At 43.8% G+C, this 243,240-nt stretch overlaps 1 protein-coding gene across 5 annotated transcripts; it reads left to right on the top strand.

Moving 5' to 3' along the window:
* The first annotated feature begins 74,574 nt into the window (after positions 1-74,574).
* ATP11A (ATPase phospholipid transporting 11A) lies at positions 74,575-211,645 on the top strand. Of its 5 annotated transcripts, none has more exons than XM_087814219.1 (30): positions 74,575-74,640; positions 141,382-141,504; positions 149,465-149,554; positions 150,396-150,476; positions 153,046-153,153; positions 157,097-157,225; positions 159,688-159,791; positions 160,284-160,334; positions 163,249-163,313; positions 164,160-164,241; positions 165,508-165,658; positions 166,886-167,083; positions 169,192-169,365; positions 170,625-170,788; positions 172,522-172,593; positions 175,502-175,575; positions 180,324-180,427; positions 181,344-181,525; positions 183,838-184,089; positions 186,241-186,415; positions 188,104-188,206; positions 188,465-188,610; positions 189,155-189,214; positions 190,025-190,152; positions 190,942-191,077; positions 197,418-197,483; positions 198,550-198,653; positions 201,155-201,320; positions 205,984-206,087; positions 207,202-207,288. In XM_087814219.1, exons 1-29 carry the CDS (start codon positions 74,602-74,604, stop codon positions 206,074-206,076), a joined length of 3,420 nt encoding a protein of 1,139 aa, XP_087670345.1. In that variant the 5' UTR covers positions 74,575-74,601; the 3' UTR covers positions 206,077-206,087; positions 207,202-207,288. The 5 variants fall into 5 exon arrangements, with proteins under 5 accessions (XP_087670345.1, XP_087670347.1, XP_087670343.1 ...); XM_087814221.1 differs by lacking the exon at positions 205,984-206,087 and adding an exon at positions 203,164-203,250 and having other exon boundaries at positions 207,202-207,282; XM_087814217.1 differs by lacking the exon at positions 205,984-206,087 and having other exon boundaries at positions 207,202-211,645.
* Positions 211,646-243,240: the final 31,595 nt, after the last annotated feature.

Below are 243,240 nucleotides of genomic sequence, written 5' to 3'. Positions count from 1 at the left end.
ATAATTTTTTTTTTTTAAAGTCATTGGTTCGAGTGACACTTTTGGTGGAAGAAGCCTGTTTTAAGAAATACAGGATGTTACGATTTTAGCATTTGGCTGAGCACTGACCTCATCCTGCTCTACTATGTAGCTCTTCACAAGCGCGGGGTGTGCCTTCTCGCCTTCGCCTCGCCCCGCACGTCGCTCTCCTAACCCCAGGCAGCTATAGTCATTGGAGACAGATGAAGAGAGGGGAAAGGCCCAAAGAAAAGGAAAAACAGGCAATTGCAAGTCAATTTAAAGACAGTTACAGACGCGTAAGCGCGAGTGCAAGAAAAACCACGGGCACTGAGAACTACCCAACCCAGGAGCAAACGACCCAGTCCACGCGTCACCTGAGGAAGGTGGGGGACCCTGGAAGCCACAGGAAATTAGACCAACGGTGAGCACTTCTCCCCCGTTGGACCAACCTAAATTTCTTTCCAGGGATTTGGGGATTAAGATCAAAAGAATGTGTATCTCTAGATGGCGTGAACTGTAACAGAAAAAAAAGTCACCTTCCAACAACCAAGTGAGCTGAGTATGAGAGAAAACTCTGCCCCTCCCTTTGCAGGGTGAGAGGAGAATGCCCAGTCTTACCAGCAGGCCCGCCCTGAGGCATCCTGCTGGACCTCAGGGGTGTCAGATGGTACCTAAAAGGGAGCCTATTGAAGAGTCAAGACCTTAAAAGGAACCCTATCCACACGACTATATATTTAAACGCCTGTCGTCTTCTACCATTTGAAGTCCAGGAGTAGGAAAACCGTGAGTCACAAGACAAAGGCCCAAAGAATCTCTGAGCGAGGCACTTGGAAGTCCAGGACTTCAAGTCAAAAGCAGAACTGCAGTTTCAGATAGTAGTGGGTTCACAGCGCTCCTCCTTCCCAGCCCTCCTGCTGTCCTTGCCTGGGCTTCTCAAGTACCCAAGCCCCAGTAGCAGTCATGGCAGTAACATCGCGAGTGTGACGAGAGGCACAGAGAGGAAAGGAAACTGGAGAACGCACGGCCCAGCACAGTGGACACTGTGCAAGTGTGTCCTCCATCTCCATCACTGGGACTTACCTCAATGTACCTCTAATTTTCCCATCTAAAGATGGAAATAAAATAACTGAAGTACAATGTGGTGGACATGTCACAGGATGTAGAGAAGAACTGGTCCAAGAATTGGCAACTAGTGTACAAAACTGAGGACCCTACATTTTAAGAACACAGAAAATGGAAGGCAGGCACTGCCTCGGGGTTTATTGGGAAGCAGTCAAACTGGCATTGCTAATCCATTGCTCCCATTCCTGAAAGTCCCTCTATAGCTGATCAGTTGACCATGAAAAGGAGGGTTTTCTGGAGGTCTTGAGACTATTTTAGGGACATCAGGATCTACCTGCTAGGAAACCATGTAGAGGTGAAAACCACTGTGTGGAGCCCTCAAGAAAAGTCATACATGCGCCCCATAAGAGGGTTGGCCTTGAATGTCTGCCACAGAGGTGGTATTGATGGCCACTCAGGGTTAATCGGAAGGTGAGGACTACTGACAGAGGATGTGATCATGTACCAAGTTAAGGAAAATATTTTTAACCCTTGTCCCTAATCCCTCTGTCCTGACTCAAATTAGGAGAATTAAAATTAGTAATGGGAGGTGGAGGAAAATAGAAGTGCAGATGGTATCTCCTACTTGGGGAACATTAACTGGCAAAAAAGTAAATAAAAACTTTTAATGCTTAACACCCTAAGATGAGACTGCTTAAAAACAGGTGATATATGCTATAGTACAGGAAGCAACTATGAAGTAGTGTTCTGCATTTTTTGCCCCCAATAAACCATGCCACCCACAGTTCTCACCTTTTTGTAATCCCCTCCCCCTTGGCTCTAGGCAGATCCTCTGACTTACCTTGCCTAGAGAGATGTAGTGGAAGAACTGCTGTGCCAGTTCCCAGCCTCAGCCTTCAGAAAACCTGGGGGGTTCCTCTTTGGCACTCTTGGGAATATTGAACCACCATGTTACACGTCCAGCTATCCCACTGGGAATATCATGGGTAGAGGCTACATGGAGAGGGAAAGATCCTGGGATCCCATGATATGAGAGAGAGGGGCCCAGCTATCCCAGCATCCCAGCTAAGCACAGTCCACTACAGACCCTCTGGCTGAATTCAGCCACACAAGTGACTATCTACAAAGCAAGCAGAACTGCCCACTGAATTTAACCCAGGTTGCAGAATTCTTAGCTAATAAAGTGTTTGCTGTTCTTGGCCTTAAATTAAGGGATGGTTTGTTACACAACAGATAACCACTACAAATTATCATTGTCTGGTGAGGTTCAAGTGTGGCTTCATGCAGGACATGCCCCTAATTTGCCTATTTTCTCTCAAATCCATTACCTATCCTTCCCTGATCTGCTCTGTATCCTAGAGTACACCATAATGAAAGCTCCCTAGATACAGAGTTCAAAACACTGGTTATAAGGATGCTAAATGAACCTAGTGAGAACCTCAACAGCATAAAAGAGGACCAATCAGAAATGAAGGATACACTAACCGAAATGAATAATGATTTGCAGGAAATCAATAGTAGATGAAGCTGAGAATCAAGTCAGTGATTTGGAATATAAGGAAACAAAAGACATCCAATCAGAGCAGCAAAAAGAAAAAAGAATTAAAAAAAAAATGAGAATAGTGTAAGGAACCTCTGGGATAACTTCAACATACCAACATTCGTATCATAGAGGTGCTGGAAGGAGAAGAAAGGGAGCCAGAAATTGAAAACTTAATGACAGAAAACTTTCCTAACTTGGTGAAGGAAATAGACATACAAATTCAGGAAGCGCAGAGAGTCCCAAACAAGATGGACCCAAAGAGGCCCACATCAAGATACATCATAATTAAAATGCCAGTGGTTAAAGACAGAGAATCTTAAAAACAACAAGAGATGCCCAGTGGGGCGTGGCTCAGCGGTTAAGCGTTGACCTAGAATCCAGGAGATCAGGGATCGATTCCCAGGCAGGGCACATGCCTGTGTTGTGCGCTGCAGCCGATCAATGACTCTCTCATCATTGATGTTTCTATCTCTCTCTCTCTCCCTCTCTCTTCCTCTCTCTGAAATCAATAAAGATATATTTAAAAAAGAACAACAAGAGAAAAGCAGTTAGTTACCTACAATAGACCTCTCATAAGACTGTCAGCTGGTTTCTGAAAAGAGACTTTGCAGGCCAGAAGGGATTGGCAAGGAATATTCAAAGTGATGAAAATCAAGGACCTACAAGCAAGATTGCTCTACCCAGCAAAGCTATCATTTAGAATTAAAGGATGACTAAAGAGCTTTCCAGACAAGAAAAAGCTAAAGGAGTTCATCGCCACTAAACCAGTATTATATTAAATATTAAAGGATCTTCTTTAAGAAGAAAAAAGATTAAAAATATGAACAATAAAATAGCAATAAATTTATATCAATCAACAATTTAGTCTAAAAAATAAAATAAATGAATAAGCAGAACAGAAACAGACTCATAGATAGAACATTTTGATGGTTGTCAGACGGGGAGGGGGAGAGGGAAGGGGTGAAAAGGGTGAATGAATTAAGAAGTGCAAATTGGCTGCTACAGAATAGTCCTAGGGATGTAAAGTACAGTGTAGGGAATATCAATAATATTGTAATAACTATATGGTGTCAGATGGGTGCGAGGTTTATTGGGATGGTCTTTTAGTAAGTTATGTAATGTCTAATCACTGGGGTGTACACCTAAAACTAATATAATAATGTATGTCAACTGTAATTGAAAAATAAAAATAATTTTAAAATGTAAATAAATAAAACAGCATTATATTTTTAAAAAGCAGAACAGAATCAAGAAACAAACCAAGTTGAAAATAGGAGCAGCATTTAAAATCATTAAGAAAATATGATTAATAGTTTTTAATAAAAACTATTAGACAAAGTTCAAGTATAATTCCCAAATCCTCTAATCTATTTCCCACTCACATGAAATAAAGGCCTTCCAGAGCTGTTTAAGTATGTCCCTGGTGAAAATGTAAGTTACAAAAATTAGAAATAATATGTAAAAAAATTTTAAATAAATAAGCCAAAATTCCTCACAGGTTACCTTAAATATAAATGCAGCAAGTCCACAGAGGTAAGTTTACAATTCTAATTACATCGTCTCAAGGCTGCATTCTGTCAGCGTGGCTTCTCACTGTTGGTGTTGACCTTGATCACCTGGCCTCAGGAGTAGTGTTTGCCGTTTTTCTTTAATGTAAAGTTACTTTTTTCTCTTCCTTTCCACACTGCACTCTTTGGAACAACGTCACATTGAAGGAGTGGATAGTTATGTTCTATGTCCTTAAGTGTGGAATATCTACATAAATTATTTGAAATTTTTCTTCACGAAAAATTTTATTCTATAATTTACTTATGTCAGTTAGTACTCATAGATATTTATTTTATACTTTTGGTCATATCTACGTTACTTATTTTGCTACATTACTTATTTTCTTATACAAATTGTTTCAGGCTTGACCCTTTGAAGCTATTTCAGTTGACTTCTGTATCCCTTTGAAATTCTTTCATCATTGTGAGTTATTAAAAAATAATTAATAGACTTTATGTTTTTATTAATACCATTTTATATTTATAGAAAAATTGAATAGATAGTGCAGAAAGCCCTATATACCCATCCACCCCTGGCATGTAGTTTCCCCATTATTGACATCTTGTATATAGTGTGCTATATTTGTTACACTTAATAGTGTGCTTGGATTAGTGGGCTATATTGGTTACAATTAATAAACCAATACGAACACATTATTATTAACTAAAATCTGTGGTTTAAATTAGTCCAGTTTTTCTGGCTGATGGGTATTTTGGTAGCACAGTGAATTCTATGGTCATGTCATGCACCACTGTCTCATCTTTTCTGTAAAATGAGACCCTTCTTCTGAGGCAAACCATTTAGTCTCTCCACGTCTGGCTGTTCTTAGTCCCCTGATCCCTGTGTGAGTATGCCACTCCTCACAAGAATAGACCAGGTCTGTCTCCTTTCTCTTTGATATGGGCTAGATTTAACATTCTTTTTTTTTAAAGATTTTTAAATTGATTTTTAAAGAAAGAGGAAGGGAGAAGGAGAGAGAGAGAAACGTTGATGTGAGAGTGAAACATTGGTCAGTCGCCTCCTGCACGCCCCCTACTGGGGATCGAGCCTGCAACTCAGGCATGGGCCCTGACTGGGAATCAAACCTGCAGCCTTACGGTGCACAGGACAGAGCTCAACCAACTGAGCCACATAGCCAGGGCTAACATTCTTTTGTACTCTCTCTTTCATGTCACATTTGATATTGTAGGGGAAAAAATGCATTTAAGCTGCATAAATTAGAAGTTTTATGATTAATGAGGTTATCAGTACCCATCACAGTTATTATAAAGGTTTTCTGATTGACTGATTAAAACTAGCGAACAACCTTTCAAATTACAATTATTTTATAAATTAAGATTCACTTTTCTTTTTCGAGATCAAAATGATTTATCGTTCTGACATCAGATCAACAAAAAGAAACTCCAAGTAGGCTTTGAAAAGTTATATATTTCAGGAAAATGACATTTAACCATTGTAAATAGATGGATAAATTACTTTAGAAGTCAGGAAGTCTTCTGAACCACTATCCTTTCTGTTGTCTTGTTTTGTGAGTAAGTAGTGTTTCTTCTTATACTTTTTAAAAATTGGAATTGATTTTCAAAGGTTAACATTGGACAAGGCTCTACTCTAAATGTCACTGGGATTAAATATTGCTTCCACCTGTCTCTCCATATTAGCAAAGGAAAGCCACTACCCCTTCTTTCCTAGAACTGCTTTTGCGTGTATTCTTTTATGATTCAGGATTATATATTCACGACTTTTGAAGCATATTAAGTGTTTTAGTATGGTGTTCAACTGAAACATTGCTTCTCTGATTCTGAAAGTATTTTTAATTAATTCTAAAACACTATGAAAAAGAATACAAATGGTTTTTCATAATGGTGATGAAATACACTTGTTTGGACACAGAATTTTATGTTTAATGTTTTAGTCCTGCTCTTGTCGCTTCTCATTTCCCCTATTTAATAGTGCTCTAACCATGAACTTTATCTTCGCAGTTCACTCATAAACTGGGTGAATGTTCCTGAGTTGTTGTCTGGGGTTGAGGTGGGGATAGATGAATTCTCCATCTAAAAAGAGCTCTGGTGAGGAGTTAATGAGCTGAAAGCGAATGGTGAGGGATGCTGCGTGCCTCTGGCTGGTGACTAACAGCCAGAATGTAGGGGCCCGAGGTTGGCCTGGGTGCCGGGGTCTGATTCATTTGGAAAATTAAACCTACCTCGCAGGTTAACACCTGTGTCACAGGACAGCACCTGTCAAGCCAGCTTGAGATTACAGTCAGGCTGGCCCTCCTGATTAGCTCCCTCCATCCCCTCCACCATCACCTCATACCCCCCCAGGCATATGAAGTGGGTTTAGGTGTCCCCTCCTTTCAGGGCTTATATTCCTTTGTTAAAGCTCTCACTGGACCAGACTCGCCCCAAAACATTGTTTGATTTCCATGGCAGGATATACCACATGCCCAATAAGTCTTTTTAAAATTCTAGGACCCAGACCATCCCAGTCCACACACCTGACTCCCAGGCCCCTCAGGGCCACATCCACAGGGAATGCAGGGTACTCCAAGTTGCAGGGTCACACACTTCCGATAGGCCACTAGAGCCACCTCGTGCCCCCTTGCTGTCTTACATCGGTCGTGCTAGCTGCCACCTCCTGCTCTTTGTGTCAAGCACAGTATGTTTACATCTCTCACCTTCACAACAACTTCACGAGGTCAACTTCACGAGGTTCACCCCATTTTATAGAAGCAGAAGCTGCAAGCTGACGTTATAAACAGCCCATCAGAGATCACAGCTGGGGAAAGACCCAGGGTTCAAATCCATGTGCAAGCCTCTGAGGCTGGAGCTTTTCAGGGCTGCAAAGGCGCCTCTCCTTCAAAGACATTTTTGATTGCTTAATATATTTTTCGATAACCACTCTCCAATGTCTCCAGTCCTTGAGTCCTGAGGAATTGGAGGAAAGCTACAAAGGAGAAATCTGATAAGGCATTTGAAAAAAAAAAAAGAAGTTAATTAGTTTTACGGATGATTAGAGAGCTTATTCCCCTTTTGCTCGAACAAATGCTTTGCCCGAGTTAATAATGTGAAGGAGACAGGGAGCCTCTTTTGACCACAAAACCTTCAGCTGCAAACTCTTCCAGGAGCCCTCGTGGTGAGCGAGGCCTCACAGGCATTGAATGAGGCCCTTTTCCCCGTGCATGGAGCTTTGTGCTCAGTGATTGATTTGAAGCACATGAATGACTGGATGGCTCATTTATTTCTATAAATATCTATTATAAATTACCTTGGCAGAGGCAGAATTCAGCGCATCTCAGCGGAGTAGAGGAAAACATTTGTCCTTTGTCACGTTTTTATATTTGCTGTGCCTCACAAAACAACCGAATGGACTAGAGACCTACCATGCGCAGCCACCATTTATTCATTCTCCACAAAATATGTTTAATGAATCTTTAAAGATACACCTGGATTAGAAAAGGCGAGTCTATACCATATGAAGTACAGAATCAAAACCAAATGCCTCTGTCCTGTGTTTTACACATCCACTCTTTAATTTATGCAAATTATACTCTTAGACAATTCCCGCTAACATTGTCAGTATTAACGTAAAATAAAATTACGGTGTAGATATTCCTAAGGCAAGAGCTGCAGTCTAAAGTCCACTGTGCGCAAACTTGATTTACAGTTTAAACGCAACAGACTTAAGCGACAAGCAGAACACTGACACTAAAGACAGGGTGGCCCTGCAACTCACGAAGAGGAATCGTTTAATTTCCTCTAGCCTGCTTTCTGACCTGAAAGACAAAACTGTAGTATTTTATTAATTTCAGGTTCTTGTTGAAAGAAGCACATGGATGGTGTCTCATGAACTTTGACCTCGCCTCACTGTTACGCTTCAGGCTCCTCTCCGGGCAGCCACAGGTCTGCACCCCAAGGCGACCGCTGCGTCACGTCTTTGCAGTTGCCAAGGAGGGCCTTGTGTTTATATTCGGGTGTTTCAGAGTTTATTTCACTAAAACTGGGCCGGTCTTTGTTCTTTCCTGACCATTTTATTTAATTACAAATTATCCCTATTTTATAGATCTGTTTTGCTTTGTTTTAAGGCTCAGAAGCTACTAAAAATTCAATATAACAATCCACAATGTTAATAACACAAATTTATCACGCTTAACTCTTTCATCTTTGGTTTATAGAATGGGGTCAAAGGTAATATGTACAGAAAGAAAGGAAAGCAAAACAGGTGAGATGGAGGAAAGAAGACCAAGAAGGGGGGAAAGGGAGAGGACGGTTGGTTTTGCTTGCTTAATGGAATTTTCTTTTGCTTGCTTTGCTCCAAATGGACACTCCAACCCGCTATTTTAACTGTCAAACTATTTAGATCAGTATTTCTCCTCAGGACCCTCTAACAGATTTCCAGACAAAAAGGTCACTGCTTAAGCTCTATCTCCAGAATTCCAAAAAGCATTTCAGTGATAAACTAATAGGACTTGCCATTTTTCTATAAGAAAATAACCCAGTCAGATTCAGAGCTTTGCTCTAATTTCTACCAGGTTTTATTAGGCGTTACTCCATTTTCCCTTGGGTCTTGGCATTACAGCCTTTCATTTTTCAATTCATGCATCATTTTTAGATTCCTAAGGTTTTCTTTTGGCATCTTTTAGTTTGGAAAGCTGTTTCTGTATGTTCACCTACAAAATTGTTTTTACTTTTTTGGCAATATTCTATACACACAAATCTTTAAAAAAATCATTTCTTTTGTTTCCAACATAACAAATGTACATTGAAAAATTGAGAAACAACAAAAAACACCTGAAGGATTAAAATCAGGCCTAAGTGCCCCCATAGAGAAAAATCAGGCATGAGTGCTCCCATAGAGATAGTCACCATGTTTTAGTATTTATATACCCAGTCTTCTCCCCGTGCACATGTACACACATAAACATAAAATTGTACTACACACGCTGTTTCGGTACCTCCCATTTCACTCAATATAGCTCATGGGGATTTTTGTAGGCTGAAGTTGGCCTACACAGTATTTCATCCTGTGGCTACATCAAAGCTTGTGTGTTTTATTTCCCTCTTCATGTTCTTGGACATCCAATTTGTTTCCAAAGTTTTCACTATATATAAAGAACATTAAAGCCAAACCATTGGACCCAAACCATTGTCCTAAGTCCATTTGTAAAGCTCTGAATTTGGAGCAATTGCTCTAAATCTATATCAAAAATGTTTCTTGAAGATAAATTTCTCTATTAGTCAATCTCATTAGAAGTTAGAATGATTCGGAAACAACTCTTGTCTTTACATCTCCATGCTACCTTTTACAAATTGATTAGGCAGTACCGTGAGGTAGAAAGGGAACAGGATTTGGAGCCGGAAGATAGAGCTTTGATCCTGGCTCTGTCTAGATCCTTGCAAAGCCACCTACACGCTCAAAATTGTGGCTTCCTGGTCAGTACAGTGGACGCACCTGCACTGTGAAGATACACATGCTGATAAAATGCCACACAAACGAAACTCTTATAACACTGAGCATGTGTTAACACTGAGACTCTCTTAAGGAAGAGTCATGGATGAGACAGCTTTCCTCACCAAACCTGCCTGATGCGTCTATTATGGTCCCTGAGGCTCAGAGAAGTTGCATGCTTTGCCAAAGCTCACACAACACTAAATGGCCAAACAGAGGCTAGAATTCACATCTCTCCTAGGCGGATGCTCTCTACCTTACTACCTAATAGATACTTTGTAGTAGAAATTTCAGTTACCAATTGGAATTCAATTTTAAAATCTATATTTGAATAATGATCATCTATAAAATATATTAATACTTCTTATTTTAACACTTAAAAATTAGGAGATTAAAAACTCAATATAAGATTGTACATTTAAAAAATCTTTACCAATTGATTTCTACCATGTTGCAAAGCTGCTATCTCTATATTTGTTTGTTTTTTAGAAAAAACAGCATCTTTTTTCTTCCCAGTGAGCACTGTTTTCTTCCCCAAAGTCCCTGGTGTGTTGCATAAAAATTTAAGACTTTTTGTAATTTCATCTAGCTTCCAGAAAATCACTTGTAATTTATGCTGCAGGACATACAGTCAAAAGTATATTTGAAGACAGCAATCAATACATTTGATGCAGAAAAAAATATACCCTCTCAGTTACTGACAGGATCACTGTGTAGAATGAGTTACTTGAGAAAAACGTGTATTTGGTTCAGAATTGTCTCAGCTCTTTTCTCCATTCTGTAAACATGCAGAAGACCAGAGAGGAAGCCTGGAGAAAAAGAAAGGGCACCCCTCTTCTGCCCTTCATGACTTACAGAGCCAGGGGCACCCTCAGAGGCCCGAGATGAGCTCCACCAGGTAATCAGAAGAGTGAGGCCAGGGTGAGGTTGGTCAAGGCTCTGGACCATCCTCCATGAGGCAGCCTAGTGCTGCCCTCTGCTGGCCAAAGCTGCTGAATTGCTGCCCTGAGACACGGGAATTGCAGCTTAATCAGATCAACTGGTTTAGAGAATAAATCTAGTAAGCATTATATCATTAAGAGAATTCTCATAATCCTGCTAATAAGTCTCTTCTCTACTAGTCCACAACCTTTGCTTTACTGAAAAAAGCTGTTGTCGGAACAGTCCATCTCATTTTCAGGATGCTTGTAAGACTGTTCCACTCTGCCATCAGACAAAAAAAGTGAGAGGCAGCCAAGCACATTGCAAGGTCCTTCAGAAAGCCTTGGGTTCAAATCTTACTACTAGCTGTGTGACTCTGAGCAAGTTATTTCTTCAAGTTTTAGTTTTCTAATTCTTAAAATAGAAATGAACATTTTGATCTTACAAGATTTTGAGAGGATTCAATAAGTTAATGTTTTAAAAAATATCTGATAAGCATTTGAAAATCATAGCTATAAAAGAGGTTATGGAAGGCCTATTAATAGATGTCAATATTTTAATTTTTTCAAGATGATATTAGAAAGACCAACAGAGAGATCCATTTTATCACACTGCATCTATTTAAAAATGAAACCTGATTCAGCACTCCATATATGTGAATATTTCATTATTTCATGTGCTAAAAAATTAATCAAAGATAAATTGAAAAGTAGCCAAAGGCCTAAATATGTAAAATTATTTCCATAGTAATAATCAATGGTCAGAGGCCTGATCTGTAGAGATTCATCGATTCAGTAAGCACGGTCCTATCTACATGTCTCTAGAACATCACTGTCCACTTGAAATATGAGTCACAAATGAGATCACATATACGAGGTAAATTTTCTGAAACCATGTTCTAAAGGAGCAAAGCTAACTAATTTGTTAATTCAGATTGTGTTGCCTTACATCTTACTTTCTGAAAGAGAGCATTCTGGCTTCAGTCTGAAGTCCTAAATCGAATCTATGTTTGGCTACGAAGCAAACACTTCTCATGCCTGGCAGTATCTCTGAGATGGACACAGCTTAACCCGTGGGCACAAAGAGACCTCAGACCAGCAAATGAATGCTCGCTGGGGCTAAGTGAGCCTGCTGCCTCCCCTCTGGTCCCACAACTGCTTATTTGCTCCTTCCCCTGGCCACCACTCCCGGTCATTGCTTTGGTGTTCACTTGGTTTTCTGTACTAACACCTGGGGTATGAAATATATGTCCATGCTGAGTTTTCATTTTTCTAATTAGAAAGTAAATACATGCTTAGTAAAATTTGGGACCTTGCTGAAATACGGAGTAAACCAGAATGACATTCAAAGGGCCCTGAACACTAAATTGTCATTGTAATTATAAGCTCACAAAAGTAAGCCAGGCTTCACACACTAAACACAGCCAAGAATTTCTTCCTGATAAGACAGGAGACTTGAATAGGAGCAAAAGTCTTCTAATATAATATCCAGAATACAAATGAAAATCACCTGTCATAGCAAAAAGCAGGAAAAACACAACTTGATAAGGAAAGACAATGAACACCCATAAACACTACAATAAATCAGGTGGTAAAATTGTCTGACAAGGTGTTTTTTGTGTTGTTGTTTTGGTTTGGTTTGGTTTTTGTCAGTCCTCACCTGAGGATATTTTTTCCATTGATTTCCTGAGAGAGTGGAAGGGAGTGGGGGGAGGAGGAGAGGAGAGAGACAGAGAGAAACATCGATGTGAGAGAGACACATCGACTGGTTGCCTCCCTCGCATACCCCGACCTGGGGCTGGAATCGAACCTGCAACCCAGGTACATGCCCCTAACAAAGAATCATACCCTTGACCTTTTGGTGCATAGGCTGACACTAACCACTGAACCATGCTAGCCAGGGCCTGACAAGGTTTTTAAAGCAACCATAATAAAAATGCTAAGATCTTAAATGTTCTTGCCACACATACACAAAAAAATAGTGCCTATGTGCTGTGATGGGTGTGTTAACCAGCCTTAATGGGGCCACCATTTCACTACACGCATGTATATCGAATCATCCCACTGTTCACCTTATACTTACACAATGTTATTTATCAATTATATCTCAATAAAACTGGAAAAGGGGATACACATAAATCAGTTAAAGTATGTCCTTTAGATTTATTTTTATTATTTAGAATCCTTCTGCCTCTTAACACACGGTTATATGCTTCTTTCTGTCTATAAAAATGCAACAAGATATTTCGAGGGAAAGGAAAAAGTTGTCTTTTATTTTAGGTTAGATGAGCATTATCTTGCTCAGGAAATGTCCTTCTTATCCACCTCAAGCTCCTTTTAGCATCTGGTTGAGATGAAGGGAAAATGGTCTTCTGATATTAAATCAATATCAAAGCAGGATAGAAAGAGTGTTTTATGTCAGGTTTCCATAATGCCAGTGTCGACTGTGCGATAATGCTTACAAACGAGGCTGCGGTCCCTGCCAACAATAGACTCAAAAGTGCAATTTTGGCAAAATAAAGAAAATGATGGTGAAAAAATGGTTTTCTTTTGCAATGATCTCATAGGTCACAACTTTGAAAGCAAGGACATATTTCTTGCAAGGCTTGCAGAATGTATAGGAAGTGGCTGACAAGAAAAGCCATTGTCATATATTTAAATAATGCAGAAGGAAGTGAAAGAGATGGAGAGGAAACCAAAATTTATTGTGTGCCTACTAAGTGCCAGGAACTTTACATAAATTACCCTCACAACAGTCCCTGAAAATGCCCTTGCTGACACCTTAATCCACAGTTCTCAATCCTGGCTGCACAATTGCCAGAAGACTTCTTTCAAATACCATCAAGATCTCTGGGGCTGGGCCCAGGCTGGGTGTTTTTAAATCTCCCCAAGTGAGTTTAATGCGCAGCCAAGGCCTCATCCCCTGGGATAGCGCAGAGATGCACCCGCCCTCCAGCCCTCCACCCCCCTCCCAAGGCGCTTTGTTCTTCCCGGCCTCGGTGGCCAGAGTGGCCCAGCGGCTGAGCATCGACCTAGGACCCAGGAGATGGAGGTTCGATTCCTGGTCAGGGCACATGCCCGGGTTGGCAGCTGGATCTCCAGTAGGCAACGTGCAGGAGGCAGCTCATCAATGACTCTCACATCATTGATGTTTCTCTCTCCCTTTCTCTCTCTGAAATCAATAAAGACATATTTAAAAAAAAAAAAGAAGAAGAAGAAGAAGGCGGCTTTGTTCTTACCTGCCTCTGGATTTCGACTCTTCTTTCTGATCTCTGACTCATGTTTTGCTAAAGAAGAGCCTGTGTGCCTCTTGTCTACATGCAGCTGCTATGCAGGGTCCCTAGATGTCACCCCGTGAGCCCTGTAGCACTGGCACTGTCCTTCACCACCTGGCCCCAAGATGTGCTCTCCCCAGCCCATTCTCTCCTGAGGCCCACTAACATCTCCTGATGACTACAAATTTCAAATGCCATTTTATCTTTAAGTGTTTGGGCAGGTCATTGATATTTAACCAAGATAACAAGATCAAATGCAACTAAAACAATAGCTAGTATTTTTTTTTTTTTAACTCAGCATTCTTTTTCTTTTTAATGGTGGACTACCTCCACGGAAATTGGGGATAAAATGCCAGCCTTGTCTACTTCATGCGGTTGTGATGAGTACACAGCACAATAAATGCAGAATGGTTTGTAAGTGCTAAGATGCCAAATAATTGAGTTTTAGTACTAATTCCAAAGGGCAAGCTTCGCTGGCAAGTAGGTGATGTCCACATGTGCGATCCTCTCCCAGCTCCACCTGCTCTCACCCTTGCAGACAGCCTCTCTGCTGGCATTGTCAGGTCACCCATAATCTCCTAGTTGCCGAGATCAGAGCCCCGTTCAGTCTGGGCTCTCCCCAGCATTGGACAATCATCTTTTCTTGGTGTCAGAAACCCCATTCTTTCCAGGTTCTATAAACCAGGGGATCATTATTTTTGTCTCTGTCAGTGGTTCCTTCTCTCATCAGCCTCTGGAAGGTGTCTCGGGTGCTCAGGAATGGTCAGTGTTGGGACTAGGGCCAGGCATTGAGAGCACCCTCTGGACGGTGCCCTCACCAGTCATCCTGTGATTTATCCATTTGACTGTGAACTCCTGGAGGGCAGAGGCCACATTTTATTAATACCTGTATCCCAGTATCGATACATTGCCATTCAATAAGTGTTCGCTATGAATAAATAAATAAATGCTGATTTAATATGATTCAAAAGGCACTTAGGGAAAAACCATTTGTGAATCATAAATATTTAGAGGAGCAATTTAAGCACTTCACGAGGCTGAGAAAAATACTTTTGCCCCTAATTTTGGCCTTGTGAAATAACATAACCGATGTGTGATGTTCACTTGTTTGGCATAAAACCACTAACTTGAAAACAGTTATTTCTTCAAATTGACAAGGACTTCAACCTGCCTTCGATGCATGCCGTTTCCTTGGAGATGGAGGCAGCCTCCCCCTTTGAGGACTCTCCAGTCATCACTGCAGTGGCCCAGGGTCCACCAGGCCAGGGCTCTGTGTTCATAGGATAATGGCATAAGCATACATTGTGGGTGGTGCAATTGTTCTACTGCTGACATCAGATGCTTAAATATCCCCAGTTTCCTTCGTGGTAATCTGTGTCTTGACCACCAATTCATTTAAGCCATTTAAATCTTCTTATTGTTAATTACAGATAAGGAGTTCCATGGATTTACATACTGTGAAAAATGAATAACTTCTTTGGGAAGTAGTAGGTTTGCCTCTTCCAGATTAAAGAAGGTTCTCCCCCAATTTCAGGATCCTGAGTTCAGCAACCATTCTGTTCTGTTCACTCTGCCCCTGATCTCATGGTTTTACAGAATTCAGCCTTGTCCTCGAAGGCTTTCTATTTCCAGACTGATAACTTTGTCTTTCTAATCTACGTTTTTCCAAGAAGTGATTATTGCAGTTGGTCATCTCTCAATATTTCCCTTGCTTCCTCCATGCCTGAAACTTTTCCTAGTATTTCCTAGTATTTCCTAGTGGACTTCACACTAGAATATTGTCCTAAAACATGCTAAAGTGTTACATTTATATATTTTTTTAAAATCCTTACCCTAGGACATGCTTTGAGAGAGGAAGAGAGAGAGATAGAGAGAAAGAGAGAGAGAGAGAGAGAGAGAGAGAGAGAGAGAGAGAGGTGAAAGAGAAACATGGGTCTGGTGTGTCCTGTACGTGTCCCAACCAGGGATCGAACCTGCAACCCAGGTATGTGGTCTGCCAGGAATTGAACTGGCAACCTATTAATGCACAGGACAATAACATTCAACCAAATGAGCCACTCCAGACAGGTTACGTTTATCGTTAATACCTTTTTGGATGACCTAAGGATTTGCTATACTAACTGTACTCATCAACTGCTGTTGATAAGAGACCAAACACAGAGCATTTTCTATAATCTGAATTACTTCCCACCACATATGCAAACAGGTCACATGTGAGATCAGGCAAAGCCCATCCAGACTTTTCAGCTTTTCGAAATGCATTCAGAGTTGAACTTTCCTTATTTCAAATGGTAGAGAAACTACAGAATGGCAGAGCTAGGAAGGACAGTAACTCCGATCCATTTTTCTTACCTTCCGAAGGACCTATTTAACCCACCCCAGACCGGAGGACATTAATCCTGTCTTTAAAGTCCTTCAGAGAAGGTGATTCCACATCTTTATCCAACAATCCGTTCTTACTGGAACATCTCTTTCGTGTGACCTGGATACATCAAGCCTATCTTGAAGAATCGTTTCTGCCAGGAAACGCCTCCCCAACTATAACCTGAATTCATGTGTTTATCTCTCTTGTCCTTTGCTAAGTCAAGGTGCTCACTCCTACCCTCTGTGTGAGGTGACTCTATCAAGGCCAGCGGCTGGAGTTGATGTTGGTTGGCTACACTCCAACTGCTTTTTCTGTCTTTGTTGGAAGGTATAAAGGGCTGAATGTATGCAGGCCACTCCTGCTTCAAATGAGTGCTCCTCTCTCAGGCCTCGAGATTCAGACAGAAATAGAGAGACCTGGGGTTGTTCTGGCCATCATTGTTCTGGCCACCATGGCCAGAAGAACACCTAAGGAACTAACAGTAAAGGTAGAAAAAGATCCCTATTGTACAGGACAACGCCCGACAAGCTAGCCCAATAATTACCGCTCCCCCTGAGTTCCTATAGGAAAACAAAACAAACCAGTCACACTCCGGTCAAGCATAACCCCATTACTCATTGTAAGACATTGTGTTTAAATCATCCCTTTTATGTTACTAAAGGTCCCCCCCTTGTTTCATGTTACGAAAGCTGACAACCTAACAAATTATCAAATTATTAGAAGCCCCTTTACCGTAGTTGCCTTTGTAGTTACTGAGTATAAAATGTGGAAAGAACTAAGGGTCGGGGCTGCAGTTCGGCTCTTACATGGGTGAGACGCTGCAACTGTAGCCGCTGGCTAGCTGATAAAGGCTCCAAAAATTCAAACACAAACTCTGGTGGTCGTCTGTCGCGGGTCCCCCCAGAACAGGGCGACTGCACCTAACTGCAGGAGTTTCTGTGACCCTTCCTAAAGTAGGAAACAGATTAGAGGAGAAGCAATGAACAGGAGACTCAGCCTGGCCAAGAGGCTGGAGGGGTCCCCTGGGAGCCCAGACTACAACATACTAGACAGGCATTAATTATACCTTCAGACTCCACTTGCTCGAGCTCGGGGCTGGGAAATGGAGAATTCATGCCTTTGAGTCTGGAGACACTCCACCGCACCCCACATGAACAGGCAGCCCTAAGAACTTCACTCAGTAGCCTGTTTGTTGCCTTCTCCAGACAAAATCATCCCGGGCCTAAACTTCCACCCTGGAAACATTCCACTGAGCGGCCCTCTCTCACAAGAAGTGCAAAAGGACCATCTCAAGACAGGACAGTGGTAGTAAGTATGAATCCTCAGTTAATGGGACTCAACTAGTTCATCCCCCAACACAATGGTTGTCTTTACCCCTTATGACCAACTCATGGCAAGCTATGCTTGTTGCAAAGTCTCTAACCATGCATCCCTACTCAGATGTGAACCCAAGAACTGAACAGTCGGCCAATAAGTAGTTACTGAGTTCCCACCCAGAGTTAACTGAAGTATCACCAGAAATCCAGCATGGTACTGAGCCCACGGGAAGATTCACTCAGAGCTCCCTTCATTTCCCTGTGTTCCCTCCCTGGTGACTCATTCCAAGCTGCCCCAGCAGCTAGAGCTGGCCTCAGCAACAGGAGGCTGGAGGGCATGTCCCCTGAACCAAGCCCACAGTCTCTCTCTGCCAGTCCTTGGCCTCAAGGCAGCATGGTAATGAATAAATGAGCAAGGGGCTTGTGGTTGTTTGAAGTCCAGCTCCACTATTTTCTACTTGTCTGATCTTGGATAAGTTACTTTCCCTGAACTGAGTGTCCTCAACTCTAAAGTTTGATGTTGCAGGGTTATGACAAATTCTAATGGTTTCTACTGTCATCCTTCCAAAGATTCCTTTTGATGCTGCTTAGCACCCTGTGGACATGGTTATTTTAAGCTGAATGCTGGAATTGTCCTTCTGGACACATCTGCACTGTCAGCCCCTGATTTTCCTAAACCCTCAGGATTTAAGGTTATTAGACTGGTTGCTTTATGAAATAGCTGAGATTGATTGATTTATATGATAATGGAATGAATATGGGTCTCTGTCATTCCATATTTTAATGAGAGTCATTTTAAGAAATATATTTGCATCAATGATTCTGTATTCTTTATTGCTAAAAAGTAAAAACTAGAGATTCTTATATTTTAGAGAGTGCATAGATAGCCATAATAGCTAAGCATGTCTTTATGTACCAAGAACAGTTCTAAATGCTTTACAGATATTAACTTATTTAATCCTTACAACAATCCTTGAAGGTAAGAACTATTTGTATACCTATTTTAAAGATGAGGTAACTGTGGCACAGAGAAGCCAATTGAAGGCCCAAGGTCAAACAGCTAGAGAGGTCAAACTCAGGCAGGTTGGGTCTAGGGTCCATGGTGGTATTCAATGCCTCATGACTTAGAAATGATGGATCTTTCTTGGAATTATGACTCTGTTCCTAATAAGGTTCTCTAAATCCTTTTTGAATATGAATGTTCTGGATGGATGGATGGATGGATGGATGGATGGATGGATGGATGGATGGATGATAGATAGATATAGATAATAGATAGATGGATGATAGATAGATATAGATGATAGATAAAATGAAAGAGAGAGAGAGGTAGTGCTCTATTTTTTTTTTTAGGGTTCAAGAGCTCCATTCCATGATGCTGTGCTAATTTTCCATCTTAATCTGAAAACATTTGGCATATTGAGAATTATCTGAATGGCCACCTTAGCAATGAGTATTGCCACAGCCCTGCCCTGTCTGTACTCTTGCTTGTGCTTATAACCAGTACTTGGCAGACAGCATCCTAGAGAGACAGTGTTACCTACCTGTATGGACTAAGTTTGTTTTTCCACCTTAGGCTGGACTGTCCTAAATTCAAACCAGTGATGAGCCTATTCTTGTCATGTTTGTGTTTAAACCTTTGACAAGTTAGAAAGTCAAAACTTAGCTTTGCCACTAAAAGACACTTGACTACATTAAGACTTTGTCATCTCAATTGATTTAACAAATTTTGAATTGACACTTAAAACTTTGATTTGACATTGTCAAGGCACCACAGTATGACAGAATAATATACCTCTTTACTTGTCAAGGGCTAATGAAAAAGGAATAGAGATAAAACTAAACATATAAATAAGGTAAACTCCAGTAAAGACCAAAAAACTTCAAGGTATACAATATGAAATACAGTTTCACAGGAACACGATAGAGAATCAACTCATTTTATGTCACAAACAAAAGTTTTTAAGATTGCATCTTAGTTTCTGTAACATGTTCATTTTGTAAGTAGACATCTTGAGTGAATTTTTCTCCTTGTACTAACATTCATAAAAGCAGCAATTTTTTTATTTTTCAGCATCGTGTTTTGATGGCAATTATTAAATGATTAGCTCATCTAAATAATGAATCTTGGGGAAATGGATTTGTTGGGGAAAAGAAAATATGATCATGATGACTCAACTGATGGTGCCTTATGTTCACAATCAAAAGAATTAGTTGGGCCAGTGAAGCACAAAGCAAGTAAATTTATTGGTGTTTTACATAAACCAGAACAACTCATTTACTATGAAAAAATGTTGTTAATTAAGATTTTATTGATTTTATTGTTTTGTCTTATTTTCTTTGCTATAAATGTGAGTTCATACGTAATTTCACACTTATACATATTTAAGTACTAGCATAATTTAAAAATACTTTGTTCAAACCATGGAGCAACAGTATTTCTCTCCAAGTGAGATCCATATATTTCTCGAGTTTGAGAAAAAGTAACATAAAATGTTAACAGTTGTATTATGTATATATGTATATATATGTTTGAAATGTTGATTCTAATCTATCTCTTAGAGCTAACAAATTTCTATTTTTATTGCTGAATGTATAAATTAATACTTATTTTGTTTCAAAAGTTCTGTCTGCCACTAATTAGATGATTAATGCAACTTAATTTCACTAGGATTCAGTCTACCATGGGTAATATTGAGACAATAGTGCTGGTGTCACAGGGAGATCATGAGCACTTAATTTTATGATGGATGTGAAGGTACTCCATAGAGTCATGGCATAATGTGAGTTCTCTGTGAGTGTACATGTATGTATTTTTAATTAAATTTATTCATATTGAACTTGACTATTTATAGGCTGTATGAATGTTCTCTACCCTTCTTATTCTGAAATCAAGTAACCAAGAATTTGCTTAACTTAATAATCATTACATTTTTCTAAGGTGTATCTTTTCTTTTTGCTTATTTTCAAACTAGAAAGTAAAATTTTTTTCTCCATCAGTCCTTTAATGACAATTTCTCTGTATGCTTGAGAATATTAATAGCCTTCTGGGATTTTGCTAGCTTTATTATGTATTTCTCAATTTTGGCAACCAAAATAACAAATAGATTTCCAGGTGCAGAAATTGGTAGGATATTTTCTGCTCTGTTTCCAACATCCTTCTTGATGATGCACAGCAATATTTTGTTGACATTTTTGTTGACCACAGCAGTACATTGGGTTTCGATTTCATCTGCCGGGGCTAGAATGCTTCACTTGAATGCTTCTCTTAACCTCAAGCTCCACCTGTCTGCAAATGAGCCTCATCATCTCTCCCATCTGCTTTCCTGCGTTTGTGCCTTTGTCCTTCCTATTACATCCCAGAGTGCTTGGGTGCATGCTTGACTCCTCCTTACCCTCTTCTAGTCACCAGATGTATCCATTCTTCCTTCTGAGTTCCTTCCAAACCACCCTTTTCTTTTCACTTCCATTGTTAGACCCCCAGTTCAGCCATCCACTTATTCAAAAGGCTATTTAGAATGTACAATATGGCAGGTATACTGTTCTGGTGCTGGGAATTAGAAGAGAAACTGCAATGTCTGTGCTCAAGGTCATGAATTAGAGAAGATGACAACGCTCACTGAATAATGGGATAACTGGTATACCACATGCGCATAGGGTTCCAGCAGCTGTGCCAAGGAGAAGATATTACTAGTTTGGCTTATGCAAAGAATCCTTCCCAGAAAAGGTGATGCCTGAGGACAAGTATTGGGGACCTTCAAGAGAGAGCAGATAGGAAAGACAAAACATGCACAGTGGAGTCTGCAAAACTGAGATGATAATAATAGCTCTTACCCAATGAGGTTGTTGTGAGATATAAATCTAATGAAATAATGCATGCAACGTGGCTAATATCTGGCTCAGAGTAGGCGCTCCATACCTGTTAGCTGTTGTTATTACTCAGAGTGTATAATCTTATTAGGAACATAAGACTTAAAATCATGAGAAGTTTCACAGAGATAAAAATATCTAAATAACATTCTACTGGCAAAAGGACTAAAGTGAACACTCTGCCTGTAATTTATCTCTACACTGTTTCTCTATTTATTTTCAACAATAAGCAGCTTAAGGCCTCTATCATTTACTATCCTATTCTATCACCTCTATCAAATTCATCGTATCAGAGCACATGCCCGCTGTGTCCTATAGGTTTTGCTGGATGCTTAACATTTACTATTTCTAATCCTCACATTATCTGTTAGGCAGGTATCTGATTTCCCATTTGTTTATGAAAAAATTAGACCTCAGCTTGGTAAGGGGCCTGCCCAAGCAGGTGTATCTCCTAAGTGACCAGTTGAGGTTTGAACCCAGGCCCATCTGCTGCAGGACACACTTGCTTACTCCATCAGCACAGCAAGAACACAACTTGGAAACCTTCATCATACTTTGTCAACCTGCCTCCTCCTGGAATCCCTAATGTAGGTGTCACCATGTGGTCCTTCATCCAAACAATTCACAAAACTGTTAAGTGAGACTAGTTATGACAATGTCCTGGCAGTGACCCCTGAGAATGACAGAACTCTGGCTCAGTCAGAAATGGATCAGGATATTCTGAGGACTGCCCAAAATTAGAACAACCTCCCCCAAAAGGTAGAAGGGGAACTAGGGAAGAGTTCAGCGGGAAGGACAGGAGAAAGTTTGAACATGCATGAGAGGAGGCAGGTGGCAAGAGGATGTCCTGGGGAGGGGGAGAGCATGGCATCAGGGCCATCCGGACACAGCCAGTGAAGAGAATGCTGGTGGGCAGAGAGCATCGGTCTGGTGGAGGTGGGGGCAACAACCACAGCTTTGCAAATAAAATCAAGTTCAGGCATAAGGAAGACTCCTAAGTGGGCAAGGTTTTGAGACCCCTGGCACCACCCACATCGATTGTTGAGTGTTCTTGTAACTTCTCTGGCCTGGTTTATTCACTGCTCCCCATTTTCCAGCCACATCCAGTGTCCTCTCCTTTCTAAGACCAGCTGCTCTTCCAATTTCAATGGCCAGGGACTGGACAACTTTCCTGTCCTCTTGAATTTCAAGAGATGCAGTTGGGATTTTTAGGAAAGCTTTTACTAAGGAAACCTAGGAAATCAAAACACAATAGCAACAAAGAAAATAGAAAGGCATAGGAATGGCTGAACGTTGAGAATGTACGTTTCTATACTCTGGCAGCTCAAGTCAAGCTCCAATTACAATGCCAAAAGTCTATGGTATGATGCTGTCTCTGTGGTTCTCAGCCAAGTAATCCACGTTCTCCCCAGTGTCACTGGGATAATAGCAGCAGAAGGATCTCTCTTGGGTGGGCTGAAGGACTAGACACATGTCGCCAGTCCAAGACGGGAGAGCCCTTACATATTCTGCCCCAGCGTTGCTTCCCAGTAAGGCTTCCCACTCTTAAAGTCAAAGACATATGGACAACGTGCACAGAGCCACAACAGGGGCCCAGTTACCAAAAGGGGCTTCAAAAGATGACTTGGACGTAAGGAATAGGAACCTGGTTATGGATGCTGAAGTATGGGCCAGAGCAAGGTGGCTGCCAGGAGGATTTGGCGCCAGGTTTTGGAGGAACCGGTGCATGACCTCGTCTCTGTTAGGACTATGGCTCCCAGTGAGGGCTCTGGGCTGGCTGTAAGGCTGGGAGGAGGGAGAGGAAGGGAGTCTGGTGGGCAGCCCCTCAGTCACCCTCTCAGGCCTCTCATCTTCCCTCAAAGATGCTTTCTTTCCAATACGGTTCTTGGCCCCACAACCCCTGGGCCAGGTCTAGCTCACTTCCAACTTCAGCCCTAATTCCTACAAATTCAGACGAAGGTTGGCCCCTAGGGCTAGTCCTGAAACTAAAACAATTTTTCCTAGCCTTTGTCTTGTTCTCTCTTTTCTCTTTTCTCTTGGTCCTGATGTCTGAGGTCCAGTAAGACTAATCCTGTAAAAACAAATCAGGCCATGCATGACTCTTCCCTGACTTTCCCAGGAAGAGATATCTAGTTTGGGGTTTATATATCCTGCCCAATATTACATATTCTAGTGGCCTGAGAGAAAGGGAAGGGACAGCCTTGGGGTTTTATCTGGAATACAAAGTACTAGAAAATTACCCAGTGTATATTCAGCACTGTCCAAGTAAAAGACTTTCTTTTTCTAGATGACAATCCTCACTCGTTAGACCAAAAAATAAAAATAAATAAAATCTATATAGGTAAAGGAAAATAAACTGGGCTAACCATGACAACTTAGAAACACCCAGGGAAAGCTTCCAGGCCCACCCACCCTCCGGGCTGGAGGGCTCCAAGTGCATCCTGCTCCAGGTCCCAGGCACAGCTTCCCTTGAAATTAGCACATGGATTCTGGTCTACAAATCTGCCCTCTTTCTGGGTTAGAGGGGTAGGTTATTAACTTAGTGTAAACTAGTAGCATTATATTTCTTGAATATGAAAAGTTGCGGACTATATAGTAAGCCCTAATGACTCACCAAGCTCAAATGTCTTTTGAAACCAACTGGAAAGCGGTGGCCAGTTGATATATCCCACCCCGCCCACACTGACGTTAGTTGCCAAGAACACTGTGAAAGACTCCAGCCCAGGACTGCACTATTTATTGCCAAAATGTTGTTTTCCCATGATCTATGTGAAATAACAGCTGCCAGTGCACAGACTCACAGGGAGAGTGGCGTGGAGGATGGCGATTGAAAGTAACTCAGTTGGGGCTTAAAATGACCCCTGCTCTCAACCCTGGGAAAACAGTGTCTTTGTCTCAGTTTCCCCCGTGTTTTCAAAGGATCATGGTGGCTTCCTGGCTTTTTGAAACTTGTTTTTGTGGCTCCCTACCCTTTTACCTCTCATACAAGGAAGGGCAGACCTGTATGTAGGACAGGGTCTGGGATGGAGTAGACACCCAGTAATTATGGAATGAATGAATGAATGAATGAATGAATGAATGAATGAATGAATGAAAGATAAAATTCTTTTATGTAGGGATACAAGCTTGATGAGTTTCATAAAGAATTAAGATCTCTAGTTGCTATAAGTGGAGAGGGAAATGGAGAGAGCTTATTTCTAAAATAAGTTGCACAGATGATATATTATCAGGAGTTTCAAAACAATAAGAATAGTAATTTCTTATTTGTTGATTTAAGTATGTCACCTACTTTGTGGCCAGAGAAGCGCTTCCAACAAATGAGAAAAAGGCAAAGACAGTAAAAAAAGGAATGATACTCTTAATCTGCTGTTTGCCCACATTTATTTGATATATGTATGCTCAGAAAGAAGAAACAAACCTATTTACAGCCACGAAGAAAAGTGTGCGCACCTAAGGCACTGGCTGACACCACCCAATTTGTCTTGCCAAAGGCGTCTGGAAGGGAGAAGGCTCGGCAGCCGCTCTGTCCATGGGAGGCCCGATTCTCACAGGGCTCACTGTTTCTCTTCTCTCACTAAGCCTCCCTTTTTCCTAAGTCTGGAGCATTTTGTTACCTGCACAAAGCCAGGTACCTCTGGCTTTAAAATCTCTTCCAGGAGCAGCAAAACTTGATAATCAAGTTAGTGTTGTTGATTTATGTGATAGAGATCATTTCATGGGGAAAAAAGGTATTACAGTGAAACATTGCTGTGGCTCTAGTAAAGACAAAAGGTTACATTAAATTATCCCTTGAAGTAACTTTTGGATAACCAACTTGTTAATAAGAAAACTGCTTTAATATTATGAATTTCTGGGCATTAAACTTCTGGGCAAAAATTCAAGATGAAAGGATTTTTTACTATCGACCTGCATTGAAGGAGTATTTCCTAGTGTCTTATGGAAACTTTATCATGAGGAATTCAGATCAAGTTATTTCCCCACTTTCTTAGAACTGTAAAGACAATATGTGCGGGTGCTGTTACCTAAAAGATTAAGAGGCAGGGCATGAAATGTTGGATGAAAAATTATAAAGTAATAACTTAAAAGTATACAACCAACACCATTTTTCTTGTGCTGGGGAGAGAAAAGATCATTGGAAACAGTACAAGATAGAAGGGAGGAGGCAGGAACTAACCATACATGGAGTACTGGGTTTCAGGAAACTTCCTTTGACATGAACAAGGAACCAGCATAGATGATGCATAACTATTGTTTAGAGAATGATAGACCAAGATCGACCAAAGAAAGTCAATATGTGGGAAATAAGATGCTTATCCACCTGCATTCCTCACTTCAGTTTTTGTTCTTTTAATCCTCACTGAGGACGTGTTTTTATTGATTTTTTGAGAGAGAGAGAGAGAGACATCAATGTGAGAGAGAAACAGCGATCAGTTGCCTCTCACGCGCACCCTGGACCAGGGATCGAACCTGCGACCTAGATGTGTGCCCTGACCGGGAGTCGAACCCACAGCGTCCAGCGTGTGGAGTGATGCTCCAATCGACTGGGTCACACCGGTCAGGGCCCCGACTTCAGCTTATTAACCACACCTTTATACCTTCGTTCCCCCTCCCTAGGAACCAGGTATTTATTACAGGTTGATCAGAGAAGCCGCATCTGGAACAATTGTATATGGAAGAGCCGATCACCTCATTCATTTGGAGTGAGAATTGCTCATAGAAAGTGTGGACAATGTTCCTAAGGCTTCTCAGGGCTTCGCAGCAAATGGAGAAATGTGTCCTGGAGCGTATCCATTTCAATCACATGCTACCCGGGTGTGAGAAAGCCGGCGTGCCTCCCCCACGGCCCGCATCTTTGGAGGGTTAATAATTATGTCAGTTGAGGGTGGGGTCTGTGGCGCAGCAGGAGCAAATTGGTCTCCATGGGGCCAGGACGAGCTTGACATTTCCTGTGCGAATTGCTGTCGAGTTCCTTCTTTTCCACATGGAACTACAGCTGCGTCCTAGAGTTGAGGAGATTAGGAAGATTCCTGATGTGGTGACGCAGCTCAATCATTCTAAAGGCCCTGGTGCCTGAAGGGCCACCTGTGTCCTCTCCAGGACAGTCTTAAGGTATACAACCGGCACTCCTCAAAACAACCAAGGTCATGAAAGGCAAAAAAGACTAGGGAATCGTCCCAGACCAGAAAACAGAGAAGATTCTTCAAGATATTACAATTCAATCCAAGGACCTTAAACTTTTCATTTGGAAAACTTGCCACCTTACAGAAGAGTCGCGAGAGTAGTACAAAGAATATCCATGTATTCTTTGCCCAGATTTACCTGTTAACAAATGCCCATTTGCTTTGGCATTTGTGTTCTCTCTTTCTCTTATAAATAATCATGTTTTCCTATCTATCTATTTATCTATCATCTACCTATCTATCATCTATCTATCATCTATCTATCTATCTATCTATCTATCTATCTATCTATCTATCTATCTATCTATCATCTATCTATCCATCCATCTTCCTCCAGAACTGTTTGAGAATCAGTTGCATACATCATGGTCTCTAAATACCTCATTTATTCTATAAATATTTCAGTGTGTGTTTCCTTAGATTAAAGATATTCTCTAACATAACCAAGTGCAGCTATCAATTTCAGTACATTTAACATCAGCACAATATTTTGATCTAATCTATTGCCTGCATTCCAATTTTATCACTGACCCAATAATGTCTTCCATCTAATTTTTTCCTCCAGTACAGGATCTATTTATTCTAGGGTCATATGTTGCTTTTGGTTTTCTCATCCTTCAGTCTCCTCTACTCTGGCCCATTCCCCAGCTTTTCCCTGCAGTTTATTGTTTTGATGACACTAAGAAGGCATCTGTGGTGATGGCGCTATTGTCTAGCGGGGCGGGGAAAGCTGCAGGCACAGAGCCGCAGAGATTTGGAGTGGGATGCGTGAGGGCTGAGGGGCTGGCCCACTCTCTCCAGCAAGGTAGAATCCATGGGCATCAACAGCCCTCACCCGAGTCTCTCCTTTTTCTTGAATTTCCACAAATTTTTTCTGTGCATAAGCAGCTGGGCAAATGCCAGCAGACAGAAAGGCCACATCTCAAGCCCTGGATGGCCTTTGCATTGCCCTTCTTTTCTGCCCTGGAAGGACAGATGGGCAGGGAAAGGGAAGGACTTCAGGGACCCCAAAATCCTACCCCAGATCAGAGAAGGCAGCACTCAAGAATGTCCTGATAGCCAAGGGTCACAGAGAAAGAGGAGGGGCTGAACTGCTGCACACCACTGTCCTGTGTTCTCTGTGTCCTCCCGTCACTGACAAAGCTCCATGGAATTCAGACACCTGCTCCTGGGCTTATCTGAACGGGTCAGACAGAACCGTGGGGGGTGAGCTAGACGAAAACATCCCAAGCCCGTTTACAGGGGATAGTTCAGTTATGCAGGCTAGCTGAACTCTGGCTAAATCCAGTTATTTCAGAATTTGGAAATCTTCTAAGGAAAAGTGAAAAACCCTGGAAACACAATAATAGAAGATGAGCGACTTTTTTAAAAAATAAAAAAATATTTAAGAAATCACATGTTTAAATCAGATTTAATCTAGCTGATACTGATTAGTGGTGAATTCCAAATTACACTCTGCCCTATTTTCTGATGGGAAAAATCAGCATCTCTTTCAAAGATAGGATCACGTGTTTTCCTTAATTCAGCATTTAAATTATCCATCCTTTCAAATTGTTTCTTTTTCTGTCTCCTTCACCAGCAAGCCTCAGTTTCTATTCCGCGGCACTCTGCTAGCTGTCTCTGTCAAGCCAGCGTTCAAAGTTTGGCAATTAGTGATGCAAATTAACTAGGTTGCCAGTCCAGAATTAGAAGAACTGGGTTTCCCTTTTTATTTTAGGATCGTGATGGAATGCCAAGAAAAAGCAGCTGTATCGGTCAGAATGCTTTCAGCTGCAATGAACAGAAAACCCAGCTAAAGTGCGGGGAATGCGTCCCCTGGCTGGCACTGTATTCCCGAGATGATGCTGAGGCTGAGGCTGACACTGAGCGGGCGGCAAATAAGGGTCTGAGTCTTAATTTCTTTTCCCTGGGGCTGTACTTCCACCTGGGGAGCTTTCTGAACAAACCTGGCCAGGACTCTACTGCCAGGTCTTCTGAGTCTGTCGCTTGGGGTGTGGTCCTAGAATTGGTGTTTCCTACAAGCTGCCCAGGTAACTGCTGTGAAGCCAGGGTGGAAAGCACTCTATTGGATTTTTGCCTTGTAGTTTGGGGTAGAAGCATCAATTAGGCACCAATTCAAGGAACTTCCATTTTGCACCCAGCCCTGAGCCAGGTCCTAGGGCAATGGTTCTCAGCTTTCACTGACCAGCAGAATGGGCTTGACAACGTGTAGAGAATGCTGATGGCTGGCCTGGTCCCACCCCGAGGTTCTGCTGCATCCGGTCTGGCTGGAGCCCGGCGTGGGGATTTGTTAACACCCCCCAGGTATAGACAAGGTTGAGAAGTCACTGTGCTCAGGCTATAAACATTCAGGCTCTTCCTATGAGGTGTTCCTGGTGTATCCACCTCTTTAGCCACCCCAGACATGAAGTGCACAATTAAGGACAGGGAGAATCTTTAAAGGGAAAGGGAGAGTCCTGAAGTGCAGAGTCTTAGCTCAGTGTCAGCAGAGCCAGTGTGCCACTCTGGCAGGCCCATCACCCTCTTACCCAGAGCTGTGTTCCCTTTCATCTGTCCTTACTTTGTTGCTGAATCGGCGCAGCATAAAAATGCCATCAGATCAATTAATCGCTATTAAACGCTATGGCCATATAGGTGAGTGGCATCCATCCCATCAGATAGATACATGGCCGTGGTCACTTCAGGATAAAATCACCCAATAGGCAAAAATTAAGTGTAGCTAAGCCCATCCCCCCTTTCAGCAACCTCTACTCCTCATATACCGTAACTCAGGAACCCGAAGTCCTTCCCCATCCCATTCCCTATTTTAAAGCTTAGCTCATTTACTTCTCAAGGTGATAAAATCAGATAAATTAGGTTACTTTAAGGTATAAGTGGGTTGATAAGGCTTAGTATGTTTACTTTCTTAGAGATGTTTTTATTCCATTAGCAATTGTACCTAAAAATCTGAAAGCTTACATGCTCTTTGCAGTATATTGGGAGACAATTCCTCACAGGTCTCTCACATTTCTGCATATCTTGTAAGCAAGGCACTAACTGCCCTTTGTTTCTATCTTTTCCAGAATGTATGTACAGGTAACAGTCTTGAAAGATGGAGACAGTGTTTCTCTCTAGAGCCGAGAGCAGGCATGCCTATTATAAAAGATTCAGGGTCTCTAAGCTCAAAGATCTCTGTGTAATGCACCCACTATGTGTGCAGGTCTCCCTGGGCCCATCTACATCACCCCTATAAAACGAGGACAAGGGGAACCAACACAATTATGCTGAGGCCCGGGCTGTCTGCTGTGCCATGAGTACTAAAGTCCTTTGTCATGGAGCCAGGAGTCTCTTGCCTCCTATCAGAGTCTGTGAAATTGTGACTGGCTAACGTGTTAGTTTGCAAGCAGGGTAACATCTCAGTCACTTTATAGTTCTTGGCACCATATTCATACAATGGGCTATTATATAGCAGTCAAAATAAATGAACTGTACAGGAAGACATAGCAGTATGCTAAAACAGTTTAATAAGTGGAAAAGTAAGTCTAGAAATACTACAGAAAGTGCAATACCATTTTTATGAAGTTAAAAACAACTATACTGATACACACTCCTTTAAAAATGCATATGGGCACAAAACCACATAAAAATGAAAGCAAGGGAACAGTGAACCAAGATTTAGGACGATGGTTACCTGGGATGGGAAAATGAAGGGAGATGGTATGGGAGTATGGGACGAAGTGGAATTATATAGTTAAAAGTAGGTTATTTTCAAAGTCCTAGCTTTCATTTGGGATTTTGAGTCTATAGAAGCTTATTACATTATCAAAAATAACTAACTAGTAACTCACCTATCATCTATTGACCAATGCTGAAACTGTGCTTTGAACCGAAGATTTTGGTTAATCTAGTTTGTACACCTGAGTATGGCTAGAAAGACAGTTAGATAGGGATAGATAATAAATTAATTTAATTAACAAATGGATGGATAAATACATAGATGGAAGGATAAATAATAAAATTTTATCAAAAAATATTTCTCACTGAGGTGATATACGGAGATGAAATGAGAGAATATTATGGGGAACACTGGTTTAAAGTAATTGAGAACCAGTTCTGTATGGCAGAATTTCTTTTACATAAACACCTGTGGTAGCATCTTATACTGCAGAGGCCAAAGACATCCTTTAAGCCCCCGGTTTAGGCATCCAGGTTTGCTGGGTGTCCAGGTAGACCTTATGCAGCATTAATAGAAGTTCTAGAAAGTACACCAACTGGCCTCTCTGGATGGCTCTCTAAAGGGACTGAGAGAACCTAGAAACAGCACAGAACTGGGGTCCTTATTCCTGTGGAGTGTTCACTGAGCCCTGGGCACCGTACTGTGGAGGACACACGTGCCCTGCTCACGGAAGATTAGACCGAATTCTAAAGCACCCTGGTGGCAGTTCTGAGCCTGCACCAGACCTGCTCTGAGTTATTGGCTCAAACCTGCCAGGCACGTCCTGCCGAACAAAGCACAGCACAAGCTTGAGTCAGCCGCTAATTGTGCTCTGCACGTGACCATCCAGATGGGACCCTACAGCAAAGCTCATTTCTTCTCCCAGAGAGTGTGCTGTCTGTGCTAACATACCAGGAAAAGGGATGCAAGTTTACAGACTTCCCTAGGTCTCTAGGTTTGAGGTAAATCTTCCAAGTTAGTTTCCTTGAAAGGCAGAATTGCCCTGAGCTAAGAAAGGCTTGTGTGGTCCTAGAGCAAGGAAGTATGTGTGTGACTTAATACTACTTAATAGGAAATAAAATATTAATCATTGTGACATGGAATTCCAAGAACCATGCAAAGCAGGACCTTGCTGGAGGATTTGCCATTTATAAGTTTGTGACCTTGGGCAAGTCTCCCAACTTTCCTAATCTTACCCATCAGTAAAATGAGGAGATTGCAGCAGCTGATCTCCACAGTCCCTTCTTGCATTGAAATGCTACAATTCTATTCTTTGACATCACTCCCTTGTACCAAATGCTGGTATCCATTTTCCTAGGCCCCTAAAAGAAGAATCACTATAAATATTCTATTTCGGGTGTGATAACCAGCTCTCCTTTCCTCTGCCCAGCAATCACATACAAGTCATCTGAGTTCTTCAAGGTTGCTGTTTTTCATCTGTGGCCTCTGGTTAACAATATTGGTCACCCGCCAGTCTGGGAAGATTCATTTGATAATGTCTGTGAAGTGCCTGACCTCATCAAAGGAAAGTGCTCTATGAATCCAAGGCATTAAAAATAGAAGTGAAACCAGAAGAATTTTAAACTCAGGGGTAAAAATTTCCTGTACAGCTCAATAAACAGAGTATACTCCAAGAGGAGCACATGGCACAACCCAAGGTGAAGGACAGTGCTCTACTCTGGGAGCTGGAAACTATGAGACCGTCCATGAGGCATCAAAAGGGAAGGCAACACTATAGTTAGATGCCAACTGTTGATAAGGACACCTGTTTTGTGGCCAAAACAAGTAGATGATAAACAGGATCACACATCATGGTTCCTAGCTGCTCTGATGAGGAGATGTGGCAACTTGGAATGGGGGACCAGCAATGGAAAGTTGGGGACGGGGTCCGAATCCCTCTCTAGACCTTGAGCAGATCATCCTCTCTCTGAGCCTCATCTAGCAGGAAAAGGGTTGACCAGATAACTTCTTCAGTTTCATAAAATCCTATGGCATGTTTGCAGCAAGAATTTGGTCAAATCCCTTACTTTTCTGGGGTCTAATTCTTCCTGCTTGAGAGGCAGTGGCACATGGTGGCCAAGAAGTCTGGAGCAAAGCTGTCTTGATTTGAATCTGTTTTGCCACTTTTAAATATTTTCCCCCAACATTTTATGATGAAAAATTTTAAACACAGAAAAGCTGAATCAATTGTTGAGTGAACATCTGTATACCCATCACCTAGATTCTGTGCAACCAACATTTTACCCCCATCTTCCCATCTACCCAGTTCTCTGTTCACCAATGCATCTCATTTATGTATTTCAAAATAAATCACAGCCATCAGCGCAGTTCCTTTCAGCATAATGCTGCCACATTTTAGTTGTGTGATCTTGGTGAGTCAATGTCTCTGCCTGTTCCCCATCTGTAAGATGTGACTGTATGTGGACCTACCAGTATAACTAACACTGTTGGGAAGTTAACGTACATAAAGCACAGGGGAGGCACCAAATGCGTGTTACCTATTGTTATTGGAAAATTGAGATGCTGCAGGATTCACTGTTCCAAAGCAATGGTCTCCAAACCAACTTTTTCCCAAAAAGACCAGTTGTATGGATACCATTTCATAAACAAGATGCAAAATTAAGGAGAAAACTTACACAGGAGATTGTTCCAATGTGCCCAAGTACTGTCACTGAATGGCGCGGGCACCGCTGCTTGCCTTGAGCCCCAGACGGCCACGCAGCTGACCACTCTCAGACCTGCTGACGGAACAACTGTAAAAGCGTGGGTGCTTAGTGAAAACATCGGGACCAAGAAAACAGAAGGTTTTGCCTCATGACCAAGTCATCTGCTAATATCATTCTTTGTCATATTTTTTCATGAATTGTTCTGAACTTAGTGGAAGTATGGGAAAAAAAACCCTATTGCCTGACTTATTTGCTTTTTTTTTTCTGATTCATTTCATACGGACATCATGGCAATTCACCCAAAACAATCTCAGCATGTGTCTGAAAAGTAAGGCTGTTCTCCCACATGCAGTACTCGTCACCCACGTAATCCCTTAATATCACCTAATATAAAGTCTAAAGTCTTTTATTAGAGAACGCAGTCAAGATTCATGCATTATATCTCTTTGATCTTTTTCAGTCTAGAACAGTCTCCCCAAACTTTCTCCCTTTGTTATTTACCTAACATTGGCTTTTTGGAGAGGCCAGGCCAGTTTTTTTGTAGAACACCCCACATTCTAGATCTGACTGTTCCTTTCTGTTATTCTTTGCTCTAAATCATGTATTTCCTATAAACTAGGAAGGAGCTGCTCAATTTCATTTCTAGAGTTGAATATAAGAGCATGCTTTATTTGTTAACATTTGATGATTTTCCTCCTTTCTCTTCATGAAGAAATTTAGGTAAGATCAAAAACTGGCAAATGGTGGGTCAAGAGAAACATGGTTTATTAATGAATGTACCCATTAATAAAAGTTAAGCTCAAGCTGTCCCTCCAGTTCTTCTAGGATGCATTATTAAAACAGGTGTGACCTCCATTACCCCACTAAAAGTTTACTTCATTGCAATTTAGAAGCATGCTGACGTTTGTCACCCGTTCATGCCACGTTTGTGAACCAGCTGCCAACCCAGAGGAAAAGCCGTGTTAATAAACTTTCTGATAGAAAAGAATATTTGCATAACATTTCTACCTTTTCTAGAAGAGGTTGTTTTTCTTTTGTTTATAGTTTATTTTACAACGATGATTCTGCTTTCTCATTATTTTTGACTCTGAAGAGGTTTAGAACAGGCCTCCCAGGATGTCCTCTCTTGCATGTGAATTATTTTGAAGTGAACGCAATCAAGACCCTGCAGGCTCACAAGACACTTTTACCTCTCCCTTAAAGAATTTTAATTAGGGGCCATAATAGGAGTTATCACTAGAAGCAACTTTTTATCACTTATCCATAGGGCAGGGCAAGCTTCTAATTACTGAGCGTCTGCTCTTCTTACCATTCCGTGAATAACCTTCCTCCCTCGTGAAGCCCTAAGGTGATACTTAGCTCAGAATGTCATTTATACATCATTTTAACATCGTGTCTTTGAATCTCTCATGCATGTGGGGTGTCTGGCTCTCTCAGTATGCGGGGTTCCCATACGTATTTATGTAATTAAATTTGGCCATTTTCTTGTTAATCTGCCTCATGACTATTTGATTTACACACCAGCCAAAAGAACCTAGAAGGGTAGGCCCTCAAAACAACTAGAAAAGGAACAACAATTCATGTGAACTCAAATCATTAGACTCTAAGTGACTGGTCAATCATTTCCTAAGTCAGGTCTTTTCCCCAGGGTCTCTTCATTACTGCTAAAAATAATTTACTCTTGAAATTCAATTAGATTTTATAAAAAGTACCTTAATGCCTCCTTAAGGTATCCTGTTTCAGAGCTAGAAACAGAAATTCTTGCATCCACAAGGAAATTTAGTAAATGATTTGAATGTTACTGTGTACTTTGTTTTTTTAAATCCTTACCCAAAGATATTTTTTCCATTGTTTTTCAGAGAGAGTGGAAGGGAGGGAGACAGAGAGAGAAACATCAATGTGAGAAAGATACATCGATTGGTTGCCCCCTGCACGCTCCCCAACCAGGGCCGAGGATGGAGCCTGCAACCCAGGTATGTGCCCTTGGCCCGAATCGAACCCAAGACCTTTCAGTCCAAGGGCTGACACTCTAACCACTGAGCAAAACTGGCTAAGGCGACTGTGCACTTTTTAGATAGCTGGAATTTACCTTTCATTAACACATTGAAGTCTTGCATAAAGCTAAAGTGCAAACACATTATTTAAAAATAAGCAATCTTATTCAAAGCTGGTAAAAAGTAATCCTATTTAGGCTGTGCAGCCTAAAAGGCATGGTTATGAGCATCTAGCACAGAGTCGAATGCCAGCGTGGGGCTTGGAGAAGCAGCCTCATGGTGGTTCTTGCCCACCGAGCTCCAGGAGAATGGCCCAGGCTTCCCCGACCCTCACTTGGACAGGCACTTACTCACCAGTCCTCTGGTTCAGTCAGCTTTGTGGTCAGGGCTGAGATATGGGTAATTTGTGCGGCGGTTGGAAAGTACCAGGCAAGGCAGAAGTAAATTGGGTGATATTTCTTTTCTGGGCTCCTGCCCCCGTCATTGTCTCCCAAACCAGAGGCTGCAGGGCCATACCTCAGAGAACACATCAGTGGTCCTTTTCCGCTCTAAGTAGTGTCTTCAGCCTTGATCACATGTCCTGCCTCGGGAATACCATCACTGTCATCTGGATGCCAGATTGGAAGGACTGTGGTTGGATAGTGTTCCCCAAAAGTCATGTCCAATCAGAATCTGTAAATGTGGCCTTTTGGGGTCTTTGCACATGTAATCAAGTTAAGATGAGGTCACATCTAGTTAGGGTGGGTCCTAATCCAGTATGACTGGTGTGCTCATACCACACACACACACACGGAGGGAAGACGGCCATGTGACAATGGAGGCAGAGACTGAAGTGATGTGTCTACAAGGATTAGTGACAACCACCAGAAGCTGGAAGAGACATGGAAAGATCCTCCCCCCAGAGCCTTTGGAGGGAGCATGGCCCTGCTGACACCTTGATCTTGGACTTCTGGCCTCTAGAACTGTGAGACAATAAGTTTCTGTTGTTTAAGCTGCCCTGTCTGTGGTACGTTGTTCCAGCAGCCCGAGGAAGCTAACATGGGAGGTGTTGGTGAGTGGCAAAGGTTGCCCTTTCTAAAAGCAGAATGATGACCCAGCATAGAAGGAAAAATCTCAAATAGTGAAACTGACACACCTCAGAATGAAAGAGGAACGCTTGGCAAAGCTGCTTTGATATACATGCTTTGGAGCAAACAAAGACATTTTGATATTGCTCTTCTGAGCAACTGTGTTAAAAAACATTTTTTTTAAAGACTGTCAAAATGTGAAATTGTAACTTTTTATTTCCAAGTAGTGCTCACAACAGACACGTCTGATCCCCTCAGCCATCACTCCTCTCAGCCCTCCCTGCTGAAGATAGAGACCTGGCCTAGGGGGGAGGCAAATCATTCACTCATTCAACAGAACCACCCAATAACTTTCCAAAGGATGAAAGTTAAATGTGTGGGTTTTGTTGTTTTTTTAGGCCGAGTAAAAAATGCCCTCTCAAGAGCTCAGTTGGTTAGTGTCGTCCCAATACAATAGGGTTTTATATTCAATCCCCTGTCAGCATACATACAAGAATCAACCAATGAATGCATAAATCAGTGATACAACAAATTGATGTTCCTCTCTCTCTCTCTCAAATCAGTTTTTAAAATTAAAAATAAAATGCCCTCACAAGAAAGCAGTCCAGTCACGGGCCCTGGAGCAGAAATCTACCTTTTCCATCATCAATTACACCAAAAACACAAGAATTTTTTTCTCCCCCTTTGATCTCATTGTTTGCATACCAATAACAAGAAAAACCTGACACAGCACTTTGATATTAATTACTGTATTTCCTACAATCTTTAACAAAGACCCTATCACATCAGATTCTTTGTCAATTCCTTAAGAAGAATTTACAAAGGAAGTAACCCTGTTGTTTTTTTAAAGGCAGAAATGAAAAGAGCATGTGAAGAGTGTCTTTTAACCTTTCCTTGAAGGGGAGGTCTTTCAAATGATAGCTACCAGGCCCCAAATCTGCTTCCAGAATTTTAGTCTTTCTGCGGTATGACCGCATAATGCAAGCTGTATCTTGTGGTAACCTGGAATACACATTTCCTAATGACCTACGGTTTGGGGTTAAATTAAATATTGAAGCAAACTCCAGAAATATCTACAAGGAAACACACCAGCAATAGTGTATTGATTGTGCGGAGCTGTTTAATAATTAACTCACTCACCTCGGGTTTTGAATGTCCTTCTGTTTATCCCCAAGGGGCTGCCCCTCAGAAGTCCTCACCTGGAGCTTCCAATTCTCAGCAGGGTGCTAGTGTGGGGCAATGGAGAGAACTACGCATCTTTGACCCTGCTCCATGCTAACCAAGCCAAGAGCTCTTGAGCACATCTCTCCTTAGGGCCAAAAAAGGAGTAAATTTATTCTTCCCCTCAACAGGGTGAATGAATATCTGAGGATTATCCTAGAGATTGTGTAATACATAGTCTGTTCAAGCATCATAAGAGAACAAAATGAACACCTAAATGGATATTAGTGAATGTTTGGTTATGGTTGACTTTTGTGGCTTTGCTCCATCCTGATTAGTCCTGGACATTTTCAAAAGGAAGTGAGCTCAACTTGGAGACCATTTCTGTCACGATGCTGGGCCCCCACAGCTAGTTCAATGGCCCCCACGAGGGCTAAAAACCAGAAATACTGGTCTCATTTCTGTGTTTCTGCTGCCTTGGAGACATGACCTGTGTCATACTTCCAACCAGAACATCACACTGAGAATCTATACTCAGACCCAAGGAAAGGGTAACACTTTGCACACCCCTGGTCAGTCATCAGCGCTGAGCTTTGGAATGGGGAAGAAGAAGGCTCTGTTTCTCCGGGTTTTACCTAATTCTTACCAGGCCTGATCCAGTTACACACTTAACAGATAAATTGGTGAAAACAATCTTGTGTAAAGGATTTGCTAACAGGAAGAGCTCTGAATTATTCTTTCGGTGTTTGTGTGTTTTGTTCTGCCTCCTCAACATTTACAAAGAGATGGTGTAATTCCTCATTCCATCACATGGCAGAAGGATTAGTCTCCTTTCGCTGCTTCGGTCGTCAGGTCTCACAGTAACACTCAAGGCCTTATTGCCAGCGCCTGCCTGAGAATGGAAAAGGTGTGGCTACCCAGCTGTGGATCTCACAGGGATTCAGCACTTTCATAAAGGTGCTGCAGCCTGGGTGGAGCCAACAATACTGACCTCCAAGCTTATCTCAGATGACTTAGACTAATCTAATGCCACAGAAAAAGGTAACAGGGGTACAGACTTACAAACTGAGCTATGATGGTGAGTGGAAATGACCATTAGGACCTTAAAGGAACAAAGGGCCAGGCATGCAGGTGGTAACCTGGGGCAAGGTCAGGCAAGGAAAAAGGCTACCAGGCACTCTGCTCACTGGTCTTGATCTAATTCTCTAAATTTGTGAGTTTCAGGATTTAGGTAGCATAGATATTCAAATTTGGCATCCCTGCAATACCTGAGACTTTAGGGTTTATGCAAGTAAAATATCAAACATAGCATTCATTAGGCCAGGACACCAAGAAAATCAACATTCCATATTTTCCTTCATTCATTCATCCATTCCATAAATATTTCTCAAGCACCAACCGACAGGCCAGCACTGCTTCAAGCATTGGGGGACCAGGGACGCACAACCTGACCAGGCACTTAGAGGGGCCCTTCACTGCTGTGCCTTCATGATGAGTCAGTGCCACCTCCTATTCTGTGCTGTGCCAATTGATGCCCCCCCCCCCCCCGACACACCACATTCTCTTAAGTTTCGTGGTGGGTGTCCCATCATTTACAATTTAATAACACAAGGTGTAGGTATACTGGACTGCACTTCCTTGTCTGATCATTGCCTGGTGTAAAATTGGAGAAGCATTCATTTGGCCACAAAACCTCTGAATTCTGTTGACACAAGAAGCATCCAAACCTGTAAAGAAATTTTTTGTTATTTTTAAACAGTGTTTTTGAGGTATAACTTACATACCATAAAATTCACCCTTTTTAAGTATATAATTCAATCAGTTTCAACACATTTACAGAGTTGCACAACCATAACTGCAATCCGATTTTAGAACATTCCTAACACCCCAGTGCCCATTTGTAGTCACTCCCCCATCCTACTCACAGCCCAGGCAACCAGTAAGGAAGCAGGTTTTACGCTCCTCTGCATGGTTTACCCTACTAACTCCTGGGAAGTCTGTAGGGAATTTTTAGAAAAGTTTATTTGAGCCAAACTGACAACATATATGCCAGGGAGCAAGAGTTCTTCTTTCGTGCATTAACGAGGGGCCATAAGAAAGATTACCTGCAGGTGGGAGACAGCACGTGAGGGATCAGATTACAGGATAGTTAACAAGATTAGTAACTCCCTCAGGGTTACTGATACCCGCTGTGAGGGGTATTACTTTTGGTGTTTCAAAGGTGTGTTAACTTAGTTGCACAAGAACAATGGAAAAGGCTTGCTTAAGGCAAAGACAAACTTTTAACTAAAAAGTTATAGGCCTGGGGCATGACTAGCCTACCCAGCAGACCTGCCCAGTTAAAAAATTTATGATCAGATTACCTACTTTGTGAGGTTACTTTCCATTGAATCCCATTTTCTGTCCACAATTCCTACATTTTGTTGCATTCCTTCGAGAGGCCCCTAAGGCCCGCTCTGAGTAGCCTTCAATCTGCAATGGTCCAGAGATGCTTCGCCCCTCTCTGGAAGGTGGTGGGTTGGGTCTTCACCTCCATGGAACCCTCCCAACTGCTATTTGAAAAACTCCTGGCCATTATTTCTCTTCTGGGTCCCTCATGAGCCTCACCCGTGAGACAAGAAACGCTGGTGGGGCTGCATTCTTGCTGCAGCCCAGAAAGTGAGACAAAGCCTGCCCTGTGTTCACCTTGTCCCCACCTTGAGGCCGCCCATACCCGGCCCTTTGCACCATCCCTCCTCCACAAACAGACCCAACATCACACTCATTAAGGAGAAACATTTTTACAGAAGATTTAATGGGGAAAGAATTTACACTTCTCATCCGCCCAGTAGAAAAGGAACACAATCGCTTTGTGTTCATCCTGACCAAGTCTGTCTGAAACTCCTACTTCTCTCCCCGTCCCTGTGCATAATCTACCTCCAGGCTCGCTGTCGAAGCCCCGTTCAGCCAAAACCAAGTCCCACCGACAGCCTGTGACCATCTACCGCGCTTCAGGGCGGCCCCTCGGGGGTCGCGGCCCCCTAATCCCATCTCATGGCAAGATCACGGAACAAATGTAACCCACAGTAAGCGAGCAAGCAAACAAAACTGTCCGAGGTTGAATACTGCTGCTAAGAAAGGGTTTTCTCCACCCTGTCATCAGGTCAACTGCCCAGACTGCCCAGGACCTGCCCAGGGAGCCAGACACCTGATTTCGGCTGGATTAATGAGGGAGGGGCGGCTTCGCAGACACTCCGGGGAAGAGCCGCACCTTCAACGCGTCGCCGCCCTTCCAGGGCCTCGGGTTCCTCGTCTCGGGAGGAAGGCTGTGCTGCCCGAGGAGACAGGATTCTTCCGGGTACCGCGCGAGAGGCATTTCAGGAATGGCACGCAGGAGGACGTGAGGCCTAGGGGCGAGACTGACTGGGCGGAAACAAAGCCAGGGCCTCGGCACGCCCCAGCCCCGGCCGCGGTCAGTCAGCTGGAGGAGCGCAGCCCCTGGGCCGCATCGGGCGCGGCCGCGCCCAGCCCGGCGGGAGGGCCGGGACCGCAGCTGCCCAGCCATCAGCCCGGCAGCCGAGGCGCCAGGGCTCTAGCTTAGCCTCTGTTCCCATGTGGCCAGCGACCCATACAGTGCTTCAGTCTCGGGGCTGCCGAAGAGAGAGCGAGAGCAAGACCCGGCCTTTATGAAGCTTTGATTATATTTCCTGGGGCTTGGGAGAAAGCAGGCTTCTTTCAAGCGATCCAATCGCTTTCCTCGATCTTCCAGGGGCTAAGCCGGAGCCTCCCCATCTCCAATCCCTTCCCTGGATTTCCCAGGGTTTCCTGTCTCACCCTATCTGATCTTTTTCCCAGTTGTTGTTTTCCCTCCCAGCCATGGTCGCCATTTTGCTCCTACTGCGCATGCCTCGCAGTAAAAGACCCGCCCCCTGCGCCATCTTGGCTTCTACTGCGCATGTCCCAGCGGAGGACCGTCTCTCTCTCTCTCCCCCCCCCCCCCCGTTTATCCGTCGTGCCCGCCCCACGCCCCCACCCCCACCCGGGTCAATCCGGGGCGATGGCTGGTGGTTCCCTGGGGAGGAAGGAAAGCCAGTCCTCACCGCCTGTTCGGCTGTGGTGGAGGGCGCGGCCCTTCCCTGGAGTGTCTGCGAAGCCGCCCCTCCCTCATTAATCCAGCTGAAGTCAGATGTCTGGCTCCCTTCTCTTTCATCGAGGTCTAACGGGCTGCCCACGGTAACAGTTGGTAACCTTTGGTTGTAACTAGATTTGGAGCGGCCAGGGTCTGGCACGGGGCAGACATTATTTATACCGAGAGACGCGCAGAGGCCGCGTCCTCCCCGGTAGTGCGGAGGCGCCGCCTGAGGCCTCCGCCAGCAGCCTCAGTCCCCGGTGCTGTGTCCTCTGGGGGGCGTGTGGAGAAAGACCTAATCCCTCTGGTGCCACGTCCAGGAGAGAGACAGCTGAACGGGGGCGGGGGGGGGGGGGGGGGGCATCGCCCCTTTCAGTTTCCACGCGGAGCCTGGATGTTCAAACTAAGGATTCTGAGCCTGTGCTCGCTGCAGGTGACCCTCGGAAGGTTCACGGCCTGCCGTCTGTTCTCCACACGGAGTCCATCTTTTTTCCTTCTAATGACTCTGCCATTATTTCTCCCACCTACGTCACATGCTGGACAGTGGAGTTGCCTGCATTTTTTGTACTTGTTTTCTTGATTGTTTGGGGGTGGAGGTTGCAAGAGATGGCTGGTTTAGAGCTTAGCCGTGGAGAAGACCAAGCAGGTGAAGGCTGCTCTGTGTTGCTAACACTGATTGTTTCTCGGGAAAGCCGGAGCCCGATGCCTGGCAAATAAATCAGAATGTGTTTCTTCAAAAGCTTTGAACTTCAAAGAACAATTCGAGGTAGATCTCAGAGACAATTACAACATTTAACTCCTCAAAGCACCTTTGGCAAGCATGTGAAACACCTCCGAGTGACCACACAGACCTTATAAGCATGAAAATACGATACCCTTGAAGGAAGCAAGAAAAGTGGAAACCCAGCAAGACAGAGTGACAGAGCACCCTTGCAATCTGGGAGGCGTCAGGCTGGATTGCAAGCCCAGTCTTTATTATTAAGCTCCACCTACTGTGAGGCCCTGAGACATAAAAGTCATGAAGTACTTACAAACTTTCCAGGGCTCAGTGTATCCCACCACACAGCACTTGTCAATCCCAAGTTTAACACTTGTCAAGCAGATGAGGCCTTGAGAGCATTTAGAAGAACAATGACTGGCATTTTGCCATTCAAAACTTTAAATGACCTCCAATTTCGAGATATCAGCCTTTGAAGCTTATTATCATGCAGGCTCTTCAATTGTAAAACTTAGCGTCCTACTGAAATCTCGGGCCATATGTGGGATACAAGAAAAGCACAGCTATTATGAAAGGAGACTCAGAAGAGCCAAAATGAATGTGAAAACTTGCAGAACACCCTCCTGACAGCCATGTCTTATTCATGAACAGACGTCATCAACACTTAGACCACACATTCTGTAATAACAAGTGGAATTTCTAAAGAAAGTGGCTAACTTAAATTTTCTCACTTCAACCAGCTCTTTATGAATAATGTATCATACCATCCAAGATGCTTATCAAGTTTGACTTAGAAAGTGAGAAAGTAAATTTAGTGAAATAGAAAGAAAAGGAAAAACTCCATATCCTTCAAGTACTTGAGATCTACAGTCACAACAAAATATTACAAGCACTTAAAAAAAAAAAACTGACCAAGAGAAATTCCTCTTCTTAGCTGTTTAGTGTATGCAGAAAAAAAATCATTTATGCAGAACTTCACTTATTGTCATTGGTTTGCTGTGTACGAAATGTCCCTGTCCTTGGTCCCTGCCTGACACCAGGGCCCAGGGTTCCCCACAGGCTCTCTTCCAACTATCCGTAAGAAATTGTCAGGAAACTTTAAGAGTCTGGCAGGCCAAAGAAGTTCTGCCTCGGAAATTAAAGGTCTATCATTCTCTTAGGACAAAAGGGAATTTGGGAGCAAGGAATTTGAGCAAGACTCTATCTCCAGCCTGCAAAGCATCAAGCCCCATATGTGAAACACGAACCTGAGACAAACGTGGACAGGGGCTGCTGCTCCTGCAGCTGTCATGGCCATTGGCAGGTCTCAGCTACTCTGATGGGAACCTCAGTCCCTGGTCACCTAGGAAGGAGGGAACAAAGAGAATTGGAAGATGGAGGTGATGATGAACAACAGAGAGAGAAAAAGGAGAGTAACAGGCAGTGCTCGTGTGTTGTGTGCCCATTAATGGCATCTTGCTCTATCTGGGGAGAAAAGAGGGCTGCGCCAACACCAAGACCCCAGTAGGTGCGAAGAGCTGGGGACCAGAATGAATTCCCTTGGCTGCAGAGAAAAAGTGAAAGCCACCGGAAACAAGAGGAGGGAGGGAAAGGGAGTTCTGTAGGTTCCAAACAAAAATTTTTAATTAAATTTATTTTAATTTTCTTAGATTGAATCTAAGTCAATTTTTTATGTTGAACAATGCATAACTGTCATATTTGTAGGTAAAATAGGCCAAATAGAGGAAATTTCACATAGTTCAACCCAACCTATTGTTTGTGGGGCTCAGCTCTGGCTCAGGCCCACATGTGCTACATCCTCTGGTCAGGGGTCCACAGCCTTTAATGTCTTGACTTACTGCTTGGCTTGTGGGAGGATGGTGGTTGCTATGAGAGTGTCATCTTTGTAAGAAACTCAATGGCATAAGTATCAGGGGAGGCACCCAGGAGGAAAGTCTCTTAACCCTCAGACACTGACCAATGAGTGAGAGGCTGTCAGGGTGAGATATTACATCTGGAAACAAGCTTTGGGGCGCATGGATCCTGCTGCATTGTATTCACTCAACAAATATTTTTGAGCATCTACTATGTGCTAGGCACTGCTGTTTTGGGATAGTAAACAAGACAAGCATCATCTTTGCTCTAACCTTTCATGACCTAAAATATAAAATTAGACAATGGTTTCTCAGATATGACATCAAAAGCTTAAGCAATCAATAAAAAGATAAATTGGACTTCATTAAAATTAAAAACTTTGTATTGCAAATGATACCATTAAGAAAGCAGAAAGGTAGTCCATAGAATGAAAGAAAATATTTGAAAATTGTATATCTGATGAGAAATTGCATCTGGACTATTATAAATAGACCTTACAATTCAACAATGAAGGGACAATCCATATTTTAAAAAGAAATGGATTTGGATAGAGGTTTCTCCAAAGGAGATATACAAATGGCCTATAAACACATGCAAAGATGCTCAACATCATTAGTCATTAGGGAAATTGAAATCAAAACCACAATGAAATACGACTTCACATCCACTAGGAAGGATATAAAAAAAAAGACAGACAATGGAAAATACTGGCAAGAATGTGGGGAAATTAGAACCCTTATATATTACTGGGAAATAAAGTGGGTCAGCCTCTTTGAAAACAGTCTGAAAGTTTCTCAAAATGTTAAGCATAGAGTTATCATATGATTCCACTCCTAGATCTATACCTAAGAGAAATGAAAACATGTGTCCACACAAAAACATGAACATTAGTGTTTGTAAAAGCATTATTCATAATAGCCAAAAAGTGGAAAAAACTTTTGTTTGAATGTTCATCTACTGACAAATGGATAAATAAAACATGGTACATTCATACCATGGAATATAATTCAGCCGTAAAAATGAATAAAGTAGTGATACCTGCTACGGCATGGATGAAGCTTGAAAACCTTGTGCTACATGAAAGAAGGAAGTTAACAAAGGAAACAAGAATATGCAATGGGGTAAGGACAGTCCATTCAATAAACAATGTTGGGAAAACTGGACAGATACATGCAAAAAATGAAACTAAGCCACCTTCTTACACCATATAGAAGAATAAACTCAAAATGGGTTAATGACTTAAATTAAGACCTGAAACCATAAAACTCCTAGAAGAAAACATAGGCAGTAAACTCGCAGACATTTCTCTTTGTAATATTTTTTCTGATATATCTCCTCAGGTAAGGGAAATAAAAGAAAATAAGCAAATGGGACTATATCAAACTATAAAGTTTTTTACAGCAAAGGGAGCCATCAACAAGACAGAAAGACAGCCTACCAAATGGGAGACCATATTCACCAATGATACATCTGATAAGCAATTAATATCTAAAATTTATAAAGTGCTCATACAACTTAACACACACACAAAATGAACAACCCAATTAAAAAATGGGTAGAAGACCTGAATAAATGTTTCTCCAAAGAGGACATAGGGATGGCCAATAGACATGTGAAAATATCACTAATCATTGGAAAAATGCACATTAAAAGCATAATGAGATATCACTTCACACCTGTCAGAATAGCTACCACCAATAAGTCAACAAACAAGTGTTGGCAAGGATGTGGGGAAAGGGAAACCCTTGTGCACTGTTGGTGGGAATGCAGATTGGTGCAACACTGTGGAAAGCAGTAGGGAGTTTCCTCAAAAAATAAAAAATATAAGTGCTTTATGACCCAGCAATTCCACTTCTGGGTATTTATTCAAAGAAACCCAAAACACTAATTTGAAAACATATATGCACCCCTGCATTCACTGCATCGTTATTTACAATAGCCAATATATGGAAGCAACCTAACTGCCTATCAAAAGATGACTGGATAAAGGTAATATTCATATATACAATAGAATATTACTCAGCCATAAAAAAGAATGAAATCTTACCATTTGCAACAACATGAATGAACCTAGAGGGTATTATACTCAGTGAAATAAGTCAGACAGAGAAAGACAAATACTATATATGATTTCACTTACATGTGCAATCTAGAGAACAAAATCAGTGAACAAAACAGAAACAGACTCATAGATACAGAGAACAATATGATGGTTGCCAGATGAGAAGGGGGATTGGGGAACTGGGTGAAAAAGGTGAAGGGGTTAAGTGCAAATTGGTGGCTACAAAATAGTCACAGGGATGTAAAATACAGCATAGGGAATACAGTCGATAATATTGTAATAACTATGTATGGTGCCAGGTGCATATTGGAATTATCGGGGGGATCACTTCGTTAAATATATAATTGTCTGATCACTATGCTGAAATGCATGTAAAATAATACTGAATGTCAATTGTAATTTTAAAATTTTTAAAAAAATAACATAAGGGATCATTGTGATGGAACTTTTCTGTATCTTGCTTACAGGAAGATATCTTGTGAGGAAGTTTCACAAAAGTAAACACACACACCTGTGCGAGTACATACACAAGTGCATGAAGCCTGGTGAAATCTGAATAAGGTAAATGGATTACACCCAGTGTCAGTGTCCTGGCTGCGATATTGTACTAGAGTTACGCAGGATGTTACCACAGGAAGGACATAGAGATCTCTTTGTATTATTTTTTACAACTGCATGTAAATGTACAACAATCTCAAAATTAAAAGATTTTAAAATGTCCATAGGTAAAAAGAAAAAGTCATCAAAAAACCACATATTATATAATTGCGTTTGTATAAAATATCCAGCATCATTAAATCCATAGAAACAGAAAGTAGATTAGTAGTTGCCTAGGTCTGGGGACTCTGGGGTAGAGTGATTGCTCATGGGTAGGGGGTTTCCCGTGGGGGTAATGAAAATGTTCTAAACTGCGTGATGATGTTTGCACAACTCTGTGACCATATTAAAACAATTGAATTGTATACTTTAAATGAGTGAATTTTATGGTATGTGAATTATATCTCAATAAAAAAGTTTTTTCTAAAAGATGCACAATACAAAGGTTTATACTTGGGGAAGAGGGAAAGCACCCATCATTTCATACAGTAAAGTGCAGAAAATAAAGTTCAACAAAATCAACTTGCTGGTAGTTTTTGTTAAGTCGCTAGGAAGGTGGTCCTGAGCTAGTTATTAAAGGTGTGTCTGGCTTATCACTTTTGAGAAGCACAGTATAGACAGGCTCCCTGACTATACTCACCGTATAAAGAATATACTATTTGGAAGAGAGCGTATGTGTCACAATATGATGTTTTTATCTTAGACTCTACATTGCTTTATTAAACTTTATTATAACTTAAAACATATTTTAAGGTTTGGAGTTAACATTTTTTAGTAGCACATTTTAATTGTTGACCAAATAAAGCGTTTTATGATTTTACAGAACTGTTTTTATGTGGTTGAATTAAAACATCCCCTTGGGCTCTCTACTTGGAGGTACAGAGTGAGAACAACTTAGTTGGTGGGCAATACGACATGCTTCTATCTCAGCCCGAGAATTCTTTGTCCAAGAGATTTGGGTCAAGAAAAACTGCAATTTACTTTGCTTTTTCTTTTGTACAGGTACTTACACAACATATTAAGAAAATATTTCAACACAATTAACCTGGGATGAAAGGGAAATTAACCTAGGAAACGAAGGGCTCCACACAGCCCATTAATGGAGTTTTAGTGCTAACCCTGTGGCTTGAGCCATGAAGTCCAGAGCAGCCTGGCCCCCAGTGAGGTGGCTGTGCAAGCGGACAGACTGCAGGCTGTGTGTGAGGAGAAGGCAGAGGACGGGGCTGCTGGTCTGCCTCCATGGCATGTTATCCCACTGGCCATAGATCCCTGAGGGGTCATCCTCTAAGGTTATTGTGAACTGCATGGCTGTGGTTCGCAAGGCCAAGGACTTAGATGTGCTCCATCTTAGCATTCTGGACAGACTTTATATCCACCCCCTTCTCTGACTTATCCACTTAGCAACCCAGGCCACTGAACTACGAAAGCAACTATTAGTGCAATTGTGATAGAAATCTGCAGAGACACAAATCCCTTTATAACATAGAGGAGCCAGTGACAGACACTACACAGCGGGCTGTTAGAAAGAGAGTTCAGCAATCAACTGGAGTTATCAAAACAAGAAGAAAGCCACTATACTTAAACTGATCTGAAATTGGTGTGGGTGTAGGCAGATGGATCATTAGACAGAAAATAGAATCCAAAAATAAACCCAGATGTATATGTACATTTAGTATATGACAGGAGTGCCGTTTCAGATCAACGAAGAATGATTTGGGCTGTTCACTAAATGGTCCTGGGACATCACTGATGGCAGTGAGGGAGGGGCACTGGAGCCCTCCACCATTCTGTACAGCCACGTGAACACATGGTAAAGAGAAATTTTAAAATAGAACCATTAGAAGAAAACAAAGCTACATCATTTTGAACTGGGGAAGGCATTTTCAAGGATGGCAGAAAACCCAAAATTCACAAAGGAAAAAGATTGATAAATTTGATTACAGAAACTTAGCATTTCTAAGCAGTAAGGAAAAAGAATGTATAAAGGAAAAAGACAAGGGTCAAACTGTGAAAATATTTGCAACACTTATGACAAAAAAGCTAATTTACTGATGCAAGGAAGTTTTACAAAGAAAAGGCACAATAGCCAACCTGTCTGAATAAGCATTCAGAAGGAAGGAAATAAAATGACCCAACTGATCAGCTTCACAGTGAATTTAGAGAGGTATCAACTAAAGCAATGATTAAATAGTATTTCACACCTATTAATGAGCAGTACAGTCGTTTGGAGAGAAATCTGACAATATGAACCAAAGTTACAAGGCACAGTCTTGGAGATTCCACTTAAGACGTCACCATCAGACAAATGGTCATAGACATGAACAGAGGTTCACTCTGGATTTTTTTATAACAACAGAAATGAGTACAATATGAACATCTATCACTAGGAAACTGGAGAAATAAATATGATAGGGCTGGAGAATAAAACTCAATATAGCTTCTTAGAAAAGAATGGTGTAGAGCTACACAAGTTGACATAGAAAATGATCTAAGATGTTTTATTAAGTAAAAAAGCAAGTACCGAATATTATGGAGACAAAAGGAACACACACACACACACACACACTCACAATTCTGAGGAGCAGAATTAGGGGTATGGGGAAGGAGGAGCTTTCAAAAGTTCACTTTATACACTTCTATATTATTTTCATTTTAAAAAACATGAATGTGCTTTATAATGAAAAAGTAGTGAATAAATATTTTTCAATGTCTCTTCCATGAAAGGAACCCCAGCAAAGTGTACTGCTGTCCAGCCCCGTTTATTGAGATGACACTGTGGAAAAAGAGTAAACTGGGGGGAAGGTGGAGTTGAGTTTTCAATGTTGAATTTGAGGCTGAGCTGTCAAAGCAGAGGTGTCCATAGGCACTTGTTTATCTTGCTAGGCCCTTGAAAGGGAGGCCTGAGCCAGTGACCTTGTGGGATTCATCCATAGGCTTTAGATGATAACTGAAGCCAGAGAGTGAGCCAGGCTTCCCAGAGAGAACTCGAGGGGAGAGGAAGATAGGGGCCCTACGGATTCCTTCAAAGACGAGAAGATTCCAAATCTATTCAGGTCTTTCAAAACAAAAGTCTAAATTAAACTTTATCTGAGAGTCTCCTATTTAAGGGGAAAGAATCTCCTGCCTTCTGTGCCCTTTAATTACCTCCAGTTTGAGTTTCAATACATGCAATTCCAAAAATACTATTCTCTGGGCTCCTCAAAATACACTGCACATGGCCCCTCTCTTCTCCATCTCTTGTAGATGCAAAATTTGGCTACAGAGGAGGGAGTGGGACTCTGTGGACAGAGAGTCTCAGCAGAAGGGAAGACCTCGATTCCCTTCTTGCCTCCTACCAATAGCTGAGCTGGGGCAGGACCATGGCATGCCCCTGTAAGATGGTCTCTTCAAACCACTTAATGCTCTACCACCTAGGCAATGCTGAGCGTGAGGGGTAGACAGGAACCCGACTATAAGTACGACATTCTTCGGGTAGGTTTTCTGGAAAGAGTTCCTATCAGTTTTCTTTCCAAGACATCTATCTGTCTTGGCCTTGGTCCAAACCAAGGGATGCTTAGCATGAGTCCCATGAGGGCAGAGTCTACCTTGTTCTCAGGACGCTTTGAGAACAGCACTGGGCACATGGTAGACACTCAGAAAATGCATGTGGAGTAAATCAGGGCAGGGCCCCTGATGCTGTTTCTTGAGATAGCTGCCAAAGCTGGTGAGGCCATGGGATGACCTTGACGATCCTCTGAGAGTGGATTTGAAGATGGTTCCGCAGGGAGTTCTCTCAGAGGAGTCAAGACGTCTCAGGACTCCTTGGCCATGCTCCTGAACTTGCCAGTCCCTTGTGCATCATGGGCTGCCCTCAGCCCAGCAAGACAATGGGGGTGTATACAGATTAAGTTGATGGTATTATCAGACCTGTAGTGACTAGAATATCTCACCCTGAGAGCTCGCCCTTCACTGTTCTCCATCGCACTCCTGGGCCTTTAGGATAGAAAGCTCAGCTCGGGTCTCTATATATTCCCGCATTTAAAATAGTAACAAATTCTTTTTTGATGTCAACTTTCCTTTTATATGACAGGGTAAATTGCTTTTGTTGCTTCCTATCTCCTTGCTATTTAATGATTTTCTCAGTCTCGGGGAAATGTACACTATTTTTATAAGAGAAAGGAAAAAAAGAGCCCCAAAAGGCCTAAAAATAAACTGCCTCTGTTATGGCAGAAGGATGGACCTGAGTCCCCTTTGGGGGCTCCAGCATGCTGTTCCATCCACCGTGGGATATGTCCAGGGTTATGCATCCAACAAGCCAGCTCAGGAATGCACGTTATATAAGAGCCTTACTTTCAAGCTTTTCAAGATTAAAAAAGACTCTTTCATTAATCTAAAGAATATAGTCAAATTGAATCTGATGTTTTATAGGTAGTGACCAAATGCAACTGAATAGTTTTCCACTTGAATTTCTGTAGGAAAAATGAAAAAACTTGGACAGTTCACTTGTGAAAATAGAAGACTCTGATGGTAGAATGGAAATGTCTGATTCCATATTTATCCCCTTTTCATTTTCAAGGCAGCATTATTTGTGGACTGCTAGCAACTTAGACTTGACGTAATCCCAATATGCTCTTGACTAGAATAGTTTTCAGAGATGTATTACCTGTCTTTATGCATGAAACAAAATTCCATTCTCAGATCCCATTAGTAAGCCCTTCCTACATGTCAGGTAAATATTTTCTAACCTATCTCCTTAGACATTCTTTACAATAACCCTATGAATTACATCAATATTCTTATGTTGACACGGCAAAACTCAAGGTTGTAACTGGGTTACCAAAGTCAATTTGACACCCTAGGAGACGATGCAAAACTTTCAGACCCCTCCTTTAAACATCTACCTTCTGATCCATCTCTCCTTGGCCACAAGAAGGGCAGATTCCTTCAGATTGCTTCTCATGGGTCCCCCAGAAGCTGCACCCTCCATTGCTGCACATAAAGTCACAATGGGGCAGAGGAAGGTCAGACTCTGCCAGGCTCTGGCACCAGCTGTGTGAACCTCATTGTGCCCGAGCTCTCTGTGCCTCACTTCTCCCCGGTATGAAATGGAGACAGTCTACTCAGCCCAGTCTTGCAGTGTTGTTTTAGTTTTTTCACATGAAAGAACTTAAGAACAAAAGTTAGCGTAAAAGAGCTAAGCATTGTGTCAGCATGAGGCTTGTTACTGTCCCCAAGGTTTGCTCTTGAAAATACAGGGTAGTATCTTTGTACTGTTTCAACTCCAGGAAAACAATTAATGATTTATTTCAAACATTTTCCTGGAATCAAAGAGGTTTTCTACACTAGTTATAGTACATTATTCTTAGAAAGACCGGAGACTCAATGTCTGGGGAAATACTTTATTTTCCTGCAAAGTGCTGCATTGGGGGAGCTCTGTATTTGTGAATCACTGTGTTGGTTGATTCATTTAGAGAAAAGCCGTACACTTTATTTTTGCAGATGACATTATACAGAGGGTTATACTTCTGCTTGTACCAGCACCAGCTTTACCTTAGTTCTTGAGATAAGATCAGCTGCTGGGAGCGTCTGTTGTTGGGTCCTGATCAATAAACATTGTAGTAAACACTGGACCCACCGCAGGCAATGGACAGGAGGAGCAGCTCTGTTCTTCCATGAATGTGTGGAATTCCTCTCATGGCCCCCTCCTCTCACCTCACCTCCTGACCAGTGTCAGGTAGGAGGGTTTTCTGGTGCCGAAGACAAGTCCTCCTATGATATTTAAAGAAAAAAAAATGCAAACGTGTATGTCAAGGTCAGGAGCAGCAAATGCATTTTCACTGGAAGGTCAAACCTGACTGTGGTGTGCGCTTGATGTTGCAGGGTGCTGAGGCCTTTTCTGGGCTCAGCTGGAAAAAAAATGCTGTGATGTTTTTGGACAGCATTTATTATGTGCCAAGCATTATGCTAAGCGCTTCCTATATATTATTTCATTTAACCATTGCAGAAACCCTCTGGGCCTTGCGGTATAGAGTGCTCTTACTTACAGATGAGGAAATGCGAGGGGTGACTGGTTCTGTGGGCCACAGGCATTTTCACAGAGACAGGAGCCTGTGCTGAGTTTCTGTGCTGACCCACTCCTTCTGCTTCACTCTTTGTTCTACATCCCCACAGTCTTCACACCTCCAACAGTACCCTACTCCCCTGCTTCCAAAATCCTGTCCTGGGACTGAGACTCCAGGTCCTCACAAGACCTGGCAAAGGGCAGAGACATGACGTTGATGGGGAGATGCTTCTTTTGAATGGAACACGCGGTAGGGTGGAGAAAATGGGGACAGGGGACAGGCCTTACCTTTAAAGGGCATCTGCCTGCTAATGACTTACAGGCATAGGGTGACCATTGTCCCCACTTGCAGAAACTGAGGGATTGCCCAGAGGATGAACTTGAAGTGCTAAACCAGGAAAATCCAAGGAAGCCAGGACAACTGGTCACCCCAGGGCCCAGCGTTCCAACCCCTGTGCTTCTCGAGTCACACCACATCGTGCTGGACTAACCCCAATCAACTTGAGGACAGTGTCGCCAACTGCAGGTACCTCTTCCACGTGCCGGGTTGGACCATCCCTTGATAGCAGGGTTGAGGTGGCGAGAGGGGGGCTGTTAACTTCCAGTCACCACCTGTCTGCCAAGATCCATGCCACTATTGTGGGGGGTGGGGGCGATATTTATAGCGGTAAGTGCTTCTTGGAATGTGCATTAGCTGGGCTCGAACACTGACAAAACTTCACTATTGACTTATCAGTGCCACATGATCAGAGCTCCTGGGCTTCTGTGTGAGGTTTAATTCCACGTGTTAAATAATTTACGGCACTGGCAAGCAACTTAAGAAGTTACATTTGCAAACGCCAGTGTGTTTAGTTTTTCAGTTTTTGTAGGGTTTTTTCTTAACTTCGCTTTGAAAGAATAAAGTTGAAAAGGGAGAAACTTTCAGCTTTTTTCTTCCCTCAATTAAAGGATTTTCTGCAGGTAGCTTAGTGGAAATTAGTTGGAGTCCATTACAGAAAATAAAGTGGAAATTTGCTACTTGTAGTCATATTGAGAAGGAAGGGAGGGAAGGAAGGAGGGAGGGAGAGAGGGACGGAGGGAGGGAGACATATATTCTTAGCTTTGTATTATATATTATGTGTATATACAGATATATTCCCCCAGCACACAACATGAAGATATTGGGACCAGATTCACTAGTTTGAGGCGATACATTTTACAGGTGGAAACAAGTGAGAATATAATATGAGTTGTATTGAACTGATATTTTGTTTAAAAGTGACTATATACATGTGTGACTAGGAGAAAATAAAAAAAAAGTTGAGCTGTGCTTGTAATCTCTCTTTCTCCCTTTTAACCCCTGCCCTACCCTGACCGGTCCTGGACCCCCTGCCCCTCTCAGACCTGCTCAGGCAGGCTGTGCGATCAGCAGAGGAAAACAGGAGGAAGCGGGGATGCCCAGGTGACTCCAACGCCACCTTCACTATCCTGAAATGAAATACACACATGATATGACCTACCCTCACACACAATTTTTTATAAAATCTATAGTGTCCAAATTACTATTCAAAGAAATATAAGGGAAAAACCAAGAGTAATTTATAATAAAATAATACATATTTAAGTATGTAAATTCCCAATTATGATTACAGTAGAAAACATAATAGTCAGATGCTTACTTGAATGTATTTGTCCTGATTTTTTTAAAAATAAGTTCAGAAGGAGTACTGTGCAAGAAGTAGAGGAAAATGGCAAAACAGTGGTAGGTATGGGCACAAGAATTTAAAAAACAAGTGTCTAGTTTGTATGTTAAACCCCCACACAAAAACCTTGGGTTCGTATGTAAACTGGACCAAGTTCTGGACTCAGATCATTAGAAAGAGACTCTTCGCCTGTGTGAACGTCCAGTGTGACATTAAAGACACCTGAATGACATGCAGCACCGCCACCCAACTTCAATTATTGGGCCAACCCAATGCCCCACCTATATGGTTCTAAAACGCACCCTGGGAGACACCCTGCTTCCGGTGAGATTTACCTCTGAGGGTGAAAGAAGGAAAAACCAGGTGTGACGGGGGACACGGGCCCGGAAGCCTGTGTGTCTCTTGGTGGGTAGCCTCGACTTCGGCTGCAGAAAGGGCCCAGTGGAGCACAGTTAGAAGCGAGACACAGAGAGAGGGAAATGTGGAAAGGAACGGGTTACGAAATGGCTCCCTTCTGACATTCCCCAAGACGCACCCGTGAAGTCTGAAATTGTCGTGAATGACTTTTATCTGCTTGGCCATGTTTCTCTGAATGGACACTGCACAGCCTTGCATCACGGGGGAGCCCCCGTGTGATCACTGTCACCCACCCAAAGGGAAAATGAATATGTATCTAAGTTGATTACTTCAATTTTACTATCTTTAAAAGTCATATCCAACAATAGAGCCACTTTCCCTCCATTCGTCCCCCTTTTTCTTCTCAACTAAAAAAATATTGTGGGAAAAACCAGTGGGGCCTGGCCGGGCGTGCCTCAGTGGTTGAGCATGGACCTGGGATCCAGGAGATCGAGGTTCGATTCCTGGTCAGGGCACGTGCCCAGGTTGCGGGCTCCATCCCCAACTGGGGGCGTGCAGGAGGCGGCCGATCAATGACATCATTGATGTCTCTCTCTCTCTCCCTCTCCCCTCCTCTCTCTGAAATCAATAAAGACATATTTAGAAAAAAAACAACAACAACAGTAGTAAAACTTAACAAAAAGTATCATGGAAAGGAATCTGTCTACCTTGTCATTCCTGAAAAATAACTCGTCACTGTCATCAGCAGCAGCTGGGAACATAAAAAAAAATTTTTTTTAGTCTTTACTCAATGATATATTTTCATTGATTTTTTTAGAGAGACAGGAAGGGAGAGGTAGAGAGGAAGAGAGAAACACTGATGCGAGAGAGAAACATCCATCTGCTGCCTCCTGTTTGTGCCCTGACTGGGGACAGAATCTGCAACCTGGCCACGTGCTGAACTGGACCTTTCATTGTGCCAGATGACGCTCCAACCAACAGAGCCACACCGACCAGGCAGCTGGGAACTTTTTAGAACTACAGGTCCCCCCAGATCCGAGGAATCCAAACCTCTTTTTCACAGGAGCCCAGGTGATGCGCACACTGAAGATGCCAGTGGCAACACTTGCTTGTCCCATGCTCAGTGAAAAGTCCCTCTCCTCCTGCTGTTGATGGATGATCATTGCTTAAAATGCTTCATTGGATTAAAAAAAAAAATAGGGCTCCCTGTCTTGTCCCACATTCTGTACTGCCCCCAAACTGTCCCTCAGGACAGGGATAAATAGTGTTCCATGCTGAGTGGAGTGGCCATTGTGTCCCTTGGGAGCAAACTGAGTCCTTTCCTTCCTCGTGCGCAGCAGTTTAACAATTATGCTTGGCCGCTTGGGAACACTGCCTCTAGCAGCATAATAAAGTACTTCCTCCGAAAACATATTCTTCTAAAGAAGGGTTTTAGTAAATAACATTTCCTTCATCTTGTTATTTATTGCTCAGAATAGGAGGACAATTTGAAGTTGTTATTATACACTTTGATCAGTTCGTGTTTGACTCAAAGTTTTAAAATGTGTATTTCCAAATAAATGAGCTTGTAGAAAGACAGAGGCTTAAGCTACAAGAGTGGTGCTCCGTCAGCCTCTACTCCTTTTTTCTTTTTCAGCATCTCTTTATTGATTTCAGAGAGAGGAAGGGAGAAGGAGAGAGAGAAACATCAATGATGAGGGAGTCGCTGATCGCTGCCTCTTGCTGGCGATTGAGCCCGCAGCCCGGGCATGTGCCCTGACTGGGAATCGAACCCCGATCTCCTCAAGGCTCCACCACTGAGCCACGCCGGCTGGGCGTCTATTCCTTTTTACACCTGCCTGCAATTACCTGCCACTATCTCCTTGGCTTCTTATCTCTACCCTACTATTCACGGCTTTTGTCTCCAAAGAAGCTTCTGTCTGCGAGGGATACAACGAGAACATCAATAGCTGTATAAATGATCAAGTGAAATGAAGCCCGGGACCGTGTTTCCAACACTCTTGAAGATCTCCACAAATGCTCATTGCTACTTCTGGAGGTCGATAGGAAGTACATTTCCCTAAGCAGCCTTGATTGCCACCCTAATTCAGCTTTAAAATCAAGAATATCAAAGTTGGCAGAAGCCATAAAGATCCTATAATCAACTCTCCTTCTACATCAGCATGCCTTCGGCAACACTCCTGCACAGTTGTCCATGCCACACCTGAACACTTCTGGTGGAAGCGCCTCAAGACTTGCCAGGCAGCCTATTCCAGTGGCTCTGATTTGCCCGGTAGAAAGTTCCCTTATATATAAGGGTCAAAATGTGCTCCAGATAGCATTTTGCCAATGACTCTCAAGCAAAACTTAATTTGTTTCTTTTTGTTTCTTTTCTCTCTCTCTTTTTTTTTTTTTTGGCCCAGTGGGATGGCAACAGTGAGACAAAATAAATTTTAAAACATTAACCCCACTTGGTTTCCTTAAAATTGGTTCAACATAATTCTAGACTCGAACATGACAAAATCCCAGTGATGAGGGTCATCCATGTCCATAAATCTTGGTGATGTTACACATGCTGCCTTGACCATAATTTTGATTGAGGCTACTATTTGACCTCTAAAACGGGCATACGTCAGGAGAGGAAACCATTCTGACATTTGATTTAGGTCTATGAGTCCATTCATACCTAAGAGATCACTGTAAGACAAGATTTCTCAACCTCAACACTACTGACATTTTGGAACAGACAGTTTTTTGTTGTGGGGTCGTTCTGTGCATTGTAGGATGTTTAGCAGGATCCCATAGGTGGCAGTGATTACCCCCCCCCCCCCCCCAGTCATAAGAATAAAAAATATCTCCAGGTACTGCCAAACGTCCCCTGGGGTACGAAATCTGCCCTAGTTGGGAACCACTGGTGTAAGCTATATAATGTCCTCCTTTGGTTTCTGTTTAATGCATTTAGTGATTTTTTAAAAACAACAGAATATGCTATACAGGAGCTTAATGTACTGTCTTAGAACAGATCCAGATACTGTTATATTGAGACCATGAAAGTTTTCTCATTACTTCAAGAAAACTAATCAAGAAAAATACTTATTTTTCTTTCTTTATTACAATTAAGAGTTCTCATTGCTTTGTGTATGAATTTAGCTAATATGAGTTTAGCTATTCGCGTATTGGTATAGCTATTTGTTATGATTTTTTCAACCAACATAGGAGCACCTTCGAAACAGTATTAACACTGTATGTATGCCTTTTTGAAACTTAATGGTTACAGAACATCCAAAATCAGATTTGATCAATACCATCATATGAAGATTAAAAGGTGATTTGGGGTTCCTAGAGAAACTATTAGAACAATTTATCATAGCCAGTCAGGTAGTCAACATAAACAAAACTTACTGGAGAAAAACAATCACTAGTTTACGTAATACAAATTTAATCGATCTACTTTTATTATTTTTTTAAAAAGCTAATGGATAATTTATCAGAATTAAATATTCACAGCCCCAGTTTAGAAATTTGATTTCTGCCCCGGCACATGTGGCTCAGTTTGTTGGAGTGTTGTCCCAGGTACCAGAAGGTCACAGGTTTGATTCGTGCACACCTGGGTTGTGGGCTCAATCTCGAGTTGGGAGCATACAGAGGCGTTTCTCTTTTGCATCAATGTTTCTCTCTCTCCCTTCCTCCCTCTCTAAAATCAATAAAAATAAATAAAAACTTGATTTCTACTTTTTTTACTCTAGAACTAATCAAATAGCTGTACTTAATGTGGTCTCCGATTATACCAGAAAAACATCCATATGCTAGCTAGTAAAATATGTAATCTTTAGTGTTTTGCATTTTCCTTAAAAACTAATTTTATTAGTTTTTAAATTTTAAACTTCATTTGTATGTGTACATCTTTTCTCTTCAATTCATTAAAAAATACCTTATTCATTTAACTTTTAAATTGAGTAGAGAATTTAACTGTGCAATGTTAAAACTGTAGCATTTTAACATTGAACATTACAGTGAAATAGTATTTATGAAGTGCGTTCCACCTGCTAGGCATTTCTTATTTTATGTATTAGCCCGTTTCGCAGGAAGGAAGTAGAGGCTTAAAGAAGTTAAGTGATTTGCCCCCACACCCACAGACAACATCCACAGCAAAACCAAGTGACAAGGTCTTTCTCCAGCCCTGAAATGTGAGCAGGTCAAGAATAAACCGCCAATAACTAGAAACCGAAGTGGAGTCTTTACCTGTGTTTAAAACCACAGAGGGGAGGCAGTGAGACTCCTAAGGCGGCCCTGGGTCCTAACCAAAAGGCGCAGCAAGATGAACACAACTGAAACCCAGACTGGGAAGGGGCCTGTAGAACAGACACCGAGACAAAGGAAAGAGAAGGTCTTGACCAGAGAAAGGGAGAGGAATGCAGGGGACCACTCTCAGGAAATATGAAGCCATTTTTCCTTTCCCCCCCACTATTTGTGAAAGTGAATGAATGCTTTAGGAGCTTAGCTCCCATGTCACTCTCTTCAGGGACAGCTTCCTGGGCCCTTCCAGGCTGGGTTGAAACATGAGAGACTCTGTCACTTTCCTTCAAAGCCTTTAACCTATGTCTTGACTGTATGTACTTTTTCAAGACCCGGTGATTGCTGTTATCTCCCCCGCTGGACCGCAGACTTGATGAGCACAGGTCCGTACCTGCGCTACCTGACGCCATCCCTCAAGCCTTAGTACAGGGCCTGGCACACAGGCGCTACACACGGAGAGGTTAAGTGAGTAAGTGTAAGAATGGATGACCAGCCGGCCGGTGTGGCTCAGCGGTTGAGCATCGACCTAGGATCCAGGAGATCGTGGTTTGATTCCCGGTCAGGGCCCATGTCTGGGTTGTGGGCTCGACCAATGACTCTTTCATCATTAATGTTCCTATCTTTCCCTCTCCCTTCCTCTCTCTGAAATCAATAAAGATATATTTTTTAAAAAAAGAATGGATGAACAGATAGATAAATTCACTAATGTGGGTTTTTTTTACTAATTCCTGGTCAATCATTATTTTAGAAATTATAATATGGAAAATGGAAAGTTTACATTTTTCAAATGCTTCTCAGGGTCTTTATAAAGTATACATCAAATTTAGACATTTAAACATTTCTCTGGTTTACGATCCATCTGCTTATCATTGGGTGCATCTTTCTGGTCATTTCATGTATTTATCAAAGTAGAATCCCATTGAACTAGAACTATTATTTCTTCCTTTTTTTTTAATCCTCACCAGAGGATATTTTTTCCATTGCTTTTCAGAAAGCGTGGGAGGGAGGGACGGAGGGGGAGAGAGAGAGAAAAAGAGAGAGAGAGAGAGAGAAATATCAATGTGAGAGACATATGGATTGGCTGCCTCCCACATGAACCTCAACCGGGGTCAGGGACCAAGCAGCAACCAAGGTATGTGCCCTTGACCAGAATTGAACCTGAGACCCTTCAGTCTGTGGGCCAACACTGTAGCCACTGAGCCAAGCCGGCTAGGGCTAGTTCCTTTTTTATATCAGTTATATTTACTTATGTATATATTTATTAAGTTGGTCCTGACAAAAAGAAGCTTATTGAGACATTTAACAGAACCATAAAATTTATTTTTACTTGTTATATTTGTTTTATTAAACTGGTTTGAACTTAAAAGTTCTGTCTCAGGAATCCTCACTGGAGTTTCATTTCATTTACAGTATACCAGTAGGTTTACCAGCAAAAAAAAATGAAAATAAAAATAAACACTTATCCTGTCATTATATGAGAGAGTACCTGAAGATGAAAAATACTTCATGATTAATGCATGTAGCTCATACACATCCAGCCATCTGTGCTTTGTGTGGCCTGCCAATGTGTTAATAATGCATTAGTATTTGTTTGTATCCCAAGTAAGTTGGACGATGGGAAAAGACACCAAAGTTATAACCCATTTCATATACTCTAAGTTGCATGTCAGGCGTGGATGACAATTAATGCGCTGGCTAGAATATTAAGATTATGTTCAGGTGAGAATGACAAAACTCAATTTATTAGTGGTCTCAGTAAGATAAGAATTTATAATTCAGTCTCATATAAACAGAGTCCAGAGGTAGGCAGCCCAGGGCTGGAGGCCCTAGGGCCCTGGACCCCCTCAGTTTACCCCCTTCCATACCCTCGTGATTCAGGAGCAGGATGAAGGGACAAGAAGGGAGCAAAGGCCATCCTCCAGCTCCCTTCTAAGAAGGTTCCTGGAACCCGCCAACCATATCTAGCCACGTTCACAAAAACTATGTGTACTGCCTTTTATAACTATCATGTGGAATCTTTCTCAGGCTGGTGGTTTTAATTGTTAAATCAAATGCCAGTTGGTAAACAGTGTGAAGTAATAACAGTTAACATTTAATCATTTAACAAATACTAGCCACCAGGTACTGTTCCAAGCACTTTAATATAATATAGTGGTGAAGATTAACTAATAATAATCCTTTGAGGCAGGGACTGCCACTACCCCGGGGCCTAGTAACTAGAAGTGGTAGGACCTAGCCAGTCTGGGTCCCAGCCCCCTCCTCACTCCTGCCTCCGATGTGCTTCCTAGTCAATCCATCTCTTCATCTAAGCTACTTGCTGTAGAGACCCTAGTGCTGTCTTCACAGGGTTGACATCACTGTCCATTCCACCCCCTACCCCTTACCATTTCTTTTCTCCTTCTTCTCCAAGACCTCTTCTGTTCCCCACTCTTCAGACAATATAGACAGTTCGGCATGGGATGGCATTTCCTCAAGTCACAGCGTAAAGCTCTGATCCATGGGATGATTTGAATGTCTGGCTGGTCATAAAGGGGCTCAAATCACCAAAATGTAGTAGTATGCTCTCTGCCTGATTTATCATAAATCAACTTCTTCCAAAGCCTCTCATAGAAAGATCTATAGCCCTGGCTGGTGTGCACAGTGGTTAGAGTGTCAGCCTGTGGACTGGAGAGTCCTGGGTTCAATTCCCAGTCAAGGGCACATTTCTGGGTTGCAGGTTCCATCCCCAGCGTGCGGGAGGCAACCAATCGATGTGTCTCTCTCACATTGATGCCTCCTCTCTCTCTCTCTCCCTCCCTCTCTCCCTTCCGCTCTCTCTAAAAGGCAAAGGAAAAAGTATCCTGGGGTGAGGATTACCCAAAAAAGAGAAAGATCTACATGTTCCCTCTTTTGCTTCACCCCTGTGACCCTTCAGCATCACTTTAATTTTCCCATCAAGTTCCATTAGCCCCTCCCCCTCCCCCTTCTTTCCTTTCCCTCCCATTCCCTTTCCTTTTTTTCTCTCCCATCCCATCCCATCCCATCCCATCCCATCCCATCCCATCCCATCCCATCCCATCCCATCCCATCCCATCCCATCCCATCCCACCCCACCCCATCCCATCCATCCCATCCCATCCCACCCCTTTCCATCCCATCCCATCCATCCCATCCCATCCCATCCCATCCCATCCCATCCCATCCCATCCCATCCCATCCATCCCATCCCATCCCATTCTTTGGCCATGTCAGCCACCCTTATGTTTTTCAAAGTACCTATTTCAGTGTTTTTATTAATTTATTACATTAAAACCAAATTTGATCATTTGCAATTAATTAATTTCCTGTTCTGTTCTGGCTGAAGTGCTGTATTCAGAGCCCATACTGTCGGTACACCCTGGCCCATTTGATGCCGCGATCACAGCTGACGTCTATGCAGATGCCATTCTGGCTGTTAAATATTTTGACTCTCTCTCCGGCTGTATTAATTGGCAAGTGTTTCCCCTAAATGTAGTCTGAATCGATTAACAGTCCTACTTTTTCAAGGTCAAATAAGAAAGCTATAGGACTGGATCCAAGCCACCCTGCGTTGTGAGAAGGAGCAGAAACTATTTCCCTGAGGCTTTGAGAAGTGACCTGCAGGTGGAGAGGGCTAGAGGAGGGGGGCAGGGGCTCCTGAATGAGGCAGAAAGTGGGGTGGAGGTACCTGGGCTTCAATCAGTTCCCTACACGGATGCAGTAAACATGCAGGTTAGAATAATCAGAATCGCCCAGCCAGTGCAGCTCAGCAGTTGAGCACTGACCTAGGATCCAGGAGATCATGGTTTGATTCCCGGTCAGGGCACATGCCCGGGTTGCAGGCTCGATCCCCAGTAGGGGGCGTGCAGGAGGCAGCCGATCAGTGACTCTCTATCATTGATGTTTCTCTCTCTCTCCCTTTCCCTTCCTCTCTCTGATATCAATAAAAACATATTTTATCAGAGATTTTATATGTTCTAAAAACATATAAAAATCATCAGAATCCAGAGCCTTCTCAAAGAAAGTACAGATGCACAGAGCGCCTGTCTAGAAACCACCCTTGGTGAGGCTTTTTGATCCAGGGGCAGGCGCAATCTTCTGGTTGGGGAAGTACCTGTAGTCATGAGTCCCATGATGCCATGCCGTACCATGTACTTCCTCCAAGCTTGGTACCCTGAAGGGAATGGAAATAAGGAACAGCCTCTTAACTGAGGGACCTTACAATTACCTTGGAAGATAGAATAATATAACATAACATTGTCCATAGTCAGACGCAATAGGATGACATAATAGCAAAACACATAATGGCACAGTTTCAAGACTTTCACATATGTTAATTCATGAGTCCCAAAATAATCCATAAAGTAGGGATTGTCATCATTCCCCATTATACAGACAAGGCCCAGAGAGCACGTGCAACCTTCCAAGGTCTGGAAGTTAGTTAAGCAGCAGACCCAGCATTCGAACCCACAGTCAGCTCCAGAGTTACTGCCGACACTGTGACAGCTGGAGATGTTTCGTGGAGAAATGCTCAACAATGACCAACAGAACTGAGATGGTCACTCCACCAGGGTTGTTGGCAGGAATCATACTATCTACAGGACAAGGGGAATTCACTGGAAGGGTACAGGGCTCACAGAATTTGAAGAGCCTAGGAGGCCAGGCTTAGAAAATGAGCTCAGAAAATGACCATGCAGCCTGGGAACAGAGTGGTCACATCACAGGTTGGCCTGGGCTGGGTGCTTCTGCTGTGAGGGATTCCCTCTGCAAACACCCTCTTTGCCTTTGGGTCGCTCGTACAAGGATAAAAGTCATGAGTGATACCCACTGGCTGTATCAGGGAGCAGAGTGGGATAGTCCCTCTCACTGATCTCCTGTGGTCAGAGATCCCATATGCTTCATCCACGATAAGTCACCCCACCCACATCAGGTACTATAGAGGGAATGAAGTGGAGAACAGCCTCCTACCCAAAGGACTGCTGGGAATTATCCTCCATCCAAGACTAAACATGACAGGATGTCTCAAGAGGAGACCAGGGCTAGTAGGAAGCATGTGGAGTGTTTATTGTAAATGCTGCATGGACCCAAACTGGCTGACATGCCTTATAGGAGGCTCACTGAGGAACCTGAGCTGAGTCTTGGAAGACAGAGGGGAGGCACTATAGTCAGAATGAGCTTGGAAGGAGTGGAAGGTTTCAAGAGATCTGTCTGAGCAGGTCCTTCTTCATGCTTCAAATGTGCTCTGGTAATTATCTTCCAAGTGCAAAAATGATGGTGACAGCCTTTAGTGAAGAATTCAGAAAAGCAGTATTAGGGAGAGCCACAAAAATCAAATAATTATAAGCTATCAGGGAAAGTGCTGTGAGAAAAAGGCATACTGAGTTCCATGAGATACCTGTATTATTTTCCTATTGCTGCATAGCATATTATCACAAACTTAGGTGCTAAAAATAACACAAACTTATCATCTCACAGTTGCCATGGGGCAGGAGAGATCGAGTGTGGTTAGCAGAGTCCTCTGCTCAGGGTTTCACGAGGCTGAAATCAAGGTGCGGGCTGGGGCTTTGGTCTTATCTGAGGCTCAGAGCTGCCTTTCCAGCTCATTGGTTGTAGCCAGAATTCAGTTCCTTGCAGCTGAGGGACTGAGGTCCCTGTTTCTTGTTACCTGCCAGCTGGAGACTGTTCTCAGTTGCTGGGGTCCACCTGCCATTCACTACCAAGTGGCCCTCCTTTAAGGCCAACAGGAATGCATCTCTGCTCACCAGAGTGCCTTGGGCATAAGCATTCAATAAGTGGATCCTGGGCTGGGGGGATGAGAAGAGAGGGTGGAAGGAAATGAAGGGGATGGGTAAGGTAGAGAGAAATCACAAGTAAGAAACAGGAACATGTGGTCACTGTGGGGTTCAAGAAATGTCAAGAGATTCTGACTCTTTTCATTGCAGACTGATGGTTCCCAGGGCTTCATCTGTCTCATCTGTCCTCACACAGTTTCAAATCCTCAAGAATAAACACATTAAGTTAAATTTATTTTTTTCATTCTTCATTTACGTGGAATTCTAAACCATGTAAAATCAGAGCCCAAACAGGTGACAGAGGAGCTTGTTAGCATCCCTACAGACTTGAGAGCAAACCACAAATCTCCTATCGCACTTAAAATAGTAATAGAGATGATCTCTGCTCAAGTTCCTATAGAGACGCACGTGTTACCTGCCAGCTAATGTAATATTTTTAGCATCATCATTGACAATCTGCACGTTCATTTTCTGTGACTACCTTTGCCACTCAGCACATGTTCCCTCTGAATGGTTAGAAAGAAATGGTGTTTATAAAGGGTTTCAAAGATGGAGATTAGTGCACGTGCTGTTATTATTGTTAATAACATTTCAAATTGGGTACACAGAATTTGTAGCTGCATTGAATGGCATTTTAATTAAGTTTCTAATTTTCCCAGTCAGGGGGCAAAAAGAATTTATTTTTATCTTCAAAGCCTGAAGTTATGCCAGGTTCCCAGACTGCAATAGAGTTTGCTCAGGATGCTTGAGTTCTGGCTGAAGATGTTTGCACATGGCTTATTTTCTGAAGGCTCCCAAAGGAGATGGAAGAAAATGCCCCTTGCTGTAGCATTTCCTGGTGCATAGAAGCTTCAGGCATTTGTTTTTCAGAAGAGATGTCACACCAACAGAAGCACTGCAATCTTACTACCTCCAGCTGTGTTAGCCCAGAGAGTGATCACTTCTACCCAACATTGGTAAGCCTTCCTCCATTTATAGCTTAGATATAACAAACAAAGAAACAAACAAACACACAGGACATAATTATTGGAAAATAATTTATAGGAAAATTTACTGGTTTAAACTAAGTCTACTTGCTATTCGGAACGATGCATTCTTTTAGTTAAAATGAGATTCCTCAAGTAAGAAATCATTTGTAAGTAAGTTCCACATGCAGCTTGCTTGATTTTTAAAAGTTATTTAGTAACTAATTTGCAAAATTCTAGTACCGATGGTGGACCATGAGAGCTTCCCTTAGTAGTATCTACTCATATACCACTTGTATTTGGGGGCTCCAGGGATACCTTGTCACCTAATTTTGCTGTAAATGTGGTTCATGGGTTTTGGGTTTGGCTACAGTTGCTCTGTTTTAATGTTGGGATTTGGAAAGATTAAAAACTGTGCCACCACTATCTTCCACCTTCAACATTTTTTAAAAATATATTTTTATTGATTTCAGAGAGAGGAGGGGAGGGGGAGAGAGAGATAGAAACATCAGTGAGAGAGAGTTATTGATTGGCTGCCTACTGCATGCTCCCTGCTGGGGCTTGAGCCCGAAACCCGGACATGTGCCCTGACCAGAAATCAAACCACGATTGCCTGGATCATAGGCCAATGCTCAACTGCTGAGCCACGCCAGCCGGGCCACCTTTAACATTTTTAAGACAAGTATTCCCTACCTGTGACTGTATCAGAGTCAAATTATCCATCAAGAATAACATCAGGAAAAAATGCTTTAAACATTTACTTTCTATGCACTCTTTTCTAGGAAGCTACTGGAGAATACATTCCATCAAAATAAAGAAATAAATCAAGAAAGGAGACAGCAGGCCTGGCTGGCGTGGCTCAGTGGCTGAGCGTCAACCCATGAACCAGGAGGTCAAGGTTTGATTTCGGGTCAGGGCACATGCCGGGGTTTCAGGCTCCATCCCCAGCAGGGGGCGTGCAGGAGGCAGCCGATCAATGACTCTCATCATTGATGTTTCTCCCTTCCTCTCTCTCAAATCAATAGACATATTTAAAAAAAGGAAAAAAAAGAAAGGAGACAGCATGAGATCCAGAAAAAAAACATGGATCATGAGAGAGGTGGGGGGATTCCCAGGACATCGGTGAAGTGAAGCCTGAGGACAGGCGCAGACGTCATGCTTAGGAAGTTATGGTTCTAGGTCCTGGCAGGACTTTAAAGGGTAACCAGAGGGATGTCTCCCGGGAAAAGATGGAACTGGCAAATACTGAGCCTGCTCACATTGAGGGTTTTACAGCTTGGTCAGAGTTGATTGTGCAGCAGTGGCAAGTATATAGAAAACTAACTGGAAGGAAAAGGGAAGCAAGGGTTACCTTCAATAAAAAAAAGTTGCAAAAGAAAGGAAATGTAGTCAAAGTACATCGCAGAGCAACAGCAGCATGGAGTGCATGCACCGATACTTACTCACTCAGAACAATACGATACTATTAATACACAGAATATTGATTTAATGAAGACTTGTGGTAAACTCTGTGGGGAGAGGTGGTGGTGGGAGAGGGTGTGCGTAGGAGTAGGAAAGAGGTGAATACTTCATCTTTCCTAGTAGGAAATCAATTGATGCTTTCTAAAAATTTAAAAATTACATGATAAACATATTACTTAGAAATATGGAAGCAATAAAGGGGGGAAGAAAGCAAAGAGTTATAAGTGATTGCCTCTGCAGAAAAAGATTTGGAGTTCAGGGGAGGATGCCTGGTTATTATTACAAGCCAGCTAATTCTATTTTAAAGCTACGCAAATGCATGCCTTTGGTTAAGGTAAATACATTTTTACATAAACAAGGTTTATTATTGTTATTCAGAAAGTAAATTTTTGATGCACCTCTGCAGGATTACACAGAAGAAACCAGCCATTCTACGCCTTTCTTCTTCCATTTCCAAGTGGAATGTTGTTTCAGACTGATCCACACACCATCCCCACAGAAGGCTCTACTGCAGCAGCTTCAGAGAGTCTGTCTGGGAGCCGGACCAAGGTCTGAGGATGCTGGACACTGTGATGAGGTCACGCATAGTTGGCCAGGTCGAGTGATGGTGTAAAGGTCGAAGGAAGAGTGATCTAGTGGGACAGTGGCAGTAAAAGGGGCTGTGAGGTAGGGCAGGCCTCTGAGTTACTGCTGCAACAGGAAGACTGGAATGAAAATAATTGACCTCTTTAGAGAAAAAAAGCAAGGAAGAGAGTGTAAAAAATAAGAGAAAATAATTCTCAGCATATTTTCCTTTCATGTATTCTCACTGAAAAAAATAACTAAGAGAAAATGGGAAACTGAGAAACAAAATTAATCCTAATTAGGCTCATTTGGGGACAAGCAATCCCTCTGCATGATGACCCATTGTGAGGTGTGTAAAATGGGGCCCCTCTGTGTTAGTGCAATGAACACTTCACTGTGGAGGGAAAGGACCTGGAGACTGTGATCATCCTGGACTCGCTTCTGACCTGTGTCTCAATACCTGAAGGAAGAAACCCTAAGATGAAAAAGGCTCAGTGACAGAGAAAAAAATCTCAGACACAGAATCAAAGAATGCGTGGTCTCTCAAGACAGATGTGAAAGCGGCAAACATGAGATGCCCTGACAGTCAAACCTATGTGTGACCTGAAATGGAAAGATTTGGTGACAGTTTTCATGGTAGAGGTCACACCAACATCACCCGGAAGATTAAATCTTGGTCATTCTTTGTGATTGCCACTAGTGCTATTCACCTATTTTGGATTAAGAGTGATAATAAAATGTTAACATATGCAATTTTTGACACTTGTGTAATGATCAAGTTAATCTGGCCTTTCAAAACTAACTCCGTGTCACTGCCCCACAAGCTCCTCCTGGGCGTGGGAGGCAACGTTTCATCATCACATTCCAGGAAACATGGACTGGCAGAGTGTGGCGGAGTAAGACGACTTCAGTGACATTTCTTACCAAAGACCTTGCTCCCCACAGCATTCCTGCAGGGTTACAGGTATCCATTCTGGATTGACTTCTCTGACTCTATACTTCTTTCTCTCTGCACATGCTACAACTTTATGGCCGCCCTTTATTCTACCATAATAATGCTTAGTGGATGAAATAGCAGTTTAGGTACATTTAATCCTTTCACCATTTACTGAGCATCTATTCTGTGTGCAAGAGACTGTGTGCTATGCCCTGGGGAGTAAAAAGGAATCAATAATTGAAGTTGTCCTCAACAAGTTCACACTGAAGCAGGGAGACAGACATTTCGATTAGCGGGTCTCAAAATTTGCGTCTGGGAGCTTTTGAAAACACTGATGCTTGGATCCCACTCTAGACCAATTGAATACAAAATTTCTAGGCTGCTGGGAGGGGTTCAGGGGAATTGCTATTGACAAAAAAAACTCCCTGGATGATTTATTTATTTTTTTCCTTCTAGGGTGATTTTAATCAACAACAGGGTTTAGAAATACTGTTTTGGATAAATAACTAAGTGACACTATGGTGCCATTAAGTGTGCTAAGGGAGGGAGTAACTAATTATAAAAGAGAGGGAACTGAGGAAGATGTACGGAAAAAGGACATTCAAGTGCGTCTACAAAAGATGAGTAGGTTTGTGAGACAAACAAGGAGTGGGGTAGAAGATTCCAGGTGAGAGGGTAGCCTGTGGGGAGGTACAGGAAATAGAGTTTCTGCCATTGACAAATTCTAGAACCTTAACCATGGGAAGATGTCACTGATATAATTCTGAACCTGTGGTAGCAGTGACCCAAGAAAGGTGTACAGAATGTTCCAGCAGCTTGGAGGAGCATGACTGCTCACCTGAGGAGGCCAAGCCCCCCCAAAGTACAGTACTTGCTCTTTCTACCTGAAAATGAAACATGTTAATAACTCACACTTTAAGGTTTTATGTTTTCAATAATTAGTTTTAGCTGATTACCGAAAACTTCAGGTTTGTCATTTGAGGGCCCAGTAACAATAATTGTTCTGAATTGTCTTTGCAATAAGAACCCACTTTTTGGCCCTCCCTTATTTCCAAAATGTCTTTTTCACTTTTAAGTTAATGAATCCAAGATTGCTGGTTTCCATGCTAGTTCCCTCTGAGGTGAAGGGGAGGAGCGGAGAGCAGGTGTCCGAGTCTGCACAGGTGTGGGTGTGGGTGTGGCCTGAGCATCCAGCTGCAGACCCACAGTGTCATTTGTTTTGGGGTTTGCATCCTACCCGTTGCCTCCTCCTGATTTATCACATCACTCCACAGTGGTGGAGGAGCCATACTCTTACTGGGTCAGGGCTAGGTCCCGATGACCCAAAGCTGATTAAGATCATTCCATTCCCCTTAGACATTTACTAGTCAGGGATCTGCACTCAACCCAGGCCTAAGGCAATCATCTGACGACATTCCAACAGCCTAGTAACTGATTGGCCAGGAATAAGCACAGGCCTTAGCTGTTCCAACAGGAGTGAAAATTCTTTCCCTTCGGATGTGAATGAAGAAACTTGTAAACCCTGGAGTTTTCAGCAGCCACTGCACTTTGAACTTACTGTGATATTGCCAATATATTCCATCACTGCACCAACACATCCCATTATTAAGTCTGTCTGTGCTAGATTATTCACAAAGGTGACCACTAACAAATTCTTCATCCCTTTATGTACAAGGTCCTCCAACAAGAAGTGAAGTCTATTCTGTCCCCTCCCCTTGAATCTGGGCTGGCATTGGAACTTACTTTCCCCAACAGAATGTGACAGAAGTGATATTCTGGGACTTCCGAGCCAAAGCTTTTAGGGGTGGTATCATGTCTGCTTTGACCCTCTTGGGATCCAGCTGTCATGGAAAGCAGCTCAGGCTAGACTACTAAACAATGAGAAACCACATGGAGAGAGAGAGGCCAGTCTGCTCCCAGCTTCCCATCCCCCCAACTCAGACACTGACATGTGACTGAAGCCATCTGAACCTTCCAGGCTCAGCTGAGCCCCCAAAAGAATGCAGATGCCTGAACAACGCAGCCAACACCAGGTGGAGTAGAAGAACCATTCCACCACACCAGAGTCCTGAGAAATAAGAACTCACGTTAAGCTCTCCAGTTTGTGGTGGTTTGTTATATAGAAATAACTAATTCACAGGGTGAGTTGGATTTTCTATTGCTTAGTCTTAACTGTTTTGTTTCCATAGGTTTAAAGTTAAAATGCTGTCAGCCACTAGTAAAAAAAAATCCAACTCAATAATGAGGATATTTATTATCTTTCATGATATGAAATCCCATGTTAGGGCTGTAACAGGATTGGTTAATGCCTCAATGGTATCATTAAGGACCCATGTTCTTCCCATCTTTCCACACTGCCATTCCCAGTGAGGAAATTCCTCAGGTTGCCTCCTACCATGGATGTAAGCAGGCTGCAAAGGGCCAGATGTCATATCCAGACAGACAACATCCAGCAGGAAACAAGGAGTATTCTTCTTTGTATGCCTTTCTAGAAGTGAGGAAACTTTTCCCAATAGCAGGATTCATTCGTTTACACTTGTTTTTAAACCAATTACAGGAATAAAAATGGAGTTACCAGGATTAGTTTACATGAACCCATTTACCCTAGCCGTGGATACCTAGACAAAGGTGGGTTTCTACCAGCAAGGAAAAAGAGGGCATGGCTGCTCACTGGCGGCCACGGTGTCTACTACAATATGATATTAAGCCTGGACAGTGTGGCTCAGTGGCTGAGCATCAATCCATGCACCAAGAGGTGGCCAGTTCAATTCCCAGTCAGCGCACATTCCCAGGTTTCAGGCTTGATCCTTGGTGGGGGTGCGCAGAAGGTAGCTGATTGACATTTCTCTCTCATCGATGTTTCTTCTCTCTCTCTCTCCCTCTCCCTCTCTCTCTCTAAAATCAGTAAAAACATTTAAAAGGCATGAAATTAATATTTACCATTGAATGAGACAGACACTTGTGAAAGACAAGCAGCCTTTAGTGATCTCTGCTTGTGTCCTTCCACCCCCTCATCCAGATGTCACAGTTGTAAGGTGGAAGGCTCATCAAAATCCAGTTCTAGCAGTTAGGGTTGTGGCAGGAGGCAGAAGGCATTCTTGGGAGGAGATTTGGAAGAGAATGTGATGAAGGCACCATTTGCTGCAGTGCAGTCACGGCTTGGCAACCCATCAAAGGGTGCTGTTACCCAGGGACCAGCAACAATGGAGGCAGACACCACTGCCAGGCCTTAAGAGGCATGGGGGAGAGAACTGTACCTGGAGCCTCACATGAATTGAGGTCACGGAAAAGAATGCCCAATAAGAACTGTCCCTGCACAAGCACACAGATCTGCCAGGCCCAGAGAGGAGGGAAAAAACGCCCCAGCCTCTCTCCTTGGTCTCCAGTCTGCAGCTGGCACCCCTTCTGGTGAAGAACCACTAAGGATGGCCATAGGCCTTTTGGATACAGAGCAGGACAGAGAAGGCAGAGAGCAGACTTGGATAATAAGTGGAGAATCGATGAATTAGTTGACCAAACACAGGAGCATTTTACTGAAGAAAAGTGTGGTAGGCGGTTAGACATGAGCAGAGTATAGAAGTCACCAGGTATAGAATCACCAGGATGGAAAGCCCCAGGTACCTAGCAACTGACAATTACAGGGTGGGACCTCACCCCCAGGGTGGCCTTTCCTCCCCTAGCATATTGCTGGTCTGGCCACAGGTTTGGACCCCCTGACCTTTCTCCCTAGAGATAATATCTAGGCCTCAGCTGTATTGCAGCTCCAGGCCCAGGAAAGGAACAAAACAGCCACAGCGGACCTCAGGACCAGCTGCAGTGGATAATGACAGCCTGCCCAGGTGCCAACCAATCAATCAGGGAAGACCCCATCCTGAAAGGACACACCAGGAAAACTGATGAATAGTCTATTGAGATCTTCTCCTGGGACCTCTCCCCAAATCTCCACCTTTAAAACCTTAGGGCTCAGGATCTGGAGAGCTCTCCCTCCAGGGAGCCCCCCACCCCCAGCCTTTCCCTCTCCCTTTCCCTTCTCCCCTCACCCCTCAGGCTCCTTACCATCAGCTTCCTCACTCCCAAGCTCCAAGGACCCTTCCTTTGTCTCTAGAACTTGTTTCCTCAGTCTATTTCCTCTACAAATTACGTTTTCCACCTCTGTGATTTACCAAATAAATGTTCTCTTATAGTTTAAGGTCTTGGCTCTAAATTCTTTCCTAGTCAAAACCCAAGTATGGAGGTTGCAGAACCCAAGCCCAGTCTGACCCCAAGGGTCTAATACCCAGTGCCGCTCCCACTGCCTTACAACAAAAGTAGTTCAGAATGCAAGTAGTTCAGTCACTATTACCATTCACTAGTACAATTCAAGTCATCTGTGTCTAATTAGAAAGGCGTCCAATACTGCTTCTCTTCCACAGCCAGTCAGGGGAACGTTCACACTCAATTGCATTCCTGCCGAGGTCAGGCGCCCTGCTCCTTACAGGCGGCTGAAGGTGTTGTTAGGCCTCTCTGGTTTCACAAGTGATGATGACTTGTGCGAGGAGAAGTTGTAAACAAAGTACAGCAATTAATTCAAGGCTGACTGTATAGTGTAAGAGATAGTTTGTTTCACTGTTGGGAAAACAGAAACATTTCCTAGGCTTGAAATCGCGGTGTCCGTGCGATGGTTCAGAGCTAACAGTAACAGGTGTGTTTCCCCCGGACTTGGAGGCCAGGCAAGCCTGGAGCTCCACCCCCCCCCCCCCCCCCCCCAAGCCCCAATTCGGGCTTGGCCTCCTGGCGGCGGGCCCAAGCGGGGCCTGGGGTGGAGGCAGGAGCTGGACCAGCCGGGCGGCAGAGGGCTGCCCGCTGCGGCCGGCGGCCGGCGTCACAGGCTCTAAGGCTGACTTCAGCCCCTCGCCCGCGCCGGATCACAAGTGCCTGCGACTGCTACGGCTCTGGAGATCTAGGGGCCGGAAGCCGGCACTAGGGATCCGGTTGTGTTTTAGAAAAAAGCACGGATCCCACGTGGGACACCCTGTGCTTACCTTAGCCCAGCGCAGAAAAGCAGCGCCACCCTGGGTAGCCAGCCACCTGAGCCACACCTCGGCCCTGCCTCACCTGCAAAGTAGGGGAGGCCACACGTGGGGGATCGAGGCTGGACTCCCACGGGGGACCGACCCCTACGCGGGTTAGCGGGTCTCCAGCCCAACGAGCCCCCGAGTCCCCACCCAACCCCCCTTTGCCCCCCGGCACCCTCCTGGTACTCCCCCCTCCCCCGCGACCTCACTCCCACCGTCCGGCCTTCAGTGGAAAGATTGAAGTTTCGGGTCGGAGTGCGACAAGGGCCCGGTACGCGGGTCTGGGGGGTTTCCGCAGGGCACACAGTCCTGGTGCCCGGGTTCCCCGCGCAGGGCGCTCAGTCCCAGCCAGCGAGGGCCCCGCGCAAGGAGCAGAGTCCCCGCCGCCCCGGCCCCAGGGCAGGGCTCACAGAGTCCGCCCCGGAGGCGGAAGCAACAGGGAGTCGTCCCCGCCGGCCCGCCGCCGCCCCGCGCCCCAGGGTCCTCTACTCTCCCGGGCTCCCGGGGCCGCGACCCGCGCCCGGAGGCAGGGAGGGCGGGCCGAGCGCGCGCGTGCTTCGGCGAGCCAGGGTGCGGGTGCGGGGGCCGGGCGGGGGCCGCGGGCGCGGGCGCATGCTCACACGCGCTCGTGACGTGAGCGCCCGGGCCGGCGGCCGGAGGCAGGGCTGAGAGGGGCGGCGGGCGGGGGACCCGGGAGGAGACGGGAGGCGAGCAGAGGCGAGCTCAGGAGAGGAGCAGAGCGGCGGAGCAGAGCAGCGGCAGGATCCGCCCGGGCCGCCCGGCTCCAGCCCGCAGCCCCAGCGCCAGCAGCCGGGGCGCGAAGCCAGCGCCGCCGAGCAGCCACCGCCGCGCCGGCCGCCGCGGGCCGGGCGGGGCATGAACGCCGAGGGGCCGCGGCCGCCCCCCGCACCGCCCGGTGCGTCCAGGCCGTGACCCGGGCGGGGGCGCGCGGCCACTCTCGGGCCGGGGCCCATGGGCGCGCTGAGCCGGGCGCCGGGGCGCTGAGCGCGGGCGGGCGCGGCCGGAGGAGCCATGGACTGCAGCCTCGTGCGGACGCTCGTGCAGAGATACGTGAGTGCTGCCCGCGGAGGACCCGCGGCCGGGCGGGAACGGGACCTGGGGACCACGCTCCGCCGCTCCAGCCCCCGGCTCCGCTGCGGCCGCCAGCCCGGGGTCCCTGAGGGCTTGGGCGGCCTCAGGATGCTGGCCGCCTCCCGGGGGACGGGCAGGGCGCTGGGAGGGTCCACGGAGTTTGCACCCACGGGCTTCCGACGGGTCCAGCGCGCCCACGCTCGCCCCCCCTCCCCGCCGCGGGTCCACAGCCGCGCGCCTCCCCGGAGCCCCGCGGGGATGGGGCGCTCCCCGCGGGGACCCCGCCAGGCTGCGCTCGGGCCCTGCGCCGGGCGGGATGTTCGCGCTCGGCCTCCGCCTGCCCTGCGGGAGGCTGGGAGGCGGGGAGTGTTACGCTCCTGCCGGAAAGGTGCTGATTTCGCTCGTCCGTCACGCCGCTGGGGGTTTCAGAAGTGAAGTTTGGGATCTTTTTCCCCCTGGAAGGAACCAATCAGATCAGAGGCCCCCGGCGTTTCTGAAGTTCCTCTGGGTGGTGAGATCGCGGGGAAAGAAAGGCTGGGAGGGGAAAAGTTAGTTTTGTTTATCAGACCGAGGGGAAACCGTGTGCGGGGTGACCACTGGCACCGGGTGTCAAAAGGGGGTGTGTGCGCAGAAGAGAAAGAGAAGTGTCCGGAGGGTGTTGCTGCCCGGCCGCCGCCTGGGACAAAGGCCCGTTGTCCCCCGCGGCCGCCGGCCGGGCCGCGGCGAGTCACAGGTTGGAGGGGACGCGCGCGGGGCTCCGAGGCTGGAGCGGGGCGTTAGGGTGGGAACTTCGTTTTTCCCCCCGGCCTTGGAATTCCCGTAGGCAGCCTTTCCTACTTATGAGCTTGCTTTGAGAAGGGGACCTTGGCAGGAGATGAAAGCGTTCCTTTCCATCCGAGGGGAGCGTCCACCGATGCTTTTCTCCCAAATCTTTTCTCTGTCCAGGAGACTGGAGTCTGGGGAGCCTGTGTGCGCCTTTCCTGCTTCTTGCCTGAGGGTCAGTCTGAGTTACTAAGGGGTGGTGAGAGACTTAGCAGGTCAAAGGCGCATGCTGTTCCCCGAAATATATGTTGTAAGGCGAGTGGTAAACATCAGGTGGCATCTTTGTGTGTTGTTTGTGTTTTTTTTACAGTATTGTTTCAGAAAAAACAATAATAGTGACGGTAGGTAACCAGCTTTTTAAGAGAAATGCTTTACTGGGCAGGGACATCCTTCCCTCAGCTGTATCCATTGCCCAGGAGGTGTGGGTCTCTAGGCAAGTTCTTTTCAAACTGCCTCGGTTTCTCACAGGGAGAATGGAAAAAGGGAGAGTGGAACTAGCCTTAGTGTAAAATGCGCTCAGCTGTTTTACGAGTTCATCTCAGTTCTCTAACAGCTCTAGCGTGTTGCAGTAAAAGGGTTGAACTGTGAGAAATAAAGTGCAGTTTTTCGTCCATGATAGGCGAAGGCCACGTGGACGGGCCGTCTCTCCCCTTCCTGGGACCTGGCTGGGGTGCCCTGCCCGGTGGGGCTGACCTTCCCACCGCTCCCCACTCCATCCCAGAACCGGGCAGACCTAGGGCCAGTTTTTGTGCTTTCACTCCCTTACTTCCTCCAGGCCTTCAGCTGTTTTATATCAGTCTATATAAATGCCAGTGTAATTTACATTTAAAAGTTCCCTTTTGCTATGTTATTAGATTTATGAAAAAATTTTTTCTCTCAAATCCAAGTGGTAAATATTTCTTAATGGACTTCCCCAGCGTATGTGGTGTTGGTAATGTCCCTGGACTGCAAGTTATGGAAAATTATTATGATGTCTGTTTTCCTCCACTTTTTTTTTTTTTTTTTTTGCAGTCTGATCATTTTGCTACTTCATAGTCACATACAAAATCATTCATTTCTATGCTGTTAAACTCACGTCTATGATATTAAACTAATTTAGCCTTTTCGTGAAACAGTCATGATCTGTTGTATTATAATTTGGTTATCTTTCAATATGTAGGATCACATAATATTTTCTTTTTCTGGGGGTGGGGGGCAGGTCTGGCATTAAATATTTATATTTCCTGCAGTGGTGGCTTAAACCATGTTCCCTTCTAGTGATCACATAGTCAGAATTTCTGAGTATGAAATTCTAAAGAAAACTTCTCAGCTTTTTCTGATGCATCAGGGTTGCCACATGATAAAGAAGTCCTTAGAAAACATTGCTGTAGGTATTTTATTCTGGGTTAACTTCAGAGAGATAGAATAGGCAAATGAATGAATGAGGAAATTCTGTTCCAGGATAGGCTATATGTCTTGCAAAGCATGTCTTACTGGTTGTTTGAATGTCTGGATGGATATGAGCCATTTAGAGATATTTTGTATTTATAGATGGCACAGTACTTATGTACCATGAAGTACTTTGATCTGTTTTTAAAGAAATTTTTAACCAAGTGGATAGAGAACTAATGTTATCTCCTTTTTGGAAATGTAAAGTGGGAAACTTAGATTTGGGTATATAGTTTAAATTCTGACAGAAACCAGTGTAGCTTCATGGGTTACCTGGAGATTCTGCAGGCACAGTTACAGTGTAACCTTGGGCGGGGTGCTTCTTTTTCTCTGCCTCAGTTTTCTTATCTGAGAATAATAGCAGTACCCATTTTATAGGGTTATTTTGAGGGTTAAATGAGTTAATGCAGGTCAGGAGCTAAGAATGGTGTCTGGCTCCATGCAAGTGCTCTGTGAATTTATCACTGTTTGCTGTTAACATAGTGTTTTCTCTGGGCAGGCTGGCAAGGAGAGAGCAAGCAGTTCTCTTGGTTGGTAAATAGGGGCCCGGGATTGTGGTGGAGAACAAACTGGGTGCCTTGTTGTTGAGCAGTGTGTAGGGCTCAGATGAAATTTGGCAAACTTTAAAACAAGCTGTGGTAATATACTACAGGCCAAACAAAAAATCTTCTGGTCATGTTTGGCCATAAAATTTATTTATGAGTGAGCATTCTAGGCCAGGACAACCTCATTGGCAGGACACTTCCTCTCCTTTTTTGTCTGTGTTCACCTTTAGGAGATTTGACTAAAGTTCTGCAGGTCAAGAGATTACTTTTGTTATGTTTCTGTAATTTGTTTTCAGTACTTCAGCCTGGATATTGCTTACTAGTGTTGTTTTCCCCCTTGTCAAAGTTTCTACTTGTTTCCATTTTGTAATTTTTGCTTTCTAGGATGTTTCTTACATTTTAAGATAGCAAACTTATGAAAAATCTGGTGGTTTCCCTTGCTGACAGTAGATACTTATTTTTGAAACAGTTGTTACATTAGGATCTTCTTTATAAGAGAAAAAAAGAAATATCATTGGTCCCTGGAGAACTTCAAGCATGGCTACTTTAGAGTGTTTTAAACCTTCTAAAAAGTTCAACCGTTTTTATACATGCAGGTGTCTGCTTTTGTTTATTTTTTTCACAAATGGTTTGTGACATGAGTGTCAGTGTTGACCTGTGAGGTTTCCTGTTCTAAAAGGCAGACTTCTTTGTTTGACTCAGTTATACCATTTTGTTTTAAAAACTTAAAAAGCTGCGTAATTTTGGAGTTATCTTTCCTAATCCAGCTTCATATTAGGAAACAAGGGGCCTTCCTGTTGTTTAGCTCCTGGAGTCTACACCACAGGACCACTATGTTGAGCCACTTTTACCACCAAGGCCTTTAGATGTTTGGAATAGGTGTCTCTTAGGTGTATTTCCAAGACTAATAGTTGGTCTGGCTCTCGCAGTATAAAGCAAGGCTGCAATACTGCCTTGTAAAGTGTTTACACACGAGTTTACCAAGCCCAGTACTGCCTCTTTTCAAGACTTGTGTTTTAACTGGACATTTTAAAGCAACATACAGCATAATTTAACCTTCATGTTGTAGCTATTAAGTTAAATTCTTTCCATTCTTTCATACCCTTTTAAATGTCTGCTTATTAGGAACAAGGGATCTTGAGATGCTTTTATTTCATGCCAGAGGGTAAATTTTCTTAAAAATATGTTTTTATTCATTTCACAAAGAGGAAGGGAAAGGGAGAGAGAGATAGAAACATCAATAATAAGAGAAAATCATCGATTGGCTGCTTCTTGCACCCCCCTACTGGGGAACTAGCCCACAACCCGGGCAGGTGCCCCTGATGGGGAATCAAATCGTGACCTCCAGGTTCATGGGCCGATACTCAACCAGTGAGCCACACTGGCCAGGCAGAGGGTAAATTTAATAATGCAGGAGAAAAGGAATTTATATTATTGGGTTTTGCTACAGTCAGTTAAATTTCTAGGAATGAGAACACTGTCCTCAGCTTATAGTTAGTTAAAACTGCATTGAATCCTCTGATGGATATACCTAGCTGCTTAATTACACAGGGAGTCCTCTGTTTATAGATGTGTTGGGACCATCTGTTCCAATATAAACAGGGTGAGTAAGAGATGGTTAGATCTCCAAGTCCCAGACTTAAAAATGCTTTTTTTTAAAAAATACATTTTTATTGATTTCAGAGAGAGGAAGGGAGAGGGAGAGAGAGATAGAAACATCAATGATGAGAGAGAGTCATTGATCGGCTGCCTCCTGCATGCCCCCTGCTGGGGATTGAGCCCATAACCCAGGCATGTCCCCTTACCAGGAATTAAATCGCCATCTCCAGGATCCTAGGTCGATGCTCAAACACTGAGCCATGCGCAGCCGGGCTTAAAAATGCTTTTTTAAACCAATTAAATGTAGGCAAAAATGCTGTTTATTTGCAATGAAAATCAATGAAAAGCAATTTTTACAGCACTAGAAATTCAATGAGATTGAGCCGGGATTGTTTTTGCTTTCACTTGGATGCTGGTATCTGAGGAAAACAAAATAGATTGTGGAAGTCAAAGTTCAGCACCAGAGCTTACCAAACTCTGGTTCAGACCTTGCCTGGGCCTCTGGTTGTGAAACCAACTTGGGCAGGCTGGCTGGTGTCTTCATGCTTGGTTTCATCTTAAAATGGAGGTGCTTAATGGGCCTCCCCGAGGGGTAGCTTGGAGGACTGAGTGGGGAGCGCAGTGTTTGCATAGGTAGGTGCTCAGTCAAAGGACGTCTTGTTTGTAATGTGGATTTAATGCTGCTTAGCAACCCTGCGATTCTCACCTGCTTTCTCAGACCTCTCACACCCCTTCTTCATGTGGAGAGTGGGGACCTTCCCTTGTACTTCATGGAGAGAAGAGCGGTCATCAGACAAGATGCCCCCTCTTCCACCCACCTGACCAGCTTCCCTTTTTATGCTCTTGCCTCCCTCCTGGTGTGGGGCAAGGACCTCATTCTGATAAAGTCCTGTCCCATAGTTCTGCTAATGTCCTGTCCCATAGTTCCGCTCTGGGTCCCCCCACAGCTCCCTTTTTCCTGAGTCGTCAATGTCTCCTTCTTTAGGGTGATGTCATTTAGTCCCTGTGACATGTAATTGTGCCTTCAGTCATCCTTTTTTAAAAAACAAGCTTTTTTGCCTCCATGTTCCCCTTGTGATGTCACCCCTGCCTCTGTGTGTCCTTCACAGCTAAATTTCTTTTTTTTTTTAGGTGGTTAAAATGTTTACTCCCTTTATGTGGTTCTTTTTAAAAATTTTAAAAATTAAATGTATTGGAGTGACATTGGTTAATGAAATTATATGGGTTTCAAGTGTGCAATTCTATATAATAAATCATATATATATTCCATCATGTGTTTACCACCCAAAGTCAGATTTCCTCCCTTCACTATATATTTGACCCAGACAGCTAAATTTCTTTAATGTGGCTGACACATCTTGTGCTCCCTCCAGGTGAGCACTCCATCACCCTCTGCATCACCTCCCAGATGGCTCCCTCCAGCGGTCACCTTTCTGCCCTCATGCTAAACTTCAGAAACACTAAGTGTACTTAAAAACTCCCAGCATACATTTAGTGAGTGCCTATTGGAAATCTGTGAGTCAGGAAGAAGACACCCACATCCTTGTCTCTGTGGCACTTGCCTTTGGATTGGGGCATGGCACGCAGGAAACACCACATGAATAAATGTTAGAGTGTGCTGGAAAGCGATAGGTGCTGGAAACACTAGCGTGGAGCGGGGACCGTAAGTTGGGATTTGCAGGCCTTCCTGAGCAGCAGCGTGAAGGGGTGAGCAGTTTGCCACATGGTGTTTGGGGGGTGCATCCCAGGCAGAGAGAAAGGCCATGTCACCAGCAGCACTGCTGCCTTTCCTGATTGCCGAAGTCCCTTGTCATGTCACCCCTGTCCCTTCTCCATCTCCTAGGGGGAGACCCCAAATGCCTTCTTTATGTTCCTGGACCCCACATTGCTTTCTGTATCTCAGCGTCTCCCCACTGTGCCAGGAGCACTCCTGGTGCAGGGTGCGGTGGGCACACGGCCAGCATCTGCTGAATGAGTGATAACGCTTCTTCCTGTTAATGAGGACATTGAAGAAGATGCCCTTGGGCGCTTCTGAAGAAAACTTTATGGTCATTGACAGTTTTTAAAAAATCATGTTTTCTGTCACTTCAAACTTTTGGATTCTCTTTCCTTGGTATATTTCACAGTTATAAACTTGTGGAAATGAACTGGGAAGACGTCCGGCTCAACCCTCTAACTTAATAAACAGTAAATTAGAGGAAATTAAGTTCCCAAGGTCACAGCTCATGGTCCCTGCACCGCCAGTGGGCCAACCTGACTTGGTTAGTAGGTTCCGTGTGCAGTATGTCCCCATGTTCTGACACAGTGCTCTCTCTCTGGGTTGTGGGCTGATTCTCTCATAACGGGGGACCCTAGGATTTGTTTCCTCTTTTCTTTTTCTTCTTTTTTTTTAAATCCTCACCTGAGGATATTTTTTTCTGTTGCTTTTTAGAGAGTGGAAGGGGGGCAGGGAGGGAAGCAGAGAGAGAGAGAGAGAGAGAGAGGGGCGGGGGGAGGGGGGAAGAAACATCACCGATGTGAGAGAGACACATCGATTGGTTGCCTTCCGCATGTGCCCCGACCAGGGCCAGGGATCGAGACTGCATCTGAGGTACGTGCCCTTGGCCAGACTCGAACACGGTACCCTTCAGTCCACAGGCTGATGCGCTAACCACTGAGCAAAACCAGCCAGGGCTGTTTCCTCTTTTCTTGCACTCATTCCTTGGACAGTGGGGGCCTGGGAAGGAGAGACCAGCAGCAGTGCCCCTCTTCTGGAGTCCGGTCACGAACAAGCACTCTTAACTGGTCCCTAATGGGACCCAAGCTCCCTTGAAACAGTGTACAGAACCTTTTGCATATATGCTTTTTGGTTTCTGGGCAGGGGTTTCTCAATTTTTGTTAGCTTCTCAGAGGAGTGCCTGCTCTAGCTAAGGCTAAGAGCCCTTGTCCAAGAACACAGGTAGGAAACGGGCCCTGTGATATGGTGGCGTCGGCCCACTCAGCGGCTTCAGAACTATTTGAATTTCTTGTCAGCATTTAAACGTGAATGAGTAAATATAAACTTCCCCACTTTTTCAAAAGTGGTACGATATGGCATTGCCCCATGGTGTGGCTTCCTCCTAACCGCAACTTGAGGAGTGAGCAGCCATTTGTAGAGAGTTTAGCGCTGTCCTGTGGCTTCCTCTGTCACTGCACCTGAACTGCTGGTGACAACCCCCTTCAGGAAGCACACGGGCTCTTCCGGATTGGGTGGACACTTAGGAGCTTAACGCAAACTGTTCACATTGTTTTGCAAGTTGCTTAATGTGCTTTACCTGCTTCCGTCCCTTTGTGGGCTTTCTTTGTTGTAGAATGTGCGTGAAGGCGGTCACCAAGACCAGGGGAGGTTTCTGTTTCCTCTAGTGCACATCCGGGGAAGGAAGCCCTTAGCAGTATCTACAGGAGGGGAGTTTGCTTACTCATGCTGGCATGCCTGGGTAGGAAAAAAACCAAAACACTAGACTGAGAATCAAAAGAGAGGATTTCAGGTTTCCTCTGTCAGCTGTTACCTTTATAACCTGGGCCAAGGCCAGACGGAAACATGTGAGCACTGTGGGCAAGTTAATCATTAGTCGCCTCTCCATACCAGTCTTTTAAATAGTTTTTCCACCTTTTTAAAGTAGAGTGGGAAGAAACTCATTTTCTCTAAATAAAAATGATATACTTATTTCTTTATGTTCCCAATAAGGAATTTGTTAGTAACATAGTTTTACTTATTTGCAATTGCCTTTCCTTTCAGTTTTTCTGTCATATAACTCAATGGAGTTAGTCATTCTCTAAGGATAAAGCTAATTTAGGTGGATATATTTTTAAATTCTCACTCTGAATGTATTTAGTAGCCACCACCGACCCCTCCTGATTTTCTGTCAGCAAAATGTTTCCCACTTTTCTGTGGTTTTAGTTTTATTTTTTTATAGGTTTCAGAATCAGAGCAGTTCTTGGCAGGCATATTAAAAGGTTTACAATTTAGACAAGAGAAGTCACTTTTTTTCTGGGAGACAGCAGTATGCCATGCATTATTTGGTGTCAAGATTTCCATTAGCTAGCTGCACTCAGGGTTGGGAGTCCATTGAGAAATTTGCAATCTTGTTTTGCGTGTAAAAAAAAATTTAACAAAAATAGGCAGCTACTGACAGGAAGTGTTTTAACTTCCATTCATTTTACTTCTGCTGCGTTGCAAGCAACACCTGTTTCATGGATTATGTAATTGGTCGAGGCTAAAGTTAACCAGTGCCTTATTTGAGATTCATGCCAGCAGTGATCTTTTAGATTGGGGTGCCAGCAGCCTTTTGGATGGCAGCCCTGCCTCTAATCCAGCTCTGCGCCTGGCAATTCACTTAACCCCCAGAGGCAACTGTAAAACGACACTAGTGGCATTTGTTGTATCTGCTTCTCTAGATCATGAGGACCAAATGAACTCATGTACGTGAAAATACTCCGTGCATTGTAAAGAGCTGTAAAAATAACTCAGGAAAGGCCTGTCAGTTTCTTGTGTATCTCATGTGACAAAGGTAATTGTTTTTGGCTCAGAAAGGGAATGAAAATAAGATCATTTTTCCTGGTTTACAAGACAGAAGAATTTCAAGAGAAGGTTTGTTAGTTGTGAAAAAGACTCTGGCCAAAGGCCAGTAAATTAAGAGTTTAACAGAGATTGGAGAATGTGTAGCCTCGCAAATACGGCCTCTCCATCCTTGTTCTACTTGTCCCCTCTCTTCATGACCCCCAAAAAGGGAGTAAAGAAAAGGGCTACTGGTTCCTGTGCTCACAGGCACCTCCCTAAAGCAGCCTGGGTCAGCTTGATGCCCTGTCAGAGGAAGAAGGGAGCTGTCACTCATTGGTATCTGCTGTGCTGGGTCCTTTCAAGAGTTTTAGTCATAATCTCTTGTTTTATCTTCACAACAACCCTGTGAAGGAGTGCCATGTCCATTTTGTGCAAGAAAACTGACCTCTACGTAGCAGATACAGGTGGCCCTTTTGTCTGACTACCCCGGGTCCTGTGCACTAAGGGTGTGCGCTTAAAGAAGGGTTTATCTACGGCTAAGGGTGGTCTCGTGCGCAGTTTGCCCAGTTCAGTCCCGGTTTATGTTGTCCTAGTGTACTAATTAAGAGTACACCTTTTCACTCACAGTTCTCTGGGGTGATCACTTCATTAAAATTCCTCTATGTCTTTTTGTTGGTTGGTGAATTTATTCCCAGGTGTACCTGCAGGGGCCTGCTTTTCCCTTATAAGATTATATTTAGATAAACTACTGAGGGGAGCAGTCTACCTGCACATTAGCCTTTTCAGCAGGATGTGGAGGCAAAAGTTAATGGGCTAGTAGTAAACTCAAGAATAAGAGTGTTCTTTGGAGCCTTCAGATGTGAAATACAGAGAAATTAGGGTTCATCACCATCATCTGCTTCCAGGTGCATGTGTGCACAGAGGTAGAGGGAGAGAAGGGGGAGGAGAGAGAGAGAGAGAGAGAGAGAGAGAGAGAGAGAGAGATAGATAGATTAGGGTCCTATCAGATTAGGACCCCACCATTATAACAATTTAACCTTAATTACCTCCTAAAATTCCTATCTGCAAATCCAGTCACTTTGGAGTAAGAATTTTGAACTGAACACAATTCAGTATACTATTAAAGTAGGCACTACTTATATTGTAAATATTGAGACAGGTGGGGAATATCGAAGAGGGAAGTTCATAAAGGCATATTACTTGCTTACTGTTTTATCAAATAATTACGGAAACAGATGTTCCGCGAAATCTGGAAAGACAAAAGTAAAATGAGATAAACATTTGGTGGGAATGGATGGTTTTTTAATTTAGTTGATTGGACCATTATTAAACATAATAGACCACAACTTCTAAGATTTGGTCAACTCTACCTAAGGCTGTATGTATTTGTATTTTTTTCTTTTCTTTCTGATACATCTTGTTTTTGCCCCTGCAGGAGATTGGTAGGAGAATGGTAGTTGGTATTTAAAAAGGCTATATAGCATATTGTTTGGGGTTTTGTGTTATAAGCCAAATCCACAGCGTCTGGCTATTGACAGGACAGATGTCACGATATATGCCACATAACTAGATTGGACACATTTGCTTATTACACTGGGAGGCTGCTGGGCAATGATCCAGTTCTAGTAAATGAGATTGCATTTTAGGGACTTCCTGTTCTGTTGACCTGCCTTTGTAGAGAATCACATTTTACCTTTGGCAGAATTGGGAAGTGATAGTTGGAAGTTGAACTTGAAATTCTAGTTAAATAATAGGATGTGTTACTAATCTCTGTGATTATCTGTAGTAGTGGGACCAAAACATGCTATGCCAGCACTCTGTTACCCAGGCTTCTGTAACTTCATGTGTTTTCATGGCAATATGTAAGTTTTCAAACCAACTGTTGTCTACCCCTATTTTTTTTTTTAATATATATATTTTTAAATATATCTTTATTAATTTCAGAGAGAGGAAAGGAGACAGAAACATCAATGATGAGAGAGTCATTGATCGAGCCCGCAACCGGGCATGTGCCCTGACCAGGAATTGAACCCTGATCGGCTGGATCCCAGGTCGACGCTCAACCTGGCCGGGCCCTTTTTTTTTTAAGTATAATCACAGCCTCATTATTTTTCATGAAAGATTTACTTACACTGTTATAAGCTGATATCAGAAATGATCCTAAAACATTACCATCTTTTGATCAGGAATATGGTCTCTGATGCTTGTTGGAAGAGTTCTAGATACTTTTCACTCATTTTGCCTACAAGTGAAGGCTGAGTGGTTCCATCCTTAAATAGAAACCATAAATAATCGTGACACTATTTAAAGCCACAGGACCCAGTGGAGTTTTTCCACCTCACAGCATGTCTGATTGTCTGTGCAAAATGAAATCCTGAAGTTGGGGAATGCACTCACAGAAGTTCTCAAGTTCGTATTTGGGAAATGTGAGCCTGAGGTTGGCGTGTTGGTGTCCCCCCTCCCTCACACCTTCTCCATGCACAGGGGCATCTTGCCTGCTTCTCCTTTCTCTTTGGACAGACCTCATGGCTGCCTGGGAAGGAGGCTGCTGCTTCCTGGGCATTACATAATCTCTCTGCTTCAGAGAAAAGAGGATTTCCTTCAACCTATTTTCAGCAAAGGATTAGGGACAATGAAGTTTTGCCATTTAGAATGTCATCTAGATTTTTGTATAATTTTTCAAGAAGGTTTTAGCAGTCGCCCACTAAAACACAAGTGTGGTGATAAAATCCAGGGCTAATCATAGGTGTGGAAGATATGCCATTTTAGGGTAAATCACATCTATATTTATTGGTCACTTTCAGATAAAATACCTGATAAAATATCTGAAAGCGACAGATAAATTCTATGCATGTGGAATAATTTAAATTAACTTTTCTTTTTAGAAAGTGTTTGAAAATAGTTGTTTTGATTCAGGTAAATATAGATAACCATTAAAATATTAGATAACCATGAAGTATATACATGCATTTTTCCCCCTATAATAACCAACTTTGATATAAATCTGAAAGCAACATGCATATAAAAAAAGCAGGAATGATTGTGATGAAGGTGAGTGTCCTCTTCTTTTTTTAATATGTTTTTATTGATTTCAGAGAAAGGAAGGGAGAGGGAGAGAGAGCTAGACACATCAGTGATGAGAGAGGGTCATTGATCGGTTGCCTCATGCATGCCCCCCACTGGGGATCGAGCCCTTAACCCAGGCATGTGCCCTGACCAGGAATCAAACCGTGATCTCCGGGTTCCTAGGTCGGAGTGCCCTCATTTCTGATGTTCCTTAACTCATTTTACCCTTTCTCTGATGTAAAATGGGAATAAAATATGCAACCTCTTGGCACTGAGGAATATGTGTAGGGGTAAACCTGTCGAGATTCTTGTAAAGACAAGTATTTGATGTACTTAGTACATACTAGGTGTTCAACATGTTCATCAAATATTTATTGAGCACCTGCTGTATGCACTGGGGATTTAGTGGGGAGCAAGATGCACCAACACTCTGGTGGTAGATGGTAGAAAATAGCACATAGCATGCTAAGTGCTAGAAGTGATGGGGAGAAGAATGTGATGGGAAGAGGGATCAGGAGAAGTGTCGTGTGGTAGAGAAGGTGAGGGCTGGCTTCTATGGGAAGGTGACAGGAGCCAGGTCCTGAGGGGACCAGGGGCAAGGTGGTGGGTGGTTCCAGGTAGGGGAAACTTGAAGGGCAGACCCACTGAGCAGCCTGATGGGGGAGGATGCAGGGCCTGAGGGGAAGGGGTCATGGGAATGGGGGGCCATGGGAATGGGGGGCTGGGGGGTGTGAACAGAGGGATGGCTGGTTACTTATATCTCATTTAATAGGAGCACATAGCCGCTCCTCAAGTTTCATTGCTTAAAATATGGAATTTATTATATGTGTTGCTTTTTGACAAAGTTTTAAATTTGTTTTAAAATTATATGGCCAAATGAAACTGTTACATAATAGATAAATTAAGATGATTTATTACAAATAAAGGTGTGTTTATTTATTGAATGGATATATAATAAGTTGGTTTATGGCCATTTTTTCTTATTGTGGTAAAACATATATAACAAAATTTATCATAGTTAAAAATTTAACTATGTTTAACAAAACATAGTTAAAACTTCACATAACATTTTAACTATGTTTAAGTAAGTGTACAATTCAGTGGCTTTAAGTACATTCATATTGTTATTCAACCATCACCACTATTTATTTCCAGAACTTTTCCACCATCCCAAAACAGAAACTGATTTATGGGCAGTTTTAAGTAGCTTATTCTACATTTGATATTGTGTATCTTGCTTTTTTGGAAACTTTTTTTTTAAATCAATGAAAAAGACCTTAATGGGGTCATGAGAAGACTTATTGAAACCTAAGCACTAATTAAATTTTAATGGAAAATGTACCCAGGTAGGAGGGTATTTTTTTCTTTTACATAATTGGTGATGGTAAATTTTATTAAAACTTAAATACTGAATGTGAGGATTCATTTGAGCTTTGTGTCTTGTTAATATGTGCTTGTCTGAGAGCAATAAGAATTGTGACTTGTTCCAGAGAAGAAAATCTGACATTTGTCTTAAGAGCAATTAATTCTTTAATAAAGACAGAATATCATAAAAATTATGTTTAGTTGGCAGTACATTCAATAATAGGGTTTGAATATACTGCCAAACTTATGATAATAAGTTTGTTTATGATGTTACAAAGTTACATTGGCTTTTTCCTAAGTGCATTTATGAAGAATTAAAGCATTTTATGTGAAATTTCTTCCAGAAACTCCATTCTGCTAAGTGATTGTTTGGTTTGAATAAGTTTTCCATTTTCGGTTAATCTATAGCATTTGATTCTTTTACTACCTAAGAAAATTAATAACAAATAGATCAATTAAATTTAAAATTTCATTTGAGAATGTTTTCCTGTAAAATTATTGGTTCTATGTGAAGCAATTTTCTGTTATTTCTACTGTAAAAGGGATATGAAATTTTTTGCTCTTAAACTGAATTTTTATTTCATAAATTGTGCTGTTGCTTTTTAGAGAACTGTATGGTTTCAAAAGCTACAAGTCCCTTTTAGTAGTTTTAGATTTATTAACAGGAAACTTAATTGTAAAATTGAATAATTATATCTCTTAAATAGTTTGGCTCATTGAAAAAAACCACAACTGTAACAGTCAGTTGGCTAGATGCCAGGTTTGGCAGGTTATCTTTGCAGTTGACCGAAAAATGAAAATTAGCAATAAGAAGAGTATTAATGGCTTTTAAAAAGCATCCTCACAATTTTAGTTCATTTAAAAAATGGGTTGACATTGGTTTTCATCAATTTATTACCCTTGCAAATTCAGAAATGTTTTTATATCTCTCAGACAACTTCTTACACATGCAGAACCTTGTGCTCCTTACTCAGGATGTGGCCTGAAAAGGTGAAAACTTTGGGGCTGGCACATAGCACTGATTTTTCTCTTTCTTACCCCGTCTCTGCCACTGACAGTTCACATACGCACCTTTGGTCATTTTCTCAGCGAATGTGCTGTGAACTCCGGGTGGGGTGGGGTGGCGGTGGGGGTGGGGGTTGTGTCCAGAATTTGGGATCATGTATAGCAGACTCTATTTTATATTTTTAATGGGCTGGGCCAAGGAAGAGAGCAATTCTGTTCATTCTTAACCTATAGGCCTGCTTGCCAGGCCCCAAGAACAGACCCTAAGAGGGAGTTCAGAGTGCAGAATATGCAGAATATTTACTAGGATCAAATACCTAAAGGGAAGGAGAAAGGGGCGGGACTGGGCAGAAGTTCACTGTCATTGATTGTCCCCAGTAGCTCTGTGGCAAGTCCTGCTGTCATTTGGCCAGAGCTGCCCACTGGAGATTGTGCTGACCTGCTCCTCCAGGCAGCATACCTCTCCTGTGCCCTCCTGTCTCCTTGGGTGCTGTGCTGGTCCCATGAGCTGGGAATCAAGGTTATATGGAGACCTGGAAATGCTAGGGACATGGACAGTGTTCATTCTGCTTGCCCAGTGTCCAACATTTTCATCTGTATATCGGAGTGGACCAGCTTTAAATCAGTAGTCAACAATCATTTTACAGAGATTTTCTAGACTTTCATTGCAAATGTGCAGGGGCATGTCATTAAGTCATGTCTGCTAGTCTCGTGGGCCCTTATGGAAAGGCACAGTCTCAATAGATTTTGAATTATATCTTAGTGGCGAGGATATGCCCCCCAAATATATAAAATCTAGATGTCAATTAGCACCAGTAACTGTTAGCATCTACATTTGTGCGTGACTTGTGGAGTGAAGCTTCTTACTTCATAAGCATAATTCCTACACATTTGCTTCTAACTTTTTGGTCATAACAGAGGCTTGAATACCACATACCACTAATGCACAGCTGTCACCCTAAGGCTCCGTGATGCAAACCCTAGTGATGATTTGTAATTAGCAATGGTGAGTGGTGGAGCTCAGAAAAGGGGGACCAGGGCTACAGGGGGCAGTGACTAAGTGGAGGGTGGCCAGGAGGACTTGCTAGGGAGGCAAGCAGGAGAGGCAGAGGGTGAGCACTGTCATGCTGCTCCATGCCAGGAGCTCTGAGGCACCCATATTGCTGAAACAGGGAACGGTTCTCTAAGTGCTGGGGTCAGAGGTCACTTGTAGTTGGTGAAATCGGAAAGGGAGCTATGTATTTGGGGGAAGGAGAAGGGACCCAACAGGTGACACCAATCCCTGTGTGCTGCTGCTGCATGAGAGGGCCGATGGCAGGTGAAGTGGAATAACGGTGCCCAGCCCTGGGCGGATGCTCTGCCAGCACTGTCCATTTTCCCTCCAGCTGACTGAGCCCTGGTCCTGCCAGGCCACAAGATAGGCCGAGCCCTCTGCCGCAGGCCCATACCAGGTTGGGATTGGGGGTCAGGTTTATATGACCCCTAGTCCTTGGTGGCCTGCAGCAGGTACCAGGATCTCTTCTGTCTCCCCTCCAGGTAGTCTTCACACAAACCTGGCCCTCGCACCAGGGGTGCATTTTTAAGGGTGCCAGTGCCCAGAGTGGGGAGGGAAGGTTGACAGCAGGCCTCAAACCCCGGATTCTTGACATTCTTTCCTAATCCAGAGCCACTTTCTTTTCCTATTCTGTTGTAATTTGGAATTTAGTATTCACTGTAAAATTGTGTGGTTTAAAAAAATAAAGTAGTCAAAGGGAAAATTGTCCTAACTAAGTTACTGTTCAAAATAAAACCTTAGAGAGAAAGAAGCTAATTGACATCAAATTTCAGCTCTACTCGAGACAAAAAGAAGGAAGGGAAAAGGAAAACCCCCCTTGAACTTGCTCATAAATGACTTGTCACAGGGTCAAGTTCCAGGGGTTGAAGGTTTCACTTTCATTTTTGAAGCCCCTGGAAGTTGTGGCTTTTTGGGATTACAGACTTGAATTTACTAGAGAGTGGACTCTCTAAGAACTGGGAGTCCGCCCAATGTGTGAAGTCAGATTTAACTTTTGGGTTGATAGGAACAGACTGAAAGGGAGGCTGTGTGTGTCCCCTCCAATCTTTTTCTCTGCTTTCTAAATATAACCTGAAGGAACCTCCCTGGCTGACTCAGTTCTGGAGCCTGCAGATGAGGAAAAGGGTGGAAGGGAGAAGCCTTAATTAACTTTCTGAGTTGGAGGCTTCTCATTCCAGAGATGTCTTGGGGACAAAGCGCTGGACAGAGCTCGGGCATCTGACTCCAGTAACATTGACCCAGTGTATGAATTGCAAGATGTTTTACTGAGCAAGAGCTGTTGCAGACCTCTTCATGTTTGCTTCCAAATGCTTTCTCCATTCTTCTTCCCCCATGCTTGCTTAGTGCTGCATACTCCTCGAAAATGACTGCCTTTGGTTTCTGCTTCCTGACAGTGTCAGAAACATCCACACTTGTAGAGAATATTTATGAGTGTATTTGAGCCAAACAGATGACATTGCCAGGAAGCAAAATCTCAACAGATTGATACAGTGCTCCGGAGAATGGCAGTTCTACAGCTTATTTTATACATTTCAATCAAAGGAGTAGATGTAAGGGTGGTTACATGAAACCACTGGTGGTAGATTAGGGAGGTGGTAGAAAACAAAGTGTGTGTGTGTGAAATACGTGAGATTGGATAAAGGGTAGAATGGAGACTAATACTTCTTTTACATTGGTGGGTACAGGATAGTTAACAGTTCACATTTACAGCACATAGAGATCCTGTTTGGGGGGAATAAGATAAGTGATGGGTTCTGTGTGCTCTGGTTCGGTGGGTGTCCCCCAAGGGGTCAGAAAAGGGGATTACTCAGACATTCCAAGGGTATGTTATCTTAGATGCAAAAAGACAACGGACAGGCTCACTTAAGGTAAGATTGACTTTTATCAAGGAAGCTACAGACCTAGGACATGGTTACCCTTTACAACTCACTTTTAATTAGGAATTTTATGTTTAGACCATCCTAAGCGGTTACTTTCAGTCTCTGAGTTTGTAAGACCCACCATGCAGGCTTCACCTGAGCTTGTCAGGTTTGGTATGTAGCCCCCATTCGTCTACATTCCCATAGAATTTGGCCATAGCTCTCCAGCAGTTAACAATATAGCATCCTCACAGGTAATGAGCAGCCTCATTAAGCCTATCCCCTCCCACTCTCTGGAGATGCATGAAATGCTTAAGGTGCTCAGCTTCCTAGGGGATCAGGGTGTGAGGGCTGGTTTCCTGTAGCCCTCATGTCTAGATGGTACACTTAGACCCCCAACTTACAGATGGTAAGAGGGAGGCCCAGAATGTGCAGGCCACCAGCCCCAGGTCACCCATGGGCTATAGGGAGGCAGGGACTGGCCTATCTCCGGGGCAGGTCCTTTTTCCTTCATTGTGTCACCACCACATAAACCTTCATTAGGAAGCTCAGCCAGGTTCTGTAGTTTTGCCAAAAAAGAGTGCGTGAGAAGAGAGGAATACCCACGGACAGTCCTGGAACAGAGGCCCTGTGTTAATCGCTGGAAACGAATGCTGCTGTTGATTAACTGGTGGTACAGGTCTCAACTTCTCTTTTCCTTGGATCCCCCCTTTCATGAACCAGCCTAGTGAACCAACTGAGGCTAAAAACCTATTTCCAACATGGGGCTCTATGGCTGGAGTGAAATCAGTCAGGCTGAGAACCAGTTCTGGCCAGATGGTACTCACTTCTGCCTTATCTTAGGTCTGTTGGACAGAATAACTAAGAGATGTTTATTGTCAAGTCTTGTTTGGGGCTTAGGGTTAAACACCCCCCAGGTGAGATTGTGCCTTTACTGTTTTAACAGTGTCAGAGTGGGCGGGTTTTCCAGTGGCCACCATGGAATTCAGTGTTTGAATAGACCCAGAGTTGGCATCTGGCTGATTGCATGAATGAGACATATTTGGTTAATCTGAGCGGAGGCTTGAAAGTTCAAAACAAGTTCAGTGGAATTTCAGTGGACTTATAATAGCAATGAATTCATCTGCTGTAGTATTCTGCATAGTACTATATAACACAGAGTTCGCCAAGCTGTACAAATATCTGTGAAATGAAGTGATTTTTTAAAAATTTCGTGGCTCTTGTAGATGTAAGAATTTTTATTATTGAACATGTTAAAATAAAAAGAAATTGTGTACTGCATAAATGACAATTTTGTAGTCGTCTTTAAGTGTCATCATGCCTGTGTTTTAGAAGAAGACCTCAGTGGGTTTTTAATTGTTGTTTAATGTTGCGCTTCTAAGGCTCCCATTGTTTCGGGCAGGATGGAAATTTCATTCCCCATTCAGCTTGTGGGAAGATCACATTCTGGCCATTTGATCTTTTGCTGACAGCTAACTGTTGATCAGGATGAAATGGAACCAGATAGCAGTTTGGATGTACCCAATTGAAGAAAAAGAAAGCCAGGAATGCTGCTGATGACGTGATAGCCAGGCTGGCTGGTGTAGAACAGAGGAGTGAAATAAGATGTGTGGTTTTAATTACATCTCATTCTTCCAGCTGCCTTCTCTCGCTCTTCCCGGTCTTCCTCTCCCCTTGATGTCTCTTCCTCCTCCACGATAAGCCTGGACTCCCTGCCTTTTCCAACACTCATCTCCCATTCGTTAGGGAGCATCTTCTGGGTTCAAGCGTCCCTCATGAGCCACAGAGATTTGACTGGGAACATTCTCATCTCATCCAGAGAAAATGCTTGCGGTGGTTTTCCTGTGCTGATGGAAGCGGTTAAAACAGTCCCTTGGAGGAGCTCCAGCCCCCTCCCCCTCTCCCGCTCTAAGGCACCAGGGGCAGGGTGACAGGAAGGAAGGAGCAGAGATGGGGGTGGGGCAGGCCTGGCTGCTCCTTTGGGCAAGTCGCTTTTGCTACTAGCCCCACGTGCTATGCTTACTTTGTATGCTTCTCTGATAGAACAAGTATTCTGTATGATAAAGCTTTGACAGAGACACAAAAGAACGTGAAGATGAAATAGCTCCTGACCACAGGATGGATGTGAACATCCAAAGTTGTTTGTCCCATAGTTTCTGTAGATAATTATGCAGCAATATTTTTTTATTGTGGTAAAATACGAAACATTAAATTTATCATCTTAACCATTTTGTGGTCTAAAAATCAGTAGCATTAAATACATTTACATTATAGTGCAACCATCACTACCATCCATCCTCAGAACTCTTTTCATCTTGCAAAAACTGAAGCTCTGTCCCCATTAAACACTAACCCCATTTCCTCTCCCTTGGCCCCCGGTAACCTCCATTCTCCTTTCTGTCTGCATGACTTTGACTAGTCTAAATTCCTCATATGAGTGGATTCATACAGTATCTGGCTTTTTACACTTAGCATCATGTCCTCAAGGTTCATCCACGTTACAGCATGTGTTAGAATTTCCCACCTTTTTAAAGCTGAATAATTGTATGTATGCCACTCGTTTTGCTTATACATCTGTCAGTGGACGTGTAGGTTGTTTCCTGTGGCAATTTTTATGGACCCAAAACCTCGCCAAAAGACCTGTGCCCTCGGGTTGCCCCAAACTTCTTGAGAAGAATGTGTTGGCACAACTCTAAATCTGTGAAGGAGGCGGGATCCTGGTGAATTCAGGCCCATTTGTTTCAGCTTTGTAAGGCGCTGGCTGTATTTCCTCCACACCAGGGCTGCTTTTCTCCTTGCCACAGCACTGCCCCATCTGTCCTTTCCACACTTGGTTCAAATCTCCCTTTCTCTGGGAATTCTTTACAGATTAATAATCTTTCTTCAAGTGCAACTTTAATCTCTGCCCTTTTAGCACAAGTGTGGCTGTCTGCTGCTTTGTGAATATTCCTAAGTAACTGGGGTTGGTGCCTAAGGAACTGGAAACTCCAAGGTCCCCCGTCTGAGTATTGCTCCTGAAGTCAGAGGGTTGGTAGTGGTGGTGGTGGTGCTGGTGGTGTCTGCCTGTGAGATACGGAATGCAGGATGTGAAAGTGTCTCTTCCTTAGAAATACAGTGGTACCTCGGTTTTCGAATGTAATCCATTCCAGGAGACCCTTCAAGTTCTGAAACTTTCGAATACCTAGGGATCAACAGCCGACAGCTAGATTTCAGGATCTTGCCCTCAGCAGAAGCCCTGTGGCATGTTTGACTTCTGAGGCGTCTTCGAAAACCGAAGTGTTTACTTCCCAGTTTCCTGCATTTGTAAACCTGAAATGTTCGTTAATGGAGACATTAAAAAACCGAGGTACCACTGTACTGTACGTTTCTCTTTGTTCACACTGAAATCACCTCATGGAGGAAGAGCTGGATATGTTGCAGTGTTTAGGTTTTTTGCTCACCAACATCCTTGAGTCTTGTGGGGTGGCCCATGAGCTGTTTGTTTGGACTTTGAATATTGGGGTGACAGTGCAGAGACTGGGGACAAATTCTGGGCAGAATTCGCTGTGGCCTATTTTCTGAGCCTGGTTCTTCAGCCTCTTGGAGATGCTGTGCACTGCCTAATATCCCTGCAATAAATTTGGCGGAGCTAACAAGGGCTGTTCTCTGTGCCCAGCAGTCCTGCCTGAATCAGCACACAGCAGTGCCCACAGACCCAGATGTTCCAGATCTTATGGTTAGAGGGCTCAAGTTACCTTCCTACCTGCCCCTCCTGGGCAGTTCTGTGCTGCTCTGGGAGCTGGTGTGAACCCACAGAAGGTGTTATTAGTGGCTCCTTGTGACTTTGGTAGTTACCTTGCTTTTGCTCCACCACAGCTCAGGGACACTCAGAGGAAGCCACCTGGTGCTGCTGATCTATGGGGGCTGACGCTTTCCACCAGAGCTACTCTGCCTGACCTCCTTCCCTGATCACCCACCACACAGGCACCAACTCTGCCTTCTTGGGGGTGCTAGGACCAGGGCAAACTCCCTCAATCTCCCTCATCCAGGCCGAAGCCTGACCCTGCTGATTGGCTCTGATTCCTGTGTTGCTCACGTCACGTGATTAGAATGTACGTGGAGATGTATGGGCCGCTGGGGACGTCAGAAAGGAGGTGCAGGGCCTGGGAAGCCAGCACCGCCTCTGCTGGTGGGAACTCAGTGGAACTGAGCGTGGCTATCCCAGCGCATCAGGGAGGCCCTTTGGGTATTAGTGGGGATTCCATGGAAGGTTGGTGCTTCTCCCTGCCCCACTTTCCGACCCTCTCTCTTTCTGCTTCTGACAAGCTACAAACATTATAAAGGTAAAATAACAAAAACAATAGCAGTTCAGAGGATGGCTGGGAGCAGGGTTAGCCCATCCTCTGCTCTCTCGCTCACAGGGCCCTTGAACAAGCAAACCTGCTGGTGGTGGGCTTTGGGACTCAGTTGGGGGGATGCAGGCACATTCCGAGAACAGCAGATTCTGCTGAGGATTTTATGTGAATGAGAATTTTCAAGTATAAGAACTGAAGGGTCAGAACAAAATGTAAAATGCAAATTATGGTTTCATTTATATGTAATAGAAGGCTGGTGAAGTAGGTGCATGAACAGTTCAGAGCTAAAATAATATTTTTTCCCCCCTCCTGAATCACATCCAACCTGTTTGGCTACTTTTATTTCAAAATGTACCTTTGAAACCAGAGGAGATACTGTATGGCTTTCCTGTCTAGGAGAACAGGGACTTCTTTAGAAAACACAGTTTAAAAAGCTGCATTTTAACAACCAAACATAATGGTGTTGAAAGTAAATATCCTCAGATACTCTTGTAAATGTTTGTGACTTTAGTCCGTCTGGTTGTACAGCCTTTGCATTACTGTATATTAAAACACCACTGTCACATTTACAGGTCTTAGGTTTTACTTGTTAATTTATTTTCAGCTTCTTTGCCCTGCTTGTAATGGTGAACCCAACTAATTCCCAAAGGTCTGATGATACTGAGTTCATTAAACAATGGTGGTAGGTGACAAAACAGTACATATTCTATGAGGCTGTTCTTAAAAGCTTTAAAAATATTTGTTTGTGTGCCCTGGCCGGTGTGGCTCAGTTGGTTGGAGTGTTGTCCCATGCACCAAAAGGTCACAGGTTCGATTCCCATTCAGAGCACATATCCAAGTTGTGGGTTTGATCCCTGGTTAGGGTGCATGTGGGATGCAACCAATTGATATTTGTCTCTCACATCAATGTTTCTCTCTCTCTCCCTTCCTTTGTCTCTCAAATTGGGTTAGGATTAAAAAAATGTGTGTAATTTTTTGTGTGTTAGAAATGGCTGCCACAACCTCCCTCGGGGTGTGAACAGAGTTACCTTTGTTCACTACATGAGTTTCTCTTTGTCTTTATCTTCACCTTTTCTGTAAAATTTTTGCCTTTTTTGTAAGAAGCACTCATTGCTTTTACCATTGGAAAAAGGCATTAGAGCAACGTAAATAATAAAAGCAGCTGGATTTTTTTGAAGCTTTAAGCGTTCGAAATTTATTTTCAGGTAATGATGCTCATTGTGCTTTCTGCTGGTGATCATAAAATTTCATTTGTTAGCCAGACAGAAACGAATGCTTGCAGGTTCTGCATGCATCCTAACCGAGAAGACCCTGAACATGTCATTTCACATCTCACGGAATGAGAGCTACTGTGGGGGAGGAAGACACTGTTCTCGATCCTCAAGGTCCTTCCTGCTGGTCTAATGATCAGGTAGACATGAGACAGATTAGCAAGAGAAAATGACCAAATTTAATTACATATATATGGATGGGACCCTGCTTACATGGGACAGTCAGAGAGATCCCACATAAATGAGAGGTTTAGGGACAGAAAGTTAAAATGAAGCATGTATGTCATCCTGAGCTAAGGGTGTGGTGAGGTGCCTTGGGGGCTTCAAAGGGCCATTGCAGGCTGCAGAGAAGGACAGATGGTTAGTATTTAGAGGTTTGTACTGCCCTATAGATAAGTCATATGAAGTTATTTCTGGTGATAGCTCTTATTATGAGCAAGACCCCTAATTAAATTCTTCAAGGGAGAGGTAAAAGCCAGAAGAGTCTCGATTGCCTTCAGCTCAAAATAATCCACCTGTCAAAGTAGTACATTTTGAGGAGGCCTTTTTGGGACCCCTCACTGCCTTTAGCTGGGGGCTTACCTCCACGGTGGGCTCTGGGGAGTGGGGAGACGTTGGGTCAGCACTTCTGGATTGTGTCCAGATGCTTCTCTGTTTAGGTTCTTAGGATCGTCCTCTGAGGAGGTTATCAGGGAACCCTGTTCCCTGGGTTTTGAGTTCGTCCTCAGCAATCAAGAGCAGGGTAGATTTAAGGCTGGTCTGTTAGAATAGAGTATTAAGGTACGAAGGAGGCTTAAAACTTGGACATTGGTTTTAACAGAAAACACTGTGTCAGCAGCCTAAGCCAGTTTGAACTGTATCTCTGCACCTAACTGTAGCTAGGTGCTCTCTTGGCAGTTGGTGGGAGGGGCTCACAGGTGTGGGGCCCGAGTCTGTCCTTTTGATACACAGCCAGGTAATTGTATGATCATCTGCTTCAGGTATGTAAACTTCCGGAGAGGCACTAGAAATAGACTACCTTTTATTGTTTTCTTATATAATTTTCCTGTTTGTTACTTTATTTTAAAACACTATTAAAATCTAACATTAATTAACATGCTGGCTGTGAGAATAATCCCATTGATTTAATCGAACAAATGTATTCTTGATGCAAAGTATATATTTTCATTTCATTTCCAGGAATTAACCTCAGGAAATCATGGCCCAAATGCACAAAGATGATCATATTAGAATATTCCTTGTAGCACTGTTTACTGTAGCAAAGAAAGCAGTTCAAACCTCTGTCAACAGGGGACTGGTTGCATTGCTAAAAATTCATACAAGGAAATACTATGCAGTGCTTTAAATGGGTATAGATTTAAATTGATGTGGAAAGAAGTTTATGTTGGGTAAAAAAAGCATATTGCAAACAGCATATATAACATGATTCTATTTTATGTATAAATGCCTTTTAATGGATTCTTGTCAATATATGCATAGAAAAAAATCTGGAAAATATACACAAAAAATGTTAGCCATTGACTATCTCTGGATGTCAAGATTATGGGGTTTTGTCACTTTTGTCTTTGAATCAATCTGTTAAAGACGTTCTCCCCAGAACAACTTAAAATACATTTAAAATCACTGTGAGGGAAAACAACACGAAAGGAAGGTTAGACAGAGATGACTGTGTGGACTGAGGACAGAAGTCTTTGGACACACAGGAGTGAATTGGGAGTAGAGGATTTAAGTGGAGATCAAGGCTGAAAACCAGGCTGGCATCTCATGACTTGTCACTGTTTAATTTGGATTTGAAGTCAAAGACAGTAGGTGTGACCTGAGAATGAGGGCAGCGACCTAACAAGATAGCAGAATGGACTGGAGGGGCAGAGATGAGTCCCATAGTCAGTTATGGCTGAAGGACATCGTAATATTGTAACACTCTCAGGTCCACCTCTGCCCCACCTCAGATCCCCCCCAAATTGTGTGGCCTTATGAGTGATGGTGAAAAGGCTGTTTTCCAAGTTTAGATTAATGTGAGCAAAAGAAAAGAGTCTACAGTTAGAGGCAAAGATCGAGGGTGATCAAGAGTATGAGGGCAGCCAGGAGAGGTGTGAGGCCTGCCCCTGCCCCAGACCCTGAGAGGTGATGAGGGGCCAGGCTGGCATCCTGTCATGTTTAGGATGATAGTTTGAGTCATTTTAATTCAAATGTCTTGGGACATTTTGACCCAAAAGTCTGGGGTTGTTGAGAAGATTCAGTTGGCTGACACCTGGGTTAACTTAAACAGGCATACGTACAAGTTTCCTGTCCCAGACAGTGCCTCCAGGAGTGTGGGGGAACCAGGTGTCTCTGGCAGCCCACCACTGGGAGGCTGCCAAGTTGCTTTGATTCCAGCATAGTCCATCTTACCATTTTGTGGAGATGTCTCACTTAATATAATGAAAAACCTGTCATATGGCCTATGTAGTATGATCTCCATTTATAAATAAAGGAAATAGGGCTTAGAGAATGGCTGCACCACCAGAGTCATACATCTGGTGTCATACCTGGTGGAGCCTGTTCTGACACCAATACCCTGACACCAGCAGATGTCGTGCAGTCCGACTTGGTGCTAACAGAATACCGGAGTTAAGGCAGGCCCACTCCACAGGCTAGGGCTCAGTCCCACAAGACTGCCCCCACTGCAGACACCAGCCAAAAGTTTCGGGACCACCTATACTTCTGACTGACCAGCTATGAATTTGGGGTTCTTACAACCCTTTCAGGTTTGATAATTTACAAGAACAACTCCCAGAACTCACTGAAAGTGCAGTCCTTACAATTAACGGTTTTATTTTATAAGGGACACAAGTCTGCACCAGCCAGATGGAAGAGATGCATGGGGTGTCTGGGAGGAGAGCAAGATTCCTGCCCTTTCCCTGAGGGTGTGTCAGGGCTGTCACCCTCCTAGCACTGGATGCGTCCACCCACCCATTGGGAAGCTCCCCACACTTCTCACTAGGGTCTCAGCAGGTCATTGGCGAAGTGCTTGAGCTGTCTTCACCCTCTGCCCTCCTCTGAGGGGTGGGGGAGAGTTCCAACCCTGTAATTCTGTGTGTGTGGCCAGCCCCTCCCTTGAAACTAACCTGAGTCACCTAAGGAGGTGTGGTCAAAAGAGTTTATTATGAATAACAAAAGACAGTCCTGCCACACGGGAAATTCCAAGGGCTTTTGAAGCTCTCTCGGAACTGGGACTAGCTGTATTCTACCAGAGCCAGAATCTGAATCCAAAGGTTGCCAGTTCCTTTATTTGCTTTTCTTTATTTCATGCCACCTTCTACAGCCATCCACACCCTCCTGTATTTCACACTGCCCTTCTCCAGGCCTGCACCTGCTGCTTCTGCTCTGGACTGTGGCTTAGCCTTCAGCCCTGTCTCTTTCTACCAAGTGGTTCCTGATAGATACTTTGAACTCCACCTGTGCCTCAACCCAGTGACTTTTACAGAAGACTCGGACCCCCACCTGTTGTAGGCAGTGGGAATGGCACCAGGTGTTAGACCCCGTGGGGTCAGACTGGACCTAGGTTCAGCAGCCTCGGTACTTGGGTTCTGGCTAGGAAAGAATTCAGAGCCAAGACCCAAACTGTAAGAGAACATTTATTTGGTAAATCACAGAGGTAGAAAAAGTAATTTCTAGAAGAAATGGGCTTAGGAAACAAGTTATAAAGGTAAAGGAAGGGCCCTAGGAGCTTGGGATTAAAGAAGCAAATGGTATCAAACCTGGGGGGTGGATGGAAGGGAAAGGGAGAGGGAAAGGCTTGTGTGTGGCGGGGGGAGGGGGAGATATGCTTCCAGGAGGGGAGTGCTCACTGGGTCCTCCAGTCATAAGGGTTTTAACTGTGGAGAGCTTAGGGGAGTCCCGGGGGAAGATCTCATAATATTCAGCAACTTTCCAGGTGTGTCTTTTCCTGGTTGTGGTCTCCATTGATTGATTGGTCAGCGCCAAGGGCAGGGGGTCATTATCCACTGCAGCTGATCCCGAGGTCCGCTGTGGCTGTTTCGTTGCTTTTCTGGGCCTGGAGCTGAAATACCACTGAAGCCTAGATGTTATCTCTAGGGAGAAAGGTAAGGGGGTCCATTCGGCAAGACCAATATGCTAGGGGAGGAAAGGCCACCCTGGGGGGAGTGGAGTTCCCACCCTACAATTGTCAGTTGCTGGGTACCTGGACTTTCCACCCTGGCGACCTTCTGTCCCTGGCCACTGTCCTTGCTCTGCTCATGTCTGTCTAACTGCCTACCACACCCTCCTCTCAGGGAGCTGACTTGTTGGGGATGGCTGGGATGGCAGCCAGATACCTGCAGCCTGGGGCAGACAGGTTCCTCCACGATTCCAAGACATGTGGCCTTCTGTGGTCAAGGCAAATCCAAGATGCTTTAGGAATACGAGGAGTGGGTGAGAGGAGGCTTCCAGGGGAGGAGATGAGATCCAGGGAGGGCTGTTTCTTATTCCCTCCTTCCCAGCCTCTCCTTGCATCCCCTGCCTGAGCAGACCAGCCTCCTGAGGCTGGTACTAAGCATCAAGGCCCTCCAGCTTCTCAGTGCAATCTAACTTTCCATTTTTATTTCTTACTACCCTTCACATACCCCTCAGGCAGTAGCCTGAGTGGACCATCTGTATCTAAACTTCCCTCAGTTTACCTAGGTACCTCATAGAATAATTTGCATATAGTAAGTGCTCAATTGGTTTAATAACCCCAAAGACCCAAGTACAGGTTGTTTTTCTCCTCTGCATAAAATTAGAATGCAGTGATGTAATAGCATAGAACACAAAGTAAAGTAGGTTCTGGACCCAAATCCACTGTGGTGGGTTATGTTCCCCCACACATTCAAGCAATTCTTTGACATCAGCAGGGTGAACAAGAATTCAACTCAATCTGACACTATATACCAGGGGACAGCATCAGATTCCATAGGTTAAGGGTTCAGTTCCACAACAGTGCCTGCCCCGTTCCCCCATCGCCACTACTTTAGACGCCAATTGAAAGTCCAGATTGTCATCTGGGCTTCTGTCCTACTGGCTATAAATCAGATGTTCTCATCACTTGACCTTGGGTTTGATGAATTTGCTAGAGAAGATCACAGAGCTCAGGAAAACAGTGTACTTACTAGATTACCAGTTTACTATAAAAGCATACAACTTACTGAAGAAAGAGTGAACAGATAAAATGGAGTCACTGTAGTCAAGCAGCTAAATTCCTAAAATCAAGTAAGCTAACACATGAGGAAATGATTCTATTCTTGCTTTAACTAGCCTCGGAACTTAAATTTTTGAACCCTCTAGTTATGCCTGGAGGTATATGTGTATCCTGTATAATCTTCTGATTCCCCTGAGGGACTTAGGAAAGAATCTTCACATACCTAGTCCACCTGACATCTATTATCCAGACCACCTGACACCTGGAAGATTATCGTCTCAGACCAATCTAGAAGCTAAGAATGCATGACTGATTCTTCTCAAGAATGTACTTTTACTATAAGAACTCTTAGCTTTTCTTTCTTTTTCGAAACACTCAGGATATTGCCCAGTTGTGTTTCCATTTTGCAAACCCTAAGACCCTTCAATAAATCTTTGTTTATTTCTAACCAAAGCCTCCTGATTCATTTATACTCTGTAGACATCAGGAACAGCCACATGGAATAGATGGAAGAGATGCATAAGGCAAGGTATGGGGAAGGGGTGAGGCATTTCCATGCTCTCTCCAAGGCACCACTCTCCCCATGTTCACCAACCTGGAAACTCTGAATCTGATTCTTTGGGGTTTTTATGGAGGCTCCATTACCTAGTCACAATTGAATAAATCATTGGCTGTTGGTGACTGATTCAACCTCCAGCCCCTTTCCCCTCCCCAGAGGTCAGGATGGAGGGGACTCAAAGTTACCACTCTCTAAGTATGCATTGGCCCTCATCCCGGCTCCCCCCCAGCCAGCTCATATCTAAAGGGTCTTTCCAAAAGTCAACTCATTAGCATAACAAAACACACACACCCTTGTCACTTAGGAAATTTTAGGGGTTTTAGGAGTTCTGTACTAGGAATGGATGAAGACCAAATATATATTTATTAATAAATCCCAGTATCATATAAGGCAAAGCAAATGTTGCAGCCCCCTACTCCCCAGCCAGATGAAGTGTGTAGTTGCACCTGTGGCTACGAAATGTTGATCCCTAGAGATCTCCCAGAATTCAAGGAGCCTCCATTTGTGATGAGGGACTGGGGACAGCATCACCAGGTTGGTCTGTTGGTTATTAGAGTCTTCCAGGTCTGGGATGGACCATTTGTCTCAGGTGGTTGTATAGGTAAGGAAGATGAGGACTTGGGTGAGTGAGGCAGCCTCCCCCCCACAGTTCTTCAGGGTGCTTAGGGGCTCTTGACTGCACCAAGGAAGTTCCCTGCTTTCCTGTAAACTCAGTTGGGTCCAGCCTTCCAGTGCAGCCCCCTGAAAACAAAGGGGAAAGGGAAGAAGGCATGTCTGGAGGAACAGGCATCCATTGCTTGGTGATGAAATTTGAGGCCTCTGCAGGAAGAGGGGCTGGGGCACCTTCTGCAGAGAGAAGGGAGGGGCACACCATCTGCCAACAGGGAGAGGGGTGTTGTTACCAGACGATAGGGGTCAGTTTGCCTGTACGAATCAAAGCCCAGCAAGACACAAACAGTAAAGAAAGTAAGGGTTTATTTTTAGGAAGTGGCCGATGCCCAGAGACAGGTGAGCTAATGCTCAAAGACCTCCATCTGAGGGCTTCCAGGGGATGGGTGTATAGGGGAAAAATCAGTAATCATGGTGACTAAGGGAGTTAAGAGTCTTGATTAGGGTTGTGGTCTCCACTGATTGGTTGGCGCTAGGGTACGCGGTCGTTGATCATTGATTGCATCTGGTCCTGAAGTCAGCCATGGCATTTCCTCATCTGGTTTTGGGTTGATTTTCTGAGTCGAAAGCTGAAACACTACTGAGGCCTAGGTGTTACCTCTAGTTTGGATCAAGGGACCCGAGGCTTTGCTCCAATGATTATTTGATACTGATCAGAACCTCATTGACCTGAGGGCTGAGTGATTAAGGGAGTGGTCATGTAAGGGAGAAGGAGGCAGGTGAGCCAGGGTGCTGGATGAGGTCAGTTTGAGTCAAAAGGAAAGAGCAGAAAAGGTCATATGAAAGAAATGAAGTTTTTAGGGGTTACAGTGTGTGCTGTGGGAGGGAACAAGCCTGATAGTAATTGCACTTCTAAGAGCTTTTCTCAGCAGATTCTCAGATCCAGCCAGTAAATGAGCCCAAAGTGGTCATTCGCCCAGCCCCAGGCTGGAACTCTCTACATGGGTTTCCATCTGTGTTGCTTATGTGTCCCTCCTAACCCGCTGGCTGGTGGTAGTGTGCAGATGCTGGGATGGCATGGAAGAGAGAAAAACAGCTGGAAAAAGATCCACTTATCTTGGTAATTTGAAAGGCTCAGAGAAGGAGAAATTGGTGATGAAGAGTGTTACAAACATGCAAACTTCGAGCTTAACAAGTTCATGCCATGAGAAAAGTGCTAACGGGAATAATAATGCCATTCCTGATACTACTGCATTTCCTTAGATACACGATTCTAAAGGCTTGGGACATGGGGAAATCATCTCATAGAAAACTTTTGGAACATTGCAAGTTTTTTGTTTAATATGCAGCTTTCAAACTCTTGCCTATCTTCTATGAATTCATGAAAATAACTTAGTGTTACAGGTGTAGGTAAGTCTGAACTCTGTTTCTAGTGATAACTTCCTGCTCTATTTCTAGCAAGTTTAACTCTAATTTATTCTCTTTATTCAACCAGTAATTACTGAGGACCCACTGTGGACCAAGTATCCACAGTTGCTGGGAATACAAAAAAAAACAAAAACAAAATTAAGAATTGGTCTTTTCCCTCTGGAATTTAAAACCTTATGGGAGAATCCAGCAAAAGGGTACTTTTCAAAAAGTTTGATGAATGACACATTGGCGCAGAGAGCTTGCTTCTGTTTTTTGCATGAGAAGGAATCATGTCATGTAAAGTGGGAAGGATTTTACATAGTAAGAAGACTGTGCCAGCCCAACATCTGGGGTACAGACATCCCTAGTCAGCCCATTTCACTGAGGGTGGCTGGGGGCTGTCACCTCACACCAACTTATGTTTCTAGAAGGAGACGTTGACCCACTGCAGGGCAGCCAATCTTGGTTTTTCCAGCTGATGGTGGGGAATTAGATAAGAAACTAGGGCTACAGGAGCATTTATTAGAGGTGAGCCTACCCTTCTCATGTTCTTTGCACAGTGATTTATCTCTTTAACTCATAATTTGGAATGAGCAATAGTTACACTTAAGGTTCTAGCTAGTGCCCTTGTCTAATGAGCAAAGGAAAAACATCCCCCTTTCCCTGCCTTTTTCCTAGACCAGGGGTTGGCACAGTTTTTCTGAAAAGGACAAGTCTTTTAGGTTTATGGGGCCTAAGCATTTAACATATTGTAAATATTTTAGGGTTATGGGATTACTTGCTCTGTGGCAACAAGCCAACTCTGCTGTCTTGTGGGAAAGTGGCTGTGGACAAGGTAACAAATGAACGTGGCTGTGTGCCAATAAAACTGTATTTACAAGACAGTCTTCTGCCTTTGTCCTATCCCATACTGAAGTTCTGGCTGTTGGCCTATGGACTTGGTGACCCACCCCCCTCCCCGCTTGGCCCCTGTATCACATCATCAGTATTGATGTAGCTTTAACTAAAAATATTACTCTATAGATTTGGATCTCCAGGGTGGGATACAGAGGTCATCTCGTTTGTCATCTGTTTCTGTGTTAAGTGTGTGTTCCTGATGACTGTGGAGAGCAGTGTTCCTTCGTGGGAAATAAGATAACCTGTGGGAAACCTCAGTGGCTGTAAACATAGGCAGTGGAATGTGGGAATGTCCTTGTGCCAGCCACCCCGAGCCGGAGGGCATCACAGAGTGAAATGGCAGTGCCTCAGGTCCAGTTTGCTATATCTGCGTTAGCAGCGACTTGGGCGGCCTTCCTTTGAGGTCTCAGAATTTCTGTACTGGGTTATGTTGTCTTTATTTGCATAGCTCTGGGGTGCCCACTGAAGCCTGTGGAGCAACGGTGTTGATGAGGGAAAATGCCTGATATATAATAGTTCATTCTCACAGCAAAATCACATGGGTATACAATGTTTTGTAATTTTGATGTTGGTCCCACAATTTAACTATGCTGTCGATTATCTCTTCCTCAAGAGATGCACACATTCACTCTTCATACACCGCTGGTCTGTAGTAATGAATGAAGTAACAGGGATGGAGCACATAGTTGTTTCCCAGACAGACTCAGTGAAGACGCTGGAGCCCAGGTGCAGGTTTAGGGTGAATGGGATTACAGAGGTAGGTTCCCGATGGGGGATTTATAGACCAGGTTGTGGTTCAGATCATATGTTTGTGAATAATTCTATAAGAGGGAGGCTTTAAAATATTTGGAGGGGGAAATTCTGTAAAATTTTTCCTGGTTTGTTTGCCCAGATTTTCATTAGGGTAAGTAGCTACTCACAGACCACCCCTTACTACAGGGTTTTATCCAATACGAGAGACAATTAGGGTTTCAACTCATCACCCAAAGAGCAGAGTTCTTAGAAAAAAAATCTAATATGTCAAATGGTGAGGGATTAACAGGACCAAGAGCCCATGAAGGGCTGTAATCACAGCTGAAGAGCGCAAGCTGGTATTACAGGGGATTTTCCTAAATTTGGTTACTGTTGTGAGGACATGAAGGAAGTGGCTTTCTTGTAGGAGGATTGTTGTGTTCATTATGCATTCTTTCTTAAATAAAACATGAAGTAAAATATTTAAAAATTAGCTTTATCACGAAATAAAGGAGAAATGCTGTCTGAGCAAAGATAGAAGCTAAGTTTCAAACTCTTACCATGACGGTTACTTAACACATTGACCTGCTTCCCAGCCAGAATCTCACAGCCTACATCTCATCCAGCCTTCTGAGGTTTTCATAGTTCATAATCAATTGCCTACTTTAGAAAGCCTGAGACATATATTATACATATCCATACTGGACTGAAATAGGTTTGCCTTTAAGGAATTTGTAGTAACCAGAAAGAAGTCTAAGATGAAGGTGAAAATTCTTGTCTTTATTTCTAATCTGCAAACTAAAAAAAGTGAATTGGGGCCGAGATGAGGTTTCAACTGCCTAGTCAGTAACCTCGGCCATCAAATGTGGGTCCAGCCCCAGGCTGTTTGAACAGCCATACTCCATTCGTCTTCGACCAAAAGTAAATTTACTAGTATGGTAAATATTATTGACAAATGTGGTCCAATACTTCTCCTCTATGTAATTTCCTGTTTATGATGTCATTTTCAAAGTGAATAGCAATATGGATTTATCTCTTTGTCAATGACTCTTTGTATTTCTTGATACAACAAGAACTCTCCTATATCCTGTGGTTGGCGCACTCTGCCCCGTGGTTGCATGTGGGAATGTCATCAGAGTGTTTTAGGGATAGCATGGGCTTCCTCCTGAGCTGGTAACCCCAATTGTTGAGCATTATTTTAAATAGACCTTAATTTCCAGAATATAGCAGAAGTGGCGTGAGCCACTGAAGCTACTTGGCTAGGTGGTCAGACTTACGAAGAGAAAGAGCTGCTCATGAGATGTTCTAGTCTTCCTGCCCCCAGGGAAGATTTGAAGTAGCTTATGCAGTTCTGCCCAACAGAAGTCCTGCCCAACAGAAGGCAGGACATTAAAAAATAATGTTAGCAGACCATTGCTAACATTAGCTTTTTGTTTTCTGGCAGTTAACGTAAAAAGAGGAAATGTCTATCTGGTAAGACATTCTATACATTTATTTGGCAAAATACACTTTTCCATTCAAGGGAGAATTAATTATGAAAGAACACTGGGAAATCTAAATATCTTAAACTGTGATTTTGCTAATGGCATCAAAATGTTCAGACTGAGCTTTTCTTTAGATAAAGGTTGATTTGTCTGAGTAGGTTTAAAGGCATGGCACCGAATTCATATAAGACTGTATGTTAGAGAACCCGCAGCAGTCATTTTATCACATTTTTATGCAACAGAACCTCTTCTCAAAGTATTTTATCTGTATAAATTTATAATTTCCAAGTTTTAACATTTACTTATTATAAATTCAGTGAGAAAGTGAGACTTTAAAGTAATGAACACAAAATTAGAGAGTGGAGGTTATGATAACTGGTGGAGTCGACTTCTTTATTTCTGGGCTCTTTTGGTTGCATTGTGTAGAGGAAATATTTGCTGACATAGGTGAGTAGTTGTAGGTGGTGGCAGGCTTTAGGACCCTTCCCTTTGTATTCCAGACAGTTCCAGAACCTTGAGAGAGGCATATATTGAGCTTAATTCTGTAACAACTGCTTGAAGTCACCTAACGGTTGCCTTCATTTCTAAACATAAAAGTCAAATAGTGTACCCACATCTTAGAATAGTTGCTGAATTGGAAGCAGTGCAGGTGAAGCGTGACTTTTGCCCACATGCATCTAGTTGCTTGTTGTACATTTGTCCTTGTACTTTGATACAAGCATAAGGAGCAGAGCAGGTGCACCACACCTTGCACTGCAGAGTTGCTTATGTGTGGACTGTGGTACTGGGATGCTGGTTATGAGAGCAGTGTGGATGGAGGGTGGGATTTGGAGCCCCATCCAACTACCCTGGGTTTGAATTTGACTGTATCACTTAGCAAATGTTTGACCTTTAGCAAGTTATTTAGTTTTTCTTAGCCTCAGTTGCCTTGTCTATAACATGGGGATTATAATAATACCTTCTTCATGGGAATCTTAAAATGACTAAATGAGAAAATATATGTAAAGTGGTTAAATAGTGTCTGACATATAGTAAGAACACAAAAAGTAGTAGTTCATTTTATAGGAAAATGTGTTTTATAGGATAGCATGGCTTCCTCCTGAGATAGCAACTCCAGCAGTTGAGTGTTACTTTAGCTTTGCTTGAATTTCTTGAAAATGGTATGAGTAATATAAATCACCAATGCCACTCAGCTAGGAGGGTCAGGCCGATGAAAGAAAAAGAACGGCTAATTACTTACAAGTTCTAGTCATCCTTCTTCCAGAAAGGATTTGAAGTAGCTTATTGGAATTACAAAAGAAAAAAATGAGTGTGAAGCTACAAACTAAAAAAAAAAAGCTCTATTCTGAGTTGTTTACAAAAAAAGTGTATTAACCTAGCAACACCAATTAAATTAAAATTTGAATAGTTTCTAGCATTTTAAAATAATGTTTATAATACAGTTCAGTGTGCAGGTTTTCCATCAGTATAGCTTGACAAATATGTTTTGAAACATCTGTGCCCTAATGCTATACACCTAATAGAGTGTGCATTCTAGAGGGAGAGATTGACAGTAAGTAAATCAATTATTAAAATTACATAATAGGCAGTACCAAGTGTTGGCAAAGATGTGGAGCTGTCAGAACTTATATATATAATATATGTCTATAGTTTGTGGGACTGGAAACTAAGAACCACTTCAGACAACTGTTTGGCAATATCCAGTCAAGTTAATATATGCAGCTGAAAATAACCCAAACATTTGTCAACAGTAGGGGAAAAAGCACAAACTAATTCATGATATGTTCATATAATGACATAGTAAACATGAAATAACATGAACAACACACATGACTCACATACCTCGGATTAAGCCAAGAAGCTGGACAGAAAGAGTACACGTTATACAATTCCATTTATATCAAGTTCAAACCAGGCCCAGAGGTCACCATGCCAATCCTTCTGGCGGGAGCGGCTGGGAACAGCAGGAAGGAATAGCTCTGTTTCTTGATCCGAGTCTGGGTACCCTGCTGAAGGCTGGGCTGCACAACTGAGATGGGCACTTTTTGTATATAAGTGACTTTTCAATGAAATGTTCACTGAAATACAGAGTAGGTCATATGGTGATCAGTATTATAGAGAAACCTCCAATGGGGACTGGTGCTAGGGAATGATGGACTTGGGGGTGGGTGGGCTGCAGAATGGTGAAGGCTGGCTTCCAACTAATGTAGGGATAAAGACCTGAGGAAGAGAGGGAAGGGGCCCTGTGCGTGTCTGAGGGGAGGTGGTCCAGGTGAGGAATGGCACAGCAAAGGCCTTGAGGCGTGAGCAGTGAGTGACCAGGAGAGCAATGGGTAGTGAGGTCAGGGAGGTGATGGGGGCCTCAGCACACCTTTCACTCTTACTCTGAGTGGATGGGAAACCCTGGAGGACTTAAGGAAAGGAGTGAAATGAGCCAGCCTGTGAAAGATCTAGTTCTAAAAGATCTCTCTGGTTGGTGTTGAGAATTCTGGCAGGGCCCAGGTGGCAGCAGCCTCATGTATTGGCTTTGCAGTGATTGGCTGTGCTGTGGAGTAAGTTCTCCATAATCTGTTTGATGCGATGCCAGGAACTGCTGCTTCTAGTACAATCTTCCTGAGTGGCCTAAGATTGGCCATTTGAAGCTGTGCGTGAGCTTCAGAGGCACTTGCTGCCAGCGGTTTCCACTTCTTCCTGGAAGCAAGCTGCTGTCGAAGCCCTCCAGAGCGCTCACAGCTTCTCAGGACCAGCTTTCCAAAGCACGTGCCTGGGAGGCAATAGCTGCCGTTGTGTTGTCAGATTGTAACTGAAAGTATTAGCAGCTCAGAAAGGTATTCAGTCCTCTGTTCACTGAGCATAGAACAAATTTGTGGGGCATTTACATTGTGTATCCACCAAGGGGTGATTGAACACGAGGAAAACAGAGAAGGGGGGGAGAAGAGGCGGCCATGGCCCGTCTCCTGCAGCCGTTGGTAGGACAGTCTTCACAGGTGATGGAGGGAGGAGAGGCTAGCTGAGCGGAAGGCCTGGCCTTGTCCTGGGGAGGTTTCAGGTGAGGGAGGAGGGCCTATGCCAGGAACACTGAGCACGTCTGCTGAAGTGAGGAAGGCAGGAATCGCTTTGAAGCCAGCCCACCGGCGGGCGTGGGTGCTGGTTTTGTCCTGGGCCAGGCTGGGTGCCACTGGCCAGGCACTGAATCTCAGCCGTCAAGGCTAGAGCTCTGCTGGTAAGGCCTTGGGAGAGGAAGGGAGCCCCCGGGTAAGCCATCTGGCATGCTGCCTACTCGGTTCCGTCACATTGAGGAGATATCCAGGACTTGGCCAGCTGGAAGAAGGCCCCAATGCCTGCCAAGGTTTTCAAGCCTGTTCCAGATGTGGAAAAGATGTCATCGTTTTAAGGCTAGTTTTTCCCACGACACATCTTATAGGAAAAACTGTAAGGTGTGCACTGCTTAAGTTAAAAAAAAAAATGTGACCTTCAGAAATTTCCTGTACAGTGTGTATGGTTTATATTTAATTTTATTTATATTGGACTTTACTTAACCTTAGACATTTTTGTTAGATAATACTTCATTTTCTTGGAGAATCCAAAGGAGAGGGAGAGGAGGTTTTGGAATTAAAATAACATCCAGTGATGTGCCACCCTTGTGAAGTTCCCTGAACTGCAGTCACCTGTCATCTCCCTGTGTGAAGATGTTTTGCTTTTACCAGGAATACACATTTCCCCACACTTTTTCACCCGGCCAGCTCTTAGTCATCCTCCTGGTGAACAGAGTGCAGCATGGTGTGTCCCCCATATACTCAGCTGTAGGTAGAAACATGTTAAAGGAAGCATCAGGAACCACTTTAAATTTAAATACTGCAAGCCCTGATCACAGGAAACACAAAGGCTGTGTTCTTTTCCAAATATGCTTAGAGATTTAAATGCACCTTCTGAGGGACACGTCTGGTTGCTGCTAAGTCACTTTAAGGTGAATTTCAGTATATAGACTCAGCTTTAACCTAAGGTGAAGTCTGCATTACAGTTCTTTAAAATAAGTAAAATTATGTTTGAAAAAGTCATCCTAAATTGCAATGTTTCAACCCAAGTGAAGGGAGCATGGTTTAAAATAACTTTGGCCCTAACAGGTTTGGGTCAGTGGTTAGAGTGTTGGCCTTCAGACTGAAGGGTCTCTGGTTGATTCTGGTCAAGGGCACGTACCTTGGTTGCAGGCTCCATCCCCGGCCCCGGTCAGGGTGCCTGTGGGAGTCAACCAATCAATGTGTCTCTCTCACATCGATGTCTCCCCTCCCCGCCCCCCACTGTATCTGAAAAGCGATGAAAAAAATATCCTCAGGTGAGGGTTAAAAAAAAGATAACTTTGGTAGTTTTCCAGGTAGTAAAGAGGCAGGTTTAATCCAGAGGAAAGATTGTGGTTAGGCTGATCGAAGGACAACATACTATTTCCCAAGTAGTGTGACACCCCCCCCCCCCCCCCCCAGTTCTTCCTTCCATCCCTGTTCACAACGCTCAGTGGGCTAAGTATATGGAAAAGCTCGGATGATGTAAATTCGTTTTGATTTTTTACTTAGATATGAAGTTAACACTAACTAGGTTAGAGGTAGGGAGATAAGCTTGTTGAATCAGAAGCTCAGAAGCCTATGGAGGGGCTTGTGTGGAGAATTAGCAGGTGCCTGTTATGTCTGACATCCAGAAGGCTGTTTATTAAAGGGAAGTTCTTGGGCAGTGTCATAGTGTATGACCGTGAGACTGCAGAATTATCTGTCTCTAGCCTGGTGCTGGCCTGCTTCTGTGACACCTCAGCTGTCCATCAAGTAGCATCTTATTCTGTCTCCTGAACCATGCACCCCACAGTTGTGACCGTGTCAGCTGTGTCCCTCAGGAGTATGGCCTGCCCTGATCTGGACACACAGGTTGTAATTATAGAGCACATTCATTGTGCCTCTGTCGGTTCATTTTTGTTCCTTAACTAAAAAGGAAAGGACATAAAACAAAGATGAGCTTTTATGTAACACTGACTTTTACTAGCTTCTGCTAATTTTTACTGTTTTTTTTTTTTTGAGACGTTTTTATGACCCTAAGTTAAAGCATGTAGTCACAAAACTCTAGTTCCAATCCTTGCCCCCACAGATGAGTATTCAGGCTCTTTAGGCTTCTGTTTCCTCAGCTATGAAACGAAAAATAATAAGAATACCTCTGGGCGTGCATAAATCAGTGCCCCGCACATAGTAACCGGTCAGCATTGTTATTTTACTGATAGGAAAATAGGGCGTTGCATAGCGATAAAAAGATTTACTAGTCCTGAGGTAAATTGGCAACCAAATTTAGCTATTTATGATTTCAGCCCAGTGTTTTAAAAATAGAATGTCATCATTTCCAAGATAATCATTCATCCTTTTATTCACTTGTAGTGATGTGAATGCTTAGTAAGTACTAAGCACTTACTGTGTACCACAGTATGCAAAGGATAAAAAGATATGCAACAAAGAGATATTCTTTAAAGGGACTTTTTATTTTATTTTTATAATTTATAGGTTTTTCTTATTCCTGGCTATCCATTAGGATCATATGAGAAGCTTTAAAATAAAAAGATACCCAGGCCTTATCCTGGTTAAATTAGAGGCTCGTAGAGACAGGGCCCAAGCATTGTTTTTACTTTTAATAATTTTTTAAGTCATAGTAAAGAACACATAGCATAAAATTGACTATCTCAATTATTTTTAAGTGTACAGTTCAGTAGTGTTAACTATAATTAACATTGGTGTGCAACAGATCTCCAGAACGTTTTTATCTTGCAAAACTGAAACTCTATACCTGTTAAACACTAACTCCCCAACTAATTTCCCCATTCTCCCTCCCCCTGTTCCCTGGCACCCACCTTTCTACTTTTTGTCTCTATGAATCTGACTACTCTATGGACTTTGTTCAAGTGTGAGCATACAGTATTTGTCATTTTGTGAGTGGCTTATTTCACTTAGCATAGGATACACAGGTTCATCCATGTTGTAGCATATGTCAGAATTTTTTTCCTTTTTAAGGTGAATAATATCTTACTGTATGGATATACCACATTTTGTTTATGCATTCATCTATTGATGGATATTTGGGTGTCCAGATCTTGTCTACTGCTAATAATGCTATGAACGTAGGTCCACAAATATGTCTTTGAGACTCTGTGTTCAATTCTTTTGGATACATACCCAGAAGTGGGACTGCTAGATCATATGGTATTCTATGCTGAATTTTTTGAGGAATCTCCATACTATTTTTCATGGTGGCTACACCATTTTACATTCTCACCCATAGTGCACACTTTCTCCACATCCTGCTGACAATTGTTATTTTCTGGGTTTTTGTTGTTATTTTTTATAGCAGCCATCCTAATGGGTATTAGGTGATATCTCACTGCAGTTTTGATTTAGATTTCCCTAATGATTAGTGCTGCTGAGCATCTTTTCATATGCTTATTGACCATTTGTATATCTTTGTAGAAATGTCTGTTCAAGTCCTTTGCCCATTTTTTAATTGGATAGTTTACTTTTTGTTGTTGAGTTATATTGGTACTGTTTTTTAAAAGCTTCCTAAGTGGTACTAATGTGCTGCCATGTTTCAAAATCACTGATCTAGATGTAAAATAAGCACATAATAGGTCTGATCTTAGATTATGGTTATGTGCCATAAGGTGCACCGAAGTGTTCAAAAGATTGGAGGAGGGGTGGGAGAATATCTGTGGAATGGATTGACTGACTAAACGAGGTGGGATTACTGCTGTGCAAGTTGACAGCGAAATGTCTAGCAAATAAGTGCTCAGTTCAGAGTCAGGGCCAGGGTGTGGGTTTGGGAATGGTTCACTTATTGGTGATATTTAAAGCTTGAGAATAAGTGGATCCTTGAGAGAGACTGCTCAGGGAGCAAGGGAAGGGACTTTTGATCTCCCTTTTCTGATTAGGGACCCACAGGAAAGTAGACACTAAGGGAGATGGTGGCAGAGGAGCCTTTGTGCAGGCCGTCCCTGCAGACTGGCAGACACTGATGCAGCCTCCTGGAACGCCCTGCCATTGATTGGCAAGGATTCACTCCACTCAGAATGTGGGCCAATTATGCCAAGATACTGCAAAGGCAAAATAGTTTTTTTGGCAGTGTTTCAAAGAAACAATGCTTTTCTTAGAGAGTGCATTATGTGCACATTTCGCAGTGCCTTTGTAGCCTTTTGCAAATAAAAAAAAATATGTAGGACTGTGTGCAAAAAGAAAAGATACGACAAAATCAAAGGATGGGATGAATGTATAAAACATTTATAGGCAGAGGCTAGAAGCTATTAAAGGACTCCCAAACCAAGATGGGTCTTTATTACCTTTTAATTTTGATGAGCATGTAGTCAGCATATTTATTCTGAAAAGTAATCATGAATATGAATGTAATTTTAAAGTTATGGGAATTTATGCGTATTTTTGTAATCTGAATAAGCAGTTGTGCTGTTAACAAGCCATTTTATCAGGCAAAAAATGCTGCTCATAGGTCAGTGTCTTCAGTATTTGTACCATAAAACTTTTAGTATGTGGTCAGCTCTAATTGCTAAAAGAGCCTCAAAGTCATGCTGGTGTCTTTTTAACATCTTAAATTTGTTAAGGACAACCATACTGTCCCCAGTTGCAGTGCTTTCCAGCCTTTCTCACATCACAGAATGCATGCAGAGTGGTAATAGTTGTGCGGTGCCAGGTATGAAGATGCTAAGACCCCATGTCCCCAGCCCCTACGAGCCCTGTGGTATACCAGCAGTATCAAAGTTAAGAGCCAGTTGAAATTTGTCACCCCTCACCCAGGCTTCTTTTATTTCATTTTTTCAGCATTTTTGGAGGAGGGGATTATAAACATTATGAAATATATCATGCATACAAAAGAGTATATGCAATGTATATATGTTGTTTAAGGATAATAATAACAAACATCCAGCCTAATAAATAGATTGTCATTAATACTGTTACACCTCCTGCGGGTACTTTCTGATTATATAACGCCTTTCTCTTTCTGTAGCATTTAAAAAAAAAAATGTCTTTATTGATTTTAGAGAGAGAGGAAGAGTGAGGGATAGAGAGATAAAAACATCTATGGGAGAGAGACATCTATTGGCCGCCTCCTGCATGCCCCCTATTGGGGATCAAATCAACAACCCAGGCATGTGCCCTGACTGGGAATCGAAACAGAGACCTCTTGGTTCATGAGTCAGCACTCGACCACTGAGCCACACCAGCCAGGCTTCTGTAGCATTTTTAATAAATTTATTTTAAAAGTCTTTCATCATTGAATAACTTTCTCAAATTATCAGTGTTCTCATTAAATATACCCACTGTTGGTGAAAAGCTTAATAAATTTTATGTGAAAAGTATCCCAACTATTGAGAAACTATTATGAGCCCTATAGATAAAAATGGGCAATAAAAGATATATATAGGTTAAAAAGAAAAAAAGAAATACAAATATACTTCGGGGAAAAAACTGAGCTCGATTTTAATCACTTAAGGCTGATAGGAACATCGTGTTAATGTGCTTTACCATTTGTCTACTGGGCTGTTCATTTTTCTCTTGATTTATGAGAGCTCTTTTTATATGTATTAAGGAAATTACCCCTTTGGTTAATATGCATGTTGCAAATATTTTCCCTGTTTTTCATTTCTTTTGACATTAGGGTGTATATGTGTGTATGTATTTAAACATGTATGCATAGATATATGAATATACATGTATATGTACTTATATATATATAAAATGGCACATATATGCCTGTATATACAGTATAAAATACTGCATGATATATATATTTAAATATTATTTTTAAAATAATTATATGCCAAGTGATAATCTTTTTATGACTCCTGGGGTATCACATGCTTTTATGGGACAATATCCCTTTCCACAGTCATAAAGTCATTCATATCCTAGGAAATTTAAGATGTGCTACCTTTCCCAGGGCATTTCACTTTGAACCTTGTGTCTAATTATGTCACAAAAGGTGTGGCTCTTTTTAAAGGGACGTTGTGTTTGCGGCATGGCTGACGGGTTAAGGCCCTTCCCTGCATCTTGGGGGAGCAGGCTTCCTTTCTCTGCTAGGGGAGTCAGGTGTGGGGCTGCATGTGAGGGGAGAATTTTTTGTTGGTTTTTATTACACACGTCTCTCTCTACCACACAAAATACCATAATATAGTTTAGTGGTCTGGAATAACAGTAGAATGCCAACAATTTACTTTCCAGCCCAGATAATTGCAGTATGTTCTCATCGTCCTAAAATTACTGAAGAGAAATACAGTCACCAGTGTAACGTCAAGAATTTCCAGGAACGTCTGATGCCTTGCTCCCCCTTGGTAAGCTTCCACCCAGTTTCTGGCAGCTGCCTGCCTAGGGGTTCCCTGGGGGCTCCTTCCTCTAGAGTTAGAAAGATTGAGAAACCATGTATTATTTATGTATGCTTCATGATCTAGAAGTCCTGCTCACAAGATAAGCTAAAAGCTAAAATGCTGTCTTTTCATTTTTCACCCCAAGTTTTACAACAAGAGATAGAAGATAAGATAGAAGATAAGAGCACCAGGTCTAGGGTGAATTCCTGTGGCAGTCAAGAAAATTACTTTCTGGGCCACAAATAACCTGGGGAATGTAGTTTAGCAAAAACTGGAAATTTAACACCATCAACATTTTATCTTCTTCAAAATGAACTTACTTTGTAGACACTTGTTTGGAGAAAGGCTGTGACTTTTGTGGCTGAGAATGAGCTGACCTAGAAGTAAGGATAGTACTTAAAACATAACAGATTTGTACAGTAAATAGTTGTTGAATAGTATTGAATATCAATTAGCAAATTCCTTACTTTCTTGTATAACAATCAGGAAGCTGGATTATTAATGTAGAAACAGAGACCTATAATCAGCAAATGGAACGTTCAGTAATCATGTGGGTCTGGAGGCAGAAATACTTTAACAAATATGACTGATTTGCTCGTGTGGCTGAAATTTTTGAATCAAATTTTGAAAAATAAATGGAGTTGTAGGACCATGTAGATTACATGGTCCATCATCTGAAAGTTTTCATAATACTCACATAATTTAATACAGCAGTTCTCAATGGCTAATGAATTGCCACCCAAGGAACATTTGTCGTCTTGGGTTGTCAGAGTTGGGGGATGCTCCTGGTATCTAGTGGGCAGAGGCCAGGGCTACTGCTAACATCCCGCAATGCACAGGACAGACCCCACAACAGAGTTCTCCTGGCCAAAATGCCTCTAGGGCTGAGGTTGATAATGCCTGATTGAAAATTATGCTTTTAGTAGAAAAGTATGTTAGGTTTTGAAGTCATTTTTGATGTGTGTTTTTCTTTATTGCTTTTGAATTAAAATTCAAATTATGGAATATAATAGAATATCATACAGCAGTTAAAATACAAATAAAAATATTAATGTAAAAAACTCAAATAGCCCGGCCAGGCGTGGCTCAGCGGTTGAGCGTTGACCTAGGATCCAGGCGATCGGGGTTCAATTCCCCGTCAGGGCACATGCCCGGATTGTGGGCTCAATCAATGACTGTCATCATTGATGTTTCTGTCTCTCTCTCCCCCTCTCCTTTCCTCTCTCTGAAATCAATAAAGATATATTTAAAAAACAAACAAACAAGAAAAACTCAAATAATAGAAATAATAGAATAATGAACCCAATCTAGTCCAGCTTCAACAGTAATTAACTTATGACTCATCTTGTTTCATCTATACCCTGCAAATTTTTTTTTGTATATCTTTGCAAATGTCTATGATAAAAAGTTAAAATACAGAGAATATAATAAACATCTATGTACCTACCATCTAACACAACTCTGAATGTTCTGTGCAATATTCGCATGTCTGCTCTGGCCTCCAGTTCTTATTTGTAATAAGAACAAGAAATACCTGCCCTTCAGGATTGTTGCAAAAGAATTTAAAGTTGCTGGCTGCATACTATGCATTCAGAATGGCAGCTTTTGTTATTGTTTTAGATTCTGGTCTGAGTTTTTTAAAGCTGGGCTAAAATTAATGGATGTGTTGTCCATATATGTGGCTGCTATGGATTCTATAGCAGACACCCAGCTGTTTAACGAGTCTGGGGTGACCAGAACATTCCTTAGCTTGTGAGGCCATAGAACTTGATGGTTAGTTTATGATAACAAAGGTCGTTGACTCACCTTCCCAGACTGTTTCTCAATTTCCTTGTCAGCAAGTGAGATACCATCTTTCAGCATTATCATAAGGTTCAGATGTAATAATGCATATGATTGAGCTGTAAACTATATAGCATTTTGTAAATGTCTGGTCTAATTATTATTAACATTAATGTTAGTTGTGAATATACCTCATGTCAGTCTAGAGTTAATACCTCCTATAAGACCCGCAAACTTTCTCAAATATTTTATTTCTACTATGGGGTGATTGTCCAGTTAAAGTTAAAGCATTAGTTTGTCTGTATTAAGGAATATGCATGTATTTATTCACTAAAAATAATTATTGGGCATCCACCATGTGCCAGACATCCTGGCTTATTCAACTCATCTGTAACACTCTGTGGCTTCTTTTTTAAGTGCAAGAGATTAACAGTGTGCAAGCTGCATATTCTACCTTCCAGGTGATCAAGCCTATATATTGTGACAGAAGTTGATAGTCATCAGTAACATCCCAGGAATGATGTCCCCTCATGGAAGCATTGTTCAGAGTAGCATAAACTTCTCAGAGACCCCCTGGTCTTGTGTTGCCCCACACTGGAAAGAGCCCCCGGTATGCTGAGGCTGGCCTGTGCTGACTTGTGTGTTCAGGGGTCTTAGGAGCTGTTATTACAGAATAAATTACACAAACATATTTAAATAAGTTATATTAAAAAGAGAAGTAGTAAACACTCAAAACATATTACTCTCTAGTTTTGCTATGTTATGTGTTCTCTGTGCTCCGGGGGTGTATGTTGCATGTGTTCAGTAGAAATATGAGATAATGATGGGCTGCCATACATCTCACAGCTCTGGGTCAGGGTAGCTAGAAACCAGCTGGACACTGGTAGATTTCCCAGAGAACTGGCTGGTAGCCCTTTCCAGCAGGGCAGTGCTATGAGTGATTCCGAAGCCAGCTCCACGTTACTCATCAAAATTCTTATCAGAGCTGGACTTACACAGACACACACTACTTAGATTTCAGTTAAATTTTAGCCTGCTTTCTACAGATATTTGACATAAAACGAATTGATCAATACAGTTTTCAGGTTTCTGAAATCTGTCATGTTAGCTCCTCGTATATGAAATCAAAGAATCACTCTAATAACTACACTTGTAGAGCGTTTTGTGATTTTTCACATGCATCATCTCAGAACGGCTCATCGCGCTAGGTGCGTGTTCTTTATAACACTGACTCGGGTGCAGCAGCTGGTGAAGAAATGGGCTTTAGAATGTTCAGTTTGGTAGTTGAAGCTGGAAGAAAATTTCAAGGAAGGGATTCCTTTCACTTATAACCCAAGAAGTTCTCATGACGAGGTGCTTCTCTTCTTTTTTCTTTCCCTTTCTTCCTCCTTGTCCTGTTTTCCTTCAGATTCTTAGTTGAGGTTAACTCCTTCGCTGAAGGCATCAGAAGTTATCGGCTAAAATGCAAAACAAAATCATCGGACAAATTCATTCACTCCATATGAAACACTTAGTAATAATACTTGTGCTTTGTCACTTCCTTGAGTGAACACTGTAGGGGAACAAGTTACCCTAAGATGTACCTCTATGGTATGTGGATTATTTTGAGCTAAAGGCAACTGAGACCCTACAGGCTCAAGAGGAACTTCTGTCTCTCCTTAATTTCCTAGAAAAATTTATATTATAGGCCTTGCCCATAATAAGAGATATCACAAGAAATATCTTTTTGACCTATCTATATGGCAGGGTAAACTACCAATTACTTAACATCTGCTCTTATCCTGCGATGAATTTTCTCCTCTCTGAAGCCTTAAGGTGATCCTTAGCTCAGAATGTCACATATTCCTCATTTTCCCTTTCTGTCTCTGTCACCTCTCATATATGTGGGGTTCCGAGGTGTACATATATAATTAAATTTGGTCATTTTCTCTTCTTAATCTGCCTCATGGCGTTTTAATTAGACTAGCTGAAAGAATCTTGAAGGGTAGAGGGAAATTTCTTCTTCCCCCACAACGTAATACCGAATTCTTCCCCTTCATGTAAAAATGGCAACATGCCATTCATACTTTCACACCCTTTATTTCCTTCTTACCCTGTGTCAGGTCCTGAGATGGAGCTGAGGATTTGTTCCAGAGAGAATTAGACCCAGATCCTGCCTCAAGGAGTTAAAGCCTTGTGGGAAAGATGAGAGGGTGGTTAAGTAATGGGGGCAGAAGCAGATGATGGATGTTGTAACAAGAGATTCAATCCAGACCGAAGATGAAGATGAGGGTGGCTTTCGGAGCAGGTGTCCTGGGAGCTGACCCCGGGTGGTGAGTAGGGAAGACTGCTTGTTCTTTTCTGTGAGAGGCATGCTGTGTCACTGTCTCAGTCACTAGCAACATAGCTAGTAGTGCTATATTAGCATCCACCTTTATGCCAAAATGCTCAGTAATTCTATAAAATCCAAAAGGATATGGTGAGAAGTTTACACATATTTTAAGTCTGGATAGACTGCAAAAAACGAGAATGGGTTTTCATTTCCATTCCAGAATTTATACTACACCCACTTCTTTTTTCATATATATAAATAACAGCTTTATTGAGATAAAACTCATATACCATAAAGTTCACTTTTTTAAAGTGTACAAGTCAGTGTTTTTTTGTATATTCACAGAGTGGTGGGAAAGTTACCACTGTCTGATTTTAGAACATCTTCTCCCCTGAAGGGAACCCTGCACCCATTAGCAATCACTCCTCATCCCCCCTTTCCTCCAGCCCCTGGCAATTCCTAATCTGCTTTCTGTCTCTTTAGAGTTACATATTCTAGACATTTTTTATAAATGGAATCATATATGTGGCCTTTTGTGTCTGGCTTCTTTCACTTAGCATGTCTTCAAGGTTCATCCATATTGCAGCATTTGTCAGCGCTTCATTCCTTTTTATAGCTGAATAATACTGTACTGGGTGGATAGACCACACTTTATCCATTCATCAGTTGATGGACATTTGGGAGACTTCCACTTTTTGACTACTACAAATAATGTGGCTGTGAATATGTACAGTTTTTTGTGTTGACATATGTTTCAGTTCTTCTGGGCATATACCTAGGAGTAGATTTGCTGGGTCATATGGTAACTTTTGTGAGTTATGTTAGCGGTATCTCATTGTGAGTATATTTACTTTTGATGATGGACTCAAGAGACCCTACAGTAAACTGAGAGCAAAAATTTATTAAAATGGTTGAAATTCTAATTTTAATATATGTACATTGTACCTACTTAAAAAAATATTGATAGGTATAATTTATGGAGGGCACAGAGTTTTATATAAGAAATATGGTTACAGTTTGGACCTCTGGACACTCCTCTAGGTAAATGTTGTTTATTGAAATATGGGTAAAGAAATTTCCCCAGAATGAGCAAGGACAAGTAAATAATGGCAACTAATATAAAAAGGGCAAAGTCTGTGCTCTGTTGGGACTTACTCCCACTCTCTATATGTGTCTGTGTGTATATATATATATATATATATATATATATTTTATTATTATTATTTTTTTTTTGAGGCAGCAACTTTCCAGTAGTGTAATGTCTAGACCAGATTTGCACTGTGACCTTTGTGCTCCTTCTGTGCAAATGTATGGACATTTGTGTAACACAAGGTTCAAGCCAGCCATGACTCCCAACTTCTTGGTTAACCGTTCATTGAACTTATACCCCAATAAAATGTCTCTATCATCATGAATGGCTCAGCCAATTTATTTGCTTTATTGATGTAAAAATCAGAGATGGGCATTCTTTATCTTTTGTTTGCTGTGTTCAAGATGCTTCCCAGATTAAAAGGGGCTTTGGAGCCTTTTTTGTAAGATTTTATTTTATTTTATGGAGCAACTTCATTTTGTTCCTGTTTTTCCAAGCAGACAGAATGACATCAGTTCTGAAATGGCAAATTCTTAATTAATGGCGTGTCAATTGAAAAAGAACACCTTGTGTAAGTTATTCTTTTAGAGAACTATAGTAACCTACTTGGAACAAGTTATGCATTTTTTATGTGAGTTGCTTTTCACTTAAAAAAAAAAATGTGTACAATGAAAAACAAAACCTTGTTCAATCGATACGCTGTGCTAATTCCTGTCATCGTCAGCTCACTAAGACCTGCACTAAGCCTTCTGTCAATATGTCTCAGCGACAAATGCAGCTCAGGGTTTTAAAGGGAAAGAAATACAAGGATTTCACTACGTTGAAGAGCTGTGTGTCATCCTGAAGCTGGGGTCCATTGAAAGTTTTGTGATCAGAGCACTAGCCTTTTCATTTCTCAGTTTCTCCCACGTGTGCAGTCCAGAAGGTGGGAACAAGGTCACTTCTCTCTCAAATTGTCTAGAACTCATGAGAGTAATGTTAAAGAAGATCGCTCAGTGTGAGATTCTATGCTTCCATTCACCCTACAAGTGGGGATGGAGACTCCCTGTGTGCTGGGCAGGAGGCTGTATTCCTGCATCCCCACAGCTGCCCCTGGAATGGCTGCCGGCCCTGGGACACATCCGCCCCCTTAGTTACCTGCCTGGCCATGCAGGTATTTGAGTTTCTGACCATGATAGAAGATAGAAACCAACATTAAGTATGATCTCTGTTATCAAGGAGTTTTAATCTAATCAAGATCATGAAAACTAACACTTATGAAAGTTTTTTATTCTCCCCTTATCATTTATTTATTCAGAGCTCGACTACTTGGAATCTTATTTCAGTACTCCAGGTCCAGACCAGCTGGGACAGAACACCTGATCCCTCTAGGCTAGGGGGACTGGACAGGGAATCAGACCCCTGGGGTTTGCCCTCGACATGCTGCTTTTGGCAAGGCATATGTCTTGTTGGGTCTTTATTGTTCCTTCTCTCCTTAAGGGGGTGGGGATTGTCACCTCATTGGAACCATCAGCCATCAAATTCCTATCACCTAGGAGCTGAAGTCAGATAACACTTCCTTTAAAAATATCAAGATCCGAGAGAAACATTTTCAGAAAGATTGGTAAATTTGCATGACAGTGTAAAACTTCTGTGTGATAAGACTCTGAAAACTGAAAAAGAGATGGTATGTGCAATACTTTACCTAAATTATCAGTGTCCGTAGCCTGTGGGGAACTTCTGTGGATCTGTGGGAAAAAGAAAGCCCAACAGAACAATTGGGTAAGTGACAGGAAGCTCATAGTTCATGAGAGTTAACCAGATTAGCCAATAAGTGAAAGAAGGGGCTGAAGAGGGGAAATTGGAACTTTATTTGTGATGTGTTAGTTCCAGACATCAAAAAATGTTAACATCTGCCAACTTTGGATGGCAGGGACCAGGACCGCTTATCTCATGCTCCTAGGTGCTTTTCTTCATTAAAAAAAAAAAGTCTGTTACCGTAGAATTCAAATACGTGGAGAACTCTGAAGCCTCTTCTGGTTATTGTCTACTTTGGCATTTATAAAATCCCAGCAGAAGTGGTGATCACTGCAGCCTCCACCTTGGAATTTTCCTCTTGCTGCTGCTAACGCTGAAGGGATGCTTCTGAGATCATGAGTTCTGACTTGAAAGGCCATTATTGGTTAGTCAGAATGCAAGAAACCACCAGGTCTTCATCAGAGCAAATGGCGTGATAGCCCATCAAACTCCTCTGCCTGGATTCAGCACAATTTGAGAGACTGTTTCTTCAGTCGCTATCTGTTCAAAGTGAATGGTGATCACATCTTTTAGCATGTTGTTCAGTAATTTTGTTACCTGAAGATAAGAGAAAGCCACAGATGGGATCTTTTAAGGTGTGTAACACTAACAGAGCACCCAGGAGCGGTTAGTGAGACTTAATTTCTGTGTCCTTGTCAGGGAACTTCCATCACTGTACCGCAGTGACCTTCACACCCACTTACCCTCCAATGGCACATTCCGTGGAATAATTTGATTCAGGATCATACAACTCAGAACATCAGAATCAGAAAGTGTTTGCTGAAAATTCTCACGATATAATAGAATTTGCAGACTAGAAGAAAGCTGATCAGTGATTTAGTCCTGGGCATAAACATGACTTACCCAAAGCTACACACACCTCCTACCCTCTCACTTTGCTTCAAGCTTGCTTTCCCTTCCTTTCTCCTTTCTTTCTGAAATTGGTAATATCATCCAAGTCTTAAGTACCAGGAGATTTCCACGGTATGTTTGCCCATGTCCTCACAACTCTTACTCACTTCCTGCCCTGTGTTTTCTACTTCAGTATTGCGGTTGCTTCCTGACTGGGCTCACATTCCAGCCATAGTATCCCAGGGCACAAACTAGGGTGGGTTCTTAATTGGAGTGTGACAAATTGCGCAATTCCCATCTCCACCAGTAGGAGCTGCTTGCAAGCTGGCAGTTAGATAGTAGGTGACAGTCCCCAATCCCTGTGGAGTCCCCACTTTGGTAGCCAGTCAGTGAGGGCACACTTGCTTTTCTTCTTAATTCTATTCGTTTATTATCTGGGGAGGGAGAACCAGGTGCTGCCCACCACTGCAGTTCTCAATGGAGGCACGACCACCCTACCTAGGGAGTTTTGAGTATTCGGGGGGCATTTGGGTGTCACAGTAGTTGGTGGTCTGTTGGCAGTGAGGAGGCACGGCAGGGATGTTGGACATCCTGCAGTGTGTGGTTAGCTTAGATGAAAATCGTCCCACATTTGTAGTTACCTGAACCCAGAACCTATCCTAGCTCCACTTCAAATGGATACACAGTTTTATTCATTGATTTTTAGTACATTGAAGGTTCTTGGAACATGGCACTATTAGCCATGCTTTTTATTTTCTGTTTACATGCTTTGATGCCAGGGACCACTGACCCGAGAGGAGCCGCCCACCCAGGGCTAGCATTGTTCTCCCTAGTATTTGGCAATGGCGCAGCCCCAGAGCTGCTGTTGTGGGTCAGAGTTGGCCTCAATCAGGAGAGAGTTGCATTTTATTCTAACCTTATGTCACTTAGCCCATGAAGGAATAGAGACAGTAGGAGGTGGCAGGTCCGGCTTCTCACCCTGACCTTGGGAAGGAGGCCAGCTCTGAAGGACACAGCTTCTCTTGCCCCCTCCACACAGGACCATGCCCCCTGTAGCTCCAGGGATGAGAGCCAGGGACGTGGAGGGTGTGTGTGTGGCTGCCCATAATTTTTGTACATTTTTACACATTATCATGTGGGCTGGAGGCCTGCCTGGGACACACGGCTCCCGGGCCCAGCGGCGGCTATTTCCAGCAGAGAAGGCAGCAGACACTCATGCCCCCCCCACCCCAACCCCACTTTTCCTAAGGACCAGTGTCTAGGAGTTGCCCCCCCCCCCCCCGCAGTCGTCTTAGGACCAGCAGGAGGGAAGCCTGCTCATCGGGACCTCCAGACTGTAGGCTGTGCCTTGTCATCCACATCCCAAATGCTCTCTCCGTGGGAGCCAGCCGCGAGGATGCCGCTTCACCTTCATCTCTCGAACCCCTGGCTTCAGTAACGATTCCTCCTGCTGCTGGTGTCCCTCTGGACCTGCTGACCAGGAACGGGTGGTCCACGCTTGCCCCCGTGGCCTTTCAGGAAGACAGTGCAGGCCCCAGCTGCGTCTCCAGGACGGCCCGTGGTCAGCATTGCAGCTTTGCCTCGGCCTGTGGGGTCTGTTGGAGCTGAGACCCATTCTGGTTGTGCTTTGCCTGTTTTTCATCTTTTGCTGGCTGAAGGCTGGACAGCTGTCTCCTCAGAATCACCAGAAAGATCAGCTCGTTCCTGAGTCACAGTGGGGAGAAATAATTTCACTTCCTTTCTCTGTGAGGTGTATCTTTTGTTATGCTCACCTGTCACCTGTGCTATTTCCCACCTCCCGCAGAGGTGCTGGGACAGTTACTGACTGTCCCTCCAGGCCTGCAGCTTCCTGTTCTGAAAGCTTCTCTCCATGACCCTTCCCGTCTCCTGCTGCAGGGAGCACTTAAGTGGGGCGGGCAGGGGGAGGAGGGAGCGAGTGCTATGACCAGAGCGTGTTAATGTTTCACTGGCTGTTTTATTATGTTAACAGAAATGACAATGAACTCTGCCAGAATTTCGCTGTAATTTTGCCCCAACCTTCTGCTCACTGCTCTCTGGGTAGCTTATGTGACTTTTCAGGCAGCCCTCTCCCCTCCGGATTGTGTTCTGAGTCTCAGTTATTCCTTCTAAAGGGTTTCCAGGCCCAGGTTTGTTTTTTGGAACTGTCCCTCTCTGCCTTATCCCCCACCCTCATCTCTTATCCTTCCCTTCACTCTGGCTTTTGGAATTGGACGGCCCGTGATAGCCCCACTGTGGGAGCCACATTCAGACAACAGAGGCCATGTGGGGACCCCCATCAGCAGCTCCCTCTGCTCTCAGCTCTGGTTTCCACCACCCCAGCACAACCTCAGGTCAAAGGACTTGCTGGTGGTCTGTGGCTGGTCACCTTCCTAGTCCCAAGGCACAGCCTTCTGTGGGGTTTGGTGACAAGGGGTTGACTTCAGCCTCAGGCTCCAATGCAGTTTTCTTCCTCAAATGGAACCTTTGCTTCTGTTTCCAAGATTCACGCTGATTTCAGGCAGCCTATTTCCAGACTGTAGCCAGCCAGCTGAGCCACGATTGCTGAGGCTGTTCTGTGTATGTTGTTATCCAATTTGTCAGTATTTTGACTAAACAGTGTGCCGTAATTCCTGACTCAGTCCTGCAGTTGCCTTCATTAGATATATATTCAATATTTAGAAAAGATGCCTACAAGGCAGTTGAAGGTATATAATTTCAGCTGTTAAAAGCCTATATGTATACCAACATGTTCTTGTTTGTGAATTGGGTACATCGTTTGCTTAGTTTTCTGGCTAATTTATCTCTAGAAAGAGACTCGGTCGTGGGAAGTAAATATAGAAATCGCATGGTTTTCATGCCGGCCTCCTGGGTGACAGTTTTTATAGAGCCTTATGAAGAATTGGGGAGTTGGATACTTGATTATTGGAGCATCTCTCCTGCTAATTGATTTTTTAAATTGATTTTAAAGAGGGAGGAAGGGAGGGGGAGACAGACAGACATCAATGTGAGATATACATAGATAGGTTGCCTCCTGTACCCACCCTGACTGGGAATCCACCCCACAACCTTCTTGTTCATGAGACCATGCTCCAACCAACTGAGCCACACCAGCCAGGGCTCTCCTGCCAGTTGATTTTACTCCACTGTCCTAAGTGCAGTGTTTTCTGCTGACCCATGTGCTTTGGCTAATTTCTTTGGCTTGTTAGTGTTCTGGTATCTTAACCCACATTTTACTACTGAGAAGCTACTGAATTTGCATTGCAATTTTAATAGCTGGGGACACACCATGATTTAATTGTCCTAATAAGTGGGGTGTTATTGAGGGGGGGGGTGTCTGAAGAGTAATAAAGAGCTTTAGGGGCAGGTTTGCCAGTTGGGAAACAGGTATAGGAATTGGTCGGGGCCCCAGTAGTTTGCCCACTTCTCTCCCCTGTCCTTGGAACCTGGTATCTGCCCCTTTCCCTTCATAAATGGCACCAGCACACTATGTCACCAGTGTCTATGCCCCCTGGCACCAGCACACTGCTGCTGACCACCAGCATGGGACAGCTGGGCCTCACACCTCCACCTCCCCTTCTGAAGTTCTAGGGGACACGGGGTGCTGTGCTGTGCTGTGCTGTGGGCCATGGGAGCCCTTGGCCTCTGGCTCACAGAAGTATAGTAATTCTTTCATTAGTCACTCATGATTCCCTGTTCTTTTCTCTTTGGGGTAAGAGCTAACAGGGCAGGGCAGCAATGGCCTGTGTCCTTGATGACAGGGCTGGAGTTGGGCACTGTGGCCTCCATTCTGGGCTCTCCTCTATGGCCAGGACCCAGCTGAATTCACTCAAATTCTAATACCTCACTGCATGGTTCTTTCTGGAGGCCTCCCAACACTTGTAAACTTCGCCTCCTCTCTTAGAATTCTCTTGATTTACCACCTGGTCACTCACGTTAGCTTATCTTCCCCACCATCACCCACGCCCCACATTTTACTGTCAACTTACATTTCAATTGTTGATGCTGTTGATAGGCCCTGGTTTCCTGACTTCTGACTGGAGAACATGCCCCCTGCACAGGTGCATTTATCTCCTGAGCTAGACCCTGCGCCGCCCCTCCTCCTAGGTGGGGACACTTCCCTGCCACTCTTCTCCCGACCTGTGCCCCACCCCAGAGCCCCCGGCCCAGAGCCAGCACACAGTGAATCCTACCCTTGTCCCTGGAGCTCTAGGTGAGCTGAGCCTCTGTAGTACACACAGAATAGGTGGTGAAAGGTGATTTACCTGCAGAGTTTAACAGGAAGCTGCCTGCCCTGTGGCGAGGCTTCCGAGCCCTCCTGATAACCCGTGCAAGGGTGGCCATTCTCCATTTCTGCAAATGTAGTGATAAAGAGCATTATAAGGAGTTCGCTCAGAGTCACAGTAGGAAACTGGATGGAAAACTTAGCCATCCAAAAGATGGCTGCTTCTTCATATGCAGCCTTATCTGGAAACTTAATACCCATCCAAGCAGCTTCAGTCCCTATGGTTTCTTGAGTCCAATTTATATTTTTATGTCAGTTCTGGACCCAGTAAATTATAGTTTAGGTCTGCTGACGTTTAACGTTCTCCAGATGGTCACTGTTTCCAAATGAAGGAGACCGTCACTTGTGCTTTTTTGATCCAAATGATTTTGTGTAAAAAGTATGTTTGTGCCGAAAAATGCCACTGAGAGCCTTGTAAATATCCCACATTTTCTGGGAAGGAAAAACCAGCTGTTACCATTGATTATAGTGAGGACGGTGAGGGTGAAGTGAGGTTTTTGTTCTGTGCCCAAAGGCACCAGGTGCTGAGGTCTAGTGTGGACAGAAGGGAGGGCATGTGCCACCCTGAGTTTCTGCCTCACATGGGAGCCTTGAAGCCTGGAGGCCCAGACCCTGCTTACTGGCCATCAGAAGCACTGGTGATTCATGCAGACCACTTGGATCTTATCAACATGTAGGTTCACCTTTGTATTATTACACCAGCATGAGGCTACGGCATCGAGAGTGAAAAACACCTCTGCCCACACAGACGTGTGGGATGTGGGCTGGGAAGGCAAAAGGACCCAGTGCCACCATTGTCTTCATCACAAGAATGCTGGAGCTGCCAGTGAAAAGGGAGCCAGAAAAATGCCTATTTTTAGAAACACCTCGGCCCTATGTTGTCTACTTACCCCATTGAACAAGAAATGTTGTCCTTTAAAGCTATAAACAGATATCAGCCCAAGGAATTGCTTTGTCATTGGATCTCTGTAAATTTGAAAAAATGGTTGTTGAGAGGAACCACCTCTATAAAAATTGATCTAGTAATTAGAGGCTAGATTACATGCTTATGTTCCGGTCGTGGTCCCACAATATAATTCAGCTAATAGGTTTTGTTTGTTTCAGCTGAAATTCAAAACCTCCATTAGGTGACTAACACTGGCTAAAACTGATTTGCAGCATATTTTTAAAAATTTCTTTTGTCCTTGTGTGCTTTCTGACTTTAATACTCAGACAGCCATACCCCAAATCATAATAAAGTTGATAGCAAGTTGGTAAAGCTGTGACTGCCTTAACTTGGTTACTTTTGAGAATTCAGCCGTTTTCTGTTCTAAATTCAGAGGAATCTTGTCCTTACTGGAGTGGCAGAGAGAGGGGTGCAAGAGAGTCTGCACTACAGAGACGCCTGTGAAATCCCTCCTTCTTGTCTTAACTGTCTTAGCTTTGCAATTTAGGGAGGAAGACACCATTGCAGTCACCCCCCTACCCAGCCACTGTGTCTATCAATTAGGAGTGAGTTTTACACCAGAGTGTGAGGATATATTGTTTGCTCTCAGCTGTGTTTATCCCATCGTACTTTGGGTGTAAAATTTTCAAGTTTATCCACTAATAGGGAAATGTTCTGTATTAAAAACCAACCCTGAAAAATGTTACTCATTTTCCCTAAAATGGAGAGAATGCTGCACTCTGATAAAGGCCGCTCTTGGCTGTGGTGGGAGGAGCAGGAAGGTAGTAGGAGCAGCTTCAATGAAGTGAGGTGCGGCTGCTCCAAGGTGAGGCCGTGCTGACTCAAACAGATGATGTGCTTGGAACCCCAGAATTTGGGGGGAAGCGCTAACCGGCTGCTTTATTGAGATATAATTTATATATCATAAAATTCTGTTTAAAGAGTGCAATTCAATGGTTTTTAGTACATTTATCAAGTTATAGGAACATCACCATAATTTAATTAAACAACATTTTCATCACCCCCAAAAGATGCCCAGTGCTTGTTAACAGTCACTCCCCTACCCAGCCCCTGGCAACTGCAAATCTACCCCCTGTGTCTGTGGATTTGCCTGTTTTGGGTGTTTCACATCATGAAGTCGCACAGTATCTGTCCCTTTGTGTCTGGCTCTTTTTCCTTGGCCAGGGTTTGATTTGTGATGACTGCTGTGAACATCTTTTCATGTGCTCTTGGCCATTTGTAGGTTTTTGGAGAAATGTCTATTTGAATCCTCATAATTTATCTTTTTATTATTGAGTTGTGACTGTCTCTTATGTACCCCAGGTACAAATCCCTTATTAGAAATATGATTTTCTAGTATTTTTGTAGGGAACCAGCTCCACCATGGAACCCCTGGGACCTTTTGCACATCCTTGGGGACCACACAGTTGGTCTCCCCAAGGATATGAGTCAAGCAAAGACTTGACCCCTAGTTCACCTGCATCCTGGCAGAATGTCTTGTGATTCCCCCAGGAATACAGAGGTGGAGGCCTGCAGGGCCATCTCCCACCACTTCTCTACTCCTCTGGGAGGGTGTCGGGCATAGTTTCTCATCACCTCTCAGGTTCGGATGAGATAGGGGGCTTTTTCCCGCTCCCCCACTCCCCCTAAAATAGAGCCCTTTGAGCAACTGGTAAACTGTGGTGCTTTGTAGATTTACCTCCCTGCAGACCTGCCAGGCAACTTGGATGGTAGGGAAGGGGCAGAAAGAGGTAGACAGCACTTAGGTTAAGGAGTCCTTTTACCTTAATCTGTATTCAGCCGTTCATGGGAGTCAGTGTATCTTTCTCATTGCAGAGCCCTCTGTGTTGCAGGTGCCCACATTAGATGTACTTGCACACTTAAGTCTGCTTCTGTAAACAATGCATACTGTGTCCCCCATTTAGGGACATGTGTATGTGTCAAAGCGAACAGGTTAGAAATTATTGAGATTTCTGCCTGGTTTAGGACACTGCTGTTGAGAGAAATGGGTAGTTTGACAGTTTGTAGATTTAAAATTAAATAGCTGAAACAACTCTACATTTATGATTTGGATACATTATCTGCTATTTGTCTGGCTCAGCAGCAGGATACAAATACTCTTGAAATACTGAGATTTGTAAAGAGTGTTAATACTGTCTCTTTGAAGATCTAACTAATTTTCCTCCCTGCACGTTAGAGGATAGGAGCACGGGGAAGCAGATTTTAAAGGCAGTGCTGGTCATTTCTTCCTGCTGGTCTCTGAAGAGAGCCTGCAACCCCATTCCAACCCCTGGAGAGGTCAGAACCTATCTGTTGAGGTACTGAGGGTCTTGGGCCGTCCTGGTGTTATTTCTTTTTAAAGAAAACTTTTATGAAAACTAAATTCACTCAGGTCTGGTCCTAGGATTTTCCTTTACTTTTAAAAACTGCTGACACCTCCCATATCAGACCCAACAGTGGAACTCTCACCCACACCTCTGCAGCCACCAGTACAAAAAGATCAGGATTAGTTGCCCCCACTTTCAACTTGGGACCAACATACAGAAGTCCCCCCCTTATCCTTGAGAGATATGTTCCAAGACCCCCAGGGGATGCCTGAACTGCAGATAGTACTGAACCCTATGTATCTGCTACATTTTTTCCTATACACACAGACACCCTTTTCACTTAAAGGAAGCACTTCGCAGCCTCTCTGTGGTGTATCAGAATTGCCAGCATCACTATTCTTGCAATTTGGGGCCGTTATTAAATAAAATAGTGCTTATTTGGACACAAGCACCGTGATAACCACAGTAGTCGGTCTGATTCAGAGACTGCTAGTGACTGCTGTAAATATGCTGGACAAGGGGTGGTTCATGTAGCGTAGTACAGAACAGAGTGTAGGTACTTCCTTTTACCCTCCTGGATTAAGCACTTAATTACAGCCAAGTCCTTAGTGCCTCAGCTTTGCCTCTCCTCTTGAGATTACTGCCCCTCCTCTTAATACTTTATAATTAGTTTTGGATAAGATTACCTGGTGACCTAGACTAGTACCCTCGCTCATTTTTTAAATAGATGATTGAACCCAGTTTAAGCCATTTTGCTAATTGACCGTTTATGACATTTTCCTGTCATGACCCAGGCCTCCTTGGTGCTGGCTCTCAGTTGGGTATTACTCTCTGTCAAGTGGGAAGTTATATTAAAGTCTATTTAAAGAGAGAAAAATCAGTCAAGTGACTTGGAGGGTGAGCGTTTCTGAGCCCTGGACCCAGAGGTTCGGGAGAGCAGGAATTAATATTTAACTGGACATTTGAGCACACCCTGGAGCATTAATGCCGTAGACCTTTTGAGCCTGAGTGTCACTTGAGCAGAGAGGGACACAGGATGTTTTAGAAAACATTCCCCCACAGGTAATGCTTCCCTGGGGCTCAGAATGTTTCCTCAGCCACCAACACACACGCCCTACCTGTCAGAAAGACTGCTTTTCAGGCAGCAGTGGGTCAATCCCAAACGTCAAAAATATCTTCAGAAAGAGTTAAGGGAAGGAGCCGTGAGGGATATTGGGATAGCTGTGTCAGCGTGATTTATGGTGACATTTTCTCCGTGCCCCGTTTTATGGAATTGCAGCCACCCTCCCCTGTTCTGGAAAGGTGGCTGCCGCGGGCATCCTGTGGGGTGCCAGGTTCCCTGAGCACACAGTGGTTAGGAGAGGAGGGGTGGAAGGTAAATGTCCTCCTCCTGCCCCCTGTGTATGGCATGAGCCGCACCTTCCCATGGCCTTCCAGCCACCTTGTCCTGGCGCGTCACCTCACCCCAGCCCTGCCCAGCCCGCCTTTCTCCTCCAGCTGCAGGGATTCTTCCAGGAGGCTCTGTCCTGGCCCAGAAAGAAGGCAGGATGCATGCAGCCCATGCCGCACGCCTTTTGCCTGTGGGGCTCACTGTGGTCCGTTCTTCTGTCATCCCAGTCCTTTGTCACTCTGTCTTTTGTGTGTATCACAGAAATGAAGCTGGTGGGCATATTTAACATCCTACCTCCGACACGCACACCTTTGGCAAACACGTACATTGCTTAACGGGTAGTTGAGCAGGTGGTGAGATGGATGGAGCTTCACCCCGAAGCCTGGTCGTTCCTCTGGTTAATGGTGCCAGGCTCTGGCAAGACGAAGGCTCTGTGAGCTCAGTCACTCTAGAAGGTGAGGTGGTCCAGCTTAGTAGGGCCCAGAGTCCCTGCAAACTCTATCCTTCGTCTAGTTAAACTAGGTGAGAAATGTGAATAGGACCTTCTCAGAGCCCACTGTTTTCAGAGTTAAGACTAAGACAGCAGACTGAAAAGCCACTGATGTAGCTGATAACAGGGTCTCACTTTCCCCTTGAGGTGATTTGTCACTCACTCGCCCTATGGTTTAGAGGTCTTTTGTATGAGATTCTATCTGGTCATGTCCCCTGGTAAATTTTTCACTTCCTGTAAGATTTTAGGAAGAGCTTTATGCCCAAGTTTCTAGAATTCAACAGGAAACGGAAAAGGGGAAGCAGTTCAGACACCGAAGAATGACTTCTCCCTCTAAGAAAGTGCAGAAGAAAAGCACTAGAATAACTGAACTAAACGCAAATGGAAAATGAGATAGTTATACAAGTGAGTTATATGATTTTTGATGTAAACATTACCCATTATGTACCTAGGATTAGAAGTAATTAGCACATGTGCATGCAAACTACATATGCCTTTCATTTAAGCAAAAATACAGTATTTTTATTGAGGTATAACTCGCATACTATAAAGTTTACCTTTTTAAAGTATAGGATTCGTCTGGAATATATTTTCAGAGTTGTGCAGCCATCGCCACCATCCAATCCAGAACATGGTCATTGCTGCCAAAAGAAGCTACCAGCGGTCACTTGCTCACCTTTTGTCAAACACTGTCTCTGTGGTTTTACCTGTCCTGGACATTTCATGTGAATGGACTCATACAACGTGTAGCTTTCTGTGCCTGGCTTCTTTCACTTATATTTACGTTTGCAGGGTTCATCCATGTTGTAGCGTGGGTCCTTTTTATGGGTGAATAATACTCCACTGTATGGATGTGCCACACCGTGTCTATCCATTCTTCAGTCGATAAACTTCAGAGTTGTTCCCATCTTTTGACTATTATGAATAATGCTGCTATGAACATTCATATTCATGTTTTTATGTGGACATATGTTTTTTTTGTGTGTTTTTTTAAAAATATATCTTTATTGATTTCAGAGAGAGGAAAGGAGAGGGAGAGAGAGAGACAGAAACATCAATGATGAGAGAGTCATTGATCAAGCCCATAACCCGGTCATGTGCCCTGACCAGGAATCGGACCCCGATCGCCTGGATCCTAGGTCGACACTCAACCTCTGAGCCACACCCGGCCGGGCTGGACATATGTTTTTATTTGGGGGGAGGGTATATGCCTAGGAGTAGAATGGCTGGGTCAGATGGTAACTCTATGCTTAACTTTTCGAGGAACCACCAAACTGTTTTCTAAAGCAACTGCACCATTTTCTGTTCCCACCTGCAATATAAGAGTGTTCTAGTTTATCCCCATCGTCCCCAATGAGTGTCATTGTCCATCTTTTGTATTTTTCATTATAGCCATCTTAGTGGGGGCGAAAATGTGTCTGTCTCCTTCTGGTTTTGATGTGCATTTCTTCACCAACAAATGATGTTGAATACCAGTTTACTAAATTTTTGTTTTAGAGATCTGAGCTGACAGGACATTAGATCCTTCCGTAGTTTTAACCATTTCAGGATTGATTGCTTCATCAAAATCAGAAGTAGAGGAAGGGAGAGTTTGTTGTGTTAACATAAGCTTTTGACAGATGTCACATCTATGTGTGTTCTGGACTTTTTAAAAAAATATATCTTTATTGATTTCAGAGAGAGGAAAGGAGAGGGAGAGAGAGAGATAGAAACATCAATGATGAGAGACTCATTGATTGAGCCCACAACCCGGGCATTGAACCCTGATCGCCTGGATCCCAGGTCGATGCTCAACTGCTGAGCCACGCCCGGCCAGGCTGGATTTTTTTTTTTTTTTAAATACATTTTTATTGATTTCAGGGAGAGGGAGAGACAGATAGAAAACATCAATGATGAGAGGTCCCGCTGGGGATCGAGTCTGCGACCTGGGCATGTGCCCTGACTGGGAATCGACCCTCGATCTCCTGTATCCATAGGTTGATGCTCAACTGCTGAGCCATGCTGGCCAGGCTGTGTTCTGGATTTAATACACCATTTCTGTGTTAAAGAATCCATTTACACAATGAGTAGGATTTTAAGAATTCATTAGTAACATATAATTTGCCAAAACAAACTATACCATCTACCTGCATGTTTTATCAGATTGGTTGTAAATACACTGCGTGTGTTAGGAAAATGGCCCTATTTGTAGTGTTTCCACACAACAAAAGTAGAAGTGTTTATTTCCAACTTCTCCATATAAAGCTACTGAGCCCTCTAATGTGTGTGTACATATATTAATTTGCTTCACTACTTTAAGGTGACGGCTTTGTTAGCAATCCTTATTTATTCATTAGGGATTATAAGAGCAGAGCCCCCTCAGCACACTTGTGGGGGTCTGCTTTCCATCCCTGGTCTCACTCACTGCCTGAAGAGGCGTCCTTATTTGTGGTTCTTCTTTCAAACTCACATTCTTCCTGGAACTTCTTTTATGAAACAAGGTATCCACCCTGGCCACCACTTTCTCTGCCAGCCTTTCTGATGGTACATTTCCCCCCAATATGCGTTGTTGTTGCTTTTGGGTTTGTTGGGTTTTGGATTGTTTTTTTGTGGATTTCTGTGTGTGTTTGCTCCCTTGTTTCTGTGTGTGACAATTTAGTTTTATAGAAATAATAAGAAAAAGACTCCTTGGATTCTTCTTGTCTTCCCTCCTCTGACCATGTTCAGTCTGGCTGTTTGCAAACTCGCCAGGTAGTAGTGGCCTCGGCCTCTCAGCTGTTGTGCCCCATAAGCCAAAGACGGTTTGGTCATTCCCAAAGTTCAGTGGGAACCCCCCGCCCCCCTTTTGAAACAGTTCAGGGTGCTTGATGGGTAAATTTGCATCTTAGAAGCAACTGAATGTTCAGCCCCATTCTCACGGTTTGGATTTGTACTTCTGATTCGAACTTGATGCCAGCCTTCCCGGGGGCATGCCGGGTACCTTCCTGATGCAGCCTGGACACCTGGTAGTAGTGAGTCATTAGGAAGCCTTTGGCTGAGAAAGACCACAGAGTGCGGTTTCAGCTTTGCCTTGCTGATAAATGCTTCTGGCCATCTCCAGATTCCGGGGGTGGAAGTCACATAGAGCTTGTTGGGTAGTATCACCAATCCTATCTAAGATGAATACCTAGAAAGAGAAGCTAGTGTTTGGCTCAGAGGTTGAGCGTTGACCCATGAACCAAGAGGTCACTGGTTAGATTCCCAGTCGGGGCACATGCCCGGGTTGCAGGCTTGATCCCCAATGGGGGGCATGCAGGAGGCAGCCGATTGATGTTTCTCTCTCATCAATGTTTCTGTCTCTCTATCCCTCTCCCTTCCTCTCTCTAAAAATCAATAAAAACATATTAAAAAAATAATTGCATAATAGGGACTAAGTTTGTTTTCACTGCCAAGTGTACAGAGAACCAGCATCTTAGAACTTAGAGCTGATCTAGTTTAAGCCCTTCCCATTACTGCTGACCAAGTTCAGCACAGAAACATTGAGTCCCTCCTCCATAGCACAGCCATCAGCAGCAGGACACATGCATGACTGTGTGGGAGTGATTATAACTGTGGTGATGATACCAGCCATTCTCCAGGAGTGTCCTATTTGTTGTACTTTCTATACCTTATGAACATTTGATTTTAGCCTTCTTAGAATTGAACATTCGTGCAGAGAACCACATACAGAGCTCATCTTGGTCTTAATCAGAACCTAAAAATGTTCCCTGCCATTCAATATTGTGTGTAAGATCACCTGGTCACTTTATGACTCCTTGGGCTCTGTCGTGCTGACTAAGCAGTGAGCAAAGTCAGGTGGAACTCCTTTCAGTCCATGGGGTTGTAACCTGTTAATAGAAGCAAGGAGCTTAGAGAAACTTCTGTGTTGTTGCTTCTATTTTTATCCTCAGGGAACTGTATAAAGGCAGTTTTGTTGTACAAGGTTCAGCTTTCATTTAGCAAGTACATGGTTCATTCCCAAATGAGTTTTCTGTTGCGATGATTTAGGCCAGGCCTCCTGCATGCTGCTGTGCAGTTCCTTTTCCGATCTCGTCCCCCGGCAGGAACAGTGTTCTGACTTGTACTCGTTAAAATGGCACTGCACTGTTGAGTTACATTTGAGATGTAAATAATTACATTAAAAACAATAAGCATCTACTAGACAGTGTTGAGAACATGCATTAGCCTTAATAAAATTCATTCTGGCTTTGCTTCCCTAGAGACGGGTCCTTTCTGTCCCTGGCCAGAAGTGCCGGGAAGCACCAGCTCCTGCGCCAGGGCACTGCGGCATGACCCCTAGGAAGATTTGGGCTTCCAGTGTCAGTACTAGGGCTGGAAGCCAACTGCCGTCTTTGAAGTTTAGAAGAAAGGTTTTCTGCTTTTGTATTAAAATTTATATTTTTATGCTTTTCCATTCCTGGTCCATTTGTTACAATATTATTTTCCAGTGTAACTTCCTGAATCCACAGGAACGAAAAGCACGTTTGGCTATGATCTGAGAAATAAAGGGAAGTCAGGGACTTTTTCTGTTTTCTTAACTTTCCTCTCCAGAGATGTATTTATGAAGCTCTTAGGCAGGTTTGGGTGGCCTCACCCAAAATAGGAAGGCTGCAGGAAAGGGCCGTGGGCAAAGACGGCCTGAGGAGAGCGGGCTCAGGCTTGCTGACAACTGTGCCTGGCCTTCAGCGCCCCCTTGTTCCTACAGAGCAGCAGGCTCCGTGGGGGGAGCCACGTGCCAGGGTCGTGCCAAGGAAGAAGCGCTCCGCTCATGTGGAGCGAGGCGGGCGGCGCCTGGGCCAGTTCTGTTCCAGGGATCCTGCGCCATTTCCCGCGTCCCTGCTCAGCATCTCTGGAACGGGTGGAATTACAGACCAATTCACTCGGTACCCTGTAGTCACTCACGTGACTGTCCCGCAAAGCTAGGCCCACATAAAAGGAAATGTAGGTGGAATTTACGGAGGGAATGCTCACCATGCAGCTACTGTGGATAGTGTGCTGGGCGGGTGGGGGGTGGGGACGGTGGCAGGGTGCGGAGGGGGACATGAAAAGTCGTGTTATTCCCAAGAAGTTGACAGATGAGCAAAGGAGATGAGAGTATAAGCAAAAAAAAAAGGGCGGGGGGATGACACAATGTAAGACTTATAATAACCTCAGACAATAGAAATGCTGGATTTTTTGTTACCCCTGTTTGGCTTTGGAAAGTGAGGGTTCCCTGAAGCCACAGAGGGTGGAGGCAGTGATGAGAGGCAGAAGGAACCTGTACCAGGCTGGGAGCAATTGCCGTATGTTTTGTTTCCCCGGCTCATTCCGGACAACTCTGAGGGAAGTGCCGTCACCGAGCTCATAGATGATAAAGTTCAGAAATGTCAGCTTGCCTGAGGCTCATGAGCGTCTCAGCAACAACTGAGCCAAATCTTTGACTCTGATGCTCATTCATTCTTCCTTTTCCATCGTATTGACTTTCTCTGCAACTAAGAAGTTTCCATCTCCTTTTTAGCACTGTTTATTATACCCCAGAGAAGCTGACCTCTTCAGAGTTCCTTTAGAGGAATTGAGATGTGATGCCCGGGGCCCTGTGCTGGGACGCTAGTCTGAAGGGGGCCTAGGACCACGTGCTGGGGCTGCTAGTCTGAGGGAGGAGGGGCCTGGGACCATGTTCTGGAATGCTAGTCTGCAGGGGCCCATAACACCAGGCTGGGGATTCTGTAAGAGACTGCATTTTAGCCTTGAATCAGTAACTATAGTGTTTTTATTAGGCTTTAAGTCCTGACGGCATGTGGTCTGGTTGTGTGTTTTTAAAAGATCCTTCTATTCAGAAGATATTTACTTAATGCCTCCGTGTATAACACTGTGAGTAATACAAAGATGAGTCAGACCCCAGTCTTCTCTCTTTCCAGGAAAGCCTTATTGATAGAGATACCTGAAATGGTTGAATAATTCTTCTGTTCCGAACTCAAGGTTTTACTCTCTTCTTTCATTAAAGACTTTTCCCCAGATTTCTAACCATCACTGTCTTTTCTCTTTTGGAAGCCTTAAGATTTTGCTGTTGTATTCTGTTTTTCACATGGACCCATCCCGTGTTATTTCCACCATCAATCAGCTTTTTCAAGGCTTCCCCTCACCTCTCACAGGGAATGCAGAATGCCCACTCAGTCTGTTTACGTGAAGAATTGGGCAGGGATTTGAAGAACTTAGCCCATAAGGGTTGTGTAAGATCGGGGGCGGCTCCGACAATGGCAGGTGGGGCCCAGCTCTTCCCCGTGGCCCTGTACGATGCTGTAAGTCAGCTGTCACAGATTTCTGTTAATACGGACAAATGTAAAGCCAATATTTCAGGGAAGATCTTAGACACCCACAGTCTGAGGCACTTGTGCTAACACTGCTCTGTTTTCCACAGTGTGCTGGAGAAGAGAATTGGGTCGACAGTCGGACCATTTACGTGGGACACAAGGAGCCACCCCCAGGTGCTGAGGCCTACATTCCGCAGAGGTACCCAGACAACAGAATAGTCTCCTCCAAGGTAACCTCCTGTCTTTGTGTTTATTAATTTCCTTTGGGGAGCAATGGAACTTTCTGACAGCAGTTAACACACTGCTCCTAGAACTGCCGTTACAGCTCTATCCACTCCCGACTAAAGGCTGCGATTACAATTTAGATGGGGCTTGTGAACTCATTATTCCTCTGGTTGTCCCCAAAAGCCTGTTCAGACTTGCCAAGATGTCCCAGCACGTTTTCTTCATTTCTCTTTTAATTATGTCATGGATATAGTGTCACATTTGAAGTCTAGGACATTCAGTTCCTACCACTGCCACTTATTTATTTGCTGTCTGGCCACGTGCCAGTCACGAACCACCCCAGGCTGGAGTTTACTCATCTATGAAATAGAGACGATGCTAGATGTCACCAGTGAAAGGGTGTGTGCGCAACCACCTTGTAAACGAAAACACTGAATCCATGTCAGAGTCTGTCAACTAGGTGCACTAAATGCAGAGAGGAAGGAAATGTGATTAGAATGTCATCATTTCAACCAAGTGCCTTGTTTTTGTTGACTGGAGAGTGGGACTGCAGTGTATTTTACACATTGAGAGTGTAACCTGGCACATGGGTCTTGAGAATAGGGTGGGAAATTTTGTAGCTGGCTTTGACAAAAAAGGTAAATGATGGCTTTCCAGGTTATGGAGAACTTTCCCTTTAGGTGCCTACACATGAGTCCATGAAGCATGCACACATTCCTGGGTTCACTAGCTTTGTAGATCTGTGATAGATCGACTTAATTAAATGTGAGTGTCCAGGATGTGTAGATCTGTGTGGTAGACCTACTTCATTCTTCTGTGAACTACCAAAGAGTGTTTGTTAAGAATACTTACAGTCCGGCTGGTGTGGCTCGGTAGGTGAGCATTGACCTAGGATCCAGGAGGTCATGGTTCAATTCCCTGTCAGGGTACATGCCTGAGTTGTGGGCTGGATCCCCAGTAGGGGGCATGCAGGAGGCAGCGGTTTGATGATTCTTTCCCATCATTGATGTTTCTGTCTTCCACTCCCTTCCTCTCTCTGAAATAAATAAAAACATGTTTTTTTTAAAAATATATAATATTTGCAAACAGGAAAACTTTGTTTTTCAAGGTAGTTTTTTAAAATGGAATTATTTTATTTTAAAGCTGCAATGTATAATAGTAATAGCAGCTTTATTCTCCAGAAACATAATGTGGGTAAGTAATTACTTGTAAACAGAATCTCAGCCAAAAAAACTGAGTACGTGGTAACCCAGATATGATCAACGAAAGGAGAAAGAAAATGAAGAGGAACTCCGTATCCAAAAACAAGTCTGTCCAGTGGTGACATTTATAAATTAGACACAGTCTTAAGTAGAGATCACTAAAGATGATTTCTATGCACATATGTACTCTGTCAACCCACTAGTGTGGCCAAAAAAGAAAAAAAATCTCTAAAACGGTTCTTTAAAAAATTTGTTTTTAATTTTCCAGTTACAATTAACTATATAATATTTTATTAGTTTTAGGTGTACAGCACAGTGATTAGACATTTTTGTAACTTAAAGAGTACCCATCTGACACCATACATAGTTATTATAATATTGTTGACTATGTTCCCTATGCTGTACTTTATATCCCCATGACTATTTTTATAACTGGCAATTTGTTCTTAATCCCTTCACCTGTTTCACTCACCACCACCACTACCCCCCTTCTAATCCAGCTACCATCAGTTTATTCTCTGTATCTATGAGCTTGTCTCTGTCAAAAACATTTCTTAAAAAATCTACTCCTTTGTAGTACAAATGCACCAGGAAATGGGGCAGTGCACTGAAAACATTAAAGTGTGCCACGTGTAAACTTATCAAGACAGGAGTCTGGGGTACAGGTGATGGGCCATGTGACCTGCCCACGCTGCCCACTGTCTAGTCTGGGTAAGATGTTTTTCATAGGCCTTTTAGCCACTGATACAAATCCCTATGCAGCTGCTTTCTCCCTCCAGGGACAAAGCTTGGCCTTGAACGTATCAGCCCCCAGTTCCTTCCGGTAGATATGGAAAGTCTAGACGAGGCTTCACAGAGGAACTTTCTGAAACACCGAGCACCTGGTTGATTGGAGACGTCAAAGGGCCCTTTTTAAATTTTCTTTTAAAATTAATTTTTACGGAGAGGGAGAGAGAGAAAAACATTGCTGTGAGAGCAAAACATCAATCAGACCGGTGATGGAACTCATAACCCTGGCATGTGCCCTGACCAGGAATTGAACTGGTAACCTTTCAGTGCACAGGATGACGCCCAACCAACTGAGCCACACCGCCCAGGGCCAGAGGGCCTTCTTGATGCAATTGGCAGAATATAGCTGGAAGTTGAGGGATGCTTTATTTATTCTAAAAGCCCCTGCCAGTGTTTTGGGGAAGAAAACTGAAAGCAATGATTTCTAAATCCCATCCCCTTTGTTATTTTATTCAAGTTTTAGAGCCAGTTTATAATTTCCCTGTTTTTCTTTCAAATATTCCTGCAGCCAATAGCCAACAATAATTTTGAGATGCCTTGTCTTACCTCCTGACTCTGCCACTCACCGTCTTTTCTCTTCCTTTGTGTGGAGTATCTTTTCTCTCCCCGCGATGGCACCTTCCTGTCCCCAGCTGCCCTACATTCACTGGAGCCACCAGAGCCTCCTTGGTTTCTGACAAAGGAAACCCTGTGCTGGGACACGGGGTTTGATAAAGACTTGAAGGTTCCTGGGGGCCTTTTTGAAACCATTTCTTCTCAGAAAAACTCCTTATTACCAAGAAACTCTAGAGTAGGAACTAACAGGATTAAGTCAACATCCTTTCAGGAGGTGGGTCAGGCTAGTCCCCACAGAAGAGGGGTTGAGTGTTGGGTAAAGTACTCATCGACTTTCATCTCAGCTCGGAGTAGAGAGGGCATTGTGCTCTCAAATTCGTGTGTGTGCAGAGAATGATCCTCTTTCCTCAAAGAGCAGGATTAGTGGCTTTATATCAGTAGATGACGGTGCATCATTTCAAGGGAAAGTTATGTACAATATTCCCTCTGTTGCTAATCAAATTGGGCTTGGGAGAGGACCTCAGAAAGACAAGAATATAGACTCTAAGCCGGTAGGTGGGTGGAGAGTGGCATTGATGTAGATCAGCTGGAGTGGAAATTGAGAGCACGTGATTGTTTTCATTTAAAAACAGCTTATGATATATGAAAATGCAATTTAATTTGTAAAACAAGTTTACAAGCACATTTGGAGAATATGTTTGTGGTAATGTATCTGTTTTCTTGGGGGGAAGACTTTTATTTCTACCTTAAAGGAAAAGGCTGCTAGCTCAGGCTTCTTTTTTTAAAAATGTATTTTCATTGATTTTAGAGAGAGGAAGGGAGAGGGAGAGAAAGATAGAAACATCAGTGATGAGTGAGAGTCATTGATCGACTGCCTCCTGCACGCCCCATGGTGGGGATCAAGCCAGCAAACCAGGCATGTGCCCTGACTGAGAATCTAACCATAATCTCCTGGATCCTAGGTAGCTGTTCAACCGCTGAGCCACGCCAGCCGGGCCAGCTCAGACTTCTTAAGTACACAAAAGCATGTGCTCAGTAGGTCTCATTTGTCATGTACATATTTATAAAAGGGGCTGAAAACGCCAATCTAATTATGTTAAACTTTTGGCCTGTGGCGTAGAAGCGCAGTCAGTGGTAATCAGTGATTGATTCGAGTTCCATTTCCTTTTTGGAGGAGACACACTAGACAAGTGTCTGATAGGAGAAGGAAAACCAAGAAACTACTACACAACAGGACCCCTTTCCTTCCCTTCTGACCACATGCAGAACTTCCCACCCAGGGCCCGCCTGAGTTCACCATGCTGGTAGATCCTGGCCTCGAGAGTGATGGAGCACTGCTTCATCAATTTCACAAACTGTATTTTGGGGCACATAATCCATGTGCCTTCCAGCTTTGCCCTAAGATGCTACATTATTAAATAGTAGGCTTAGGCTGTACTGTCACTCTATACCTTCAGCAAACCTAAATAACTGTTGATTATTGGGGAAAGTTACCTCTACCAATTAGATAGAGGTAAGCGTTCTTAATGGGCAGTGTTCTTAATGACTTCCAAGTTTATCGTGTCATTTAAGCTCTAAATCAACCCTGTGAGGCCACTATTAGTTATTAAATCCAGCCTATTCCTGAAGACACCAAGCCTCAGAACAAAGTGGATGAGCCAACCCTTAAGCCACACACCTGATCCTGAGCCCAGCACTCCCTCTGCAGGGCCAGCACTACCTCGCTTCCCAGCCCATCGTGATGCTCACTCGTTTTCTAACATCAGTAATCCAGAATTTTGGCATTATTTTCTACCTTTTTCATTCCCATCTCCCAATCATAAGTGAAAAAGCACTTCACCTCCATGTGAGTTGGTTGCTGCCTTCCCCAGGAGATCAGTGACTGGCCCCTGGTCTGAGTTTCTATGACTATCCCTTGCACACCTGTGGTGCTGGATCCAATTTCAGGTACATAATAGCTGAGGCTTTAGGGCGGTTTCCAGGTGCTCTCATTTTACTTTCTGGCAGCTGGCAAAGAAAAAGAGCGCCCAGGGCTTTTTTCTTAATAGTTTTTCTTTTGCCACATGATTAAAGGTAGACCAAGTGAGACTGCTCTCTTCTTTGTCATGAGCCATACTCTCAGTGAGTAACCCAGGACTAGAGGTGACTATGCACAGAGAAGAAGAGATTGGATGACAAAACCAAGCTTAGGTGCTCAAGAGGTGTTCTAATCTGAGGGCTAATGACACACAGTACAAATGCAAAGACTCTGGGTATGTAGTTTTTTGTGATGTGAATAAATGCCAGGAATAGTAATTGTCTTGTATAATTCAACATGTCCCAAAATGTCTTAAAGTGAAGAGAGAATCTCTGGTAGACTTAGACTTCTCAGTTTACTTATAGCAAGAAAAAAACATTTTATTCCATGACTATGGCTCAATACCAGAGATTTCAACTCTTAAATACTATTCTACTGATTGTATCACAACAGGAGGTAGGACTTGATAGCTGAATGTAGGTCAGAGTATTTTTTATTCTTTGTAGTACACAAAGCATTGGGTTCTATTTTGGCTCACATGTCTAAGCAAATATTTAGATCATTACCATTTAATAAAGATGAAAAATATACAGTTGGCCCATCATGATCACTTTTCTAGCTCTTATTGTATGTAACAAAATGTTCATTTTATTTTATTCATATGTTACTATTAGCCAGTCATGAATGTTTAAATTTATCTCATTTGGTTTTCAATTTTATTATACATTATCAGGAATTAATAACCCTCTTTTTTACCATATTAATAATCAGAGTAATAACTTAATTTATAGTAATTTATTCTGTGAAATATAGAAATTAAAAGCTTAATGTCAAAGCTATATAGCATGGACCTTGCATTCCTGATCAGAATAAAGAAACCATCTAACTGATTTTAAATTCCAAATTTGTGCTACTTCCCTGGAAGACCAGAAATCAAAATTAAAAACACAACACTATTTACATTAGCATAAAAAAGAAAGGACACACATACTTAGACATAATTAAGTGTAAGTCCTACAAAATATGTACAAGATCTATATGAGGAAAACTATAAACACTGATGAAAGAAATCAAAGAAGATTTAAGTATTTGGAAAGATATTCCGTGTTCATAAATAGGAAGACTTGATGTTGTTGAGATGTGAGTTCTTTCCAACTTAATCTCTAGATTCAACACAATCCCTACCAAAATCCCATCAAGTTATTTTGTAGGTATCAACAAACTGATTCTAGAGTTTGTATGAAAGATCCAGAATAGCCAATATAGTATTTAAGGAGAAGAACATAGTTGGAAGACTGACACTACCTGACTTCATACTTTCTACAAAGTTATAGTAATAAAGACAGTGTGGTATTAGTGAAAGAATGGTCCAATAGATCAATGGAACAGACTAGAGAGCCCAGACATAAATCCACATAAATATAGTCAACTGATTTTTGACATAGGAGCAAAGGCAATACAATGGAGGAAAAAAAGTCTTTTCCACAAATGGACATCCATCCACGTGCAAAAAAAAAAAAAAGAAAAAATGAATAATCTAGACCAGCAGTTTCCAACCAGTGTGCTGTAAGAATTTTTAAAACATGTAATTCCTGACTATTTATAGTCAGGGATACTGACCTCTTTTCCCTTAGATTGTCAAATAAAATGACAACAGCCAACACAACAGCAGCTGTCCGTTGTGAAGGAATCAAAATTATACCTGGTTTTTTTTTTTGTTTTTTTTTTTTCAGAACAGCAAAAAAAAAAAGTTTTTGGTGTGCCACAGAATTTTAGTAATTAGTTTATGTGTGCCATGAGATGAAAAAGGTTGAAAATCGCTGATCTAGATACTGACCCTACCCCTTTCAAAAAGTTAACTCTAAATAGATTGAGCATGGACCTAAATGTAAAACGCACCACTGTAAAGGTCCTAGATGATAGCATAGGAGGAAAATCTATATGACCTCGATGCTGGCAATGAGTTTTTTGATACAATACCAGTAACACTAACCATGAAAAATTGATAAGATGGACTTTATTAAAATTAAAGTGTTCTCTTCAAAAAGACACTAAGAGAATTAAAAGACAAGACACTGACTAAGAGAAGATATTTCCAAAACACATATCCCATAAAAGACCGGTATGAAATGATAGGTGGAAGATAAGGGAGGGGAGAGTGTGGTGGGTTTGGGATCTAGAAAATTAATTTCTTTTCTAAACCTCTAGAGACCCTCTTGGAGTAATTTAGTGGGGCCAACGTGAGAAGGGAGCTGAAAATATGCCCATAATTGTCATGGGATGGGGGGAAGCACTCCTTTGTTTTCCTGCTCATTAATGAACTTCATTAGGAACTTGTGAATGTAAATTAGAATATAAAATGGAAATTACCTATATACTCTCTAAGCAATCAGAAACTTAAGGCAAGGAAGCTTTTTCTTTAAACTGTGGCTATTCGGTGAAATAGATGTAAAGACCAAATTCAAAATATGTTGGATAGTGTAGGACCATGGCAGGCTTTAGTTATTACATTCAGTTTTCAAGAACTTGTGTTTGGGATTCTGACATTAGAGTTCTTAGCAGGAGAGCTTGGTGCCTGATGCCTGGGTCTGCGATGCCAGCTCACTGCCCTGACCGGAGCCGATGGAGGTTCTGTTCGTTGCACAGAGGGCAAGGCTCACTGACACATTAGGCAGAGCTCTCTCTTCAGTAGACTATCATCATTAAAGGCAAAAACTTGTCAAATGGAATTTTAAAAACAACTTCCAAGCTCGATGTTTACTGTAGATTAATGACATGTGGAACATTGTTGTTTTCAGCACAAAAGTTAGGGACGCTGTCCTCCTGAGGCAGAACTGCAAGGTTTGGAGAGTAAGAACTCTCCCCTGCCTGCTTCTCCATTGCCTCCAAATACAGAGGAAGGGCTCTCCTGTGGTGCAGGCACAGACACTTCCCTGTGTGGCAACCGTCTCAAACTGGGTCAGGACTGCTTGATAATGTTAACTTCTGTTTTAGCGTTCTGTTACCATCTAGTCATGGTCACACACAGAAAAAGAGCTTATGAAGGAACTGCAATCAAGGAAAAATGCTAAGCATGTATGTTTTGAGTTAACAGTCATAGGTTTATATTTGATGAAAGACATTTTAATAATAAAACCATTGTTAAGGTACTTTGCATTCCCGTGAATAACCTAGAAGGAGGTAACTCACACATCCTACTTTTGGAGAGCACATGCTCTGTTAGCATTTTGTTTTTGTGGTCCTCAACTTGATAAAGTGTCTGCAAACACTCTAAATTTTGAAAATTTAAAACTAAACATGTTGTACCTTGAGATCCAGTGCTGCTTATCATGTAGCAGAGTTAACACTTATAAAAAGTAAAATGGGATCAAAATGACACCTTTTTTTTTCTTTTTTCTATAGTACACATTTTGGAACTTCATACCCAAGAACTTATTTGAACAATTCAGAAGAATTGCCAACTTTTATTTTCTTATCATATTTCTGGTACAGGTAAGGCCAGCGACCTTTTTTTCCTATCTCTTCAAATAAGTCTAATAAGTGACATTTTATTCTAGGTGATTAACTATGGTTTGCTTGTAAGGAGCAAGGACTTGGTGCCACTTATCTACAGATCCTTCATTTATTTTCTTTAAGGGCAAGTGTGTTGGTTCAGAGAGATCTATTTGCTAAAACATACACGCGAGCCCTCTGTATTCGAGTTGATGCTGGCCACTTTCCAGCGCTGGAGGGGAGGTCAGGAGCTTCCTAATTTGTAGGAGAAATTTGCCAGCCCAGCTAAGCACTGTTACACTTCTTCTTCCTAAGTATGCGTAGGTTCTCCAAGGGAAACATTAAGAGAAAGAGAAGGAGGGGAAAAAAGGAGATTGGAAGCCACAATGAGGTATGCATTAGGGAGTAGTAGGTCAGATGTGTTTTAAGAACAGCAACCCAGTTTTTCTCAGTCATACAAAATGCACCTGGGGCACTTTAAAAATTTTTCCAACATTAAGTCATCCAAAAAATGTAGTTAAAGTGTGGCACCAGAAGCAGAGTAGAGTAGTAAGTTAACGTACAATGTACGCTGGTATCAGGCTGTGTCTTTGCCACCACTAACGTGGTGGTCTTAAGCATTTCCCTTAATTCAAAAGAACTGCCCTCAGTTTTATAGTAAAATAGGATGATTTACTTCTCTCATTGAGCTCTAGTGGTAGAATAAAGTAAAGTAACAGTAAAGCAATTTAAAATAAGTGAGAGCACATGTTGGGTGGTGGTATCACAGGGCCAACCAGTCTGTCTAAAGTCACTAATGCCTGTTTCTGAAAATGGTTCTACAATTCTCTTTTAATTGCAGTTGATTATTGATACACCTACAAGTCCAGTAACAAGTGGACTTCCACTGTTCTTTGTCATCACTGTCACTGCTATCAAACAGGTAAGATTTCTACAGACAGAGGGAGAAGGTCATTATCTTTGTTATGTGATGTCGCCTCTTATCCAAAGCAATTTTAGCTATTTTATAGAGAAATTTAGGTTTTAAAAATTCATTTTTATAACTCTTTTAGGTTGATACTGGAGTTAAAATAATAGATATTATATAACTTAGTTGCTAATTTGGTGCCCTGTGAGTCTGAGGAAGAAACTATGGTTTCACACTGAATTGACCAGAGATGGTGTCTGATTTTAGATGAGTTGCTTAACCTGCTGTGTTCTTGACCATCTAAGGATCTGATATTTGCAGAGGGTCTGGGGTATGGCTTCATTAGAGAGCATGCTGACTCACTCAGTGTGGATCGAATTGTGCTTTTTGGTCCTGATAAGTGAGGCCAGTAACCAGCAGTGAAAAGAGTGCATCTTAATTATTTCCACGATCCATTTCGCCATTTTAATGGGGCAGCCATCACCACTACCTATCCAGGAAATTTCCACCACATGACAGCTCGTGGGTCCAGCTGTGTAGCCACATCTGGAGATGTAGACAGCTCTTTGGGCACCTGGTTTCCCTTTCATATGCTGGGAAATATTACAGAAAAGAAGTCATTCATTGTCCTTAACTCAAACTCCCATCCAGTAGAACCTGACTCAGAGGCATGTTAATCAATCCAGAAAGTGTGGTTTGAAAGTGTATGTTTTCTTCTGTTGGGGAAAGAATTTGAAATTGGAAAGAGTTTGAAATTGTGCCTATTAAGAACCAAAAGAATTTAGCAGAGTTGTTGGTCATGAGAATTCGGTCAGGCTGCTTTTCCAGTGCTTGAGCCCATGTCTAAGTTGACATAGGAACAGCTGATATTGGTAATTTCCAATGTTTGTTACAATCAATAAAATGCATCAGTGCATGGAGAGCTCTACCCAGCTTTCTGTGAGTATCACAAAGTGAATCAAGGAGCTTACTCAGTTTGCTAAGAATCTGGGTGGCCAGATCCAATAACAGACGTAGTCAGGAGATACACATAGACTGACTTGAACTTTTCGAAGTAGAATATTTAGGTTCGGGTGGTGGAAATAGAATTGGTGCCAATTTTCTTGAGGACTTTTGTTCAGTTCATATTAAAAGCCTAAAAGTCTTACTCTTTTGATTCAGACATTCTCTTTTTAGGAGTCTATACAAAGCATATATAATGGATGTGCACAAAAATACAGTTTTAAAGGTGTTTATCAGAAGTATATTTACAACTACAACCCAGATTTCTATGGAAAAATGTCCATGATACATCGAGGGTAAAAGTAAAATAGTCTGTGCAGTATGATTCTAGTTGTGAAAAACTAACCCCCCATAGCCTAGAATTATATTTACATGTAATTATATTGATAAATTAATAATTCATATATTAAAAGTTTTTGCAGAGTGATAGGAATGGGACTTTTGTAGTTTCTTTTTTGGGAGGAGTGATTTATGGATTCCCCGTGTTTTTTTTGTAACATAAAAGGTAAAAACTAATTGGGGGTAGTTATTTTTGATTCTTTTATTTATGTCTTTGTTTGTTTTCAAAAATACACCCTCCTGCACTGAGTTACAGAGTGGAGATGAGAAAACCAGGCAGAAGATCCAGAAACAAAATGGGTGGAACACAGTCCAGGCATATTGTTAAAAAATATTTTTCTTTTCTGATTTCCTGCATTACACACATACCCTTTATTCATCCGTTCTACAGAGATTGATTGAGCTCTTTCATGTACTGAGCCTTTTTGTGGGCCCTAGAGATGATAATGTTGAACAAGAGACATTCCCGTGAGGGAAGCAGACACTAAGAAGCCATGTGTAGCATGCACATGTACACACACACATGCACATGCATGTACACACACATACCCACATGTGCAGTACAGGGCATTACGGTGTCAGTGGTGGGGGCCTCTCTGATACATTCACTTAGACTGGGAACCAGGTGAGTCCAGTGGAAGGGGAACCGGAAGACCCCTGCCCCAGACCTCAGGCCATGAGCAGGCCCTGGCCCCTCAGGGACCCTAGACCATGGCCCTGGCAGTGAGCCACCTGGTGTGTCACCGCTATGGACTCGAGAATGGCCATTCCAGACGTATCGAGACAGGAGAAAGTTTGGGAAAGCCCCACTAGATGGCGTAGAGTTGGGGCTCCCAGCGGTGACCGGGCTAGTCATGTCCCCATTCAGTCCAGAGAGTGTCTGGTCTGCCTTTTAGAGGCCCAAGGAAGGGGGATACCTCGACCAGCATGGTGGAGAAGTGGAGATTGAGGATCCATTTGAGGGAATAGTGCCAGGACTTACAGTGGGTGGGTTTCAGGTGTGAGGAAAAGGAGACTAGAAGGCGACTTCTGACTTGGCTGCGGCCGCGTTCGCCTTTCTCATGGACACGCCTGGGAGCATGGGCGCCCCAGGGCTCTGGCCACCTCACGTGGCCGCTGGGCTGAGGCTTGGTGTACCTTACTCATAGTCATGGCCCATCGCGACAAGTCCAAGGATTGGCCCAGAGCTGAGGGAGCCCCTGCGTTTCTCTCACTTGTCGCCTGGGATTCTTCCTCTTGTCAGGGCTATGAAGACTGGCTGCGCCACAAAGCGGACAACGCCATGAACCAGTGCCCCGTTCATTTCATCCAGCACGGCAAGCTGGTTCGGAAGCAGAGCCGGAAGCTGAGAGTGAGTAAAAACTGACGCGTGTAACTGGTGTAAAACTAGTAACAATTTTTTTAAAAAACAGCAACAATGTAACAGATTTTTTATTGGATATATGCCCAACCTCTTCCTCAGTTATTTCAGGCAAACTCCTATCACTCTTTTTTTTTACCCTTATTGATTGATTGATTGATTTTTTTTTTTTTTAAAGTTTTCATAAACTGCATTTTAGAGCAGGTTTAGGTTCACAGCAAAATTGAGCAGAAGGTACAGAAATTTCCCATATATACTTTGTCTCCCCACCCCCACCCCCAAACACAGTCTCCCCCACTATCAGCAGCCCCACCAGGGTTATCTGAAGTTTATGAGATTATACCAAGGATTTTCAACCGTTTTCATCTCTTGGCACACATAAGCTAATGACGAAAATTCTTCATGGCACACCAAAAAAAAATTATATTTTTTGCTGATCTGACAAAAAAATATAGGTATAGTTTTGATTCATTCACACCAGACGGCTGTTGTTGTGTTGGCTGTTGTCATTTTCCTCTTTGACAGCCTAAGGGAAAAGAGGTCAGTGCTCCTGGCTAAAGAAGTAGTCAGGTATTGCATGTTTTAAAAATTCTTGTGGCGCACCAGTGATCGCCAGATTTTACTAACCATTTAGAACAAGGAAAGCTCTAAACACTTTTAGAAAATCTGTTTTAGAACAAGACAAAATCATATTAATATAAGCTTCACTAGTTGGAAATTATGGAAGTTGGGTTCGAAAGCTGACTGAATTTTTCCAGTGAATTATTAATGTAACTGAGGTAATTTTATTTCTTTAAATGTGTGTTTAAAATTAAGTGGATTACATTCAAACCTACACTAGCCATTTAGAAGCACCTATATGTGTATAAACAATAAGTATAACTTTTACAGTTTGTCCCAGAGTCATGTTTAGCTGTGAACCTAGGGGTGGAGCCCAGCCATCCTCCTCCTGTCACCTTCTCCTGTCCTTGTCACCCGCCCAGGCCTCTTCTCCACTGTCTCTCTGGGTTGCCTTCCTGGCCAGAAATTGTGGTGGTGCTGTCAGGAACTTGCAGTGAAGGATCTTTGCCAGCTCTCATGTAAAGGGACAGAAAACTGGGCCTCCACTGCCAGGCACACCCCTGAAGAGGGGTAGCCCAGTCAACCTGGGGAATCAGTGGATGTCTCAAGAAAAGAACAGGGTCCGGGATATAAGAACACATCAGGAGGCCTGTTCACATGTCTTCAGCATGGGATCCATCTTTGTCAACCTATTTCTGGATGTTATATGTATTATACACACTATTGTATGTATTTTTAAAATATATATATATATTGATTTCAGAGAGGAAGGGAGTTATTTTTTAGTTACAGTTGATATACAATATTAGTTTCAGGTATATGACATTCCTATACCTTGCAAATTGATCACCCTGGTAAGTCTATACAATATTGACTATGTTCCCTGTGCTGTACTTCAGATTCTTGTGGCTGTTTTTGTAACTGGCAATTTATACGTTTTAATAAACATCTCTTTCTTTAAAAACATACCTGAACAGTGTCCACCAGCAGAAAATTTGAATTTTTAATGCATTGATCTCCTATGGGAAATGTCTGCTCTGTGTCTGACCTCACAGCTATGAGAACAACATGGGGACCAGAGGATTCTAAATCAACTATGCGAGGCAAGGAAGAAAGATCAGGCTGTCCTTTGTGACTCTAGGGATCGTCTTTCATTGACCATAATGTTTCAGGCCTTCAGAGGATGCGCCTGGCTATCAGAAAAGAAACCTTTAATTTGTCCAGCTCTAAAATTTTGTAATTTTAAGAATGCCATTACATATATGGAACCATGGAGTCTGAAACCTTTTGGGACTGGCTTTTTTCATTCAGCCTTATTCTCTTGATTTACCCCATCATCGGGTGTATCAGGGGCTCCTTCCTTTTATTGATGAGACCATGGTGTGGGTTAGACCTTCAACAATTGAAGGACACTTAGGTATTTTCCAGTTTGGGGCTATATTATGAATAAAGCTGCTCTGAACATTTGTGTACAGGTTTTGGTATGAATAAAGTTTCCATTTCTCTGGCATAACAGCTCAAGAGTTGAATTGCTGGGTCATATAGTAAATCCATTTTTAGTTTTAAAAGGAATTGCCAAACAATTTCCCAGAGTCCTGGACAATTTTACATTCCCATCAGCAATGTATGAGAGATCCAGCTTTTCCACATTCTCCCCAGCATTTGGTGTTGGCACTACTTTTCATTTTAGTCATTCTGATATCTCAGTGTGGCTTAAATTTGCATTTCCCTAGTGGCTAACTATGTTAAATATCTTTCCATGTGCTTATTTGCCATCTGTGTATTCTCTTTTGTGGGAAAAAACAAAAACAGAAAGCTTTTCATGTTTTTTACCCATTTGAGGGTTTTACTGATGAATTTTGAAAGTTTATATATTATAAATATTAATCCTTTGTCAGAAATCCCTTAATGGGGTATTAATTCACAAAGCAAAATTTTTAAGTTTTGATGAAGTTCAATTTATTGATTTTCCCTTTTGTGGATCGTGCTTTTACTGTCAAGATTAAGAGCTCTTTGCCTAACCTGGAGCCCAGAGGTTTTCTTTGTTTTTTTCTAACAGTTTTGCGGTTTTATGTTTTACATTTAAGTTCACGCTCCATTTGGAATTAATTTTCATATAAAATATGAGGCTTAGGGTAAAGTTTCCTTTTCTTGCCTATGACTGACTGCCCAGTTGTTCTACCATCATTTGCTGGAAAGGCTGTTCCTTCCCAGTTGAGTTGCTTTTGTACCTTTGTCAAAGGTATTCGTGTGGCTCAATTTCAATGTTTTCTGTTCTGTTTCACTGATCTCTGTGCCAGTCCTCTGACAATACCAGCACAGTCCTGGTTACTACAGCAGCATAGAAAGACTTCGTATCAGCACAGTGACTCCCACACTTCATTCTTCTTGGTCAAGATTGTCGTCGCTATTCCAGGGCCTACACCTTTCCGTGTCCATTTTAGCATAAGCCCATCTGTGTCTACAAAAGTCTTTGCTGGGATTTCTGTAGGAATTTCACCCAAATTGGGTCTATTTGAGGAATAACCCTTTGGTTTTAAGTTCTCAGACTCAGTTGGGACAGTAATGAAGTATGACAGGGGATTCCAGGCAGACACATGGTGATGTCCTCATTTTGGAAGCTCCTTGCAGTGGCAGGAACATCCAAGCGATTGGAAGGATTTTTAACCCCCTAGCTAGTCACCCTGATTTGTGGGGGTTTGATGGTCATTTACCTTTCAGACACAAGGTCTGAAGTCACAATTGGAGAAAAGGGGCCTTTCTGGGAGGTCATTTAGATGTTTTGTTTGGTGATGGTACTAAAACTGGGATGGTTTTGTCTTATTTAAAACAGTATGACAAATAGTCTGTGACTCGTTTTTGCTCTGTGGTTTCTGTAATGTGATTTCCACTTCTGCTTTCTTTTTAGTCATGCTTGAGTGATCTGGACAGTGTCTTGGTTCTGTTGTTCAGCCAGCTTTTAGAACTCTCCTACCTGCTTTATAGAACACCTAGTTTTAAATCACCTTCCTACAAAAATAGTTCCCACTTGGACACATAAATGAAACACTAGAATTCATCCTGTTTGGCTGAATCAAGGATACTCCTGTTATGGATGTTTGTCTGTGTTTCCATTGCAAAATATTCAATCATAATGCACTTTGATGCTTCACAGATCTAAAATTGGCGCATTGAAACCTCACCTAGTCTGTCCTCGGTTTGGGCAGAATGCCTGGGAAATGATCTTTCTCTAGAGTCACATTAGCATCTGCATATCCTCCTGTAAACAAACACCATAATGGTATCTGTGAGTATTGACTGGCACTTTAGGAAAAGAAAACCCTGCTGCACAGAGGCAGGACTCATTTAATGGCGCTGTCTGTCTGTCCTGCAGGTTGGAGATATCGTCATGGTCAAGGAGGATGAGACCTTCCCCTGTGACCTGATCTTCCTCTCCAGCAGCCGTGGAGATGGCACCTGCCACGTGACAACTGCCAGCTTAGATGGAGAATCAAGTCACAAAGTAATGTGCCTTTTGATGGAGCCCCTCTACAGGGCCTTACCTTCCGTCCCCAGCTGTACTTGTATGGCTAGAAACTACATCATGTTTGGAAATCCAATTTTCAGTGAAAACCCAGGGACTTGTGCTGGCCATATTGTTTTTTGACTTTTGTTTCTCTCTGTTTTCTACTTTTTTCTTTCCACCGTCAGTATCTGTAATAACAAACCATCTTGAGTTAACAGAAATAACTTCATGTTATTTGTGTAGTTGTGTCATTTAGCAGAGGTACTATATTAAGGATGTACTGAATAGATTGTTGAAATTTTGAAAGCTTTCATGTTACCTAGTCAAAATTAGTGTCTTTACTACCCTGGAATTATGTGAAAAGTCGCACATGAGTCTAGATTTTGCCTATTACTTCAGTGAGTGTCTTTTTATTAAAATATTTTAATATCCAAAGTTATAATTAATTTCTTATATTCAGTATGGAATTCTGTACCGGTAGCTGATGCTACAAATTTTAATTAACAATCATGAAAGAATAGAACATTTCACTATTAATTTTAAGGTTTTCATTATTTAAAATATCTGGAAGCTTCCAAGGAATTTATAAAAGTGAGCATGTGGAATGGATTCAGCCATTTATAAGGCATCAGCTCACAAAATTGCAACTCTTAGCACGGTGTTTAAACAATACCTATGAATATAGGCAATTTCTAGGATGAGAAAGAGAAATTTTCTTTGTGAAAACCCTAAAGGATATGCTAATTTCTTATGGATAATCCATGATATCATTGTATAAAGCCCTGTGGGGGTTTTTCGGCATTTACTTTCACATTTTCTCTGTAGCATATCCCAAGAGAATTGTCATTCTGGCACAAGTAATTGTGATCAACAGTAATTCTGGGAGTGGAAATCCCTGGGTTGGTTGTCAGGTGTTTATTGTAACCTGTTACCGGTCTCTCGAGTGTGGAGAGTTTATATTCCTGTCCTTCCTGACAGTAAACATTTCTAAATCTCCTTGTATCTTTCTAATAATCAAGTGCTGGATAAATAAAGTGCGTACTAAATAAACATAGAGCCACAACCCCCCTCACTATTGGCAGTGGGCTCTCCCACCCCACCCATCCCACGCGAGGGATGTCGCTGCTCAAACACGTCTCAGCATTGCTATGAACAGATGGGCAGGCCTCCGGGTGTATCACTCTTTTCAGGTAAAATTTTGTAACAGTCAGAATCGAAGATATTAGAATCCATGTTTCACTTTGACCTTCGGTGTGTTGTGCTCAGCATCTTGAATGTGTGCTCTCCAGCATCATTTCTCTGCATTGTGTTTGGCTTGGGGGCTGGGTAGATCTTGGCCCTTTCCTTAAAGGCAGGGTGGGGGAGTGGCACTCCTGCACTGGTCACATTTATTGCTCGGTTGACCATGGCCGACATTTGACCTCTCTGGAGTTTTCACATCCGTAAAATAGGGACAACCCTGCCTTCCAGGGGCTCTTGTGAGGGCATAACTAGAAAATTTCCCAAAGTGCTTGATTGATACACGATCAATACCCTTGAAATGTTATAAATGCTGTTGCTGTGATTGTATCTCCTGTTTGTTTTGATTCGTGCAACACTTTGTCTAACACTTGATTATTAGAGAGAAAGATAAGAGGAGATTTAGAGATGCATTCTCCTTCACTAGCCCCTCAAGCACCAGTGTTTCTTTCCTCTCTCCTCCCAAGGAAAGCCCACCTGTTCATGCTTACTAATACCATCTGGCCCTTTGGTCTCCAAATGGGGTCCCAGCCAGCAGCCTAGGCATCCCATAGGATCATGTTAGAAATGCAACCCTTGGGCCCCACACCAGACCCATGGCATCAGAAACTCTGGGCTGGGGCCTGAGAATTGTATTTCTAACATGATCTCAGGTGGGGTCCAGGAGTCAGTGCCCTACAGGCCCTCCATGGGGATTCTGATGAACATTCAGGTTTGAGGAGCCCTCGGGTGGCCGAGTGAGTAGCTATGCAGGAAGCTTACACTCCCAAACAGTGCCGGGAGAGGGCAGTTCCTGATGCCGATGACAGCTCTCTATAAACAGTAGGGTGTTATATAAACAAAAAGGAGTATTTTAGCTCCTAAATTTGTTTCCTAACTGATAGTCAGCACCATGACAGATAAATCAATCAAAGTGTCCAATTTTGAGGAAGAATTCCCAGCCCTGCTATTCATTTTAAGTTGAAGACACTGGGGAAGAATGGAAGAACTTTATGGCACCTAATAGATACAGGAATAACAGTAGTAATGTATAATTCTATAACTTTTTAACCTTTGCAGACTCTTTATTTTACTTCTCTCATACGCTAACCAGGCTTTGTAATTGGTCTTACTTATATGCACAGAAAATTAGACGGTGTTGTCCTAGGAATGGAGGCATTGACTGCTAGGTGTGTGTTGTTCATTTTTGTTGTGAATTCACATTTCTTGTCAATCTGTAGACACATTATGCAGTTCAAGACACAAAGGGATTTCATACTGAAGAAGATATAGATGGTCTACATGCTACCATTGAGTGCGAGCAGCCCCAGCCCGACCTCTACAAGCAAGTATCTCTGTATCCCCTAAACATTGTTCTCGCTCTCCATCCCAGATAGTCTAGCAGCGTAGTTGTTGGGAAAGAGAGTGTAAATCGCTGCTTAAAAGTTAAGACTGAGTTAAAACTAGGTTACTTACATATTTTCAGAGTCCAGCCACATTTAAGCCTATAGCTACTTATGCGAACATTAGAAGTGGCTTAATGGAACTAAGTTTTCTGCAAAAAGAAAATAATTTTCTGTATTTTGAGGAAGTGATTTTAAGGAAAATCATTTAAGTCATAGGTTAATAAGAACAGAAAGTGAACTAAGAAAAGGGGAGGAAGGTAGAGTGGTGTAGGTCGAAGTGGATGTGCTTTTGTGTAAAGAACCCTGGGTCACGAGTGCACATTTCCTTCTTTCTTAGAACTAGGAAGGGGGTGTGTAGGACAGGGCCCTTCCGGTCTGCGTGTCCCACCCATGTGGCTGCCGTGCCAGTAACCTGACTTTTCTGTTGCCAGGTTTGTGGGCCGCATAAATGTTTACAACGATCAGAATGACCCCGTGGTGAGGTGAGGTGATGTGCTTCTTCTAAACACTTTTGGAGACTTTCATCTCTTTATTTTTAAATTATAAGTGAATTTTTTATTGTTGCTGTTCTATTGGGTTTTGAAAGTAGAATTAGACATTTCCAGAAGTCCAGGTTTTAGTGTTTTCTGATTTCTCTTGTGTGTACAGCTGTATTTGTTAACAAGCTAATGACACTCTTAGAAGATTCTGCTGAGGGTCTTCTCACAGCAGGGAGACTTCAGGAGCCCATGCAGCAGTTTCAAGACAAAAGAGAGGGTGTGGTTTCCCCCATTAGAAATTCCCTTTCAGAATTTATAGACAATATGTAGTTAACTATGAAGATGAAAGTTTTCTGACTTGGAAGCCTTTTTTTGGGAATGTATGAATCTACTCAAATCATTACTGGGATACGTTTTTGGCTCTGGATTTCATCTGGATTTAGGGGATGTGTCTCACAAGGGCCTGTTGCAGGCTCACATCCACCTGTTGCCCAGGCATTGGCTGTGACAGGTGCAGGTCACAGGTGGGTGTGCTCGCCTGCCTATGGTCAGGACAAGTGTGATCTGTTATCATCCAGCCCACGTATCTCTGGGTCTGTGCTATGTCTGCTTCCTCGGGTCTATGGATGTTTTATCTGAACATTGTTTCAAGATCCTGGCAGTTCTCTGCTGCCGAGGTATTAGAGATCTACAGTTTAGGAAGTTTTCCTTAAGTAGGTTTATAAGTTGACCGTTTTTTTGTAAACTTCACTAGTTAGAGAAATTATTTTTCTTCCAATTTAAGCTGTCTCCAAATTGCTGATATCCTGATAGTACTTTTGTATTTTAAAAAGAAAAAAAGTTGCCCAGAAGTAGAAATAAACTAAATGGGAAATTGCTACAAAATGCTAAGTTACTGAAATATAATTCATTGGGGCTTATCTCCTTCTGAGGTTCCCGAAACTATTTGTTTTAAGGAAATAATTTGTGCACTTCTTAGCATGTTTTTATCACCAGTATTTATCAGCTGGTTAGTTGGTGCTTTTCACAATTTATGGAGGCATTGCCATGGCCTTTCCTAAAATACACATTAGTCTATAGGTAATTCCTAGTTACTTTAGAAGAATAACCTGTATTTCTGTGTCTTGTGAGAATTAGTGCTCGAACAAGTAATAGATTAAGATTTATTCATATTGCTGATGGGATGAATCCGAGAAAGTAAACACTGCAGGCTTTTCATGCTTTCTATTTAGATGAGGTTTAATGCTGAATAGCTTGGGAAGATGATTACTAACACATTTTGTATTTTGATAGCAGTTCTAGTTTAGCTTTTTATGCACTTATACTATTCAGCAGACTTTTAGCATTTGGGTACTTAAAGATGTTTATAAGTTTGTGGTGTGGACAGTTATGAATTATATATCTAAGTTCTTAATCCATTTAGGGTAATATTTCTTCATCCGCCTGTCCAAACTGGAAGCAAAGTACTTTTTAAAGTAAATTATTTTTAGACTTCCCAGAGCCACTTTTTAAAGGGGCCATTTGTTTTCATGAGCACATTCAACATGAATTATTGTTAGAGTGTAGCTCACAGAGGCAGACAGTGCTTATAATACAGCCAGACAGCAGCAAGTGTGCAGCCCCAGAAGCTCTCGTTCGTAGCTGCTAGGCTGAGGGATGAGTGCTGAGAGCATCAGATAGCCCTGGGCAGACACATCAGGTCAAATGTGTCCCAGGCAACTCTCCACACTCAGCAGCCCCCTCTCTCCTCTTCAGCTGGACACAGTCCTGAGCTCTATCAGCTAAATATACTGAACACATTTTAAGTTTATAGCATTCAGTAGGCTCTCAACATTCCGTGGTTAAAGGAAATTAAATACAGTGATGAAGTAAAAAGCAAACTTCAACAAATGCTTTCAACTCTTTCCCTTACAAAGAAAATAATTAGAATGCTGACAGTAGCAAAATTTGTTAAGTTGAATTCTGCTTGGTATTTTTCTTGTATTCCTGGGAAATGAGAAGAGATTATTACTCCATCAACAAGGGGAATTGCTAGAATGTGAGCCTCCTGGAGTCAGAGATTTTGTCCATTGCTCCCTGTTGAGTGTTGAGTGCTTAGGGCGGTGCTGGTTCTTCCTTGTGTGATTTTAGAATTCCTTGGTTGTTGCGTGTTTCTTCCCAAAGTAGCAGTGCGTGGATTGTTCCAGATTTATAGCCATCCCCATTCAGAGGGTCTTTGTGGACTTGACTGCCAGTTTATAAATGCACACAGAGTATCCCAGCCTTCGTCTTTAAAGTGTGATTGTCTTACATGAGACACAGAGTCTCCCTAGCGATGTGATAGAAACAGCTTGGTGCCACATGCCTCACAGGCACCACCCTATTTCCCAGAACATTTGGGGGCCCTCCAGTCCAATGGTCCTCAAACCTGACACCTGTTAGAAGCAGGTTTCTGATTCAGTTTGTCAAGGTGACTCTTCTGACATGTCCCCAGGTGCTGCTGATGGCACTGGTGCGGGGACCCTCCCTTGTCAGCCCACCACCCTCATGAGCAATTCTGGTAGAATGTAGTTAAAGCATTCAGATCTGAAAACAAAACAAGAAACCATGTTCAGATCTGGCTCAGTAGGTCTGGGGTGGGGCTGGGAGCCTGCATTCCCAACAAGTGCCCCACGGGGATAGCAGGTGCTCGCAAAACTAGAACCCTGCAGAGTTCTTCCACCAGAACAGGTTCTTAACCTTTCCCCACAGGCAGGGATCACACACACTTTTACATGGACCCAGGCTAACTTTTCTAATCTGAATATAAGCAAATCTATATTTAGACGATTTCCTCTTAAAATGAAATCTGTTAGGCAAATGAATTGATTTTCACCTTGTAGCTTGGCTCACTGTGATTTCTCCAGTGCCCTGTTTCTGGTCATTCTTGTCTTTACAGGCCATTAGGATCGGAAAACTTGCTTCTTAGAGGAGCCACGCTAAAGAACACTGAGAAAATCTTCGGTAAATGTTTTAATTAGTGAATTATTAATCATAGTCTCTAAAATTCAGGATATGTTAAGTAATTACAATGGCACTGTAAAAGCATCTCTTGTACTTTGAGGTGCTGTGGACTTGATGGCGGCAATAATTCTGCTTCACTAAGAGAACCAGTATTGATGTATAACCACAATCCATAAAGCAATGACATCTGGGGATATTGCTTGTATATTAAGTGCCTATAGTTTTTGTCTCAGAAACAGAAAATTAATCCATGAAAGAATTCACATAGTATATTTTTTAACAAGTTTTTTTCTAGTGGCTGCATTTCTTTGCTAGTATCTCCCATTTTCTGGTGGGTTATTTTTTATGTTTTAATTAAAATGGGACAACTTAAAATATACAGGTGTGTTCTGTTGTGGGAAAACCCAATTTATTAAAATCTGAACTTCAAAAAAAAAAGTACAGATTGTTCTCTATGCAGGAAATAAAATGTATTTCTTTAGTCTAAAGAATCCTGTTGTGTTACTCTGTTTATGAGCAGCTAGCTGGCCAGTGAAATTAAAAATAGAACTGCCTGGCCGGGCGTGGCTCATCGGCTGAGCGTCGACCTAGGATCCAGGTGATCAGGGTTCAATTCCCGATCAGGGCACATGCCCGGGTTGCGGCCTAGGCAGCGATCAGTGACTCTCTCATCATTGATGTTTCTCTCTTTCTCTCTCCCTCTCCCTGAAATCAATACAGATATATTTAAAAAAAAATAGAATTAATTTTTATCCAAAATCCCATTTTTGCCATAGCTGTGTGTAACTTACTATATAGAGGCAAATACAATTGTGTTATTGTTCTGACATTTATTCTACATTACAGGTGTTGCTATTTACACGGGCATGGAAACCAAGATGGCATTAAATTACCAATCAAAATCCCAGAAACGATCTGCTGTAGAAAAGTAAGGTTCAACCCCCGTTGTCTGAAGTGCTGAAAAATCTGTGACTTAACACTATCCCAGACCACAGTAGATATGAAAACATTTTCCTCTTGGCTTATTAGCAGTTCCTTCATGGTGTCTAGATACAGTAGAGCTGATTACTTAGATCGACTCTTATTTTGTGGGGACATAGGACACCTTCAGCCCACTTCCACAGGCTCCCTCATGTGGACGCCCCAAAGTCCCAGTTCAAAGTCATTTGCAGATGTCCAACAGTTCCTCCCACCATTTCATGATAAAGTCAAAGTAGGGTCATTTTTTAATTTGGGGTGTTGAAAACCACGTTTTATTGCGGAAAGCATTAGCAGAGAGAACAGTCTTCTTACTTAGACCATAAAATTCTTATAAAAGTAAGTCAAGGAGAGAGTTGAATTTGTAAGAAAATGTAGCCCAGAATTTTTTTGTCTTTGCCTCTTGTTAAAGTCTATCCTTGACTTGAAGTGGATCACTGAGTGGTTACAAATTATTTAACAGAGAGCTGTGTGCTACTTTCAAATTTGGGGGAAGACTGTTAGAGTGCCCTCTGCCCACTCTCGAAATGCCAGTCTAGAAATGTGATCCTGTGTCCCTGTCTGTCTCTGGCTACTTCAAATACAAAAATGCGGATTTGGCTCTCAAGCAAGAATGCTTTGTTTCCAGATATCGCCATTGACAAATAGGTTTCAGGTAATAGATTTTGGAAAATCACACTTCCTTCATGAGATCTGCTAAGACATTGGCTAAGGATTCAGCAGTATTCTTACACAGAGGGTGTTTCCTTTAGTGTTGACCTCCCTCCCTCCCCACCCCTCCCTCCTCCTCGTCCTCCCTCCCCCCCCCTCCTTCCTGGTGGTAATCTCTAAATTTGGAACTCATTGGTTGATGCTTAATGGTAGAAGAAATCGATTTCTCGATGTTCTTTAAATGCTAGAGTCCTAGACCATGCAGAAACCCTGTTGGCAATGCGGTTGTGTGGCGTTCTCTCTCCTGTTTACAAAACATTCTGTTTACTTAGCTGTTTCCCTTGTGACATCTAGAATCACGTGCCATTGACCACGGAGGGGACTTAGATATGCACTTATGTTATTTTTTTCACTGTCAGTTGATTGGGGGAGGGGTCTTTTAAACTCATTGCTTTGCTATTCCTAATCTGTCTTGTCACAATGTGTTCACCTTGACACACAGGTATACAGCTCGCAGTTCTTCAGGGAGCAGTAACTAAGTCACCATCACTGTCTTGTGTTTTAGATCAATGAATGTATTCCTCATTGTGTACCTCTGCATTCTAATCAGTAAAGCACTGATAAATACTGTCCTGAAATACGTATGGCAGAGTGAACCATCCCGAGATGAGCCATGGTATAATCAGAAAACCGAAGCAGAAAGACAGAGGAACCTGGTATGGAAACTGATTTCCTTCATAGTGATCAAAGATGCCCTATAGGCTGTTGTTAAGAAAATGTGTTAACAGAACATGATGAAGTTGTGATTGATTAAATCTTTATAGTCGATGTATGCATTGCTATTGGAAATATCAGTTGCCTGTCTGGCTGTGGATATTGGTTGCTCTTGCCTTCTTTGGGTATTTGAATATACAAGTCTGGAAAGGTATTGGTTCCCATAGTAAATTCATATGGATGCACCTTAAATGCTTTTGGTGTTTCCAGAACCCAGAGCAGTGTCCCATATTTAGAGGATGCTCAGTGAATGCTCATTAATGATTGTGAGGTAAATGGTACTTACTTATGTTAAGTATATGGGAAAAAGGAGAATCTCAATTATATTGAAATTAAGGTAAGAATTGGTTTCATTTTTCCTTAGAGGGACTTCAGTTCAGTTGCCCATGTTTATGAAAAGTATTTTCCCCCAAACCAGTATGTTAAAATAATTTGGTTGAACCTCCTCTACTTAAAACAGTATAGTTTTCTGGTTGGGCCCACTGAGTCCAGACCTGAGCCATGTGCAACTCTATACCATGGTCCACTCAGCACAGACTAGGGCTGTGCGCAAATCCAGACCATGTCTACACAGTGCAGACCTGAGCTGGGTGTCAGTGCCAACCAGGGTGCACTGATCAGAGCAGATCTGGTACAAATCCAGACCAGCGTCCACTGAGTTCAGCGTGGGCCTTTGTGAAAATCCAGACTAGGGTCCCCACTTCTTTCGTGTATTCAGTTGGGCCTCCCAAAAAACCAAGTGGCTTAGCGGTAAGGACAAAACTATACAGAAAACTCATTTGTGCCAGATTGATATTTTTTACATCTATGGGTTATTACAGTGTCATTTGGTCATTTGTCAAGAGTCTCAAAGGAAACTAGGAACACTCAACATATAAAGTTTCCCACTGGCTCTCACCTGGGAGGCCTGTCTCCTGACAGAGTGTCTGTGGAACAAGTGACTAATCCTTCCCCCCCGCAGCCCAGAGACCTGGCTGGCCCCTAGGCCATTGCAGTGCTAAAATTAAGTGACAGTCAAGTCATCCAATGGCTGCTGCAGCCCCTGATTAAGCCTTATCTTTGTATTTGAAGTACTTGTATTTAAAAATTGCACATGTGTGATTTGTGCCTGTTTTAAATGGTTGTGATGCTGGGGTGTGGACGTGGGAAATCACGCAGTGTTCTCTCAGTTTCTCAGGGCGTTCACGGACTTCCTGGCCTTCATGGTTCTGTTCAACTACATCATCCCCGTGTCCATGTACGTCACGGTGGAGATGCAGAAGTTCCTTGGCTCGTATTTCATCACCTGGGATGAAGAGATGTTTGACGAGGACATGGGTGAAGGGCCTCTGGTCAACACCTCAGATTTAAACGAAGAGTTAGGACAGGTCAGTGTCTCCTGAATTGTCTTTTATAACCTTTTGACAATTGAATCCCTCCGTTTTATGTTCCCAGGTATCTAGATTCTAAATGATTCCTATCACACAGGCAAATCATCCAGATGGTCAGGTGACAACTTTTCCATTTTAATTGGTGCAGAGAGACAGGTCCTTTAACTGGGGAAAGACAAGAACAAAATCCTGTGTGTTTTTTTAACTTTAATGGTATGACAGCCGGTAGTGCTTTTATATTTACAAGTTATGCAAAATTAATTACATTAACTGGTTGATGTAAGCTCATCCATGGCCTAACTGGTGCTCATTCTGGATAATGCTGTGAATTGAGGTGAATGGGTAAAGGTGAGCTAACGTTTATTGAGTACCTAGTTCATAGGCATTGCACTCGGCTTTGATCCAGGATTTCCTTCAGTTCTGACAGTGAGCCAGTTAGCCTCATTTTAAAGGTGAGCAGCCCGGCCGGGCGTGGCTCAGTGGTTGAGCGTCGACCCAGGACCCAGGCAATCGGGGTTTGATTCTTGGTCAGGGCACATGCCCGGGTTGTGGGCTCGATCTCCAGTCGGGCGTGCAGTAGGCAGCCGATCAATGACTCTCTCATCATTGATGTGTCTATCTTTCTCTCCCTCTCTCTTCCTCTCTCTGAAATCAATAAAGATATATTAAAAAAAAAAAAAAAAAAATAAGCAAAGTGAGACCCCGGGGAGTTTCAATAGCCTGCTGTATTGCAGGGCTCAAAATACCTACATTGAAATTCTGCTCCACATTGATAACTTCATGGCTTGGGGCAGGTGGCATGAGCTCTGTGCACCTAGACTCCATTTGTAGAATGGGTGTAATAACAGGTACCTGCCTTGCCAGAGTGTAGAGGGGATTGAATGAGATAATGGAGATGAGGCACCCACCATGGTGTCCAATGGAACTGCCAGGGGTGGAAGTCATTGCCATCCATGATCACCTGGTCTACCTGGCCCAAAACGTGGCCTCTTTCTTGAAAATGAGAGTTAGGGAGAGGCCTGTCCCCCTAACCTTGCCTTGGTCCTCTGGGCAAGCATTTGAATGGTAGATTTTTAAAAGTATATTCATAAGGGACAACTTTGTACTTACAAGTTACTTGTTAGAGCCAAGCACATATGGAAAAGGCATTTTCTGGCTGTGGGATTTAAGACAAAGAAGATCATTTTTCTGAGAGACCTAACTGAAAAGACATATTATAAAACATATAGCTGGTATTATAAGTCTTTTCTGCTTCCCACACTTCTGTACTTTATTATCACTTTAAACTCTACCTCTGTGTCCTGTGTGTTGGAAGGACTGAGCCTTGACTGGGCACCCTGACCTCCCCCCTACCCTAGACCCTCGGACCAGCAGGCCTCTGACAGCGGGAGGCACACTTCTGACAGCCTCTTCACCATGTTATGTGGGTTCCAGAATTCCCCACTTTCTTCTAGTTATCCATGAAATACGTAATCAGAGTTTATCTAAATTTAGTGTTTAAAACCAGGTGTAGTTTTAACACTTTTCATGGTTTTCTGTCTGAAATTTGTTTTGTTCTTTTATATGTTTGAATTGTATCTTCTAAACCTTAAATGATAGTGTGATTTTTGACCTCCCAGATCTTATAGAATAAGTTTATTGTATTTTATATCCTTCAGTTGTTTGTTAGATAAGATTTAGGTCAACACCCCCACATCTCCCACACTCCTATCTTTTCAACAAATGGAAGGCTGGCTCCTCCCAGCTTTTCCATTCATGGTGAAGTGACTAAGAGGATGTGTTCTTTGAGCTTTGCATCCAGAGAAAAGTAAAACTACCTTTGTCCTGGTGAGAGAGAAGGCCTTCCCTCCAGCTCCTGGGTCAGGCCCTGTTGGAACTGCTCAGGCACTCGGAAGCTGGGAGAGGATAGGTTGTCCAGATGCTCGTAGTTCAGCCTGGTGAAGGAATATTTTGGGGGTAAAACCTGAAATCTGTTTCATATGGAAAACATTGAAGGCAGGAGATGCAGCTTCCCTGGGATCGGAGGCAGCGAGCTGCTCCTCCCTCTCCGAGAAGGGCGTGTGAATTCTGGGCCAGCACCACCCAGCCAAGCCTTGTGTCCGCAGGTGGAGTACATCTTCACCGACAAGACCGGCACCCTCACAGAAAACAACATGGAGTTCAAGGAGTGCTGCATCGAGGGCCACGTCTACGTGCCGCATGTCATCTGCAATGGGCAGGTTCTCCCCGGCGCTTCCGGCATCGACATGATCGACTCTTCCCCGGGGGTCAGTGGGAGGGTAGGTGGCCACTTTCTCAGCAGGTGTTTTCCCTTTAGGGACCAACACTGTCACACTGTCCCAGTTCACAAGGTAGCCTGGTATCGCCTCTTGTTCTGGGATCCAGGAAAGACATGGATCTTCCAGTGACTTGAGTGAGAAGAATGGTGAGATGCTACTATTTCCCACCAGTGAATCTGGCCGGTCACATCATGTTAGGATCAGCTTTAAAAATGTGGACAAGCAGGGAAGACGGTGGGCTATGAGCAAAGTCACCTGCATACCACATGTGCTTGTGCTCTATACATGTTCACACTCATGCTCAAGCATACATGCACACACACACACACACATGCCCCACACTCACGTACACACATAGATATACCCCACACACATACCCTCATATGTGTGCACACAGATACAGACGCACAGACATGCACTGACGTGAGTGCACACACACAGAGACATGCATGCACATGTGAGTGTGCACACACAGAGAGAGACATGTGCACACACATGTACACACACCAAGTGCTGTGGCTTCAGATCTCAGCTTTTCTAGGAGGAAGCTGTGACCCTCATCAGTGGTCATCCAGGAGACCATCCCAGAAAGCCTGGTGACCTCAGAGCCCTGTGTGGTGTCCCCTAGGGCACCAAGGGTAGCCTGCCTTAGTGGGCTGTATTGTGACAGCCCGTTGTGACCAAGCAAACCATACGTCCCGCTACATGTGCTTCAGGTGATTTCAGTACAGAAACCACCATTTTACCCCAGTCTGAGAGAAGAGGGGCAGGTGGTCTGTGGCCTTTGTGAGGTGCTCCACAGTCATTGCACACTCTTGCCACCAGCTGGAATTCCCCCCACCTGGCACACGGGATGCAAGTCCAGCCCTTCTTGGTCCCCCTTGGCCACAGTAGTATCCCAGAACCCCTGAGAAAGCTTCCTGGAGGCCTGAGGGAACCCAGGCCCCAGAGGCCCTGCAGTGCCACCTCAGCTGGCCTGAGGCTCTGCCCACTGTGTTCTCCTCTTGTGACCTTGAACCTATCACGTCATCTCACTGAACATTCATTTCCTTTTAGTCTTCATAGCCCACAGGTCTTGATCGTATCGTAGAAGTGCCCAAGAATGAACAAAAGCCACAGTTACACCAAAGGCGAAACTAATACTTCCTAACCCTTAAGAGTTGCATGTCCTGCTTCATTGTTTATTGTCTTCTGTTTCATTCCCTTCTTTAAGCTGACATGCCATAGACATGTGGGTGTTTGTACTGCATTTTTTACAGGAGCGAGAAGAGCTGTTTTTCCGGGCCCTCTGTCTGTGCCACACCATCCAGGTCAAAGATGATGATGACGTGGATGGGCCCAGGAAGTCACCAGACTCGGGGAAGTCCTGTGTGTACATATCATCCTCACCTGACGAGGTGGCCTTAGTGGAGGGTGTCCAGAGGTATGTCTCTGGCTTCACTCGAGTCTGGTCTCAGATGTGAGGGGTGTGCTGAGCTGGTCCTGGGGTTCTTTTCAGCCCCACAATGGACTCCTCCTGGACTCCTCCAGGAAGAGTCCTGAGTCAGGCCCCTGTGCCTGGGATGCTTGCTGAGGGGTGAGCCAAGCAGGTACTGCCTTTGTGCTCCGTGTCTCTGCAACCTCCAGGTTGGTAGAGGTGGATCCCTCCTGAGTACAACCTGCCATCTGTGTGGTTAAGAGGCGTGGTCCCAGCTGCCAGAGTGTTTGTCACTGTCTGGTGTGGATAGTTTTCTCTGCTCGCTTCTTCAATAAGAAGGTTAGAGGACATTCCAAATAATCACAAGCTTTTAAAAGTGCAAACAATCTTAGACACCCTTATGAAAAGTCTTCCTCACCTGTCCTAAAGAATTGATACCCAGAGATTTCAAGCAGCTTTCCCAAAGTCACACAGGATGCAAAGGGATTAAGTTGGGATTGCAGGGGTTTTCTTACCATTAGCTTCCCCTTCTTTGTATCCTCTCATTAAGTCTGTGTGCTTCTTGCACTCTCCTTAAATATCTTTTTATTGGGAGTTCTTGCTGCCTCATGACATATGGCATTTAAGCAAACACTTGGAAAAACAAATATTCCAGATATGTGGCATAATTTCAAGTTGAGGGAAATGTTTTTCTAATTATCACCGCTTATAATTCAAATTTAACACTAATGGTACTAATCTTCCCTCTTTGCTGCCATTGATAAGTGGGCGTTGAACACCTCTCATCTAATTAGAACAGTGTTTTTATTGTTGACTAATGTATGTTTCCCATGCAATTTGAATAGTTAACATCACGTATGCAAATTACATCACTTCACACCTATTAAATGTATAAATCCACACATGCCTGTGGGAGATTTCTCAAAGCTAGATTTCTCTCTACCTTTAAGTGAGTATCAGAACATTAAGCCAAATTCAGTCATAGAATATCAGGACTTAGGACAGGCTGCTCCTGCCTGTCATCCTAGACTCACCTTCCAAGAAGCCTTTCCTTCAGCTGCCCTACCAGCTGCTGTCTGGGTCGGGTCCCTGAGGTTCCATGGCGCCTTCATGCCATGATGGCTCCATGCTATATTGATACATTTCCCCCCCCATATCTGTGAACTCCTGGAGTCCAGAAGCCATGCCCTTTTCCTCCTGCATTCCCAGCACGTGCCTGCATAGCACTTGACGTGACATGAGGAGGGTGTTATAGGTTAAGGGCTCTGCAGATGTTTGTTGACTGGCAGCCTGCTCTGGGCATCGTGTCCTCATCAGTAAAGTGAGTTGGTCTGGAGATTGACAGTCTCTCAGGGTCCTTCTAATTCCGACATGTACCCTCTGCTAAACAATGCCACTGATCAGTGAGGAAAAATGGGTCAGTATAGACAGGAACCAATCCACAGACCTACTGTCTTTCTGAAACCTGTGAATACCCACCAATAAGAATGTACCTCAGTGATGTGGCACTTGGGAGGGTAAGTCAGAAATTCTTTTGGTTCTTGGAGAAGTTTTTGAGATGGTGAGTAAATTCAGTATTATAATTTCCTAAGTTTATAATTCAGTTTACTACCTCTGTTTTACCAGGGGTATTTCTTTTTCAAGAAGAAAGCTTTACCCGAGTGTAAAACAGAAATGTTCTATGAAAGAGGAATATCAAAATTTCAAGTTAACCCCTGGATTTGCCTTCTCCTTTGCAGGCTTGGTTTTACGTACCTAAGGCTAAAGGATAACTACATGGAGATATTAAATAGGGACAATGACATCGAAAGGTAAGGATATTATACAGTAAAATGTGATGGTAATGATTGTTTTTACAGAATTTTTTCACGGGGAAAAAACCAAATTCTCTGTACTCCCATAACTCATTCCCCCTTCTTCTCAGTAATGATCCAGATGTCACAGAAACATCTGGAGAATTTAAGAGTTGGACAGAGGAGAAGCTGGTTGGATGGTGTTACATTATTATTATTCATTATTATTATTTTTTAAGTATATCCTTATTGATTTCAGAGAGAGGAAGGAAGAGGGGGAGAGAGATAGAAACATCAGTAATGAGAGAGTCGTCATTGATTGGCTGCCTTCTGCACGCCCCCAACTAGGGATCGGGCCCGCAACCCAGGCATGTGCCCTGACTGGGAACCAAACTGCTGCCCCCTGGATCCTAGGTCGATGTTCAACCGCTGAGCCATGCCTGGCCTGGCAGATGGTGTTACATTATTAAAAAGTTTTTGGGTAGAGTCACCTAAAATCAGGTTTTACTACAAGAGTTCTCAGAGCTTCCAGTGTGTTCTAGCCCTCCCCCAGCCACTCTGACGCTCCATGATGGGGAGGAAGTCAGCACCTTCCCCAGGGAGTGGCATGGAATCCTGCATTCACAGAACACCAGCTCTTGGCCGTGGAGCACAGTGTCCTGTAGAAAACAGCCTGAGGAAGTATGCTTTGGAATAAACTGCCTGGACATTAGATGCTTTCACTTTTCAAATCTTTAGTGCCCACACGCTTTTGATTTTTAGAAAGTGTCTGTTAAAAATGACTGTTCCCAGAGACAAAGGGTATATCTTGAATTTTGACTCAGAAGATCAGGTAGTCCATCTCTCCTTTATAAATAAACATAAATATACAGGAATGGATATAGGCAAAGACTGGGGGTAAAAAACATAAGACTCAGTGGTGATGGCTTCAAACACCTGGATTTTGAAATTTTGTTCCAAAAAATAAACTCCCAGGTTAGTGGAAGTGGTGAACCCCTTGAATCCAGGACTGGCTGCTGGGTCCTAGATTGGCATAGCCAGGGTTTCTCTGCAGTGCTGGGGGCTTTCTAGAAGTTGTGAGGTGACCCCTGGAGGTGTGGGGAGCAGAGTGACATATTGCTGTCCACCTTCTGGTTTGCCACTGAAAGTGCAGTTGCTACTGAAAATGTAATACACAGCATAATGCTGAGGAGTACCCAGGGAACCCTTTTACCAGTGTGGGGAGGAAGAAACTTTCCTACACCCTTCTGGGTTCTTTTATCTGATATAATAAACAGATTAACAAGAGAAAATAACCAAATTTAATTACATATGTATGTATGGGAGCCCCACGTACATGAGAGAGTCAGAGACCCCTGGCATGGGTTCAGAGACAGAAAGGAAAGTAAGGTATTCGTGACATTCTGAACTAATGAGGCATGTGTGACATTCTGAAGTGCTCGGGCTTCAGAGGGGCGTCATTTGCGGGATGATAAGAAGAGCAGATGTTCAGTAATTAGATGTTTACCTTGCCATATAGACAGGTCATAGAAAGTTATCTGTGGTCACAGCTCTTACTATTTTTTTAATCGTCACCGGAGGATATGTTGGATGTTTTGTTTGACTTTTAGAGAGAGGGGAAGGGGGGGAGAGAGAGAGCGATCAGTGTGTGAGAAACATCAATTGATTGCCTCCCATATGTGCCCCAAGCAGGAATCAAACTCGCAACCTAGGTATGTGCCCTGACCCGTAATCGAACCCACAACCTTTTGGTGTATGGGACAACATTCCAACCAACTGAAGCCAGGGCTGGTGATAATTATGATTATGGGCAAGGCCTCTAATTAAATTCTTTTTTTAAAAAATTTATTATTTATTTATTTATAGAGTGGAAGGGATTGGGGCAGGGGGCAGAGAGGGAGAAACGTCAATTGATTGCCTCTCGCACATGCCCCGACTGGGGCTGGGGAATGAACCTGCAACCCAGGTACGTGCCCTTGACCAGGAATGAAACCTGTGACCCTTTGGTCCATGGGCTGACGCTCTAACCACTGAACCAAACTGGCCGGGGCCCTAATTAAATTCTTTGAAGGAGCGGTAAAAGTTTCTCATGAGCCTGTAGGGACTCGATTGCCTTCAGCTCAAAGTAATCCACCTGCCAAAGTGACACCTCTTGGGGAGGCTAGTTCTGAACCCATTCATCAGCTTGTGAGCAGGGACTGACATAGTAAACATTTCAGTCACTCCCGAGCCACTGGCTGATCTCTAGACCCTGAGGAGTTTTCAGAGGTGATGTCAGGAGTGGTTGAACTATTTTTAGTATTTCAAACACCAGGTAGAAATCATGAGTCTTCTGATAATAAGACTGCATAAGCTGATTAAATGTCATTATTCTTGCCCTTTTTAATGATTTTTATAAACTTAAAGGACACTGCTGTATTCTGAATGCTCAAAAGCTCTGATGCAACCTGTGGGTCTGTGTTCTATAGAATTTAGGAAAGTGAATCAGCACATAAGATATACAGTTTGTTTGCACAAACTCCATGAGTACCGGTAGGCTGGGGGTGGAAGGTGGATGCCCAAAGAGAACACCCGAGTGGTGAGGGGGTGCGAGACTGGCCTCAGCTGCCCTCTGTCCCCTATACAGGCACTGGTGCTGGCAACAAGGGGCAGTTACCAGCACATGAATCCAGACATTTCCACTGTGTCTGGAGGAACCACCCCACCTCCAGATTGCTCCTGGAAAGAGCTGCTTGATAGTGATGCCCTCCAGGGAAAGGTGGGGATGGGGCATGGATGGAGGTGATGATTTTTAAAGGCCTGGACATGGTGAGGAGAGGACTACCCCAGACCAGACATTCCTCTGTGGAAAGGCTAATAAATACCCAGATTTCATGACATACAAAGCCAGATGGGTATTAAAGATGATTTTTTATTTTTTTTTCAGGTTTGAATTGCTGGAAATTTTGAGTTTTGACTCAGTAAGAAGAAGAATGAGTGTGATTGTAAAATCTGCTACAGGTAGAAATTCCATTTTCTTTGATGTCTTAAATTATACATTGTGGTTACTCTGATGCTTACATTCTTTAGGAGCTTTAAAGATTTAACCATTCTGTTTTTTTAAAAAACATAGATGAATCAACTGCAGGTCACACTCCTCCTCACTCCCACTGCAGGCCACACAGCTCCTCTCCACACCCACTGCAGGCCACACAGCTCCTCACACCCACTGCAGGCCACACAGCTCCTCCTCACACCCACTGCAGGCCACACAGCTCCTCCTCACACCCACTGCAGGCCACATAGCTCCTCCTCACTCCCACTGCAGGTCACAGTCCTCCTCACACCCACTGCAGGCCACACAGCTCCTCCTCACACCCACTGCAGGCCACACAGCTCCTCCTCACTCCCACTGCAGGTCACAGTCCTCCTCACACCCACTGCAGGCCACACAGCTCCTCCTCACACCCACTGCAGGCCACACAGCTCCTCCTCACTCCCACTGCAGGCCACACAGCTCCTCACACCCACTGTAGGTGCTGCACCTCCAGAGCTCCACATGCTCCTGTTTCTTTCCCCTGCACTGTAGGCTGACAGGTTTCCCCCTGACTACAAGCCCTGCAGAGTGTCTCCACAGTGTCTCTCACCAGCACCTTCCCTTTGGTTGTCACACACGGCACTGCTTTAAAGGTCTCTATCTGTAGTCTCTGCCTTCCTATCATCCTGCTGCCGCGTCAGTCTTCTTAAGACCCTCGAATGCTTGCTGTCCTGGCTGGGGCCTGGTGGACTCCTGTTCTGTATCAGGCAGCCGTGCCTCCCCAGGGTTTTTTCATTGAGGCCCTGAACTGCCTTCCTAGCTTTCATTCCCGGGCCACCCCAGAATGTGCACTGCATGGACTTTTCCACCTGGAGGCCCTCTACCTGGTGGGGACTTTTCCACGTAGAAGCCCTCCTGCTTTTTTGTACCTTCCCAAGGACAGTGCAACAGCCACCTGATAAGGAAGCCTGCCCTGGTTGCCTCAGTCAGATGAGCTGTTTGTCTTCTGACCTGGGTCAACTGCAAGCATCCTGAATGCAGTACCTATACTTTTCTCAGAAATGTCCCACCACAGCTCAATAAATGCTGCCGAATTCAATTTACTAATGCAATTTCAAAGTGGCATTTTATCAAGAGATGTGGGATCTTATTCTTTTTGGTTTTTTAAAACTAGGCAGTACCAGGCCATGCTTATTTCTTTGGAAAGTTGCCTGGTGAGCAACCAAATGCAGCCACTACCTTGGAACTAAGGAGACTCAGAGCCTAAAGTAGTGATCTGAGGGCATATTGGGGAATTTTATGTCAGCTGTATCTAACACTCATTTCAATGGGCAGTAAACAAAGTATGTTTTCTTAAACAGAGCCATTCTGACTTTCTTCTGATAGAACCAGCAAAACCTTGTTTTCTAAGACCATGGAGGTTGCTGAAGGCATATTTTCCAGCAGCACCCTGTATGTCATTTTACAAGGAGTTGAGTTCCATGTGCTGGATAGTGAGCCTGGTGGCAGTGCCCTGGCTTCCCTGGGAAATGTACTGGCTGTCTCAGAGCCAGGTCTCTTAACAACATGCTTCCCTCTCACCTCTCAACCAGGTTGTCATACGTGGATAAGAGTGGGCTCCACTAATGGGACTTTCCCTAAGTGTCATGGGACGTAAAATAATTTACAATATAAGTATTGCCCATACACATGGAAACAGATTTTACCAGTAGGATCAGCAGGACATGGGAACCATGCACCTCATGATGTTTGAAACAAGTTCAGATTGATGTGCTAACGCTGGCCCAAGTGCAGAAGGTTGTTTCACAGGGCACAAATGAAGCACTCTCCTGAGAGTTTACGCCATCCCAAATTGTGCAAGAGAAAGGCATTGCATTGTGGAAACCTTTTTATCTTGATACTTTTTCCCTTAAAAATGTGAAGTCTAGGAGCTGAATCATGCTTCAGGAAAGTTCCTGAGCCTGCAGCAATGGTCGTAGTCTCAGAAAACAATGCATCAGGTCTGCACAGACCACCTTCTGCCCCACCTGCTCATTCTCCTGAGCTGCCTGGTCACGGTGCTGGTCCCCGGGGGCTGTGCCCCCGAATCTTTGTACACAACCTCCATTTACCGTCAAAAAGGACATCACAAGAGCTTGAAAAGGAGCTGGGTCACATTAAGAATTTATGCCCAGGGCATTCACATCATTAGAATATCCCTTCCATGACGTATCTGCGTATGTCTGAAGGCATCTTTGAGGAGCTGCGGCCATAGAGGGTAGACTGTCATGCCATCTGAACCGGCCACTGCAGCAATTCATTTTAAGAGAAGTTTGAATATTTCATTCAACAAGGTGTTCTCTAAGTGGTAAAACATCCCTGGAGATGATACCAATTGCACTTTGCACCGGTTTTACAGCCTAATGGAGGGTTGACTCCATTAGGGGAGACTGGAGACCATCAGCCACTGCAGCCAGTTAACAACTTAAATTTCTTGCTGAGTCTCTTCACTGAGAAGTGTGCTACAGCCATCAGAGCTGAGCTCGGTCCCACAGCATGCTCTGCTGCAGGTTAGGATCATGTCACTTGTGTGTGCTGGATCATGTCACCTGTGCACTGCTTTATTTTACTATCATCTGTGTGTGCGCCCCTCTCAGTAACTACCTGCTTGTTTACACAATTGGAAAGGCAGGATCTAAAACCGGTGCCAGATACTGTCTGTTCTTGTTCTTTGCAGAGTAAAGTTTGCTTTATATTGTGGATATTTTGATGTCCAAGGCTCTAAAGTGGGTATAGAGGAATTGACAAGTTGAGACAGTGAGGAATTTAAGCCTTTTTCAAACCACTGCCACGAGTCACCCATGATTTTCTTAGAAAAAAATGTATTATTGTTTAAGGATGTAACATTATGTCGTCTGGGCTACCATTCTTGTTCTAAACTATATCTGATGACATAGAGCATTGGCTAGAAATTGTCTGGTAGCTGGGAATGAATTTTGACATCAGTTGGTTGGTATGTGACTAAGAATCCCAGGTCACAAACCTTTGCGGTTACGTGGGCGTCTTCTAGGGATCAGACTTCCTGCTCTGATAGATTCCTGCTCAGTGTGGCTGGCCGAGTTCCCAGCTCTGTTCCAGCCTTTGCTCAGCCACAGCTCAGTTCATGTGCTGGCAACACAGACTTCACCAGACACCATCCATTCTGGCCGAAGGTTGACATTACCCTTGGTTTAGTTTCAAGACTTGTGTGAACATAAATTGTGCTGTGTTTTTAATGTTTTCACTGTGTGTGTGTACCACAGGAGTTCTTTCTGGGATCAAGGAAATAAGCCAAGATGGGCTGTGCATGCTGTAGCTGAGTTCATTCGTGGGCCCTGTGTGGGTTCCCCGTGTGCACCAGCTGGTATGGTCTCACTAGCCACTGGCCACTGGCCACTGGCCCAGAGCATGCCCCTCCACACAGCCCATCCTAACCCACCCCACCTGGGGGCTTGGCCGCAGTGGGACAATTGTGTGCTTCTCCTGGTGCCTCTGGATTTGGTTTCCTGGATGTACATTTGAGGACTCTCAGCATCTAGGGTTTCCAGGGATCAATCCCCAGCCAGAATGATCAGCATTCTAGCTTTCTGTCTACAGACAAATTAAGAATGCAATGAAGGTCACAATGGCATTGCCCCTTCTTAAGCCCTGCAGTTGCTGTGACAGACCACCACGCTATCTCCTATGAGCTGAATACTAACAAAGTCCACCTGGCAAATGCCACTTGGCTTTGCAGGCCGGGAGACTCTTCCCAGGAAGAGGAGGGTCCTCCCAAGTGCCAGGAGCCTGTCGTTTCAGTGCTGGTGCCTCTGTCTTTAATCTCCTTTTGTCATATACTAGAGAGCTTCCCCTACATATCTGGAAGAGAAAACCACTTTATCTTGAGGGAGGAGCAGCATGCATCTACAGTACAAATACGTGTGAAGTAATTGGGACATTACTTGAAGTGTGGGCAAAAATTATAAACAGACATTTCTTGTAACTCTTGGTGATGCAAAGGATGTCTCAGATGTCGTGTTCTACGTCAGTGCATTGCGTTCTACTGGGATTTGATGTGCACCTCCTAGTATTTCACAAATTGTTATCTCCACTTTTGGGTCAGCCACACCCTTAGTTTCCTTACCCTCCTCCCTAGTCCCAAGGTCATTTTATTCCTTGCTCACATCCTAACCAGAGAGAAAGCAGAGTGACAAGAGGAACAACACCCAGGAGCCAGTTGTTTTCTTGGTCTATGGCTTTCCTGTGAAATTTCTGGGATTGTAGGGAAAAAATGAGGCTTTGGGGTGATCTATAGATTTATTTTTTCCTGACTATACATGTTAACTGTTCTATTGAAATCTCCTTTACAACAGTCTCAGCGCTGGTATCCCTGTTTTTGTTTCTTAGTTGTGTAATATAAAAAATAATTTCGTCTTCCCCAGATTGTGATTAAATTAAAACATCTTTTTTGCCCTACCGGGCGTGGCTCAACAGTTGAGTGTCAACCTAGGATCCAGGCGATCATGGTTCGATTCCCGGTCAGGGCACATGCCCGGGTTGTGGGCTTGAGCCCCAGTCGGGGGCGTGCAGAAGGCAGCCGATCAATGACTCTCTCATCATTGATGTTTCTCTCTCTCTCTCTCTCTCTCTCTCTCCTTTCCTCTTTCTGAAATCAATAAAGATATATTTTAAAAAATAAATAAATAAAACATCTTTTTTCTCTCTCATTTTATAGGTGAAATTTTTCTGTTTTGCAAAGGAGCAGATTCTTCAATATTTCCCCGAGTGATAGAAGGCAAAGTTGAGCAGATCCGATCCCGAGTGGAACGCAACGCTGTGGTAAGATGGTGGGCTAAGGGGCAAGCGTCACACTGGTTCTCCCGAGTCAGGAAGGAAAACTCCTGAGGACCCATGTACTGTTCCCTAAGACGTACAAGCCATTTTGCATCAGGCATCCTATCTCCCTGCAGTTCATAAGGGAAACATTCTCATTTCTTTCAGATTATGCCATGAGCCTCCTTTCAGCTCCTGGAAATCTGGTAACATTCTCTTTGAGGGGTCAGAAGACTATCTCCCTGTAGCCTTCCTGCCAGACAGAGAGGAAGGGACAGGCACACTCCTGTTGTGAAAGCCCCAAGCTAACACACTGAGGGAATCAAAGTGCTCCGTGTGTGCCCCTTCGGGCTCTGAGAGCCAACTTCCTTGTGCCTCACTGGCTGGGGCTGTGCATCCTCTGGGTGTGGTGACATCAGAATTATGATCACAGCAGAGAGTTTGTTATTCCTAGATTCTTATTTCACTCTCCTGCAGACCCAGCCGGTTTGATAAATAACCTAGCCATTTCCTTCAGTGAGTGCTAACTAAGCTCAAATTGTTTTACAGACTCCCATGTAAAACATGTTACTTTAGAAATGCCATTTGGTATTCACCATAAAATTGCAAATTATTCTTCTACAGAAAAGTTTAACTCTTCCTTTGTCAAGATAAAAGAACAAAATCTTATCTTTTGATGGCCCTGATTTTATTATTTATTTTCATGCTTTCTAGTTTGAATTTTTAAAATAGCCTGTAATGATTACATTTGATGTGCATATGAATAACTCAGTTGTAAATGATCAACTTCTTTTAGGTTTGGTTGGTTTATAATTCTTTGGCTAGTCATTGTAATTAGAGAAAGGAAATACCGAGAAGGTTATTGAAAAATATTTTGGCACAGTGACCCTTGAATTCATGTGAAATGTATTCTACCCCATAGGAAGGGCTGCGGACTTTGTGTGTTGCCTACAAAAGGCTCATCCCAGAAGAATATGAAGGCATTTGTAAATTGCTGCAGGCTGCCAAGGTGGCACTTCAGGATCGAGAAAAGAAATTAGCAGAAGCCTATGAGCAGATAGAGAAGGATCTTATTCTGCTTGGTGCTACCGCCGTGGAGGATCGGTAAGTAAATACTGTGCCTTGTCTCCAGAAACAAGGCGTGATGTGATGTGATGTGATGTGACAGCGTGGACCCCCTGGGGCTGCTTCAGGAGGAAATGCGTCAGCCACACCAAAAGGGATGTGTCTACATGTTGGAAGAGACAGGCTGTCTGACTATATGCCAGGGAGTACTATCACGGGGACCTCACAACTGGATGGTGCTTGATTTCCATGAACAAGATTCCTGAAGTCACACTTCCCCAGAAGAAACCAGAAATAGCATTTTTAAATTATGTTATGTATATCAAGATATAGGGTTATTTTTAAAAATTACTCTTTAGAATGGAATCGATAACTAATTCTGTTCCTAAATTTGTTACTAGTTCTTCCCAAATACAGGTGTAAAAATTTAGGTCTTAACATACTCAGTGTAGTTACTACTACTCATTGGAGAAATTTAAAATAATCAGGAGGAATTGCAAATAATAATGTAACAATAATAACTGATAAAATTACTGATTACAGATTTTCAAATACCTCTAAAGAAAGAGTCTATAATGTGTCACAAGTCTGTATCAAGAACTAAAAGTTTTTTAAGGGTTAACTTTGTTACCGTGAAAGCAGAGTGAAAGGAATGGATTATAATTTATTTTGAAGGAATGGAAAAGGAAAAAAATATACCAATTTAAAAGAATAAAATAGAAGCTTCAGGAAATTTACTGGGACTTTATTTCCCATAAAATTTGAAAGGCTTTAAGATTTATACCATATTGGTCCAAAACTTAAATCCTTAGCTTGAAACCTACGTGTTTGCAGTGTCTTTAACAAGCATTTACTGCGTTCTCAATCTCCATAGCATGAGATTGGACAATGTAGGAAGTTTTGGGTTTGTTTTGGGGTTTGCTTATTTGTTTTTGTTTCCTTAATCTCTTTCATCATTCAGTCTAGAGTATAACAGGTATGGACACAGGTATAAACATGAGAAGCGTAACATGCACAGGACAGGTTTACAGCGTGGAACCGTAGTCCTAGAATGGAGCTGTGCGTTCGGCGGGAGAGATACTCCGTAGGGCGGTGTTTGCCTGGGGAATGGTTGGGCGCGGTCCTCGAAGGAGGTGGTGGGAGAGGAGAAGGCTCTTACGGATGGAAGGAACCGAGAGGCAGAGCCTATGTGCTGGTGCCCCTCAAAGGTGGGAGCAGATTGGCTCAGTGGGGAGTTGAGACAGCAAAATATTGAGAGCAGATACCTGTGGGAGTGGGTCCTGTAGGGGCTAGTGGCTTTGAGGTGATGGTATTTGTTTACATCTTTAAAATCTCTAGCCAGCATCTTTGCAGACCACTCTGAGCCTCAGTTTTCTTTTTGCAAAAAAAAAAAAAAGATGAAATTAGAGATTTTTTTTCTCTCTCTAGAATACTGATTGGGCGATCAGACTTTCACCTAGGAGGCTGATTCCAGAATCTAACCAAGTCATTCTAGTGAGAAACTGAATCCATTTTTTTTTTTTTTTTTTACTCAGTATTTGGCAGAGACACACTGCATTACTCCACATGACTATCGAAACCTAAGACTCTAAAATCTAGAGAAATGGCAGGTCCCCCAAATGAGACAAGCATGGTTTTGGTGCCGGGCTTCCATGGATAGCGAGACAGTCTGACCAGTGTCAAGAGAGCCATTTATCCTCAGATACGTTTTGTAACCTCTGCAAGCTTTGGGTTTTCCACATGTAAAATGGGACGACGATAAAGTCCTCACCCCTTAAGTTGGTTGTAAAAGTGAATGACATACGAAAAATGCCTCACCCAGCAGCTGACACTTGGTAAGCTGACACTTGGTGATGCCTGTTGCCAGTCATAGAATCACTAGTAGCGTTATCAGTGTTTTACATGGTTTACAGGAACCTGGGCTCCAGTTTGATAAGAGGCAGAATTTGAACGGTAATTGCCCAAAGAAAAGATAACGAATGTTACTGACCACCTCTCCCAGATCTTGTTTTTCCCTGGTTTAGACTTTTTGTTGTTGTTGGTTATATGATCCGCCTTATAACTGCCTAAAATCCTCTCCAGGTAGTGAGTCCCAGCTAGACAGAAACTGCCATGCTGGCATATCCATGTTTATCTGTTTGGTATTAGAAAGTGTCGTGTTTTGTTTAAAGTTAATACACTTTAAAAACAGATTCTGGCACTTTATCCTAACATCATAAGCCAGCTCTGTGGTGCTTTTCAATTCTGAGGGCCTAAAATATTTTAATAAATCTCAGACTCATGCAGGTGTTTGTTTTGATTTCCCTTCGTCAGCTCTGATGTGTGCCGTGTTTCATGTTCGCACCCTTTAGGCTCCAGGAGAAAGCTGCCGATACCATAGAAGCTCTGCAGAAGGCGGGGATCAAAGTCTGGGTTCTCACTGGAGACAAGATGGAGACAGCAGCGGCCACCTGCTATGCCTGCAAACTTTTCAGGAGGAACACACAGCTGCTTGAGCTAACCACCAAGAAAATTGAGGAGCAGAGTTTACATGATGTCCTGTTTGAGCTGAGTAAAACTGTCCTACGCCACAGTGGCAGCTTGACCAGGGACAACTTCTCGGGGTAGGTGGCAGCCCCCCTCCCCTACCCCAAAAGATGTTTTCAGAAGGACTGAAATGACCTCCGTTTGCAAGGATAGAGCCTCAACACCCTTGCTGGGAATGGGGTTCTACTGTCTCATCAGTAACAACATCAGGGTGGTTAGTGATCACCAGATACATGACCAGAGCTGTTCCTTTTTAGCAACTGTAACATGTCTGTTTTACACAAGAGGGTGTGCATAAGAAAGGTGTGTGTGTCTGTGTGTGTTTACTTTCACACTGCTGGTTAAAGGATGCAAAAAGACTTGATTGATTTGCAAAATATTGTGAATGGGATAATTCTCATCTGTTTCTAAGACACTTGGGGGCAGGGGACGTATTTTGGATTCCTCGGCACCTGCCAGACCAGGGGAGGAAATATTAATAATGATGGTTGCATGTCTGTTAAGACAAAGCAGTATATGCTCCAGAGTTGGTTTTTTCCCCCAAGAATATTCAGAATTTACTCTGATACATTTTATCAATGTTGTCCTTGCTAGTATTAGATGCATGATTTAAGAATAGATTTTATTTGAATTGTTTTAGATTGTCATTAATGTAGGTAAAGCAAAAGCAGCTCTCTGATCATATGCAAATTTTAAGTTGTTCATAAATAGTACAAAGCTATTTCCCTTCACCTGATCTGCAGAATTCCTTTTGGGGATTAGAGATGTTCTTTAGAATTTTGAAACCCAGCAAAGAACTATTATAATCATGTCCTTCCCAACTCAGGTCATTCAGGCAGAACACCAAGGAGATATTAGCTACAAAGAGAAAGACTGAGCTCTAGCTGGTTTTGCTCAGTGGTTAGAGTGTTAGCCTGCAGACTGAAGGGTCCCGGGTTCGATTTTGGCCAAGCACATGTACCTCGGTTGCAGGCTCCATCCCCAGCCAGGGTCGGGGCGTGTGAGGGAGGCAACCAGTTGATGTGTCTCTCTCACGTCATTGCGCCCCCCTGCCCCCCGCCGCCACCTTCCACTGTCTCTGAAAAGCAATGGAAAAAATATCCTTGGGTGATGATAAAAGAAAAAGATAAAAGGCTGAGGTTGGGCAATGTGGCCAGTTTGGGAATAAAGACTGATCTCTTTCGACCGTGGGATAAATGCTTTCCTTCTGTTGTTGGGAAGTACTGGGGCCTACACATGTATCCACTGTTAGAACTCTGTGTTTGCTTTGCGGCCAGTTTGGGAATAAAGACTGATCTCTTTCGACCGTGGGATAAATGCTTTCCTTCTGTTGTTGGGAAGTACTGGGGCCTACACATGTATCCACTGTTAGAACTCTGTGTTTGCTTTGCCTAAGTGAAATGCGAATGTTTAATTAAAACACAATTTTAAGATTTTGTCAAAGGCATTACATTCAATACTTCAAAGACCATATTGATAAAATGAGAAATACAGTAGTCCCTCTCTGTCCGCCGTTTTGCTTTCTGAAGTTTTAGTTACCTGTGGTCAACCATGGTCTGAAAATATTAAATGGAAAATTCCAAAAATAATTCATAAGTTTTCTTTGTACACTGTTCTGAGTAGCGTAATGAAATCTCAAGCCACCCTGCTCCGTCCCACCTGGACTGTGAGTCATCCCTTTGTCCAGTGTATCCACAGAGAAAGAGAGAAAGACCACATTCACATAACTTTTATTACAATATATTATTATAATTGTTCGATTTTATTATTAGTTATTGTTGTTTGCTCTTACTGTGCCTAATTTATAAATTAAATTTTATCATAGATAGGTGTAGTTAGGAAAAAACATAGTATATATAGGCACTACTACCTGCCTTTTCAGGCATCCACTGGGGGTTCTTGGAACATAATCTCTGAGGATGAGGGGAGATTCCTGTATAGCAGGTCCTCCAATAATATCATTTCATTCAACGTTGTTTCATCATAACATTGGTGAGATGCCATAGGAACTTAACTCATGTGTGTTAATTAGCCTACGGTGAAATTGGTTTCCTTATACATCATTTTACTTACAGTCACAGAACCTATTTACAAGTGAGGATTTACTATACTAGTTTCTTAATCTCTTGAGCATGGATTTGTAGCATCTGTAGATATTCGAAAAAGTTATGTAGTCTTCTAAAATCTATAAATTTAGTTATTCAGTAATCTCTCTATGTAATTAACAGACTTTCAACAGATATGCAAGACTATGGTTTAATTATTGATGGAGCTGCACTGTCTTTAATAATGAAACCCCGAGAAGATGGAAGCTCTGGCAATTACAGAGAGCTGTTCCTTGAAATCTGCCGGAACTGCAGCGCCGTGCTCTGCTGCCGGATGGCCCCTCTGCAGAAGGCCCAGGTCTGTCTGTGCTCCCGCTCCTAGTAACTAGCTAGTGATTGATGGGCATTTAATACTGAAAACCACTGATTTTTTGTTACACCCTCTGATTTTCTTTTTTGAAATCTAGCTAAGTATCACCTTTTTTCCATAGAGGCAAATATGATAGAAATTTAAAACATGGACCTTATTTTGCTTGTGATTAGTAAATTAACTGAATCAAATGGATGACCCTTTCCATGCAAAGACCAGGAGAAATGTCTCTGATTTGTTTTATAAAATAAAACCCTATCAGAAAGGTATAACCATTATAGGAACGTATACTGAAGATGAAAGGTATGGCACTAGCATTATTGAGCCAGTTACAGATATAGGTAGGGACCCATTTAACCTTCAGAATAACCCTGTTAGCTGAGTGATGTTATGCTACTCTTACAAGTGAAGTACCTAAGATGGAGAAAATCAGAGTAACTTTTCTAAAAGGGTGCATTTGGAAAATGGCAGTCAGAATTTGGTTTCTAGTTTGTCGGACTCCTAACTGATGTTTTACCCACTGCAACATATTCTTGTGCAAACACACACCTGATGGGTTTTTTAAAAATATTCTTTAAAGCATCTTGGAATTCATCTGTGAAGATGGATTTCTTTCTGATACCAGTAAACCTACACCAGTTCCAATTTTGTTAAACCACATTTTAGATACACTAGACCAATTTCTTGTGAATGATTCATGAAAGAAAACCACAACTTCTCAGACTAACCCAGTGGTTAAGGCATAATACTGAAAACCACATGCAAAGAGGTCACTTTTAGCATCCGTGCATGGGCACTACACTAATCTGTGAATTGGCAGTGTCACTAAAAATTTAGCCCCAGGATCTCCCTGGGTAATTTTTCGTGAGGACAAGCTAATACTCAAAAATTCATATACATTCTATCTGAGATTAAAAAAAAAAAAATGGTTTTATTCCCTACCCTCTCTCTTAATGTGTTTGAGTCTATGTAAACCTTATATGTGCTATATGGTACTTTTTTAAAGTTCTTAACTAAGTTTAACAAACTTTTATACAAATTCATGTTTCAGTCTCTCACCTTGAAACAAGAAGGCAATCCACGCATTTTCCTTCCCTCATCTTTTTAGTCCTGTATCTCAAACCATCATTTAGACACATAAATGGAAGATATATAAATTATAAAGAAATTGGCTAACATATTTGGAAATTATTAATTGCATTGGATTATCAGATTTGATTTTACACCCATGAAAAATTTGAAAATTAAAATGGCATTAATAATAGCTCATTTTAAAAAGTAGATGCTTGGTAGCGAATAGTTTGGAATAACAATATTTTCTAACAGAATCCAGTGTTCAGATTTTTCCCTATATACTTAAATATATTTCCCCTTTATGTTTAAATATGTGAGTGTAGCCGTAACTGAAAACTACTTCATATATTTTATCTCTGTCTTCAGAGTTTGCCTACCATACCTTAGCTACTTTTGCTTTCTTTCGTTTTGCTTTCAGTATGAAGTAGATTTTATCGTATATGGATAAAATAGATCGAAGGTAGTAGTACATTTACTTTAGGCAAATAAGTTTTTCGTTTTTCTTACCAAACTTTCTATCTTTCTTATTTATGCCTAGTTAATGAGTAACCTTAGCAAAAATAAAACAGAGAAGATCAATTCTGTATTTATTTCTTTTCCAGATTGTTAAATTAATCAAATTTTCAAAAGAGCACCCAATTACGCTAGCAATTGGTGATGGTGCCAATGACGTCAGCATGATCCTGGAGGCCCACGTGGGCATAGGTAAGCCTCTGTTTATTTGATTACCTGCATATCTGGGTAGCTGAGATTTATCAGGTCACCTAGGTAAGAAGGGGATACAGCCAAAGGCGAGGTCATAGACTTTAGATGACAGAGGTGGGGCGGCACCCGTGACTAGTATGTCCGTGACTGGGAAGTCTCACAGCAGCGGTTGAGTCTAACCTCATTGTACTTATTCCCACTTTCACTTGCATGTTGTTGGGAAAGCGCGTACTCAGCACATTTATTCCCTTCTTACAGGCGTCATTGGAAAGGAAGGTCGTCAGGCTGCAAGGAACAGTGACTATGCAATACCTAAATTTAAGCATTTAAAGAAGATGCTACTCGTTCATGGGCATTTTTATTACATTAGGATATCTGAGCTTGTGCAATACTTCTTTTATAAGGTAGGAGGGACTTCCTTGTTCCCATCACTTTCAGTGGAATAGAATGTACATGATGGACTGACATATTCGACAGATGCCTCAGTGCTGCAAGGAGTGATTTATGTAAAAATAGAATTATCTGTCAGCAAGGAAGGGGGGTTGATCCTCACACTTTTCTCACATTCACACAATTTAAGGAGATCAGTTGTAAAATGAATGGGGAAGGGGAATTATTTTATAATTCCGTGAAATGATTCCTTATTCATTATGCAGTGTGATTCTTTCCTGTTTATCCTGACACCTCCATTGCCTCTTCATTTCTCTTTAACAAATTTCCCTTTACATTTATCTATTCTCAGAGTTACCATAGCATGGTCACATATGCATTGTAGGTGCTATTTAAAAAGAGAAAAATGTTAGAGCCCATCACCTGCTCTTCTGAGAACGCAGGACACTTTTGGGTCACTTTCCCCAGATAAAGTGGTGTCACATGGACAACCTCTTAGGAGGTTAGATGCTTCTTACTGTGTGCCCTGAACTAACAGGCGTGTGACTTATCTTTCAGAATGTCTGCTTCATTTTCCCTCAATTTTTATACCAGTTCTTCTGTGGGTTTTCACAACAGGTGAGTCCTAATGTCTCAAGTCAGGAGCTCCCCTGAGCCTTATCTCCTTCCCACATGGGGGGGTGGCTGCAGGGAGGGGAGAGTAAACAGCAGAGGGTACAGGCTAGGACAATGAAGGAGACCCTAGTGCCCTCAGCAACACCGTCAGCAGGTGGGATTAAGGAGTGGTTTGGAGGGGCCCGTGTCTGCTTGATTACGGGCTCTCCCATGTGGCCCAGTGAGAGATGTGCCCAGAACTTGCCTACCCCAGGTCTGGAAGAGCTGTGTTGGGTTTTCTGGCCCTAATTGAAAGGATTTAATCTAAATCTGAGATCCTGTCCTGGTGTCTTACCATTCATTGGCTTCTGACATTTTCAAGTGCTGAGTGGAGGAGTGCACGCCATCTGACAGGAGAAGGCATCCCTCAGGGCACCCCCTTGCCATCACTCACTTGTTTTCCTGTCCTGCTAAGATGGACAGTGGGCCAGCTGCTTTCATCTGAAGGGTCCAACACTGGGGAAAATGGAAGCTTGAAGATGGAGATCAAAATGGCAGACTTTTATGCAATTTTTTTTGTTGCAAGTTTGCAGTGGCCAAATGGGGTGGATCCAGTCAGGCCTTCTCTCGGCCATGATGTTAATCCTGACTAGTTGATATCATGAAGCTTGGGAAATTGCCCTGGTCCTTCTAAATCTGTTAAAAAAAAAAAAAAAAAAAAAAAAAAGCTCATATTAATAGCTCTTTACAAATTAGGAATATACAGATTAACAAAATCAAAAATGTTCAAGATGCACAGATGCTGTTTTCAGTTGATTTTTTTCCTTCCTACAGACTCTGTACGACACCGCCTACTTGACACTATACAATATCAGTTTCACTTCCCTCCCGATTCTCTTGTACAGCCTGATGGAGCAGCACGTCAGCATAGAAACACTCAAGAGGGACCCTTCCCTCTACAGGTACTGAGCCTCAGAGACATACTTGCTTTAGAGCTCAGAAAATAACAAGGTAGGCAGAGGGTGGAGCCTTCAAATGAATGCCTGGTTGAATTATTTAGAGACCAGAAACGTTCAGTGTCAGCTGATACACTTGCTTTTACTGGAGTCTTTAAGCAAGAATCAATGTAATTTAACTGATTATACTTAAAGTTTAGATAGATTTATGTTGTGTTTGAAATGTATATATTAATCCAGTTAGTATTTTACCATGTTTTTTGTTTGTGTTTTTGTTTTTTACCATGTTTTTTGATAATTATGAAAGGACCAGGGATAAGAATTTCTATCCCCTTGTGACCCCAGTGGATTTATGGCCTAAATAATTCCTTAAAAACCATATATGTTCTCTTCATTGAGAGAGAAAGTTAACATCTGATTTTGGTGTGCTCTTTTCTGCTAAAAAGTACATTTTAATAACAAAGAAAAGATGTTGCTGTTTCAGAGCTGCACTTATTTCAGAAAATTTTAGATTCACATGTAGTTGTAAGAAAGAAGACAGAGAGATTCTGTAAAACTGGGGCACCCGAGTAAGATGGGTGGATGGTGTCCATGTCAGTGCCCTGGTTGTGACACTGTCCTACAGTTTTGTAGGATTTTTGTCCGATGTTATCACTGGGGGAATCTCTCAAGTGACTTAGAGGCCCCTACTGGACAGAAATGGTCACTGCAGAGCACAGTGGAGCCGGCCAGGTCCCTGAGCGAGGCCTGTTTTAACAGAAAGCAGTCACTGTGTTCTCACCTCTTTACTTACAGAGATATCGCCAAGAACGCTCTACTCCGCTGGCGAGTGTTCATTTACTGGACATTCTTAGGAGTATTTGACGCTCTGGTATTTTTCTTTGGTGCTTACTTCATGTTTGAAAATGCAACCGTGACCAGCAACGGACAGGTTAGTGCTGAACTGGATCTTGTTGACTTGGCTACTTGGGAGTAACCTTCGATTCGCACGCAGTCCTTGGTCAGGCAGTCATTCAGCACAGCCTGTGTGGTCTCCTGATAGCTGGGTAGACCTAGGTACCAGGTTGCTTAAAGGACATAGTATGTCAGTAAGTGCGCTGCTCTGCATAGCTCTGCTGGCTGTGGGAAATACCCCTCCTGAGGGATTTCAGACTTCGTTTTTATAACTTATATTTCACCATTAGCTCTTTAGCTAGTGGTTCAGTTAGGCATGGCTTATTTAATATGGGAACTAATTTTCTATTTAATGCATTTTCGAATTTTTTCACATGTACTTAAGTACCTGTTTCCTTTGCAATGAGTAGATTGATAGTTTCTAGTAGACATCAGCTCTCTGGTTGTTTGAATAATTTCTAGGGTTTGTTTTATTTGTATCTTGCTTTTTTTTCTTTTTGCGACTTGCTTTCCTTCCCACTCTCAGATAATGACTACCAACACACACATGGTAAGACAATTGTGGGTGTGTCTTCTGTGTTTTTGGAGTGCATTCTAGATAAAATATTTCTCGAAAATATTTTCAGATGTGACTTCTTCTGTGTGCTTTGTCAGTAGAAACACTGTTAGTTGCTGCTCCCTTCTCCTTCCTGTAGACTAGAGTTGTATTAGAGAAGCCTGTGTACACTGGATCATTTGTACTTGGTGTTTATCTCTGAAATTCTGTGTCAGGATTGCCACCGAGTCAGTGATGGTTTTTAAATTGACTTGTTTCAACGTCTCTTTACCTTAAATAAGAGGCAACATAATCAGGCATGTGAGACCTGCTGGGGACACAGCTTTGAATGTGGAAAGCCCGTCCTACCTGGGACAATTGCTAAAGACATGGAGTATATGTCAGAATTATTCCCTGCCTAAATGTCCCAGTGTTTTACCCTGCTGTAAAAATCAACACTGCCGTTGACGTAAAAGAAGGGTAGCTCATGAACAGAAGTTTACTTCCTTTCCCTTTAGACAGAACACCTCCCTTTTCCCCATTTTGTCTTCCTGTATTGTTCATCTCTTAAGGCTGTTGGATTGAAACACAAAGGTCTTGCTACAGGTCCTGTGAAATTTGTTTACGCATTTATTTGATTCTTATTTCACATTACTGAAAGGTGCTGTTATCTTTCATTATAACGTAAACCAGTTTTTACTAAATTGATCTTAAGGATTTTTCAGTCTTCTTTCACTCTTCTAATTGAATAATTCCTGGATGCTAACAGGCTGTGTCTGTTTGTATGTTTCTTTTATAAGATTGCTCTTACGGGTTACTCTTTAAGTGAGTATCTTGCATGTATCTTAGAAAGAACTAAGATTCTGTGTCCTGAGGACTGAGATTCCAGGTTCACAGTGGCACGCCGAAACCAAAATAAGGTGCCATTCAATGGGCACTTTATTTGCAATTCACTCTCACAAATCTTATCCTTTCTCAACTACCATCACCCTTGGACATATTCATAGTTGAAGGAAGTAAAAATCAGACAGATTAAAGAATTTATACAAAGTCAGGTAATTAGAACTCAAACCCAGGATATTTGGTACAAAATTTATAGTATTTGTTTTATTCCATGCTGCTGCTTGTTTTAATCCCAGCGTTACATAGTAAAATTATAGGCACGTCTGAAGAAGTACTATTAGAAGGCTTGTGTGGGGAAAGAGGTACATAAGAAGAGGCATGCTTGGCTCGTACACCCTGGAAATGGGAGTGCTGGTTGACTGGTATGGCATGGCTCTGGGGAGCAGACCATAGAGAGGCCTTCCCAGTGTGATGCTTGAGCAGCATCTCCTCCTTGTCAAATTCCTGCAGCCCTGATGTGTCTCCAGCCAGACTTGCACCCAGCCACTCCTTATACTGCTGTGGGTCAGTGGTCCAGTGGCGTTTTGAGACCCTGCATATGATCCAAGGATCTCTACCAGTTCTTGATTTATCTTCTATTTCCCGTTTCCTTAAGGGTGCCCTGAGCCTCTACAGAACCTAACTACTAACTTGTAGGATGATGCTTTTCTGTGACACTTTATATCTCCCACAGTTACCACTTGCATGCTTTTGCTCAGCCATTATTGGACAAAACTATTAATTAGAATTTGAAAAGTTGACAGAAAGAGAGACCAAGATAAAGAAAGCGCATGCTGGCCTGTACCACTCAGGCTAAGAAATGCCCAGTGGGTGACTTGCCACTCGTTAGCTGAGGGCTGTGAGAGCCCTCTGCTCACTGGCCTGTCATGACGAGATTCAACACACATAATGCACATTTTGTCATATGAACGGCAGTTGGTGCCAAATAAAGTATTTAATGTGAGGTGTTTGTCTATAGTTATGCATTTGAGAGGTGAAATTTTTGCCAGTTCGTTCATGCTTATAGAAGTTAAATGATGTAAAGACTAGTGTTGTAAGAGCAAGATGAATAATACTCATGGCATCCCTAATTATGAGTGACAAGTATATGAAGGACCTAGTGTGGACACTTATCCCGTATCACTAGGAGGACAGGAGCTCCAGGAGATTGGCATAACCCAAGCCTACTCCATGTCAAGTGCAAGGCCAAGGCTGAATGTCTGCTGTTGTAACTCTAGACTCCCCTTCACACCCACACACACACTGTGCCTCGGCATTGAGGGAGCCTTTCTCATTCTGGATTGCTGATGCTCAAATTCTTATTTGTTTCGGGGAGAAGAGTTAGATCACTTGCAAAACTAAAAATGGAATCATAGGCTAGTTCTGCGTTAACTTAAGTAAACCTGCAAAATGCAAGTAAATATGGGATAGTGACAGGTGATGCCCTTGGTTCTGAGGTGGCGGGCACCGTGAAGATGATTACGCTCATCACTTTTCCAGTGGTGTTCCGACAAACGAGGATGCTTCTTTTTAATGGTATAATTTAGATGCTCTGTTCTACTGGTTGTCAGTAGGGGGGACCACTTTTTTTTAAGACCTAAATCATTTTATAGAATGTCTAGAGAACACGCATAGTATTGAGGGAACACTAGAATAATGGATAACTTTTGAAAAAGAGAAATTCACATAGGGGCACTTTTGGCACAGATGTCAGGCGCCATAATCACTTCTCAAATGAGAATACTAAGGCAATTATTATTATTGTTGAACAGCAGGTTATTCCTAGGTGACACTTGAAAGTTTGAAGCATGGTCTAATATGAGTCATAAACATCAAGATAGCTGCAATTTGAGCCATCGCCAGCCAGTGTAGCAAGAACAAATTATCCAGCAGACTTGATAGAAGTATGGAATCCGTGCATGAAGGGAATGTAGTGGGTGTTTCTTATGACCGTGATCTTGAAAAAACGCAGGTCATGTTTGTTGTGGAATATTTTTACACATAAACATTAAGTGGTCTGGATCTTAGGGCTTTAAAAAGCGGAACATTTTCTGTAAAATACTCATCCTCAGAAGAGAGAGGAAGAAGTGTGAGAGGGGATTAAATTTAGATCTGGTGGAGTGGCAGGCTCCAGAGACATCCTACTACATTATCATCTGAATGAGGCTATGAAGTTAGTGAAATTCTCAATGGAGGTAACAGTTAAAAAAATCAGACTGGGGCTTGGAGGGGAGGGGGGGACATGACACTAATGTCACTTGGAAAAAAGACAGTCCCTCTGGACAACCCTTTGAGAAAGAGGATTGGTGTCCCAGTGCACCATCCCACCTCCCACCCCAAAATCCATAGAAATAATGGCAAATACTTTTAGTAATAAATTGACTATTAGCAATTAGCCTGAGGGCTCCCTTAAAACAAATAAGGAAATTAAGAGGAACTTATAGAGAAGTTAACATGATTGTCTTTCCCAGTGAGTGGGAAGTAGCCGGAGGGCACAGGAGAGGGCAGAGCAAATGCCAGCATCACCGGGGTTCTCACCAAAATTCTTAATTCTGCATTCAAGATAGTTGTGCTTTGTTGCTCTTCACTGTAAAAATGAGACCCGTGTGTTTTACTGGACTAGGCATTGTAGCGCCTAATTTGTTATCCCAGGTCTACCATAATCTACCAAATCTGAGAAACCCCACAGTGCCCTGGAGAAGCACCCCCTACCCTCAGGGAGAGAGAAATGCAGAAGTCCCTTGAGTGGCTAAAAGTTTGTTCCTGATTTCTGATGCTGTTGGTAATATCCTCTCACTTTTCTATGCAGACTCCATTTCCTCAATTTGCTATTGTCTAGCGCTTTTTAAAAAGAGCTCCACAGTTCTTGCCAAGCAGAGATAGCAATCATGCTGGCCGGGGGTATGAGGAAGTGGAGAGCAGGGCAGGGAGGTGACCTCACCGCCAGGTCCCACTGACGGTGCCCATGTGGCATTCGAAGCTTGCCCCTCACCTTCCTGCAGGTTCACCCGTCACTTTGGCTAAATCAGCCTCCAATGAAAGCAAAGCAGCCACTTTGTTCTCCAACACCAGTGGCCAAGCATTTTTGTAGCCTCTGCCAAATTGCAGCCGAACTCAAGAGTTTTCCATTTTTCCTGCCTCAGAAGTTAAGCACTGAAGGGAGAACACTTTTCTGGAGGGTTTCCCAGCCTGACCACTGTTACCACTTGAGGCCAGAGACTTTTTGGTTGTGGGCTGCCCAATGCAATTAGCAGACCCCTGGCCTCTGCCTGCTTGATGCCTGTAACACCCCTCCTCTCATTGTGACAACCAGAGCTGTCTCTAGGTATTGCAAGTGTCCCCTGGAGACAGAATTGCCCCGCACCCTGTCCCCATTGAGAGCCACTGATGATTGTGGATCTGAGTGAAGGAAGCCCAGTTATAAGCATGGTGATGAAGTGACAAAATGTGAAGAGATGTGATAGGGGGGCAGTTTACTACAAAGTCCTAACACTTGACTTAGTTTTTCTTCTAGAATTCTACAGTAGTTCTTACCTCACTAAATATTTCACAAGATTGCCTGGCCGGGCGAGGCTCAGCGGTTGAGCATTGGCCTGCGATCCAGGAGATTGTGGTTCAGTTCCCGGTCCGGGCACATACCCGGGTTGTGGGCTCGATCCCCAGGTGGGGGCGTGCAGGAAGCAGCCGATCAGTGAACTCTCTCTCATCATTGATGTTTCTATCTCTCTCTCCCTCTCCCTTCCTCTCTGAAATCAATAAAGATATATTTTAAAATATATATATATTTCACAAGACTCCTAGCCTACACATCCACCTGAATCGAGTTACGTATAGGCATATTTCTTTGGTTGAAAATTCACCATAGAGGAAAGCCATATGTATTCCAGGTTTTTTTTTTAATTCTTTGTGAAACAAAGCTTTATATTCTTTTAAAGAAGTAAAGGAATGTTTTCTCAGAGGCATGGTTCACAGTACCTGGCACACTGCATTCCGGTGTAGAAATCTTGAAGAAACTTACTCTTATAGAATAAAATCTCCTATAGACTGATATTTTTCCCTTAAGAGGAAGAAGTCTCAGGTAGTAGGTGTTTTATTTTGCTTGTGTCTTTGTCTGTAGTTGAGAAGTGTGTTGTTTTCACGATGTGGTGTGCTTCCACCCCGTGGCCGTTTCCTGGGATCCTGCCCGCATCCCCCGGGGCACCTGGAGCCCTGCTCCCTGTTCTCCTCTCAGTGGCCTCTTCGAGGGACTGTTGACATGTCTGTGGTGCTGGCCATCACACTGGCTGCTGGGGCCCTTCATGCAGCTCTGTCTTGTCTGCCTTCATTTCTCCCTTCCCTGTGGTTTTCCTGAGGAAAGTCCCATCCCTGTGTCACACCCACGTGACGTGGTTGTCCTCTCACTGCTTACTAGCAACATGTTTAGCGCTTGCTTTTCTTCCAAAGCAGGCAGGAGTTTGACTTGAGTCCAAAAGAGAATAGAAGGAAACTCTACTGAGTTTATTCTTGAACACGCAGAAGGCGTAGAACTAGGTAATGTTGCTTCCACATGAAATGCGAAACAGAAAAACCAGAGTTAGCATCATGCGTATTGTGATACCAGCTCTTGGGTATTTTTCTTGCTCCCAGTTTGTGATGTTAGGATTCATGTTTGTTGACAGCACCAAGGGGGCCTATATCGAGGGTGACAGCACTGTCAGTGTAGGAAGGGCTCTGTTCTCACCACTGGGTCACTGCCCTCGCCCTGAGGGATCGTCGGGAAGCCAGGGGGTCTTGAGTGCCCAGGGTGTTTACTGCTATCTCTTTTACTTTGTAGTAGCAAGACATAGTCCCTGTGTCTTTGGGGTGTGATGTATTGGCACACAAAAACAACGAGATGTATTCTCTAAACACTCTTGTTTTGAGTGTGAAAGAGGAAAAATATGTACTAACAAAAGACTGCTTGGACTATTTGTCCCCACAGATATTTGGAAACTGGACCTTCGGGACGCTGGTGTTCACTGTGATGGTATTTACAGTCACACTAAAGGTAAAATCTCTCATGTTGATGTTTCTTCTTCTAGCCACAGTTAACCCCTGCATGTGTAGGCCTTCCCATCTTTGAATTATAAATCTATTCCAAATTACAAATCCACACTTACACACAGCCCAGACAAGCTCCTGGGCCCAGGCAGGGGTCTCCTTGCCACCATTCAAATGAGCCGGGCACAGAAGTGGTTCACGCCACGATCCATTGTGCGAACTTCCAGAAGTACATTGAAGGTAGATCACAGAATGAGCCTTTTCTTTTTTTAATTTATTTTTTATTAAATTATTTTTTAATTGCAGTTGACGTACAATATTATATTAGTTTCAGGTGTATAGCATAGTGATTAGATATTTATATACCTCATGAAGTGATCATTTCTGTAAATCTAGTACCTATCTGGTAACATGCATAATTATTACGATATTATTGTTGGTATTCCCTATGCTGTACTTTACATCCCAAGACTATTTTTATAACTGGCAATTTGTACTTCTTAATCCCTTCACCTTTTTCACCCAGCCCCTCAATGAGCCTTTTCTTTATAAAAGGGTTCAGATTAGAATTATTTTAATTGGCAAGCCCACCCCCCAGTATAATCAAAATACACTTTAACTGAAAATGTATTATGGAAAATTCAGCTTTTTTAAAAGTCAAATTCTACATGGGATATCATTATAAAAGTTCCAACACCTATTGATCTGAGTTTTAAAAAGTGATCCAAAGAAAATCCAAAAGTAATTTCCTTAGTAGTAATATAGCCAATACCTTAAACAATTGCCCCTGAGTCCCCCATTGGAGAAACACTTCCAGGGCTCATTTCCCCAGGATCCAGGTGAGAGGTACTAGGAATGTCGTGATTATGAGGACCATGACGTCACACATTCTGTATCTTCACTGGAAGAGTAAGGTTTTGTTTTCTCTAAGCAGTTTCATATGGGCATTTTGGCTAAAATTTAGGTGTTGGTTGGTTGCTTTCTTGGTTTCATTGTTTTCTTGCTTCCTTTCTCGTCATGGCTCACACTGACATGTCTAGATAATATCACTATTAATCACTTTTTCCTTTCAGCTGGCATTGGATACACACTACTGGACTTGGATAAACCATTTTGTTATCTGGGGGTCGCTGCTATTCTACATCATCTTTTCCCTCCTCTGGGGAGGAATTATCTGGTATGAATTATAAACATTATGTAATCATTATTACCTTTATAGTCCTGCAGCATCTTTCACCAGGGGCTCAAAACACGTTTTCTGTACAACCTCATTCCTGTGTGCAAGTATTTGTTGAATGCCTGCTGTGTGTGAGGCATTGTGCCAGGGCCTGGAGTACCGTGGAGGGAATGAGGCAGGTGTGGTTCCTGCTCCTTGGACCCCATATTTTCAGTGGGGGCGACATGCTGGATAATAACTAATTGGGCTTTTGACATGTGAGGAACAAAGTGGATGCTATAGCAAGGGACCTATTTCACACTGAAGGTCAGAGAAGGCTTCTCAAATAAAGTTATTGTTTAAACTAGAACCTGGGAGAAAATCACCGTCATCATAACAGGTCACATTTATTAAATGCTTTCTAGATTACCCCAGGTCTCATTCTAGGAAGCATGTAATAAGCATTTGACAGGGCGTGTCTCATTCCATCTTCCCCACAACCACGTTCTTCATACACTACAAGTGATAAGATGGACATAGAGACCAGCTCCACGGGGCCGAGGCAGTCTGACTCCAGACAGAGCCCTACTCCTGAGGAAGGGAGATGCATGTGCAAAAGCACTGAGGCAGGGCGGCAGGCTGAAGGAAGTGCACTGGGACTGGACTGGAGAGGGGTCTAGTTGGAGAAGTAAGTAGGAGCAGCCACACTGGGCCTATAGGCCAGGTGGGACCTCAACCCCAGTGTGACCACAGTGGGACAGCATCGAGGATTTTCAACAGAGGTAGTGGCAGAGTCAGATTGCTGTTTTAGGAAGAGCACTATGTTGAAAATGAACGTGTGAGTGAAAAGCAAACAGGACTTGTCGCTTAGATACTGTTGCAACAAAGCAGCCAAGGAGGTGATGTTGGTTTCCTCAGTCCTGACGAGAGCAAGAAGTGGCCGCATTTGACCGTCACAAGCACACAAAGTTCCTTCCACCAAAAATGTCCTTTCCAATTAGCCTGCCTGTTGAGCTCTTAGTCATCTCTCAAAACCCAGTGGTTTATTGTCCTCTTCAGTGTTTCCCTCGAATCACCTAACAGACGGTTGGCTTTACCTCATCCCCTAAGAATTTATTGATTCTCCTGTCACAACACGAACCATATTGCTCTATAATTCTGTTTACATTTCCACCTTCCCTGTAAGATGATGGAGCATTTCCTGAGCAGGGCTGGGACTAGGGGAAGGCCAGTGAGAAGACCCCAGGGCCCGTGACCTGGGAAGGAGTGCCTCCTTCAACTAGGTCTGGCTGGATGTGAGGCCAGAAGCAATGTCCTGTCCACTTTGCATCTTGAACATTGAGCACAGGTCCTGGAAAACACAGGCAGCTCCTGAAAATAGAGAGAGAACGTCTGTGATCAATCTTGTCCCCATGTTGGCGATTGCTGATAGCCACCCAACCTCTCGTTACATTACTGCCCTCTAGTGACCAAAGCTGCGCATTACAGGTTCTTCGAGACCTGGAAATACAGAAAAATTAGATAAGCTTTGGGTGGGTTTCTAATAACCTCGCCCCAAGCTAAAAATCCCTGAAGTTCTAGTGAACTTTCCAAAGCTATTAAAGCTATAGCTGTGTAAGAGGGAGAGTTCATCCTGGAAACTCCTCTGACTAGCTCCTGGGCCTTGGGGTTTAGAGATCATGAAACTGTGTGACTCAAGTTCAGCACCGTTACCAACTGCTGCACCCTTTTCAACTTATTTTATGGAGCCAGTACAGTGGTCCCTCGGTTTTCGAACGTCTCGGTTGACGAACATTTCGGTTTACAAATACCGTAAACCTGGAAGGAAATGCTTGGGTTTTCGAACACGCCCCGGAAGTCGAACATGCCCCACGGCTTCCGCTGAGGGCAGGACCCTGAGGACCAGCTGTGGGCTGTGGGTCCCTCGGTTTTCAAACCTTTCAGAACTCAAACGGTCTTCTGGAATGCGTTACATTCGAAAACCAAGGTACCCCTGTATAGATGTTTTCTTTGAATTATAGGTTTTCCTGATAAGGAAGTCATTTCATGCTCTGTATTTTTATAGAAACATTTTAAGATTTTTATGGCACAAGCTTTAGGTAGTTAACCAGCTCTGCTGATCGAAACCTTAGTAAATCTTCATGTTAATAGCCATTGTGATTCTGAGAGACAAAAAAATCACCTGTCTTAATCTTTTAAAATCTATTTTGTTGTTCTGAAAAACTTCAATACTTATTTCAGGGACTTCCTTTCCCTTTGGGTTGATTTCATTAAATTCCTTCCTCCTTTCCCCATTCATAATACTCCAGCATTACAGGGGAAGCTCCACATCCCATTATTTCTATGATTAATTCGAAGCAGGCAGGCTCAGTGTCTTTGAGTGACTGTCGGTGCCAGAAGTAAAAACTGCCATAACAAATGGGCTCCTCGTGCTAGTAGAGAAAACAGAGCGGGATTTCGGTGTTTCTCCTAATGATTTCTTACCTGCCATTGTGTTTTTCTTCTTTCTTTCAACACTCCAGGCCATTCCTCAGTTATCAAAGGATGTACTATGTGTTCATACAGATGTTATCCAGTGGCCCTGCCTGGCTGGCCATCATCCTGCTCATCACTATCAGCCTCCTTCCCGATGTTCTCAAGAAAGTCCTGTGCAGGCAGCTGTGGCCCAGTGCCACAGAGAGAGTCCAGGTACCCAGCTGCTCCTGCAGGGGCTTGGTGTGCTGGAGCTCCCAGGTTCAGAGTAGGAAATAATCAGTACAAAAGATAGCGTGGAAGGTTTGGGTTGAAAATGTCATCAGTGCAAGTATTACTAATGAATTTCATGGTAGATGGTTTTAAACATTAACTTAGGTAAAATTCAAGATGACCAATGTTTTGACCTAAACAGCTAGGCAGCTGAAATAAGAAAAAGATTAAGCCAATACAAAAGACAAATTACTTTGTGTAAATCTAAAAAGGTTTTATTTTAATTAATCATTACTTTAAAGGTAAAATTGCATTATTTTTAGGGATGGTGAATTTGGTTCAAAACTTAAGCATTTATATTGGGAAATTCTGGTAATTAGTAGGATTACTTATTTCCCACATTCCCAAATTTAGGCCAACAAGCTGAATTCTGGATTCAGCTAAGAAGTGGAATATACAAAATGTCCAGACTGGTATAGGACACCAGAAGACGTTACTCTGAGCTTTCTAAAATCATTTGGGCCCTTCCCAGAGTTCTAAGAGAGGGCACGTCCCCCATCCCCTCACACCTGCAATCTCAGGGCAGGCATGTCCCCCATCCCCTCACCCCTGCAATCTCAGGGCAGGCATGTCCCCCATCCCCTCACCCCTGCAATCTCAGGATGGGCACATCCCTCATCCCCTCACCCCTGCAATCTCAGGGCAGGCATGTCCCCCATCCCCTCCCCCTGCAATCTCAGGATGGGCACATCCCTCATCCCCTCACCCCTGCAATCTCAGGGCAGGCATGTCCCCCATCCCCTCCCCCTGCAATCTCAGGATGGGCACATCCCTCATCCCTTCACACCTGCAATCTCAGGGCAGGCATGTCCCCCATCCCCTCACCCCTGCAATCTCAGGATGGGCACATCCCTCATCCCCTCACACCTGCAATCTCAGGGCAGGCATGTCCCCCATCCCCTCACCCCTGTGATTTGCCCATGGAGATACAAAGCCTCAGTAAGGAGAGGGAAGGATCCTGGTGAGAGGGCGGAAGCCACAGCCGGGGCTGTTCCTGCTAGTTGCGTGTCTTCCTCATAGAGCGCAGGTGGTTGTGCAGGTGAAGGTGGGAGGGAGGGTATAAGGCAAAAGAGGATACCTTCTACATTCTGGCCCCAGCGGTCTCCTCTCCAAGTGCTATTGGCTCGCACTTGGGTTTGGGATGGAAAGCACGTAGCCCTACGCTGTTGCTGCAGTGGAAGTGGTAGGGAGCTACCTTTGCCCCACCTCAGCCGGTCCTGGCAGTTGAATGGGATCCGGGTTGGTGAGCTTTCTTAAAACTCTGGTGTTAATTTAAAATGCTGAAGCCCGTGCCACCAGTTCCCAGCGATTCCTTCCTTTATGTACCTGCCATGTTTGTAAAGTCAGTGCCCACACAAACTCAGGAAGAGATTAGTAAGAGTATGCATGTCCAGTTTTACTACGAATTGTTCCAGGTTATCACCTTTAAACAAGCGATGTGGGACAGGGATGTTTTCAGGGCTTTGGTGGCAAGGAGGAGCAATGCAGCAGGAATGGGAGGTTCACACTGTCCCCCAGCAAGTCAGAGTCCCTGGAGAGGGGGGCTAGACGTGTTAGGAATGTGGCCCGCATTGTCTGCTCTCAGCACGCCATGCCCCAAGTTTGCTTAGTACGCAGCATTGTTGTACGTGGGATGTTGTTGGCATTTAATCAGACTCACAGTCCGTTCTTGTTTCTCTTTTCCTTTCCTCTTTCCCTTCCATCTTCTGACCTCTTTGCCTAAATAACCACTGCTACCTTGTCTAACGATGTACGTGGCCCCTCCTGCACCTCCTGGGACTGTCAGACTAAGAACCAGTGCCTTTCTGTCGAGCAGTCCACCATCTTTATGCTCTCTCAGACTTCCAGCAGTCTGAGTTTCTGACGGAACAAGGTGATGCTTTCTGTCTTTTTGCATGTTTGAGGTTATAGTCACAGGACAACAGAGGGCTGACTTTTCACATCAAGAGCTATCGAACACACACGCTGGTGTTTATGACGCCTATGTCTGTTACAACCACCACCACACCAGGAAATGCGGGGGCAACTTGTACCCGGAGATGTGGAAAGGGCATGTGGGCTATGTTTTCTATCAATACCACTAACCAATGTTTCTCTCTCAGCGTCCATTGGAAGTATTCGACGCCACCTATGAGGGGCAGCTGCGTCTTCACTCAGGCCCAGCTGAGCACATCGGGCTTAAACTTGCGGTTCAGACCCACGAAGGTGTAGATGTGGTGGTTTCTAAGTCACACGAGCCCCTGAGTGAGCATAGTTACCTCAGTGCCACTCTTCTCTCCGCAGCCCAGAGAAGATGGGTAGCAAAGCATCATCACTCACATTCACCTCTATAAACCCATTCTGCAGACAGGGAAACTGAGGCCTCCACAGTGCAGAGTACTCAGGGCCCTGCAAAAGCCAAGACTCGGGCGAGCCATCTGAACTGTGAACAAAGCCAGGAGAAATGTGTTTTGGGTCAGAAGTTTTACCAGTTTTTTTTTATCTTATTGTTTCTAGAAAATGCCTTCTACTTTGCTTTAAATGGCTGTAGTGGCCTATTTCCTAACCATATAGAGCCACTTACACAGCATTTCTCTGTGGCTGTTGCCTTGGATCAGAGCCAAGATTTCAGGGACAGAGCATTATTTAGAGAATCTTTCCTGTCTGTTTTTCAGTTGTATGTGCATGTACCTAAATACCACGTGTATGGGTGCCTCAGAATTAGTGACATTTTGAAAACACATCTGGTGTTACTGTTTTACCAGTGCAGCTTGGTTAATAGGAAAATGCCTAAAGCAAGGAAAAGGCTTCTTTTTCTTTAAATAACAGCTCCTCTTCTATACATTTTTAAAAAATATGTTGTTTTTTTTTTATTTTAGAGAGAGAGGAGGGGAGAGAGAGAGAGAGAGAAAGAAACATGGATGAAAGAAACATCCGTGGGCTGCCTCCCGCATGTCCCCTGACTGGGAATCGAACTGGTGACCTCTTGGTGCACTGGACAATGCTCAGCCAACTGAGCCATACCAGCCAGGTCTTCTATACATTTTAAACACTATTTTTTAACTAACAAGATGGTACATTTTTTTCAGTTCAAGTAGTTATTGGCAATCAAAATTTTTCTAATCTGGTCCTATCAGAATTTGTTGGAATTAATGACATAACTTCATGTCACTGTTTACATATTTGAAAACGTTTAGGATGGAATTATTGGGGACACTTTAGTAAGTCCCAGGAGATTTTGATGAAATTGATTCAATCATTCCAGTTCTGGGCCAAAAATGAATGCTCTCACTGTTGATGCAGTTTATTAGGAGTTGATTTGCTTCTGAACCTTCGCAAAACCCAGACTCTAGCTGCTTGGAGAAGGTCGTCACTGAGTGCTCTGTGGTGTCGAGACCACACAGGGCGTGACCCACAGGTACCCCCACACCCACACCTTCACACAGAGTTCCTGCAGCCAGCACACTACTGGCGCACACAAGGTGAAGGCTTGTGTTGCTGTAAAACCACCCAGACTTTTGCAAAACTTTGGAGGAATAAACATTGGACTAGTCTTTATATGGATTATATAGTACTTCAAATGGATGGGATTTTTTTCTTTTAATCTGTTCTATTAAAAAGTAAAACATCACAGGCACCAGGTTTCATATATATATATACATATATATGTGTGTGTGTATACATATATAGCTTTATATATGTATTTATATATCTATATCTACCTATATTTTTATATATAATTGAATTATATATAATTCAAAGGGCAAAAACTCCACCTCTTTTTAGCTCATTCTTCTCCCCAGAAGGCATTCTGCAATTCAGACCTTGTGGTTCTTAACCTTTTAAAATCCCTTCTTCCTATTACTGAGAAACTAACACGGTTTGACTAGAAATCTTAGTGTTCAGATGCCCGGCCCTGCTGACCTGCAGCACTGTGGCACCTTAAACTTCCAGGATTCTAGTCTTGGGCAGGACTCTTCTGTTGACTAGAGACAGGGCTGAGGATCAGAAGGAAAGGGAGAGATGGAGGGACACAGGATGGGGACAGACAGGATGACAGAGACAGAAGGACAAGGATGGGCGGGCACATAGTTCCTGCCCTCAGGGAACCTTGGTGCTCTTTGGGGAGGGGTGGGTGGAGGCAGCTGTCTAGTAAATGGCACTCAAGAAGCGTTCAGGTAAGAGTGGCAGGATTTTTGGCTTCAGGGTTCTGGAAGCACTTCCTGTGCTTTCAGCAGAGGCTGGCCTTTGCTGTGTTGGGAGCAGGCCAGGCAGGCGGCCCAGCTGAGGCCCTGCCCTCCCACCTGGCCTGTCCTCTCTGCACCAGCTCCATCCCTCAGACTTTTTCATGTGAAGGGCCCTGTCAGGAAGACCACCTCTTTCCCCAAGCAGAGCCCCTGGGAGGTGCTCACACTGAGAGCCCTGTGCCCATCCTGCCCCGAGTTCTGCACAGACTTCCACATGAATCCGATGTGCCCTTTTCATTCAGAAGGGCCTGGTTGGCGGCCCTTGTTGGCACTGGCCCTCACGTCCCAGCTGCACGGCTGGATTTTGCTCTCAGCTGGCCCAGAGAGCTCTCTTGGTTTCCCATGTGGCAGCCATCTCAGTGTCTTTCCTCGCCTTGCAGAAGAGCTCGAAACTCAAAACAGCGGTCGATGCCGCGCTGAGCACGGACAGGCCACTTCTGAAGGACGTCTTGCCGGGGCCGAGGCGCGATTAGCCCAAGGATAGGTAACGGCGTCCACCATGCTGCCTGGCAGGCTTCCTGGGTGTGCTGTGATCCATTCAAACTGTCTGTTTTTCCTCCAAAGTTTTGCTGTGCTGTGCCGTTTTGATAACAAAGGTTCATTTTTAAAAAAAAAAAAAAAAAAAGGAAACAGTTTGTACACACACATGTGTATTTCTATCCCAGGTAAGTGACCTGCCTGAGAGTGGCTGGACTACATATGGTTGAGTGTTGTACACACATACGCATATGCACACATGTGGATGTGCGCACATCCCCCTCCATGTACATACACACGCTGTGTGAACGTGGTTCCACACGCGCTTACGTGGTGTGCTGGGTGCTCAGTGTGCCAGAACAGATCTCATTCCTCATCCTTGGCGGTCAAAACAGCTTCCCCTCACAGGCCTATCGGGAAAGGCCGTATTTGGAAATAAAAAATGGATTATTGAACATCAGCCCAGGCAGATGTCTGGTGGGGCTACACTGTTGTCTGTCAGCTGAATGTGGAGCTATGTCTGTGCCCAGAAAACAAGGAGAGGAAATGCAGCCATGTTCACAGAGCTTTCTGAGCTAGATTCCTCAGGTTTGACAAACGCCCGCCTTCTCTATCCAAAAGTAGGCATGCTTGGAATGGTTGTTCCTTTAAAATAGATTTCTCCTCTATGGCTCCCCCTCCCTCCCGCCCGGCCTGTTGAATTTAACAATGTCTAGGATGTGTCATGGGTCCCCTTGGGCTGTTGAGAAACTGTACAGACCCTGTTTGTGCAAGTAGAGAGAAGGGTAGGCTGGAGCTGGCGAGCTGGCAGGTCAGTATGATGTGGACCCCCGTCTCTGAGGGGTGGCTTAGCACTCTGACCTTAAAGGGATCAAAGTTAGTCCCTGGGGCCTTTGCATACTTACGAGCATTGTCTTTGCTCAACAATGGGACCAAGAAGGGGAGTTTGTTGCCCGACCAAAGTTCTCACACTGCCTTTGTGTCATGGTTCACCTGGGATGGACACCGTCTGACCGGCGTCCTGCAGTGGGAGCCCCTGACCAGGCAGCAATTGCATCAGATCATTGTTGATGGGATTCTTGTGGAGGGTCCTGACTCTTGTCTTCTCTGTTCTCCGACAGAGCACGTGCCCACAGAGTCAGGACAACTCTGAAGTCAGCCGTTTTGTCTATCTGCACAGCCCCAGCCCCTCGGCCACGCCGCCGCGGCCAGGCTCCTGCTCCAAACAGGTGACGTTAACGTGCCCAGAGAGCAAGGAGTGCTCGGTCCTCCCTCCCATCGTCAGTGTATCGAACAGCCATTGCCACCCCAGCTGGAGACCCTGCTGCCATGGGCCCTTGGGGGAGGCAGGTGGCGAAGAGATCACCAGTTCAAGCCTTTAAGAACCGCACCGTGAGTGTGTGCGCTGTGCACACGTGTGCTTTTCCTCTGCCCCCCGAAGGAGGAGGAAGGGGCAACGGGACCTTTCTGGAGTGCGTGCGCAGGCTGGCAGTCTGTCGTCGTTTCTCGCAGGGCTAGTGGCCTCGTGCATTTAGTTGGGCTGCTAAAAAGAAGGGCGTGCACAGGGCTCGGTACATCTATCCCAGGTCAGGGTCTCTGTCTGCACCCTCTGTCATCTCCGTCACATGCATCACCTGAGGAGGACATCTGCTGGGAGATCGGCAGTCCAGCTTTAAGCGGGAGGCAGTCATGCCCTCCAGCCGTCATTTAAGCACAGATATGACTCAGCCTTGCCGTGGGCCCGGGATCCGGCCTCTGCACTTCCTTCTCCAGAGCCCTCTGATACTCCTGCTTGGGCACAGACACTCAGATAATCGTGCATCCATTTCCCGTTAGAGTCGCAGGCCGTGCTGTTGCTTTTGTTCAGAACCCTCCACGTGCTGAAGCTGATTTTTAGGGTTGGGTCTGATTCAAAGATTGTTTCTCTGAAGGAGATGTTACCCCTGTATGTTTTGGAGTATCTTTGACTGTTTCCATGTCTCTTTCCCATCCCCTAGCTGCCTCTGAGGAGGGGAAAAAAGGGTATTCCTGTGGAAGGAATACGTGACACTGTCCACTTAAGCCTTCCCAGTACAAGTTTTGAGATACTTATCTTCACCTCCCAAGGGTGAAGCTGATCAGTTTACTGTTGTTGAGAATGTTTATTTCGTGGGGGTTAGGGGAAGGGTGGTGGTCTGGGGTGTCCTGGACAGATATTGGCTGTGATAGTTGACCCCGACCCCCTTTCAATGTCCTCATGGAGAGGTGGCCTCCAGGGGTGGTGGTCATCTTCCAAAACCTATTTCAGGCCAACACAGGTCTGCCCCTGAGATGGCCTGTGAGTTCTACAAAGCAATATCGCCATTCCAGGCTACCACCTCCCTGGTGACTCTGACCAAGCCTTGCTCTGGGTTTTCTGTTCGATCTCTGCTTTGTCTTAGCGCGCTGTCCAGTGGGTACAGTATCGGGAGGCTGCTGTGTTTCAGCTCCCGTCACTTCCCTGTACTGGGGTTTCTATTTCTAGAATAGCCTTAATGGTCCATAAAGAAAACATTTCAGTTTGAGACTCAAACTTCAGACGTTAAAACTGATGCCTTTTTTAGAAAAGCGTCACCCAGAAGCTAAACTGAAAGCAGGGACCTTGTCTGCTGCCAGGTTTCATGCTGTGAAATTGGGGGACATTGGTAAGTGAACGCTGAGTCTGCTTCCGAGATGCTTGATGTTAGATGTTTTTGGAAGTTCAAATTTCATAGTTTGATTGTACAGTGTGTCACCTAAAATATTTATTTGATGTAGGGGATAAATTAACAGTAAGAACAATGAACACAGAGTAGTTAGGGTAAAACTGAGGTGAAGTGTAAACACCATACCAAAGACTAGGCCATGAAAGTCTGGCATAGAGTAAGACAGAGTGAGGAGGGCGCCATTTCCGCCCCGAGGGTCCTCCTCCCACACCCTCCAGTCCCGTCCTGTCCTCCTGTCACTCCCCATGTTCTGTGTGTGGTGGCAGCCCTTGGCCACTCTGGTCCACACTAGACCCTGCAAACAATGGTGTGTGCATTTTTACAGCCGTTTTTAAGAACCTAATATGGGTATAAATGTAATACCTGGGGGGGGGGGGCAGATTCTCTGTATGTTTAGTTAACAAATTCTTTGTAATGTATTTTTTTAGAAATCTTAAAATTGCCTTTGCACTGAAGTATTTTCATAGCTGTTTATATCTCTTATTCATTTATTTGTTAACATACCACATATAATTTTTAAAGTATGTTTTTAAAGCTTTTTATTTTTTAAGTTGATGAAATTGTGGCCACTTTAAATTCCAGTGAGAGTTTCGGCTGAATGTCTCAATATCTGGTGACTGTGAATTTTCAGGTTTGATTTTATTCTCTACACCTGTTCGTTTTTTGGTGTTCCTGGTGGCAGCGATTAGGTGACGGGCGCATTTAGAGTATGGTCTTTTTCTGTGCTTATTCTTCACAGTTCATTGCAATTTCATCTGCTTTTTGTTTTTTTTTTAAATTTCCATCCTTCAGCCTTAAAACAGAAGCTCCTTACTTGATGGTTCAGTATCTTCTTTCCACCTGTATTGAGATGGTTACCACTTACCTCTGATAATTAAAAGTCTCATTATGAAAGTCACTAAACCTTTACACACTCAAAAGTGTTTTTAAAAAAATTGTTTGGGAAATGAAGGGATAATTTGAAATAGATAAGGGTCATGAGATAAAAATAGGAGGAAGAGAAGAACCCCACTGAAATGACATTTCAGGTATGTCTCTGATATTCAGATATTAATGTGATTTTTTTTTCACCTTACAGTAGTAGTTAGTATTTACTTGCCTTAAACTAACTTTAAAGCAAGTAATGTCAGCTTTAAGCATTTTTCTTAGTTTTGAAAATCTCATTGATGACTGCATATGTTAATAGCTCATTAACTCGTAATTTCCCATGTTGGTCAGAATATCTGATTCCTAACCCGCACTCCATCCCCACAGCCAGTCACCTATTAAGCATGAGTGGTTCCGACCACGTCACATTCTCCCACTTTCAGCCCCACATCCACTCACAGCCACACTTGTGCATATGAGCCAGTTCCTCACGCACACACACAACCACACACACATACACGTTCCCTAGGCCCCAAGCATCCCCGCGTCCTTCCTGAGGGGATCATGCAAGGAGCCTCCAGAAGAGAAGGCTCCTTGGGCCTCCATGCCGGAGTATGCAGGTGGGTCATGGGAGGCTCTGCAGGGCAGCCCCAGGGTTTGAAGCTTTGCTGCTGGATGACTCAAGCAGCAGAGCCCTGGCCCGAGCTCCTCCTTTTCAGGAAGTCCAACCCCCACCCTCCCAACTAACACCTCCCCAAAGCTTTGCCTTTAAAACAAATGACAGAAAATGGCATCTGGACCCTCCCAGTTGCAGCATCTTCACATGCCTCCAGGAGCATGGGCTGGCCCTCTCCACAGACAGGTCAGGTAGGAGAAAACGCCATTCCTGTGAGAGCCCAAATCAACCCACTCCTGTGCATTCAGCTCAATAGGGGGAACACAGACCAGGTAACACCTGGTGGTGGCCGTGCCTGGACTAGGGAAGGAGGCTGAAAACGACCTGCTTCTGCAATAACAGGTTCATAGAATTATAGTTTGGCCTGGCGAGATCTTGCAACTTTAACTACAAAAATGTCTCACCCCTGCTGTTATCACTATTCTTAAATTGCTGGGCATCAACCAAATATCCAGTGCAAACTAAAGGAAGTTTTCTGGCCCTTTTCTTTAAAACCACTAAGTTCACCTGTTTTGCACTGACTAGTAATAACCTAAAGCAACCACTTCTACTTTATCTTAATATTATTTATTTGGTAACTCAGTAGAACACCTTGGTATGCAGTTTCTTGTGTTCTACATATCCTTTGGGAGTTTCCCATTTGTAACTTTAAAAACAGGAAAAATTTCTGTTTGTGATTTTTTTTTTTTTTTAAGCTAGAGGGTATGTCAATGAGGATGAGAATCATTCTGATATTGTCTATAAACAAAGTTTTAATGAAGATGTGTTGGAAGTATTATTAAAGTGTGATTCTACTTTTGCAGAAAAAAAAATCTAAAGATCAGTTTATATAGCTTTATTTTTTACCTTATCAAAATATACAGAATTTTAATATGCATATATTGTCTCTGACTTAAAATTATAATGTGTGTCTGCATCGCCATTTAAAATGTCCCACTGATTGTGTAATGTAATAAAAGAGAATCTTCAAAAATGTATTTAACAGGAATGGAACCTATAGTTGTCATCATCATAAATACTGGAATTTATTTTTACATTATTGACTGTAGTAGGTGTGTTTAAGATAATAAGTCAGCCTCCAGACGGTCATGTTTAATTGATAATAATTCATTAACCTGCTTTGAAAAATTAAATTATAAATTAAACCAAATCTTACACTTCTGTAAAGTTTATTTTGTATGCTATTTTTAACTTTTATTTCTGTAGATAAAGTATGAATTAATATTGATTATATTGAACTTTTCTGCAGATCCTCAGAGCAGGAGACTTGAATCTGCTTGCAATAAAGAAGAAAAAATGTCTGGTTTAGTTCCTTTATAAATAAAAGAAACATCCAAGAAGTTAGACTTAAATTTCTGCTAACAGAAGCTACAGAAGAAAATACTCAAAGTGTGTTTCTTTTTCCAATAAAGTGGAAAACATACTGTGGAAACAGCTTCCCTGAAAATGGAGTGGGGTGGTTTCTGCCCCCCGTTTGCCCCTGCTGGCCCGGGGTCCCCCTGTACTCACTGAGACCATAGTGCCCAGCTGTGGGTTGAGGGGCCCACACAGAACAGGAAACACAATACTGAGTTTCTTAACGGCCTGCCCATCCCCACGCCCCCTCCCTGACTGGCATGCCTAAGACCCATGCCATCAGCCACATTCCTGAAGTGTAAGCCCCTTTCCATTAGATTTTCCTCCCTCTCCTCTTGTCCAAACTCCAGGCCTGGGCTCTGCTGGTCACATCCACCTCTGTTAGGACAGAGATCAAGGTAGTTCTGTGGGCCCACCATTGCCCACCCAGTTGGATCCTGGGCACTGCCTAAACACTCAGAAACGCCCCCACCTGGCTCTGGAGGGCCTGTGGCTTAGCCCCCAATCTCCGCCTCCCCCTAGTCCTGCACCCCTCTTCTTCTGGTGGCCACCTGCCTCCCCACCCACTGCCTGCTACCACGTGGCCCTTCACAAAACCTGATCCCAGGTCCCAGTTCCTGGGATTCTGACTTGCTTGGGTGACAAGGGTGGAGTCATGTTGGAACAGCTTCTCTGGGCCTGGGCCGGCAATGTCCCTTTGAAGGCTGACTGTGCTCAGTGCAGGTGTGTCACCACCTTGGGGACCAGCTCAGACCTCTGGGAGAGACTGGGCTCTGCTGTGTGCAATTCTAAACTTGGGACTGTTTTCCCAGCACTGGAATGCCACCAAGCAAGCACACAGCACTGAGTAACACACACTGAATGGGTGACCTTCACTGTACCAGACCAAATCCCAGGAACCAACACAATTACAAAATGCTAGGGCCGCAACAAGATGTAAATGCCACAGGTGAATCCAGGGCCCAGTGCTGCTAGCTGTTGTTTACTGTCCACTGTTCACACCTGCCTCAGGTGACTTGAATAAAAGATTGCACGTCGGCATGAGGCTCCACAGGTGTAAACAGCCAATGCCATCCACCTGCATGCACGGGAACACATAACCATTTATTTCACAGGGCCATATCCCAGCTTGCTCAACACCCATACATGATTAAGCTTCCTCTTTCATGGAGAAATACTGGATCATATAATTTCCCAATTCCTTTCTTGCACTAGGGGGATACCAATCACATTAACTTCCTCGGGAAAATGCTCACCTTTGTACATTGCCCCGTGCCCACCTCGGGGCCTGGCACCATGTTGCTGCCTGAACAAATCCCCTGCCTGGAGGGCTCTGGGCCCACTCCACCTGTGCTGCTGAGCCAGCATTTTGGGGGCCATTTGCTTTCAGAAGTAGACTTTTAGGAGCCCCCCCATTGTGGGGCTGAGGCACCAGCTGGGAGGAGCCATGTGGCAGGAGCTGGCTAGCAGAGCAGTAATTAAACCCAAATCCCTTGCCTTCTGTCCTTCAGCGGGAGCAAGGGAGGGAGGGGTAGCTGCTGTCAGGGTCAAGCCAGGGCTGCTGCTGATGTAGGGACAGAAGAACGCTTTCCTTCCCCCCTTCCCTTTCCAGACTGGTTCTCTGAAGCCCTAGGGATGGGGTAGCCCCACCCACCACCAAAGGATGGCCCCTCAGAGCCCCTCAGCACTCCCAACAACCAGCCCTTACCTTGCTTCCAGTGTGTCCCAGCGTGTTCCCTCTCCTCCCTGGACCCAGCATGGCAGGGCAGATTCCGAGACACAAGGAGGGGCCCTAGGTTTTCCGAAGGGGGAAAGGGTGTCCTGTCACCTTTTTCCTTCATCTCACATGGAGAACAGTAAGCGTTTACCAGCTAAGGTGTTCTTTTACTGTGGACTTCTTTCGAGAACAGTACTTTCACAAAGAATTGAATCTCAAATGGTAACGTTTCAAACACTAAGTCAGAGAAATTGGGGGAAATCTGGAAAGCAGACAAACCTTTCTCAACTAACTGGGCACAATGACCAAGTAGGACTCCAACCATAAGGGACCACAGATGCCCATTCTCACAACCTTCCAGATGCTGCTGAACTCAACATGATTGCCCTACGTCTCTGCGGTTGATGTGGAGTCTGCAGCAGGCGAACTGGAAATCCCCACTTCTCAGGACAGAGCTCAGAACATGCATGGGCCAAGTCTCTCGCCCTGTGCTCTGAAGGTGGAATGATGGCCGGATCTCTTCCCTACAAGCACAGATACCCCTGCTGAATTATCCCTTAGGTTTCGGATCCTCCGGTGCACTTCCTAGCACCCCTTTGTGATGGTAATTTCCGTGTGGCTCACTGGGGCCTCGGTAGCTGTGAAAGCCACCGAGAGTCACAAAGGACTCATCTGGCCATAACAAGCCGGACATCAGCAGGGCACTGCTCGGGCCGTGATAAGTGGCGCTGGGCTTTTGTTGTTGGAGGAATTCATTTCCTCTAGAATTACCTCAACGTTAGAATTAGCCCTAAGATTTTCTGGACAGCACAGAAATCGTCGGGTGTTGTCCTCTGTACTTTCACTGTTGGTGCCCGTGTTCCAGAGCGGGAAGCGCTCACGGAGAAGGTGCGACGGCTGGGTTGGCGGCTCGCTGGTTCTCCGTGCGGGTGTGCAGGGCGTGCACCATGATTACTCGGGAGCTGGCGGCAGTCTGCAGCCCATGCCCTGCCGCCCGAGGGGTTTGAGCCCGCGCCGGCACGCATTCTCCCGGCCGGGCGGGCGGGCTCGGGTCACCGGCCGTTTCCCCTCGTTTTCCGCACCCGCGGCGCGCTCGGCCCGCACGTCCTGCAGAGGCTCCTCCTCGGCCGCCCCCCTTTGGGCTTTTATCGCTCACTTCAACGGTAAGTAACAGCTTGTCGGAGAGAATCCGTTACCGGAGGGTCTCTGATGCTTTCCTGGGAAATGGGGTGTTGGGCTTAAAAACAACAGGTAAGGGACACCAGGCTGGGCCACTCGGACCTTCTTCTGACAGGACTTCGGGGGCATTTCCAGTAAGGAGCCCCTCCTGTCTCCTGGGCTCATTCTGGGAGGGAAACGCGCTGAGGCAGTGCCCCTTCCGTTTAATTCCCTGCCCCCTCCCGTCGCCCCAGACTTTCTCCTGTCAGCCTGCCCCCTTCCGCGGTGAATCCGGCCGGCTCTGTTCGCGTAGGAGCCCCTGTTCTCCTGGGCGCCCGGCGCCTGCCCCAGGACCTCCACAGGGAGCTGGTACCAGGACCGCAGCGTCCTAGGCGGGGAGGGCGCGGGCCCTGCAGGGCCGCCCCGTGCGCGCGCCGGGCGCGGGCGGCGCACCCTCGCGCTCCACGGCCTCCGGGCGACGCCGTGCGGCGGGTCCGGCGGGGCGGGGCCAGGTTCTCCCCCTCCGGGCGGGGTCCGCGAGCCCCTGCGCCGGGCTCAGCCGCGCCGCGACTCCTCCCCGCGGTGCGTCCTGCGCTTGAGAATTGCCGCTTGGGTTGGTATTTATTTCCCTCTCCGCAGAACTCCGCTTCTGTTTCATTCAAACGGGCTGCCCACTTTTACCCACTAAATTGGGACATTCTAAAGCCCCAATTAAAGTTTATGTCTAGATCAACATGTAGGATGTTTTAGTCTTTCTATACCACTTTTTTTTTTTTTTTTTTTTTTTTAGTTCTAATTAAGAACTTCTGTTTCCCCGGAACCTTGGGAGGCAGAAGAATTAAAAGGCAGGGCCTTTTTCCCTTTTCTTGCAAACGTGCTCCGAGGTTAGGTCCCCAAGCAGCCGGCTCCGCGGCGGGAGGCCCGGCGCGCTTCTCTCGGCGACGCTCTTTTGCATAAACATCGAGGGGTGCGGTGAGCTCCTGCCCCCCTCAAGCGCCCTAGGACTGGAATATGGGCAGCCCTAGTGCTGGGAGACAGAGAAGCCCCGATTTCCCGGTGTTTGACCTCCGCGTAGTGCCATCTGCCCCGTCCAGGCGGAGCCTCCTCGCACCCCGAGGACAGCCCGCCAGGGGGCCCGGCCCCGACACCCGTGAGCACGAAGCGCAGGCTCCTCCCGCAGGGAAGCGCGAGCGGAGGGGAGCGAGGTCAGCTGCGGGACCGGCGTGGGACCCGGGCTTCAGGGAGGACTCACAATCTCCTTCTGGCCGACTCCGGCCCGGCCCCTAGAGGGAGCGGGTGGCACCCCCGTTTTGCAGGTGAGCCCCGGGGCGCGGCGTCGGGGCCCGGGAGGATCCCGAGCAGAACCCCCAGGTCCAGCCCATGCCCCTCGGGTCGCGCGGTCTGGGTCCGGGGCGCGAGTGACCCCAGGCGTAGAGGCAGGGGCCCCGCCCCTGGCGCGAGGCCGGCCCTGTGGCTCTCCGCTGACCGGTGCGGGCCCCAGCCACGCCGCGCGCGGAGGGGGGGGGCCCCGCTGGAGGCCGCCCCTCCCCCCAGGTCCCCGGGCTCCACTCCTCGGGCCCCCGCCCCTCCCAGACTCCTCCCCCTCCTGCCCTTCACCCCGTCCCACCCCCGCCTCTCCTGCCCCACTCCCAAACCTCAACCCCTTCTCCCCTCCTCTTGCCCTCCCCTCCACCCCGCCCCGAGGTCTCCACCCCTCAGCCTCCGCGCTGCCCCCGACTCCTCCCTTTCCTCCTTCCCCTCCTCCCTGCTCCCCCGGCGCCCTCTACCCCGTTCCCGCCGCCCACCTTCCCGCCGCCTCTTCCCTCCGCCCCCCTTCCAGCCCCCACCCGCCCCTCTTTTCTCCGGCCCCTCGCCCCTTCGCTCTCCCGCCCCTCCTCCACCCCCGCCCGCATTCCCACTTTTCCCTCAGCCCTTTTCTCCTCCCCCTCCTGCTCTCCTCCCCTTCCCCTCCCCCCTCCCCTGTCCAGCGGCCCGAGGAAGCTGTGGCGTGAGCGCGCTGGCACCTGTGAGCACCTGTGGGCACCTGTGAGCACCTGTGAGCACCTGCGGGTGGAGGACGCAGAACCGAGGACCGCGGGGGGACCGACCTAGGGCTGGACCAGGTGTGCGGGGGGCGGGAGGAGGTGGAACCGGCAGAGCGTTCGGGAGGCAGAGGAGCTGTGGTCTGGACGGACTCGGACCATTCCCCCTGACCCCCGCCGCCCCGCGCGCGCTGGGCCTCTGGGAGGTCAGGGGGTCCCTGCCAGGGAACTCGGATCGAGGGTGCCTCCCCAGGGCGTCCCCCGGGCGCGGGCTGCACTTGCACAGATGCCCCTCTCCATGGTCATGGGCCGGGGATCCTCTCACACCCCAGCAGGTGTCACCCAGGGGGGCCCTCTCCTCCTGAGATCCCCTCATAACTCCTAGAGCCACACCCCAAACCCTCCCGCCTTCGTGCCTGCTGGTGCATCAGTTTTGGGGACAAGCGTGGGGACAGAGCAGTGTGGAATGGGTGTTGCCTGGCCAGCGCCCTTCCCCGCAGGTCCCCGGGCCCAGCTTAGGAAAGGAACCTTGGCCCGAAGTCCAGCTGCTTTGCCTTTCAAAAGGGTAAGGAAAATAAGACTCCTGCAGCTTAAAAAAGAGACTGTCATCTTCTCATTCATCTCCTAGGCTGTTCTTACCACATCTTTTTAAAGTCACCTTTGTTGCTCTTCGTTTCTTTGGCTCCTGTAGCACTAAACACTTAAATATGATCCATGGGGGAGGAGGGAGGGGGGTGGAGAGGAACCCGGAGGAGACTTTTTTCTAGAGCAACTGCAGTCTTAACTTTACTGGAAAGGGCCCCATCCAGGGACAGGTAGCTTGATGTTACCCCTAAGAGACTGTGTGTGAGCCCTGGCCAGGGAAGGGGTTAAGGTGACCATGAGCTCAGAGGCAGGATGTGCAGGGGATGACGGTGGGAGGCCCCAGGATGTGTAGCCACCAAGTGGCAGGGCTGAGCCACAAAAATAGAAGTTCATCCCCAGGGGCTGCTTGTGGTAGAGTGTCTGCAGCCCACTCCCCCGCAGGCAGGAGACCCCACTTGGCTGGTAAGTGTGTGTGGGGGGGGGCCCTTTGAGGAGCCCTCACACTGGAGGGTCTTCTAATATGCAAATCGATGGACTCACTGGCCCAAAGCTGGTTTTGAGACCTGAGTTCTCAGACCAAAATTTTCCTGAGTTCTGAGTTGTGCCCCAGCCTCCTCAGAGCATCAGCTGCTGGAAGGGACCACTGCCCTCTCCTCACACCTATGGGGGGAGGGGACAGTTCTGCCCTGCAGTCCTGGGTGGGTGAAGAGGAGAATGAGTTGGTAAAATGGAACCAATTAGAAGAGAGGATTTTCAGCTCTATTTTAGGACCCCCGTAGCTTTTCAGCTCCCATGCCTTTGGGCTGCAGCTCCCTCCCAACTCCTGACTTCACAGTCTGGGCTAACACTCCTGGGTGCAGTGATGGTCAAGAACACCAATGCCTCTGTGAACCTCAGTTTTACTTTATATGAAATGAGGGTGACACCTATCTTGGCTGCCTCACAGAATTGTGAAAACAGGTGATTTGTGTGCAAGGCTGCTGTTAAGTACTGTATAAGGGGCTTGCAGCTAAGAAGGTGGGCTTGGGGACCGGAAGCTTAGTTATAACCCTCTTTGTGTTATATACCCCTAATTTCTGGAGTGACTCTTTTTTTAAACAGTAGTAGAGGTAAGGTTTTCCTACAAGAGACCTGCAAGAACATTTAGGAAGGGGGCAATAACATATAAAGGTAACTGGGTCTGCAGAGTGCAGTGCAGGGAGACCACCTCTGTGTGAAATCCCATCTTTGGATTTTGAGTCTCCAGCCCTCACCCTCCCTGCTTCACTGCTGGGCTTTATAGCATTTGTGTCATAACTAGGTGACCTAAGATCAACTTTCTAGTTGACACACTCCCTTTCTGAGGTCGAAGACTTTAAATAAAATCTGGACATTTATGTTGGAAAGGCAGCAGCATCTTGGTGACTTGAAATTAGTCACTCCAAAAGGAGAGGTCTCTGCCGCTAGGTTATTTAGTTAACTTTTGTAAGGTGGGGGAAATCCTGACATTGCATTAGAGGATACTGTAGTATCCTCCAGAATGTTTCTGATTAACAGGGTCTTGCCCCCAATTCGGTGTGGTATGATTGTAAGAGGCTCCTGGAGAAGTAGCTAGAAGTATAATAGTAGCAATCACTTGAGAAATGTAATGTTCTGTGTAAAGCTTAGCTTCTTTCTCTTAAATTCACTCCATTTCACCCTTTATGTCAGCTCATCAGAACAAGGAGACTCTCGGCTGAGTGCGTAGGACATGTAGGTTCATTTTCATAGCGATCTTCAAGGGAGAGAGGCCTGCAGCTCCATGCAGCCTCATAGGCGGCCTGTTAGAACGCAGGCTCCTGAGCCCACCAAGCCCTCTGACCCTGACCTAGGTGGGCCTGGAGCCCGCATCTGAAGCAGGCCTGGTGATGCTCAGTGACTTTTCTCCCTTGAAAAGGGCAGTAGAGGATGGGTGTGGAGGTGTCTTCACCGTAACACCTGCAGAAAGAACTGCTTTGGGATGAGTGCCTGCATTACAGAGAAGGCTGCGAGGAACTGGGCAGAGTTTTGCTGCACAGTCGTCATGGGGTGGCTGGAAGATGCCCAGGTCAGCACCCTCTCGACAACTGCCCAGATGCCTGTAGTGTCCTCTGGCTTTGTGCTGGCATAGCCTGTCTGTAGCACTTTCCCCTTTGGGACAGACACACAACCATGCTTCCTCCTGGCTTCCTCAAGTAAAACTTTCAGAACTCCAGCCCATGATAGGATACCAGACACTCCATGGTTACCGTGAAACTTTTCGACATCTGAAGGGCTGGACATCTTGACTTTGTGGTCAGAGGCCTATCCTGAGTGTGACTCATCAAGCATCATGGCAGCCCCAGTTAGCTCCAGATTCCACAGGAAATCCAACCCTTCCCCAGAACCTCCCAGTAGCTCTTGGAAGTCCAAAGGGCCAGTCCCTACCAGCTGGAGGTGGCATGGAGGGACCAACTGTCCATCTGAAGAGCCTGCACCAGGCAAGAGACCTTTGGGACTTGTCAGGTGATGTGTTTGTTGGCTGTAACTCGAAGTTGGGGCCCATTCAGCCCAATCTCTTGAGAAAGTGAAGAATATTATTCAAATTACTAAATTGAAACAAAGACAAAACTCTGAACAAATTTAATATGAAAGTGGTGATGCGGATGCCAATGAGAGTACCAGCTGGCAAGCATTTGACATCTCCGCAGTGTCTCTCTTCTCCCTTGCCTGCTTCTTACTCAGAATTAAGGGCTAGAGAAAGAATACAGAACAGGACTGACTCCTGCGGGAAAGGCCCTGCTCTTGTCCACACACAACGGGCATTTGAGGTAGGATCTGAGTGAGGGGGTAAAGATAGATAGAGGGGTGGGGGTGAAGATGGAGATGGATGGAGGAGTGGGAGCGGAGATTAAGCAGTGTGGGAGGGGGAAATGATGAGGTAAGGGGTAATGCGCAGGGAAAGCAGCTGGATGCTGGCCTCCCCCCTCACCTCCAGCTCTCCCTTTCCTAGGGCTGCCTTCCTTTATCGTGAATGGTAAGACTGTATTTTTAATATGGGCAACTAATAACTGATAATGCAGTTGTTCTGAGGGCCAGCAATGCAGCCGGTTGGGACATTTCTATTTTAAATGCATTTTTCTAGTGTTTCTGCTTCAATTGAGAAGCAGCTGGAGCAGATATAGTCAGATTTTCACACTAATGCAATTACTATCCTGTTAGTGCAAGTCTGCACTGTGCTGCAACGGCCCCCAGGCCTCCCTTCATCAAACTCTCCCAGGGGCCCTGTGACTGCGCAGTGAGTGTAGCACCGCTGAGCCGAGATATCGGCATGTTTGTTTGCATGGAACTCTGGTCCATGTACAGACTGGCTCTCCCAGGACGCTGAGCTCCTTGAGAGTGGGGAATGCCCCCATGACTGTACCCTCAGCTGGAATGTTGGCCGAGCAGATAGAAGAGCCGATGAAGCTAGTTGGCTTGGATCTCCCACTGTGCTTGGCCAAGGCCCACCTATCCTGTGACCGAGTTCTCATGTGTGTGCTCTGTGCATGACACCTAGAGCTCTAGAGAGAGACAAAGACCAGTCTTGGGCCTACCGTCATTTCACCTCAGTCCTAGCTGCTTAGCAGGGCTTTTTCAGTGGGAAACAGAACCCCCAAAGAGCATAGACATGGTTTGCTGCTCTGTGGTTATGCCAGTCTTGAAATTGTTAAAGTGAACAGATATTAATGACAGCCGAGGTAGGTCTGACATCAGGACTTGTCCTCTGTGTCCCCAGGGTTACACTAGCTGTGGAAAACCCACTGTCAGAGAAAACACCCCTCCCCTGTCCCTGTGTCTGCCTGCGTATTTCAGGGTTGTTTTGACCATGACATCCTTCACTTTTTGGGATGCCGTTGTCCAAAGCAGCTGAAAAATTAAAATCCTAGTGGGAAGAGGGAGCCTTGGGCAGAAGCCCCGCTCTCCCCAGGCCCCTGGCACCAGCTGTCCTCAGCAAAACCCAGCAGTCTCAGGTGCCCCGGGCTGACCTGTCAGGGAGGGGAGGCAGCCCTGGACCTTGTCCTGTCCAAGCGGGGGGGGGGGGGGGGGGGCCTCATCGTCAAGTCAAGTGAAGGGCGCGTTTGTTCTGTTTTTCAGAACAAACTAAATTAAAACCAAGCCTTGGATCTTCTCAATCATATCTTGAGGCCGAGTGAATACTGATACTTGTGAAATCTTGCTGAATAGAGGACAGAAACAGCAAGAACCTTTCTTGGGTTGGTGGAAGGGCTCAGATAATGGACAGCTCTCCTGGGACTCCAAGGGAGATCCTGGCCGGTGGGAACAGCAGGGCCTTTTCTTGGTCCCTTCTGGAGGTTTAAGATCACGATCAGCCTGCTCGTGTGTGGAATTCTTCCGGTAGAGTGTAGAGGCAAAGGACAGAACAGGAGTCTCTGTTTTGCTTTTTATCAGGGAAACCTTCCCCTTTTTTAATGTCAAAACTAGATTTAAGCAGTCGGAAGCCTTAAGACCCTGGTCTGGCTGTGCTTGACAGTCTGTGCCCTTCCTGGAGCACCAGGCACGGTCTGATTTTCTTTGAAATCTGAAGCAAGACCCAAGGACAGGTGACAAAGGCCGAGGTGTGCAGAGGAGAGTGGGTGTGGCATATGGCTCATGTTCTCTGATTTTCACTGTGAAGGTTCCTGGTGATGATGTTCGAAGGACTTTAAGTATGAAGGTTATAGGAATCTGGAAGACATTCCTGGAAAAGGGACAGGAAAGATGCATATGGATAACAAACAAGTTATTGACCAACAACAGTATTCATAAAAACAAAGGGATGGGTGTACCCTGTAGGACAGGCAGTGGAGCCCAGGGGAATTGTGTGTTTGGGCAGGAAGAGGAGGGCATGGGAGAAATGTGGTATCTTCTCGTTAGGTACAAGTATGGAGTTGGTGACACCAAAGGGTTTGGGATCTGAACTGTGTGACCCCCAGTCCTGTGCGACTCTTCCTCTCTGGAATGACCATTGAGACTCAGAGACACAGCTCTCACGAAGACGGCATATTGGAATCCCCTCCCTAGGGCCAGCCAGCATTGGAGGAGCTTCTGGAGCTGCCCAGGTATCCAAGAGGTGGCCAGACCTTCAACCTCACTGTGGCCAGGGATCTGGGAGAACATTGAGGGAAGGAGTTGGCCAGGGTCTGTCCCCAGACAGCAGAGTGGTCCTCCACTGATGGGAATGAAAGGGGAAGATGCAGAACAGTGGCCCTGGGCAGGCCGTTGTTTCTAATCTGTCAGTGTTCTCCTTGAAGGGGCAGTAAGGGTTTCCCAGTGGGATGCCACTTGAGGCAGGGACGAAGGCAGCCCTGAAAAGAATAAAGCAGAATGTAAGCAGTAAAATGGAAAGATGAGATTGCTTGTGGAGCCCCAAGTCAAATTTACCCCAAGTCAAATTATTTACACCTTTATTCTTAAAGAAGGGACCCTGCCAGGTATGAAGCCAATAGGAAGAAATAATAATGAACCATAAATATGCTGAAAGACTATAAAGACGTGTAGTTAGTAATTACCTAATGAAAGTGAATTGTTTGCCCAGCAAATGATTTCAGATGACTTCTTTTTGAGATATAGTTACCAGTTATCTCTTTAAATTCAAGATTGCTTCCAAAAAACGTGACTGAAGTGTCTTTGCCAAATTTTCACTGGAGGAGTAAGATTTTAGTGTTTGTTCTGGAACTCTGAGGCATTCTTTATTTAGAGAATTTAAAATGTTCTTAAGTAATCTGAATAAGCCATCAGCATGGTTTTGAAAGTTTGCCAGTTCAGTGAGGTAGACTGTGACATTGAAACCAGGAGAACCTTGAAATAAGAGTCTAAATGTCAAGGGGAAAAATCTAGGTTTTGCTTTCTCTTAAGCAGCAGAAGTAAATATTTTTGCTTATGCAACCCTTTATTTCACTTCAGTATTATAAAAGAAGGTTGCTTGGCTAACTGAACATTGATACAGTAGATATTTCTTGGAGAAGAATGAATTTAATTTTTTAAAAATATGTTTTTTATTGATTTTAGAGAGAGAAGAAGGGAGAGGGAGAGAAACATCCATCAGCTGTCTCCTGTAAACCCCCTACTGGGGATCAAGCCTGCAACTTGGGCATGCACCCTGACTGGGAGTTGAACCAGAGACTTCTCCATGCATGGAGTAATGCTCAACTAACTGAGCCACACCAGCCAGGGAAAGAATGAATTTAATTTTAAATACAGTATATCCATTTCAGAATAAACGTTGTTAAAGTCTATATCTAGTTATTTGGGATTTGTTAAAAAAATAACTGATGTATATCAGCAGTGTGACCTCATTTGCCTTTTAAAATCTGTTTTCCACACTACAGACTGATGTTTGACTGTTGGAGATTTATCTTGTGCAAGAAAACTGGAAGCAAGGGTTGCTCTTCCCCACGAGGGTCCAATGAAGCCCAAACGGAAGAAAGTGATCATCAGATTGATGTATCTGACGTCATCAGGCTTGTTCAAGATCAACTAGACGGGACAGCTACAGGTAGAGGCCGGTTTTAAACTTTATTTTGATTCTGAGGCTCTTTCTACTCATTGGACCCAAAAATCTTGTTCTTAGCTATTCTGTTCTTTGTAGGAGACTGATGGGTTTTAGATCTGGGAGAGCAGTTTACACGTGGTTTCACTGGTCTTATGCTGGGGGCGAGCATACTGAGTCCAGGCAGCTGTTACCTGACACACCTAGGTGAGGTCGTCTAAAGATGTTTGTTCAGCCCGGCCGGGCATGGCTCAGTGGTTGAGCATCGGCCTAGGATCCAGGAGATCGGGGTTCAGTTCCCTGTCAGGGCACATGCCCGGGTTGCGGGCTGCAGCAGATCAATGACTCTCTCATCATTGATGTTTCTATCTCTCTCTCTCCCCCTCCTTTCCTCTCTCTGAAATCAATAAAGATATATAAAAAAAAAAAGATTAAAAAAATAAAGATGTTTGTTCATTTGCCTTTCTGGTGGTTAATTTAAGTTAACATTTTAAAATGAGGTTGGGCCTTGGCTGGTGTGGCTCAGTGATTAGAGTGTCTGCCCACGCACCAAAGGGTCACAGGTTAGATTCCCGGTCAAGGGCATGTACCTGGGTTACAGGTTCGATCCCCAGCCCTGGTAGAGGTGCGTGCAGGAGGCAAGTGATCAATGTATCTCCCTCACATCAATGTTTCTCTCTTGCTCTCTCTGCCCCTCCCTCACTCCCTTCCAATCTCTTAAAAAAAAAAAAAAAATCAATGGAAAAAAATATCCTCAGGTGAGGATTAACAAAAATAAATAAATAAAATAAAATGAGGTTGGCTCTGGTGAGAGATCATGAGAAATGTCTATTTGGGTTTTAAACAAAGCACAGTGCACCTGAAGGTAACTATTCCCAGCCTTTGCTTCAGTTTCCAAAAACACAAGTGCTTTTGTTTAAATTTGTTGTGTTGTCATGTTGAGACAGTGCTGAAGCTTTTATCGGTCACCAAATCAGTGACCCATGCCCAGAAGACAGAATGAGCAGCACACACCATAGTGGGAGGACCCGTACTCCTCAAAGCTCAGTCTGACCTCTTAATCCCAGCCTGGGGATGCTTTTCTCCCTATTACTGGCTAATCTGAGAGCTCTCATGCATTTCTTAATGAAAGGAAGTGGCTGGCTCCCCAGTTTTAGTTTTGCCTGCATTTAATTATTTGTTGCCATTTCTTCCCCAAACTGATTCCAAAGTAGCACTTTCATTAGACAAGGCAAGCACCGTCACTGACTACCCCAGGGAAGGCATGAATCTGGTGGTGAGTGTGCTGGCCTGGTACCGCACTGTCACCTGGAGTTGAACCAGAACTAGGCAGGCTTCTAAAGCCAACAGCTAGAGCCCGGCCGGGCGTGGTTCAGCGGTTGAGCGTCGACCTAGGATCTAGGAGATCGGGGTTCGGTTCCCGGTCGGGGCACATGCCCAGGTTGTGGGCTGTAGCCGATCAATGACTCTCTCATCATTGATGTTTCTATCTCTCTCCCCCTCCTTTCCTCTCTTTGAAATCCATAAAGATATGTTTAAAAAAATAATAAATTAATTAAAAAATAAATAAATAAATAAGTAAAGCCAACAGCTAGAGGCTCATCTGGGCATGTTGATAACGCTCCTTGCACTCTAAATCTGGAGCTTCCTCGGCCTTGCCCTAAGCTGACATTCGCTGTAATCAGCCTTCACTGTTGGGCTTGTTGGACAGAGGTGTCATCGTTCTGAGACTGTGCTGCAGTCCCCTGGCCACCCGCTGAGGGCTGTCTCCAGGGTTTCCATCCTGTTATGTTGTGTCCATGGCTAAGCGTCATAGCTGTGCCATCTTTGGATGCCTGGCATTTGCATGTCTGCTCCTGTCCGGTATCTTGTAAATGCCCCCGACCCAGAGGTTCTGAACCACAATTCTGCTGATGGACCCTTGCACTTGTAAACATGGTTGGCTATTTGAACTTGGCTGGCTGGGTGGTTGAATTCCAGTGTGGTTGCCCCACCAGCATCTGTGTTTAGTTTTGTAGGTTTAGAAACTTCATTTTTGTCATTTCCCTTGTCAGTGATAGTTCGAAAACGAGTCTCTGAAACCTAAACCTCTAAGTTCATCTCCCCATGATGGGAGCGCCTTGTCTTTTCAATAAGTTTTCTTGTTTACTACCCAGGTACGGTTCCGGGTCTCTGATATGCATCCATGCGAGGAACAAAGTGAGTAGTGAGATGGTCACTTCTTGGGAGAGCAAAGGGAGGAGAGGGCCCCTGGGAAAATGCTGCCCCAAACCTGCTACTTCTGCTCTGTGCAAAGGACTTAGAAAAGAGGCACACTTCCTCCCTAAGCAATTGGACGATTTAAGGGCGCAACTCCCTATTTATCATTAGCTTTTATGGCTGGAAAGTGATCTAGTCTTTCAGTTCTCAGCATGGCTGCACATTAACTGTCCGTAACCACTTGGAACCTGGCAGTGGTTGGCCTTCCCAGGCCCTAGTGAACCTGCTCTGTATCAGGTTTGAGGGCTGGGATGGAGCTGACCTGTGGTAGAAATTAAAAAGCTCTGTCACCGACCTGACTGCCTAAATCGTTTCCTGATTTAACGATTCCTGATCGTTTTCCTGATTTAGCTGAACAGGATGAGATCCTTGTGTGGTGATGAGAAATGCAGCTCAGAGCAGAACACCAAAGTTTAAATTCCAGTTTGTCACTTTGTCACTCTCCAGCCCCACGAATGTGGGCGAGTTGTGCAGCCTCTCCACCATGTAGGTAACGGTGGCACCTGCCAGTGGGCTGCTGTTAGGATCCCGTGAGTATAAGCACTCAGGACAGTGATGGTCAGAGCTGTGTCCCAGTATGTCTCAACTCTGAGTAGTATCATTGTCTGGTGATTTCTTCTTTCTCCCCTAACCTGCAGAGCCCTTATAGAGCTACACACACACGTGCTCATATGCACACATGGGCTTGCGTGCACACACAGTGCATTTCAGTAAGGTGAGGTTTAAAGCTTGCCTGACTGTCCAGAATTCTTGCTCTCCGGGTTCCATTTGGTGCTTTTGTATGTAAACGTCAGATCTGTGAGCATCCACTGCTGTTCTTGCTTTAGCAAGGGTGAAGGATGGGGTTGCTCCAGGCTGCCCCTGGCTCCACACACTCCTGCATCTGCCATCGGACAGGGTAGGTGACCTGATGTTTGTGGTAACCGCAGTCCCATGCTGCAAAGTTTTGGCTTGCCTTCCTGTTCCTCCAGTGTCAGTTGGAGAAACCTCACCAAACAAGCTACGAGTCAGGCAAGGAAGCATTTGTCTGGGAACATTTTGTTCATCTTAAGACTTGAATGTGAAAGATCAAGAAGATGTATTTATAATGATGAGCAGTTTCCTTGTCCCAGCAGAACTGAGGGGCAGAACTAATGCCAGGGCTGTGCCAGTCTGTCAGGTGGCACAGGTGGGCTCTTCTATTTTTAGAATGCCATTGTTATGCATGTTTACTGTTTAAAAAGTTTTGTGTATTCTAATCAGTTAAGAGTATCTTTAATGATGCCAACCATTTGTTTTTCCAACAAACCTCTTGAGTATCTTGAATGGTACTGGACACAGCTTTGTGGTGGGCGCAATCCACAAATAAAATGCAGTCCTTGACTTGGACTTAAAGTAAATGAATACCATCTGAAATAGTAGGTTGAATCACGAAGCTGCCATTGTACAAGTCAAAAGCCTTCGAATATTGGTAACTTCATGTGACTGAGTTAAATGCCTTAGTGCATTTGTGATGTGAGATTGTACAGAATCCTGGGAGGGGTGCCAGAGGTGTGGGCATGTCCACCTGGAGAAGGCTGGGGAGTCGGGAAGAGCTGCAGGAAGAGGGGGATTTGAAACCTATGTGGTGACAGCAGTCATGTTATGAGAGATTCTTAAAAAGGGGAAGCAGCTTGGGCTGAAAACGTATTTTGGGAAAAGCAAAAATGACCACAGGAAACATGCTTGGGAGGAAATTGGCTCTTTGATTATCTCTAGTGTTTCTGGCATGGATTGTAATCACAGCTTAATGAAGAGTGACTGAATCGCAGTGATTGCAGCCTTTTTGGGAAGTCAAGCTGTGCACAGTCTAATAGAGGTTGCACTTTCGGTTTCCTGGTTCCTTGTCTTCCAAAGCTCATGTCATTTTCTCAGGGGAGTCACTGTTTTTTCCTTGTATGCCATCTAGTATTGCAAAGCTGTCTTGGGAAGTGGCAGTTCCAACAGCACACGGCATGGGAAAGGCAGAACCGCCTGAGAACAGCACTGAGGGGCTGTGCTTGGTCGGTTTTTTCTTCGTGGTTTTATGAGTCCCAAACAGGACATTCTCAAAAGAAGAATACGTTGTTTGTGGAAACAAAGCTTTCAGTGTTGGTATAATCAGAGGTGGGAAACATTTTTTCTGCCAAGGCCTTTTGGATATTTATAATACCATTCGCGGGCCATACAAAATTATCGACTTTAAATTAGCTACAACGAAAGCTCCTAGATTTATTGAATTTTGAGTCCTGCCTGCAGTTGCCTTGGCAGGGCCAGACCAAATGATTTCATGGGCTGTATATGGCCCATGGGCCTGACGTTCCCCACCCCTGGTATAAATGATTAACTTCCCCTTTTTAACCTTCCCTGATCCCTCAGTCTTTTTCACTTAGACTTTTTATATTATTCAGGAAGCCAGCAGGCGTTCTGATTCTTTAGACTACATGTTCACCACACATGAATTTACAAATGACTGCAGTGTTACTAGCCAATGCTAGAAGCACGAATGGCATTCTTCTCCTAATAGTTCTTAAAGGGCCAGGGCGAGGTGTGGTGTTGCCCAGAGGGAGGGAACAGGGGCTGCCACTCTTCAGGTTGCAGGTAAGAAGGGCTTGGAGTGGATCAATCCCTTGAAGGCCTCTGCACAGCCTTGGGAGATCCAGGGAGTTCTCTGGTTTCCCAGGATCTCCTAGATAGACTCTTCTAAGTGGAATTGACTTGGTGTGTTTAATCATTGATTAAAATGGATGCGAAGTATTACCTAGAACTGGCGATAACAATTTTGAGCTGGTGGAGAAACGTCCTTCACATGAACTGAAGATGCCTGGAAAGCAGCTCAGCTGTAAGAGCCCCAAATCTTCTCATCCCCCCATCTCTGGCAGCCAGCAGCACTTTTGCAGCACGCCCAGGAGCGACAGTGGTATTGCTAGTGTTTTATCAGAAAGTTAGTGGGTTTTCTGTCTAACTGCATGCTTTATAACGTGCTGTATGATTAAGGTCATCAAGGAGCCAAACTCTCCTCCAGAGAAAGTGCACTTGTCAGTATATACTCAGTGGAGAACTCACTGCGTCAACAAGACACCAGACTGAGTCTGCTCCTCCACCTTCTCCCAGCCATACTGAGTGAGCAGCTGGGGAGATGGGCTTTGCTTTGAACAATTCCCACCACACAGAAATCCTTCCTCCCTCTTGCCTTGCCCACTTCTTGGTTAAAACCCTGCCTGTCCATCCAAGACCAGCAAAAACATCACCTGTTCTGAGCAACCCTCCTGTGATCGCTGTTCACAATCTCTGCTCTGGGGTGTGCTGGGACTCCAACAGAGGGCTCACTGTTTTCATCTCTGGCAACCTGGGTCCCTGCGTCTCTAGAGTCACTGAGCAGCGTGCGGACGGGGAGTATCTCCTTTACCCATGTCCACAGTGGCAGAATTCTTGGCTACTGTGCCCAGCATGGGTTAGGGCGGGTTGAAGCATTGATCCCCTCAACCTTCTGTGGAGATCCGGGACAGTCCTCACCACTCACCACTGTGTCCTGTGCAACTGTTTTCATTTTCCATGTGCACATCATGGAAATATTCAGGAGGCTCTGCACTAGCACGGAGGGTGGCCGTGGATGGACTGGCCAAACTGAGGCAGGCAATGCTCAGTTGTTTGGAAGTGATTCTGTTAGTGAAGGAAATGCATTCTATTGAAGAATTTGGGGAAGTGGAGAAAAGGGAGAGATTTTACTACCCGAACATGAGAACTGAACCTTAGAAATTTCCATGAAGAAGATTAACCTCCAACAAAAAACTAGAAAAAAAATGCCACGTGACAAAGATATGGCCTTTATATATGACAATCCCTTACACAGCAGAATGAAAAGGATGATGCCTTGGCAAAACGTTCACTATAAGGCCTGCAGAGATGACACACCACCGTACAGATAGGAAATGCTGCACTATAAATAAATAGAAATGAGAAATGCATGTCTAACAAAGTCTGTGTTTCTCCATGTTTATGGACAAATGGGTAAAACCCACTGCTGGTACGAATGCCAATCCTTATACCTGTACTTGAGAACGGGTTGATGGTATGGATAAAAATCTTCAAATATATTTTTTTCAACCAGCAATTTCCACTTCTAGAGATTTAGACTAAGGAATTAATTTTAAAAATTGTTGCAAAGATTCATGAGCAAAGATGTTTATCATGGTCATTATTTATGATGATGAACATTTGGGGAAAAGCAAAATCACAGTGTTAGGGGTTTGGTGAAATTATTTAGTTGTTAGCATGATGATTCTCCCATGTATTATGCTATAAGGAGTAAATCACCAATTATAAAACATACTATGATAACTTTGTAAACACAAAGTATGTATCATTTTGATATCAGACATAAAATATGCACTGAAATGTAAATATTTATTACCACATTTATAATTTGTTTTCCTCTGTTTTTCTGCTTGGGAAACCTTATCATTTCTTTGAGAATACGTGTTTCCTGAAGCAGGGCATGAGACTGTACCCTGTAGTCATGAGGACTGGCCTCCCATCCTGTGCTGACCCCTGTTCACAGGGAGCATGTGGTCTCCCCCGCCTGTCCCCCTACCTCAGGCTACTTATACAGGTGCCTTTTCTGTAGGAACTGTCCCCATCCTTGTTGTTTCACTGGGACTATGCCCATGCTTATCCCAAAGGCTGGAGCTCACCCAGTAATTCTGAAGGAAAAATGTCTTGGGAGAATTTTCCTGGGACTCTCCTGGTGGCCCTTGGGGAATGGGCTAGATATGAATAAAGCCATGGAAAAGTGCAGACAGGCAGCCCCATTGCTTCTTCCCAGTCACAAGGGGAAGGGTAGACCTGGGGGAGGGGCTGGGCCTCCTGGGCAAAGGGGGGAGGACAGAGATTTTTCTTGTATCTACTTCTCAGTTGCCTTTAGCTCAAAACAATGTACATCAGGTGGCATATTTTGGGGTGACATGTTCTGCTACCCTCCAACAGTCATTCCTACCACATCACCAAGAGTCATGTGGCCATGGAGGTGGTCATGCCACACAGTCCACACAGTCGGTGGCCCCTTCTTGTAATTCAGTTGTTGAGATGACCCTGTCCTTTGTTCTGTGGAGTTTCTAGATTGTGCTGTTGCACCTCAGAGCAGCACTTACATGTGTCTTTGTCCCTGTATCTCTTATAATTGGTAGTTTATGAGAACCTGAACCAGCTCCTGGATCTTTGTTTATTTTTAAGATGGTATCATAGTGGCACCCTTCCACCCGAGAAGTATGTGACTATTTGCTTGTCTGTCTTTTGGGGATGTTGGCAGCCATTGGTGATCATTACATAGGTCTATTAATTCTTAAGAGTTGCACGTGTTCTCATTCTGTCACTTCTTTTTCATTTATTAGCTAGAATTTACCTGATAAAGTGAACTGTTTCCTCCTTAACTCACTTTTACCTTGAGTTACAGTTCTAGGAGAGTCAGTATAAATGCTTGATTCTTTCCTTTTTATTCAGCAGTTTCTTGAATAGTGTGTTTGTTTCTTAGCAACTTCCAAAGGGAATTGATGAGAGTGTTTTAAAATATCATTTTGAACTCAATAATTTTAATATTTTTAATCCATCACAGCTATTTTTATTGGTCAAATTGTCACATTTTGGGGCCTTGGGAGCCTCTTCATGGTGGGCTTTTCTGACTCTACTCAGTGTGTTTCAGGAGACGTGGACCATGTCCTAACTCTGAGAAGTACACCTGAACCTGAAACTAATACCATATCGTATGACAACTATACTATAATAAAAAAGAATGGTATACAAGCTAGGCACCCGGAATAGCCATTGCCACTGGGTTGGTCTTTGCTTCTATGCCTTTCAGTGGACAGGCCTGGGATATCTTATACATTTTAACTTAAAAAAATATATATATATATGAGTTCATACAACATAATACTATTCAGCAATAAAAAGTAACAGGCTGCTCATTTATGCAACAACCCAGAGGGATCTCGGAAACATAGTGAGAGAAAGAAGTCACACACCAGAGTTCCTACTGCATGACTTCATGTATAGGAAGCTCTAGAAAAGGGAAAGCTAATCTTATAATGACAGGAAGCAGGTCAGGATTTTGAGTGTCAAAGGGCCGGGGGGTAGGGATTGACTGCAGAAGTGATGAGGGAAGTTCTTTGAGTGATGAATATATTCTATTTCTTGAGTGATGGTGGGTGCACAAGTGTACTCATTTGTCAAAACTTATCAACTGCACACTTAGATGCAAGTTACATTTCACAGATAGTCTGGAAAAGAGAAACATCTATATGAGTTAATTCTGATATTCTCATTTCAATTCTAAGATCACTCAGATCTTGGATCTGTATCTTCCTGTTCCCATGCCCCAATTCCCCATTTCCAGTGACAACGTAATTGTTCATTTGCTGTTTCCCCCATACACATCCAGTAGTATCAGGACAGCAATACCCACTGTCACGGTAACATTTTTCCTGAGGAAGGTGGAATTTAGATTTTTGGCCTGTAGGAAACTTAGGGTATATCCCACCAGGTAGATTTAGTCGAATTGCTGTGTTTTGAAATCCTGTGTGGCTATGCCATCAGCTTGATGAATAAGTTCCTTTGTTTTGTTTTTTTAATTTTTCAAAGATTGCTGTTTCAAATTTTCACTTTGCCTTATAATTATATAAGATAATCGCATATTTCCAAAGCCAAGTAAGACATGTCCAGGGTCTGTCCGTTTCCTCCTTCCTGTCTTAACCTTCCTCCATAATTAATCTATTTTTCCTTTTAAGTTTTTGACGCATCCTTCTATTGTGTGTGTTTTTAAAATATCAGCATGTATATTTATATCTCCCCTTTTTGTATAAGTGGCTGATACTGTACATGCTTTCCTTCACCATGATTCCTCTTAACCTGCTAAATTTTGGACATCGCTGTCTAGCAGGGTTGTGGCTATGATATCAGGCCTCTGGGTCTCTAACTGCAGGGAGTGGAATTGCGCAGTGGCCACAGCCACTGTCACCTGAGGGCCCGCTTACCTAAAGGCAAATGCCCCAGTGACCGCCCCGGTCTGTCTGCAAGCCCAGTGTCTTTCTCCTTTGTGTATCCCCACCTCCTCAGCCCTGTGGAAGGTTAGGCAAGGGTGAGCACACTCACCTGGAGGTTCCCTGGGGATCCTGTTATTCTGGGCTAGCAGCACACTTTGCCTCCTGAAGTTAAGGCTATCCCTAGGGCCCTGGAGAGTCCAGAAAAGCTGGTCCTGGAGTCTGTCCTGCCTGAGCTCTTGAAGGCCCTGTGGGAGAGGTGGCCTCCCTGCCACAGGGCCCCATGGGAGAGGTGGCCTCCCTGCTGTAGGGCCCTTAATGCTGTAATTGTTAGTGATCCTTGCTTCCTGGGAGAAGTGTGTGTGTGTGTGTGTGTGTGTGTGTGTGTGTGTGTGTGTGTGTGTGTGTCTGTGAGTGAGTGTATGTGTGCATGTAAAGCCTTGCTTCCTGGGAGAAGTGTGTGTGTGTGTGTGTGTGTGTGTGTGTGTGTCTGTGAGTGAGTGTATGTGTGCATGTAAAGCCCAAAACAGTGCATTAAACTCAACTAACCTGGGAGAAGTGTGTGTGTGTGTGTGTGTGTGTGTGTGTGTGTCTGTGAGTGAGTGTATGTGTGCATGTAAAGCCCAAAACAGTGCATTAAACTCAACTAACCTGGCAAAGCAAAAAGCTGCCAAGAGATTCTCAGAGGTTTACAGCATCTCAATTGCAGAGATCTCCTGAGATTACCTTAATATTGACCTTGGTGGAATGTGGCCGGCTCCTTTGTTCCAGGGGACAGACGTGATCTTTGTTCATTCAGGTGAGAATAGCTTCACAAGGCACTTTTGGAACCTTGGGTTTGGGGAGGTAGGCTGCTAGTAACAATGCATTGCAGTGTATCATAATTTTGTGTTCAATTTCATATACTGTGTAGGAATTTTATAACACTTATTTTTTAAACAGATCTCTTCTTTCCTAAATCCTGTGGATTATTTCTCAACTGCTCTATATATAGAATATTGGATTATATTATTTTCTGGCTGCTGAGAGAGACCTTCAAGATTCCCCATTCAGTACTTGTACCAAGCCCAAACCTTAGTTTCATATTTGTACTGAATCCTTCAATATTCCAGTGTAGTTTCCCTGGGATCCAGACTGGGTCTCTCCTCCCCCCACTCCCACTTCCCCTTCACTTTCCTTTTTTCAGTGTTTTGGTTTGTAATAGTAAACATCTTTATGGTTCATTAGTCAAAATACTAATAGTCCCTGTCTTATAATGGTTGGACCCATGGTATTTTGACTTTACGATGGTTTGAACTTGATACACATTTAATCAAAACTGTCCTTTGAATTTTGATCTTTTCCTGGGCTAGCAATATGTATGATACTGTCTCGTGACGCAGGGCAGTCAGCCCCGAGATCACCAGGGAAACAACCGACACTCTAGTGTGCTGTGTTTTGTTGCCAGCGTTTTTTGGATATTGCGTTTTGTTTCTGCATCCCATCATGTCTACAACAAGCCCATATTCATGTGTCTCCTGCTTCTGGTGAGAAGAAGAGATGAAACTCAAGATAATTGCCCAAATGTAGGCTAATTTATAAGCATGTTTAAGGTAGGCTAGGCAAAGCTGTGATGTTTGGTCGGTTAGGTGTATGAAATGCACTTTCAACTTATGATAATTTCAACTTATGGTAGGTTTATCAGGATATGACCCCATCATAAATCAAGAAGCATCTATCATATGAGAGGTACACCTTGAGGGCTCTTGCTTTGATCCCATCCCCACTGCCCATTCTCCACCCCACAGGCAGTCACTTCCTTGGGATCCCATGTACCTCCCTGGGTCTTTACGCAAATACAGACACTGGTATATTCTTGGTTTCCTCCTGTTTTATGCAAGAAGCAGCGTGCTACAGATATTGTCCTATACCTTTTCCCCCCATTTAACATATCTTGGAGATAATTCCATGTCAACAAAGAGAAAGTGTCCTTTTTCTTTATTTAGTCACACAATAATCCTTTGTGTGGATATACCATAGCTTGTCAGCCATTGGTGGACTCTTGGGGTCCTTTCATTTTTTTGCTATGGCATACAGTGCTGCAGTTAGCGACCTTGTGTGTATATATGTGTTTCATACGGTGCTGGATTTCAGGTTCTCAGAGGCTGTCAGGGACAAATGCTTTTTGCTCAAAGTTACTATTGTGCTCCATGGTTTCCATTTTTCACCCACAAGCAGTCATGAGTGGCTCTCTGTTGAGATTCCCCAGTGGGAACTGATTTCTACATTTTATGGTTGTCACTGAGAACTGAAAACAGCTATCTCAGTAGCAGCTTAAACTGCATTTGTCTTACAAGTGACATTGAACATCTTCTCACTTGTTTAAGTTATTTATATTTCTTGTTTGCCCATTTTTTATTAGGTTGCTAATTCTGTAATGGTTTTTAATTTATAATGAAGCTCCTTATAAATTATGGAGATATTAGTCTTTGAGATTTGAGTTTACAGTACTTTTTCTCAGATTGTCATTTTCTTGATTTTTCTTTTTGCCACTTTAAAAATGTAGTTGAATTCCATCGGATTTTGAGTCATAGTTTTAAAAGGCCTTCTTATTCTAGGGTCAAAAAGGAATTACCCATTTTTTCCTAGTAAGTTTATTTGTACTTAAACCTTCAACCCATTTGGACTTATTTTGTTGTATAGTGTCAAGTATGGATCCAACTTTGTTTTTCTGGTCTGGTGGTCCTAATGCCATTTTAAAAAATCTCTATCTTTATTCCACAGATTGGAGACACAACAATGAAAATATGTTAAATTTCCATATGCATTTGAGTCAATGTCTGAAATTTCTGTTCTGCATCATTGTTCTATTTGCCTTTCATTTCCTGGCACCACACTAATTATTGGGGCTTTATGGTATGTTTTAATTTTGATGAGGTTCATTTGACTTTATTGCTCTTTAGTAGAGTTTTCCTGGACATTCATGCTACCTTTTTATTTTTATATGAACCAAAATTCATACTGTCTAATTACATGATTGCACAAACAAATTTGCAAATAATTATCATTTTATTTCTTCTGTATGTTTTTTTATACTTCTGATTTCTTTCCCTTATCTAACTACATCATTCAGTTTCTCCAGGACAATATTAAATAGTAGTGGAGATAGATCTAGTTAAGTTATGGTGAACATGCCTCCTATAATTTCCCTATTCAGTATTATGCTGGCCTTTGGGCTGAGATGTGTACTTCAGTACATGTGTGCATGTGTGTGTGTATGTGTGTGTGTGTATGCATGTATCAGATAGAATACCCATCAATGTCTTTTGTTGAGTGCTTTTGAAATCAAGAATAAATGTTGAATTTGTCAAGTGCTTCTTAAATGTCTGTGGAGATAATCATAACATTTTTTTAGATATTGTAAGGCAACATATTAATAATTTTCCCCATATTCTTCTGCAACCTTCTCTCTGCATTCCAGTCATGATACCACTTTTTTAAATATGCTGGATTCTATTTGATCTCCCTCCCTTTCTGATTCTTACTCTACAGAGAGAATTGAATCCACCAGAAGAGCGCCTCTGCCTGTCTCTCCGCCTGCCCACCCAGCCCTTCAGTCTCCACCACATGCTTGCCTTCCTGCCTGTCACTACAAGGACCTTTCCTCATGTCAGTCCTGTCACCTGTATCCCAGTACCCCCTCTTCCTACTCTAGAACTTCACTCCAGCTGTTCTCCCTTATCTTCCGTATGTCATAGAGTCTTTTCCCCCCCACTGTATTCATATCAGTTCAAAGATGCTATTATTTCTCCCATTCTAGAGTCTTCTATACATCTTAGTCTGCACTAAGACCTTTAGTGATCTCAGTCTCATGGCTTTTGGTGCCATCTCCATCCAGTGACCCCAACTCTGTGCCTTCAGCCCAGACTTCTCCCCTGAACCACATCTAGCCGCCTCCTCAACACCTCTGCCTGTATGAGTCATAGATGTCCCCACACCTCCTTCACCGCAGCCTTCTCTGCCTTAGTTCACTGCAGATCCTCTGTTCCACAGGCCACAAATCTAATCACCCGGACCGTGCTTTCTCTCACACTTACTGCTATGCTGCAGGAAGTCCTGGCTGCACCTTCAGGATAAATGCAGAATCCAAACCCTTCAGCCAACTGCCCTGGTTCATTTCATACCAAAAATGTTAAGAACCACTTTTTGCTTTGGGAAAAAAAAACAACACTTTGAAATGCTTTTAAAAAATAGCATATCAACTATGCAAATTTTGATTGTGGTATCATATATGTGTTTTTCCCCCATAAATCTATATTTGTAGTCTTATTTTAGCTAGTTGAAAATTTGATCTCAATCCTGGGATAGATAACTTTTCCAGTTACACTCTTGGTCACAGTATTCATGTATTCATTCATTTTATCGGCACCATCTGTAACTCAGAAATGCAATTTTTTATTTATTAAATTAAGTAGACCATGAAATGTATTTAAGATGCAATATTACATTTCTCCACGCTTTGAAGGACCCAACCAGCAGCATGATTTCTCTGTATAATTTCTCATTCAAATATCAAGGCTTGGTTGAATTATGCATGTTGACTTATTTTATTTCCCTCTCTTCTTAAAGAGACACGCCAAGTAGTTTTATGGCTCTTCATGAAATGCCATGTTCTCCAGCGTCTGAAGTTACTGTGCTAAGTTTCCCCACCTCTTCTTGAGCTGTCCCTTAGGCAGTCTGGACTTTTTCTGTTTCTCGAAGCTAGACAGGAAGATAATCACAACATCTGCCAAGTTAGGTATTTGAGGAAAAGGGCGCTGCATGTAAGCCGCAGCGTCCCTCCCTGGCCTGCAGAGGCACAAGCACGCGGATTTGTGCACTGGGAAGCAGGAGGAGGGAACCGAGTCTTTAGAATACAATTCTGTGGTTACCTAACAAAAATATAATGTTTTCTTTCAAACTACAGAAGAAAACTTTCCCCTGGCCGGTAGCTGTGAAAAGTGACCTGTGCGTGTTGCCACCTGCACACGTGTGTGCAGTCCGTTATTTGACACTCGTGGGCACTTATGTGTCTCTTAGGCGGAGCTGGATTCCTGAGGTGCAGTGACATGAAATGACTAGAACTTAGAGCCTGTTTGAAGAATAGGGCCAGGTGCTTGCAGACGGAGGTGTCAGGGATAGTCTGGGATTTGACATATGTCCCACTAGTGCAGGCGGCTGTACTCAAGTGAGGGGAGCAGCCTCACATGGGGGTGGGCGCCTCGGCCAGCGCTCCACCGGACTTTGGATAGTGGACAGAATTCAGTAGGTAGAGAGAAGAAAGAGACCCATCCAAGTTGAGGGACACCGTACAGTGTGTAGTGGCCCTCTGCTCAGACAGATAAAGTACAGCTACAAAAATGGCAGAAACAGGGACTGTATTGCCTTATACATAGGTAGGCATTCACCTCAAAGCAGATGTGGGGCGATAGGAAGGGAAGGGGACAGAGATGACACAAAGGGAGAGTCTGAAGGTATGCCTTCCTGGTGAGGTGCTCTCACAAGAGAGTAAATAAATAAAACACTGAACTGGATCTGATAGAGCCTCTGGATCTAACTGACAATTTATAGGAAATACTGGGGACAGAGGTACATGAGAAACTCGAGAAATGCCACTGAAAGTGTGTAGTTGGCAAACTCCTGACTGTGGGAAGATTTACATGACCTACAACCTGGTTTCTTCAGCAAAAAAAATTGCAAAGGAAAAATAATTGGAAAGGGAACCTGTAAATCAAGAGAAACCTGGGAGAAATAGCAGCCAACTGCAGCATATGGACTGGACTGTGTGTGGGTCCCAATGCAAACAAGCAAACAAACAAACTGGGTTTAGAAAACACAAAGAAAAGGCAATGGAACGGTGGCTAGACATTTAGTACTGAAGAACTGTTAACTGTCTTGTGGCCATGGTGTTGTTGATTATATTGTATTCGTATTTTATAAAAAGTCATTGCCTTTTAGAACTATGTACTGAATGCTTCACATGTGAAAATACGATGATGGCTGGGTTTTGCCTTAGATGAATTTGGGGGCAGCAGCTGGCGGGGGAGTATCGGGAGCAAGGCCGGCTGGGCACTGATGAGACTGTGTGGTCATTATACTGTTCTCACTGTTTGTGTATAAGTTTGACATTTCTTTTATTTACAGAAAGTCTTCCTATAATGTAACTTGCATGGTAGAGATCTCCCTATGCACTCTGTCCCTCTGTTTCCTAATGCTGCAGAGGCTGTTGGTCTTCAGAACCAGGATTAATTCGGTGTGTGAATGTGCCTAATTACATCCTTGAAAAAAGTCATAGAGGTTATTTCCATCTAGCCACGCCAGAAGTTCCTGTGGCTTGCAAAGACGTGACCTGAATGTGAAGGAACTATTTCTGGAGCTTTCAGATACATACGGTGCTTTTTTTCCTCCTTACAAAAAAATCATGATGACTATATGCTCGTATTTTTTCATAGGACTGTTAGCATATTTAGTTTCTTTTAATCTCTGTAGTGGGCAGAGTGAAACTCTTTAGTTTGCCAGTTGTATGGGTGTGTGTAAAACTTAGGACCACAGTGCAATGGACATGGCTTTGGCACTGGGAAAGGGCCATATGTTCAAAAAGAGAGCCTCTTAAAAGCTTCACGACTCTTACCCATAGTGGAAATGGACATGTGTGTGTCACATTCCCTCAGGAAGGCTTCTGTGTCACATGGCTTTTCTGGCACCTACAGGATGAAGGTATCTCTCCAGGCTTTCTGCTAAGTGAGGTGGCTCTCTGAGGTTGTCACCTGTGGACACAGAATCGAGAGACACTAACTAGCCTTTGCTGGGACTGACTCTTGGAATATTAGCGCTAGGAAGGACCCTGCTCCAAGTCCTCTTGCCCAGCTTCCTGCACTGCAATTGCAAACCAGAGGCTCACTGACTTTGGTCGTAGGGCTTCAGTCTGTCTTTTCCCTGAGATGCATTTCCATGGTGCATCCCACCAGGGGAGAGGGTGGAGTGGAGTCATTCTTTTAAAAAATATATATTTATTGATTTCTAGGGAAAAAGGAAGGGAGAGGGAGAGAGAGAGAGAAACATTGATGTGAGAGCAAAACATTGATTTGCTGCCTCCTGCATGCCACCCACCAGGGAATGAGCCCACAACTTACAACTCGGGCATGCGCCCTTATTGGGAATTGAACCAGCAACCTTTCAGTGCATGGAACAACCCTCAACCAACTGAATGACACCAGCCAGAGCTGAAGTGGATTCTTTCCATATCCATTTTTCTTGCCTCTGAATGGAGTCTTGTCAGTTAATTTTGCTTGTTCCGTAAGTGGTAGCCGGGTCTCTGTGTAAGCAGAGTGTTTTTTCTGGAGTCATGGCAGGCCTTCATATGAACCTGTTCCCCCATCCTTGCATCACTGCAGTAACACAGCTGTTTATTCAATGGGGTGCTGAACTTGAAACGTGCTGTAGGAAGTGGTCAGCAGGCTGATCTTGTTGGAGCCCTGCAGCTTGGAGGCCAGGAAATGGGATAAAGCAATTTATCTTTCGTCGGGGATGTGAGCCTGCCATTTCCGCCTTCTCTTAAACGCATTAGCTAAGTCACTCTGGAAAAAACAACAGGGAGTTGATTTGAAACTCATTCCCGAGTTAACTCTTCAAGTTCCCTGATGAAGTCTATGAAGTAGGCAGAGTTTATCTTTTCCTACGGCTGACACACAATGATGCCAGAATCAGCAGTAATGAGGATCTGAGTCCTGCTGTGATCACCACCTGAGCATGCTGAGCATCTGCCCAGCACCTCTGAGCTTCAGTTGCTCAACTGTGCAAAGGGAGATTGGGAACCTGCCTCATGCCGTGGGTGTGAAGTGGAGAAGGGGCCTGGCACAGTCGTCACTGCCCCTGGTCCTCTAGTTAGTAGCTGACGACTTGTTGGTTTTCCTCCTTCTGTCTGTGGGCTTCCCCTTCTCAGGTGACCCCTGTTTTATGACATTGGTTACTCCCACTGGACATTGAAACTAGTTGAGGCAGAACACCAGGACCTCATTCATTGGGAATGAATGGAAATGGTGGTAATATAAATGGTATGGCCACTTTAGAAGATGGTTTGGCAGTTTCTTATAAAACTAAACATACTTTTACTGTATGGTTCAGCGGTCACACTCCTTGGTATTTACCCAAAGAAGTTGAAAACTTATGTCCACCTGCATTCAGGTGTTTATGACAGTTTTATTCATAATCACCCAAACTTGGAAGCAACCAAGATGCCCTTCAGCAGGTAGGTGGATAAATAAACTGTGGTCCATCAGAAAATGATTTTATCCAGTGCTAAAAAGAAATGAGCACGGCAGATTACAAGGCAGTGAAACTCTTCTGTTTATGTTGTAATGGTAGGTACATACCATTGTATATTTGTCAAAACCCATAGAACTTGAGAGCACATAGAGCAAACATTAATGTGTACAAAATTAGGCGGTCAGGGGATCCCAGGCAGGAATGCAGACTGTGACAAGAGACTAATTCAGTGCAGATGTATGACACAGCCGCAGTGAAGGTGCTGAGGAAAGGTGCTGACAGAGGTCACTTTGGAAATGAGTGGAGTCTGTGAAAACCAAAGGCACCGGGAACCGCATGCAAGCTCTGCGTTCTAGTCAGTAGTTGTTTCCCGCTGGGTAGAGGCCAGAAGTCCTGATGCTGCTACCCATGTGCAAAGTTGAACAGTCAACTAAATGGATGCAGAAAGTGGGAGCCAGCTTTCTCACTGTTGTTATTATTAACAGTTAGGCAAGAAATATTTACTTGTTTGAAATGTGGTATTCAAAGGCATAAAAGTTTATTTTTAACTAGAAAAGAGCAGAACCACACCTGTGTCTGGCAATGGGACTTAACCTTGGTCTGCCCGTGAAATATGCCAGCCCCCCATCCCTGTGTGTTGGGACAGAGGGAAGAGGTGGGGAAGACAGAAATGCAATTTCCTGCTTATATTAATCCCTCCTTTCCTTCTAGCAGCATCTGGATTTTTTTTTCCTGTTAGTGAGGATTACACACCTGTTAGCATTGCTCAGTCTTCCCACTCACCTTTCAGGCAGGTGGCTGTGTGACAGCTCTATAGGCAGAACTTCATGTAGATGGTCCCATGTGGAGAGGCTTTGGAGCTTCCCCCTTCTTTTTCCCTGCTTGGAATAAGATGTGATTGCAGGAAGGGCAGCAGCTATCTTGTGTCTATGAGGACCAAAGCAATAGGCTGAGATGGCTGAGTGAGAAGGAAGCTAGAAGGAACAGAGTCCTGAGATGAGGTTGAGCTGCTATGCCAGCTCTGGGTTGCCTGGTGAGACCTTGTTGGATTACAGAAAGAAATCTCTTGTAGAAAGTGGGAGCCATGGCTCCAAGTTTCTTGCAGGCAAGCACAGTCCTTCTGAAGGGCAGAACATGATGCTGGTTAGGCAGGGATACTTCCCCAGAGCCTGGTGCTTGGACTTTCTCAAGCTGCCATCGACACGGGCAAGTAGCCTCTAATTGACCCGCCAGAAGTGTTAGAAAGAAAGAAGCAGTAGCACAGCCGAAAGACATGATGGAGCCTCTAGGAAGCTCCAGAGATGGGAGAGGTAGTTGAAAAGAACCACCCCAGTGTGTTCTCAAAACCAGGAAAATGGAAGAATTGAAAAGGGGCCTCTGACAGGGCTCAGCACAGTGGTCTCCACAATCAAACCCAGCATCCTTCTTACAACAGACCTTGGAGCAATGTCTCCTTTCATCTTCTGAAATTGAATTCACAGACAATATACCTACCTAAACACATGCTAAAAGAAATAGTGAGCCTCATCTGTATTATAAGTAGGAAAAAAAGAAAGCAACTTACGATGAAATGTATTGTGTATCTAAGTGCTTGGCAGGCTCTCGGGAAGGCAAACTGAGGTCCTGAGGTATATGTGGAACACAGGTGCAGGCTGGATAGGTGTGGATGTCGGTGACCATGTGGAACACCATAAATGAAACACAGGGGCAGGCTGGGCAGGTGTGGATGTTGGTGACTGAACCCACACACAGCGTTGATGTGGCCATGGAGTTTTCTGAAATGGCAAAAAGCTCTGAGTGAAGGTCATAAGAACCAAGGTACACTTTCACTTTGACTTGCACAATAATTTGTTGTAAGAATAGTGTATGTTAATAATTTGGCAAAAATACTATTTGGTTATGTGTAAAGTGGAGTGAATTTCCAGGCTGAGACACATGTAACCAAATTTTACTAC

Source organism: Miniopterus natalensis, chromosome 2 (genome assembly GCF_054644295.1).
Source record: "Miniopterus natalensis isolate mMinNat1 chromosome 2, mMinNat1.hap1, whole genome shotgun sequence".
Taxonomy (NCBI): Eukaryota; Metazoa; Chordata; class Mammalia; order Chiroptera; family Miniopteridae; genus Miniopterus; species Miniopterus natalensis.
Note: the sequence above shows the minus strand (reverse complement) of the source record. Positions and strands in the feature narration are given on the sequence as shown.

Bases quoted from the DNA above. Each gene is read 5' to 3' on its own strand.
- ATP11A (XM_087814217.1), top strand. From the start codon at position 74,602: ATGGACTGCAGCCTCGTGCGGACGCTCGTGCAGAGATAC. The intron at 170,789-172,521 runs GTATGTCTCTGG...TCTCCTTTGCAG, and splicing joins TTAGTGGAGGGTGTCCAGAG to GCTTGGTTTTACGTACCTAA. The intron at 184,090-186,240 runs GTAGGTGGCAGC...TGTAATTAACAG, and splicing joins ACCAGGGACAACTTCTCGGG to ACTTTCAACAGATATGCAAG.